The sequence below is a fragment of the Carettochelys insculpta genome, chromosome 4 (genome assembly GCF_033958435.1).
Source record: "Carettochelys insculpta isolate YL-2023 chromosome 4, ASM3395843v1, whole genome shotgun sequence".
Classification (NCBI taxonomy): Eukaryota; Metazoa; Chordata; order Testudines; family Carettochelyidae; genus Carettochelys; species Carettochelys insculpta.
The window spans coordinates 28,771,117-29,059,474 of NC_134140.1; the positions used below are offsets into that span (position 1 = coordinate 28,771,117).

Consider the following 288,358-nt stretch of genomic DNA (forward strand, 5'->3'; position numbering starts at 1 on the left):
GATACAGCTTACTTTGATCTGGCTGCCCAGATGGAATTATTATTATATTAGCACTTTTCTTATCAAATGCATGTATTTTGTACAGTAGCATACTACCATAAAATCTATTCATTTATTTGGCAAATCACTGAACCAGATTTTCAACTGCTCATTCTACAGGTCTAGTAATGAAATGTGTTGTCTGTGCTGATACCAGCCCATGGAGCTGGAATGCAGAGGTGATGCATGATTAACTCTTTGTCTTTATTCATTGGTGAACAAATTACTATTTAATATGAGAGAGAAGAAAATTATTAGCCAAAGCGCCACTTAGAAACAGAATGATGTAGCTCTAAAGGCCCTTTTCCCATTGGACTCAGAAAAGTGCTAGCTACTTCAAACTCGGACTAAAACACTGGATGAGATCCTGAACCCAAAGCTAGCTCTTTCAACAAGCTGGTAAAAAAAAACAGAATATTCTGAACTTGTTTTAGCTAATCAACGTTAATTAGTGTAAAAATAACAATGAAGACATGACACCTTGGCTTTTAACTCAGGTTAGCAGCTTTAGTTGAAGCCCATAGAAGAGCTTGGGGTGAACTTCATGTACCATCCCAAGTTAAAAGCCAGTTTGTTGTGTCTTCACTGCCATTTTAAACTGCCTGAAATCCCCCTTCTTGGATTTTTCTGTTTTTGGTTATTTGGCAATGTACATATGCAGTGGTGTGACAGTCATCATGGGCCCGAGAGCAAGGAGAGCAGAGCTGGTGCCCCATCCCAGAAAGGGCAGAGCCGAGGGCAGAAGAGGCGAGGCTTAGGGCTGTCCCTCAGAGCTGCACACAGACTGGGAGCACAGCCATCCGGAGTGTCTCAAAGAGGGCCAGAGCTCCAGCCGCCTCTGCTGCTGCTTCTTGAAAATGCTGGGACCATGTGCAATTGCCCCTTTGCTCTGCCTATGCCGGTCAGTAGGCCTGTACAAATACCATGGGTGAGCCTTAATACAGAGTAAGGAAAGTAACAAAGTAACAAATAGAGACCAAATTAATAGAAAATCTCCACGAAAGAAAGCAGAGTATGTCTCCCACTCTGTCAGCTCCTCCATTTAAAGCCCCTGGCAGGGTTACTCTTTGCAGATAGCAGTATGCTGACATGCCAGTCAAATATGATTACACAGTTTACCTAGAATGAATGTAGCTGTTTCATTCACATCCCGCTTTGGACAGTTTCCAGGATACAGCATAAACAATGACTCAGTGGCTTCCATTTGTGTCACTTAATTTTGCTCTTTCCCCTTCTGAGCAATCCCATAGCAATAAAACAGATTTCTAAAAAGAATTAATAGGATTCAGTAGAACTTGCACTGTAAAACTTTACATTTAATAGAGAACAAGTCTGTGCTCATGAAACCTCATGCTCAAAACTTTTCTTTTAGTCTATAAGGTGCCACAGGACCCTTCGTTGCTTCTTTACATAAGTGTTCTTGAACCAATGTATAAAATTCTGTACCAAAGATATAATTGGCTATTAATTTTTAAAGTGATCCAATAAAGGTATAGAAAGGTCAATCAGACTCCGTGGGACTTTTTCCATATGACACATCACCCTACTTCCAACTTAGCATGTTTGGCATGCTGATAAAATTTAACTTTTCCGTGAATTTTGATTCAAGTATCCAGAAGTCAGCTCCTTACAGGCAGTTTGCTATAGTTTTCATTCTTAAAACTTCACCAGAAACAAAAAATGATTTCATCATATCCACAAAACACCTATATCATAGGGATCAGGGAGATATCAGTGAAAGCAGCAGCTTGTGTTGCTGGGATTGTAGAGCAAGCACTTAAAACTGTGATACAGCGATCAAAAGAAGATCCTCGCTTGTTATCACTTTTTATTATTCATTCAGAGCTGAAAGTGCAATCAGCACTGCACAGGACACAAAAATGACGACAGTCCCTGCCCAAGAATATGAAGGGACTAGTAAATTTTATACCCTGGATTCTTATTATCTGCTCCAAATCTGAAGTGTGCCTTACCCACAAAAAGCTTATTACCTAATAAATGAAATTGTTAGTCTTTAAGGTGGTACAGAACTGCTTGTTTTTTGTGAATCTATAGACTAAAATGGATACCCCTCTCAGATTATTTGTTTTTCTATTTTTAAGGAAGTTAAGGTAGTTTTTTTAAGCTCAGTTTTACAAAGCCATAGAAACCTTCTAGCTCAAGCTTAGCTTGCTACTTCTATTTATCTTTACTGGGAGCCAATATTTAATTTACAGCAAGTCAAGAGCCAGAAGGGATGAGAAAGTTAAACTCATGCTGTTGAGAACAATCACCCTAGCCTACAGACATATGTAGCCACAGAAGGTTGAACAGACCACCATTGCTTTAAGGCACTAAGATAAAAGTGGCACGTGCTGCGTATGCCCAGTGGGAGCAAGACCGCAGCCTGCTAACAGAGCCCATTCTGCTTTCATTTGATTTGTGATTTTTTTTTATTTTGATTTGCTTAATGAGACCCTGGAGCATTCAAGAGAAAGAAAAAGAGAATGGGGGCTGGGGTAGCGTGACTATAACCATGCTATCCATATTAGGAGTTATGGATGCAAACATAAACAATATAGATGGTCGAAAAATGGACTGCAACCTCTGTTCAACTTTTGAAAAAAACCTGGAGGACATTAAAGGACAACCTAACAAAATAAAGAAGTCATTTTACCTTCTTCTGTACCAAAATAGAATATTGGAATTTTTTTCTTTACTTCTGTCTTGCCTGTCATTCTGGCGCATTGTTGGGATAGTTATTTCACAAGCTCACATAACACAAATGTTGCCTAATTCTACTGCATACATTTTCTGGGCTGTGGCTATGCTACCCCTCCCTTTAGGAAGGGGCATATAAATGCAGCCATTTGAAAATGCAAATGAGGTGCAGATTTAAATATATCACACCTCATTTACATATGCCCATGAGATCTTGATTTCAAAAGGGTCTGCTTTTGAATCACAAACAGCTGTGCAGCCAGGGCTCCTTCTAGAGAAAACTCTGCTTTCAAAAGCACTCTTCTTCCCAACGTGCCTAAGTAGTTCAGAAGCCCCAGATCCCATTTTTACATTGACCCACATTTTAAAAAGTGTTCAGGCATTGCCCTACACAGTGATACATAGCCTAAACCACAGAAAATTTCAGTTGTGTAAAATTATAGGTTTTAAATGTTTTGTATCTTTATTGATTTAAAGTTTCATACTTGTGGGAAAATAAAGGAAGGGGTCAGAAAACATTTCTTTAATGACAGCAGATGTTGAGAGTCAAAATGTGAAAGCTGCATAAGCGTTAACAACTGTCAAACTAACATGGCAAAATATTAAAAGTAAATAACTTTAAATCAAGCTGTAATAAGTTCTCAAGCAGCATTTGTACTTTGCCTAGTTGTAAGTTTTGATTATTTCTGATGGAAATATTTTTGTTGTTTTGTGTGTGCACAGTGAACTCGACGATTACTATTAATTTTAGCCTTCCAAGATAAACATTATTCTTACGAACCATAGGAAATGTATATTTCATCCTATTACAACAACCTTAACTCCACTCCCATAGGACTGCTATGCCAGAACACCTTAGAAGTTCTTGTGTGCTCATCCAGACAGGAAAGAGAAACAATATCACGTGACTTACCTGACCAATCACAACTAGTTACCACATCTTGAATAGCAAATTCTCACAGGGATCTTTTACTACTGAACAATGGTTTGAAAACATCCTTTAACTCAGCTAGCTCTCAGCCTTGGGGTCATCACCTCACATCTGTTGCTCTTGAGTCCCCATCATAAATCCTCTCTCCTGGACAAGCTCGCTGGTCCCCATTGGATTTGAGCTCACTCCTGGTGTCCTTTCTGAGTTTAATTGCCTCTAGTGCCTGCACTGCTCTGCAGGGTAAGCTACAGGGCACTAATGGAGAGCAAACATCCAGAGCCTCATTCAGCATTGCAGTGTCTTTCTGCCCGGAGGGAAAAGGAAGGTTAGTTCTACCTTGGGCTTGGTTCACTTGCTACTGGGCTCTCTAGCAGCCTCTTCTTGGGAATCTCTGTCTCTTGATCTGTTGCTAGATTCACTTTTGAAAGTTCCTCTCCCCCAGACAGAGCATGCTCTGAAGTGCTGAGTGCGGGAATGCTGAGTGGGATGGAGGCATGGCCCACCTGAGTCTCCACCTGCAATACAATAAATCCAAATTGTTGCATAACGATGAACAAATGAATTGGAAGAAATTGCAGTCAGTTTACAGGTACTCCATTAGCAGAGAAGAGGGTTAAATTCATTAGTTAAATTAGTTGTTGTGAATTATTTGTTCAGCCTTAGCACCAAAGCACAGAGGGAGTGGTTAGAATTATTAGTAATGAAACTTACATGAACAACAGGAGATGCAGCTTGAATTTCCAGGACAGCATCTTGTACATCCCCACTGTGCTTTAGAAGCGCTATAGCGTTTGGGTTTTTTTTTTTGCCCACATGAAATTGGCCCTTCTTTACACAGCGGACACCTCTGCTTCTTGGCTCTTTTTAAACGCAGTTTATCTAAATGTCATGAATCCCAAAAAACATCACCACTTCTGAGGACTAGAAACAGGGACATTTTACTTGGCAGACAAGGACAGAGGTAGCCCCGCCTGCACTACAGTGCACAGCTGTTCTTGCTGTAGTGACTGTGCTCATACAGCGTATACTGCCACTGTGAAAAAATGTAGGGTCATACCTTGTCATGGTGCCGTACAACCACACGGTACCTCGGGAACAGCAGCATGAGCGTACGGCAGTCCCCTGACAGCCCAGCATGCCCTTCAAGAGGAAGAGTTGTGGAGTAGCAGGCTGTGAAAGAGTCCGAGCTATAGCTTCTGTGTCCAATGGATCCTCTGGATCTATGATGAATTGACCTCCAGCCCTGCTCTTGAGGGCTCACTCACAGCTATTGATCTATCTGAGGCATTTCCTATTTGTGGGCCTACCACCCTAGCCTCTGAGCACCCCAGGTAAGTTCCTGTATTTATCCTGTGGAAGTCCTGGCCACTGTTGGCACATGAGTACCCTATTACCTCCTCTCTCTGCCCCAGCAGGATGAACTCATTCATATTTTGCTGGAGCTATTGCTGCCATAAAAAAACAATTGCTCCCTAAACCCTTCCCGATGACTTTTCGTTTTGTCTTGTACATGATGACAGAATGGCTCAGATGGGAAGGGGGCCTTTTGCAAGCTCTTGGATCTAGTCTTCTTCTGCGGCTTTCAAAGCCTGCATGGTCCATTCTATTTTTATGGGCTCCTGCTGTCTCTTAACCATGGGAGCCTTAGGGAGCATGGCATTCAGAGTCATTTAGAGCCAAATGTTGCCCTCACTTACCCCTGTGCAACTCACAGCCCTTGGAGACAGATAAATCTGCCACAGGGCCATCAGTCCCCATTACATTAAAAAAAAAGTTTTGCATCAAATAAAGTCTGTTGGGTCAAGTAATATTGAACAGAGCATTGAATGAGTTATGAACAAATTCTGTGTGATGCAGAGCATCATGAATGCAATAGACTATACAGAATTCAGCAATTGCAATGAGTTATGCAGTCAATTCAAATTCATGAAAACTAATAGCATTATTTTAATATATATAGATTAAATACACACTCTCTCTCTTCTTCTGATCCTCTGTAAAAAGTGATGTCATCACATATTCGATGTTAAATTCCTTCCAGTATAGTACAGCTGTATAGCTACAAAGGTCTGCTAAATTAAGTGTCCGAAACACCACTTAATCCAAAGAGTAAGTGTGCTACATTGCAGTATCAAAGTAACAATGTTAAAAGATTTCTCAATTTTTCCTTTATAAGACCTTGCATTGGGCCATATCCCAGACTTTTTACAGAGGCAAAATTCCCATTGGCATTAATGGGAGTTGTATGTTCTGAACAAGAGATTGATGCCAATAGGAATTATAATTCAGACACAAAAATTCCTGGCAGAATTGTGACAGTGTGCTGTCTATCTGGTTGCGAAGATTTTCCACTGTTTTAGATCAGGGTGACAGGCCAGCTATGGTTAAGGTTAAGATAATGTTTTTATGCAAAGTGCAAATGCTCCAAATGCTCTAAAATCGACATGCTTGCTTGGATTGTCTTGAAATTTGATGTGCCCTTTGGAGGCACAGGGTTTGTTAGTGATCCAAATTGAGGAGCAAGGGGCTCTGTGCCCTGGAGAAATCTAGCCCCAACTCCAGCTCTCTCTGTGTTCTGGGACACCCTCCTCCTCTTCGGCTGTCTGAGCCCCTTTCTCTGCTCCTTTATGTCAGCTGGAATCAGGGGGAGAGGAGAACGGTTTAATCTTCTAAAACCTGGAAAATGAATCATTAAGATGCACATCAACCCTATGTGAGGTGAGGGGTTGCTCAGGTTGTGTGGAGGAGGGATTTACTTTCTGGACCTGGAGCACGGCTGTGGAACTCTAGCTGTAGCAGGTTTGGCAGTCCTGTCTGGAACAGGTAGTGAGAGTGAGAAGATTAGCTCCACCCAATCCGCAAGCCCAGCCCAACTCTGCCTTCAGCCCGTGCTCCACTGCTGCTGATGCTTTGACTGCGCAGTAATTGAGGGGGTGTGCACGGACAAATTATGTTACCAATAAATGGGTGTGCAAATGAAAATGTTTGAGCACTACTGGTACTAGGGAATGTGTAGGGATTCAGAGAACTGTGAACATAATAACAGCTGTATTAGGTCAGACCAAAGGTCCATCTAGCCCGGTATCCTGTTTTCTGACAATGGCTAATGCCAGGTACCCCAGAGGTAATGAACAGAACAAGTAATGATCCATCCTCTGTTACTCATTCCAGCTTTTGGCAAATAAAGCCACAGGCACTATCTATCCCTGCCCATCCTGGCTAATAGCCATTGATGGACCTAACCTCCATTAATTTATCTAGCTCTTTTTTGAATCTTGTTATAGTCCTAGACTACACAACATCTTCTGGCAAAGAGTTCCACAGGTGCTGTGTGAAGAAGTATTTGCTTTTGTTTGTTTAAAACTTGCTCCTATTCATTTCACTTGGTGAACTCTAGTTCTTGTGTTATGAGAAGGAATAAATAGCTCTTCTTTATTCACTTTCTCCAATGTTGTCATGATTTTATAGACCTCTATCATACACCCCCTTAGTCGTTTCTGTTCCAAGCTGAGAAGTCCCAGTCTTATTAATCTCTCCTCATACAGCAGCAGTTCCATGCCCTTAATCTTTTTGTTGCCCTTTTCTGAACTTTTCCTAATGTAACCACATCTGCATGCAGTATTCAAGATGCAGGCTTACCAAGGATTTATATACAGGCAATAAGATATTCTCTGTTTTATTCACTCTCACCTTCTTAATGGTTCCCAACAGTCTTTTTGCTTTGTAGACTGCCACTGCACACTGAGTTTTCAGAGAAATATCCACAATAACACCAAGAGCTCTCTCTCGAGTAGTAAAAACTGATTTAGTCCCCATCACTTTATATGCATAGTTGGGATTATGTTTTCCAATATGCATTACTCTGCATTTATCAACATTGAATTTCATCTGCCATTTTGATGCTCGGTCACCTTGTTCTGTGAGAGCCTTTTGAACCTCTTCATAATCTGCTATGGACTTAACCATCTTCAGCAGTATTTTACCACCAGCAAGTTGTGCCACCTCACTGCTTACCCCTTTTTCCAGATCATTTATGAACCTGTTGAATAGGACTGATCCCGGTATGACTCAGGGTTGGGGGAACACCACTAGTTCCCTCTGTTTTGAAAACTAACTTGCTTTCAGGGAGTACTTGAGGAAAAGTATAGCATACATGGAGGTAAGAACAAAGCCTAAATGTTGCACTCTCGTCTCTCTCTCTCTCTGTTTATGCTTGAGCAGTAAACAATCTATTTCCATATTTTTAATGTTTACCACAAGGGGATGCAAAGTGCAGGGGGGGTGGAACTGGTTACTATTTCTAGAGTCTGGGGCCTGGAGGCTAACAGAATCTCCAACAGTTTGGGCCTATGACTTCTGTTAGTCTAATACAGAACCCAAAAAGTACCCAAATGGGAAAATCTATATTACTGTCATCCCAACCCTCACCACCCTCACGTGCAATGTAGCACCACTGTCCATGCTAGACTCTCATCCCTGCCTGGGACCTTCTTGTGTAACATAGCACCACTGTTCCTTGCTATACTTCTTGATGCTTCCTTACATGTCAGTAAAATGTTTGTGGGGGGAGGAGGGAGTTTAAAACCAACAAACTTGAAAACTGGGGTGGGGGATTTTTTTATTTTGGTAAAAAATATCTTTGGTCTCTGAAAAATTTTGGAAATAGGAGAATTTTCAAGGAAAATTATTAAAGTTCTCTATGAAAATAAATTGACATGTTTCAACCAAGTCTTTTAACTGCTCAGAAACCTTGCACCAAATAGTTAATGTGTTTATGTCTTATTTTGGAACACTGAAGACAGTTGCCATGTCTTGGAAGGATTATAATAAAAAAGAGGATTAAAAACTGGTGTGGGGGGGACGGAGAGGTGTTAAACACATAGGTACAGTGATTGGAGTGCTGAAGGCCACCATTCACATCAGTAGCTCTATGTGGTTTGGTTTGATTTATTGTATATCCTATCCCCAGCTGTACTCTTGCAGGTATTATTTTTTTTAACCCTGCAATGTTTAATTTCTGACAAGACTGAGACCCAAGGACTACATATAGCTATTCTTTTGTAAGGATTAAAGTTCCCGTGTCATATCTGGCAATGGCAGTCTTGCTATCTCCATTACTGCGGACTAGCTGCAGCATCCTGCCTGTCTACATTTTTCTTCATTTGGATACAGTATTCATCCTTAATTTTCATTTCTGTACAAAAATGCTGCTGGTGCTGCTATAATGGAAGGGTAACCTTACCTCAGAAGTGGAGAAATGAAGCAAACCATATAGTTATGTCATGTACCTTGACATTTGTAATTGAAAGGATTCAAAATCAATAAGAATAATAGTTTTAGATGTTAAATTAGAGAATAATTTGCTTAAATGATATTGCAAAAACAGTCATTTCTCAGAGTCAGAGGCATTCCTTCTGACTGCTCGCTTGTTTTAGCTCCAGCACATCAAAACCTTGTTAAAACATCTCTCTTTGTTCTAAACTCTCTTTCATATATATAAAGCAACCGCTCTCACTCCAAAATGCATCTAACCCCATTTCAAAAATCACCTATAAACTTTCATTAAATGTGTACGTATCATCTGTTCTTGTTGGTTTAATATCTGATTGATAGAATTCGAATGAAAAAGTATTAACTGACTGGATCTATTAGCAGTGATAAAGTGTATATGGTAACCTTTGAGGTGATGCACGACACAACTTACACTACCAGACTCAGCATGAGTCCATATCCCATGCTGAAAAGGACACTAGCTGCCACACTGATTATAAACTAGATTCCCATTAAACACATGCAACTGACACATAGATATGTTATCGTGTATATATATATATACACACACACACACACATCATTAAACAAGTATTTGGGAGGAATTTTAGGAGGCATGTTCTTGTTGGGAAGGATGTTAGAAATTCCTATTGGTACCTCAGAAACCAAAAAGACTTTGTAGACACAATAACACTGACACGAAGTATTATCTTGAACGTTTTCACCAGACTTGTCTTGTGCTGAGTGCCTCCTGTGAGTCACTCAGGGTTTGCATAGATTGCAGGCTTCCATCAGGAGAAGGTACTGCATCAGTGGGGGTGGAGCAGGGCTAGCCAACCCACTGTTCTCAGTCCTGGCCCAGGGACCCTGCAAAAAACAGTCACAGGCTGTGTTCCCTCTAATCTCTGGCTCTTTCTCTTTGTCACTTTCTTGCAGACCTAGCACCTTTTTGGCCTTTGCCTCAGGGCTTCAGTCTGCAAATCCCTATAGCCAGCCAGGAGTTCCTCCCTAGTCCTCTGGTCTTTGCCAACAGCACTGATGTGTCCAGGGTGCTAGTTTTCTTCAACCTGTATGCCAGCCAGTCTTCCTTCCTTGAGCTCCAAGAAGCAACTGAAGCTGTTCTGCTCCATAGCTCTTCTTATATAGACCTATCTTGCCCTGATTGGCTGTTCCTTGCAGCCCCTCTCTGAGGCTGTGGACACACTAGCCCCCTCTTTTTGGGAGGGGCATGTTAATGAGGGATTTCCGAAGATGCTAATGAGGCATTGACATGAATATGCAGCACCTTGTTAGCTTAATGGGAGCCACGCGCAATTTGAAAATGCTGCCTTCAAAATGCACGCCATCCGTATAGCTGTGGGCCTTATGTTAATGAGGCACTGCATATTTATGTCAGCACCTCATTAGCATCTTCCAAAATCCCTCATTAACATGCCACTTCTGAAAGGGAGGGGTAGTGAGGCCACAGCCTGAGTGTCTGGCTCCTGCCTGGCTTCCCTAAGGCTCTGTTAAACCCTTATGGGCCAGTGGTGGATAGATATCCCATTACGTTGCTTTATCAAGTAGATTTTTCTCTGTATCACCAAAAAAAAAATGTTCATTGGAATGAGTGGTCAGTATAATACATAATGTTTGGAGTAACAAAAAGCTGAATGAATGTAGACATGATCAGAGCTCTTAATTTGCTCAAAGTGAATGTTAAATGCTTCTAGTCAGTGTTTCATGACAGACTTACTCAGGCCACTAAATTACTGGAAAAAATGCTTCACTCCAAGAAAGACACCCTGTTACTGCTGAATCAGAAGGTGGTAGTCGTGACACCAGAATATATTTTTAAAGCACTGTATTGTTATTTTGGGAAGTATTTTGTGATTCTAATTTTTATTATTAATTAGTACAAAATATGATCACCTTGCCACTAAGAGATATTCAGCATTAGAACCCAGGAATTCTTACCTCCCTTTACTGTGATCAGACCATGAGATTATGCTGTTTCTCAAGAAAAACTACCTGTCATACGATCAAATTTTTCTCATGCAAATTCTTCCAGTAACTTCACACACAAAAAGGAACCATAAACTATGACAATGAAATGGTGAATGGTGACAGAAACAAGAAAGCTGTATAACAGTAGGCATACTTGGATCATTCATTTGCTTCCCTACATTTCTCCTTTTGGAGACACTCTTAGATTTCATATCTAACAAAAAGAGAGCTGCAGGTTGCCTACAGAATTAAATAGAAAACAATTATTTCTCCTTCAACAATGCTCCAAAAAGCCAAGACTGTCAAAAGTGACTAGCAATTTTAATGCCTTAACTTCTGAGTAACCAGCTTGACATGCTGTAAAAGAATTTGATTTTCAAGCAGTGGTGAAAACCTGCCCTTTGAAAACCGGTTGATTTCAGGTGTCAAGTTGAGCATCCAAGAATTAGGGCACTCAAAATCTCAAGTCACTTTTGAAAATCAGACCTATTTATTGTCTTGTAAAAAGTAGGTGCATCTGACTAATATCTTCTGATTACATCACAAACCACTCATTCTGTGAACCCTAGTTCTTATGTCCTTGCCTCCACTAGATGACCGCTCTTTATCTGAATCTATTTGACTCCTGCGTGCATATTTTGGCCTAAATCCTGGTGTCTTTATATGGGCAAAACTCTCCAAGAAGAGAGCCCTTCCTGCTTAAGGATTATAAAATCAGTCTCTTTGTTTGCTGTGTAGGAGTAAAACCTTGCAGTCCTTCCTCAGTCTTAATGCAGTCACAATTCCCATAATCTACAAGAGAGTGCATGAGGACTGCAGGATTTCATTCTGTAACTGACATCACCTGCACCTGAGTAGGGTGACCATCCATCCTGTTTTGGGCAGGACAGCCCCGTATTTCAGGTGTCATCTCGGCGTCCCAATTTATTTTGCAAAAGGGGCTAATTGGCCCATGTTCTGCTTTTTCAGCAGGTGGCAGTTACTGGTTCTGGCTCCCTGTGGCTGGGGGAGCCAGAAGCCAGACCCATGCAGCTGCTGCCTGGCTTCCTTCAGCTTGGGGAACCAAACCCGTGCAGCTGCTGCCTGGCTTCCCCCAGCTGGGAGGAGCCAGGACCCTGACCTGCATGTTGGTGCAGCTGCCGCCTGACTTTCCCCAGTTGTGGAAGACAGGAGCCTGACCCATGGGTCTGCTGTCCAGCTTTCCCCGGCTCTCGGGAGCCAGATCAGTGTGGTTCCCACTTGGCTTCCTGCAGCTGGTGGAAGCCATGAGCTTTGCTAATGGGGCGGCAGCCTGGTTCCCAGTGCCCCAAGTCATGGGACAGCCGAGAACTGCAGCTGCCCCCATGCAGCCCCTTCCAGCCCAGTGGCGGCCCCCACAGGTGGTCCCAGGTAGGGTGACCATGTGTCCCATTTTGGCCAGGACTCCCTTGTGTCCCATATTTGGCCAGGAGAGGTGTGGTCACCCTGCACCTGAGAAAAAGATTCAGCTGCTTACACACTCTCCAGAATATTACAAATTCTCAAATCCTAGCCTTCCTCATCAAGCTCCTTAATTACTTAATTAAAACTACAGTATGTGTCTAACATACTTGTGCAGGCTGTCAAAAATTTAAGCTTACAGTAATTAAACACACTGCGGTCTTTGTAGGTGCCTGGTGCACTTTAATACAGCTTCTATTCCTGTTCCCTCTACTTTTTCCAACCTCAAAACATCCTCCTCTTTATTTTTTTTTAATTTTCTTCCCATCTCTATCTCCTCCACCTTTCTGCAGCTTCACTATATCTTCTCTTTTTCCTCTTCTAATTTGGCTCTTGTTGAACCATATTCTGATCTCAGTGACACCAGTATAAATACAGAAAAAAATTACACTGCTGCTAATAGGGTTGGTCTGTATTTGCACTAATTTAATTGTGCCCATAATACAGGTCTCTGGATCCTTCTATTTACACCTTTCCCCAGATCTTTCCCTTCTGAGCCTCTCCTATATTATTATTCCCATTATTCTCTTCCCTCTTCCTTTGTTTTTTTGAAATGCAAAATGCACCTCGAACCAGAAACGTTATCCTATCCTGCACTATGGTAACCATTTAGCAGGCTCTGCCTAAAGCCTAGCACCTGAAGCCAGCTGTCAAATACAAAAGATTTCCAAAGTGTTGATTCAGTGCTGGGATCGGGAAAGCAATCTCCCAATGTACATTTGAATAATTAAAAATCCACAGGCAAAAGGAGTTAATTGAAAATTGCAAGCTCTAGGTTTGCATCAAGCTTGAAATTCTCTGGTGGTTCTGGAAACGGTAATCACTCAGTGAGCTCTTTTCCCTATGCTCTCACCCCCTCAGGGTGACCTTACCCTAGAAAAATCCATCCATCTTTTGCATGCTTTATGACTCCTCCCCATGGAGTGTGCGCTTTATATAACAGGATGATTAATTTTTGATCTCTGCATCAGGGAGAAAGAATTTACTGAAGACGTACAGTAGGAAAAAATCATGATGTTGCACGAGCCTCACTGAAATAGACTTTCACAAGGCTTTACTTTGCTTTTGTGCTTTGGGTGTTGTTATTTAAATGACTCTGTTACTGGTAAATGAAGAGAGGAGAGTTTTTTTTTTTGCCATGGTATTTGGAAATAATTGATTTGTAGTGTGTGCCCTAGAACACTGAGTACCTGCTAAGCATTACATAATATACTGAACTCTATGCCTGCTCCTTGAACCTTACCTGTTTACAAAGCTGTAGTATCAATGGCGCCGGTATTAAAAGACAGCGCAACCAATGCATGGGAAATTCAGCCCCAGATTTCACCAAAAGAGACACCTTAACTATTAGAATTTTGCCCTTGACTGGGTTCTTTTTCCTATCTCCCCTCAGTACACACTTCCCCCTTTCCCAAATACAAATTGAAGAATTCAGACTTAGATACACTACTGCGCGCAATGAAAATAGAGCCTCACTATATTAAAACTCCCAATCTAAAGCAACTTTTGACCAACATTTTCCAACATGAGGGATTAAAATTAGGTAGCTAAAGCTGCATTTTTAGACTTCTAAGTAACAGATCTCAATTGAAAGTTGTGACCTAAGGTACAAAAGCAAAAAGTGGGGTTGACTCTTTGCTCCAGACCAAGTTCAGTGTCCTGTATTCACACTTCATACCATCTTAAACTATGAATAGCCTTTCCCCTCACAGGCAGCCATAGATACATAAGAGGGTGGGGAAAGCACTGGTGCTTGATTTAGAGTAGCACATTAGCCAAATCCTGCTATTTATTTCTGTACTAGAATTTTTAGAAAAATAAACCCCTTCCATGCTGATTCTTCAGCTAATATATTTGTCCCTGGTGTGGTCACCTTCCACCATAACCACCAAGCCCTCGACTTAGCTGGACTCCTGTTTTCCATCTCACTCCACACCATCTCAAAATTATCTTTCCAGATGTCTTTTAGGCCCATATCTCTCTGTGTCTCTTGGTGAATTTATGGTCTCCACTACACTATCTGAGTACCTCAAACATTAAAGAAGTAATCCTCACAATGCCAGTAAAAAAAGAATGGTCCCCATGTTATAGATCTGGGAGCAGGACAGAGAGATCCAAACCAAAGTCCCATTCTAATGTGTTAACCACAAATCATCCTTCTAATGAAACATAACAACAATAATCTTGATAAACAGGCAGAAAGAAAAATGTCTCAGTGGAGTTCTCAGTGTATCATATAATCATTGAAAATAACCTACATCACTTGAATGATCAGGATAATATTAAGCCCTGGTGTCTGTCAGTTTAGCCAAATCAAAGCATATAACTATTTATCTACTTTTGTCTTCTTTCAGTTTATATCTGGCTTATTTCTCATCAGATTAATTAGCAGGCTGGTAATCCTTTTATTTGTGTGTTCCAGTCAACAATGAAATCATGCTTGTCCTATTTCCCATCTCAGCATCTGGGAAATCTCTACATCCTTAGCTGTAGGTACCCTTCTTTGCAATTTGACGGGTTATACCATTGAGCACAGCAGAAATAGAAGGAGGCACTCCATTTGTCAGATCAACACAGTGGTAGTATTTCATGCAGCAAATAGACTTTTCCAGTTAGACATGGATCAGGCCTCCCTTAATAGTGATGATTTAAATTACCCAGAAGGAAAATGAGCCAAAGGCTAGGAACACTATTGACGCAATAATGCTGCCCGAGGTAATGTTCTAATATAAACCCATCTTGCCATCTTAGGAAAAGACAGAGCCAAGCTACATCCCACAGTGGAAACCCTAGTAATATTCATTATGTCCTCTCTGGAAATTTGAGTGAAAGACACCTAGCAAATAAGTTCTGTTTTTGAAAGAAAGGTAGAGAAAATGGAATGCACTTAAACCTTTAAAGGGGCCCTGAACTTATTAAGCTACCTACTGGAATACACATGACTATTCATCCAGCAGTGTCTTTTATCACAGCTTTCTTTTTAACTCATTTATAGGGCTCAGTCCTTCTCAGTTCTGTCCTGTACACTCATGAATAAAGTAAGCATGATTCGGGTCAGAATCCTTTAGCTGCTCACTTGATTGAATTTTTCTGAAGAGAGTCACAATTGAATAGGAAGTTGCCATCAGACTGCACAACTGGAAGGGTTGGGAAGAGGCAGTGAGTGCCATGAATCACAATTACACAGAAAGTTACAAATAACATAGATCAGATTTGTTGTGGAAAAAGCCCCAAGTTTTGATAGTTGTTAGCATTTCTCATAGCTCAGTATAAAGTTGTGATCATTTGTTCCTAGAAGCCGCAGACTGAAAAGGCCTATTCGGCCTTGTGCGAGGTTGATCTTAATATTGTATTACCTGCTATTTTGTCCAACCTATTTGAATCTCTTTGTAAGCGTTTGTGTCATCTGTCTCTGTAGTTTTGGAACACCTAAATGTCTCAGGTGAACATGCTTGCATGATTACACAGTTGTGCTACTCTATGAAGAATGATTGATTGATATTAGAACTAACTGAAAAATTTACAACCAATCAGTATTCCATCAGAAATACTGATTCAAGAAATTAATTTTTTGTGGGAATGTGTCAATTGTGAATTTTTTTGTGGGAATGTGTCAATTGTGCTGAAATTTTTCAAGTGAAATCAAAGGGTTTTCTTTTGACTAGAACAGAATAGAAATGATAAAGCTGAAACAAAATGTTTTGATAAGAATGAAAGGATACATTGTTAAATATTGCTGAAAATTCCAGTTTTTGGTGCCAATATCCCATTTTTCAACCCGCCCTTTTTGGATACTGTTTCAAGAGATTTCAAAGAACTGAAAAAAAAAAAAACAGGGTTAAACTGAGCTACCAATTCAGCTGAAAGTGCTTCCCTGATTATACAACATATCTGTGGCCAAAACATCCATGCTATTTCGTTGTTTCAAGAAATCCTTCCTCTGTGAGGACTCTATCGTGTGTCAGACCAGTGCAAACTAGCAATTTTACTGATCTTTCTATCTGCTTATACCATGCCCAGCAAATGAATGGAAGACGATGTTTGCACTTCTTTCTCCTTCACCCATTCTCTAGCAAGTTTAAAACATATTTTCATGATTATCATCAATTCTTATATGTATTATGGGAGTGCCTAAAACTCAGACAAGAGCATAATTAATTTTTGATGCAGAAATTACTTGGTGAGTTGGCCTGTGTTATGTCAGATGTTGGGCAAGATGGTTCCTTTTGGTCTTAAAATATATAAAATTACACTATTAATATCTGTTGAAGTACCATTTAGGAGCTGTAATCCTAAGACATCAGGGTCTCATTTTATAAAAACAGAAGATAAAGATGTTTCCTGTTGCAGAGAGCCCACAATCTACACAGAGGCCCTACTCCAGTAAGCTAGGAATTGTAGAAACAAATTAACAGATACTCCTTGACCCCCAAAATACTTACAACGTGAGTAGCCCAGACAAATGGGTGGCACGGATGGAAAGTAACATACAAGTAAAGTGAAGACAGTGATTGCTTGCAAAGATTATGTTAGAGGGATAGCCATATTAGTCTGCATCCACAAAAACAACAAGAAGTCCTGTGGCACCTTATATACCAATAGATTTTTTGCAGCATAAGTGGGTCTTTGCCCACGAAAGCTTATGCTCCAAAAAAATCTGTCTATAAAGTGACACAGAACTCATTGTTTTTAAAGATTATGTTAGTTTCATTACTTGTTTATTATTATTTAGGATGGAGTGTTGAGAGGGGACATGTGATTCTGATGGGGTCATTGTGGGCAGACAAGCCTTGTATTACATTTCCTTCTGAAGATACATAGAGGTTTATGGTCATTCTGTTCTCTTCTGAAAGTTGGGGGAAAAATAGCTGTCTGCTGCACATACAGGTCTCAATTCCTGAAGCTCACATTTCCATAGTTACAGTGCACTAGCTGTCATGGGAGGTTTTGTTCACAGGAAATGACAAGTTCCTTAGGTAACTTGAGCCATACTCATGGAGAATTTCAAAAATGAGGAGCAATACCTTAACCCCATGTTCAAAATGGAGCCAGCAAGGAAAGAAAAACAGTCAAATGATGCGCTCTCAGCCGCCTGTGTTGCTTAGTTGAGACTCCAAACTGCATATGCATATGCACCTGTTTAAATTTACTCACATGAACAGTAAAAGAGAGTCAATGCTTGAAGTCAAGTATGTTTTGGTGTTTCCAGGACCAGAACCTAACTGCCCGTGTTGCTGTATCCTGAAACAATTACAGCTCTTTTAATGTGCACAGTTAAAGTTACATGTTGCGATAGCACTTGAAGTACCAGTACTAGGGATGATACCTGCTGTGTAGTATTTCTGAGACTGAATCCCTATCCAGTTGAGATGAGTGATTTTGAAATTGCACTTTAGGTTTGTTGTTAAGCCAGTGTTTGGAACTCAAAGAAAGGTCTACACTGAAAAGATCAGCTCCTGCAGTGTTTTCAGAGTTATAACTGCTCCAGCTAGTAAGCGGGCTTTAAAGCTGCCTCTGCCCAAGAGCTGTGATGTAGCATAAATACTGACCCTGGTGACATGAGTGATTTATCCGAGCAGTAGTCATACAAGTTCAAACTGAGTACCTGCATGTAATAATTCTCATGGTTGCCAGTTAATTCCCAGCAGGCAGTCATTTGCATTATTAATGACACCCCATTAATAGTATAGAAAACCCTCAGTTGAACTCTACTTGCAGTTTCATTAATTAATTACAGTAATTAACATTAAGGATTGCAAAAGCTTAATAAAAGGCATTTCCATTAATAGGTGTGTCACTAATAATGAAATCAGAGCCCTACAGTACCCTAATCAGACAGCATGTTTTGAGCAATCCAAAACCAGCAATGCACCATAAAAATGTGAAAATATGATGTAGAGGTCAGGCAGAATTCTTAGAACCAAAGTAACATAAAATGCACATTTTCTGAAGAAAAACTGAGCTCTCCCTATCTTGTTAGTTTTCAATCAGCTAAACATATATTCCTAAACATGCTCCCCTCAAATGACTTCATAATCCCCAACTACACAAGATAATAAATCCCCTTGCTCCAGCCTATGGGTCAGCAGTTCTCAAACCATGCATGGGAACCACAAGGTGGTTCACAACTCCATTTTAATGGGATTGCCAGGGCTACTATTAGACTGGCTGCGGCTTGGGGCCAAAGTCAAAAGCTAAAGTTTAAGCCCCATGTTCAAGCTTCAGCTTTGCCTCTCCCCCCACCACCTAGCAGCAGGGCTCAGGGAGATTCAGGCTTCAGTCCCACCTCCTGAGGTTATATAGTAATTATTGTTGTCAGAAGGGGGTCACAGTGCAATGAAATTTGAGAAACCTAGACTTGGGGGTATGGGGAAGAATAGAGAACAATCTGCCAAGGGAAGTCGCAGAAAATAGACCCAGAAAACAACTACATCCTAACAACAAAACACAAGGGGACCATCTTATTGGCTGGGTCTCTGTTTTATTGGTAGGCTGGGCTCCTTCATGACAGTATGAGAACTAATTTTCATTATTCTTGAGGCTGTCATTAGATGCTTGGCAGAGTTAGCAATAGAGCATTAAGGCATAAATGAGCATACAAGACTCTTCCTTCTGAGTTGCTCATGATCCATTCTCTTCCTGATGTTAATAGAGTACTGCTGTGCAGCTGGAGGGGAGGTCTATCACATGAAATGTGAAAGTAAAACCCTGATTTAACTAATCTATTTGAGCTATTTCTACAATATGCAACTCTGTATCATAGACTCCAAAGATCCTATTGCATTCCCAATAAGAGTAGGAATGTTGACCACAATGTCCCAGCCAAATTCCAACTAGATAATTCTATTCTGCCTCTCGACCCGCTTTTCAATAAGTGAAACTATTCTTCCCCCACTCAAACTGTCATATACTGTTGTATGCTGTTAATTATTTGATGTGTTTCCCCCAAAAGCAGATGCATTTCATTGGTAGATTAAAATAATCCCTGGGTATTTTTTGTACAAACCAGAGTAAAATGCTTTGAGCCTTCACAAGGGCAGGTCCTACATAAATATAAATCATTGCCATTAATTCACACTTCCAGTATTTTTTCTGCCCACTGAGAACTTTAAACTGGTTTAGAAAACAGAAATCTCTTAATGACTTTACAGGCTTGAATCCAGCTATGGCCAATGGGATCAAACACTTACTCTTGTCTTTGGGCAGAGGCTGTGAATGAAAAAATGGTAACAAAAGCATTCAGTAACAATTAACAAAGTAACAGAGAGGAAGCCTTGCTCGTCTATGTACTATCAAAACACAAAAGCAGTCAAGTAGCACTTTAAAGACTAACAAAATAATGTATTAGGTGATGAGCTTTTGTGGGACAGACCCACTTCTTCAGACCATAGCCATACCAGAACAGACTCAATATTTAAGGCACAGAGAACCAAAAACAGTAATCAAGGTGGACAAATCAGAAAAAAAAATTGACCAAGGTGAGCAAATCAGAGAGTAGAGGGGCAGAAGGGGTGGGAGGGGGAAGTCGAGAATTAGATTAAGCCAAGTATGCAAACGAGCCCTTATAGTGACTCAGAAAATTCACATCCCAATTCAAACCATATGTTAATGTGTCGAATTTGAATATAAAAGAGAGTTCATCAGTCTCTCTTTCAAGAGTGTTGTGAAAATTCTTCTTCAGTAACACGCAGACTCTTAGGTCATTAACAGAATGGTCCACTCCATTAAAATGCTGGCTAACAGATGCTCAAACTCATGCTCTGTAAAAAAGGTATCACATTTTCACTTCATTTAAAAATATGTTTCCTTCAAGCTTGGGAGCGTCAAATATTTCCAGATTAATCTATGATGAGGCAAACAAATGTACCTTTCATTAAAATTGATTCACAGTGTCATAATTCCAAAAAAATCATCTTTTTGTTTATTCCTCTGAGCATACTGTAGCCAGGGTCTTTAGATGGTATTGTCAGCTTTCCCCTGACAGTTGGATGACGCCCAGAACTCATGAAATTTCAAGTTAGCACCTTCACTCCATTCTGAACTCTTACTGGCCCTAGTTTAGAAATAAGCATGCAAAGAGAACTATGAATCCAGTGTGATGACGCCATTGTTACTAAACTAAGTCTGACACACTAATCATTGGCATTACTCCTGCATATGCACTACCAGATGGACAGGACATTTTGGTCCCTCTTTAGGTCTCAAGCTGTGTTTTTAAATAATAAATATGAAAGTAACTTGCATTGAGCTCTTCACCAGGATCATACATAAAAGACAGTAGGAAAAGGATTTTGGCAGGAAAAATTTAATGCCATGATCAGGGTTAGTCCCTTACCCACTGTGTGCTCTCAACCAGGGCATAAGGAAGGAGGCTCCTTTTCATTGTCATCTGAGGGAATCCATGTTTTAGCATTGGTTGAATATTTTTCAAGGTAATCCACAGCTCAGAGGCAGCTTTTATTCTCACCCATGGCCAGACCCCTGATATGCTGTGTCCTGCCTCCTTACCACGTTAACCAGCCATCTGACGGTTCGTCAGTATAGAGGAACACTTAGGTTGCACAGAACCACTATAGGCTCCTATACCAAACTGACTACTGGCTATGGCCAAGCAAATGGGACATGGTTCCAGGGTCTCTACGCCCCAGCCATCCCCAGCTGTTACAATGATTTTCTGGTCTGTGTAAATCTAGACATTAGAGCAGTGATAAAGTTTTTCTATTTTATGGCTTTAGATTAACCCTGGGATCCTGGCAGACAAGTAGGTTGAAGTTACAGAGAAAAAAAAGTCTCTGATACAGCCCAGGATCTGATCCCAAATGTACAGAGGACTGGTTGAATTCTCTGGCTTAGTTGTGTCTTTGCAACACAACACATAATAGGGTCAGCAGGAAGGTAAACTCTCTCCCTTGTGGTGGTCACCTCATTGGCTGGTTGGGAGAAGAGGTGATGCAATGGCAGACTCACCAGGTGCCTAGGCAAGATGTGTGGGAGGGAGCCTTCACAAGGGCAGGTCCGACATAAATATAAAGCATAGTCGTTAATTCACACTTCCAGTGTTTTTCCTGCCCACTGAGAACATTACACTGGTTTAGAAAACAGAAATCTCTTCATGATTTTACAGGTTTGAATCTAGCTGTGGCCAATGGGATCAGACACTTACTCTTGTCTTTGGGCAGAAGCTGTGAATGAAAAAATGGTAGCAAAAGCATTCATTAACAATTTACAAAGATCTAAGTGAGCTGCATGATATAGATCATCATCACATCCCCAAGAAGGGGCAGGGGCTTGGGCAGAAGGGGGAGGCTGGGGCTAGCCCTACCCAGGCAGCCCTTAGCACTGCCCAGAGCCTGCCAGTGATATGTGTTATGCCAGTGATAATTTAAAGGGCCTGGAGCTCCGTCTACTGGCAGCAGTGGCAGCTGGGAGCCCTGGGCCCTTTCGAATCACCAGCCTGGGGGCAGTTGCCCCTTTCTCACCCCCATTAGTGGGCCTGTGCCATGGCCCTATTCCTTTTCTTCATAACTTTGGAGAGGTGAGTTCCACTCCTGCAGCTAACATGGAGTTTGCTCTTGTGCTAAAGAGCCGGAACTGTGACTCTCTTTCTATGAGGTCTTCAGCTAAGTATGGAACTCTTTAGGTCTCAAGCTATGTTTTTAAATAGTAAATATGATAGTAACTTGCATTGACCTCTTCGCCAGGATCATACATAAAAGACAGCAGGACAAGGATTTTGGCTGGAAAAATTTATTACCATGACCTGGGGTAGTTCCTTACCCACTCTCTGTGCCAGACTCATCTCCTTCTGTTCAGATGAAACTCTCAGCCAGTCTGTCTGTTACATCATTTTAGCTATCTAGCTATTTTCTCCAGCTAAATATTGCTAAAACACAGCTCCTAATCTCTCTCTGCCCCGCCCCCCCCACAAAGTCTTCCACTCTAGATCCGTTTTGAATCACTGTGGACAAAAATAATCAAAACTCCCCATTATACTTTCTCCTGTGCCGCCCCACGTACTTGGAAGGCCCACAAAGCTACCTTCTTATGCGCCTTCAAATCCTGCCTCAAAGCTCTCCTTTGCCACGATGCCTACAAAAAGAACCTTGACAGTGACGAGGCCACTGGTGTGCTGAGACCACAGCCTATCATGCTGCTCCATACTGTCTCATTGTGTCCTTGAACTTCCCCATCTATCTGGATCCACTAGTTGTTTCTTGTCTTTTACCTACATTGTAATCTTCTGGGAGCAGGATCATTCCTTTGGTTCTGTGGTTTGCACACAAGGATCCTGGACCATGATCCAGGGCTCCCAGGCACTATAGTAATACGAATTAATAGTAGTAATAATGGCTCCCACACAGAGGGACAAATAAGGAGCATGAGGTTATTTGCAAACTTGCACAGAAATAGGCACAACCAAACCCCCCTGTTAAGGGTCACCGTCCCACATGGAATGGACAGCTTCTCATGGCTCTCCTGATGTTGCCAGGTCTGAGCTCAGAATAATTGCACTTTCCCAACCATTACTGTGTGCCATCTTGTGCCTCAATTCATGAAAAGGCATGTTCCTAGAGTAATGTCTTATCCCCTTTGAAAACAAGTGGAATTTTGCCATTGATTTCAGCAGGGCCAGGATTTCATCCCAGATCTTCTTGTACCCCAAAAAATAATGCTTTAGTGCTCTGCAGAAAGGACTATCAGCGCAAACACCACTGAATGCTACTCATTGCTCGACTGCACTGGAGTAAGCTATACAAATAACATGCATTTGGAATATGGCTCAGTACTTGCGATATCTTGGTATGTTGTAAGACAGGCAAGTGTCAGTGGGCAGTACAAAGGGAGAGAATGAAACGAGTCTGGTGCTGCTACCTGGGAAAGGAACCAGAGAAGGGGTTCCCTTTACGTTACTGAAACATTCTTGTTCTGAGTCCATGCACTGAGGCAGTATGGTCTAGTAGAGAGGGCACTGGCCGAGGAGCCTGAATTCTATTCCTCTGTCACTGATCTGTTATGTATCCTTGGAAAAGTCACTTCAGCTCTCTGCCTCTTTTTCCCCATTGCCTATTTTGTCCATTTAGACCAGGGGGCAGCAACCTCGGGCATGGGTGCCAAGAGTGGGATGCAAGTTGATTTTCATTGGCACGTGAGGTGGGAACTCAGCCTCACCCCTCCTCCCCCATGCAGCCGGGAGCTTGCTTAAAGCCATGCTGCCTATGGATTAACGAAAGACCAGCTAGTGCTACCAACCACCTCCTAAACAGTAAAGCTCTCCATTGTTTTTTATTTATTAATGAAGCTGTTGTGAGTAGGACTATTAGTGACTTTAAAAGTATCATCAGCACCTAGACTGTACATAGAGGTCAAAGGTCAAATTTCAGCACTTGGCCTCAGAAGGGTTGCCCACCCCTTATTTAGACAATCAAATCTTCAAGCAAGGATTGCCTCATCCTATGTGTGTGTATAGGTACCCAGCATAATGGAGCACTAACCTGGACTGGCAGTACTATGACATATAAAAAACAATAGCAGTGCAAGAAGTTGGGCCATTATCCCTTGAGAGCAGGGCCATCCCTAAAGGGAAGCAGGGCCTGGGGCAACCTCCCTCAGTGCCCTAGGTGTTGGTCCTAGGACAACCCCCCGACTCTGCACAGGTCCTGCCAGATCTCTCTTCCACCCCCACCCCCACGTGAGCCATTCCCCAAGCCCTGACCCTGCTCGGCCTGTTACCAAAGCCTCCTCCCTCAGATAAGGTGAGCTGAAGGTTTACCAGGAGGGCCTGACATGGGGTAGCAGCAGGGATTGCCCCTTGACCCATATTCACTGTGGTGGTGGGAGTCTGTTCCACCATCAACCTCTCCCAGCCTGCTGTACTCTGCTTCTCTGCAGCAGCAAGAAGCAGAGCACCCTGGAACCAAGGTGCTCTGCTTCCTGCTGTCACAGTAAATCCGAGCACAATGGGCTGGGGCGCTCCGCGGGGCTGAGTGGAGCAGACTACTGCCTCCCATCACCGTTGTGAGAGCAAGGCAGACAGTGACCCCTGCTGCCACCCCATGCCAAGCCCTTTTCCCCAGGTAATTCCCCAGGTACACAGGGCCTCCCAAAGTATGGGGGAAAGCTGTCCCAAACCATCCTACAAGCGGAATGGCTGTACTTGAGAGGTTTACCATATAACCCTCCTCTGCCAATTTCATGCCAGGTTTTTTACCTCATAAGAGCTAAAGACTTAGTATCACTGCAGAACAAAAATAGAACCTTCAGAGCATTCAAATCCTGCTACACTATAAGTCTCCCTTTCAACTTGACATTCAACCGTTCACCAAGGGCCTCATGAACCATAATGCAATGCAGTGGGAACCAATGGCTGAAATCTGGGCTACAAATTGGGTCAGACTCATGTTACAAAATTTTGGTACAGCACTACTTACATTATATGGTACTTTTTCATACTTTTATTATTCATCATCCTGTCTAAGTTTCAGGAAGTTTCAATATATTAGAACCCAGTTAGACAACATTAAACTGAGAATTCACCATTGTAGAAGTTTAATTGCAATTACTTTTATTCCCTTGTCATCTTCTGGTTGTAATCTAAAGTACTTTCAAAATTGGCATGTTTAAGAGGTTATAACTCACTTGACAGCTGTAGCAACTGTGATAATTAAAGAAAAACATAAGTGGTGTTATTTTTGATGTTCCTTTTATTACAGTTCATGTTTAAGATTATTTCTTTTAAAGGTAGGGAGTACATTTCTCTATCTGAATACATATGTGATGCTCATTATCATAGTCCTGGTGCTTCCCAAGAATTTAAAAATACAGGAAATAATAACCTTTACCTCTTCCTTCTTTCACAGCCTATAGGAGAAATAGCTTCACAGAGTTTAAGGCTGGAAAGTATCTAGTGATCATCTAAGCTGCACCACCTGGCCTTAGAGTCATCTAGCTACTCTTGTATTGGGTGCAATAACTTGTGTTTGACTAAAGCATATTTTTCAAAGAGGCATTCAGTCTTGATCAGAAGATATCACAAAATCGAGAATTCAGAACATCCCCTGGCCATTTGTTCTAATGGTCATTCATGCTAACTGTTAACAAGATGTTCTTATTTCCAATTTGAATGTGTCTCACTCTAACTTCCAGCAACTGATTCTTACTTTGCCTTTCTCCACTAGACTAAAAAGTTCTTTAATGCCTTGTATTTTCTCCCCATGAAGGTACTTATCCATTGTAATCAAATCAGTTTTTGAGCTACTTTTTGATAAACTGAGCAGATGGAATTGTTTAATTTTTCATATGGTAAGGCATTTTCCCCAACCATTGAATCATTTTTGTGGTTCTTCTTTGTATACTTTCTAATTTTTAACATTTTAGAAAAACAGGTTCCACACCCAGGAGAGATCAGGGAGCTTGCTCTATAATGAGCAGCAAAATGCTGCAGTGAAAAGGAAGAGCTTAGGGAGATGTCTGAGGCTGCTTCTACACTCTTACTCTCCTGACAGAGGTGGCATGGTAATGAGGCTACTCGAAGCAGGCTAATGAGGAGCTAACATGCGTATTCAGTGCCTCGTTAGGATAATGGTAGCTGCACAAATTTCAAAGTACAGACTGAATTGCAGATTGACAGTGTAGATTGGGACAGCTTCAAAATAAGCGCCTCACTTCGATATTCCCTTACCCCCACAAAACTAGATCCAAGAAAAATAATCCTTAGTCATGGTGAGAGCAGTCCCTCTTTTTCATTTGATTTCTGTTTCTTATGAATTTTTGTAACTTTTTTTTTAACAGCAGTACCATATTTAAACATCTGGAAGGGGATGTGGTCTAGTGAGTTGAGCAGGGGGCTATGGTCCCAATTCCCATTACGTGTAGACCTCTCTCATCTGGCACCCTTGGAACCTGACTGGTGCCAGACAAGAGAATTTGCCAAACCACAGAAGGTCAATATTGTCTAGCAGCATTCCCAACACTTCCACTGCTTACTGGGCTCTTGGAATATATTTATGGATAAATTAGAGCTAAATAACAGCACAGAACACAGAGTCAGGACTGCTGGCTAGAAATAAATTTCATGGGACCACGGGAAGCTTGGCCACACTCAGGATAAGTGATTGTCTGGTTAATTAAATCATACCAGATTATGGATGTTGCTGGATGAGAGAGTTCCGGATTAGAGAGGTTCAACCTATACTACGCACCATGTACAACCAAAACAAAAAAGCAGTCCAGTAGCACTTTAAAGACTAACAAAATAATTTATTAGGTGGTGAGCTTTTGTGGGATAGACCCACTTCTTTAGTGGTCTGAAGAAGTCAGTCTCTCTCAGAAAGCTCACCACCTAGTAAATTATTTTGTTAGTCTTTAAAGTGCTACTGGACTGCTTTTTTGTTTTGATAGAGTATAGACTAGCATGGCTCCCTCTCTCTTACTATCCCATGTATAACCAAAGACAGCAGAGAAAAAAAAAGGGATAAGTGACTGTAAAGCACTACATCTGATTTGATACCATCGCTTACTGATTTTACTATCCCTTTGAACTGGTGTAACTGACCACTCAAAGGGCAAGCAATGTGGAATCAGTCTGTGTAAGTCAGGATTCCCCTCCTTTATGTTTCCAGGTCACTAGGTCACTTGTTTGATAGTATTGGTCACAAGTACTCAAATCCTAGCATGGAAAAGTGGGGAAACTTTTTCACAAAGAATTTCAAAAATCCAAAGTGGGCCAGTTTGATTTCTTTTTTAATTGGAAAGTGTTTGTGTCAATCTCCACTCCTGAAAGCTTTCTAGATACAAGTGCAGCAGGCAGGCAGGGTAAGAAAATGAGTTAACTTTAATTATCTGAATGGTTGAAAGAAAATATGTACCATGTTGTTGAATATGTGAGCTGAAAACTTGATTAGCTACTTTCTTTTTAAATTGGGCAGCTGGGAGTAATCATACTTTTTAGTACTACTGTATGTATTTTACTTTGAGGCTCATTGTATTCTCTTTGTTTGGCTCTATGACTGGTAGCATGCTGTGTATCAAGGTGCTTAAACTTCACTGAAAAGCATCATTTGCAGACGCATTCTCCTTTCAGCCGAATGCATCCCATGAGAGAAATCAACCTGACATTTCTGACTTAGCAAAAAAATAAATAAATAAAAGATGGAGGGCGTTTTTATTCGTTATCACAAAAGAAACCACTCCTGACATAAATAAGTGCCATTTTCTTGCTCCTTGCTTAAAATGTGTAAACAACAAAGGAATCTGGAATTGTACACTGTTTCTGGTAGCAATGAAAGCCATCTGAGCCATCGGAGTCATTTTTATGTCTTTCAGATGAGTAGCGATGAGGAACATCCTTTGAGGCAGACAAATGATCTGAGACAGCTCCCAAAAGGTATGATTATAGATAAGCACCTGCTTGCTGTTATGATGATTCAGTCAAGAACAGTTATGAATGCTTTTCTGAGTTCTGCAAAGCTATTAACCTTAGTGGAGAGCTAACTAACTTTTCCCTGAAGTGATACAGATTCTGAAAACCTCTAGTATAACTACAGCTGAGGTATAATATGATGACCATGGTCATTGTTTGCTGGGTCTGGAGACCAGGTAATCCAGTAAAAACTAGATTCAGGCTGCAGACTCACACGCATCTTATGAAGTTGTAGGTGTAGGAAATTATTTAGCAACTGAAAAGAAGAGATTCTAAATTCAGAATCTATCAAACCTTTGGAACATCTTGACTGAGATCTATCAAGGATTAATAGCATTGCCAGAACTCAACAATACATTGAAAAGGGCTTCTGGGGGACATTCTTCTAAATGGCCCATAAGAATCACTCGAGAAACCCATTTTGTGGATTTTAATGGAAGAAAGAAAGTACTTGGACAGAGTTCAAAACTCCATACTTAGACATCTTCAGACACAACAACACAGAGAATGGAAGAAACAGTTACAATAATATCTGACTAATGACAATCTTAAGGGCAGGATCTTATGTTGGATGAAGCAGTAGGGCAGATCAAATAAACAAATAGTGAACATCAAAGGAGTGGATCAGCATGGAGCAAGTGTTCTGAGTGACTGACACAACCATAACTATTCATGATAGATAAGGTTGGAAGGTTTATAGTTTTATTAATGTTGGCAACTATCTTTTTCACGCAAACCAACAAAAATATTTCCATGACTAAAAACTGAAATTTACAAATAGGCAAAGAAAAATGTTGCTTGATAACTTATTAGTCTTTGATTTAAGTATTTTTACTTGAATTTAATATATAACATTGACACTTTGTGTTTGAACAGTTATACAGCTTCAACTTTTCAATTTTAGCTTCTAGTCATTAAATTGTATGAATCCTATTAATTCCCCGCCACTGTGAAATTTAAATTGATAAAAATGGGGGAAAAATAAAAATAAGCAATCAATATTGCCTGTGTAAATTACAAAAAAAATTAAAATCAAATTCTGCCAAGCCTAATGACTTGAGTATGAGGAGGCCCATAAGGCTAGAATGCAGTAACCTATATACGATTTTTAACACTCAAAGAATCAGAGAAAAATCACTTGAACATTGTAAATAAAGGAAAGATAACGGGAAAAAATAATAAATCTCTTCATGGTGCAAGTACGCTAACACAAGACATCACAAAGTCTTAGCACGTGCTTCTTGTACCACTACTTCTTTGTGCATGAGTAACACAATGAAAAGTTGACATGTTTCTTTGGCAACTTGGGGGCAGGCGGTCTGGGAACCATCTTTACATTTAAGCATTGTAAGGGAAAATACATGCATGTACTTACCCAAAGTTCTTTCCCCTGGCTTGGGCTCATCTGTGTTCAGCTGGCAGGACTTTCTAGACTGCAGTGCAATCTTGAACAGATCCTGGTTTGCAGCATAGCCAGACTGTCCTCCACACTGTGTTCCTCCCCTCCTCCAAGGGGAGTCTGCGTCTTGGGTTCCACCATGGTATCAGTGGGTACTCTGCAGGGTGATAGTGGGCTACTGCATGCAGCTTGCTGTAATAGCAGCTCAGCACTTGATACATATAGTTTCTCCTCCATGTTTTGTTTGCCTGGTCTCAGTTTGAAGTGTTGACATTTTTGCTGCTTTTTTTTTTCCTGTTGTGGTTTTCGAAACATTCTCAAACAAAAAAGTGCTGATTGTGTCACCCAAATCAATAAACATTCCCACGCTGTGTAAGGAAATTGGGTAACTGAGTTGAGTGTTTCATTTCTCGCAGCAGTGTGTACTTCCCAGCTTGCCTAACCTGAGTGACACATTTGAAGTGGTTCAGCTAGCTGTGATTGACAAGAGATTAGTCTAATCTTAGGTTTCATGCATAGGGTTGAACAGGGGATGCTGATTTTTGCTTATTTGTGTTTTCCGTACCAGTGGAAACAGCTGATATGTTTGCAGAGGCTGGTGGTGGAGAACTGAGCAATAACAATAACAGTTAACTGGCTTTCTCCTGTCAAACAAGAGCTGGAGGAATCATGGGAAGTAAGGGATTATGCTGCATGTAGTTTGTTTCACTTACAGTCTGAAGGCTTGCCTTTGCTGCAGAATCAGCTAACACTTTTACCTGGGTGATACCTTAATCCAGTTCCCATCCACACACTCATGGTCTTAGCATGTTGTACACTAGGCAAGAGATAGGATATATAAACCACACACCAAGTGTGGTGGTGCTTTCCACCTGAGTTAGCTGGCCAGTTGGAGTCTGTAGGCTAACAAGTGGGTGCTTCTTGCATTTGGGATCATAAACCATCCATGATGCAATGTGAATGCAGGCTGAACAACTCAAGCACTGATAGTTCTTTTATTACCAACCCACAGTCCCCCCGCTTGTGCCCAGAAGGACTGACAAGCTCTCCCACAGTCCACTGGGAAAGATTTATAGAGCAGCTTAATGCAGCTCCAAGAACCCAGGCATAGGATCCTACAACTGACAGCAACAACACAGAGGACTACAGCTCCGTTGTGGATGCAGAAGGTTGAATGCATTTAAGTATGACTTTGCAGTGTGAATGCTCAGACCTGAACCCCACATTAACCTGGATGCCAGAGGTGTTAAGTTTGCAGTGATGACAATCATGGAGACTTTGAGTGGACTGAATCTCCAGATTCCTTTTCATAATTAGATTGGGGGACAGTTCCAGCAGCTTAAATTATCCAATAGAATTGACAAATAACAAGCAGTCCCGTGGCAAACTAACCAATTTATTAGAGCATGAGCTTTTGTGGGTAAAACCCACTTCCTCAAATGAACAGAACTGAAGCTGCCTTGGCTTCCTAGCTATCTAAGGGCCTGATCTAACTCCCAATAGACTTTTATGGATTTCAGGGAGAGTTAGACCCTTGGGTTCTGTTCCTAGACATGGTCTACACCTAAAACTTACATCTGTCAGGGTTACGAAAAATTTTGCACCTCTACAGCCTAGTTAGACAACATCATCCTCACTGTAAACAGGTAGGTCAGTGCAAGAATTCTTCCATTGACCTAACTTGTGCCTCTTGAGATGGCAGATTTAGTAGTGATGGAAAAGCCCCTTCTGTTGCTGTAGCAAGGGGCAGCACTAGAGTTTTACAATAAGATGGCGCTGTGCTGCTCTAGCACTTGAAGTGCGGAGACATACTCTCACTGAGATCAGTTATAAAAATCCCACCCATTGACTTCACTGACCCAGGTTCAGGCTCGTATCTCTAAACTGTGTGCTGAGAAATGGATTGAAAGGACAGAATGCTGTCTAATCTGAGTTTTTCAGCTGCAACGTTGCTGAGTGGGGTATAAATACATATATTGATTAGCAAGTCTGACATATACATAGATTTTCTAGCAAGAGGGCAAGGATGGGGTAGAAGCACTGCAACAGTGTTGCTGCCCTAAATCAGTTGGCATGGCAGCATTTATTAGATAGAACTCCCCTGGTACTTAGAAGTTGCCAGTAGTACTTTAGTCTCAGTGGAAAGGCTGCATAATTTCATTTAAAAATTCACTTTCAGACAGATGAGCTTTAAAAATTCAATACATTTCCACCGAATGAAAGAGTGGACAACTTTTAACTTAAAAAAAAATCCACAGGGAATTTTTTTTTAAAGTGTGTTTCATTTTTAAATGAGCTCGTTTGAGATTTAGGATGCCAAAGTGAAATGCAGAGCAACTCCTGAGGTCTAATAATTAAACTCCCAAAAATCAGTTTGCACTGCCAGTTCTGACCAGCTTCTAGCTATGAGGGTCTGAGAGGGCAGCCTATGCCACAGCAAGGCAGCACTGCATGAGAAAAGGCAGGAATGGTTGGCACGGGGCAATGATCGGGATTCTATTACTAGTCTTCTCATAGGCTGCCAGTGACTTTGTCCAAATCACTGAGGTTATCTCATCTCAGAGCCAGCCAGCCAGACTTGCATCTAGCTGAGGTAGTTGAGCCCAAGGGAGTGCACTAAAAATAGCAGTGTAGCTATTGTGGCTCAGGCACCCAGGCTTTAGGGGGCTGGTCTGGACAGCCTGAGCACCAGCCAGAGCCACAACAACCCTATTGTTATTTTTAGTGTGCTACTTCAGGCCCCATATGGGAGGCAGTCTGCCTGGCATGGTAGGGTTGCTTCCAGTTGCCATGCACATAGACATGTCTGAGAAGTTGCTCCAAAACCTGCTGAAGGCAGCAGAAAGACTCCCATTAACTTTTTGGGGCTTTGGATTAGGCCCCCAGGGCTCAATCATGAGCTGTTTTATGCACTGTACAGGGGAGCAATGGTTTGTAAAGTACCCTCTTAATCTGTTGTGTTGAGCAACAGAACCTCAGCTACTGCAGGGCTGGTGTTCTCACTTCTAGGAAAAGGGGCAGGCAGTAAACAAGCAAAAGCAGAGTGGGGGGAGCCTTAACTTAGCCTGCCACCGAAATGCTAGCCAGCACACCTTGCTTTCCTCTGGAGCAAGAAGGGTGCAGGGACCGAATCAGGACTATGTGAGTCAATTCAGTTCCTGCTCATGGGTGCAATACAACTAAGCACTTGCCCTTACTCATGGTAACTCTGTAGCCTGACCCTTGACCTCTGTGCCTAAAAGCTAGGAACAACAAGACTTACATAGTTGTTTGCAGCATTGGTGTAGGCATGTCAGTCCTGGAATACCAAAGAGACCTGGTGGGTGATATGACACGTATCAGCTTCCGTTGGTGCAAGAGACAGGCACTCCAGCTTACACAGAAGTTGATCCAATAAAAGATTATTGTCTCACTTCCTTTGTCTCATTAACACTGTCTGTGGGTAAGAGAGACTTTCAGTTTATACAGGACTCTTCTTCAGGTCACAAAATGCTGTGAGGATCATTTTGTTAATGTTGGTGAAGCACTTTGAGATTCTTGCAGAGAAAGCATTAAACGACGTTTTGTAAGTAAGAATATACAAAAGAAAAAGGGGTATAATAATGATGAACACAAAAATAGCTAAGCTACAGCAATCTGTATCTATTTGTCAAATCCAGATTTTACTCCTCACAATCTGCAAGGCGCTTTTTTATTAATTTTTTTTTAATTGCAAGCCAATACAACGTTAGCATCAGCTTCAAATTCCTATCCAGAATCCAGGCTTTGATTCGTACATATACTGGGTATATTCAGGTCTAGAAGCTGGTTCAGCCCCACTTCTACTTAAAAATACTTAAAAACACATTAACTAAGAGCAATCTCATGTCTTTCCTTCAAATATTTTTGAAGGAGCAATATAACTGAAGTTATTAAGTCAATTATACATAATATATATGTTGTAACTTTCACTTTATTTGCCAAATTGGTGGGTCATGACTCATCGACACACTCTCTTCGAAGTCTGCCAGTCCGGATGCTTTCCCTAATGATATTGCTTGCTTTGTGGGTTGATATAGTGACAGCTGAGAAAAATGCTTATTCTCTGAAAGGTCAGAGTACAGCTTAATCCACATCAGAGTGACCATTTTCTGCAAAGCTTATTGCTGAAACATAGATTTTAACCTTTTTACTTCTCAGCTTTTCAGACTTCTTTTCATTTACTGTGCTCTGGACTGACATACCACATATCTCACTTTATAGGTTTCCTTCCTTCTCTTTAAATGTTAAGCTTGGTGGATCAGAAAGAATATTCTTCCCTCGTCATCCTCAAGCATACCTTAACAAAAGACTGGTATTGCATACCTCTGTGATAAAAACAGTCCATAGAAATTCTCTTGCATGGTCTATAGCATAGTGATCCTATGCTGTTTTAGTAACAATTAAATCTAAAGCCATTCATTTATGGTTTGTCACCAACAAAACTTGTATACCATCCTTTCATGCCGGTTGCAATCAAAGTGTTATCAGTAAGCATCTCAGACTGAAGTCAACCTTCTCAATCCAACAGTACACTCTGGTCCACTCTATAATATGTTATATGCATCAAAAGTTTATTTCTAAAAATTAATACTCCCCCTAGTGATCCATAAACTATGTAGAGCACATCATGCAAAATTGACATGCACCGGGGGACTACAATGCAGATTGCAAGTCATTTTCCAAGATAACTAGGAAAATAATTTAGCATGGCTGAAAGATACTTGAAAATGCCTAAGCAATCAATAAAAATATCAGTAAACAAAGTACTATAGAATTGTACCACAGGATGGAGCTGAAATTTATTGTGTGAATTACATAACAGTTCAAAACCTTTTGAGATCATTTCATACATCTCACTTGAGCACAAGAGAATAAATTAGTTTCTCATAGCACATTAATAATGGTCAAAGTTTTTTTTCCCCCATTAAGCAGTTCCATTGCATATTTCAGGGGAATGAATCTAGAAAGTTAAATATTAAGATATTTCAAATTAATCAACTATAACTGACAACCAAGGTTAATTACAACTTTATTAACTAAAGCTGCATCTACGCTAGCTGGCTATTTTGAAATAGCTGGCCCAACTTTGAAATAGCTATATGCACCATGCGCTATTTCAAAGTTGAAATTGATGTAAGGTGGCAAGATGGCGAAATCACTATCCCCATCAGAAGATGGGAATAGCGCCCTACTTCAAGGTCCAACGTCGAAGTAGGGCATGTGCAGACGATCCGCGTCCTGCTATGTTGAAATAGTGGGGTCCTCCATGGCTGCCATCAGCTGAGGGGTTGAGAGACGCTCTGTCCAGCCTCTGGGCTCTATGGTCGCTGCATGCAGCAGCCCTTAAAGCTCCATGCCCCCAGATTCCCTGGGGCAGGAAGCTAAGAGTTTGCAGGCAGCATCACAGACACTCACATAACCTGCACACCCTCCAGACACCCCGATCCCTCACCCAACACGCATGGAAGCCAGTCAGTCCCTTGAGAGCCCTCAGGGCATATCCCCACAGGGGGACCCAGGGCTCCCAACCGTCCAGCCAGGGGAGGAAGAGGCAGCAGGGCCCCTGTTGGTCGGATGCCAAGATCCAGGACCTGCTGGGGCTTTGGGGTGAGGAGGACATGCTCCAGATAATGGGGAGCAAAGGGCTGAATGCAGATGCATTTGGCTGGCTGGCTGAGGGCCTGGCTGTCTGGGGTCACCATGTCCGCACTCCAAACCATGTCAGGAGCAAAGTCAAAGATCTGAGGCAGGGTTACTCCCAGGCCTGGGACACAGCCAGCCGGTATGGGGCCATCCCCGCTGCTTGCCCCTTTTACAGGGAGCTCAGGGAGATCCTGGGCCCCCAGTACACCTCCTCCCCCTGACACCTTGGCCAAGGAGCCCCAGCAGGCCCTGGAGCCAGAATCTGGCCCGGGGGCCAGCCCTGCACCCCAAGGGCCCCCAGAAGAGCCCACCACTGGGACAATGGAGGAGGAGGAGGAGGGCTCCAGTGACAGGGGGCTTCTGATTGACCTCCCCTCCCACAGCTCCAGCAGGGCGTCCGCCCAACGGGTGTCACTCAACCGTGGGAGCGGACCATCAGGTATGTACCCCACAGGTGTATACCCCCAGGTTAAGGGGCGGGGCAAGAGACACAACCAGGGACCACCCCACACCCAGCTGACCCTGGCCCACCATGGCCCAGCCAGACCATGGCCCCAGCACAGCAGCAGCACAGCCACCACAGCCCCTCAGCACCTGCCCCCCAGGACAGCACCATGCCCCATCCTGGGAATGGGGGGAGCAGAACCCCCGAAGGGGGTCACCCACAGTAGGGGGGAACATGACACCCATCATCATCCCTGGAGGACAGGGGATGGGGACCCAGCAGCACAGGGGTGGGGGACATGGGCCACGGGTCAGCGCCCAGACTAACAGCTGTCTTCGCTCTTCCCTGCTCTTTTCCACAACCGCATCATCTGTGGGCCACAACAGCACAGGCGTTGCATCCGTCATGTCAGACAGCCTGCTGGGGACATCATGCTGTGGCAGCCAGGGAACAGAGCAGGGACTGGCCCTGGGATGAGCCCACCACCACCGGAGCCAGCCACGGGCAGCCGCTGACCCCTCCAACTCCTCGCCGCCCTCTGGCACCAGGTGGAGGTGTCAGAGCGCTGCCTGCAAGTGAAGAAGCGCCGGCTCCATTTGCAGGAGAGGGTGCTGGCCAGGCACCAGGAGGCCTAGGGATCCTTCATGAGGACCTTCAAGCAGATCGCCAAGCAGATGTCTCCCCCACATCGCTCTGGCTGCCCTCCCTCCCAGCCACCCTCCATCTGCCCTGGAGCCTGCTGAGGAGGAGGACCACAGGGCTCAGGAGCCAGCCCAGCCACACCTGCCTGTCCTCCTGGCGCCCACCCAGCCTCGACGGGAACTCCGGCCCTGGCATGGGACACGCCCCCCCCATGCCAGGTGCTGGACAGTAGGGGGTAGGGGGCTAACGACGGGGCCATCCAGGCCCCCCCTTTGTACATAGCCCCCCCATTATTGTAAACAGTTGCCGTGTCCCCCCCCCTTTAGTGGCTGTCCCCCCAACCCCAAAGTACCTAGTTCCCCCATTCATGTTTAAAAATTTCATTGGTTTTTTTCGGTTTCAATAATGTTCGGTTTATTTTAAAAAAAAAAGTGTGTAGTGTGCGCTCAGGATGGGTGTGGGGACAGTGTAGTGTGTCGTGGGTGGTGGTGTGGGGCACCAGGCTGGCTCCACCGGCGCCCACCCCACAGCCTGGTCTAAATGAGCAGGCGCGTGAGCCAGGGCTGGAGAGGGTAGGCCGCATCCGCCATGAGGCAGAGGGGCACGCTGGTGTCCCCCAGAGGGATCTCCTTCTGGGGTATGTAGGTCCCCACCACCAACCAGCGGCACAGGCCCGAGTTCCTAAAAACCCGGGCTTCATGGGTGCTGCCATGTCAGCCAACATAATGGCTACGTCTACACGTGAAGCCTACATCGAAGTAGTCTCTTTCGATGTTGCGACATGGAAATAGGCTATTTCGATGAATAGCGTCTACACGTCCTCCAGGGCCGGCAACGTCGATGTTCAACTTCGACGTTGCGCAGCCCAACATCGAAATAGGCGCAGCGAGGGAACGTCTACACGCCAAAGTAGCACACATCGAAATAGGGCTGCCAGGAACAGCTGCACACAGGGTCACAGGGCGGGCTAGCGCTTCCGGGGCAACAGCTAGCCGCTCCCTTAAAGGGCCCCTCCCAGACACACACAGCCTGCACAGCACGCAGTCTGAGGAGCCATAAGCACACAGACCCCGGGCGCCGCAGTCATGGACCCCCAGCAGCAGCAGCAGCAGCAGCAGCAGCAGCAGCAGCAGCTAGAGGTCCACCCAGCCCTCCCGGCAGGAGCAGGGCTTGCCCTGACCCATGCCATGTGGGAGGCAGCTGAGCACCTCCTTGCCCCAGGGGAGGAGATGCCCCCAGGGCAGCAGGGCTCAACCCCTACCCCTGCAGCACCCCGCTCCACCCCCCGCCTCACACGCTGGCGGCTGTGGAGCTACCCCACCAGCGCCGACTGGTGGGAGCGGCTGGTGCTTGGGGAGTGGGACTACGACCACTGGCTCAGGAACTTCAGGATGACCCGGCAGCCATTCCTGGAGCTGTGCCAGTGGCTCACCCCCGCACTCAGGCACCAGGACACTGCCATGCGGCGTGCCCTCACAGTGCAGAAACGGGTCGGCATCGCTGTCTGGAAGCTGGCCACTCTGGACAGCTACCGATCCATGGGACAGCAGTTTGGTGTCGGAAAGGCCACCGTCGGGGCTGTCTTCATGGAGGTAAGCGAACCCACGGGGGGAGGGCAGGGCAGGGCAGGGGGGCCAGAGCAGGGGGGCCAGAGCAGGGCAGGGGGGCCAGGGCAGGGGGGCCAGAGCAGGGCAGGGCAGGGCAGGGGGGCCAGAGCAGGGCAGGGGGGCCAGGGCAGGGGGGCCAGAGCAAGGCAGGGCAGGGCAGGGCAGGGCCACGCACACCCTGCTCACCCCTCATTGGGGCTGTCCCATGTGCTTTCTCTGCAGGTTGTGCGTGCCATCAACGCCATGCTCCTGCACAGGCTCGTGAGGCTGGGGGACCCAGATGCCACCATCGCCGCCTTTGCCACCCTGGGCTTCCCCAACTGCTTCGGGGCTCTGGATGGGACTCACATCCCCATCCGCGCCCCGCATCACAGTGGAGGACGCTACATCAATCGCAAGGGCTACCATTCTGTCATCCTGCAGGCCTTGGTGGACAGCCAGGGACGTTTCCAGGACATTTACGTGGGCTGGCCTGGCAGCACCCACGACGCCCGGGTTTTCCGGAACTTGGGCCTGTGCCGCCGGCTGGAGGTGGGGACCTACATCCCCCAGCGGGAGATCCCTCTGGGGGACACCACCATGCCCTTCTGCGTCATCACAGATGCGGCCTACCCCCTCCGGCCGTGGCTCATGCACCCCTACACGGGCCATCTCTCCGCTAGCCAGGAGCGCTTCAACGAGCGCCTGAACCGTGCGCGCCAGGTGGTGGAGCGCTCATTTGGCCACCTGAAGGGACGCTGGAGATGTCTCCTGACCCGCCTGGATGTGGGCCCCAACAACATCCCCCCAGATTGTGGGTGCCTGCTGCGCCCTGCACAATTTGGTTGAGAGCAAGGGGGAGACCTTTCTCCAGGGCTGGGCTGTGGAGGCCGGCAGGGCACACGTCCAGCCACCTGCTGCCCCCAGTCGGCAGGTGGACCCCGAGGGGACCCGGGTCCGGGAGGCCCTGCGGGCCCACTTCGACGAACAGGCCGCGGGGTGAACTCTGCCCAGGCCCCCTACTGCCTGCCCCTTCCTCCCCCACACTCCTGCCCCAACGCCCACACCATGGAGCACCCCACCGCGCCCCCCCCTCCCACTTGTCCTGGACAAATGACAGCACGCACTTGTGGCTGAACGTAAATTTTTTTTTTTCTTTCCGAACCTTTTTTTTTTTTGGATGTAAATAAATATGTGAACCACAAACAGAAAACTAGGTACAAACGTTCAACAAAAGCAATATGTACAAAAATAAAACAATCCAAAGAAACAACTGTGTGCCATAAATAATAAAAAGAAAACCAGGGAGGAGAAAGGGGAGAACTATTTACATGGGGGGGACGGGGCAAACGGGGGGACCAAAAAAACAGGGTCCAACTATATACAAGGGGGGGGGCCACGTCCCGGGCCCCTCGCCCCTATAGCCCGGCACTGGGCGTGGCCGGCCGGGAGCCCCGCCGCGCTCGCAGCCTGGTCCGTGGCTGGGTGGGAGCGGGCTGGACCGGAAGGTATGGGGGCCGGCGAGTGTCAGGTGGCTCCAGGGGTCCCTCGGCGCTCTGGCCCTCATGGGTGGGTGGCGGGGCAATGGCGGACGGGCCGGCGACGGGCGGAGCAGCTGGTGGTGGGGCTACAGGAGCGGGCAGGGCGGGCGATGGGTCGGCCGGCGCGGCATGGGGGGCCAGGTAGTCCACCAGGCGGTTAAATGTCTGCATATAGGCCCCCCATGCCTCCTGGCGCCAGGCCAGCGCCCGCTCCTGCAGCTGGAGGTGCTGCTCCGAGACCTCCAGCTGCCGACGGAGGATGGCCAGCAGCTGGGGGTCCGTCGCCGGCGGCGGTTGGAGGAGCGGGGTCCGCCGTCTAGCCCGCCGCGGGGCCAGTCGGTCCTCGGCCGAGGGGCTGCCCTGGAGCGATGGTCCCGGAGGGCTCTCCGGGACAACTGACGCCTCGCCGGCGCTCTCTTCCGGTCCTTCTGATGGTGCAGGTGCAGGACACAGGAGAGGAGGGGGGGAAGAAGAATGCAGACAGGCATTAGTGTGGGCCCCGAGCCGTGGCCTTTGTCCCCCCAGCCCTGTGCTGCAGGTTCTCCATCCCTGTCCCCGGGAGATGCTGCTGTGATGGATGGGGTTCAGGGGTCCCCCTGCCCTGCACCCCGTCCCCTGGTGGGAGCGACTCTCACTTCACCCCGCAGGGTCTGAGAGCAGGAGAGGTTTCTTAGGCCACAGATGCCCAGTTTCTCCCAGGAGTGACAGCACCAGCTGTCGGAAGAGACAGTCCTTCCAACCCGTCGTGGGGAGAAGACCCCAAGGGGGGCCCCTCTGGGATGCAGCTTTCCCCCTCCTCAGGCTGGCTGCCTACCAGCTCTCCCTTCCCCTAGCCTCTACCTGTGGCCCCCACACTCGCCCCCCAATTCCAAGCCAGCTCGGCTCCTCCCTCCTGTTTGTTCAGGGCAGAGGTGTCACCTGCCAGCTGTAGCGCCAGGATCCTCCTTTGGCCCTGGGAGCTCTTCGGCTCTTGTGGCTCATATGTAGCCTGAGTCTCCCTTTGGCACTCCCCGCACTCCATCACATGCTGCTGCTGCGGGGTGTCCCACCCCCTCCTCCCGGGGGCCCCTCAAGGTTCCGCTCCCCCCTGGCCCGGGGATGGGGCATGGCACTGTCATGCGGGGTGGGGGGTGGGCACGGGCTGATGGCTGCAGTGCTGTGAGGGCCATGGCCCTGGTGTCCTTGGGGCCATGGCCATGTGAGCATGTGGGGGGCCCTGGACACATATCTCTTACCCCCGCCCCTCAAGCCCAGGGGTGTCCACCAGAGAGGGGTACCTACCTGTCGGTCCGCTCCCACGGTCCGGAGATCCCCGGGGGTCGGAGGCCCTGCTGCTGCTCCGGGATGGCAGGAGGAGGATCTGCAGGCTGGATTCTGCGGAGGAGGAGCCCCCCTCCTCCTCCTCCTCCTCCTCCTGCCGCGATGTCCCGGGGATGGCCTCCAGGGGGTCCCCGGGGTGCGGGGCTTGCCTCCGGGGCGGACTCCGGCTGCAGGGCCTGCTGGGGCTCGTCAGCCAAGGTGTCAAGGGTGGCCGGAGGAGAGGAGGTGTGCCGGGAGCCCAGGATGTCCCTGAGCTCCCTGTAAAAGGGGCAAGTGACGGGGGCGGCCCCAGATCAGCTGGCCGCATCCCGGGCCCGGGCGTAACCCTGCCGCAGCTCCTTCACCTTACTCCTAACGTGGTCAGGAGTGCGGGCAGGGTGACCCCGGGCAGCCAGGCCATCGGCCAGCCGAGCGAACGCATCCGCGTTCCGCCTCTTGCTCCCCATTACCTGGAGCACCTCCTCCTCGCTCCAGAGCCCCAGCAGGTCCCGCAGCTCGGCCTCCGTCCAGGAGGGGCCCCGCTGCCACTTCCCAGCTTGGCTGGCCCTCTGGCTGGGCTGGCTGCCCTGGCTCCCCTTGGGGGGGGTCCCCTGGGGCCGCTGGGGGGGCTGCTGGGCAGCCATCGCAGCTCTCAGGGGCTGAGCGTGGTGCAGGCTGGCCGCGTGTGCAGGCTGCAGCCTGCACATTCCCTCAGCTTCCTGCAGAGGCAGGGAGGGGGAGGGGACCTTTAAGGGGCCACTCCACGCGGCCACCAGTGAGCTGAGGGGCTGGAGAGAGAGTCTCTCAACCCCCCAGCTGATGGCCGCCATGGAGGACCCGGCAATTTCGACGTTGCGGGACGCGGATCGTCTACACTGTCCCTACTTCGACGTTGAACGTCAAAGTAGGGCGTTATTTCTATCCCCCATGGGATTAGCGACTTCGATGTCTCGCCGCCTAATGTCGAAGTTAACTTCGAAATAGCGCCCGACGCGTATAGCCGCGACGGGTGCTATTTCGAAGTTAGTGCCGCTACTTCGAAGTAGCGTGCACGTGTAGACACAGCTAATATGTCCTGGAAGCGGCCCCGGCTGTACACCATGGCCTGGAGGACCACCGAGTGGTAGCACTTCCTGTTCACGAAGCGTCCTCTGCTGTGCTCCGGGGTGTGGATGAGGATGTGGGCCCCGTCCAGTTCCCCAAAGTCGTTGGGGAACCCCATGCCAACAAACTCTGCGATGGCCGCATCCAGGTCCCCGAGCCACACGAGCCTGTGGAGCAGCAGAGCTTTCAGCGTGAGGACGACCTGTAGGGGGAAGGCACCTGTGAAGGGTGTGCGGGGTGTGCCTGGCTGTCCCCTGAGCTGCCCCCTGAGTGCCCCCCCCACCCCCCAGGCTTCCACCCTCCCCTCGGGGTCCCCTTACCTCCATGACAACAGCCCCGACAGTGGCCTTGCCCACACCGAACTGCTGTCCTATGGATCGGTAGCTGTCTGAAGTGGCCAGCTTCCAGACAGCGATGCCAACCCATTTCTCGACAGTGAGGGCATGCCGCATAGGGGTGTCCTGGTGCCGCAGGGCAGGGGTGAGCCACTGGCAGAGCTCGATGAGCCTGCGGGCTCATCTGGAAATTCCGGAGCCAGTGGTTGTCGTCCTACTGCTGGAGGACCAGGCGCTCCCACCACTCTGTGCTGGTGGAGTACCTCCATAGCTGGCTGCATGCCCATGGGGGTGCAGCGGGGAGGACCACATGATGGTCTGGGGTGGCTCCTTCATCCCCCGAGGAGGACAGCTAATCCTCCAGGAGGTGCCTTGGAGACGTCCGTGTGGGCTTCTGCCTGCTGCTGCTGCTGCTGGGCATCCATAGCTCCGTGCACGGGGTCTTCAACTGGTTCTTGGCTCTGCGGACCTTGTGCTGTGCAGGCCGAGTGTGTCTGGGAAGGGACCTTTAAGGGAGCGGCTTGCTGTTGCCCCAGAAGAGCTAGTCCGCCTTGTGACCCTGTCCGCAGGCTTTCCTAGCCCTCTTATTGCAACAGGGGCTGCTTCTGTATGTAGACACTCCCCTGCAGGGGCCATTTTGATGTAGTACTTTCCTACATTGACGCTGAACATCGACGGCACCAGCCCCAGAGAATGTGTGGATGCTACATGGCAAAATAGCTTATTTCGTTACATTTAGGCTACGTCCACACTGGGACGCTACATCAAAATAAGCTATTTCGATGTAGTGTCCCAGTGTGGACGTAGCCTAAATGTGTATGGGTTTAGGCTTGTTTTAATTCTATTAAGAAAAGAACATGGCAATTAATTGTCACCAGTTCTAGATGCATCATATTGGCTACGTCTCCACTAGCCAAAAACTTCGAAATGGCCATGCAACTGGCCATTTCAAAGTTTATTAATGAAGCGCTGAAATACATATTCAGTGACTCATTGGCATGCGGGCGGCCATGGCACTTCGAAATTGATGCGGCTCGCCCCCGCGTGGCTCGTGCAGATGGGGCTCCTTTTCGAAAGGACCCCAGCTACTTCGAAGTCCCCTTATTCCCATCTGCTCATAGGAATAAGGGGACTTAGAATTAGCCTGGGTCAGAATAAGGGGACTTTGAAGTAACTGGGGTCCTTTTGAAAAGGAGCCCAGTCTGGATGAGCTGCGCAGCAACAAGCCGCGCGGCGGCGAGCCGCGTCAATTTCGAAGTGCCACGGCCGCCTGCATGCTAATGAGGCGCTGAATATGTATTTCAGCGCTTCATTAGTAAACTTCAAAATGGCCATTTGCATGGCCATTTCGAAGTTTCTGGCTAGTGTAGACACGACCATTGTTCTGCTATGCAGAAAAGACACCCTTTCTTCTGTTTTGTAGGGCCAATTTTTTTCCCAAATCTATACTCCATAGAGTACAAATACAATCAATACACTGTGGGACATGCAAACGTGAGCCATATTTTGCCACATATGCTCCAGAGGCAAAATTACATGCAGTGGTGTGTGCCTCATCTCCATTATAAAAATCACTGATCACACGGCCCTCCCTGAGATTAGAAGAAACAGCCAAGCAGAGTATATATTGTATAACAAAGGCATGAAAAGATCTGATCAGCAACACTGTTAAACAAATACAATGAGATCTTTAATATCTGAAAAGATCGAACAAGAACTTGTGTTCAATACTCTCATCCCAATTTAACTCAATTTATAGACAATGAGGGTTGGAAGAGACCTCAAGAAGTCAGCTAGTCCAGCCCATGCTCAAACCAGGACCAACACCAACAAAATCACTCCAGTCAGTGCTTTCTCAAACTGGGCTTTAAAACCTCTGATGGTCTTACCCCTTCCTTAGGTAATCCATTCTAGTGCTTCATCACCCACCCTCCCAGTGAAATGTTTTTTTCTTTATATCCAACCTAGACCTCCCCCACTGCAACTTGAGATCATTGCTTCATGTTCTGTCATCTGCCATCACTGAGAACAGCTTTTCTCCATCCTGTTTGAAACCCTGCTTCAAGTAGTTGAAGGCTGCTATCAAATCCTACTTGGACTAAATATACCCAGTTAGGATATTGCCACTGACTTCAATGAGATCAAGCTTGATGCCAAATATCTTACCCAGTTTAAAGGCTGGATCTTATTTCTCTCAGCAGGAGGAAGGGGTGAAGCAACCATGTCAGTCTTTGAATCTGTAGTTTCATACCCACCCAACTGTTAGGCCATTAAACCATGCCTGATGCTTTTAGTCACCCAAAATGGCCAAATATGCTTGGCACATAAGACTGGCAGGAGGCTCACACTGACTGGAAAATAGTTCATTATGAATTCAATAAAGCAAATATGGTTAATTTTTGGACCACATATTTTATGCTAAGCACTTAAAAAAACATTCACATAATAAGATATTTCAAAGTCATTCATCATTTGTGACCATCACCCATAGCTTATGAAGGAGACCGTTTCCACAGCGATCCATGCAAGTTACACAGTGTCAGTAAAATTTAATTCTTACTGACTGATGCAAGCAGTAATACTTGGGAAAAGTAGATACATACATAATCACCTAATTGCAGCAGAGCTGCACAGAGATGTAAGCAGAAGAATTGTACAAGCCGGGTGTTTTTTTCCACAAGAGCTTGTGTCAATATTTGTCATTTAATTCCAAGTCATTTTGTGCTCCACATATTTCTCTTTCAATCTGTCATGTTTGTCACTTCACATTGTGATTGTTTTTATTTTGTTAGGCTAATACATTGGGACAGAGCAGGGAAACCTGTAACTCCAACCCAAGCAACAGTCAAACAGAGTGCTGCAAGTAATTTAGTTGAGTAGGGTGACAGGTGGTGACAGGAAACAGAGAACAATTAAAGATTACAAGACAATCTGAAATTGGTTGGATTTCTTAACGTGTCCATCCCAGAAAATCTAATACTTGTTTTTAAACACAACCTTTTTTTTAAAAAAGAGAACGTATAATATTTTTTGAGATGGCTTCAGTGAAACATGTTTTCAATCTTAACACTTCCTTGATGCAGCTATTTGTTGGAGAATTACTGTATAAATTCTGTAAATTATCAGCAAAGAAAAACAAACTTACTATACGAAGTGATTGTTAAGGCAAAAATATTTAAGTGTTAGACTATATTCCTACAAGCTGGTTGAGCAGTCCAAACAATGTTTTTAGTGAAGTATCTGCCCATGTTTTTAGTGAAAATACCTGTCCATAAACTCGTACTTATCATCGCTCTTTATTGTGCATAAATTGCAACTATCCTACTGAAATAAGTTCTGTTGTCTCTTTAATTCATTATTAGTCTGTTTCTAAGACAAGGGGAATAACCCTACCTTTAGTGAACAAAGCATTCTCCAGTATTATAGATTCATAAAACTAGAAGGAACTGATGAGGTCATCAAGTTGAGTCCCCTGCTGGACCAAATAGGATCTAGATGATCCCCACCAGGTGTTTGTCAAAACTGCTCTTAAAAATCTCCTGTACAAGAGACTTCACAACCTCCCTAGGCAATTTATTTCAGTTCTTAACTACCCTGACAGGTAATTTTTCTCAATGTTCAACCAAAACCACCTTTATGGCAATTTAAGCTCCTTGTTTCTTGCCCTATCTTCAGAAATTCAAGAACAAATTTTCTCCATTCTCCTTGTAACAACCTTTCACATACTTAAAAACTATTATAATGTCTCCGTTTAGTCCTCAGTCTTCTCCAGACTAAATAAACCTACCTCACAGGTCATGTTATCTAAAGCTTTAATCATTTCTGATGTTCTCCTTTGGACATTCATCAATTCTCCACAATTTCTTTGAAATGTGGCACCCAGAACTGGACACAATTCTCCTAAACAGGGCAGAGAAGACTGGAATGTCTTGCTTAGAACACTCTTGCTAATACAATTCAGAACATTACTTTTTTCAACAGTGTTGCATTGTTGACCCATATTAAGCTTCCGATCCAATATGACCCCATCTCTTTCTTCAGTACTCTTTCCTAGGCAGACATTTCCCATTTTGTATGTGTCCAACTGATTGTTCCTTCCTAAATGAAATACTTTTCATTTGTCCTTACTGAATTTTATCCTATTTACTTCAGATTATTTCCCCAAATTGCCCTGATCATTTTGAGTTTTAGTCCTATCATCCAAATCACTTGACACCCCTCCCAGTTTGGTATCACACACAAACTTTATAAGTCATTAACTAAACCATTGATGAAAATATTGAGTAGAATCAAACCCAGAACTGATCCCTGCTGAACCCCAACCATTGTTCCCTTCCAGGATGACTGTGCACCATTAATAACTATTCTCTAGGAATGATGAATGAAAACAGACAGCGCCTCCTTGAACTCTGCTCCCAACATGACCTCTGCATAACCAATACCTTCTTCAATGTCAAACCCCAGCACAAAGTTTCGTGGCAACACCCAAGATCGAAACATTGGCACCTGCTTGACCTCATCCTCACCAAACGCAGCCATTTAGGTAATGTCAGGGTGACGCGTAGCTACCACAGCGCAGACTGTGACACTGATCATTTGCTCGTGTGTAGTAAGGTGTACATCCAGCCGTGGAGATTCTTTCACTCCAAAAAGGAAAGGAGGCCACACATTGACACTGGCAAGACTCGTGACCCTTCAAAAGTATGCAAGTTTGTCCAAGCACTTGAAGAGGCCTTGCCCCGCCCAGACAACACTGATATCAGCAAGAGATGAGAACAACTACAGGACACTATCTATAATACTGTGATATCTACCTTTGGGAAGAAGACAGTCAACTCTGCTGATTAGTTTGAAGCCCACGCTGAAGTGCTGACACCCCTAATTGAGAAGAAGAGACAGGCATTGGCTGCATACAGGTCCTCTCCCAGTGAGGTGAACCTGCAGGCGCTCCAGTCTGCTCGGAGTCAAGTGCAGCAGGTTGCTCGGCGGTGTGCCAATGATTACTGGATCCAACTCTGCTCCAAGATTCAGCAGGCCACGGACACTGGTAACATGGGAGGAATGTACGATGGGATCAAGCAGACCATCAGTCCATCACAAAGAAAGACTGCCCCACTTAAGTCGGCCACAGGCGAGGTCTTGAAGGACAGAAGCAAGCAGATGGAACGCTGGGTGGAACACTACTCACTGTTGTACACCAGAGAGACCGTAGTTACAGAGACAGCCCTGAAGCCATCGAGAGCCATCGAGCCTCTGCCCACCATGACTGAACTCGATGCTGAGCCCATCTTGGAGGAACTCAGCGATGCGCTAAAAGCACTCTCTTCTGGAAAAGCCCCAGGGAAAGATGGTATTCCCTCAGAAATCCTCAAATGCGCCAACGGTACCCTAGTTTCAGAGGTGCATGGAACACTTTGCCAATGCTGGAGAGAAGGCAGCGTACTGCAAGATATGAGGGATGCTAACATCGTTACTGTCTACAAGAACAAGGGTGACAAAAGCGATTGTAACAACTGTTGTACCCCTTCTCAGTACTGTGGGGAAGCTATTTGCACATGTTGTTCTGAAGAGGCTCAATGTTCTTGCAGAGAGAGTCTACCCTGAGTCTCAGTGTGGGTTCAGAGCTGAATGGTCCACCATAGACATGGTTTTCTCTGTTAGGCAACTACCAGAAAAGTGCAGGGAGCAGAACAAACCTCTGCATATTGCCTTCATCAACCTGACCAAGGCATTTGACCTCGTCAGCAGAAAAGGTCTGTTTGCGATTCTGGCTAAGATCGGCTGTCCCCCAACTCTGCTCAGCATTATTAGGGCCTTCCATGAAGGCATGAAGGGGACCGTCGTATACAACGGATCCACATCCGAACCCTTTGAGATTCTCAGTGGAATGAAGCAGGGGTGTGTGCTGGCTCCAACACTGTTTGGCATCTTCTTTGCAGTTTTGCTCAAATATGCCTTCAGAACTGCTACAGAGGGCATCTCTCTCCGCACGAGAACGGAGGGCAACCTCTTCAAATTGTCGAGGCTTAGAGCAAAGACCAGGGTGCTTACGAAGAGTCTAAGGGAGTTCCTTTTTGCTGACGATGCAGCTATTGCTGCTCACACTCAGCAGGAACTGCAGTCGCTCATAACTCGCTTTGCGGATGCATGTATGGAATTTGGCCTCACAATCAGCTTAAAGAAGACCCAGGTGATGGGCCAAAACGTGGGTAACGAGCCATCTATCAACGTGCTATACTACGAACTGGAAGTCGTCCATGAGTTCGTGTACCTAGGCTCGACGATCTCGGACAACTTGTCACTTGATAGCGAGATCAACAAGCGCATTGGAAAAGCTGCCACAACGTTCTCCAGGCTGATGAAGAGAGTATGGGCTAACAATAAGCTCACTGTACACACCAAGGTGCAGGTCTACACAGCCTGTGTTTTGAGCACACTGCTGTACGCCAGTGAAACATGGACTTTGCGCTCAAAACAAGAGCAGTGGTTCAACACATTCCACATGCGCTGTCTTAGGCACATACTTGGTATCTCATGGCAGGACAAGGTCCCCAGTAGTGCGGTGCTTGAGAGGGCAGGCACCACCTCCATGTTCACCCTTCTCAAAAAGAGGCGTATGCGCTGGCTGGGCCATGTCTCACGCATGACGGATGGCCGAATACTGAAGGACCTCCTCTTCGGCGAACTGGCATCTGGAAAGAGGCCGAAAGGGCGACCTAAATTGCGCTACAAGGACACGTGCAAGCGTGACCTCAGTGCTCTCTCTATCAGTGTGAACACCTGGCATTCGCTCGCCTCAGACAGGCATGCCTGGAAACAGGGAGTGAAGGAAGCTCTTGTTATGTGTGAAACTACCTTGGTGAAGGAAGCGGAAGACAGGAGAGCCCTCAGGAAGATCCGTGCCTGTGATACCAGAGCGACATCTGCCTACTGCTGCTCACACTGCAGAAAGGACTGCCACTCCCGCATTGGATTGCACAGCCATAGAAGACGCTGCTCGAATCAGTCCAACTGGGGCGCAAACCCATGATCCCTCGGGATCGAAGGATGCCTACTACTACTATACACCCGTCTTCTCACAGCTCCATTTATTTCCCTAGTTTGTTAATGAAAAAGTCATGCAAGACAGTATCAAAAGCCTCACTAAATCTAGCTATACCACATCTACCACATCTCCCTATCTACAAGGCTTATTACCCTGTTAAACAAAGGTACCAGTTTGGTTTGACAAAATTTGTTCTTGACAAATTCCTACTGATCATTTATCACTTTATTATTTTCTAGATGATTTCAAACTGATTCCTTAATTATTAGGCTACATCTACAATTATGAAAAACTTTGAAACGGCCATGCTAATGGCCAAACTGAAGAATACTAATGAGGCGATGAAATGAATATTCAGTGCCTCATTAGCATGCCGCTGGCCACAGCACTTTGAAAGTGCCGCATTTCGCTCACATGCGGCTCATCTACGTGGAGGTCCTTTTCGAAAGGACCCTGCAAACGTCAAAATCCCCTTATTCCTATCAGCTGATAGAAATAAGGGGATTTCGACGTTTGCAGGGTCCTTTCGAAAAGGACCCCCGTGTAGACGAGCTGTGCGCGAGCAAAATGCTGCATTTTCAAAGTGCCACAGCTGGCGGCATGCTAATGAGGTGCTGAATATTCATGGACTGCCTAAATGGATCATATTGTGAGACAGGATTCTACATTTGCACGTTTGTATATCTGAACATCTCCAAATGTTAGGGTTTCAGTTTTAGGATTTTCGAGCTTGCTGCTGAGAAGTGCCAATCACTCCGAACTCCAGTTGACTGCAGATGAACAGCACATCTCCAGCTCACATACCTGGTTTCATCCATTTTAGACATAGAGAGTAGCTCACCTTACAAGTGGGGGCTATCCCACTCCTCAGATTAGTGGATCATAATGGCCCATTCTGGCTTTAAATTGTTTCAATCTACAGAAATTGAACATGAAGGTTCACTGAGTTCAGAGGCATTCAAATCTAGATTTCAGTTTACCTTTATAACATAATGCATCATATCAGAAATTGCACCTGTAATAGAAGACACTCATGTCTTGAGAGCATCCCATCAGTCACGTGCAAAGCTGCACTCTCTCTGTTTTCAGCACCTCTCTGCCAGCTGCTAACCTGACCTGGTGGGTCCCCAGTGGCTCAGCCCTATAGCTAAGTATAGGATTGCCACCTTTCTAATTGCTTATAATTGAACCTCTGTGGCCTTCCCCGCAACTGTATGTCTACCTCCCATTCTATCCCTGTCATTCACTGTCTACAGAGAGGAGGTCAGCCCACCTGAGCAGAGGCTGGCATGGGTTAATGACCTGGTACCTCCCGCTGCCCTGCAGGACTCTGACTTTTCGGTGTCCAGTCAGTACACTTGACCAGACACTACCAGGTCCCATTTTTGATGGGCTCTTCCAGTCAAAAACCAGGCACCTGACAACCCTAAATGGCTCCTTGACACAGAAGCCAAAAACCAGACTGTCCAGACAGATGGCAACCCTAGCTAAGTCACACAGTCAACAAAGGTCCAACAGGGACAAGGCTATACCCTTGTTGGTGTCTGCAACCCAGTTCCTAGGCTTAGTTCAGAGCTCTCTCTGCCTAAACTGAAGACTGCTTCTGCTTTGTCACAGAGCAGTGACCTCAGATCTTTTTCCCTGGATAGTCTTTGCCTTTTGCAGTTCTGTGTTTTCCTAGCTCTCCAGCCAGATCACTGATGAAATTCATTCCCCTTCCTGGGTAATACAGTCCCACAAATGGTTGGCTGCTTCTAGGGTCTTCATCTTCATCTCTGGGCCTGTTTAAACTCCCAGCCCCATTCTTGGTCCTTTAATACAGAGTCTTATCCTCTTCTTGAGGTTTGAGACACTTCTCCAGTGACCAGTGGTGGGACCTGGGCCCACACAATACTTGAGATCACAAACCAACAACCCTACAAACAGCAGCTACACACTGTTTGTTTTAATTAGTTGCTGCTGCTGCATTCCAAGGCTGAACTGCATCACGCTCCATCCTACCACTTTCCTGGATTGTCTATCCTGACTTCTCAAGGTCTACTCTCAGGCCTCTTTGCCTGGATAGCTTTCCAGTCCTATCCTTGCTTGAGCAGGGTTTTTCCCAGTCTTTTAACCTGTGGAGTTTCATGGTCTTTTAGTCCTTCACCCTTCTGGTTCCAGCCCACAAATGACCTGCTCAGGCTTTGCAGCTCCTTTTGACTGAGGCAACTGAGCTGAGATTGGGCACTTCCCTGCAGCCCTTCTAGGAAGACCTGGAGGACCCACCCTCACTGCTCCTTTCCTGGGACAGAGTGTGGTAAGGGGACCTTAAAGGCCCTGACAGCACCCTATATCAGAGCCTTCTTTGGGATAAGTGAGCACCGATTCACCTCTATGCTGGCTATGTACCACATGGTTCATTCTAACCATCAGTGTGCCTGGATAACTGCCAATGGGAGTCATACGCATGTTCAAACTGGAAAGAAGAGAAGTGTTATAGATTTGCAGTAACAATCACTGATATGTCCTTTACATTTTATACAGCAACAATTAAAGTAATTTTTAAGGTGGACTTTAAAACAAATAATTAAGCATGCAAAGAGTAAAATCAGTGAAACTCAGCAATCTGATTATTTTTTCCAGCACACTAACTCCTGCCTCATGATGCATAGCATGTCACAACCTCATATTTCCCAGTAGAGCCCATAACAGTGAGAACTATTGATTAAATGTTAACCCATGGTCCTGGAAGTTGAGAATGCACAAAGTGCATCCTATTACCTGCAATGGGGATGTCAAGAAAGATTAAAGTGCCAAACAGTCGCTCTAATACGAATCTTTATCCAGGTGTTCAAATTTAAATTCAGATATTTTAAGGTTATTTTCCTCTGGGATTTTATATATATATACATATATATATAAAAAACAAATAGTGTTATATACTAGCATTGGAAATGTATTACAATATATAGTCTATATATGATATAGGTACATGCACATGTGGTACTAGTTAGATTTTCAGAATTGCAACCATACAAATGCATCTGCATAAATATACATGTGTGTATGTTATTCCATGTGCAGATATGATAAATACACATGTGCATTGCAAGTTATTAATCATATTAATTATTAGAAGTATCTATATACTGGTCATTTGCACATGCAATAATTGTATTTGTGCATGCATTTTAGGTGCACAAATACATGTACAATATTCTATTTTATTCTTACTTAAACTGATATAATTTATTTCACTCTGAATTTCATTCCTTTTCATTATTCCTAAACCTCAACTTCTAGTTATTGTTTTTTTTTTCGAAAACCATAGCATCTTATCTGTAGAAGTTCATTGTTTTCTGTGCCTGATGAAATATTTATGAGAGGAAGAATTTTCTTTATCTGCAGAAAATATATAATCTCCTTCAGAAAACATTTTAGTTTCTGCAATACAAGTATAATTGGCAAATTCGGGAATAGGCAATTCCCAAAAGATTAGTTCATATAATAATCATGGAGGCTGTGGAGCAAAACCCCATTGTGAAATATTCTGGAATAATGTCCGTGAAATGCTTTGCCTGGTTGTGGGCTCTTTCTCTGCAAGTTACAACAATGATTTTATTCAGAGCATCTCATATGAAGCATGATTTTTAATAGAGGTGATTCTGAAGCAAAATCTTGTATGTGAGCATCTTTGCAGTTTAGAAAAGTTTAGATATGGATCAAAATATTGTAGTTTGCATAAATCTTCGGTTTTTTACATTTTTGTTATCGCTTTAGGAAAGTATAACCTGGCACATAGGCCTCAGATACAGATTTCATTGGTGCGATAGACACCAAGTTTCCTCCTCTCAAACCTCTCTAAAATTTGTCACTAGCATTATGAAAAGAAACACAATAATGATTCATTGTATAGCGCAGACTAAGCTTTTGCACACGAGGTATGTGCTACATCTGCTTTGAAAATGTTAGGAGGACATCTTTAAAATGTCATACTATTTTTGTGAAGGCCTCTATAAATCAAATCGCTTCATCTCTTTATCTGCTAACCTATAACAGAACTCTATGAAAGTTCTTTGCAAGATGTAGTCAATAGCAACAGCTTCGATGGCTTTCATTTTCTTTGAACAGAATAAGACTCAAGCAATGCACCAAATAAGGTAGCAATATAAGAGAAGTCTGACTGAGTTTTACTTTTATGGAGTTCATTAAAGGGGTGTTCCATTGTGGTAGAGTTTATGAACTCGTAATTTTATGCAGTGTGCCCTTGATTTCTTGTTTTTATCTGTATCTATTTAATCAATTATTTTAATTTACTTTCTGAGAAGGCTGCTAGTTATTGCCTGACAACCATTCAGTGCCTGCAAGCTGTACATAATTATCATTACACAAAATAACTGCAGCCTGAAGTGCTTTCAGAACCTTTCTCCTCTTTTTTTTTAGTAGTAGTAGTAAAACACTATAGCCGCGTCTACACGTGCACGCTACTTCGAAGTAGCGGCACTAACTTCGAAATAGCGCCCGTCACGGCTACACGCGTCGGGCGCTATTTCGAAGTTAACTTCGACGTTAGGCGGCGAGACGTCGAAGTCGCTAACCCCATGAGGGGATAGGAATAGTGCCCTACTTCGACGTTCAACGTCGAAGTAGGGACCGTGTAGTCATTGCACGTCCCGCAACTTCGAAATAGCGGGGTCCGCCATGGCGGCCATCAGCTGAGGGGTTGAGAGACGCTCTCTCTCGAGCCCCTGCGGGGCTCTATGGTCACCGTGGGCAGCAGCCCTTAGCCCAGGGCTTCTGGCTGCTGCTGCGGCAGCTGGGGATCTATGCTGCAGGCACAGGGTCTGCAACCAGTTGTAGGCTCTGTGTATATTGTGTTGTTTAGTGCAACTGTGTCTGGGAGGGGCCCTTTAAGGGAGCGGCTTGCTGTTGAGTCCGCCCTGTGACCCTGTCTGTAGCTGTGCCTGGCACCCTTATTTCGATGTGTGCAACTTTGGCGTGTAGACGTTCCCTCGCAGCGCCTATTTCGATGTGGTGCTGCGCAACATCGAAGTTGAACATCGACGTTGCCAGCCCTGGAGGACGTGTAGATGTTGTCACTACATCGAAATAAGCTATTTCGATGTAGCGTTCACATGTAGACATAGCCTATAGGGATACTATGTTAATGTAAACTACGTCATTGTGTCATTCAAAAGTGAATTCTGATGACTGGATATCCAAGATGATCCAATTTAATCAATGGAGAAATTAGAATTATTGGTAAACTTGTATGTGGAAAGAGTGTGAGCCTATCATAAAGAAGTGTGCCTTGATAATTTCCCAATTTCCTAGGTCCACTGGTTGGTAGAACTAGGCAACCCTCTGGCCTCCATTTTGGAGCAGATGCCCCAGCCTGCCTCCTGGTATATGAATACAGCATAGCCACTAGTGATGATTATGCTTGACCCAGCTGTTGACAGAACTCACTGGGCACACAGCTCTTCTGACCACTTCTTGGTGCACTCAGCGGCTACTTCTTTTGCTCCTCCTCCCTTTGTTTGGCTGCTTCCTCATCTCTGTTCTGTCCCTCATCTGAAAGAAACCAACAGAAAATTACCTTTCTTTGGATGTTCCCAGCACTCACATTTGAGAATCACTTCAGCTGTTACACCAGTGTTCCACATGTAAATTTCAGTTAAAATAGCAAGTGATGTGAAGATCCTCTCCCTAGGCCACTATATCAGGGTTCAGAGTATAGTCCAGACCAGTCAGAGGTTGTGTCACCCACTACCCTGGAACTGTGAGTGCCTCGCTATGCTTTGCTACTGGGGTTCCTAGCCTTCTGTACTCTCAACCAAGCTGATAGCAAGAAAGTGTAAACCTGCACATCTGTATACGACTGCAGCTCTGGTCCAGCAACTCTGTCTCCAACAACCATTTAGCAACAGATCAGCCATACTCCCTGATCTCTGCCAGCTTTTGATATAACCAGCTCGGTGATCTCAACACATTCAGTTCTGAATTTTCCCGAAAACATGCATTCTGTAATGCTCTGCTGGACAGTTCAGAGAAATAGCATGGTTAATTTGTTAGTCTATAGGCACAAAACAAATCACAGCTTATTAACTTAACCAGGGTAAATATAAAATCAGGGTAAAAAAAATCAAACAAATGTATTAACAATAGGCCATAGATTAAGCAATGCCAAATAAAAGGAAGAAAGAAAGTGTGGCAAGCAAATAAAAGCAAAAACACACATCTAAAAGTCTAAAATGTAATCTTGCAGGATACAGACTTTGTTTAATATGGTTTCTCTCACCAATAAATTCTTCCTAGCTATGGCTGATTTTGCCATAGTTAGGCGCTTCCCTTGCCTTCTTAAAAAAAATTAGCCTGAACAGGTTTTTCACCTCCATTTGTTTTCTAAAGACTTAAGTTCCACACTCTCCCCACTTGGTTTGAGGACCCATCTTTCTCAGCTTGCAAGAGCTCTGGCTTTTTGTGTCTGTCTAGTGATGGGTGCCCAAGACTGTGTTTGTCTTAGATTATATTTTCCAAAGTTCAAAGATTTTCTTTCAAGAGGCAGGATGAACTCATGCTGCTCATCCCTTCCTACGAGCTTCCCATTCTTTTGCTGATATCTGTTTCAATGGGTCTTCCATTGGTTTCAGTCATAGGAAATAGGTAGAAAACTCCCTTAGAGAACCTGTTTCTCCCTGGCTGACCAAAGGCTTTAAAGCATAACATCATTAAGTATTCAGATTTCCACAGGTGATATTGATTCATACATTTCACAATTATATCATCAGTGTGATATTAGCTTTCAGAAAAGAGCTCGCTCTATATGTATTTTTACAATACTGGAGTAAACTAGAACCTCAGAATTAAGAACAACAGAGTTATGAATTGACTGGTCCAACCACACCCTTCATCTGGAACCAGAAGTAAGTAATTAGGCAGCAGCAGAGACAATAACCCAAAAGCAAATAATGTACAGCACTGTGTTAAATGTGAACTACTAAAAAAGGAATATTTAAAAATGACTTGACAAGGTGAACAATCTGTTCCTGTACTTGTTTCATTTAAATTAAGATGGCTAACAAGAGCAATTTTCTTCTGCCCCTCCTCCATGCACACTGTGCCCTCATTCCTCTTCCTTCTCTTCCACCTCCTGCCATCCCTGCAGCGTTTCCTGATGCTGCAAAACATCTGATCCATGGTGCTGGGAAGGAGGAGGAGGCGATGGTTGCTGGTGCTGGTCCATGGGCAGGAGTGACTGAGGGGAAATTATGAGGGGTGAGTTCTCAGCAGCTGCCATTTTTCTCCCCTGCATCCAGACCTCCCTGCCTCCCCCTCCCATCCTACCTGCCCACATGCCACTCTGCTTCCCATTCAAACCTTCTCACTCTGTTCTTCCACATCCTCCCTGCTGACCTCTTCAGGATTTTATCAAAGCATGGGCCTGGGGTAGTCATCCCCTTCTGTGATAATATCTGCAGCTCCAGAATTGGGTTAATCAGACATCAACAGACTCAGAAATGGGAGGGTGACATTAAGACATCCTACTTGTTATCGAATGACCACTAAGAAAAAAAAACAAAACAAGGGACCGCTCTCACCGCTGATATGCCTGGTGTAAACACACCATAATTTTGGCATACATCCGTAACTCTTAATACACACCCTATACATCTATCACACAGGAGTATTAATGAGTTATTATTTTCCAAATGATACCCCACAGAACACATTTTGTAAACTATTGCAATAGTGGGTACGGGCGAATACAAGGGTGCTTAGGGTTACTCTCCACTTATTTTCTTAGAGTAGACAAAGAAGGTGAAAACTCAGTGAAGCGTGAGTAGAGGCAAAAACCTAAAGAGACTAGAAGCAGGAGGTGAAAAGGGCTAACCTTAGAATAAAACAAGGAATGATATGAGCAGGGAACCAGGAATCAGCCTCATAGGTTTTATTCCTGACTCTGATACATTATCTGTTCTTGGGCAAGTCAGTCTTTCCTAACCTCAGCATCCTTATCTGTATTGCCTAGTGTACTTTGGTTATTGCCCCATTACCTTCTTATTTTAGGGTGTCCAAAAGTATGTTACCTGCCTCACAGGCACAAGCAAAGAGACAGTTCCGACCCTGAAGTAGTTGCAGTTTAAAATCACATTGTGATACAATCAGAAAAGACAGCCTGTAGGTGGGAATGGGTAGTTCAGTCTCAATCTCACTACAGTCTGGGGCACTGATGCTCCCATTGGAAATGTATCAGTTTTCATAATTTTTGATGGCTGTGATTTTATGACATATGCTCTTCTAAATGGGATGGATAGCAACAAACTCGTTTCACACAGAGTGCTAAACAGCTGACTGATGGTAATGACTTTTGGTCACAGGTGACCTACAAGGGAAAGTCACCACATTTCATTACCCATCCTTTCAACCATCCAGTAATCCCAAGTATTTCTTTTCCCACCTCCTACTCCCAAAAGAAATATTTCTTGTTTGTCATGAAGAAAGCTTCCCCTCACCCCTGCGCCCCACCTTTCTTAGGTCCTTCCTTCAGGCTTGTCAGCCTCTCAGTCTTTGCAGGGTACAGATATTGTATTTGGAAGGTTGTTTTCACCAGCTTGCAAAACCTGTACCGAGCATCACTCATCCCAGGCACACAGAGCTCTAATTGAAACTGTTCCCAGCCACTCTCTGTCTACAAATACAAATTCTGATTATGAGAAAGCTCATGAATAATCACCAGTATGAACTTGTTCCTCATTGTCAAAGTTCAGAAAAGCAATGGGGATCCAATTGCATCCTTCTGCACAGCAGAGATGACAACGTTCCCATTCTCTAAAAATAATTACATAGCCCAGTGTGAGTCTGAGCTGTTACAGATGCCCGGATGACTCAGAAGCGCAGAGATTGTGAAATGTATCAATGCCACAGCATTAGGAGTAGGGCTGACTGAAGTTGTAAATATTCAGTTTTACTTCAAGTTTCACCTCACCTTTTCAAACTTTTGGCTAAGCCTTTTAGTGACTTAACACCGCGTTGCTGTTTCTTTAAGTACCTGAAGATACACACTTCTAACAAACTGGGCATATAATGCAGCAAATTTTGCTGCTTTTTAGTATTGTGAATCGCGTAATTTGTCAGCAGGTGTGTTTTTCAAAGGAGGAAAATATAAACTCTGCAATGTCCATCATCTGACCTCATACATCTCAAACAAAATGGTTTCATTGTCTCCTTTAATCCACGCTACAATTTAAATACATTTCCAGAATATGTCTCTATAGGGATTTTTGTATGCACACAGTATCTTAGAATATTTCATTGCTTTGTGTTCTTTAGTACTCTTACTATGCATTTACTTATAGACATTTCAGATCCTTAGTTGGCATAAACTGCAATAGTTTCATTGATGTCCATGAAGTTTCAATATTCAACACCAATTGAGAATCTGGTTCTTTATACTTCAGCTTCAGTGTTGGTTTAAGCTAAACTAGGTAATTACATGTATGCATTGCTCACTTGAAGGACATACATATGTTCATGTTTCTGCCCTGTAAGCTTGTGTATCAGGCTGGTCCTGCAGTGTTTACTGACACACAACTCACAGTTATCTCAGGGAGGCTGCTGATTACAAGGAGAGTGTAGGGATGTTGGAACAGTTTGCATACTGGGAGTGTGGAGAGCCACTGAACTAATCTGTAAACCCTGTATATGATACAAACCAGTTCCTCTGGGTGTAGCGCTTTTGGAAAAGCATGCTGAGACTGTTAAAAATGGCAAGAGACTTCTTTCAAGAAGGGACTGACTTAATCAAGGATGTCACATGGTAAAATGGGATGTGTCTTTGACCAAGGGACCAACCAACCTTCCCCTCCTTTAGGTCTGCACCATATATGCTACTTTTACGGAAGTTGCAAAGTCCTTCCATTGATTTCATTGGGATTTGAATCAGTCCCTTAAAAAACAGTGAGTGTCTGGATTCAAGCTAACCAAGTAGCACTAGCAGTCTATGGCTACGTCTACACGTGAAGCCAACATCGAAATAGCTTATTTCGATGTAGCAACATCGAAATAGGCTATTTCGATGAATAACGTCTACACGTCCTCCAGGGCTGGCAACATCGATGTTCAACTTCGACGTTGCGCGGCACCACATCGAAATAGGCGCTGCGAGGGTACGTCTACACGCCAAAGTAGCACACATCGAAATAAGGGTGCCAGGCACAGCTGCAGACAGGGTCACAGGGAGGACTCAACAGCAAGCCACTCCCTTAAAGGGCCCCTCCCAGACACAGTTGCACTAAACAACACAAGATACACAGAGCTGACAACTGGTTGCAGACCCTGTGCCTGCAGCATGGATCCCCAGCTGCCGCAGAAGCAGCCAGAAGCCCTGGGCTAAGGGCTGCTGCCCACGGTGACCACAGAGCCCCGCAGGGGCTGGAGAGAGAGCATCTCTCAACCCCCCAGCTGATGGCCGCCATGGAGGACCCAGCAATTTCGACGTTGAGGGACGCGGATCGTCTACACGGTCCCTACTTCGACGTTGAACGTCGAAGTAGGGCGCTATTCCGATCCCCTCATGAGGTTAGCGACTTCGACGTCTCGCCGCCTAATGTCGAAGTTAACTTCGAAATAGCGCCCAACGCGTGTAGCCGCGACGGGCGCTATTTCGAAGTTGGTGCCGCTACTTCGAAGTAGCGTGCACATGTAGACACAGCTTATAGGTGCTAGTCAAATAATAATAAAGAGGGAATGGATAACATTTCCACAGTATGAAGATGTGAATTGTGAGTATTGCTAGCTCTAGGATTGTCAATCTTTCATCACATTTGATTGACTAAGGAAGACAATGCCATATAAAACAATCTTTCATCACATCTGATTGAGTAAGGAAGCAAATGCCATATAAAAGAAAGTTCACTTAAAGTTACATTTACAGATAAGACCAGAATACTTAGCGTCACGCCTGTAACTGAAGCTATTAGTGGCCATGATTAGTCAGAGGCACGTAACAACATACTTTCCTCAAAAAAAGGTATTAACTCTGTCATTTAATGAAAATTGTCCCGGAAACATACACAATGAAAAATGTGCCATGTTTCTGAAATGCCATGCATGTGTAAGGCCACCAGACCTGGATCGCTGGCAAGAGGGAATGAACCTGCAAACTTAGGGGCTAAAGCCTTGTGCTCTATCACATGAGCTAAAAGCCAATTAGCTGTCAGCTAAGGCTGCAGAACAGAGACTTCACTCTCCCTTGTCAGTGGTCTCAGTGCCTCTGGGGTTACACATGTATAGCTGGCTCAAAAAAGGGAATATTGGAAGGGACATAAGTCTTCTTAGAAACTACTGGCTCGATCTTACACTAATTTTAAAATCTGATCCAAAGACAAGGCCCCATATATGTCACATGACTGTATGTAATCAGCCCAAATGCTTGGCACTTACAACTTCCGTTTATTCAGTTTTTATATGAATGTATATGAATACACTGTATTACATTAAAACTACATCTTCAGTCACACATTGTATAGGCCAATGACATTGCTTAATACAAGTTGAACCTTTCTAATCTGGGACCTTCAGGACCTTGCCAGTGACGGACAAGAGGATCTGCCGGACGACGGGAAGCCAATAGTGTCTAGCAGCATTACCAACATTTCCTTTGCTTACTTGTGTCTTAGAAGACCTTTAGGGGGTAAGCTACAAATAAATAACATCACAGAACACTGAGAGCCAGGACTGATGGCTGGAAACAAACTTTATGGGACTACAGGAAACTTGTCCACACCCCTGATAAGTGGTCATCCAGCTAATGAAAACCATGCTGGATTACAGATGTTGCCAGATAAGAGATCTTGGGATCAGAGAGCTTCAACCTGTACAATAACATTAATACCCAAACATTACTACAGTGCAGTACAATATAAATCAGGATCAGAAAATGAGGCTACTCAAAAACTGCACTCCAACAATTCTTTCCTCCCCCACACTCTGAAATGCAGCATACCCTCAAGGACCCCAGATTTGAACTACTGACTGCACCACCTCAGACTTGGCCCAGATACTAGAGTGCAATCCTGTTATTCAGATGCTGTTGTGAAGTATAAGTAAATTCGGAATTGGACATGAATAGGAACATCATTCCTGTACCACAGAGTGTTGGGGAGGCACAAATTTAGATTTCAAATTTATTAGCTCAGAGGTGCCTTGGTTACAAAATGATCAGCTCAGCCCCATCTCCCTCATCTAGGGGGAGGTATTGCTCTAAATCCAGAATTTGTGGCCCATATTCATATTTCAGACACAGGAAAAGTGCAGGTGTAACCCACACACCTATGTGTGGTTAACTGTCCCATGTAGTGGTACCTGGCCCACTCCATAGCCACCATTTGTATCTCCATCTCCCTACTTTGAAAGGCAGAGCAAATGCTGGGGTTTCCTTTTTAATTCAGAACAAAGGAACAGAGCAAAAGAAAAAAATCAAGACAAAAATGTGCTTATAAAATTTCTCCTACAACCTTCCAATAAAAACCTGGAAGACACAATAGACAGAATCATAGAATTACTTGAAGCTATCTGTGATCAAGTAGTCTTGTCTTCAAGAGAGTGGAGATTTCTGCCAACAGAAATGTAGCTGCCTTGATCCAAAAAGGCCTGTAATTTGCACCTATTAAAGGCTAACACTAACTTGTATACTTGAGTTACATAGCTTAACAATGTCACTTCATCCAAAATGGTCACATTGTCCAGCAGCAGTTTTCCACAGAGTGTATAAGGTGAAACTGAGACCTGGCATACGTGGGTACAATTCTACTGTCTTTAATACCCACTTTTAGTATATTTGAATTTGAGCTATATTGTACCTGTAAGTCCAGCCACAGTGTAGAACTGTGTCTCACAGATACAGTAGCCTAAATATGGTATCTCCCAAATCTGTTGTCAAATCCCAACAATCTGTTGTCCTTGCTCATCATGGTGGTGAGACTTCCAGTCACTGGAGTTGGTAGTTCTCTAATGTGCAAGTCACGTCTATTAAGGATGTGTGTCAGGTACATTTGATAAACCAAACAACCCACAAATATTTATTTGATTAAACATGTTAAAGTTTCTGAGTCAGTTCTGGTTTGTCTTTTGTTGTTGTTGTTGTTTTATTTTACCCATCTCACCTTTCAAAGTCCTCTCATTATCAGGAAATTTCCACAGATCACAGAAGAGTAAAACAAACATGATGAAAAACTGACTAAGTTTGGGGGCGGGGCAGAATGGAGATTATCCTTTTTATTACACTAAGGCTGCGTCTACACCAAAAAAACTTTGAAGTACAACTTTGAAGTTGAGTGTTTATACCCATCCTACTTCGAAGTTAAATTTCGAAGTATGGCATTATTCCATTCCTGGGAATGGAGTAAGGACTTCAAAGTTGGGCTCCCTTCTTCTAAATTAACTTTGAAGTATGGGAAAACGTGTGTAGACTCTCTGCTGGCTACTCCAAAGTAGTGCCTAACTTCGAAGTTAACTTGAAGTTAGTTCCTAGTGTAGATACACCCCTTGTGTCAAAAAGGAAAAAAAAAAGTGAAAGAAAATCAAAAAGATAAAATTTCAATGAGTACATTTTTTTTGGAAAAACATATTTCTTATGTATTTCAGAGGCACTGAGACCCCTGACAAGGGAGACTGAAGTCTATGCTCTACAGCCTTGGCTGAGACAAAGCTCACTTTTAGTTCATGCAGTAGAGCACACGGGTTTAGCCCCTAAGATTTCGGGTTAATTCCCTGCTGCTGATGAACCACGTCTGTCAGCCTTAAACTTATAAAAAATTAAAAATCTGTCAGATTTCAAACCCTATGAAATGAATATTTTGATTTTTTTAAGACTTCCTACTTTCCAGCCTTCTCTACTTTGAGCACTTCTCTCTGGGAGAAATCACACTTTATGCCCATGATGGAAAATGCTATATTCTTATGAGATTAAGTTTTCCAAAGAGAGCCAAGAATTTTCACACATATACACAGAAAAATGAGGCAATCTGAAAACGGTGTTTTAGAACCTGAGTAAAATCCTTAGACCCTGACTACCAGCATGCCACTTACTACACCAAACAAGCTGCCAGCAAGTTTCCAGGGGAAAATTAATGCCCAAGGAATATCTAATGAGCAAATGAGTCCGATACTATTATTGAGATATATTAAAAACTCCCATGTACTTGACTGGCATCTGCAGAAATATTTATAGTAGATATACTATAGTGGATATATCTAGGCACCCTTCCTGCTCCCTTTCATTAATATAAATTAGTGATTTTATATATTTGATACAACTATAGGAGCTTGAAGTTTTTTTTTTGTAATTCCACAGTTCTATTTAATAAATAGCAACTGAGTACAAAGATGTATAGAACCACAAGTGATGGTTAGAAAGTAACATGCTTATTCTCTGAGGGGAAAAAAACCAAGCATACTTGGAGTTAATGTGTAATGGAATCTATGCTAGCAATGCAGGGAATTTTGGAGATGTGCTAAACCAGAAGTTTCTCGACTATTCTGAGCACAGACTAACTGTGAAGCCTTTGGCTGCATGAATCAAAATTTTACACCTCCATTTCATTTGTGTCCTCTTGTATCTACAAAGATGCAAATAGCACCAATGTACAAAGAATCAGCATAATGTATTTTTAATTTAAATTAGAGAAAGTGGTCAAGAATACTGCAAAGAAAAGACCAATACTGATACACAGGAACAAAGCTATCATAGGCTATAATATAAGCCATAGAAAGAAACATGGTTCTTTCTGAATGTGTAATGCTTGTATTTGAGGTGGGCTGCACTCATAAGGCTGTTGCCACAAAGGCATGTGAATTAAAAGTTAGAGAAGACAAGGTTACGCTGTCCTGTGAAGCTTTTCCTAATTTTACATAGAATGAACTGAGATTCTTCAAGGTTTGTAACAAAAAGCCAAAATAGATTGAGGCAAGAACATAGTATTCAGAATAAATAACAGCCCCTCATATTAACAATTCTGACTTAATACAGGTTGAACCTCGCTAGTCCGGCTCTCTAGTATAGCAACATCTGTGGTCCAACATGATTTTAGTTAGCCAGATGTGCACTTATCATGGGCATGGCCAAGTTTCCCACAGTCCCCTGAAGTTTGTTTGCAGCCATCAGTCCTGGTTCTCAGTGTTCTGGGCTGTTATTTAACTCTAATTAAACCTTAAATGTCTTCTAAAAGCCCAGTAAGCAGTTTGAGAGTTGGTAATACTGCTACACAATATTTCCAATATCGACCTCCCAAGGTTTGGCGAATTCTCTGGTTCAGTCAGGTCCCAAGGGTGCCAGATTAGAGAAATTCCTCCATGTGTGAGATTCTTATTCAGATTCAGTGTATTCAGATTCCAATACCTGCTCTGCCTGATTTAAAATGGGTACTAGCTATCCTAGGAATACAGTGCTTCTTTCCCCGGTGATTTTTCTGGAGGGGTTAAAATCCAATTTTTATCATTTTTCCAGTTATTGGAAACCCAAAAAATACACCCTTTTAGCATACTGAGAATTGTTATTGGAGAGAGAAGATTGTTCAGTTTTTTGAATGATTCAAACTGCTGACCAATGCCCCACATGTCCAAAATTCTTCTTATGTAACAGCCCTTTTTGGCAAGTCATTCCTTTGTTAAATTGGATGGGAACAATGAAAATTAACACTAAAGCTTCCAGGTGATAGAAAAATCACTTCCAGGATGAGCATGCTCTAGAGACATCTGTAAACATGGTAGGAGAAACCAAAGCAACTCTCCTCCTCCTCAACTTGTCAGATGAATTTCCGCCACAGTCCAATCTGTGGAAAAGTGCATGCACTGAGAATAAGAGGATGTTGTTATGGCAACATTAAGGTACCATTTCTCAATTTTTTTGTTTCTATATGGAACTATAACTCTGCATTAACATAGGTTTTTTTCCCTTCCCATTTAATAGATGTATGCAAGTTTTTGGTCTCCATTTTCCAGAGGAGGCTGTGATCACATTATGGAGATGGGGGTGAATCCTGTAAACAGAATACACTGGAGCTACAGATTTGAAAACATTTCCAAACAAGCAACCCTACATATAAATTTTGTTGAGATGGATAAAATGTATCACACTGTTTCTTGCTCTAGATAAGGGTAAAAAAAGATTTTAATTTCAGAGCTATTTGAATAAAGCACATTTCTAATATCACAGTCCACTGAGCTCCATATCGTCTTCTTGCATTGATTTCTGATGTTCCACATTTACTCCTCATTCAGTTTGTTCTAATGGGTGATTGGAATAGTATTTACAGCCCACAAATGTTTCCAACAGCTCCTGTCTTTGAAAAGCCATTCTCTGCACTTGTGTTTGGGGTCCCCTATACTCTGTTAGATCTAAGAAGCAGCTCACATACTGTACTGTTTCTGTGTCTTTAAATCAAAAGAGAGAAAAAGAATCTCTCTTCTATAGTAGAAAAATATCCTACCCACAATAATGTTTCTCCTTCATTTTTGCTTTTAGATTTTAAATTCTAGTGTAGTAATCCCTTTGTTACCTCAGGTTTCCTATGTGTTTATGGATGAATGAGGTTTTCAGACTTAATGGAGATTGGTGTGGTATGGAAAAAATGTTTCTTACATCTATGGTAAGTGGAATTTTTTGAGATGCATGGTCCTTAACGGTATAGGGAATGTCCTTGAAAAGACATTTCTTCCACTCACATCCACCACAAGGGTACAACAGTCCAGATGATCTTTTAAAGGATTTCTTTGTCTTTTGTAGATAGAATGCTAAGGCTTGATGGACCTCCAAAGAATGATGTTTCCTACCCTCAATGGCAAGTGCATGGTCTGATTAAACAGAATTCTCACATCACTTTGGATATAAATTTAGGGTATGATCTCAGAACACTTTTTTTTTCACTCAGTCATGGTGGCTCCAGCTCATCTGTTCTTTTGGCTGATGGGATGGCAACTAAAAGGGCTTCTTTTCACTAAGTAGGGTAAGAAACATGAGATTAAGGGTTGAAAAATGATCTTTTGATAATTCTGATAAGACTAAACAGAGGTCCTATATCAGGGTAGATTTCACTGTCAGAGGAAAGGCTCTCACAATACATTTTAGAAAATGCACTGTAACAAGATGAGTGAAGATTGAATAGCTGGCCTCCACAGAGCTATTTTTACTGATAACTCCTCAGAGGACCTACAGGGAACTAAGGGATAGTCATGAATTCATTAATGAGAGAAAGTATTCCAACATGACATGGGTGTTGGCATCCTATGGAGTTATCTAATGATGTTCACAACCGATTTTTTTTCCACTTTGCCACTAAAATTAAACTGACAATAAATCCATCTGACTATAACTACACCGATTTATGGGTAATTACAGACAGAAGAAGCATACTAACACTGCATATGCTGAAGAGGTTCTGTTTCAGATCAGAGGTGGCAGAAAAGAATTGAAGAGCCAGTTGGACCACACCCTCAGTTTGGAGCAAGAGAAGGGAAAGGGTATAGGTGCAGACCTCTGTTAGTAATTCCATTTTCAGGTGCATGGAGCACATGTACACCCACAGCAAAATACACATTGGAACCATCTCCCAAAGAAGACAATATGCTTTTTTTTAAACAAACTGCATGTAAGTTTTGATGCACCTACAGAAAAAAATATACTGACATCAATGAGTGCAGAAGTGGCACATATGAGAAGCAAAATACAAATAAACATCAGAGACCTGTCAAAGCTGAGTAGATTAAAGTAATGACTTGAATTTCATGATATGACTTTAAATGTGATGCAGTCTTGACATTGTATCCCAGCTATCAAAGAGCACCTTCATGGTATGTGGGATCACTATTGTTGAGGTCATTCTGAGGCACTAATACAATGGTGTTCTGATCTATAACAAGTGCTCCCATGTACTATAGTAATACAAATAATAACAGTCTTCTTCCTGCAATAAGCTGATGATAGGGACTTTGTTTTTTAAATCCACTCTCCCTTATCATTTTTCTGCTAGAGGGCAGTCACATGCTGCAACACTCACTTATTTTCCCAGGCTTTTCCTGGGAAAGGAGGATGATAACTAAGGGATTACCACGGGATTGCAGTACGGTTGGGAGCTGGGCTAGGAAATGTTGAATTGGCTTGGATACTGGCTGATGAATGTAAAATATGAACATCTCTTATATGATCTTAAGAGGTTGTGTGAGTACTCTTTCTTCTTTGTAGTCCTTCTCACCTATTGAGTAATGATTTGTTTTGTACAGCACTCAGAACACTGCATGCAGGCTTTCCATATGTAAACATGTGTGTTCATATTAAAATCAGTTATTGAAAGACATTTGGGACTTTTATGTTTATTGTCACATATTTAGCTTTTGTTTCCTGAGTTTTCTTTCAACATTACTAGACAGGGGAACTTGTTTTACAGGACTATTACTTTTTAAATTTTCTATGAGTGGGATTGTATACTGTAAATGTAACCCACATATGTATGTGTGGTTCACATGTAAATACATATGTACAGGTTTAAATGGATGTCTGGTAATTGGAAGGCATGTCTTTTCCTTTTTAAGTTAGGATTTCAATTCCTTCTGCCCAGTATTCTGTATTCTGCCCAGTCCTTGTTCTACAGCCTATTACTGCACATTGTCATGTCCTCTATCTTCAGATTACTTCAACAGAGAAAGGTCCGCTGCCAGAACTCCCTGTGCTAAACTGGCTTATTCCTCTACTTCCTTCTTTGTGGCCCTTTTGGTTCCCCTCCACTTCCCGGAAACACTCTAAGAACTCTTGTAGATGGCTCTGTAGCCAAGAGGAGGAAGCTCTGTGTCAAAGAGGCTATAAACCAATACAGCCCACCAGAACAGTTAAGGACAAGCGGCGCCTATATGTCTTTGTACTAGTTAAAAAGATCAGAACTGCGACTAGTGCCCTTAGACTACCACAGAACACTCACAGCAAAATACTAAATATAAGACACCTAAGGCACAGGTAAATCTAAAGCAAATATCCATGTTCTTCCAGCAGTAAACAATCCAGAAGCCATTTCTTATGGAACAAATTCCATTAAAGCACAGATTGTGTCAAAGATGAGATTTAAGGTTGTACTTTAAAACACTCCTACTGTACAGTTGGCATTAGACTTATGCCAAAATACTTGGTACTTTTATGGCAATTTAGACAATAGCAATATATTACTGCGAAAGCATCTTTTTTCAAGAACATCATTTTGCCTTCCGTTTTTCTTCACATAGCATATGTACACTAGTGGACCAAAGGATGAGAAAGCATTCTCTGTTGTCTGGCTTATCTTTTCCAATGAAAGGTGAGGCGGAAAAGGGAAGAAGAGAAGAGACGATGACGGTCAGAAGTAGAAAAGTTTTTGACTGGATCAAATAAGGTTGTCTGCAACAGCTTGGCTTTAATGGATGACATCATTATGCAGTTGTAAGGTTGCTAAGAGTGTTGGTAAAACAGTGTGTAAGCTGAAAACCAGTCCCCAAGAATAAATGTGCATTACATTGCAGCAGACATACTTCTCATTATTTTAACTCAAATGTCACCAGTTAATGGGGAAAGTGATTTAACAGCTGTCCTAGAGTGTAACACTCCAGCTCCTTCAACAGCTTCTCTTCAGCTACCTGACTAATGTATATATTCTTATTGGTGCTCTATCACAATGAACTGTTTTTATATTTTATGAACCATTTGGCAGTCTATGTGCTTTTCAACAAATTCAAGAGGAATGTACAAAACATTCCCAGAGCCAGTGAATGAAGGAATTCCACAAAAGATACCACAGACTTTAAATTACTATACAGCAAGTGTACACAACCTTGTCAAGCAAAATAGTTTTAACACAAACTAATCAATAGCCTGAATGATCTTGGTAAGCACCCCATCGAGGACTGTGTATGCTGCCAGAGCATCCACATCTGGCACTTGGCTGGAGACTGAAATCATAAGAATCACACAATACTTATTTTTTCAACCAATTCTGTCCTGTAGCACAATTAGACATTTTTGTACCCAGCTCAAAGGTTATTTTCTTTCATGAAAGGGAGACCACCAAGATTGTCAAGGAGAAACAATGATTATACTTCTCCATCTGTAAGTACCTACAATTAACCTCTTGTTAAGGATCTGATATATATAACAATGTCATGGGGGTAAAATGTGGGAGATATGTCACCATCTTTTAAAATTTTGCAGAAGGATTAAAGAAACATCACAAATTTATTGTTGCTTTAAAACAACCATAGTTGGTCAGAACAATGGTCCATTTCACATAGTAGCTTGTTTTCTAGATGTGGATACCACATTTTTTCCACACCATCCATTTTATAGACTTGTCATATCCTGCCCCTCATTGTCTCTTTTCTAAATTGAACAATCCCAGTCTTTTAATGTGTACACAGATGGAAGCCATTCCAGAGCCCTGATCATTTTGGCTACATCTACACTAGAGAGTTTTGTTGACAAAATCAGGGAGATCATCTACACACAAAATGTTCAACAAAACTTGGCCCTTCTGCCGATGGTGTTCTACCTCTTCTTTTGTTGACAGTTTCTGTTGACAAAAAAGCAGGGAAGGTGCTCCAGAGGGCCCTCTGTCAACAGACAGGTCTTCCAGTTCACCAGCCAGCCCTGTTTTTTTGAGCTCCCAGTTGGCCTTTCTGTTGAAAGAGTGGCCAGGCAGTCTGGCCACTCTCTGTCAAAAGAATGAATTATTCTTTTGATCCACTTTTCATGTGGACATAATCCGTCAAAAGAAGTTTTGCTGGACGATCTCTTCCAAGAGTACCTTCTGTTGACAGATCACTGTATTGTAGATGTAGCCATGGGGTTTACTTTCTCTGTATTTTTTCCAATAGTAATAGATTTTTTCAGATGTGGAGATAAGAACTACACACCATATTCCAGCTGTGGGCATAACCTGGATTTATATGGTGGCATTATCATATCACTTATCTTATTAGCCATTCCCTTCCTAATGGTTCACTGGTAGCTGTTTTGACTGTTGTTTCACACTGAGCATATATCTTCAGAGAACTATCCACAGTGACTCCAGCATCTTTTTCTTGAGTAGTAACAGTTAAATTGGACCCCATCATTTTACATGCCTAGTTGGGATAATTTTTTCCCGTGGTTCATTAACTTGAACTTATCAACATTAAATGTCATCTGCCATATTTTTGCCCATTACCCTGTTGTGTGAGATCCTTTTGTAACTCTTGACAGCTTTGTATTTAATTATTTTTTCTAATTTTGCGTTATCAGTTCATCTTCTTTTCCAGATAATTTATGAATTCATTGAACAGCTGCCAATACAGATTCTTGGAAATCCCCACTTTTTATCATTCTCCACTCTGAAAACTGACCATCTATTCCTACCCTTTGTTTCCTGCCTTTTATCCAGTAACTGATCCATGAGAGGAGCTTCTCTGATCCCACGTCAGCTTACGAGCATTCAGTGAGTGACCTTGTGAAAGACTTTTAGACAGACTGAGTATGCTGTATCCATTGGTTCTTCCTTATCCACATGATTTCTGACTCATTCAAAAAATTCTAGCAGATTGATGACGCATGATTTCCCTTTACAAAAGGATTCTTCCTGAAAGTATCAAGTTTATCTGTGTCTGATAATTCTGTTATTTACTGTATCTTCAACCTGGCACTGAAATAAGGCTTGCTGGCCAGTAATTGCAAGGATTGCATCTGGAGCCTTTTAAAAAACTTTTTTAGTTATTCTCAAATCACATAACACAGAGGCTGATTTAAGAAATACATCACATATTACAGTTAGTAGTTCTGCAATTTCATATTTGAGTTTGAGCAGAACTCTTGACTGATACCATCTGGTTCTGGTGACTTAATCTTGTTGAATTATCAATTTGTTCCAAAACCTCCTTAGTGGACACCTTAATCTGGGACAATTTCCTGTCTGTCACCTGAAAAAAATGGCTCAGGTCTTGAATCTCCTTCACAACCACTACCATGAAGAGAGAAAAAAAGAATTCATTATGTCTCTCCACAATGGCTTGTCTTCCCTGAGAACTCCTTAAGCACCTTGATGTCCAGTGGCCATACTGATTGTTTGGCAGGATTCCTGCTTCTGATGTACTTAAAATTCTTTTCCGCTGTTAGTTTTTCTGCCTTTTATTATTTGCTCTTCAACTCCTTTTTTGGCCTGCCAAGTTATGTTTTCACACATGACTTCCCAGAATTTATACTCCTTTCAGCTTTGCTCATTAGGATTTGACTTCCTTTTTTCTTAAAGGATGTCATTTTGCCTGTAACCTCCTTTTCAACTCTGCTGTTTAGCCATGGTGTCATTTTTTGGTCCTTTTCTTTCTTTTTTTTTTTATTTCAGGTATTCGTTTAGTTTGAGCTTCTATTTTGGGGGTTTTAAATGGTTTCCACACATTTCACTCTTGAGACTGTTCCTTTTAATTTTTCTGTTCAACCTTCTCATTGTCACATAGTTCCCCTTTTTGAAGTTTAATGTTACTGTGGTGGAGCTTGTGTATTTTGTTTTGTTTGCTTGTTTTGTTGTCTTGGGAGGGCGTATTTTCCCCTTTACAATGATGTTAAATTTCATTATGGTCTCTATTATTGAGCAGTTCTGGTATTCACCTGTTGGGCCAGATTCTGTGCTGTAGTTAGGGATGAAATCAGGAAATGCATCTCCCCTTGAAGGTGCCAGGACTATCTTCCTGTTCCAAGAAGCAGTCATGAATGGTATCCTGGATATTTTATCTTTGTATCCTCTCATGAGGAGATTTGTGCCCAGTCAATCTGGAGCTATTTAAAATTCCCCATTATTACTGTGTTTTCAATTTTTGTAACTTTTCCTATCTCCAGGAGGTATGTCATAGCCACTGGCTCCACCCTGGTCAAGTGGCCAACAGTATATCCTTAATCTCTTTCTCAGAAGATGGGAACGGGCGACAGGGGATGTGTGACGGGGTATGCATACCCAGCACCGGGTCAGAAGGAGTTAAAACCCTGTGTGCAGAGGATGTCCCGCCCCTCCAGCCAGATTGGGCATGCTCCAAATGCTGGGGCAGCATGAAAGGGTGCAGCTCAGCTTAGTCTGGTCTGGACTCTAAAGAGGAAGTTCCTGCTACTGGAGCCTCAGAGGTAACCCAGCCAGAAAGCAGAAGCCAGAGACCCAAGGAGACTTCAGGAACCCTCCAGTGCCAGTGGAGCCACAGGGGCAGTGTGGTGTGGTAAAGCCTGGGGACTCGGAGGATCCTGCACTATGTGGATCTCAGAAACCCCAGCGTTGGTAGGAAGTGATCCAGGTGATGTATGCAGGTGGTTTCTCCCATCTAGATAAGTTCACCATGTTGTGCTGAGATTCCCTGCTGAGTGAGTGGCCACTCAGCATGTTGCGATAGGATCCCCTGCTGATCAAATGGTAAAACATTTCCCCACTGCCAGGGCCCTTGGTCAGGGCCCAGTGGAGTAGAGAGAGACCAAGCCCCGCTACCAGGGCTGCAGCCCCCAACCTATTGACTCTGACCATTAGGCTGTGCTGCCCTGAACTTCAAGGCCATACTATTGACTCAGGCCATTAAGTCTCATCGTGTCACAGGATGACACACTTATTTTAGGCTAGTTCTTTCCACCTTTACACCCATTGAATAGTACTTTACAAGTAGCCCCATTCAACTCTATAGAACTATATGGGGAATAAGGTACTACACAAATTAAGGGAGCTAAAATGGAACCCACAATATAAAAATAAAGCTTATTCTGACTCAACAACATGACACTGCCATGGAGCAACCGTATCTCCCTGTCCCAAATACGTAACAGGGAGCTATGCGGGGGGAGAGGCGGCTTCTCCTGGCTCCACCAAGCCCTACCCCCAAAGAGTCTTAATATGGGACAATTAGTCCCTTTTAAAAAATAAGTAAGGATGCCTTTTTGGCATCCCAAACAGGGGACCATCCTGCCCAATACAGTACAGTTGGTCACCCTATACTGCCACTACCCTATTGCTTTTTCTTCCTCTTACACCGGAAAAACAGGAATTGAAGAGGGTTTTTTTGTAGGTTCCCAGCATTTTCTATTTTCTCGGCTGTTCTTTTGCCCTCCCCTCTTCAGAATTTCACAGGGATTCATCAGTTGCTGCTCTGTCAGTCATGCCCATAATTCTCTTTTTCCAACAAAAAAGAGGAGGAAGCTGAGAGGTGCACGTCACACCTATAGCCCATCAAGTCTCAGTGACCCTTCTCCAACACTGGCCTCTGTGAGGTACTGCTGGGAACGGTAACAAACAAAAACATGCCTGCCCAGTTGTGAAATGCTATGCAGAAACAAGCTTTTACCCAACCTGTAATTCCATAAACCTGTTCATCTGCATTTTGAAAGCAATATAGGAATGGGACAGATAAGCGATGCTCAGGTCTTTTTGGAAATTCACCTGAACCATTAGCTCTGTTTTCAACTCCCACCAAGGTCTCCCTGTGGCAGTGAGTAACCATACAATGACCAGGTGGCTTAGATTCAAACAGAGCATGTGAGAAGGCAAAGATATGTACTTTTTTACCTCCTGCTCCTTTTCCAGTGCTATTCCATACAGGCAGCCACCACACTGGGGCTTCACACAGAACTAACAAAACACCTTATTTTGCTGATTGTATTTACTTTATATGTAGGAATAAAAGTATACCCTTTTGATCTGAGAGATGAGCAGTACTTGGAATCCATTTTGGAGTCTGACTCAGACTTAATAAAGACCTTTGTGTCTGCTTTGTTTTATTTAGGCAATAAAAAGCAATCAAATTATCTGATCCAGCAGTAACAGGCTGATATGACCACTCGCTGTCCTTTCCTGCAGACTTTAAATGAGGTGTAACAGGCTTTTCCTTTATGCTAATGCAGATTTACCAAAGACAACTGTTGGTTAATATTTTTAATCACCCTAATGGCAAATTTAAGTTAAGACACATACTGCTGAAATCTGAGAAGTTATGAATTTTTCCAGGACGGAATGCTACAGATGTGGGGTAAGGCAGACGAAGAAAGGATCTTCTAGACCAGTGGTTCTCAACCTATTTACCATTTAAAGCACATATGCAGCTCTTTGTGTGTTATATGGGCCATACCCACACTAATATATATAGTATACACACTATCTGCATGGCTCTGAAGAGCCGCATCTACACGCGCCGGCTACTTCAAAGTAGCCACACCAACTTCAAAATAGTGCCCGCCATGGCTACACGTGGCAGGTGCTATTTCGAAGTTGACATCGACGTCAGGCGGCGAGACGTCGAAGTCGCTATCCCCATCAGGAGATGGGAATATTGCCCTACTTCAACGTTGAACGTCGAAGTAGGGAACGTGTAGCCGTTGCGCGTCCCGCAACATCGAAATAGCGGGGTCTGCCAGGGTGGCCATCAGCTGAGGGGTTGAGAGACGCTCTCTCCAGCCCCTGAGCTTGATGGTCGCCGCGTACAGCGGCCTCTTAAAGGTCCCCGCCCCCTGCCTTCCTGTGCAGGAAGCTGAGAGAGCGTGCAGGTGGAAGCCCAGCCACGCGGCCAGCCTGCACGCCCCTCTGCAGCCACACACACACCCCTCGCTGCAATGGCCGCCCCCCAGCCCCCCCAAGCGCCCAGGGCACCCTCCCAAGGGGAGCCAGGGCTCCCAGACCGTCAGCCAGGCTGGGAAGCGGCAGCGGGGCCCCTCCTGGACGGAGGCCGAGCTTCGGGACCTGCTGGGGCTCTGGAGTGAGGAGGAGGTGCTCCAGGTAATGGGGAGCAAGAGGCGGAACACGGATGCGTTCGCTCGGCTGGCTGAGGGCCTGGCCGCCCGGGGTCACCCTGCCCACACTCCTGACCACGTCAGGAGTAAGGTGAAGGAGCTGTGGCAGGGTTACGCCCGGGCCCGGGATGCGGCCGGCCGATCTGGGACCGCCCCCGTCACTTGCCCCTTTTACAGGGAGCTCAGGGCCATCCTGGGCCCCCGGCACACCTCCTCCCCTCTGGCCACTCTTGATACCTAAGCCGACAAGCCCCAGCAGGCCCCGGAGGCGGCGTCTGCCCCGGAGGTAAGCCCCGCACCCCAGGGGCCCCCCCAGGAGCCCACCCCTGGGACGCCGGAGGAGGAGGAGGGGGAATCCTCCTCCAGCGATGGGGGGCTACGGATCGTGCTGCCATCACGGAGCTCCAGCAGGGCGTCCGCCCACTGGGTGTCTCCCGACCATGGGAGCGGACCATCAGGTATGTACCCCCCCCGGTGCACACCCCCAAGGTTGAGGGGCGGGGGTAACAGACATGACCAGGGCCCTCCACATGCCCAGATGACCATGGCCCCAAGTACAGCAGTGGCATGTCCCTCACAGGAGTGCATCAGCCCCAGCACGACAGTGCCATGCCCCATCCCTGGGGATGGGGGGAGCGGAACCTAGGGTCCCCCGGGGGGAGGGGGTGGAACACCCATCAGGAGCAGCAGCATCTCCTGGGGACGGGGATGGGGAACCAGCAGCAGAGGGTGGGGGAAAAGGGCCACGGCTCGGGGCCCACACTAATGGCAGTCTCCACTCTTCTTCCTCCCCCCGTGTTCCGCAGGTGCACCATCGGAAGGACCGGAGAGCACCGGCGAGGTGTCAGTGGTCCCAGAGAGACCACCGGGGCCATCAGTCCAGGCCAGCCCCTCGGCGGAGCACCAACCGCCCTCAGGGCGGGGACGACGGTGGAGCCAGCACCACCCACGGACGGTGACGGACCTCCAGCTGCTGGCAATCCTCCGTCGGCAGCTGGAGGTCTCCGAGCAGTGCCTGCGGGTGGAGGAGCGGCACCTGCAACTCCAGGAGCAGGCGCTGGCCTGGCGCCAGGAGGCATGGGTGGCCTTTATGCGCACCTTCGAGCGCATCACGGACTACCTGCCCCCCCCCCCCCGCATGCCACGCCAGCCACCGATCTGCCTGCCCTGCCTGCTCCACCCGCTGCTCCATCCACCGTCGCACAGCCATCCGCCACCGAGGGCCCTTCCGCCGAGGGGGACCTGGGGCCAGCTGACACCCGCCGGCCTTATCTCCCGGTCCACCCAGCCCCCAGCCAGCCCTGGCCAGGGCTGAGGCTGAGGCACGGGTCACGTCTGCCCACCCCCAGCGCTGGACATTAGGGGGTGTGGGGCCCAGGACGTGGCCCCCCCCTTCCCCCTTTGTATATATCCTCTTCAGTAATCATCTTCTTTTGTAAATAGTTTGTATTAGACCCCTGTTGTTATGTTGTTATGCTGATACCTGACCCCCCCATGTAAACAGTTCTCCCCTTCCTTGTCTTCCCCTTTTTTCTTTCATCTTATCTTATTTATAATACATATATATATATTATTTATGTTGCCTGTAAATAGTTAGTTATGATAATAATAATAAGAGTTCAACATATATCTGGTTTGATGAACAAATGTCTGTTTTTATTTACAAGAAAAGTGGGGGGGGGTGTGCTCTTGGGTGCTCTGTGGTGAGGGCGTAGGGGCAGGGAGTGTTGTGGAGGAATGGGGGGGGTGCAGTGGGGGGCCTGCCAGCGTTCACCCCGCAGCCTCGTCGAACTGGGCCCGCAGGGCCTCCCGGACGCAGGTCCCTTTGGGGTCCACCTGGTGACTGGGGGCAGCGGGTGGTTGCACATCAGCCCTGCCAGCCTCCACAGCCCAGCCCTGAAAGAATGCCTCCCTCTTGCTCTCCACCAGGTTGTGGAGGGTGCTGCACGCGCCAACAATCTGGGGGATGTTGGTGGGGCCCGCATCAAGGCGGGTGAGGAGACACCTCCAGCGCCCTTTGAGGTGGCCAAATGTGCACTCCACCACCAAGCACACGTGGTTCAGGCGCATGTTGAAGTGCTCCTGGCTGGCTGACAGGTGGCCCGTGTCAGGGTGCATGAGCCAGGGGCGGAGAGAGTGTGCCGCGTCTGCGATGACGCAGAGCGGCATGGTGGTGTCCCCCCCCAGGGATCTCCCATTGGGGGATGAAGGTCCCCGCCTCCAGCCGGCGGCACAGGCCCAAATTCTGGAATACCCAGGCGTCGTGGGTGCTGCCAGGCCAGCCCACATATATGTCTAGGAAGTGGCCCCAGCTGTCCACCAAGGCCTGGAGGACCACTGAGTGGTAGCCCTTCCTGTTTAAGTAGCATCCTCCACTGTGCTCCGGGGCATGGATGGGGATGTGGGTCCCATCCAGAGCCCCGAAGCAATTGGGGAAGCCCAGGGTGGCAAACCCCGTGATGGCGGCATCCGGGTCCCCAAGCCTCATGAGCCTGTGGAGGAGCAGGGCGTTGATGGCGCAGATGACCTGCAGAGGAAGCACATGGGAGACCACCAATGAGGGGTGTGCAGGGTGTGTGTGGCCCTCCCCTTCCAGGGCTCCCCTCCCCTGCCAGGGCTGCCTCCCCCTCCCCCCGTGGGTCCTCTTACCTCCATGAGGACAGCCCTGACGGTGGCCTTGCTGACGCCAAACTGCTGGCCCACGGATTGGTAGCTGTCTGGAGTGGCCAGCTTCCAGACAACGATGCCAACCCGTTTCTCGACGCTGAGGGCACGCCGCATGAAGGTGTCCTGGTGCCTCAGTGCGGGGGTGAGCCACTGGCATAGCTCCAGAAATGTCTGCCGGCTCACGCGAAAGTTCTGGAGCCAGCAGTCGTCATCCCACTCTGCGAGCACCAGCCGCTCCCACCAGTCGGTGCTCATGGGGTAGCTCCACAGCCGGCGGCGTGTGCAGCATGGGGGGCAGGGGGTGCAGGGTTTGGGGTTGCTTCCTCCTCCCCTGCGGGCAGCTCCTCCTCTGTGGCTAGGATGTGATCAGCTGCCTCCTGCATGGCATCGAGGAGGGCGAGCACTGCTCCTGCAGGGGTGGCTGGGTGGACCTCTGGCTGCTGCTGCTGCTGCTGCTGCTGCTGCTGCTGGGGGTCCATGACTGCGTCGCCTGAGGTGTGTGTGCCTGTGGCTCCTCAGACCGCGTGCTGTGCAGGCTGAGTGTGTCTGGGAGGGGCCCTTTAAGGGAGCGGCTAGCTGTTGCCCCGGAAGTGCTAGTCCGCCCTGTGACCCTGTCTGCAGCTGTTCCTGGCACCCTTATTTCGATGTGTGCTACTTTGGCACATAGACATTCCCCTGCAGCGCCTACTTCGATGTGGTGCTGCCCAACGTCGACAGCACCAGCCCTGGAGGACGTGTAGACGTTATTCATCGAAATAGCTTATTTCGATGTAGTGTTCACGTGTAGACGTAGCCAAGGTGTTATGTGTGTCATAGCTGCATGCTGATTGGCAAATGGCCCATGGATTGAGAACCCTTGCTTTAGAGGCACAGTGCTACTCCAGTACTCACAACCAAACCAGGAGGACATTTATCCCATAATTCAGTACTGTTCTGAATTCAGACCTACAAAGGAGTATTATTATGATGTGCTAAAATTCAAATCTACTCTACATGTTAAGGGTCTTGGTCTGAGGGACTGATATTAGATTTTATGGGAATGTATTTCTAAAGAGAGAAGGGAGTGAGTTTGGCTTAATACAGTACAAAATATATCAAAATCTATATAACCTGGTGAGAATGCATGTACACCCTGACAAGTGGTATTTCTATTATGGAATTTTATTCTGTCACATTTTGTTTTCTTATTCCATTCATTGGTGCCAAACTGCCTCCAGAATTTCCAATACACAGAATGTTAAACAGAAAAGCTGGTTTATGATATCAGACTGCTAGGAGAGCTATTGACAAACAACACAGAAACACTCAGAGACCTAGTTAACTAACAGTATCTGATGAAGAAATTACAGTGGGTTTATGTATAAGAGGTAAAGAAACTACCACATTCTCTAAGATTATTACATGCTTGCACTATGAACTTCAATCACATGATTTTCTTGCTTCAGTCTATTTTCCAGATGCTGTCAAAAGCACATCAGAGGCTGTCAGGAAAGATTACACAAGACTGCAATGTACTCTGCTCGAGAGCATGAAGTTTAATTTATTTCTTTTAGGAGCGAGGACCATTTTTGTTCAATTTACTGTAATTAAATATTAGCCACATCATTTGACAGACACATAATCCAACTTGTGATATTTTTATTTAACCACTTCATATATCTTCCCGGCATTCTAGCCAGTTATCTAGGTGCTTATCTGCACTTTTGCTTTTTAGCAAGGGAAGGATGCTTAGCCATGGCAATTTATGGTGTCAGAGGGGGAATGGCACCATGTCAAAAAATTCAAATCAGATCATCATTATGAGCTCCACCACCTTGGAAGGAAAAATAAATCTTGCCTGCAGGTGGATAAAATTCAGTGCCGGCAAGAAAAATGAAAGCAAAACTGCTTTTACCTCCAAGAAAAGTGTCTCCAGCTGCTGCATTATGGTATAAAACAAGTTCCACATGTCAGACTACTAGTGCAGTGTGGTGCTGAAAAAAGAAATGGCAGGCACCATCTGTATCGTTATGAATTCAGCAGTTGCCTGGAGAGTTGCTGCCACTGAACGCAGCAAAATTACTTCTCTGGTATTAAAAAGTAAACTTGACAAGACTGGTTCAAAGGGGTAGTCATTAGGGAGGCTTACATTCCAGAGCATCTCCCACAAAGTGAATACAGAACAGAATATACAGACACTCAGCATCACAAGAGTAGCTGCCAGAAATCACAACAACTTTCACACTAAATAAAAGAGAGGTTGTGTGCAGGGCTGAGGGGGCTGCTAATGATTTGTGTAAATCCTTTTTAAACAATTTCAAGCACTAACTGGCTTTCATTATTTCCAAGATGAAGAATCCATAGCAGCGTTAAAAGATTGGCAAGGGCATCAAATTTACATCCCAAAAGCCGTGTCTACACGTGCACGCTACTTCGAAGTAGCGGCACTAACTTCGAAATAGTGCCCGTCACGGCTACACGTGTCAGGCGCTATTTCGAAGTTAACTTCGACGTTAGGCGGAGAGACGTCGAAGTCGCTAACCCCATGAGGGGATAGGAATAGCGCCCTACTTCGACGTTCAACGTTGAAGTAGGGACCGTGTAGTCGTTGCGTGTCCCACAACGTCGAAATTGCGGGGTCCTCCATGGCGGCCATCAGCTGAGGGGTTGAGAGACGCTCTCTCCAGCCCCTCAGCTCAATGGTGGCCGCCTGGAGCGGCCCCTTAAAGGTCCCCTCCCCCTCCTTTCCTGTGCAGGAGGCTGAGGGAACGTGCAGGCAGCAGCTCAGACACGCAGCCAGCCTGCACGTCCCTCAGCAGCCACAGGAGGCACAGGACCTTTAATGGCCGCCCGGCAGTCCCCCCAGCGCCCCCAGGGGACCCCCCCCAAGGGGAGCCAGGGCAGCCAGCCCATCCAGGCTGGCAGCCAGGCCGGCAAGCGGCAGCAGGGTCCCTCCTGGATGGAGGCCGAGTTGCGGGACCTGCTGGGGCTCTGGAGCGAGGAGGAGGTGCTCCAGGTAATGGGGAGCAACAGGTGGAACGCGGATGCGTTCGCTCGGCTGGCCAAGGGCCTGGCCGCCCGGGGTCACCCTGCCCGCACTCCTGATCACGTCAGGAGTAAGGTGAAGGAGCTGCGGCAGGGTTACGCCCGGGCCCGGGATGTGGCCAGCCGATCTGGGGCCGCCCCCGTCACTTGCTCCTTTTACAGGGAGCTCAGGGACATCCTGGGCCCCCGGCACACCTCCTCCCCTCCGGCCACCCTTGATACTTCGGCCGACAAGCTCCAGCAGGCCCTGCAGCCAGAGTCTGCCCCGGAGGTAAGCCCCGCACCCCGGGGGCCGCCCCCGGAGCCCACCCCCGGGCCATCACGGCAGGAGAAGGAGGAGGAGGGGGGCTCCTCCTCCGCAGAATCCGGGCTGCAGATCCTCCTCCTGCCATCCCGGAGCAGCAGCTGGGCCTCCGCCCCCCCTGGGGATCTCCGGACCGTGGGAGTGGACCGACAGGTATGTACCCCCCTCTGGTGTACACCCTGGGCTTCAGGGGCGGGGGTAATAGATATGTGTCCAGGGCCCCCCACATGCTGACATGGCCATGGCCCCAAAGACAGCAGGGCCATGTCCCCCACAGCAGTGCATCAGCCCCTGCCCCCCCCACCCCACATGACAGTGCCATGCCCCATCCCCGGGGCAGGGGAGAGCGGAACCTCGAGGGGCCCCCGGGAGGAGGGGGTGGGACACCCTGCAGCAGCAGCAGCAGCAGCAGCAGCAGCATGTGATGGACTGGGGGGAGTGCAAAAGGGAGACTCAGGCTAGATATGAGCAACAAGAGCCGAATAGCTCCCAGGGGCAAAGGATGATCCTGGGGCTACAGCTGGCAGGTGACACTTCTGCCCTGAACAAAGAGGAGGGAGGAGCCGAGCTGGCTTTGAATCGGGGGAGGGGGCGGCAGGGGCCGCAGGTAGAGGCTAGGGGAAGGGAGAGCTGGAAGGCAGCCAGCCTGAGGAGGGGGAAAGCTACACCCCAGGGGGGCACCCCTTAGGGTCTTCTCCCCAGGACGGGTTGGAAGGACTGTCTCTTCTGACAGCTGGTGCTGTCACTCCTGGGAGAAACTGGGCATCTGTGGCCTAAGAAACCTCTCCTGTCAGACCCTGCGGAGTGAAGTGAGAGTCGCTCCCACCAGGGGACGGGGTGCAGTGCAGGGGGACCCCTGAACCCCATCCATCACAGCAGCATCTCCCGGGGACGGGGATGGGGAACCTGCAGCACAGGGCTGGGGGGACAAAGGCCACGGCTCGGGGCCCACACTAACGCCTGTCTCCATTCTTCTTCCCCCCCTCCTCTCCTGTGTCCCACAGCTGCACCATCGGAAGGACTGGAAGAGAGCGCCGGCGAGGCATCAGTGGTCCCGGAGACCCCTCCGGGGCCATCGCTCCAGGCAAGCCCCTCGGCCGAGGACCGACCGGCCCCATGGCGGGCTAGACGGCAGAGCCCGCGTCACCAACAGCCAACAGCGACGGACCCCCAGCTGCTGGCCATCCACCGTCGGCAGCTGGAGGTCGCGGAGCAGCACCTGCGGGTGGAGCAACGCCACCTGCACCTGCAGGAGCGGGCGCTGGCCTGGCGCCAAGAGGCATGTGGGGCCTACATGGAGACTTTCAACCGCCTGGTGGACTACCTGGCCCCCCATGCCGCGCCGGCCACCGCAGCGCCCGCCCTGCCTGCTCCACCCGCCGCACCACCAGCTGCTCCGCACGTCGCCGTCCCGTCCGCCGTCGCCCTGCCACCCACCACAGAGGGCCGGAGCACCGAGGGACCCCTGGAGCCAGCTGAGACTCACCGGGCTTATCTTCCGGTCCGCCCCGCCCCCAGCCAGCCCCGGACAGGGCTGCAGCCGCGGCGGGGCTCCCGGCCGCCCACGCCCAGTGCCGGACTTTAGGGGTGAGGGGCCCGGGACGTGGCCTCCCCCCTTGTATATAGTTGTGACTTATTAATTTTTGCCCCCTGTTTGCCCCATACCCCCCATGTAAATAGTTCTCCCTTTTATCATCCCTGGTTTTCTTTTTATTAGTGAACAAACTGTTTTATTACTATTGTTTTATTTGTACACGTTACTTTTGTTCCACACATGTTGTATATAGTTTGTTCTTGTTTTATTTATAGTTAAAAAAAAGAAGTTCTAAATGAAAAAGTAGTTTAAGTTCAGCCACAAATGCATGCTGTCATTTGTCCAGGAAAAGTGGGAGCGGGGGTGCGGTTGGGTGCTCCATGGTGTGGGCGTTGGGGCAGGGAGTGTTGTGGAGGAAGGGGTGGGCAGTGGGGGGCCTGGCAGAGTTCACCCCGCGGCCTCATCATCGAAGTGGGCTCTCAGGGCCTCCCGGACCCAGGTCCCTTTGGGGTCTACCTGCCGACTGGGGGCAGCGGGTGGCTGCACGTCGGCACTGCTGGCCTCCACAGCCCAGCCCTGGAAAAAGGCCTCCCCCTTGCTCTCCACCAAATTGTGCAGGGCGCAGCAGGCACCCACAATCAGGGGGATGTTGTTGGAGCCCGCATCCAGGCGGGTCAGAAGACACCTCCAGCATCCTTTCAGGCGGCCAAATGAGCGCTCCACCACCTGGCGCGTGTGGTTCAGGCGCTGGTTGAAGCGCTCCTGGCTAGCGGAGAGATGTCCCATGTATGGGTGCATGAGCCAGGACCGGAGGGGGTATGCCGCATCTGCGATGATGCAGAGGGGCATGGTGGTGTCCCCCACAGGGATCTCCCGCTGGGGGATGTAGGTCCCCGCCTCCAGCCGGCGGCACAGGCCCGAGTTCTGGAAAACCCGGGTGTCGTGGGTGCTGCCAGGCCAGCCCACATAAATGTCCTGGAAATGGCCCCGGCTGTCCACCAAGGCCTGGAGGACCACAGAATGGTAGCCCTTGCGATTGATGTAGCGTCCTCCACTGTGATGCGGGGCGCAGATGGGGATGTGAGTCCCATCCAGAGCCCCGAAGCAATTGGGGAAGCCCAGGGTGGAAAGGCCACGATGGTGGCATCTGGGTCCCCCAGCCTCACGAACCTGTGCAGGAGCATGGCATTGATGGCACACACAACCTGCAGGGAAAGCACATGGGAGAGCACCAATGAGGGGTGAGCAGGGTGTGCGTGGCCCTGCCCTGCCCTCCCCTCCCCCTCCCTCCTCTGCCCTGCCCTGCCCTGCCCTGCCCTCCCCTCCTCTGCCCTCCCCTCCCCTGCCCTCCTCTGCCCGGGCCCCCCTCCCCTGCCCTGCCCTCCCCCCGTGGGTTCTCTTACCTCTATGAGCACAGCCCCGATGGTGGCCTTACCGACACCAAACTGCTGTCCCACGGATCGGTAGCTGTCTGGAGTGGCCAGCTTCCAGGCAGCGATGCTGACCCATTTCTCCACAGGAAGGGCACACCGCATGGCAGTGTCCTGGTGCCTGAGTGCGGGGGTGAGCCACTGGCACAGCTCCATAAATGTCTGCCGGCTCATCCTGAAGTTCCTGAGCCAGCGGTCGTCATCCCACTCCTCAAGCAACAGCCGCTCCCACCAGTCGGTGCTGGTGGGGTAGCTCCACGGCCGCCGGCGTGTGAGGCGGGGGCGGGGGCGGGGTGCTGCAGGGTTGGGGGTTGAGCCCTGCTGCCCTGGGGGCAGCTCCTCCTCTGGTGTAGCAAGGAGGTGCTCAGCTGCCTCCCGCATGGCATGGAGCAGGGCAAGCCCTGCTCCTGCCGGGAGGGTTGGGTGGACCTCTGGCTGCTGCTGCTGCTGCTGGGGGTCCATGCCTGTGTCGCCCGGGGTCTGTGTGCCTATGGCTCCTCGGACCGCGCGCTGTGCAGGCTGAGTGTGTCTGGGAGGGGCCCTTTAAGGGAGCGGCTAGCTGTTGCCCCGGAAGCGCTAGTCCACCCTGTGACCCTGTCTGCAGCTGTGCCTGGCATCCCTATTTCGATGTGTGCTACTTTGGCGTGTAGACGTTCCCTCGCAGCGCCTATTTCGATGTGGTGCTGCGCAACGTCGAAGTTGAACATCGACGTTGCCAGCCCTGGAGGACGTGTAGACATTATTCATCGAAATAGCCTATTTCGATGTTGCTACATCGAAATAAGCTATTTCGACGTAGGCTTCACGTGTAGACATAGCCAAAGTCTTGCACCATTAAAGCAAAACAACCTGGGCCCAACAACTGTACAGAATTCAACAATAGACCCAGACAATAGATCTCTAAATGGGACTGCACCTCCATTCAAAATCTTTTCCGGGTGCCCAAATGAAAGGCTGAGAACTAAATAACACTTTCAACACTCGGTTTTCCTGATATTTCTGGTACTGTGGCTGTCATGAAGTTGCAATGAGAGAAGAAATGGTTAAAAGGATTATAAGAAATCTGCATCACACAGATATTCAAGCAGGAATATTTTCCATTAGTAAATATGTGTCTGTGTGCATGAGTGCTTGGAACTTTCAGATGTCTCTGCCTCACTTTTCGACTCTTTGCATTCTTTAAGAACAGGACACCATGAAAGTTGAAGGCTTCTGCAGAATGGTGTGGGGGTGAATAAAAGAGAATATTAGCATAATGCTGGTGCATTGCTCAGTGTTAACATGCCAGTTCCAGTTTTGACCACAGAGGGCATGTGAAGGGCAGATATACTGTAAAGGAATTGATACACTGCTTTGAATTGAGTGGATATATCTGTCCTGAACTTTTAAATCTTTTATAGCTGTTAATGTCTGACAAGCATTCCATAAAGTTCCATAGACAAGCAGTTCCAAGATTCAGCACTCAGCATTTACCTTCTAAGGTGCTGACAAAGGGACAATAGTTTATGCAGAGGTCTGTGGGACCTTCTGCACCTAAAATGAACTAGTAAAATTTAGCTTTTTACTGTTTCTTTTCTCGCATAAAAATAATTTAAATACCTGGGAGATTTTTCCAGTTTTACCACAAGTCTATTGCATCTGTGAATATATGTATTTGATCTCAAAGCTAAATACATGCGCTAAGAAGAAAGTGGGGCTGAAGGGGTACTCTGAAATACAGTTATCAGTGTCCTATATTCTCAGCCCACATATTACAATGTCACTATGTTTATATTGTTCAGTTCAGCTGAAAGGATCCAAAACATTTTACAGGTGATACGTACAAGGTCACTTAGCCATAACAGACCTGTTGGGTGAGAAGTTTTTGCAGCAGCTATTTAAAGCTACACAATGGACCTTATTGGAAACCTCAGCTCCTTTCTAGTCAAAAAAGCTTTGGATTTTCCAAGGGACTATTCAACACAAAGCAAACTGAAGAACTTCCTTTCCTTAGACTTAAAATGACAGTTTGCTTCCATTGTTGAATAACTGAAAGTTTCATGTATCACTTGTTGGTTTCTGGATTTTCAGGTCTCTGTTCCCAGCTCTGCCACTGACCACTCTGTGAACACAGGCAAGTCATTTCACCTTCATATGTCTCTGTTTCCCTTCCCACCCCTAGTCTGTCAATAACAGGGGTTGTCAAACGGAGGGGTCAGGACCCCTCAGGGGGCTTGCAAGGTGGTCTCCTGGGTATCAGGCATTGTCTGCTACATGGGGCTAACAGCCTTAAGCTCCCATAAAATTAAATTAACTCCCCCTGGTTTTAATTAATAAGGCGTGAGGAGGGGTCATGCTCAGAGACACTGTGAGAAAGGGATTGCCAATACAAAAAGTTTGAAAAACTCTGGCCTATGTAGTGTGTGGTGCCACGTCTACAACCCATGGGCCCTATATGGCTCACAAGAACATTTAATAAGGCTTGTGGACTACTTCACCATAATACACCAAGGGTCAATTCACTAGCATTTTTTATGTTTATGTCATTTTTATACAAGTATGTAAATAGACACTGTACATAGAAACAATCTCTTTATGTATATGCAAAAGAAGCTGAACATAAAATATAAATTAAGACAGGGGATTTTACATCATATTAGGATCCCTAGAACCTGTTTGCCTACATAAGGCTGTGTCTAGGTTTATTTGGCTTCTTGTGTAATAAGGATTGGCACAACTCATTTTAGATTGTAAGCTCTTCAGGGCCAGGAAGGTCTCTCACTATGTGTTTAAGCAATTCCTTGAACAATGGAGACCTGATCTCTGTTGGATCCTGTAGGCTCATGGTGGTGGGCAACCTGCAGCCTATGGGCTACACGTGCTCCATTAGGGTAATCTGACTGCAGGTCACAATACATTTTGTTGATGTTGACTGTCCACAGGCACCACCTCCACAACTTCCAGTGGTCATGGTTTGCCATTCCCAGACCATGGGAAACAGCAGCCAACATATCCCTGTACCTCTTTTGCCTGCAGGCACAATGCCACGCCCCTTCCCCCCTCGCCTGGTTCCCATTGGCTGGGAAAGTTGAACTGTGACCACTGGGAGCAGCAGGAGGCAGTGCCTGTAGACAATCAACAGCAGCAAATTCTCACAGCCCACAATCAGATTACCCTGATAGGCTGCATGCAACCTGTGGTCTGCAGGCTGCCCACCACTGCTGTAAGCACTGCCATGCTACCCATGATGGTAGGAAAAATAATGGTTCCTAGTTATGCTTTTTTTTTTTGTTTTTCATGCTTGTCCTCTTAGCCTCTTTATAATAAAACCTGGCACTAGCATGTACCCAATCACACTCAAAGCTACCCAAGTAGCATATGTAACTGAAGAATCACCACTGCTAAAACCAGGATGGCCTCTATTAACTGATTGTCAAGCTGATGAAAAAAATGGGTATGCGAAATGAGAAGAGGGAGAAACAAAACCTTCCATTTAATGGCTTTGCTTTTAGTTGAAAGCTTTAAAAATAGCGCCAATATTTATCAACCTGAAACTTAACCCTACAGTGCTCTTGCCATGTGAAGTCTCTTCACTCAGGTGTGCTTGGGTACAGTCAAAGACCATCCTACTGCAACTAGCTATGCAAGAAAAATTCATATGAGTACTGCAGCAACAGTGCAGCTACACTGAGCACAACCAACTGAACAGAACACAGGCATTTTTAGTAGTAATCTTTGTGACACTGTTAAAGATTCCTGAATCCCCCTAATAATCCTATTATATATTTCAATGTTGCTGCTACAATTCTGGTGCTTATTTTCCTAGAGCAGACAAGTCCATTTAGAATGGGGGGCCATTGGCATTGGACGTATCTGCTCAAGTCTTTTGTACTTATAAAATAAACAGAGATTTATACAAAAAAAATCTGGCAGAGTGAAAATAAATGCTTCTGCCCCTTCCCTGATTTGAGTTAATGTACACAGAGAAGCAATTAAAAAAGGCTTAACTTAAATTGGTTTTCCAAGTGAATGATGGCTTGGATAATGCTGGCTGGGTATATATCGTTTATCCCTTGGGTTAATGATCACACTCTTCTAATTCTCTTTAATCCCATTACAAAGTTAATAAATATTTCTTTTGTGCCCGCCTTGTTTTAAAAAACAAGATTAAAACATAGAATACTATTCTGGGAAAGCTGCTGTCTCTGGAAAACTTAAGCATCATATCTAACCTATGTATTATAGCATCTTATAGGAGCTCATCTGCTCCTGCGGTTTTTCTTTCAGCAGATCTTCCAGTGTTCACGTCTCACTCTTGTCAAAGTGCGTGGGGAATTTGAATGTGTCATTCTGTGGACCTATCAGACCTACGTGGACATATCATACAGTGCTTCGCTGAGGGATCAAGACGTATACAGAGCATCTAACACAAAGGAGCACCAATCACAATTTTCTCCTCCACATGTGACCCTAATACAAATATTAGTCATATGAGAAGCAGCAGAAACCTCTATATTTAGATTACCTAGTAATTCCCACTATAAATTTATTGTAACCTTTTCTGATCAATTTTAATACCTCCATTCTTTGCAGCAGTCCTTTGATGTCTGTGTCAGAGAAGTGCCTTTTGCTAGACTCCTAATTTATAATTTAGCCCTGCTATCTGCCAAAAGTACCAGAGAATACTTATTGCAAATGATAACCCTAAAAGAACCCAAATTATTCATGTTATAAATCAGGCCCACTTCAGTCCTTAATGACAGGAATTAGGCCTTTGTAAGATCCAGTGGGTGGGTTATAGACAGCCGTTCTTACCCATACACAGTGTGATGGGTTGCAATCACAGGAGACCCCTTGGGATGCTCCCCGGTGCGCTGACACCTGCCTTCTTGCTCTCTGGGACACCACATCACCACAGCTCTGGGTAGGTGCAGTTCCAGGGCACAGTATCTGGGATATCAATGCCCTGAAGAGATCAAAACCCCTCAATAAATTTGTCTCTGTGCAATAGATTTGCACAGGGAGGGCTCATTAGGTAAGCTTTATCAATGAAAAGGAAATATGCACAGTGGTAGCCCTCCCTAGGTAATAACATTTTACATTTTGGCTTGATTATAAACAAAAGGGTTTTTATTAAGCAAGTGAATATGAGAAAACAGAGACATCCAAGACAGTTATCAAGTTAAACAAAAGAAAACACATATATAGTTCTATTCCCCTAAGAATCTAGTTACTTGTGAGCTCTCATTCTAAACAGCTAAATATCTGAGAAAACAAAACAGCACTTGAAAGACTAACAAAATGATTTTTTAGGTGATGAGCTTTCACGGGATAGACCCACTTCTTCAGATCTATATGATTTCCAGTCCAGACCCAAATATAAAGCAGAGAGGTCCAAAAATATTTCAATAAAAACTGACAAATCAAATACACGAACTGAAGGAGTGGGTGAGGGGTGGGGACTGTTAAGTGTCTTACCTGAGATCATTACGACCATCAAATCGAAACATCCTCCCCACCTGGCCAGCTGCCATTGTGTATAGGGGCACTGGTTTAATAGTATTACATAGGGCCCCATAAATCCAAAGGACAGCTCTGAAAAAACAGAAATTTTGGTATGCTTTGTTTGATACTTCATGCATAAAAAACACAAGGGTCATGCTGCCTTTTCTTCCTTTCAATATTCTAGCCAAATACTAATAGAACATTTAAACTTTTGTGTGCTTTTAGACCACCCCGTGTAAAAATACCACCAGAATTTTTGTTGCATCCACTCACAAAGCTTTTTTTGTTCCCTGAACTGCAGTTATCAGCCAATACCAAAATGGAAAGTTCAACCAACAGGAAAGAATACAAACAGATACAGAACCTTTTTGATTACTGCTAGTCTGATCAACTCTTTATTCAAACTTCACGTCAGAAGAGATTAAAATGTTACATTAATTGGAATCATTTAAAAAAATGGCATTCAGCAAGCAGCACAATACTATTTATCAGAGAGGTAATCCAGTTAGCCTGTATCTTCAAAAACAACAAGAAGTCCTGTGGCACCTTATAGACTAACAGATATTTTGGAACATTAAGCTTTCATGGGCAAAGACCCGCTTTGTCAGATGCATTTGTCAGAAGCTTATGCTCCAATATTATTTATGTGTCATTAACTCTCCTAATTCTCCATTCATACTAGAATATGCAAGCTCACATTCTGTTAAGGGGAAAGACATGTTATTAGGGAAAAGGCACAAAAGTAAGGGTCAGGATTTTCCACCACACTTTCCAGATTCCTGTATATGTAGGTTCACAGCAGATTGTTAATGTTGCCACAACCTAGTTCCGGAGCCTTCAAAGTACCAGCTGGAGCAGACACTTACCTTTAGATGGAGCTCCACTGAAATCAGTGGGACTCCAAATAGAGATAGAGTCTTCCCATTTTTGTCCCTCTGAATGACTGGGCCCTTTAGTTTTGGTTGTCCAACTTGCTTTCTTAAAACAATGTAAGGAATTTTCATTTTAGGAATAGCTAGTATAGTGTCAGTGGAAGGTACTAAAAAAATCTTCAAATTTATAGAAGCCTAAAGATGTGCAGATGCTTTAGTAAATGGTAAGGATTCTACATCAGCGCAAGGAGTGGACCTGGATGTTTGTTTGTTTTAGTTTTTTTAACTTTTCTTTGGGGGGAAAGGGAAAATTTGGCAACATTTAAACATTTCATGAATATGTGTTGATTCCACTGAGTTGTTTATGTTGTGTGAAATGAATGGACACTAACCCAGGGCTGGCAACAGATTTTACTGGGCCCTCACAGCATGAGAGGACTTGGCTGTAGGTCCCAGGGAAGTAGCAGAACCTCAAGCAGAAGGGACAGGGCTAAAGACTAGCTTCCCCTGTCCAGCCCTGAATGTCACCCACACTACTCCATGTGGGGCTCTAGCAACAATTTAAAGGGCCCAGGATATCAGGTGCTGCTGCAGTAATGTGAGCAGCAGGGCACATTACTGGGTCCTTTTCAATCGCTGATCCCCAGCACAACTGCTCACTTTGCTCTCTGTCCCCCATCCCCTCCATCAGTAGCCCTGCACAAAACAATATCATGCAGAATATAAAAGTGCATTAATAACTTGAGATTAAATGCCAAGCAGAGAGGAATTTAGGGGTGTGTAGGAATGTCACTAGAATTAATGGAAACATTTAAACTGAATGTGAAATTCTGGTTTTCCTACTTGGGATATAATATTAACACTAATATTGAAAACGTTCAATAGGGAACAAAAAATCCTGCACTGGTGGAAGAATGGACTATACAACATAATAGGTCTTCTTCATCTTTTAACTTATATGATCCTACAGATGGGTGTTTTGTATTTTAAATACACCCTTTACTACCTAAAGTAATATACAGAAAACACCGACCAAACAGAAATGTTTAAAGTTGATTTAGAGAGCTCCAGGAATGGTCCGTGCACTTTAAACATAACTATAACTCTGAGTGTGCCATTGCAAGTGTTATCCATACTAAACGCTGAGAGGCAAAAATACTGGGGCAGCACATAAAAGATTAAAAACAAAAACAAAATGAGAGCAAATTCACTCTGCATGAGCAACACTGCAGGTCTCCATGTTTCATTTGTGAGCATATAATCCAATGTGGCTCATCTAATCTACTGCAAATTGCAAAAAAAGAAAAATGGCAAGAACAAAAAATAACAGGCCAGAGAAAAATAAAGGATCTTAAATCTTTTGGAATATAAATCTCTCTGTGTGGATTTCTGACACTGACGCAGCACATCATATGTGAGCGGAACACAGGATTTTAGCTCATAAATTGACAAGACTGGATCCAAGCTCACATCTCTTATTTAGGAAAAAATAATGTTATGTGCCAAATTATATACATTTTCTAAGTTGCACTGTTTTCTGTTCAGTCAAATGGATGGGCAGAACTGTACATTCTCCTGGTGAAACCTACAAGGCTGGGACATATGAAAACTCAGGTTCCTCATACGGGGTTTCATTCAAGGGAGCTTTTCTTCATGCTCTTTCCTACAAGCACAAATAGGAATTCACATATGGAAGCATCAGGGATTCAACCCCATGCCACATGTTGGGAAACTGCTAGAAGCAAAAAGCCATTCACACCAAGGTCCCATGTCTCCACACTGGCACTTGCCTAGCAATGGATCTGCCCAATTCTCCTCCCACTTACATTAAAATAAATTCACTGGCCTTAGAGGAGTTGCATAATTTACAGCAAGGCATGTGTGAAGAATCAGGCCTTCTTTGTAAAAATGCACAAAGAAAAACTACATTAAAAGAAAGATATCAAGGCTGCAAGCCAAGCACTCTGGGCTGTGACACATGGGCCTCAAATCCAGGCCTTCAGAGCTCAGAGGATTAGCCATGTTCCAACTCTCCAAACAGCAGCCTTCTGACATCAGCTTGCCTAGGACCCATGACGTCCATCCTGCTTGACATTCTGAGTTCCTACTGGCAGAATTCCAGATGAGTTGACTGGTTTGGTGGCCCTGCTTAAGCTAGTAGCAGGAACTGGAAGTTGTCTGAATAACTGAGATCCATCCAGCTTGACTCCTGGTATGCTGGCTCAGCTGACTCTCAGCTCATGACTGTGGAATTTGGTTCTTATCACAAAATCTGCCAATGACACTCTACAGGTAAAAAAAATTCTACAATTAAGGTTGCCCGTGAACCTGCTCCATAATATTAAGGTTCTAATTGCAAACTCATTTTCTTATTTTCCTCATGCAGTGCTAGACACATTCCCTGATGTTAAACCTTATATCTTTGTGTGTGTGTGTGTGTGTGAGAAATTATTTTCCACCATTTATTTTTCTGTTTCAAGTAATCATATAGTTGTATTATCTTTTTACATATTTCCTCCTTCTGGTCACTGACGTACCAAGTGAACAAAATCAATGCAGAAGGCTATCTTGGGCAATCATCATGGGTTGCTTCTCTTCCATTCTACACTATTTATCACAAGGATTTCCAATACAGGTTGAACCTCTCTTATCTGGAACTCTCATCTGGCAACATCTGTAATCCGGCATGATTTTAGTTAGCTGGACAACCATGTGTCATGGGTGTGGCCAAGTATCCTGGAGGCCCATAAAGTCTGTTGAAAGCCACCAGTCCTGGCTGTCAGTGTAGTGTGCTATTATTTTGCTGTAACATACCCCTAAATGTCGTCTAAGAACCCAGTAAGCAGTGGAAGTGTTGGTAATACTGCTAGACAATATTGACCTACCATGGTCTGGCAAATCGTCTTATCTGGTGCCAGTCAGGTCCTGAGGGTGTCAGACTAGAGAGGTTCAACCTGTATGAAGTTTGAAAGTTGTATGCACTAGCTCTAATTACATACAATACTGCCTCAGAAGCTTTCCTAGTTGAGAATATTATGCCTATGCATTCCTAATATTAAGAAGGCTTTTAGTTACTTTAGTTACTTTTAGTTAATCTGGCTCTTCAGAAGATTTAGATGTTTTGAAATTGGTTTAATTCCAATATGAAATAAAGCCCCAAAATTTAAAAATTCTCATAGAAAAGGAATGGAAATTTGGGACAGTGCATATGGCAATGGGTCCCCAGAACATGGAGTCCTCCCAGTTCAGAGTCAGTCCACCTGCATGCAACCTCCCTGGGAGCAGGGAACTATGCACACACACACACACACACACACACACACACCCTTTTGCACCTGAAGCCTAACTTGCACAGTCTGTAATTTGCTTAGTGTCAGCGAGCCAAAGTTCTAACCCATTATGCCAACCATTGTCACTTCTAGCAGCTCCACTCTTTCCCTGCTGACCTCTTTGTCCTTATGTTCTTGTCGTATATTTTATTATGCAACCATTTGAAACTCTTATGCAATCTGCCGTTCATTCGCCAGCTTTTATTTCCTTATCAGTACTTACACCCTTAACTCCAGGACCTCATTCTTTGCACAATGCATGTCTGTCTTTCTAATCCTTGATTACTTTCTGCACTCTCCTATTCACAGTGACCTTTTTAACTCCTAGTGTATTTATTGTTAGATGGCTCTCATAACCCTTGGGCATATAGACATTTATCTTTCGATATGTCTTCTTCCCCCCTCTAGCCTCCCTCTCCCTCCATTTAATTGTCATTTGGCATTCCCTTTGTTTTTCCAAATGCTGACCTGAAAAATGCTAGCATCTTAAATGAAAGAGCTATACACTACTTCTGCCCTGTTAGGATTCCAATTTTTGCACTTCCTCAGAGAAAGAGCAGACAGATTTCAATCTGAATGACTTTAGAGTAAGGAAAACAACAATAAGAAAATCATAAAAGACCAGAGAGCATAATATGTGTACCTCTTCTGAAAAAATTTGCAGTAACTCTGCTTACAAAATGGTCTCTCTCTCTGGGTCCAAGGCAAGTCAGACATACAAAGTTGCAGTACTCTCCCATCCTCCAAAAGAGAAAGAAAACACAAAACTATCAAGCTACATGTGCCAAACCAGTCGTCTCTCTTCTTTCAAAGAAAACCAAGACAAGAATTTCCCCCTTTAGAATTCATCTGATCCAAATCCCTGGATCTCTATTGACCCTGATATTTGAGGATCCAAACTTCACAGCATGGGCCCATCTTAACTGCTTTCCTGTTTTTCTTTCTTCCATATTCTACAGTCCTGCACAAATTTGTAAGTCATATTGATCAATGCTTTGAACATAGTTTGTACTGTTGTACATCTGGTTAGATGAAAGTTGCTCCTAAACTATTGTTTTCAACATTCTCGTTGTCCATAATTCACCTTGGAATGAAGTCTGTGTGAAAATAAAGAGTGCAAGAATCCTGCTTTTGCTGCATTGATACATGCCCAGAAGCTAACCTAGCTGCAATTTTACACAGAGCTCTGTTTATTTGTTTGTTTTTTTGGTTTTGGTATTGGTTTTTGGGGTTTTTTGTTGGTTTTGGGGTTTTGTTTGTTTGTTTGTTCGTTTTTGGTGGGGGAAGGGACTGGGACTGAAGCAGCAATTTATTGGGAATGTGTCATGGTGAGGTTAACAGCCATCTGATCAAACCAGGATCTACAGCTGTGCCAAAACACAGCACAGCACATAAGCATTGGATGCAAAGGACTTGTGAACCGGGAACTCAGATAGTTCTGAGCACCTCTGGAGTAGGGTACAGTGATTGTTCCTTTAGTCGGTTGCCTTTTGACCCATCTGAAGAAGAGGTGGTGAAATGTGGCCCTTATAATTTACCAAAAGCTAAAAGAAGATTGTGGCTTGTCTCTCACTATAGGATGTAACATTTCCATAGCAGACAGTTACATTACCATGGATTTCCCCCCAAATCAAGAGATCATGCATGATGGAAATTCTTGGAGCACACAAGCTATTTCTGCAGGCAACAAATGATTTCTTGTGTTAGACGACCATATTGATAGCTCCCACCTCCTTTCTGGAATTCTGCTGCACTGGGCGACCAGCTGCATAGGACTCTACCTTCAGTATTAGCCCTGTTAAATAGCCTGATTTTGCATGATCCATAGCCAGGATGAACTTCTCCTTGTGTATTTTAGGAGTTTTGGGCCATGAATGCAAGTGTGGAAACAAAGATGCCCAATAACAATGTGTATGTCTTAATGGTGAATTTCACCTAATACTTGCACAACTCTGTACAAACCCTGAGTTTACTGACTTTATCGGGATGAACTACTAGGCAATGTTGATGGGGAGCAAACCCACCCTCAGCAGGTCCACAGCCTCCCCTGCTACTCCATCCCTTGAGCTGAAGCCACCTCCACACCAAAGATGTATGGAAGCTTTTTGCCACTGGACATATATCATAGAATCACAGAGCTGGAAGGGACCTCAAGAGGTCATCGAATCCAGCCCCCTGCCCCAAGCAGGATCAACCTCGACTAAATCATCCCAGCCATGTCTATGTCAAGCCAGGACTTAAAAACCTCCAGGGATGGAGATTCCACCACCTCCCTAGGCAATACTTTCCAGTGCTTCACCACCCTCCTGGTGAAGTAGTTTTTTCCTAATATCCAACCTACTCCTCTCCTTCTGTAACTTCAGACCATTACTCCTTGTTCTGCCATCTGACACCACTGAGAACAATTGTCTCCATCCCTTTTAGAGCACCCCTTCAGGAAGTTGAAGGCTGCTGTTAAATCACCCCTCAGTCTTCTTTTCTGCAAACCAAATAAGCCCAAATCCCTCAGCCTCTCCTCATAGCTTATGTACTCCAGTCCCTTTACCATTGTTCAGCATTGCCCTCCGCAGAACCTGCTCCAGCACGTCCACATCCTTTTTAAACCCGGGGGCCCAAAACTGGACACAATATTCCAGATGTGGCCTCACCAGTGCCAAATAGAGGGGAACAACAACCTCTCTAAATCTGCTCGAAATGCTCCTCCTAAGGCACCGCAGTATTCTATTGTCCTTCTTGGCTACAAGGGCACAATGTTTGCTCCTATCCATCCTTTCATCCACTATAATCCCTAGGTCCCTTTCTGCTGTACTGCTGCCCAGTCAATTGGTCCCCAGCCTATAACCATGCTATATATTACTATATTACTATGCTAGGCTGGGGTACAGAACTACAGACATACTGCAACATGGGGCTTCAACCATAATTTAGAGTGATAATGGCTGGAAGTCCCCTCTCCCCTTTGAGAAAGGTAGGGAGAACCCCTTTCCCAGGAGTGGCAGCAGAGATCCCAATCATCTCAGAAACAGCAGGATTCACCTCTTCCCTCCTGTGAGAAGGAGGGATGACAGCAGCTGGGGGCCTTCCAGTGCCTAGCTCATCAGCGTGGGCCTGTCTGTTTGGTGAGTAAACCAGGCCTTCTGCATTCTTGTCCTCCAGCCACACACAGTTTCCTGCTAGGGTGGGTGGGAGTCCCAAAAACAGTGAACAGAGAGTTATTACCTCATTCATTTCAGAGCTATTCAGTTTTCTGCAGACTGAAGATGGCACTGCATTGGTTTGCACTCCTTTCCAATTTCAAGCTTTCCCTCACAGCCATGAGGCTGGAAATGCACTTTTTATCCTTAATGAAAGCTGAGGTACTCACATGATTCCAGGAGCTGGAGCCCTGAGCATGGGCTTGCAGTGCCTGTGCTTTAGTTTAACCCTCACTGACCTGCAGTCCACACCCATAACCCCGCCCCCAACTGTTACATGACTCTGGCTTGCATACAGACAGTGTACAAACCTGCTCAGTCACATGCAAGAGATACAGAGTCCTTTTGTCCACCTGTAGGTTTCTCCTCAGCTGGTTTCTCTCTACAGTTGTTGTGCAATTAGATTAGTTTAATCGTGAGTGGACAAGAGTGCAGGAGAGTCCAGAGGACCCCAGAGTATGGTGAACAACGATATGGTATATCTTGTTTGGTGACATGTTACTCTTGATACAATATTTTAACAGTTTTCTAATGTTTTTCATATTTTTGTCAGTCTCATTAGATCAAAAATGTTGATTTCACTCTGAAATCAACACATAAAACAATGATATGCAAGCAAGGTATTCAAGCAAGATAATGAAATCTTAATGCTCTTTTTGGAGACTCTGTGATTCAATGGATAATGCACTAATCAACTCAGTTAAATGAAAACAGTCTGACATCCCAAAGCTGAATTCATTTCCTAGCCTAAATATGTTCCTCATTTTTATTTTATAAATCATTCAGCATTTGTCTCTGTTGTTTACAGTCATAGTCCAATAAAGTAGATTAGCTTTACATTGGAAGCATCATGTTTTTTCAGTGTCTGTTTATTTATTTCCCATTAGCTTTTAAAGTTCTCATTCTGTGGGATCTTTTTACACACCTTTGCGATTTGTTTGTTCAGTGCGGGGAAAGCTTTGTGTAGCAGAGGGGAGAAGAGACATCCTCTTCCAGTAGTTAAAGTCTGCTATCAAATCCCACTTCATGTGAGTCATCCCACCAAGACAATGTTTTTCCAATCAAATCATAGTTCTTTAACTCCTCATTAAATCTCCTTCAGCAAAATGCCTTGATTTTTCACACCCAGAGCATGACGCATGCAATAGAAGTTGGCAGGGATAGGGACACAGTTAAGGTGATTTTAACTGTACAGGCTTTAAATGATTGGAGGATTTGTGTATCATATCACCGCTCAGCCCAAAGTATGGTGAATAATGATATACCATAGTGAACTGGTGTATCTTGTTCAGTGAAATGCTACTCGTGATAAAATATTTTAACAGTTTTCTAATGTTTTGCACATTTTTTCAGTCTCATTAGAGTAAAAATAAAATGATATGCAAGCAAGGTACTCACGCAAGATAATGAAAACTTCATGCTCTTTTTTGGAGACTCTGTGATTCAGTGGATAATGCACTAATGAACTCAGGTAAAGGAAAACAGTCTGACATCCCTCTTTTACATATTTGATGTTTGACCAAACTCTTAACTTCCCTACCCCCGCAAACCCCTCCCCCCACACGCACACCGTCTCCCTGCTCTTCTGATATGCCCACCTGGATAACAATTTTTCTGATTTGTCAACCTTGAAAACATTTTTGGACCTCTGTGCTTTATATATATTGAGTCTGTTCTGGTAAGGCTATGATCTGACAAAGTAGGTCTGTCCCACAAAAGCTCATCACCTAATAAATTATTTTGTTAGTCTTTAAGGTGCTACATGACTGCTTTTTTTGTTTTGGAGGATTTGTGTTTGCTTTGAATGTAACCGTAGTTTTGAATTTTCAGAGCAGAGTTTATGGTCTGGGTTACTGTAAAATGGATGTTCTTGCAAGGATTTTTTCCTTAAGTAATGGATAAATATTTATAACCTTAACTCCAGTTTAATGAAGTTTTTTGCCTGGGAATAATAATTAAGAGTCCCTGCCAAAAACCAACATTTTTGTCAAAATAATTGTCATTTGTATGCTGTTATTCCTGAGTATATATAACTTATTGTCTTCCAAGATCCAAGGGAAAAAAAATCGATGCTGACAAGTCAGTTGATATAATGTCTAACCACAGTGAAGAGGTCTGTTTTAACAGCATACCAATGAGGTGTAACTTGCAACCAGGTGTGACTTGTTTAACAAATTAGCAATATGTTTCCCTAATAGGAAATGTGTTGCTTTATATTCTGCATTGAGGATTTACAGCTACTTAAAAAAAAATCTACAGAGACTTCCAACATAATTAAGGTTAAATTTACGTTGAAATTCATGACCTCTGCATAAAAACACACTGGCAATGTTGTATCTGGAATATTACGCTTTCATTAAATTCATACACTTTTTTATTAAAGGTAACACACTTTTTTCTGAACAAATAAATGAAAATCCATTCAACAATAAGAAACAACACCATCTAAATTTGTTTTTAAAAACAAATCAGATGTTACATATTATTTCTGCTTGAAGCGGTAATTTTTTTTTTTTAAGGAATATGAAGTTAGACAGAGCTTCAGCTTTCTTTTCATGCTAAGATGCTAAACTGTTCTTGTTTCCCATCTCCATAAATCAGAGCACTGTTTATCAACTTGCCACCAGTGGATACTTTCTGTGGTAGTTTGGTCTAATTGATGATCTGCTTTACATGCTAACGTGGCATAGGTGTGTGACATTTCCTCCCCTACGCACACAGCAGAGATGTATTCTTCTGCGATAGCCTCACAACTGATTTGTAATTTTGGTTCCATTCCCTGCTTCTGTTCCAATGTATTCTAAAACTGCACAAATTTGCAATGAGGAGCCACTGACTGGAAAATGCTGTTTGTGGAATTTAGTTATTTTCCAAGGCTTGTGAAATATCGCTGCTGCTGCTTTGTCCTTGCAGATTGATATGGTGTATGCAGTTAGAAGACCCACAAATGCAATATCACCCCTCCTCAGCAAAGTACAGCTCTTTGATGGCATTTTAGAACTTTTGAAGAGGAAACAGGATGTGAGCAATAATAAGGCATCAGCAAAAGCTTCTTTTCAAACTTTCCTCAGATCCTAACAAAGCTGCATATCATTTGTTCTTAGGTACTTCTGTGTCCAAATGCATGTAGATTTTATGAGCACTATCTCTGGTTCAGGCATATGTTTGAGCTGTTCTTTAATAACAACAAGAAAACTTTTAAAGAACTGTTTGTAAAATATACTTTGCAGGGACACTGAGAGTGAGTATTATTGTTGTTTGTATTATCATAATGCCTGGGAGTCCTATTTGTAATGCTAATAGACTCAGGTTGCTTGCACCAGGGATACAACCTGCTGGCAACCCAGGTCTGTCAGCGTTACAACTGGTGCCTTTGCTGGGAAGAACTGCTGGAAGGTCTCAGAAGCTCAGGACCTGCTTCCTCAGCCCAGGGAAGCATGTACTGAGACCTCATCTGAGGTGAGTGAAGTTTCTGCTCTACAGCCTCAGCTGCCAGCTCACTGGCCTTTAGCTCATGTGATAGAGTGCAGGGCTTTAGACCCTACGCTTGTAGATTCAATCCCTGGTGCCAGCAACCTGGGTCTGTCAGCGTCACATATTTATGAAGTTAGAGCCTGTTGTTCTAGGTTCTGTGCCAACACAGAACAAAAAGCCCCAAATCCTACAGTATAGTATGATCCAAGAAAAGACAATAGATAGATAGATAGGGAAATATCATTCATCTATGAGACACTGGTCTCAGCACAGCAGCCGTCTACCCATTGTCAAAGGTGCTGTAGGCCTCATGGCAAAGGAGGGTTTTGTAGGAGCATAATTAATTAGGTATACAGCTGTTCACAGGGAGCTTTTCTTCAGCACTGTGGAAAGGCATGGGATAAAAGACAAAAGCGCTCGTTTGAATATTTAACAAGGGAAACTAAGTCAAAAGGAACCGAAAGTGAATCTCAAACTCTCCAATTGCATTAGGCTCATAAGACATTCCACGTTCACCCTAAACACATGCATACAAACAGAATCTTTTTGGAATGATAGCTAAGAAAAAACAAGCAACCTCACAGGAATTAGCCGGAAATAAAGATCTATCAGATCATCCAGTCCATCTCAGATTTTTGTCTGGTTTACTTGTAATGGGTCTTCCACCACTTCCTTGAAGAAACTTTTCCACAGCATAATGCATGTTAGGGAGGGACAGGAAAATGTTCAATACGTTTGTTCAAAAGGTTTTATTTTTCTTAACTGAATCCTATTACTTCTAATTATGCCTCATATATCAAACAATTTTTTCCTCTCCTCTGTGGTGCTTACATCCTTCAGATTTGTCAATTCACATCTTCATTCGCAACCTCTTTAGTTCCAAAGCTCTTTTCATCTTCCTCATAAACAGATACTTCCAGCTCCATCCCATTCTTTTCCTCTAAACTCTTCCCAGCTCATCAATATTATTTTGTTGATTAAGTCCCCAGAACTGGACACAGTTTTCCAGGTGCTTTTCTACTTTTTAGAAAGGTTGAATATGATATCTTTAATTTCCTTTAAATGAGCCTCTCTGTCTCTCCCTCACACACACACACACTTTACAAATAAAATATATATAAAATATAAATTGTACTTGTTTGATCTGGACATTTCTTTGGGAGAAAAGATGAAAAAAGATATAAGGCACCACGTGAAATGTTTGCAATGAAAACTCAAGAAATGTGGCCAATTTTGGTTTTCAGGGCAAAAAGGAAAAATCAGAATATGTTCATGCAGTTCACTAAGGTTCATGAACTTTTCTGTGAACCTATCCAGTTTCAAGAGTATGTAGATGTCATTTAGATTACTGTATAAAAATTGTGAATAATCCATGGCTCCAAAACCAAAACAAGTGAAATTTGGTTTATGTTGGTTCCCTTTCACTTTGAAATTGAGTTTGTTCAAAGCCAAATCTTGGAACAAAAACCTCTAGGAGGTAACAACTGAGATGGACTGCAGCTAAGAAACACGTTCTCAGGAAGCCAAAGACAATGTACCAGATTCTTCTTTCTTTACAACTTCATTGCAGAATGCCCAGTTTTACAAACAAAAGGATAATAACTGAAAGACAATCCAATTCCAATTTATATTATTCAGTTTAAATTCAAGCACACATTGGGTATAATTAAAATAACCCACAGAATTTAAAAAACAAAGTGAGAATATTGTTTCCAGAATCCCTTCTCTCCTACAGAGCCAGTGTCTACGTGGTAGAGTGAGTACAACAGTTTCTGCTATCAAAAAGAAGTGAAGATTTATTTCAGTCCAACAGAAATCCATCAGAGGCAGGCTGAGACTGAACAAATGTCATAGGTTATCAAGTCTTCCTGCCTGTATTAAGTGCAGGAGCTTCTCTAATTACAGTATTCCACTGCTGCTATGCATATTAATGCATCCAAGACTAAATTCTGCTTTCAGATACACACAAGTAACTCCATTTACATCGGGGGAGTTGTGCACACAAATTGGATAACAGTTTGATTCACATTATTTGAATATTACATGCCATATGCTGCCTTACCTGTGCATTGAAAACTCAGTGATAACTGAGGCTGGGCTGTACTGTCTAATAGACATACGTACATGATTATTGAAACCCAAAAATTTATCTCAAAATAATAACAATCTGCCATAAACCCATAAAAGCAAGAAATTTCTGAGCAGAGGTTGCTGTAGCACCTTTATCCACAACATGATATTGATTTTCTCCTGTAACTTCCATTGTCTATAATGCCCATTGTCTGTAACTTCCAGTACTTAGCACCAGGGGCAGCAGCACAGAAATAATCTAGTTGTTGGAAGTGCTGAGCCATGACTGCATCTAATGGAAGGTTTTGATGGGAGTGCATGGTTCTCTGACAATCACACCATGACTATATATCCTATTAGCTTGACTGGTTCATTATATATCAATTGCAATATCAGAGTTCAAATGTTGCACGGAATAATTATACACATCTCTACCAAACATTCAGCCTACACTGGTGAGACATTCTCATACTGATAAGAGTTTAACTTCATCATTTCATCAGTTTTCTGCATAGATGTGCAGCTACTGTATCTCCTTTGCCTCCATGTTTACATCTCTCATAACTTCAAAGGCTTGATTTGAGATGATTTTATGTAGCTGCATACCAGTGTTGTCTCTGCAGCTATATACAGTACTGACAATGTTTTATTTAATGCTGACATGCTAATATCTTCCCATAAACTGGAAATGAAACCTGGCTGTTGTCTTGACATTTTATGGTAATCTTTATTCATTTACAGTGACAATTTTCTTTAATTTTAAACATAATAATGTCCTTTGACTTTCATGGACGATGTGGTATAATTGATGAAAATAAGTATGTGTGTGTTAGTATATACAAAGAGAAAGAAGGAATGATAAACTGTTGTATTTGCTCAATAGATTTTATCATACGAAGTAATAAATCTTAAAAAAATAACAGTGGTACAGCTACAAAATGAGTTCTCAAAAGCCTTACAAAATGCTTTATTTAAATGTTTATTTTCTTTACAACCTCCATAGTGATGAAAAATAGGCCTGGAAATTAAATGAAAAAGAAGGTTCCTGAGATATTATTAACCTTGTAAATTCATAGACCCTCAGATTTGCAGGGTCCTTTGCAAACTAAGGGTCTTCAGTGCTATTATGGTGGGCCGTGTGGAAGTCCATAATTAAATGCTTGGAACTCCTTAAATCTCTTCAAATACTCAAACTGTTGCAGAATGTCACACAGCCCACTTGTTAAGTGCAATATCTTGAGTTGGTCACACAACACTAGCTTCCATTAAAAAAAATCACTGGCTGCCTTGTGGCTCTGGTGATGGTTTAAGGGGTTAAGTGTTGACCTACAAATCTCTAATTGGTATGGTACCTATCTGCCCAACAGGCAACTCTCTGCCATTCCAGTTTCACTGTGTGTTTTTATACCGAGACAACATTTTTGTTGCAGAATCCATGAGCACAGGACGTATTCTCCATTACAAAACCACCATGTTCTGAATATATTGGATTTTGGTTTGAAACCTCTCATCACTGGGGTAAATTCCATGCTGTGCCTCTCAAGATTCATGCCTATGTACTTTTCCCCAACAAACTCCTCCTGCCCCTTTATATTCATTAATGATACAGAATAGGCACAAAAGAGTATTAGCAAAATCTGGCTCCACTCATCTAAATGGCTATTTGATGTAGAGAAGGAAAGTGAGGTAATATCCTTTTTTGACCAGCTTCTGCTGGCGAGAGTGTCAAGCTTTCTGAAGATCAGTTCTGTATAAGCGCTAAGCTTGTCTGTTGCTCATCAGCAGAAGTTGGTCCAGTAAAATATATTACCTCACCCACCTTGTCTCTACAACATCCTCAGACCAAAAAAGCTGCAACACTGCATTCTTACTATGGAGGCTGCGATAGAAAAAGATCTTTGCCTTGCTCCACACAGTTGAAAAATACTCAGATACAGAAATTAACGTCACTTTAGGCAGCAATAAAAACACCCTTTTATTCAGGAAAGCTACCATCAATATTATCTTCTCCTTACAATAGCCTGCCCTACTGTATCACTTTGAAAGACATGTATTAACTGTCTTTTCTTTCCAAAATGAAAGCTTCTTATTCTTTAAGGGTACCTGTTTTCAAAGAGCAGTAATAGAAAACTTGTTTTTTGTTCTAGTATGTAAACATTCCCATTCGGGTGACAGGCAATTTAGTGCAGCAGTTAAAGTGACTGTAATAGCTGTAGTAACCATGCAGTTAAGTGCTGTTTCAGAAAGAACTGGCAAAATATTTAATGAGGCACTTGGCTTTCTTTAAGACAGAGTAGAGTACCTTGCTGTATGCCAAATCAATCTGAGTTTGTACAACATACCCATTCAGGCAGCAAATCTGGATGAAGGAGATCTAAGAGAGCTAAGAGACTGGTTCTTATAAGCTGCAAAGGAAATATCACTTCCAGATACAATTTTTGAAGTACGAAGAAGTACTGTTTACCAGAAGACATAGCATGCAGACAGGAACTGGATGGATTTTCTGAAAATTCTTCTCTTTTTTTACTAAACGGCTGACTGCATTTTGTTCATTTGTACTATTACAATCATTTCTCTTGCTCTATTATAGCATGATTTAGCACAGCTAATTTGCCATGAAATGTAAATATCATAAACCTACTGCACAAACTGAAACACCTTGATCAACTAAACTGATAGGTATTAGCAACTAGTAGATATTTTTCCCCAAGCTGAATACCTCCTCCTTAGCCTATTCTATCTCAACATTCCATTTCCAAGTAATTGTCATGTGAATTTCAGGTGCAAAGATCTTGATATGAGAAATTACAGAGATTACTTCTATCTTCACTTAGTATAGAAAAACATTCTTGATCAGACTTAAAGAATCTCTTCCATAAAATGCTCTTCTAAGAATCAGTATAATTCTGATAAATTGATACATATCTTTATCCCTAGAAACAAAAGTAGTTTTAGGATCCAACAGGTGATGTGATCAAATCAACCTAAATTCATAATGGGTTCTTATAAAGCAGTCTCTTCTGCCATAACAGCAAAAGTCTCGAAGTCTTCTGGAAAGCAGATTTTTTGCAGAGCGAATAAAATCAGCATTGCCAAGCAGAAAAGAAAACCAGTGATGTGTCTTGCTCAGTACTGAAGTTACTCTGGTGTCATGCTGATAGCAAAGGGGACTTACAAACTGGACGTTCAGAAATACCACCACTATCCTCTGCAGTGTCATTTTTCTTATCACGAGAGGTCTACAATGGGTTGAACACTTATGAAATAGCACCACAGGGACAATGTGTTTAGATGGAGAATGTTTCTATCCCTGCTTAAGATTCTATGCTATTATAATGTCCACCAATCTTGGCTGACATCAAATGTTGAAATCTGGGGCCCTCCACAGTTCAAAAGCTTGAGTCTTTCAAACTTGAACTCAAGACCCAGTTTCTGTAGCTGGGGGCCATAACAGTCATATCCTTTGTTACTTGGACACAAAAAGGGGTGCGTATCACAGGTTTAACTGTTGGTAACAATATGCAGAGAGGTCACGTCAAGAATCAACTTTATTGCAAAACATCATACGGATGTGGTGGGGAATACACAGCCCCACTTGACATTTCTTAGCCGGCCTGGCCCACATTCAGGGTTCAGTGAGACAAAGGGAAGAGCTTTTATTTTTTTTACCACCTCTGATGCTCTTTGTGCTAGGTGGGGATGATGCACCAAACATCACAATGGCAGCACAAGCACTTTTTAGACAAGGCATCCTCAAAAGCCATGATGGCACAACTAACACCCCCTTCTTCCCACAGCACAAAAGCAAATAAGCAGGTGGCACTGCAAATGTGTAGCTGATAGTTCAATGTCTACCTAAAACACAAAAAATCGCTCAAGTGCATGCTCTTATTAGCCAAGCAAATTGCTAACTTATTAGTTGCAAATCTGTTATTCTCCAGGGCATCAGCTGTCAAGAACAGTACAAGAGATGGCATAAGTATGTGGTCACCCACAAATAGCAGCCACATGATCCATCCATAGATTTTTTAGAGTCAGGCTCTTGTAATAATAACCAGTTATATTCTGCTGACTTCAACGTATTGCCAGATCATTAACCGTGATAACAGGGTTCTGTAGATAGTAAGACAGAACTCCTCAGCAAGTGCAGCTCAGTATGGCAGGACACTTAAGCCTTATTGTATGTGAATGTCCTATGCAATGGTCAAAGAATAGATGCCTGATGTAACATTACATTATGTGCCAGCCCCAGCTCTGTTTTACAACTCCTAGAATCTTTTTTATTTTAATTGGAAACGATTTTTTCATAGCTTTGTAACTTTTTAAACAGCCCCAGTGTTTAATAATGTCCTCCTTTTAGGCATGACCACAACACCTGTGTTTAATAAAGGTTTGCTTTTTCTCCTTTTCCTCCCTCTGCCTCTTGTACAACCTGAGTGTGTGTGTATGGGTGTGTTAGTTATCAAAGATGGTTTTGGCCATCTTGCTTCTTGTTTTCCCTCTTTCCTTCCCGATACCTATACTATACCATAACTGCATTCAGGCAAATTATTTTTACAAGTCCCTCAAAGCAATGGTGCCTGCTCATCTTTTATAAACATACTAGGGTAGTCTATAAAAATAAGCCAAACCTGCAAGATGACTTCCATGAGTTTCAATATCTTGGACCACTTTTGTGGTATTTTGATTCTGGACTGGGCAAAGACCAGCAGCTAAAGAGACTCACTTTAAGGCAAATCTGCAGAAAAATGGCATTGGCTATGTGCAAATCCAACATGAAGAAAAGCGGGGTTTCAACATTTTCACCCATTATAATGAAGAATGTTCCTTGAATGGTACTTTCAATATTTAAAGGCGCAGGGAAATGAAAAAACAAAAGCATGAGAAATTAGTGGAGAACCAACCAGACAAGGACCTGCCAGACACAATTTTAACAGATAAATTAGACTTATAGTATTTCTTTCACTGGTAAACATATAAAAGCAAAAGACATTTGAACTAATAGCACAAATGGTACTATGGTTAGCAGGACCCAAACGAAGCAAGATTCAATAATAATTATTGTCAGAATAAAGCTATTGATATTTTACTATGAATATGAAAGATCTGAATGCAGTGGGAAAACGATTAACACAGAGCCAACTTTTGCTTCCTGTTGCATCCATGCAATGGCTTAACTTTGGTCAGCTTGTCCAGGCATAACTAAAAACTAAATATCAGAGGGGTAGCCATGTTAGTCTGGATCTGTAATAGCAATGAAGGGTCCTGTGGCACCTTATAGACTAGCATGAACTTTCGTGAGCACAGACTCACTTCATCAGATGCTGGCCATGGAAATCTCATGGGATTTCCATGACCAGCATCTGATGAAGTGAGTCTGTGCTCACAAAAGCTCATGCTAGTCTATAAGGTGCCACAGGACCCTTCGCTGCTGTTAAAAACTAAATGGGGTCCTTATGCCAAACAAGCAGTGGACTCTCAGGGTTCTTTTCTCCGTGATGTGGTGGGAAGCAACATTTCCCAACATCCATTCCCATTGTTTTCTTGAAAGGAGGAGCTATGGAAGGGTTGAGGGGACTGGAAGATGCTGGATATTGGAAAGGTCAGCTAAGCAGTTGACTATGTAAAAGACCTGTCATCCAGGAAGAAGTGTGTGGGTGGGAGAAAGGAAGGGGTGAATTAAAAAAATCAAGGTTAGTTCAACTTTAGGGCAAAGAGTTGGGGAGGCACTTAGAAAAGAATCACGTTTTATCCAAGCCATTTTGTCCATCCTTAGGCTAAACATTATTCATTTTACAAAAGGTTCATAATCTATCAAGCTAACAGTAAGTAATTATACACAGTAATTATACACCCATACCCATGGGCCTACAACCTGTGGCTCTGGAGCCACATGCAGCTCTTGAAGGATTTGTTTGTGACTCTTGATGTTCTACTTACAAAGTGAAAAAAAAACCCTCTCATGATTATTTTCAATATTTCGGTAAACATCTAAAAGCCCAACAATGCACACACATTGGAAAACTCCCCTGTAATATGTGTAGTGCATTGGTGGATATGTGTGTGCACTGCTCTTAAAATAGGGGTTACAAAAAGTATGGTTTGATGTTATTTATAAAGGACCGTCTCATATTCACATTCATTGCTGCTCTTAAATTATTGCATTTATTACCAAATTTAAAAAAAAATGGCTCTTCTTTCTCTTTTGGTTGCAGACCCCTGCCCATAGCCATCAGACTACTTGTCCAATTCCCCACCTATGATATTGCAAAAGCTAACTTTTTCTTGCAATTGCCACCAATTTTCTTACTCAGCAAGAGGTCCAAACCCTCTCATCTTTCCTGAGCATCTGCTATTATAAACCTTCCAGCTAAAGCACTGGAATGCGTTGCCTAGAGAGGTGGTGGATTCTCCGGCCCTCAAGGTTTTTAAGCCTTGGCTTGGCGAGGTCCTGGCTCGGATGGCTTAGTGGGGGTTGGTCCTGCTGGAAGCAGGGGGTTGGACTAGATGACCTCCTGAGGTCCCTTCCAGCCCTATGATTCTGTGATTTGTGTAAAGTTATTTCTCCCTTTCTTATGATACCCTTCTGCACTCACACCTGGTACATTCCCTTCTTATGCCTCAAAAAACAGTCTGCACTGCAAGCAAACAAGAATTCTGAAATACAGCTCCCTGATTAAAACTACACATCTTAAGTGCCAAAATATAAAGTAACTCAAAGCTAAGGTTGCCGAGGAATAGCTTGTAAACTTCCAAACTCTGATTTCAGCAAAATTCAAAAGTCCAAAAACCAGAAAATACAGAGTTAAGGTAAACCCCTTGGCAACCTTAGCTCTGAACTCTAGAGCTGCAAATAGCCACTGGGAAATACCTACATGCACTCCAGCTGCATTCACTACAGTAGGCATAGCTGTATTGAACGGCGTAGGAATAAGTGTAGCAGCTTGGAACAGTTGTGATTGTAACATGAGGGTTCTGAGTCCCCTCCTTCCTTGCCATGTGCTTTAGCAAAGGAAAATACTTCTTGTGTATCATAAGATTCCAGTCAGCATTAGTTCAGTTGTGTCGGTCATGTCACTAACAGGTCAACAGGGTCTTCTTGCCAAGAGTAGTGGTGGTCTTGAGGTGCGATATGACAGTAGCCTGTGCATTTAATGCCAGGTACAGAGCAGATGACTATAGTATATTCTAGGGTCCTGCCAACTTCTACAATGAAGAGATAGTTTTCCATATAGCAGGCCTCTTGTTTTGCACGTGTAGTGTGTAACAAAGTGGGATGTATGAGGAGTTTATTCCCCTGGTTAGGTTGCATGTTTTTCCTTCTGTCCTGTGGTATCCCAAGGTGGGTGCCTTAGTTTTCCTTGGCACAGCATCAGTGCATAGTTAGTGATGGGAGTCTTGAAGTGATGACCTCTCACGTATCCACAATGGGCCTCCTTTGCTATTTGTGACCCAGGCAACAACCTTCTTCCCCGAGAAACAGGACAAGGAGGGAGGAGGGGCCTGGCTGGTTTGAACTGGAACTGCGCAGTTGAGTGAAGTGGTCTGGTCTGGCTGGAAAGGGAGGAAGGACCCCCTCTGGGCACCCTCTCCCCAGTATGGATTGCACTAACTGCTTCTGGTTTCTGTGCTGACAAGTCTGTTCTACTGTTCAACTAATAAACCTTCTGTTCTACCTGCTGAGAGTCACATCTGATTGCAGATGGGGTGCAGGGCCTGGTGACCCAGTGTACCCCTTTAGGCATGTGACACAGTGTAACCCATCAGGCATGTGAGCTTCAGCTTGCTTAACAAGAGAAGCAAACTCCATTTCAAATAACATTATCCGATAACAATTTTACTTCTCCTACCTCTCGTAGATTTGTGAGTGCCCTTGAGCATTTGAGATCCTGCTGTGATGATCTACGCCCTGGTTTGATCTCTGGCAGTCAGCATAATATGATGCCCAAATTTGTCAAATTTAAGAAAAGTTCTTTGTCCCCCCAGGTGCTCTAACCCTTGATGAAAGGGTCCCCAAATCTGTCTCACTGACTGCACCCCATATCCCCATGAGGCACACCAAGGTAGTCTGATTAATCGTACGGATATTAAGGCTCAACTGTTCTAAAAGCTGTAAATAGAAACCTGGTCTTAACCTTAACTTCTGTATTAGTAGATTTGCAGCGCTGTGCTGATTTCAAGCACTTGTCAACACTGAGCACTTCCCACAGCAGGGAATCCAGGCAATCTGTGGGCTTGGTAGTACAGTCAGATCTTGGCATGGGCTTTAGCAGTAAGCATCACTTAGTAAGGAATACATCGGGGATCATCCTGTGACGCAGAGAGAAATTAGATGTCATTGGTGGCATCTTTGCACATACCAATGAGATAACAAACAGAGGTATATTTTGCTCATTTTTTAATTGTCATCCAAGTTATTGAGGAATGCTAGTCATTTGCATAGCAGTGCCATAAAATAAATTATTTTCCTTTCCAATGCCAAAAGGCAAGAGTTCTGCCATTTTGATAAACAGAATTAAATTCTAGGCATGATAATTTGAAAGGAAGCTCTACTAAAGGGGCCCTGATAGCCAAAGCTGCACTCGTGTTTCCACTGTACTTTTAAGTGTTTTCAAATCAGCCACAAATACTGTTCTGTTTAAAACCCTGGTGATGAAGTACTGAGATCACAGCTATGATTCGTGACCCACATCAAAATTTGACACACATCTATCTTTTAAGGCAGGCAAAGTGAGTTTTGGGACTTTGGTGACTGTGGATTAGTTCTCCAGAGGGACAGGCAAATGTATTGTAATACAGCTATAATATAAAATAGAGCACTTAATGATTTAAAAGAATTGTAGTGGGGGGGGTTGGTACTCTGCAACAAAACCGTTTTCCAAATAAAGTGTTACCATTTATTAGATGTAATATACATTTGGGCCATGCCTACAAATACATATTCAGCACCTCATTAGCATGCCAGCAGCCTCGGCACTTCAAATTTGCCACATTTCACTGCTGCGCAGCTTGTCCAAACAGGGGTCCTTTTCGAAAGGACCCTGGGAACTTCGAAATCCCCTTATTCCTATCAGCAGATAGGAATAAGGGGATTTTGAAGTTGGCAGGGTCCTTTTGAAAAGCAGCCCCATCTGGACGAAGTGCAGTGGCCGCCGGCATGCTAATGAGGTGCTGAATATGTATTTCAGCGCATTGTTAGTAATCTTCAAAATGGCCATTTTGAAGATCTGGGCTAGTGTAGACGTAGCCTTGCTGGTTTTAGTCTTGGGAAATGGCAGAAGTCACTGTTATATGCATCAGATTTGTCAGATGTTATGTTTATTTTGCTAAACTGTCATGCACCCATACATAGCCACAGAACTAAGTGGATAGTGGCTTGACCAGAACTCTGGTGAGGAATTCTGATATGGCCTAGCAGTAGTGAACTAAAGTGAGAGCATGTCAGGCAAGAAAAGTGTTGAAATTCAGCAATATGGAAATGTCCATCTCTACAACATTGTGGTGGTTATGGGGTTTAAAGTATACATCACCAACACTACTTTGACTTGCAGATTTTGTAAATTTGTACAAAAATATAAAAATCCTTCAAGAGGATAGTAAAATGGCCTTTTGACTCAATCTGTTCCACAGTGGTGGGGAAATGTATAATAATAAAGTCATAAGTATTTCTGGCTCTCTATGGAAGCCCCTTTTTGAATTGACTAAAGAATGACTATGACTGTGTCTACACTTACTAAAACCTTCGAAATGGCCATGCTAATGGCCAGATCAAAGAATACCAATGAGGCGTTGAAATGCATATTTAGCACCTCATTAGCATGCCGCCAGCTCATAGGAATAAGGGGAGTTCGATGTTGATGGGGTCCTTTCGAAAAGGACCCCCCAGGTAGATGAGCCACAGGGGAGCAAAACACGGCAATTTTGAAGTGCTGCGGGCGGCGCCATACTAATGAGACGCTGAATATGCATTTCAGCACCTCATTGGTATTATTTGATCTGGACATTAGTATGGCCATTTCAAAGTTTTGGTAAGTGTAGATGTAGCCCATGAGACAACAGCCTTTCCACTGTCTTGATGGGGAATCCCATTCTGAGATCTTTTGAAATGGACTAACAGCTCTGGTAAACGGATTATATTCCTTGAAAGAGATATATGTTACTATGGTAAAATTAATTTTAAAACTGTGACACAAAAAGTAGCAAACTCAAAACTGAGTGTGGTTTCCAGATAGTCTCCCTTGTTCTGTGATAATTTTAAACATCAGATTTAAACATGTTAGATCTGTTGATAATATTCATAATAGTTTGACAACTCATGCAAACAAATTTCAGCCTAAAAGATGCTGACAAACTCTTTAGTTTGATTATTCATTATTTGTACCATCTGACTGGTCACATGGTACTGTTTCTGTTCCCTGACTGGAAGCCTGATTTTTTTAAAATGGGAATGATTAGTAATTAACAATACTACTCGGCTCTTAGCACTTTTCATCTAAAGATCCCCAAACTGGTTGCAAAGAAAGCACTGTTCTAGAAATCAATGTTCTAGAAATGGGGAAACTCAGGCTTAGACAAGGGGATGCCACTTGCTGAATGTGGTAAATTGTCATTACTCTAGGAAACACAATTCTCACCACACGAATACACTCATTCACAAGAAAACAGAGCTGGATATATATAGGGCCTGATCCAAAGCCCACAAATTTTAATAGCAATCTTAATTAATAGTTAATAGAAAGCAATTTACTGCAGTGGCACTTGGATCAGGCCCAGGAAGAACAGCTTTCCCATGAACATTGGTGAGAACAAAAGCTCTATTTGTGGGAATGTTGGCAAATAGGGAACACAAAATGTTTCACCCAAACAGTCGTTGGGTATTAGAATACGTGTTTGCTATCTCTGATTTTGCAGCATAGCACATCCTATGATTTCTAAAGAAGACAATTATTGCTGAAGTGGGAGTCTCTCCATCCAAGAGGGAGGTATATTTTTTAATAATTTTCTTTTAGATTTAGACATTAATGATTTGGGGTGAAAGAATGTAAATAGTGATGCAATATTTGTGTCTTGCCTGAGTTTAAGTAAGTCACAGCAAGCTATTTTAACCATCTCTGGGTGCTACCATAAAACAATTATAGTAATTATTGTATGGATGAAGCAACCTGAACTACAGTAAAAATTATTTTGAAATACAATTGTAATACTGCATTTGAAATAGCAAAATGGAAAGATGGTGTTTTCCCACTATTTAGACCCAACCACTGGAAGGGGCTTTTACTATGACACCCATGCTTTCCCCTCCCCCAGGGGAAACCAAACATAGGAGAAGAAAAACCGCATGAGTTTCAGTCTGATTTTCCCATTCATTTTGCCCCTAGTGGACAAGAAACCGAGGAGGCTAAGAGTCCTGTTTCCAGAATGTAATGATTTCTCAAGGGCCCATAAGAGTTGTGTCTAATCCAAATTCATACATCCTTGCATCTTCTCATCATCCGCCACTCTCATCCAGCTCCCACCAAGCTTGGCAAGTCCAGCTTCTACAGGTAAACTGCTAAGCCACTACCCAACAGGGCAAGATATGCAGCATTTCTGCTGGCTGGTCCCATTGTTTGAAACAGGTAAGATTTCTGAGGAGCCCAGCCATGTCATACACAGTGTTCCCTACAGGCCTGTGGAGCCCAGATCTTATGCCCCTCTTCCCTCCAAAGAGTGGCTTTCACAAGCTCAGAAAGAAAAAGGAAACCCGTTTACAGACATTAAAGGGCCCCTTTTGAAGGCATAAGCTCCCCTTCTGCAAAGACATGCAGCAGAAGGGACAATGGGAGCCCTCTGTTTTTACTCAGTTGCTATTCAAACAAATGTACACTGCAAATTGGGGTTTCATAGATTCATGGAGTCCAAGGGCAGAGGAGACATTTGTGATTATCCAGTCTGCCCTCCAATACAACCCAGGCCATAGAACTTCCCTACAAATATTCTCAGATCAAATCTTTTAGAAAAGCCACCACACTTGATTTTAAAAATTACAGTGATGGGGAATCCACCTTGACCCTTGGTAAATTGCCCCAATGCTTGTTTATTGCCACTGTTAGCCAGGCCCATCGGCTGAGTGGGGAGACAATGGGAGCAACTGTTCCAAGGCCTGGAAATACAAAAGGGCCTGAGGCTCCCGGCCAATGTTGCCACTATTGTGGCAATGGTGGTGGCCAGAGTCCTGGTCCCTTTAAATTACTGCCAGAGTGCCACTCTGTGTCACTGAAGTTAAGTGACACTAGGTGACACTGAGGCTACCCGGGGAAAGCTAGCCATAGCCTTGCCCTTTCTGCCTAAGGCCCAACCTCCTGCTTTGCTAAGGAGCCTGGTGATTCTGTTGGCTCCACTTCAGTTAGCAAGATACAATTTATTTCCAATATGAATTTGTTTAGCTTCAACTAACCATACGACATACACTAGAAGGCTTAATAGCTAAACTGGTGAAAAACCCTCTGCTCTGTGATGAGAAAAAAACCCTTTGCTTATTAACGGACAGTTTGCAGAATCCTCCCTAACTGGTTTGCACGAAAAATCCCACCGATGTTAGTGAGGCCACTTTTCAGAGTGACTGCTCACTAACACAAGCAAGGTCATACCACTGAGATGTTCTGTCATTAAAATTGTTTACTGTGTTGACAACACCCCACAGACTCTCCCATAAAGGCTGGTATTTTTTTATTACTGTGCAGAAAACATACACACACAGACATTTTAAAGGAACTTCTATAGAGCTGAATATTATGTTCACCTGTGAGGAACATAGCTAGTATTTGCTACAGTGGCCCAGGAAACTGGTCCATTCATCCCACTTTCCTGCCATAAACTGCCATCATTGGATGATGCTGTAGAAAGGAGGTAGAGGAAATTCCTTCATAGCCCTATAGGCAATTACTTTACACCCTGAATCATCATATTCTATTATTTTTATCTCGCCATATATAACTCCAAACTGTACTTATCACGAATTTATCCAACCCTCTTAATTGATCATTAGAGCTCTAATACAGACTATCCAATTTCAGTAGCTGACCTAACATACTTCAAAGTTTCCCAGGAACTCTTTCGTCAGTTTCCTAGTTTGTCATAGAATCATAGGGTTGGAAGGGACCTCACACGGTCATCTAGTCCAGCCCCCTGCTTCAAGCAGGATCAACCCCCACTAAGTCATCCCAGCCAGGACCTTGTCAAGCCACGACTTAAAAACCTTGAGGGATGGAGACTCCACCATCTCTCTAGGAAATACATTCCAATGCTTCACCACCCTCCTGGTGAAGTAGTTTTTCCTAATATCCAACCTACACCTCTGCCTCTTTAACTTCAGACCATTACTTCTTGTTCTGCCATCTGACACCACTGAGAACAGTTTCTCACCCTCCTCTTTAGACCTCCCCTTCAGTAAATTGAAGGCTGCTATTAAAATCATCCCTATGTCTTCTCTTTTGTAAACTAAACAAGCCCAAATCCCTCAGCCTATCCTTATAGGTCTTGTGCTCCAGACCCTTAATCATTTTTGTTACCCTCTGCTGAACCTGCTCCAGCACATCTACATCCTTTTTATACTGGGGGACCCAAAACTGGACTCAATATTCCAGATGTGGCCTCACCAGTGCTGAATAGAGGGGAACAACCACTTCTCTAGATCTGCTCGAAATACTCCTCCTAATGCACCCTAGTATGCCATTAACCTTCTGATTGACTAGGAAGGACAGACGGGAGAAAAGGAGGAGTTGCGCTCCATGTGAGGGAGCAGTATGATTGCTCAGAGCTCCAATATGAGGAAGGAGAAAATCCAGTTGAGTGTCTTTGGGTTAAGCTTAGAGGTGGAAGTAACAGAGGTGATGTTGTAGTTGGCGTCTGTTATGGACCGCCAGATCAGGGAGATGAGATAGATTAGGCTTTCTTCAGGCAGCTAAGTGAAGCTTCCAAATCACAGGCAATGGTTCTCATGGGAAACTTTAATCATCCGGACATTTGTTGGGAGACCAATACATCAGCACACGGACAATCCAGGAAGTTTTTGGAGATTGTTGGGGATAACTTCTTGGTACAAGTGCTGAAGGAACCAACCAGGGGCTGTGCGCAACTTGACCAGCTGATCACAAACAGGGAAGAACTAGTAGAAGAAATAGAAGTGGGAGAGAACCTGGGCTGAAGCAACCATGAGATCGTAGATTTCATGATCCGGACAAAAGTAAGAAAGGTGAGCAGTAACAAACAGACCCTTGATTTTAGAAGAGCAGACTTTGACTCCCTGAGAGAACAGATGAGCAGGATCCCTTGGGAAATGAAGATGAAGGGGAAAAGAGTTGAAGAGAACTTGGCAGTATTTTAAAGAAGTCCTACTGAAGGCACAGGAGCAAACAATCCCGCTGCATAGTAAGAAATGCAAACATGGTAGGCAACCAGCTTGGCTTAACAGGAAAATCCTTAGTCAGCTTAAATTCAAAAAGGATGCATACAAGAAATGGAAATGTGGACAGTTGACTAAGGAGGAGTATAAACATATGGCTGGAGAATGCCAGGCAGTAATCAGGAAAGCGAAAGCACAATTGGAACTGCAGCTGGCAAGGGATGTGAAGAGTAACAAGAAGAGTTTCTACAGGCATGTGAACAATAAACAGGTTATTAGAGAAGATGTGGGGCCATTACTGGATGAGGGAGATAACCTAGTGACAGATGATGCAGGAAAAGCTGAAGTACTCAATACTTTTTTTGCCTCAGTCTTCACGGACAAAGTCAACTTCCACATGACGGTCCTAGACAATGCAGTGTGGGAAGGTGGAGGGCAGCCATCTGTGGGAAGGAACAAGTTCTGAGCTATCTAGAAAAACTAGATGTGCATAAATCTATGGGTCTGGATTTAAGGCACTCCAGGGTACTGAGGGAATTGGCAGAGGTCATTGCTGAACCTTTGGCCAGTATCCCTGAAGACTCTTGGAGATCAGGGGAGATACCAGATGACTGGAAGAAGGTAAACATAGTGCCCATCTTAAAAAAAAAAGGAAAGAAGGACAATCCAGGGAACTATAGACCCATCAGCCTTACCTCAATCCCTGGGAAAATAATGGAAGGAATCCTCAAGGAATCCATTTTGGAGCACTTGGAAGAGGGGAAAGTGATCAAAAGTAGCCAGCATGGATTCACCAGGGGCAAGTCCTGCGTGACCAATATGATTAGCTTCTATGACGAGGTAACAAGCTCTGTGGACATGGGAAAGTGAGTGGATGTGATATACCTTGACTTCAGCAAGGCTTTTGATATGGTCTCCCACAACATTCTTGTCCATAAGTTAAGGAAATATGGATTGGATTCTTGGACTATAAGATGGATAGAAAGTTGGCTTGATGGTTGGGCCCAACGGGTAGTGGTCAATGGCTCAATATCTGGAAGGTGGTCTGCTTCAAGCGGAGTGCCGCAAGGCTTGGTTCTGGGGACGGTGTTATTCAACATCTTTATTAATGACCAGGATGAGGAACTGGATTGCACCCTCAGCAAATTTATGGATGACACAAAACTAGGGGGAGAGGCAGATACGTTGGAGGGTAGAGAGAGAATCCAGAGGGAACTGGATAAATTGGAGGACGGGGCCAAAAGAAATCTGATGCGGTTCAATGAGGAGAAGTGTAGAGTCCTGCAGCTGGGGCGGAAGAATCCCAAGCATTGTTACAGGCTGGGGACTGACTGGCTCAGCAGCAGCACCATGGAAAGGGACCTAGAGGTTATGGTGGATGAAAGGCTGGATATGAGTAAACAGTGTGCCCTTGTACCCAAGAAGGCCAAAGGCATACTAGGGTGCATTAGGAGGAGCATTTCGAGCAGATCTAGAGAAATAGTTATTCCTCTTTATTCAGCACTGGTGAGGCCACATCTGGAATATTGTGTCCAGTTTTGGGGCCCCCAGTATAAAAAGGATGTGGATTTGCTGGAGCAGGTTCAGTGAAGGGCAACAAAAATGATTAAGGGTCTGGAGCACAAGACCTATAAGGATAGGCTGAGGGATTTGGGCTTGTTTAGTTTACAGAAGAGAAGACTTAGAGGTGATTTAATAGCAGCCTTCAACCTCCTGAAGGGGAGCTCTAAAAGGGAGGGTGAGAAACTGTTCTCAGTGGTGTCAGATGGCAGAACAAGAAGTAATGGTCTGAAGTTAAAGAGGCAGAGGTGTAGGTTAGATATTAGGAAAAACTACTTCACCAGGCAGGTGGTGAAGCATTGGAATGCGTTGCCTAGAGAGGTGGTGGATTCTCCATCCCTTGAGGTTTTTAAGTCCCAGCTGGACAAGGTCCAGCTTTGTGGGGGTTGATCCTGCTTGAAGCAGGGGGCTGGACTAGATGACCTCCTTAGGTCCCTTCCAGCCCTGTGATTCTGTGACTATAAGCAAAACCAACAGCTTTAACATCTGAGTGACAAGTAATTTGTACACAATGGTGAGATAAAGTTTCTCCATGGACACAAATTGCTTACAAAATGATCCTGTGAAGGTAAGCCAGATATCCAAGATTAATGTTTAATATTTCCTTATTAAGTCTACATCTTGTTCATGACTGACTACAAAGAGATACAGCATTTAAAGTTGAAACATCCAATGAGCTCAACTCTGTAGCTCTATACTGATTCCTTGTACAGTAAGTAGTAATTTTAAACTACAGTGTTTGTTTGTGTGTTTGATCTCCAAGTTTTAAGCAAGCAAAGGGATCATGAAAGCATTTTCAAGCATTTCTGGTCTTTTATTCAGTCACACTTTCTACTCTCTGGGGTTTAAATTATTCATAGTAAATTGTGCAGATACAGATGTCAGCAACTCATCTGCTAAATAACAAATATGAAAGAGCTGTAGGCATTTTTATAATATATCAGAGATGTACTCTACCAAGACAGTAATGATCATTCCTTTTCAAGTAACATTTGCAGCTGAACTCATTTCATTTTTTAATGCCTTTAAAGCTACTTGAAGCTTTAAATATACAGGTTCCAGGAGAACAGTCTATGTAAAATTTGCCCTAAATGCAAAGAAATGACTTGAGCAGCAGAAGTGGGCTTAACTGAAGATACATTGATATGTTCACTCCCACCTATGCACTTCATCAAACAGACTCTTTCAAAGACTGTGATGAAAACTCATCCTATTGCAATCCAAATGCAAACATTTGGTTTTCTTTTTTACAAAACATGACCCAAATTAAGCATGTGATCTAGATTCTGTGTAGTTCCTGTATGTCTGTTCAGAGGGAGAACTAAGAAAAGAGGCCTCCACTGCATGGTCTGTGCAAAGGTCAATGATAATAGCTATCCTCAACCCCGATCTCCCTGGCAAACAAATATCCCAGGAAGAGGGCAAAAGAGGATGTCAGGCCAAAAATTCCCCACCACACCAATACATGAAACAAGGTGATATAGTGAAGGAGCAATCTATTGCACTCCAGTGGATAGAGCAGCGTGTGCACCTTCCATACCCAACAGGCTAAAATTGGAGATACTGTGTGCTATATGTATCAAAGGGGTAGCCGAGTTAGTCTGTATCTTCAAAAACCGTGAGAAGTCCTGTGGCACCTTATAGACTAACAGATATTTTGGAGCATAAGCTCATGGGAATAAGGGGACTTCGAAGTAGGCGGGGTCCTTTCAAAAAGGAGCCCCGTCTGGATGAGCCGCGCGGCCGTGAGCCGCGTCAATTTTGAAGCACCGCAGCCACCCGCATGCTAATGAAGCGCTGAATATGCATTTCATTAGTAAACTTCGAAATGGCCATTTGAATGGCCATTTCGAAGTTTGGGGCTAGTGTAGACGTAGCCTATATTGACTAGTCCACATGCTTGTTAACCTCCTCAAAGAATTCTAGTAGACTGGTGAGGCATGATTTTCCTTTACAAAACCCATGCTGACTGTTCCCCAGCAAATTACGTTCATCTATATACCTGACAATTTTCTTCTTTACGATAGTTTCAACCAGTTGTCCAATACTGAAATCAAGCTTACTAGCTTGTAATTACCAGGCTCACTTCTGGAGTTATTTTTTAAAAAATTGGCATCACAGAAGCTATATTTCAGTCATTTAGTGGAGAACCTGATTTAAATTATAAGTTTGAGACTATAGTTAGTAGTTCTATAATTTCTAAACATTATAAGTTTGAGACTATAGTTAGTAGTTCTAAACATTTGAATTTCTTCAGAACTCTTGGATGAATACCATCTTGTCTTGGTGACTAATTTCTATTTAGTTTATCAGTTCACTTCAAAACCTCCTCTAATGACACCTCAGTCTGTGACAGTTCCTCAGATATGTCACCTAAAAAGAATGGCTAGCTATTCTACAAATTCTTTCTTTGGTCTTCCTAATTATATTTTTATACTTTGCTTGCCAGGGCTTATGATCCTTTTTATTTTCCTCACTGGGATTTCACTTCCACTTTTTAAAGGATGTCTTTTTTGCCTTTCACTTCTTCTTTTTCTTTGTTGTTTAGCAATGGGGCCACTTTTTGGTTTTCTTATGTTTTTGAATTTGAGGTACACATAAACTCATAAAAGACAGTTGACAATTCAAAGGACCACATCTGTAGCATTCAAGTTAACACCCTTTAAAGTCAATAGAAAGACTCTCATTGTGTTGAAAGATAGTTGGAGCAAGCCTATAAAGAGCATTCACAGTCTTTTATAGTTTTCTCCACATCTTATGGTATATTCCACAAAGTTCACACTTTTCCTGAAAACTCATTTCATTTATAATGAAGCACAAATGATCTTCCAAGTTAAACTGACCAACACATGGAAACTATTCTAAGCACTATGACTGTGCCTGAACTGTGACTGAATGCTCATCTTTATATTTAGCTCAGACCATGTGTAAGCTTCTGATGTCAAACAAATGTTCTACTTTCCACTGGTTTTGCTAAGTGCTACTAAAATTAACTCTGAGTCAACGCTGTAAGTGCAAATACAAGTTAACCTGCATAGTCAGTTTATACATTTTCAGGCATTTTTTCTCATCCAACAGTGAATATAAATGGACCTTGTTTAAACAATAATATGAATTTACCAGTTATAACAAGATAAAATTTGTTGGCTATTTGTGAATGTTTGAAATGTGCATTTCCCATTATTAATAGGAGATGGGTAACATACTGAATGGGTCCAAAGGAGAATAAAACTCTTGTGTTTACCTCACTTTGATTATTTACTTCACTTACTCCTTCATTCTGCTTGCAAATATCTTTCTGTGCCATCAACAGGAGTTTAGCACAAAAGTCCTTGCATCTAGACCCTTCCAATTCAATACCAAATGGCATAGTTGCTGGAACTAGAGATGTTGTGAGCACAGCTGAATCCCCTGGTTGAGGCAGTTTCTATCATATGCAAGCTTTAGAGTTGGGTTCAATGGCTCTCAGCCCCCCTACTGCAAAAACTGTTCTAGCACCTGTTCCAAAAGACAAATACAGGACAAGAAATAGAAAATGACCAAGGGACAACAGCAATGGGGGAACTTCTTTTGTGTGGCCTTCCAAAGTTTGATTTAAGGGAGGCTGGGAGGCTGGTGAATTACAAGTGGGAGGATGAAAAAGTGCAAATGGGAGGCAGAGAGGAAGGCAAGGTTTAGGAAAGAGGTGCCATCTTTGCAAAAAAGCTACTCTAATTTCATTCAAAAGTCATTAATATGCAAACATTTTTGCAGCTAGAATCATTCTCATATTCATAGCAAATTCAGCACATACTTGTCCCTGGTAGTTTTCTCCTGTAAGTTATCACTACTATTTTGTATTACAAAAGCAGTTAGTGGCTCCAGTCCTGGATTAGAAGCTATTATACCCAATACTGTACAAACATAATACAAAGACGGTTTCTGTCCCAAACCCTGTGTCTACACGAGTCCCTTCCTTTCGGAAGGGGCATGTTAATGAGCAGGTTTGAAAGATGCTAATGAGATGCTGCAATGAATATGCAGCCCCTCATTAGCACAATGGCAGTCGCGGCGATTCCAAAGTGCGGCTTTTTGAATCATGTCCCACCCGTGGAGATTGGACCTTCTGAAAGGACCCCCTCAGTTTTCGAAAGCCCTTTTTCTGATCACCAGATAGGAAGAAGGGCTTTCAGAAACTGGGGGGGTCCTTCTGGAAGGTCCCGTCTCCACGGGCTGCATATTCATTGCAGCACCTCATTAGCATCTTTCGAACCTGCTTATTATGTAGACACAGCCAAAGTGTTTACAATCAAAGCAGTAAATATTTTGTATGCATCTAGTGACGTGGTCTGCCTTCATATCTAATGAGTAGCTAAAATCAATGCTCACAACCAATTTTCTGTACTCATTATATTTCCTGGTCCACTTTTCCAAAGTGCTAGGAAGAGAGCAACTATCCATAATAAGCTTAAATCTAACTACCTTTAATTTTATTTTAAGCCACCTTTTCCCTGTCAGAGACAATAAGCAGATCACTTCTTCAAGCAGACACATTATCATCTGTCACTGCCCATCCTTATTTACTGTGTTTATTCTTATACAGAACTCTGCAAGCCTGTATTTTAAATTTGCAGCTACTGCCATAGTTTAATTAGGTTCTTTATTTTAATTATATATACAAGCCATGTTTTTAATGTGAATAGTTTTGATACATGATTAAGACAGAGGTGTAGCCTTCTGCCACCCACGCTGCTCCTTTAACACAAGAAAAGGGAAGGCAGGAAAATAGATATGCACACGAAAATGCAGAGAAAATGAAGGTCAAAGCCCTGCTGTCAGAAGAAATAATTAAAAAAATAATAATAGTAACCACTCCAACTGTCTTCGGAAGGTAGGGAGGAGGATTAGACTGCTGGCCTATTGCGATTTTAATCAGTCTTTTGAAGGCACTCAGATACATCAGTAACCGGCAACACTATAAGAATTTAAATTCCCTTGCGGTGAGTACTATCTGAACAATAGGCACCAAGGAGGCAAGGGGTTCACACATGCACAAAATGCTCATAAAAGGAGTAGCCATAAAAATGCTTCTCATGTGGTTCAACCCAGCTATTCATATAGGAAACTATAGATCCCAGCAATTACATCAAACAGCCTAAGGCAGCATCATACCCAGCACTGGTACGCAAACATTACGATCCACAAACGTGCACCAGAACAGGAGTAGGAGTGTAACTACAATTAGCACAATCAGCAGAAGCCAGCCCATGGGCCCTGACAGCTGAGTAGTGAATAAGTATGGCTCACACAGTTATCACCTGAACAACACGTGCAGGAGACATCCATACACAGCAACATGCACTAGTGTGGTGGTGGAAGACCAGGCTGGCAAACAGGAGGCACCTTCCCTGTGGAGTAAAGCAAGATGCCACTTCAGAAAATAAAGGCCCTGGTTGAGTCAGTGGTGTGGTAACATTCAGGTGCTAACAATACAGTAAATCATTATATGAACAAAGAGATCTAACCTATTGATGCAGCTGAATGGTAGATATCATGCTGGTTATTTGAGCAGCATATTGTTAGCAGCCCTTTACTTGCTGAATTAGCAAAAGCAGGCCATGGTACTACCCAGTGACATCCATCAATACAAATAACTATTAGTGCATTTAGTTTTGCACAATTAAAACATCACCAGCATACTCTAACTTCCTTTCTTTGCATGTCTTTTCTCCAAACTCACATCTGTTTTGGTAATCACAGCCATGTATTTCCCTCTATGCACCTCCTGGAGGTGATGCTGGGATATTTTGCTGACATTACAAGTACCAACAGCATACTACATGCAGATACATTACGGTACCTATTTTCATGTTCTTTGCTCCTGTTTTCTGTGCAAACTTTGCAAATTACCCCTGTTAATCTACCACTTAGAATGATCAGGGTCAGTCAGGACCACTGTGTATATAAATACCTGAAGAGCCAAACCATGATCCTTGTGTTCTTCAGACATTGTTTCTTAACAAGTTAGACTGAGGAAGCTGTGCTAAAATTCTCTCAACAGGAAACTAAATTCACATACATGGGGACCATGTATTAAATGTGCTGTTACTATGACATCATTAAAGCATCTTACAAAACAAAGTGGATCAGAAGAGTTGATAATACAGTACCTACACAGAGTGCCTTTTTTTTGTAAAAGAGGAGCTGGTTCTTAGCCAACTTCTCCTCCCCAGAACCCCCCAACCCCCACCTACCCAACTCCCTAGCCAATCCCATGGCCGGGACTGCCAAGGTGCTGGTACTCAGTGCAAAAAAAAAAAAAAAAAGTACTGCTTACACTTAAGATGCATTGAGACAGCACCTCTTACCAAGCACAACACTTTAAGACTATGTCTACACCACAAACTTACTTCAAAGTTAACTTCGAAGTAAGATTCTACTGGTAATGGAGTAGTGGCTTATTTAGAAGTTTAACTTCAAAGTTTAACTTCAAATGTTGTAAACACTCCGCACTCCTTATTCCAAGTAAGGAGTCTGCTAAGGAGGTGCCCCCCCGCACCCCTGGAGGATGGAGACAGTCTGGCTAGCCCAGGCAGGGCTCTACAGTCCTTGCCAGCCACCTGATAGGAACCAGCTCCCCAGGCAGGAAGCTGAGAGCGTACCACAAGCAGGGGGACCACTAGCCCCCAGCTGCACAGCCCCCTCTTGAAGCCTCAGTTGCCACCTGCACCCCCAGCCAGCCATGGCATCTGCCCAGAGTGCCCTGAGCCCACAGAGACCACCAGTGAATCACCTGAGGGATCTCGGCAGCTGGAGAAGCAGCGTCCCAAGAGGGGTCCCTCGTGGAGTGATGTAGAAGTGCAAGACCTCCTCACACTGTGGGGGAATGAGGAGGTCCTGCTGCATATGGGGGCCAAGGAGGTCCAGCCCCCCCAAGTATGTGGTAGACACTGCTGCACCACCGCTGGAGATGGAGGAGGAGCCGGAGCCAGAGGTGGCAACTGCTGAAGAGTCGGGACCCTTTGGAGATACCATCCCCCACCTGAGGGACCAGAGGACCAAGCTGGGGGGCGATGACAAGGGTTCCAGCACTGGGACCTACATCATCACTCTCCTTTCCCAGCCATCAAGCCTGGACCCCTCCAGCCGGGCTTCCACCAAGTGTGTGGAGATACCTGTAGGTAGGCACCAGGTGTTCAGAATGCCCTGGGGCCTGAGGAGGGGAAGCCTGCCCCTGGCACACGCAGCCAGGGACCACAGAGTGCTAGCCCTTTCTTTCTATGACAGTCCCGGAGCTATGTTCCAGGGCATGGAACAAAATGTATGTGCTGTCCAGTGCACCGTAACAGGTGGGAACCCCCAGTCCACGAAGCTGGCTGGGGTGACGTCCAGGTCTCTGATGATGACCACCTGACAGAGGAGGGGAGCGTTGACTGCCCAGATGACCTGCATGGGCTGCAAGAGGGATGTGTCCATGTGTGTGTGGCCCGATGGTCCTCGGCCCCGTGCAGGGCACCCCCCAAGCCCCATCCAGGGCTCACTGCCCAGCCCCGTGCAGAGCCACCTTTTGCTGGCTATCCCCCATGAGAGACACGTGTCCCCATCTTGGCTTACCTCCATCAGGATTGCCCCAACAGTGGCTTTGCCCACCCCAAACTGACGTCCGATGGAGCGGAGGCTGTCCAGGGTGGCAGGTTTCCAGAGGGCAATGGCTACCCTCTTGCACAGGGGGACTGTGGGCTGCCTCCTGGTGTCCCAGTGCTGGAGACCTGCAGCAAGCCAGTGGCACAGCTCCCTGAATGTCTGCTGGGTCATCCAGAGGTTTCGCAGCCACCAGCCGTTGTCCCAGTCCCCCAGCACACAGCAGTCCCACCAGCACCAACTGGTGGGACAGCTCCAGCATTGTCAGATCACCGAGGTGGGGTGCAGCCGCTCCCCTAGCAGAGGGTCCACAGGTCAGGGGCTATAAGACTGGCCTGCGCAGCTGCTGCATGACAGCCACCAGCAGTGCTACCAGCAGGCTGCTGCTGTGATCCATGCCGAACCCTACAGTGACTTGGCTATGTGCAAAGGGCGTGCTATGCTGTATGCAGCCTGGCAGCCCTGAACATGTGCTGGGTGGGGGTGTTGGGAGGGGCCCTTTAAGAGGTCGGCTGGCTGGTAGCCCAGAAGGGCTTGTCAGCCATGCAACCCCTGCCTACGTCATATCATCCTGGCCCCTTACTTTGAAGTAGGGCTACTGTGTTTTACTTTGAAGTGGTGGGGAGCGTACTTCCAAGTAAGGGAGGGCATTTTTTGTGTAGATTCTCCACTTTGAAGTTGCTTACTTTGAAGTTGTATGTTGAAGTAAGCAACTTAGAAGTTCTTTTGTAGTGTAGACACAGCCTAAGACGGGGTGGGCAATCTATGACTCCAGAGCCGCATGCAACCCTTCAGAAGTTAACATATGGCTCCTGGCTTAGGCACTGACTCTGGAATCTGGAGCAACAAGTGTCAACTATGCAAAGTGCCAGGGGGTGCTCACTGCTCAACCACAAACTCTACCCCTAATCTGCCCATTCCCACAATGCCCACTACCCTTCCTGCCCCCTCATTCCTCTCACCTCCCCCAAGAGCCTCCTGCATGTGGCTGATCACCGCAGGCTCGTGAAGGAGCTGATGGGGGAGCTGCTGATGTATTATTGTGGCTCTTTAGTAATGTTAGAAAACATTAGTAAGCAGCAGATTGGCCAACCCTGCTCTAAGTTATGGTGAGGAGAATAGACTCATAATGGTTTCTTAAGGCACTTTTATGTTTTTTTCATTCTTGCTCTTTTTTAGCTGTAGTCAGGTAACCTAGAACCTGATCCTGAGAAGTGTATAACCCCCATAAATCTCACGGAAATTAATGGAGATGCAGACGCTGACTGCTTCTGAGGACCAACTCCTTCAATTATATGTTTCTCAGAGTAATGGCTATATTTATCATCATTGTAAAGCACCATGTATACCTATGGAGCTAGATACATTTATTAGTGGGTTATTTTATTCTTTATGATGGACAAGAAGAGATTAGGTTGCTTTTCTATTACAATCTAGTCTTCTATTTCCCTGATGGCTGAAGCACTCATACGAGCCAGAGAAGTGCCAGTGTCTATGAACCTGTCTTCGGTGGGAAAGAAATTACCAAGGGAACTAATTGATACTAGTTAATTAACAGTATTTCATAGTATTTTATTAAATATGATGAAATATAGCATATTATTTGCTGTAACGCTACTGGAAACAATGGCAATTATATGTTGACTTGTGAAATGTTAACACTGTTACCAGTTCATATGTCAACCAGGATTAACACTGAATATCACAAATAGAGCTAGATGAACTATTTATAGTTAAACAAAACAGAACAGAGATCCAAAAAAAAACCCACCATCCTCTGTACTATATAACTGGGTCTAGACTGGGAATTCTATAGATCTGAAGAAGTGGGTCTGTACCATGGAAGCTCATCACCTAATAAATCATTTTGTTAGTCTTTAAAGTGCTACGTGACTCCTGTTTTGTTTTGTTAGAGTACAGACTAACGCGGCTACTTCTCTGTTACTATTTATTGCTAAACATTTAAAGAGTTTCATCCCTTTTTCTATTTGCAAAGGATCTGTGAAGAGTTCAGCGAGACAAGGTAGAAGACATAATATCTTTCATTGGACCAACAACTGTTAATGAAAGACACAAGCTTCCAAGAAGAGCTCTCTATGGGCTTGAAAGCCTGTCTCTTTCACCAACAGAAGTTGGTTCAATAAAAGATACTGCCATGTCTCTTTAAAATCTTAGGACACCCAGAGCAACAGAGCAAGCAGTGCAGACGATTTTTTATGAATTTATTCACTATTCATAATTTTTCAAATTATTTACACAAATATTTTTCAACCAGTGAGTGCTTACAAGCTTCCTTGATATGGCTTGTGTCTGCTTCCTGCTTAGAGGACACAAAGCTTTGAAGATGACCCATTAAAAATACTAAGGCCCTTATGTTTGCATACACTCTTTCCAACAACAGCAAACTGCTCCTATGAAGAAGGGGACAAGGACATGCATTCCTTGCTCTTCAGTAATTTCTCACTGAAAATTTTCTTTACCACATTTGACATAAGGATGACAAGAAGCATTTTTGTGACAGACGTATGTGCTGCTAGCTGCTCTCAGCTCTCTCATGAGAGAGATTCGTCTCTATGCTTGTGCTAATCCACTGTCTAGAGACCATAGGAAGACCTGCAGAACTCTAGAGAGACTCGTCATTTGGCCTCACATCAACAAGGATGCAATTCCTTTTTTCCCCATGCCTGGTCTGCTCCTAAAGAAAGTTTCAGTACAACTCAATGAAAGAACATTTTACCATGAGACTTGTAGCCATGGAGTCCTTTTGAAGGATTCAACTCGATAGACATTCTCAAGACTATCACCAGATTTGTCCATTTCCTTAATAATGCCTCTTTATTTCTGAGTGTATTCAATTATTTCTCAATTTTCTTCTGATCATGTGGTCTACTGATATTGTGTTATATCACTCTATGGCCATGTCTACACTAGCCCTAAACTTCGAAATGGCCACGCAAATGGCCATTTTGAAGTTTACTAATGAAGTACTGAAATGCATATTCAGTGCTTCATTAGCATGCGGGTGGCTGCAATGCTTCGAAATTGACGCGGCTCGCCGCCGTGCGGCTCATCCCGAAGGGGCTCCTTTTCAAAAGGACACTGGCTACTTCGGAGTCCCCTTATTCCCATGAGCAGATGGGAATAAGAGGACTTCGAAGTAGGTGGGGTCCTTTTGAAAAGGAGTCCCGTTGGGACAAGCCACGTGGTGGTGAGCCGCGTCAATTTCGAAGCGCCGCAGCCGCCCGCATGCTAATGAAGCGCTGAATATGCATTTCAGCACTTCATTAGTAAACTTCAAAATGGCCATTTGCCTGGCCATTTCGAAGTTTGGGGCTAGTGTAGACATAGCCTATCACTCCAGTATGGATATTACTGAATACTTCCAGAATCCATATAATATAGAAATTAATCATAAAAGTATAGAAGTGGAAAAGTCATCATTAGATCACCTAGTCCAGTCCCCTGCATCAAGCAGGACTAACTATATTAGTGTTACAGGAACCATCCCTGACAAGTGTTTGTCTAACCTGTTCTTACAAACCTCCAGTGATGGAGATTTTACAACCTATCTAGGTAATTTGTTTCAATGCTTAACAGGAAATTTCTCCTAGGCTGTGTCTACATTACAACACTCTGGGTGCATCTACACTTGCATTCCTCTTTTGAAAGAGGTATGCAAATAAGGTAAATAAAAAATGCAAATGAGGTATGGATTTGCATATCTAGCATCTCATTTGCATATTCTAATTTCAAAAGAGCTTCTTTCGAAAGAAGAAAGCCGATGTAGATACTGCTCTTTCGAAAGTAAACCCATCTTCAAAAGAATCTTTCTTTCCTTTATTTAATGGGACAAAGGATTTTTTGAAGATGGGGTTTACTTTTGAAAGAGCAGCATGTACACTGGCTTTCTTCTTTCGAAAGAAACTCTTTTGAAATTAGAATATGCAAATGAGGTTTTAAATATGAAAATTTATACCTCATTTGCATTTCTGATTCACCTCATTTTCATGTCTCTTTCAAAAGAGGCATGCAAGGGTAGACGCACCCTAACAGTAAAAGCGCAATCAGCAATCTGCTCTGTCAACACGAGCAGCCAGACTGCCCTGCCCTCTGTTGACAGAATGGTTGACTTGAAGCTCAGCAAACAGGGCTGTCTGGTGACCCAGAAGCCCTCTCTGTTGACAAGAATGTCTGCACTGCACTTCTGTGGAAAAAACTCTGTCAACAGAGTGTTATGCCTCAAATTTTTGAGGGATAACTCTGCTGAAGCAAAAGCAGAGCTCTGTCGAAACTCTGTCGACAGAAGGCTTTATGTGTATAGATTCTCCCTGAGTTCTGTCGACAGAATGCTCCAGTGTAGTCACAGCCCTAGTGTTTAACCTAAATTTCTTTTGCTGCAATATAAACATATTGCTTCTTGGATTCTCAAACAATCAATGTCTACTATAGACTCAGGGGGTAGCTATGTTGGTCTGTAACTTCACAAATAAACAGTCCTATGGCACCTTAGACACTAACACATTTATTAGATCATGAGCTTTTGTGGCCAAATGAAAACCCATGGAAGCCCATGACCTAATAAATTTGTTAGTCTCTAAGGTGCCACAGGGCTGCTTGTTATTTTATTTCCTATAAGCTGTAGTTCATTGCAGGGAGCATCATGTACACAGAAGGCACTTTGCATGGGTCATGTTCCATGCAGAGGTTCAGAGGGATGCCATCAGATACAGAAGATGTCCAAACAGCACTGGGGAGTTCACCTCACACCACCCTGAAGAGGATAAGGTGGCCTGTTAAGGTCTAGTTAACTTGGTAGGCTGCACTTGGTGGCAGCTGTGGGCTTTGATGACAAGCACTAACTGAAGATGGAGCCTAGCTGGGCAGCAGAAGGCAGGAGCTGATATAAAGGCAGGAAGTGAGAGCAGAAGGTTGCTGCAGAACAGAGGCCTACATGTGCTGTCTGAGCATAGCGAAGGAAAAGGAAGAAACATAGTGAGGACATAAGCCTTAGGGTCCTGACCCTGAAGGAAGAGGTTTGTCCATGCTCAGGACAGAATGCAAAGAAGCCCAAGGAAACAACAGTAAGGGTTGAGCTGATATAGACCTTGCCTGCTGCTAAGTTCTCTGAGCTGGAACCCAGACTAGCAGGCAGACCTAGGTTTTCCTACCAGCCAATGGGAAAGTGGCACAGACTAAAGCAGGATACTGTCTGGAATGGCATTTGGCCAATTGGTCTGGTGAGACTTTTTTACCCCAGACAGGGAGATCTGCATCATGAACTAGCCAAAGGGACAAACTGTAAAGAGAGAGCCCCGTGACTTCCAGAGAGACAGAAAGGCCACTGAAAGAAGAGGGCATACGACTGGGTAGAGCTAATCCCCAGATGCAGCCACATTGCTCATACCTGAAGTCTTTATATCAACACTGGATCTCTTCCTGAAAAAACACAATGTCATTCAGGCATAATTTGTTGGTATAGATTTGGGAATCATTGGATGAAATTTATAGCCTGTGTTATACGTGATCATAATAGACCCTTCTGTCCTTAAAAATCTATTAAGTTTATAGTCATACTTTACAAACCATATCACATTGCAGTTTACAAAATATATACAGAGAGCACTGTATAGATGTCACATGCAGAGGAAAAATGATCATTTTCTCTACGGCTGTGTCTACGCTACCAAGTTTTATCTACAGAGGAGGCCTCCTGTCAACAAAACTAGGGAGCATCCACAGTAAAAATGTATTCTGTCTAGAATCTGTCGATAGAACACAACCTTTTTCCTGGCAGAGTTATTTGTGAAAGTTTGTGAAAGCTGGTAAAACTCTGTCAACAGTGACTTCTATAGACAGAACTTTGTAGTGTAGACCTAGCTTACCATTCTACACACTCAAATTGTATAAACTACAGGGAAATTTTATTTATTAAATCTAACTGCAGAAAGCAGCAAATTAGAAAACCAAAGTTACTAAAAAGTGTACAGAAAACATCCCCACTTTATCAGCAAATAGTGGAAAAGCAGTTGATAATTTATGTCATAGAATCTGAAATCTCTGAAGTCATATATGATTCACGGCAAAAGAAAAGTCAGTTGCTTTGTGTCTTTATAGAAGAGACATTAAAAAGTACAATGTTAAAAATAGATGGCGTTCTTTTGGAGATCATGATTATTTTAAAAGTTGCCAAGCGGGATTTTTGGTTCCTAAAATGGCCTTTCAAGATGAAAGGAGTAAATTAAAAGCTTAATTCTGAGAAAGTGGCTATGAAAGATCCTTATGCATCAAGAAGGGATTTAGCTTTAATCTGAGTTTTGATAAATTCTCCAGTGACAGGAAGAAAATATAGTCTTACAAATCTTGTACAGTGACACTGCATTTTTTGAATAACATGGTACTTTGGAACTCTATTACAATTGAAACATATGCAATAAATGTGTATTTTGGAAATTCAAATCCTGTGCCAATGCAATAGATCAGAAATAAGCTGTAGACTAAAAAGCATAATTATTGCAATAATGCAACAATGGAATACAATTTACATTTTTTGATGTTTCTACATATACAATGAGTCAAGACTCGTTCATCTACCTTAATCAACGTTCATTCTTCAGTTTAGTCTCCTACTATGGAAAGTCTGTGCAAAAGTGTTAATTGTGTTATATTTTAAATCAGCAGTAATCGTATAATCAGCACTTCATGAATATTGGGCAAAATTATTCACAAAATCTTTTATTAATTCTGAATTACCTTTCAGTTCTGCCTGTTCACACCCCTTTTGCCTCACTTGCCTGAAAATGTTTACCAAGTATTATGGGACCTCCTAAAGATGCCAATCAGGTTCAAGACTGTATTGTGCTAGATGCTGCAAACATGCTCAAGAAGTGGCTATGCACCAAAATAAAAGTGTGACTGTGGGTACAGATAGGCATACCCATGCCAGCTTCATCTAGCTAGCATGAATACCAATAGCAGTGAAGATGTGATGCTATGGACTGCCATGCACATTAGTAACCTGAGAATATATGCAGGGTTCCCACCGGGCTTTTAGTGGGGTGCCTAGCCAGCAAGGCAGCCAGTATTGCCATGTGTTTTTTACCCTCACTAGCTAGATTACAGCTAGGGGATATGTCTACCCATTCTACAGCCACAACTTCATTGGTTGTATAGACTTGAGCTTAGTGATAGACCCTGGACTAAAGAGCTTACAATCTAAACAAACAAGACCCAACAAATGACTCTGATAAAGAAAAGAAAAGAAGGGAGAGGAGGAAAGAAGGAACAATGGTAAAAGAACCATCTGATATGGACACCATTTGGTTGACTTCTGTACACCTCCCCCTTCTGTGATAAGACCTGTGGCTGCAGAATCAGGCTGATCATCCATCAATGGACTCACAAACAGGAGGGTGACATCAAGACATCCTACTCATTATCCAGTGACTGCCAAGAAGAATGTAGTGCTGGTGGCCTTGGTGTTTTCACTTTATCACCTCTCCCTGCCTGTTCCACAGCTAAACCATCCTAGGCTGGCTGACTTCTGGTAAAGTGTCATAGCAGAGGAGGTTTTGAGGAGCCTTTAGAGGAAAGGTTAGTTTCTTTACACATTAACAAAGCATCCCTACCCAGAAAAGGCATTTAAGGACATAATTAACTCTTATTGAAATCAACGTGACTAAAGCAATTGGACCCATTTAATTACTTTCTTGTATACAGAGGCATTTAAGCTCATGTTTAAATGCCTTTCTGAACTATGAGCTAATTCATGGAAGTCATTGCACTGATAAGGAGCAATGTGAAAGAAGGCACAGAGATGGGAAATGGCTTTGCTGTGTAAAAGAAGTCTCCAGCTTGGCTACATCTATGCTACAGCAATCTGGCGACAGAAGTTACTGTCTGAAGAGATCTTCCAGCAAAACTTCTGTCAACAGACCACATCTGCACACAAAAGCGGATCGAAAGAGCAATCCACTCTGTCAACAGAGAGCAGCCAGACTGCCCAGCCACTCTCTCAAGCACAGCAAACAGGGCTGCTTGGTGAACTGGAAGCCCCAGTCTATCGACAGGGCCCCCTGGAGTGTCTACACAGCTTTTTTGTCTACAGAAACTGTCGACAAAGGCATTATTACTCATAATAGAGAGGCAGACTGCTGACAGCAGAAGTGCTGAGTTTTGTGTGTAGGTGCTCAGCAAGTTTTGTCGACAAAACTGGGGTTTTGATGACAAAACTCTCTAGATGTAGCCCTTAGGAATCGGTTGTGTTCCAAAAGTTCATTTTTAAGTGGCTTGTTTGGAACTCAGAATGCATTTTCCCATAGAAACAATGTTATAAATGGTGGTTAGGGTCTCCTGCTACTTCCCAAAAGCCTATCTAGCCAATAATGTAACTGAAATGCTGCATAGTAACAGAGAGGGAGCTGTGCTAGTCTATATACTATCAAAACAAAAAAGCAGTCAAGTAGCACTTTAAAGACTAGCAAAATAATTTATTAGGTGACTTTCATGGGACAGTCCCGAATGCTGCACATTTGCAATGAAAAATACTTTAAAACAATACTGCTGCAATACCAGTAATTAAACTAAATAGAAAAACCTACAATTGACTAAGAAATAGTTCTTCTATTTAACCTCGAATGCGGGTACTTGAGAAAAAGCAGGTTTAAGGAGAGGAGGATGAGGAGGCAGGTGGGGATTATGAAGGGGACTTCTGGGCATCCCCAGCCCTATGCTGAGTCCCATGGGCAGCCCCAGCCCCTGGCCACTTACCCCCATCTGCAGGCTCAACACCAGCTCTGGTGTCCCCAGCTCCATTCCCTGACCAAGGGCTCTGCACCCAGCCTGCAGCAGGGAAAGGGTGGCATCTGGGGGGTGGGGCTTGATGCAAGAGCTGATAAAGGGAGAGCGTGACCAGAGTATGGGCTCACCACAGTGGTTCAGCCCACTCTCATGGCATTTCCCACTTTCTGGTGAGTGGGGGCTGGATATTTGTAAGTCAGATGTTTGTAACTTGGGAAGTACTTTGCCCTTCTCGTTTATAAACTGACCTGCCTGAATGTAAAGACAGATACTTGTTTTGTATTTGATACAATAATGCCAAATGTAATTACCTTTCAGTTTCCCAGAATATGTAATCAGTACTTTCTTATGTTTACAAATCTAAATGATACCATACATGAATCCTTTCCTGTGAAGTAATAAAAGTAGATATTCCATATTTATAAGGGGCAGCTGTCCATTTAAGCAGTAAGAACAATACCACAAGTGGAAATATGTCTGTACAAAGCATTTGCCTAAACACAGATAAATTTGGCCATTCACCAATACACTATAAGGTAACTCACTGAGGAGAAAAAAGGACTGAATTGCCAGATAAATTAATCATTAGGCCTAGCTCATCAGACTGAGTATAATGGTCCCAATGTCATGCCGGAGAGCATCAAGGTATATTTTTATTCACTATAAATTATGCATTTGGTTACTTGTGGTAAACAAGAAACAGAAAGCAACAAACATCACTTTAACAAAACAATATTGCACCATGAGCTCTTAGTAACAGGTTTAATTTTAACAGAGGAAAGCAACAAAAACAAATCAATCTGCTTGTAGCCCTTTCAGTTCTTATAGTTACAGATGAGACTTGCAGCAGCTTACACTCCCATGTATGGGAGGTTGCATGTTGAATCATTAATTACCTAAGCAGGTATGGCATTCTAGTCTGCTCCTGATAGGACAGGGGTCTGCAACCAAAATAGCAAGAGCCTTTTTTTTTTTTTTTTTTCCAAACTGTGTTACAAAGTTAATACTTCAGGAGACACAATGCATGTGAATATGAAGTTGTCCTTAATAAATAACATCAGACCATACTTTTTGTAACCCCTAGAACAGCGCACACAGTTACTTCCGCCCCGGATCGGAGAGCAAATGAGGAGAAGGAAAACGCTGTGCCTGGGGATAGGCTCTTAAGCAGGAAAGAGCAATGTTCACATCAACCCTCCATGCTGAAGAGGAGGAACTGGGCAGCAAGTTCCCTGCAGCTGGCGCTCAATGTCACACCCACTCTTCCAGCCAGAGCCAAAGCACTGGCCCCACTTGGTGTCCCATTAACTCATGCTGCTGCTGGGTCAAGGCAGCCAAATTCCTGCGCTCCCAGGAGCAGTGGCGTGCAGATGCAGAAGCTGCTCTGCATGAGACCTGGTGCCAGCTCCCAGCCCGCCAGTCACATGGCAGCACTGGCCTGCCTCCTCCCTGCCCCACAAGCTGCCAGTGGAGCAGGGAACCTGCCTGACAAAAGCTGTGTGGTCGGGCCTTGCCTGGGGGTCACTTGTCACCTTGGCAGGGGCAGGCAGAAAGAGGGGCCAATTCCTCCTCCATCCCCCCACAGCCCTTCCACCCTCCCCTCCCTTCTCAGCCCCCAGATCCTCTGACCAGCACTGGGTGGTGGGAGAGAAGGAGCTGGTCGGAGCTGGCCAATATGGAAGATTAAAGTGGGCGGCAGGAGGCAGGATGTAAAACTTCTCCCTCTACTACCCCTTCCAGGACCAAACTTCTCTTCTGGGGCCCAAATGGAGTCATTGCAGCTCCAGACACTGCCAACTCTGACCCCTCTGTGGCTCTCTGCCCTGGCACTGCTGAAATCACAGAACTAAATTCAGTTGGTTTAACAGCCGGATGGATCCCTCCCGCTGCCCTGCTGGCCAGTAAACCAACTGAATTTAGTTCTATTGTTTCAGCGGTGGCAGGGCAGAGAGCCACAGAGGAGTCAAGAGAAGCAATGTCCAGAGCTGCAAATAATTCCCTAAAGAGTTGCTTGCGGCTCCGGAGCCGCAGGCTGCTGACCCCTGTGTTAGAAAATCATAAATCCGTCAGACTCTGAGCTGTGATTTGTACCTTTATTTAAATGTCCTTATCACACCATTCAGAAATTTCTAAAGTAAACTACAAAAGTGTGTGCGTTATCAGATTATTGTCCCCTATGTGACATATTGAGCACAGGCACAGTTCTGCATTGCTAAAGCTCATCTTCGGTAGAGATGGGATCAAGCTGAAAAGGCTGAATTTCAATGACAGCTTTTCCAAAGCTTGCAAGCATGTAGATCCAAGATACACTAGTTCCAGAACACATAAAATATGACTGGAGACACGCCCAAAGGAGTGGCAGAAGAGAGGTATGACTATAGCAAGAGGCGACTGCAGGCTTTGGAAGTTCACTGAACACATTTTCTTGCAAGGCCAAAGCTTTGTTGCTAGGTGACCTTAGCACAGAGAAAGAAGAGGTCTTTTCTGCTAGTATCATTTTTTCTACGCTGTTTTGCATTCTTGCTAGAGGCTCCAGTCAGCGATCAGGGCCCCATTGTGCTAACTGTATTATTCAAACACACAAATGAAAGACAAGCTCTGCCCCAAAGAGTTCACAATCACTGGCCTTCAACTCCTCTGTTCTTACAGAGGCATCAGAAAAGCTCCATCACCTCTTTCAGTGTGGAAGAAGCAGTGTCAAACCACATGAACCAAAAGGCTTGCTGTGCTTACCATTCTTTTCAAATCACATTTTGTAATTCATCAGGCTAAAGTATAATTTATGCATTTTGTCAGACTATGCATTATTTTAACAACATCCGCAAAGACTGAATTAGAATATGTTCTGGTGGTGACAGTAATGCCCCAAGTTAATAAATGTTACATTTTCTATTTAGATCTTCAGCTGCAGTTTCTTTATCATAAGCCTGCAGTTCCTGGCAATTATCTTTCCATCTCACTGGATCTAATTTCTAGCGGTAAGAGTTACAAAGATCTTGCATCCCCGTTTCAAATGATCACCAGTTACAGAGCTGTTTGGCACAAGAGTGGAGGGGTGAGGAGTGAAAGTGGGGTATATTTCCTGATTGTTCGAAGAGCCTAGATTCAGATGAAGAGTTAACAGAGCCACAATATAAACACAGCCTGGTCAGCTAGAAGACCATGATCTGTCAAGAGCTGCCCTCTGTCTTCCGGCCTGGGCTGAACCTTCTGTTAGATTAAGTTTAAAAAAGAAAAACGCACAACAACAAACTGCATTTATGCCCTTAAACACACATTATGAATTGCATCACCTCAAAAGGTTACAAGGCATTTACTCCTATGAGCCTGCATTTCCTGTCCTACCACCTCCGATCTACGATTAAAATAGCCAGGCACCTGACTCAAGGCATTATATGGGAAAATCTCTGTAATACTGTGTACACACTGCATCTGAATACCATAATTAGGGTAGGATTAGCTTCATAGCTTACACTCACTTATGAGCAGATCCTATGAATAATAAGTGTTTAATATATGGATAGTTATGATTATTGCTTGACGTTAGGGTTTATAGCTATTTTATTCTGATGTCAATCAGTAATAAAAGTCACAAAAACAAATAGAGGCGGCTTCATTGTATAGCAGTATATTTATATAATTAATATAATCTTTAAATAATTTTTAAACATTTGAAAATCCTAAGAATATTTTCTTGCCTCTAAATGTACATCATGCTATCATAACTTCTTTAATCTCCATGCATCATAAACTATGCAAATATTTATAGAGTGTCAATCCCACCTCGAGTTTCTGTCTTCAAGCCAAACATTGATCTAGCTGTCCCCAGAATCTTCTCAAATGACAATGCTATGTAATCTCTATGTTCAGATCACTATACCTGCAAGGTTAACCTATCAGGATTGAGGGAAAGGAATATCATCTTACCCGCTGTGACACTCCTGTAGTATAAATAAAGGTTATATGCTACAGTTAACCTTCCTGACTTTAATGATGGAAATCTGAGGGAAATCTGTGCTCTACTTACTGCTAGGGAAGACAAAGCAAAGGATGCACATCCAGTTTGGCCAGCTCCAAATATTGACTTAGGCAAACTAGAGATGGGTAGGAAAGGTCATTCTACATCAGAGGGGATTTTTTGGTTTCAAGGGCTACGTCTACACGTGAACGCAACATTGAAATAGCGATATCGAAATGCTACATCGAAGTAGCGACATCGAAATAAGCTATTTCGATGAATAACCTCTACACGTCCTCCAGGGCTGGTGCCGTGGACGTTCAACGTCGAAGTTGGGCAGCACCACATCGAAGTAGGCACTGCAGAGGAATGTCTACACGCCAAAGTAGCACACATCGAAATAAGGGTGCCAGGACCAGCTGCAGACAGGGTCACAGGGCGGACTAGCACTTCCGGGGCAACAGCTAGCCGCTCCCTTAAAGGGCCCCTCCCAGACACACACAGCCTGCACAGCACGCGGTCTGCAGAGCCATAGGCATGCACACCTCAGGTGATGCAGTCATGGACCCCCAGCAGCAGCAGCAGCAGCATCAGCAGCAGCAGCAGCCAGAGGTCCACCCAGCTGCCCTTGCAGGAGCAGTGCTCGCCCTGCTCGATGCCATGCAGGAGGCAGCTGATCACATCCTAGCCACAGAGGAGGAGCTGCCCGCAGGGAAGGAGGAAGCAACCCCAAACCCTGCAGCCTCCCCCCCCACCCCGCCCACCGCACACGCCGCTGGCTGTGGAGCTACCCCACGACCACTGACTGGTGGGAGTGGCTGGTGCTCGGAGAGTGCGACGATGACCGCTGGCTCCAGAACTTTCGCATGAGCCAGCAGACATTTCTGGAGCTATGCCAGTGGCTCACCCCCACACTGAGGCACCAGGACACTGCCATGCAGCGTGCCCTCAGCATCGAGAAACGGGTCAGCATCGCTGTCTGGAAGCTGGCCACTCCAGAGAGTTACCGATCCGTGGGCCAGCAGTTTGGCGTTGGCAAGGCCACCGTCGGGGCTGTCCTCATGGAGGTAAGAGGACCCATGGGGGGAGGGGGAGGCAGCCCTGGCGGGGGGGGAGGGTAGTGGAGGGGAGGGGAGCCCTGGCAGGAGAGGGACACACATACCCTGCACACCCCTCACTGGTGGTCTCCCATGTGCTTCCCCTGCAGGTCATCCGCGCCATCAATGCCCTGCTCCTCCACAGTCTCGTGCGGCTTGGGGACCTGGATGCCGCCATCGCAGGGTTTGCCACCCTGGGCTTCCCCAATTGCTTCAGGGCTCTGAATGGGACCCACATCCCCATCCATGCCCCGGAGCACAGTGGAGGACGCTACTTAAACAGGAAGGGCTACCATTCAGTGGTCCTCCAGGCCTTGGTGGACAGCTGGGGCTGCTTCCTAGACATATATGTGGGCTGGCCTGGCAGCACCCACGACACCCAGGCATTCCGGAATTCAGGCCTGTGCTGCCGGCTGGAAGCGGGGACCTTCATCCCCCAGCGGGAGATCCCTGTGGGGAACACCACCATGCCCCTCTGCGTCATCGCAGATGCGGCATACCCCCTCCAGCCCTGGCTCATGCACCCTTACACGGGCCACCTGTCAGCCAGCCAGGAGCACTTCAACATGCACCTGAACCATACACGCCAGGTGGTGGAGCGCACATTTGGCTGCCTCAAAGGGCGCTGGAGGTGTCTCCTCACCCGCCTCGATGCGGGCCCCACCAACATCCCCCAGATTGTGGGCACATGCAGCGCCCTACACAACCTTGTGGAGAGACAGGGGGAGGCATTCTTTCAGGGCTGGGCTGTGGAGGCTGGCAGGGCCGATGTGCAGCCACCCGCTGCCCCCAGTCGCCAGGTGGACCCCGAAGGGACCCGGGTCCGGGAGGCCCTGAGGGCCCAGTTCAATAAGGCTGCAGGGTGAACACTGGCAGGCCCCCCACTGCATCCCCGCCTCATCCTCCACAACACTCCCTGGCCCTACGCCCACACCACAGAGCACCCAAGAGCACCCCCCCTACTTTTCTTGCAAATAAAAACAGACATTTGTTCATCAGAATATATGTTGAACTCTTATTATTATTATCATAACTAACTATTTACAGGCAAAATAAATATTATATATATATGTATTATAAATAAGATAAGATGAAAGAAAAAAGGGGAAGACAAGGAAGGGGAGAACTATTTACATGGGGGGGCAGGTATCAGCATAACAACATAACAAGAGGGGTCTAATACAAACTATTTACAAAAGATGATAACTGAAGGGGATATATACAAAGGGGGAGGGGGGGCCCACATCCTGGGCCCTCCCACCCCCTAATGTCCAGCACTGGGGGTGGGCGGCCGCGACCCGCGCCACGGCCTCAGCCCTGGCTGGGGCTGGTTGGGGGCCGGGCAGACCGGTAGATATGGCCGGCGGGTGTCAGCTGGCCCCAGGTCCCCCTCGGCGGAACGGCCCTTGGTGGAGGATGGTGGTGCTATGGCGGATGAAGCAGCGGGTGGAGCAAGCAGGGCGGGCAGAGCGGCAGCCTGAGTGGCATGGGGGGCCAGGTAGTCCACAACACATTCAAACGTGCTCATAAAGGCCCCCCATGCCTCCTGGCGCCAGGCCAGCGCCTGCTCCTGGAGTTGGAGGCGCCGCTCCTCCACCAGCAGGCGCTGCTCGGAGACCTCCAGCTGCCGACGGAGGATCGCCAGCAGCTGGGGGTCCGTCGCTGTCCATGGGTGGTGCTGGCTCCACCGTTGTCCCCACCCTGGGGCCGGTCGGTGCTCCGCTGAGGGGCTGGCCTGGACTGAGGGCCCCGGTGGGCTCTCCAGGACCACTGACACCTCGCCGGCGCTCTCCGGTCCTTCCGATGGTGCAGGTGCGGAACACAGGGGGGGAGAAGAGTGGAGACAGCCGTTAGTGTGGGCCCCGAGCCATGGCCCTTTTCCCCCACCCCTCTGCTGCTGGTTCCCCATCCCCACCCCCAGGAGATGATGCTGCTGATGATGGGTGTCCCACCTCCTCCCCCCAGGGGACCCTAGGTTCCGCTCCCCCCATCCCCAGGGATGGGGCATGGCACTGTCATGCTGGGGGGGCAGGGGCTGATGCACTCTTGTGAGGGATATGCCACTGCTGTCCTTGGGGCCATGGTCATCTGGGCATGTGGAGGGCCCTGGTTATGTCTGTTACCTCCGCCCCTCAACCCCAGAGGTGTGCACCGGCGGGGTACATACCTGATGGTCCGCTCCCACCGTCAGGGGACACCTGGTAGGCGGACACCCTGTTGGAGCTCCGTGATGGCAGGATTATTTGGAGTCCCCCGTCGCTGGAGGAGGACTCCCCCTCCTCCTCCTCCGGCGTCCCAGGGGTGGGCTCCTGGGGGGCCCCTGGGGTGCGGGGCTTACCTCCGGGGCAGACTCCACCTCCGGGGCCTGCTGGGGCTCATCGGCCGAGGTATCAATAGTGGCTGGAGGGGAGGAGGTGTGCCGGGGGCCCAGGATGGCCCTGAGCTCCCTGTAAAAGGGGCAAGTGACAGGGGCGGCCCCAGATCAGCCGGCCGCATCCTGGGCCCGGGTGTAACCCTACTGCAGCTCCTTCACCTTACTCCTGACGTGGTCAGGAGTGCAGGCAGGGTGACCCCAGGCGACCAGGCCCTCGGCCAGCCGAGTGAATGCATCCACGTTCCGCCTCTTGCTCCCCATTACCTGGAGCACTTCCTCCTCACTCCAGAGCCCCAGCAGGTCCCAAAGCTCGGCCTCCGTCCAGGAGGGGCCCCGCTGCTGCTTCCCAGCCTGGCTGCCGGTCTGGGAGCCCTGGCTCCTCTTGGGGGGGTGCCCTGGGGGTACTTGGGGGGCTGGTGGGCGACCATTGCAGCAGTGGGGGGTGTGTGTGGCTGCAGAGGGGTGTGCAGGCTGGCCGCGTGCTGGGCTGCCGCCTGTACGCTCTCTCAGCTTCCTGCACAGGAAGGCAGGGGGCAGGGACCTTTAAGGGGCCGCTGCACACGGCGACCATCGAGCTCAGGGGCTGGAGAGAGCGTCTCTCAACCCCTCAGCTGATGGCTGCCATGGTGGACCCCACTATTTAGATGTTGCGAGACACGCAACGGCTACATCTTCCCTACTTTGACGTTCAACGTTGAAGTAGGGCGCTATTCCCATCTCCTGATGGGGATAGCGACTTCGACATCTCGCCACCTTACGTCGATGTCAACTTCGAAATAGCGCCCGCCACGTGTAGCTGTGACGGGCGCTATTTCACAGTTGGCGCGGCTACTTCGAAGTAGCCGGCACGTGTAGACGCGGCTAAGATGATTCAAAACCAAAATAAAAAATTTTGAAATTCTTCACTGTGAAATAGAAAAGAGACCCAGAAGGACAGTCTGAGAACTGCCTCAGAACCATGGATATTCAATGTCCAGGAGTCCAAACTGGAAGACAATCTGCCTGGCAGATTGCTCCTGAGCAGTGAACCTGGCAAACCTAGGCTATCCAGCAGTGTGCCAGGTGGGCTGCCATGGAGCCAGTGGCAAGCTGGCAGGAAACCACAAGTCCAGGTTCTAACCCTCCCCCTTTTCCAGAGGAACTTAGTCAAAACTAAACCATCTCTGTAGAGTGTTTCAATTTCTACAAATACACAAACTCAGAAGGAAAAATTGTTTTGTCAAAATTTTTCCAACCAATTCTAAATCTCGCCTAGGAATAAACTACCAGGCCCAAAGTTATTGACCAGGGATCGATTATTGCAACAATCCTCAACTACAGAACATCCACTTTATAACACCTTGACATTTTAAAAAGTATTTTATATTCACAACACCAGTTGCATCTGACTGATTGGGAGAAGGACAGTTATTGTAAGACTTATGTAGAATACTCACATGGCTTTGATTGTTCTTAATTGAGATTAAATGTCTCAGTATAGAAATTGTGCTGGAACAGACTGCCGTAGAAATGAACCGTATGTCTGCTCAGTGGAAGTTGGTGAAATCTGAAACTAGCTTGAGATGCCCAAAATCAGAGGTATATAAAATTAGGAGAAACTTCTGAAAATGCTGATTTTTATTCCCCAGTTTCACCATCAGTAAAATGGGGGAGGGGGGGTTAAATACTCTCTCAGTTATGAAGCTTAATCCATTAATTTTATGAGGGAGTTAAACTCCTCAGAGAAAAAAACCCTATACCAATGCCAATCATCATACTATATCTAATCAAAAATTCATATCCTGACAACCCTGAATGGCCTCCATTGTTTCTGCTCCCACTCCTTTATTCTCACCATAAAAATTACATGAGCTCCAACTAGTTAGACAACATTTCCAAAAATGAAACAGAGCAGAGAGATTAGATACATAGGGCCAAATATAGGTCTCATACACCCACTGAACCCCAACCTGAGAACAGAACTTGACTCAGATTCAGTAATCAAAGTTTATTCCACTTTCAGAAGAAATTCAAGCATATAAAGTTTATAGGCACTAGTATGAGCATAAATCAATTTAAGTCCGTGTCACACCATTCTTTACAGTTTTGTAACAAGGTGTACTTTGTTAGATTTTAATCTGCATACATTTGAGACAGCAAAGCTCTTCAAAATCATCTTTTAATGGCATCGCAATTTATAGACAGTAACTAATTTCAAACTTCATAGCACTTGGCTTTTATGATTATTTCAAATCATTTAAATGCAAATGAATTTCCAGAGAGAGAAAACATCAAATGCCCTTGAGTAGCAACATGTAATAGAACTGCAAGAAGAAATCACAGTAGGAATTTGAAGCAGCCTGATAGTGTTTGACGGGAGGTCTGTATAAAAGTGTTTGCCTAAATCCAATTTACATTTCATTTCACATTATATTCTATTTACCCATTTTGTCATTTTAATATGATTTATTTACTTAATCCTACTCAAAATCCAATCTTCTACCAGGAGCAAATGTGGAATTCTGGTAAAGATAGAATTTACAGCTATTTAGCACTTTAGGACAATAGTAATAAAATCTCCAAAATAGCACTACCTCTTTTTTTCTCCCCGCAGTTAATAATGTTACAGCATCATACAGCCAAAAACATTCGTGCATGCCTTAAATAATTACATTTCTTTCAAGCTAAGCAATTGTTTATCTGCTGACAGACTAATATTTCCTGGGAGGCATTGCTAAGCTACAGAACATACAAAATGTTTGGACAGAGGGGAGTGAAAAAGATCCGAACTATTCTTAATGTGATTGCACTCAGAAGGATTACAGCTATCATGGAAATCTCCATTCAGCTGCAGTTACAATGAAACACTGTTCAACAGCATTTTCATATTTCCAGCAAGCTGGACAAACATGAGATGACAAAAGCTGGCCAAACTATGCCCTGATGTCTTGGGGGTCAGTGAAAGGAGTGGAGGAAAGGACCTATGTCCCCGTTCTTTTTACTACAGATTCTGTCCAACCTTAAAATTTAGTACTGCCATGTGACGAGTATCCTCATCTGCCCCAGTCCAATGTTATGAGCCACATTGTGAAGCCAAGTGAAATCACATAATGTTTATGGACTGGAAGAAAGCTGAGGACATTCTGCTACCTATACACCTTTCAGAATGTCTTGACCATAGGGTGATCACCTTTGCAAAAGGAAAAACTGGGACAAATGTAGGAGCCTCACCCCACCCTGTGGCTCCACGCCCATCCTGTCTCTTCTCTCCAAGGCCCCGCTGACAGCCAACCCCTGGGGTAGATGGGAAGCTAGAGCCAGGTCATGGTAAGCACCGCAAAGGGTGCCTGAGTCACTTATGGGGAGCCCTTTACCCTGCAGCTATGTGGGTGATGGGCTGTAGTACCCAAGAGCAGCCCCCAGGCCTTGTTCCCACCCACCCCTAGGGCACACCACCCAGACCTTGTGAAGGCTCCATGGCTCCCCATAATGGCCCTGGCTCCATGGACAGTTCTTACTACTGCCAGGTTCTGTCTTCTGCCTGGGACAGCAGGAGAGGCATCGCAGGGGAGAGGAGAAGCAAGGTGGCCTTATGGTGAGAGGTGGGCTAAGGCCAACCACACTCAGGCTCCCCAACCCCTCGCTGGGAAGAGGCTGGCATGCCCCTGAGCAGTGCTTCAGGGAATCCTAGACAAATATGCTCCAGGAGTCATTCAGCCAAAGTCTAGGAATCAAATTCTGATCACCCCACTAGGTCTTGCTTAATGTCTTGGGTCAGACTTTCAACGTGTTCAAAGTGACATCTTACACAAGAAGGGCAACAGCAGTGAAATACTGTCATAAGGATACAGAGGTTACTAAAACTGCTGTTTCACTAACAGTCAATTTCACAGTCAATATGTCTTTTCTATTGTAAAAGCAATTTGATATGCCTTTTGAGCATAAATGTCACTATTTTGTTTATTGCCCACATCTATGTTTCATTACTTCTCCCTGCAGAAAGTGGATGTTTGCTGAGTTTGTTTTCGAAGACTTGCTCTAACATTGCAAGTGCAATAGCATATTACCTTTTTGAAAGCTACCAGTATTGCCCAAATCATTGCACACCTTATTAGATGTGACAAAGCTAACTCAAAGGTTAATCTAAAGGTCATATTTTCTTAGTTAAGCACTTTTGTTTTGCATTTGGGTGAAAGGATAATCATTTAAATAATCATCCAAAACCACATCCTTCTGCGTTGAACATAAATCCTTGACACCGTTGTCACCACAAACAGCAACTAGAGGCCCCAGCTGAGGTCATCTCCCCAGTGCTAAGTACCGTACACATAGCAAAAGGCAGTCCCTGTTCTTTAGAAGTTAGTATTATGTAGACAAGATAGGTAAATTGAGGGACAAACACCTCCTCCACTTCTGCCACAGCCTCATTCTGATATCTGCTACACTTGTTTAAGCAGGAGTCAATACCACTGAACGCAAACAAATGACAACAGTTTTACACTAGTATAGCTCTGTCAGTTCCAGAGGAGTTACTCCAGATATATACCTGTGGAAGTTTTGGCATAATGGACAGTTCCAATAGGAGAGGCAGACCACACAGAGAATGGATAGATGATATAGCAGATAGGTTCTGTAGACTAGCTCCGAACCAAAGCCACTCCGCACTGGACAGGGAATGATGGAAAGGAATAGTGAGAGAGGCAGCACACACCAGTGGGAGCTGAGCCCACAGTTAAGGATGATGATGATGAAGTGGGAGGAGAACTAGGTCTCTCATTTCTTTTTTTCAATGTGGGCCAGAGAAATTGGTTCAGTAAAAGAAGATTTTTCTGGGGGCTCCTATATATTAAATTAAACAGGCAGACCAGCAATGAGATACAAAATTTACCTTTGCCCTATTAAAAGACAATACTGAATTCCACCTATTTGCTTCCTCCTATTAGTCTTTCCAAGCAGGAAAGGATAAGACAGATGCTTGCCTCTACAGCTCATACTGTTTTGGGGGTAGCTGCTGTATCCTGCAGCCAAATCTTTCCAAGCCTGAAAATGTCACTGAATGATGGATGTCATCTCATTGTAGCATGCAGGATCTCTCAGCCTAAGACGACTCCAAAGTATGGCTATATCACACTACCTCTCTATAGGGCTCCACGATGCTTCCAATAACACGACCAGGGCCAGCCTTTGCAAGGTTTTTGTTCTTTGTTTTGTTTGGGAGGGGGTGATGTAAAAATGATGCTTCTTCATGGAAGAGATACCGTAGCGTGTTTTAAATTAAATTTGAATGATAAACAGTAGTCCACAAATAACTGTTTTTATTTTAGCTTTTATCAGAAATTGGTTGTGGAGGCTCTAGGGTTTGTCTATAGAATTAAAACCAAGAAGCAGTAACATTGAACCTATGAAGAATTGCCTTGCAAAAATTTGGTATTATTCTTTAAAACCTACTGAGGCCAATGCTTGGGTTTTTTCCCCTGGATTTTGTTGAATACCAATTGCCCTAGATTGCTCAGTACTCAATAGGTCACTTTATTTGAGGATTTACCACTATGTACAAGTCCCTGTATTTTAGAGCAAGTACTTTAACAGCTTTTTTGTTTCAGCAAAGAAGAGAAAAATACAATAATGAAATTGCACTGTAATCTACACAAAGTAGTAAGACTGAAGAATAAATCCTCTAGTTATGCTTTTATGACTGGACACATGCAATACAAGGAAGAAATAGCTATCAAGTTTCTATATAATAGATTAAATATTTTGTGATGAGAACCTAGAGTGAATTGATCCATATTAAACCAAGGCAAGGAAAAAAGCAACTGTGATATCTCAACATAGCTCTGAAATCTAAAATAATGACCCACTATAAAATACATATGCAGGCATTCTACATGGTCTGTCATGGAGAATATACATAATACAACTGCAAAATTGTCAAATATTTAGTAGCTTAGGTAAAATATCAATTTGTCCACCATTTATCAGGGAGACCGATAGTAATGGCACTACTAGTGATATTTTACTATCCCATCAAAAAAACAGTTCCTCTCACAAAACTGGACAATTTGATTTTCTTTAAGATACATCTGTAAAGAAATCTGTTGTGTGCCTATGTACATATACACACAGAGAAATTTTGCATATGATTTAACAGTCTGTGGGTGGCAAAATATTCAGTATGTTTTGCAATAACATCATTATTTGAACACATTAGGATTTTTCTGCAGGTAAATCAGTTTTCAGACAAGCTTGTAATTTAAATCAGCTCCATTCTGCACATCATATGGACATTTCACTGAAAAATTAGTAAAAGTAACTATATTGCTTGTGATTCTTCCCATCAAAAATAGCCCACCATTGTGCATACACATTATTAATCTAAAGTTCTGAGCCATCACAGAAAGGAGTAGAAAGTGACAAAGTAATTATTCACTGCAGGTAATGTAATGTAAGGGTAGTTCCCTCCTCACTCACCTTGCCTTTATCTCACCTGAACCCCTCCATCACTGAGACTCACTTCCATTTCCTACAGCTCCCTTTAGGATGATAATGGAAGTGGATCATAATATGTTTTCTGAAGAGAGCTATCGATAGTATCTATACATTTTCACCAACAAAAGCGGTTTTGGTTTGTCCGTCAAAAAGTCTCAGATCATTTAACCTTCTCTATTTTCCTCTCAGGCTCACAAAAAGTCTCATTCCTTAAATTATCATCCCCTGTCTAAGCTAATACAGCACATATTTTTGCCATCCACAGGATGCTCTAGTGCCGAAAAGAGAGAAAGCTCACACAACAGAGGGAGTGAAAGAATCTTGGCATTTGTTCAGGTCATTGTGAAGAAAGCTCAATGCCAATGGGGATTTCCTCAGCAATAAGCCAGATGGCATCACTGTGAGTGTGGAGATGGAGTCTGTCTAATTCTCTTTAACGGCAGAAGCTGCCCAGGTTGGTCCTGGTTTTGTCGAGAAACCAATGACTAGCTATTTTGCATTCTTTTTATTTCTCACAACATGCTGTCCACATCTATTACAAATGCCTTTCAGTTGCTGAGGGAACCTGCTGGCACCACTTCCTCCTCCTCCACTACTAGCTGTCTTCCTTCTCTTGTGTATAGTCCTTGTGGCTAAAACGTTTAATAAACACTTCTCTCCCATGCCCACACACTATTTTTTTCACAAAACGTGAAAATATCCCACGTGGAAGTGGAAAAAGCACCTGTGCATTTGTGGTGGTGGCAATTTTTGCAAGCACACTGAGGTAAGAACAAAGAAGCTTGAGAGCTTAAGTTATAGCCCTTTAGCTCAGGCGATAAGAGACTCCTATCTTCTGCAGTTCAGGCACAGAGAGGGCCATATAAACACGTGCTCAACCATGAGTTACACATTCTTTTCACTTGGGCTCACAATTGTGCAGGATGACTATCAAGTTTGACAGTTAGGTGCATTAGGAATAAATACTCAAATTGTGATGCGCCTGTCGTACTTCTAAATGGGAAGCTCATCTATAGACAGTTTGCTTCCTTGATTAGAAGGGAAAACTAAGTTTTCCTGAAATACAGAAAATCCTGGTGATAAATTATATGGGTTTTTGTTTGTTTGTTTTTTGGTCTCAGCGTTGAGCATATAGACTCTCCACACACTGAATGACTGGGTTTTCTGTGTAAAGACCTAGATATAAACTAGACTGTTTCTCTTCAATGGAAGCAACCCCCTCATAATTGACGTAAAGCAAAGCAACATTGTTGACAAATTATTATATTTGAGTATTGGGTCTCCCATCCTCAACACTGCGTCTAGGAATTTCTGTCTGTTTTTGACTCCATTTGTGGCCAATTAAGCTCCTATTGCTATGACAGCAACACGTTAGGATAACTAGCATTTTGTTTGATGGAGCCATTAAACTGATAAAATGTCTGCGGGAGGGTGGGGGGTCGCCAAACTCAGGATTTCATGGGACCAAAGCTGACAAAACAAAAACAGCTATATTTGAATTCTGCAAATACCATCAGGCCATTGCTGGGGTCTGTAAGAATGCCTAAAACAGCCATAATATTAATATAATATACACCTTTGTAAGCAACATGCTTATTGAACGTAGTATCAATTTGGATAATATGAATAGAACCATTATTTTTATTTGCTTCCTTTTTGATACTCAGCAACAATAGTGAGCCTTGAAGAATTTTCAGAAGACATAATATTCGATTAGTTCTCAAAGGTTTCAAGTAAACCCACAGAGATAACTTTCTCAGCCTGAAAATGATAAGAGTAGCAAGATATAAAAATCATTTCTTTCCTTGTAAATGCAAACAAATTGCCATTGTAAATATTCTGCTTTTGGCAAACAAACAAACAGTCCCATATAAGAAACACACAAAAATAAATGGCTTTTTATTTTGCTTTATGATGGGGAATTTGAAGGCTCACAAATGCAAAGCATGGGCTAAGCCCTGCCTCTGGATGTTTTGCACTGCCCTTGTGGAACAATGCAGAGGACATAAAGGAAACTTGGCGAGCCACAGAACCATCACAGTAGTTACTACACTACCCTTCTTTCAGTCCTCCCGCATAATGGCTACGTCTACATGTGAAGCCAACATCGAAATAGCTTATTTCGATGTAGCAACATCAAAATAGGCTATTTCGATGAATAACGTCTACACGTCCTCCAAGGCTGGCAACGTCGATGTTCAACTTCGACGTTGCGCGGCACCACATCGAAATAGGCGCTGCGAGGGTACGTCTACACGCCAAAGTAGCACACATCGAAATAAGGGTGCCAGGCACAGCTGCAGACAGGGTCACAGGGCAGACTCAACAGCAAGCCGCTCCCTTAAAGGGCCCCTCCCAGACACAGTTGCACTAAACAACACAAGATACACAGAGCCTACAACTGGTTGCAGACCCTGTGCCTGCAGCATGGATCCCCAGCTGCCGCAGCAGCAGCCAGAAGCCCTGGGCTAAGGGCTGCTGCCCACGGTGACCATAGAGCCCCGCAGGGGCTGGAGAGAGAGCATCTCTCAACCCCCCAGCTGATGGCCGCCATGGAGAACCCGGCAATTTCGACGTTGCAGGACGCGGATCGTCTACACGGTCCCTACTTCGACATTGAACGTCGAAGTAGGGCGCTATTCCAATCCCCTCATGAGGTTAGCGACTTCAACGTCTCGCCGCCTAACGTCGAATAATATGTCCAGGGTTCTTGTACATCCAGACATATCTAGTTCCAGAACAGACTGTCTGGGCCACTGGTCATGGACAGAAAGTGAACAGCCCTAATCACCTCCATTTTATGCTGGTTATGGGCAATGTGTGTTTGGGGGTGCACACAGGGCCACACACACCCCTCCCAGCACCACCCAACCCCTGTACTCACTGTCAGCACTGCACCACACCACTTTTGGTGGGTACAGGGGCCTCCCCTGCAGCAGCATATTACGAGAGCAGTAGGATCTTCCTAGCTCACAATTCTCCTAGGCTGCATCCCTCCAGCTGGGAGGGAACTGCCTCACACACACCAGGGCTGTGCTACACTAGCCCCAAACTTCGAAATGGCCACGCAAATGGCCATTTTGAAGTTTACTAATGAAGCGCTGAAATGCATATTCAGCGTTTCATTAGCATGTGGGCGGCCACGGCACTTCGAAATTGATGAGCGTCTCATCCCAATGGGGCTCCTTTTCGAAAGGACCCCACCTACTTCGAAGTCCCCTTATTCCCATCAGCTTTGGGGCTAGTGTAGACGTAGCCCAGAAGTGGTGAGCTGGGGAGGGTGGGAGATGGCCAGAGCAGGGGCAACATGGGAAGGGGATGGGTTGGGGAAGAGGTGAGGCATGGGAGGAGCAGGGGTGAGGAAGGGGGCAGGGCAGGGGCACATGGCCAGAGCCAATCCTCTGCAATCCCCACACCAGTTGCTCCGATGCTGGCAACCAGCCCAGCAGTTTGTCATCCACAGAATTGGTGTCATCCACAGAATTGTCATCCACAGAATTGGTTTAGCTGTAAATAGAAAACAAAATTCAACCTGCAGAGATAAGAAAATATGCCATTGGTACAATGGGACTGTGTGTGTCATGTTTAAATATCTGAGCTCAGCAGAAGGGACTGGGCAGAGGTTATGTTACACCATAATGGACATAACATAACCTCTGCCCAGTCCCTTCTGCTGAGCTCAGATATTTAAACATGACACACACAGTCCCATTGTACCAATGGCATATTTTCTTATCTCTGCAGGTTGAATTTTGTTTTCTATTTACAGCTAAACAATGATTTTCTCAACTACATGCTACTACTTTCTGTTAAGTAGTTCTGAGCTGGGGCCCTTATGAGCAGGACGTGCTTATACAAATTCAAGAAGTAACTTGCCATGGTCTGTCCCGTGCTCCTCCTATGCTCAGTAATGGGGATGCCATCAATTCTCTCGGAATCCCATTCAAGAGCTTAACTACCCAACCTATTATCATCCTCTTTTAACAGTCCTTTACATATTTGAAGTCTGTTATTGGTCTTCTTTTCTCAAGACTAAACACAACCAATTTTTTAAACCTGGCCTCACAGGTCAGATTTTCTAAACCTTTCAGTCATTATGGGTGTTCTATTCTGGACTGTCTGTAATTGAGCCACATCTATCCTGAAGAGTGGCACCCAAACTAGACATAGTAACTCCAGCTGAGTTCTCACCATCACCAAGAAGAGCAGCACAATTGCCTGCCATATCTTACATGCACATTTTTGTTTACATCAGAACGGTATGAGCCTTTTTCACAGCTGCATCTTTGTTGACTCATATTCAATTTGTGATTCACTATAATTTCCAGATCCTTCTCAGCAGTACTACCAACTGGCCACCTATTTTCCATTTTGGGGCTGTGCATTTAAGTTTTCCTTCTTACATGTAGAACTTTGCACTTGTCTTTATTGAATTCCATCTTGTTGATTACGGGCCAATTCTTAAATTCATCAATATCCTTTTTGAATTCCAATTTTGTGCTCCAGAGTGCTTGAAATGCTTCTCACCTTGACCTCATCCACAAAATGTCAAACTTACTGTCCACTCCAGGAAGAAAGGACAGCCCAGGGGCTATGGCAGAGCAGGCAAGAAGATTCCACTCCCAAGCTGCTAGGTGGGAGAACTACATTTTCTTCTCCACCATACAGTTCTTGTGTGACCATGGGCAAGTTACTTTGCTTCTCTGTGCCTTAGTTCCTCTTTCATAACTGATCCCAGAAAGGAAATAGGCAGGCTAGGAAAATACCACCTATTGGAATGCCATGAAACAATGCCCCTACAACCTAGCCAGTTATGGGATACCTGGACTCTCCATCCCATTTTCCAAGCCATTAATGAAAATAGTCAATAGTGATAGATCCTTGCCAGAACCCCTTATATACCTCTTGAATATACTTGTTTCAACCAGTTGTGCACCGCCATCATTGTAATTTTGTCTAGTCCACATTTCCCCCATTAGTTTATGGTAATGTCTCTGAGGCAATAGAACTGCTTACAGAGTAGATACTCACTTCTGGCAAAATTACCCTTTGTCTGTAGGCTGCTCAGAGCTTGGGCAGCATGTGTACGTGCCCCTGACTGACTGAGGGGACTCTAGGCATTGTATTGATGCAAATAATGAATAAAAAATGTCATTTCTGAGGCAGAACTGAGAAGAAAAGACGACAGCAAAGTTGTACTATTAGAGCTTTTAAAATGCAATCCCACCTAGTTATCCAGGGTGAGTAATGTTAACACATTCAGTAAATTATCAGGAAGCTTTTCGCTATCATCAAGGCAAGGTGGTCAAGAAGATTCCATTCCCGAGCTGCTAAATTTTCATGATAGGTTTGCCAAGCCATGTTATGACATGACAAAAAGAGTTCCAAGCTGAACTAAAAAGAAAAACAAACTGTTTAAAATTCTGTCCTCAGCTGAGCCCCAACAACCCTACTGGAATTAGTGGCATGCACAAATATAACTCAGGGCCAGATCTGCCCCTTTGTCTGCAAAAGCTGTTTTTCTGCCAATTTCCAGACTTTGCCATTTGCCTCATTTCAATTTCAGAGAGTGAAAGTAAGTAGGAATACCACAGAAGATTAATACCCAAATGACTGTCATAATTCAACCCAAATTTCAGTGGATTTATTTTGATCTGCAACAGTTTTCAAGACTAGTCTGTTCTAGTCTTTGTGACATGCTTAAACTAGCTCTCAGTGGAATGCTATTCTAGAATTCCAGATTAATACCTGGTTGTCTTGAAAATACAATTGTGAAAATAGAGCCTCAAATTTTGTCCACTGCAGGAAATAGCATGTGCTTTTATCAAAAGTATTCAGCGGGAGCTACTCTTTTAACCTCCCATCTCCGTACTTTCCCCCCTCCACTCTATCATATAATCTTCCTAATGTGGATGGCAACAGGCTCAACAACTCTGATACATTTTTATCTGAGTACTTTGAACCGCACATAGAAAAATATTTTACACTACAGGTTGAACCTCTCTAGTCTGGCACCCTCAGGACACGACCAGTGCTGAATGAGAGAATTTGCCAGACCATATGAAGTCAATATTGTCCAGCACCATTACCAACAATTCCACTGCTTATTGGGCTCTTATAAGATGGGTAAATTACAGCTAAGTTACACCACAGAACACTGAGAACCAGGACTGGTGGCTATAAACAAACTTTATGCGACTGTGGGAAACTTGGCCACACCCATGAAAAGTGGACAGCCAGCTAACTAAAATCATGCCAGACTATGGATGTTGCTGGACCAGAGTGTGATGGACAAGAGAGGCTCAACATGTACAAGAGGATGGATTAAGATCATATTATGCAGCAAAATGACAGAAATATACAATTTAACCAAGATGATATAGTAAACAAACTCCAGCCCTGTATCCAACTCCTTTACAAAGAAAACACCAGAAAGATTGAAAAGCAATTTGAAATGTAAATATGTTTTGCTGAAGCCTCTTAAAAATCTACAACTGCATTCCCAAACTTTTGACATTTCCTTCTAAATCCCTATAGCTGTGAGATTTATTTTTTCATTTTTTTTAAATTTTATTTTAATAAGTTTTCAACAGAAGGAATCAAAGGCAACGTCTACACTAGCAAGTCCTTTCAGAAAATCAGATCCTCTTCTGAAAGAACAAATGAAGCATCCACATATAAAATGGACTCTTTTGAATTCCTTTCAAAAAAATGTGGCACTTCTTCTAGAGGCCCTCTTCCTCTCCCAAATGAGGAAGAACTCCTTTTTCCAAAAGATTCTTTCAGAAAAAGTGTGTGTAGATGCTTTGTTCAAAAAAGTGGTACTCATGGTGCCGGATTTTTCAATCCCTGGCCCGTTCTTTCAAAAGAGAGCAGGCTGTGTGGACACTATGGCCGTTTCTACACATGCCACTTTCTCCGAAATTGGCATGCCAATAAATGGCCCAAAATATGCTAATGAGGTTGTGGGAGCACGAGCACCTGGTGGCCGGGCCTCACTCGCAAGGCAGAATGACCATACACTCCATCTTGGAACGCTATCATACAACGGCGGGAAGGTCTGAAGTCAGGCCAGGAGAAAGAAATCAGAAAGTTGACAAGTCGTTGGAGAGTCCCCAAAGAGAACATCCTGACAAGCAGATAGTAAGCCCCCAAAGAGAACAGCTGGGGCTAGTAGCTGGAAGCCCCCCAAAGAGAACATCTTGGTTGTACAACATCAGAGGGTCCCAGGGGAGGTTCAGAAAAAGACCAAGGACAGAGGAAATCTTGTAACATGTTCTGACAGGCCGGGAGGATAGAAAGCCCAAATTAGGTAACAAACGCTTTAATTGGCCAGGTATCGAACCCCCAAGTAAGAAACAGTATAAAAGGTGATTTAGCAGGAATAAGGGTGTGGGCTCCTGGACACAAGGCGGAGGCTAGCAACTTCCAGTCCAGACAGCAGACCCCGGCCTGATCACCCGGACGTCACCACCACGAAAGGTCCCAACCAAGCCGTATCTCTGACTTGAAGGGCCGCTGTAACGTAGTTATTGGTGATATGTGGGAGCATTGGATGTTATTGGTAAGTCACATGTAATTATATATAGTTATATGTAACCTAGTATTTAGCTTATGCCAAGTAAATAACTATCTATCTATATATATATAACAAGTGTTAAGTAATTGTAGTTACGAATAAATGAATAAATCACTATTGGTAAATACCACTAGCTGGTCTAGCTGGGTCTGTATAGAGAATTATTGGGACTTAGAACAGCCACAGGGCATTGTGGTGTTCACAATCGAAGTGTTATTGTTCCTGGTACTCATAATACTGTGGAAACCTAGGTTTTAAAGTAAATACACAGAATCACATATTGCTGCTACAATATATCAGGCTGCTATAAAGGTGGGGTGGTTGGTCCTGGGCCACCCGACTCCCCCCGCTGTATCACACCCCACGCGCACCCACGGGACCCGGAGTAGGTCGGCACATCGTCAGAGGTATGCATGTAAATTCCCCATGCCTCATTAGCATAAGGTCACATGATTTGGAGTCCAGAAGAAGCTCTTCCAGACTCCAAAACAGCGTATAGAAGAGTGGCCTCGGGGAGTCTTCTGGAAGGAAGTCCTCCTTCCAGAGGCCCCTTCTTTCTGTTCAGGGAAACGGCCTATCTTTGGAGAGAATAGATTGCTCTTTTGATCTGCTTTTTTGTGGTTGTGTCTACACTAGCAAGTTCTTTCAAAAGTTTTTTTGAAAGAAGGGGGCTCTTTCAGAAGAGCCCATGGAGCTGTTACACACAAAAAGCATTCTTTCGAAAGTAAATTGAAAGAATGTGGTACTCCTTTAAAAATCACTCTTCCTTTCCTATTTCAGGAAGAGTGTCCACTTTGGAAAGCTTCTTTTGAAAGAAAACATGTCTAAATGCTCCACAGGGCCCTTCTTTCAAAAGTAGTCTTCATTTTCGATCCCTGGCCTGTTCTTTCAAAGGAGTGGGGGCTGTATGGATGCTCTCTTTGGAAAGAGCAGATCACTCTTTTGATCCACTTTTTTGTGAATGGGCACACTTTTGAAAGACGCTCCTTCAGAAGAGCTATTCCAGAAGATCATCTTTTCAAGGTCACTGTAGTGTAAACATGGACAAAGTGAAAGATCTGAGCATCTAGATTTTTTACCCTCTTTCTATCTTTGCCCAAAACGATGAAGGCATTTTCTCAGTCATTAATCATACAAAAAGATAAAATTTACATTTACTATACTTGTATGGAGCCAAGGAAAACTGGCCTTGTGGTATGAACTAAAAGAAAGCTCAGGAGGGAGAAATTAAAATAATTAGATGCAAATTACTACTAAAATTATGGTACTGAATGGGACGTGTCTTAGTAATGAGATGTCCCAATTATTAGAATGCTCTTCTGTATACTCATTTCTCCTTTCAGTATTGTATTCGTTTCTCTTTTCCTTCTCCAAAGTGGAACCCTGAAGTGAATTTATTTTTCTGTTGGAAGAACTTTCTTCTACACAAAGGGTCACCATTCTCAGAATGACAATCTATGCTGAAGTGATATGGGATCTTCAGTCCATTTCTCTATCAAAGTAATTTCACTGTATCTGAGTTTCATTATATTTGAATTTAGCATATGCTATAAATGTATGAGTTTTGCTGGAATAGGCAAATGGATTTGGATAAAATACAATCTGAACTTTCACACAAACTCACAGAGAATCAGAACCTAGCTTTCTATTAATTTTCATATACTCAGACCTTGTTTATACTAGAAGGCTGTGGCCACACTTGGCCAAAACTTCCAAATGGCCATTCTAATGGCCAAATTGAAGAACACTAATGAGGCGCTGAATTGAATATTCAGTGCCTTATTAGCATTAGCATGCTGCTGGCTGTGGTGCTTCGAAAGTGCTGCTTTTGAATGTGCAAGGCTCGGCGCGCTACACAGGAGTCCTTTTCAAAAGGACCCCTTTCAGCTGAGAGGAATAAAGGGATTTTGAAATGTTTGGGGTGCTTTTGAAAAAGACCCCTGTGTAGCTGTGCTGAGCCACACATGTTCAAAAGTGGCAGTTTCGAAGAGCTGCATCTGGAAACATGCTAATGCTAACGAGGCGCTGAATATTCAATTCAGCACTTCATTAGTATTCTTCAATTTGGCCATTAGCGTGGCCATTTCAAAGTTTTGGCCAAGTGTGGCCACACCTGAAGAGTTTCACCTGCATAGTTATACTGGCAGAGCTATACCAGCAAGAACTGCTAGTGTGGGTGTAGGACTACCAGTCTGTAAGTGCATATATTGGGCAGTTATACAAGTAGAAATGCATCTATACTAGGGGGTGTTACCAATATAGCTATGCCAATAAACTTTTTATGTGTAGACCAGGCCTTAAGCATGTCTAGAGCTAAGAAATTCTACAATGTTTTTTGTTTGTTTCATTCTAACACAGAACAAAAATAAAGAACTTTTCCTATGAAATAACATTTTGGGAAACCAAATACTTTCAGGTCAATTTAAATTTTTGGATAAAATCAAAATGCTTTGTTTTGGTTTTGGCATTTTTAAAATAAATATTTTTTCAGAATAAGAGGCCATTTTGAAATGAAAAACCAGAACATTGTTTTGAAAATATAAAAACATAACATCTGCCCCCTGAAAAAAAGTTTCATTTTTCCTCCCTTCTTGTGGGAAAACCCCAAATTTTCCCCAAATTGGCACATTCCTGGAGAAAATTTGGATGTCAACAAAATGACATTCTCCAATTGAAAAACATTCCAACTGAAAATTCTTGGCCAGCTCCAGTAATTCCTTAGTTTCAGGTAGAAGTGAACACACCAAAATATCTTAGCATGAATGGAGGTTACTTTTTTTTTGTTTTATAATACAGAAAACAAAGAATTACTGAAGTCTAATGAAAAGTCTGTTTGCAATGCCCAGACCAAGTATCAGTCTAAAAAGCTCTGAACAAACATCAGGCCTTGGTGTTTGAGTCAGTCTTTTTAAAGTCTGATCCACAGCCACTTAAGTAAATGGAGAAACTTTGACTGTAATAGGCCTTTTATCAGTTGGGTAATAAAACAAGATAGACAAGACTTGCTCAATTTTTATCTACATGACAATGCTCTCATAACTCTTCTTCATTATACAAAGGTGGCCTGGGCAATGTGTCCACCAGATAATGTATAGAATGTTGTCAACTCTGAGATTTTTTCCCAATGTTTCATGATGTTATTTTCTTAAAATATCCTATCAAAATCTCCAAGACTGCTTTCAATAGTCAGCAGGAGATTGATGCCAGTTCTGAGCGACTCCAGGAGAATCCTGGAGGGTTGACAACCCTACACCTAGACCATAAGAGAATGTCTTGATAAAGTCAACAGGCATATGGCTGAATTAGTATTAGACAAAACTACAACTGTTAATATGTAGCTTCTCCATTTGACCATGACCTGAAAGGTCACTAATTCCTGAGGAAGTTGCCATGACCAGCCTGCCTCTCATACAATAATGTTCCATCAAAATTTTAACTAGGAACTATCCCAAATTTTCTGCTTCAGCGTCAGATTAAGAGCCTCCTCTGGGCCTGTTCAACACCACCAATGAGGCACACCTGCAAGGCTTGTTCTGCCTGGAAGGCAACGGGAGCTTGAAAGGAAACATGAAGGGATGATGAACAGGAATAGGGCTGCCGTGCCTCATCTTGCCTCACCTTAGACAGCAGAGACAGGACTGCTGAGGGGGAGACAGCAATAAAACCTCACCACTCCCAAAGTTGCATCACCCAGCCTCCAAACAGTATGCCCCAAGAGGAGACGCTAGAGGTTAAACTCTATTTAGACTAAAACCAAAGGCCTGATACAGGAAAGCTGCCTATGTGGTAGGTCATCCTTCCTTCTTTCTAATTTCACATAGACTCCCCTATCCAACAAGGGAAGAAAGAGAGATGACATTTCTATTGTTTGCTTGCTCCAAGAAACACTCTGAGTATCCACTGGGAGAGGGAGGGAGAAGAGACAGTGGGAACTAGAGGGGACCCCTTGTGCGGACTCCTGCTACCTATGCCTTGGATAAAACACTTGTCCCTCATACTGCTAAAAAACTTACTAGTTCCACACTCTCCCCACTCCTGTTAGGAGTGTATGATTTCTATTCAAACTTAGTCCACACTGGAACAGGTTCACCACTATACCAATACCACCACAGAAATAATGTCAAGACCTTTTGGTATAAAAGTAGCTTCTACTGGCAAAAAATGTACTTCTGCCGCTACAGTTTATATCATTTACCAAACTGAAATAAACTACACCATCAAAACAACTTGTCTGGCAGTATAGCTGCATCTAGAGTAGGACTTTTGTTGCTATAAAAATATTGTGAAATAACACCACCTTTAATCACACTGATACTGTGGTAAAGTTTCTGCTGTAGATCTGAGTGGAGCAGCAGCTTAGCCCTTTCTCTTCTTCTTCTGTTCAAAAGCTCCAGGAAAGGGACTATGTGATGAGCTCTTATGTGCATTTACAAAAGAAGGGGAGCACCCTTTGTAGCAGCTGATTCAGACACAGATATACTGGGTACACTCTGAGCTGTTAGAACTAGGGCTGTTACTGAACACCCTGGCATACTTTGGTTCTAACTCTCCCAACATCCCCTCTGTACAAATTGTTCCAGCGTCCTAATCAGAGAGGGCTGAAATTTGCAACACACTGATCTTGGCATGTTGAGTGGACGCCAACATAACCACAATCATAAAATGTAATCAACTGTTGAACATAATTGTACACTACACACTGGACTAGACTAAGGATTTTTGTAAGAGCTAATGGCATGATTCTCCAAAAAAACATTCAAGCATTAACTGACTCATTTCATTGTTCCACAGAAAGTATGTGAATGTATTGGAGAGAATATTATCTTTATGTCTTGCCTAACCCTGTTTCAGAACTGGAGCCTCACTAAATATTCCCCCATACTGGTGAAACTCTCCTCTATACCATGGCTGGATAAATAGCTACAGGTAAAATGAATATCCATTGGATTCTTTATATCAGGACTTTCCAGTGTCCTTGCTTAAAGATACCCCTACAACAGCCAGCACAAAGCTGTGAGTATTATGGAGGGAGCTTTCCAAATAAAGAAAAAATGGACAGGAGAGCTAAACCTTCCAGACACTGGAAAATATAGTAACTATCTGTGATAAACATTGAGCCAAAATGCATGAAGGGATTTGCTGCAGGGAAATCGCAGGGGAAACAATATAAATACAAGAAAAAGCAGATGGAAAACAGCATACAAAAGCCTGACAGAATGTAGACAAGAAATTGAGAACATAATAAAACAAGAAATGGGAACTTGTATCCTTTTTTCACCCATGACAGCATAAAGGAACTACAAATGTATCCCTGCTCAAGGTTGTCACACCAAAGCCGTGTCTACATGTGCACGCTACTTCGAAGTAGTGGCGCCAACTTCGAAATAGCGCCCGTCACGGCTACACGTGTTGGGCGCTATTTCGAAGTTAACATCGATGTTAGGCGGCAAGAAGTCGAAGTCGCTAACCCCATCAGGAAATGGGAATAGCGCCCTACTTCGACGTTCAACGTCGAAGTAGGGAACATGTAGTCGTTGTGCATCCCGCAACATCGAAATTGCGGGGTCCTCCATGGCGGCCATCAGCTGAGGGGTTGAGAGACGCTCTCTCCAGCCCGAGCTCAATGGTGGCCGCATGGAGCGGCCACTTAAAACTCCCCGCCCCCTCCCTTCCTGTACAGGAAGCTGAGAGAACGTGCAGGCTGCAGCCCAGACACGCAGCCAGCCTGCACGTCCCTCAGCCACCACAGACACCCACCCCAGCTGCGGTGGCCGCACGGCAGCCCCCCAAGTGCCCCCAGGGGACCCCCCCCAAGGGGAGCCAGGGCTCCCAGCCCAGCAGCCAGGCGGGGAAGCGGCAGTGGGGCCCCTCCTGGACGGAGGCTGAGCTTCGGGACCTGCTGGGGCTCTGGAGCAAGGAGGAGGTGCTCCAGTTAATGGGGAGCAATAGGCGGAATGCGGATACGTTCGCTCGGCTGGCTGAGGGCCTGGCCGCCCGGGGTCACCCTGCCCGCACTCCGGTTCATGTCCGGAGTAAAGTGAAGGAGCTGCGGCAGGGTTACGCCCGGGCCCGGGATGTGGCCAGCCGATCTGGGGCTGCCCCCATCACTTGCCCCTTTTACAGGGAGCTCAGGGACATCCTGGGCCCCCGGCACACCTCCTCCCCTCCGGCCACTCTTGACACCTCGGCCAAAAAGCCCCAGCAGGCCCCGGAGGTGGAGTCCGCCCCGGAGGCGGAGTCCGCCCCAGAGGCAAGTCCCGCGCCCCGGGGCCCACCCCCGGAGCCCACCCCCAGGGCACCGGAGGAGGAGGAGGAGGAGGAGGGGAAGTCCTCCTCCAGCGACCCTGGCCTCCAGATAATGCTGCTGTCCTGGAGCTCCAGCTGGGTGTCCACCTCCCGGGTGTCCCCCGACCGTGGGAGTGGACCATCAGGTATGTACCCCCCCGGTGCACATCCCCGGGGTTGAGGGGCGGGAGTTATAGATATGACCAGGGCCCTCCACATGCCCAGATGACCATGGCCCCAAGGACAGCAGTGGCATGTCCCTCAGAAGAGGGCATCAGCCTCTGCCCCCCACAGCATGACAGTGCCATGCCCCATCCACGGGGCTGGGGGGGGCAGAACCTCTAGGGTCCCCCGGGGGGAGAGGGTGGGACACCCAGCAGCAGCAGCAGGAGCATGTGATGGAGTGAGGGGGAGTGCAAATGCGAGACTCAGGCTAGATATGAGAAACAAGCTGAATAGCTCCCAGTGGCTAGGGATGATCCTGGGGCTACAACTGGCAGGTTACACCTCTGTCCTGAACAAAGAGGAGGGAGGAGCCGAGCTGGGTTTGAATCGGGGGTGGCAGTTAGAGGCTAGGGGAAGGGAGAGCTAGAAGGCAGCCAGCCTGAGGAGGGGGAAAGCTACACCCCAGGGGGGCACCCCTCAGGGTCTTCTCCCCAGGACGGGTTGGAAGGACCGTCTCTGACTGCTGTACTGTCGCTTCTGTGAGAAACTGGGCATCTGTTGCCTAATAAACCTCCTGTTGTACCTGCTGAGTGAGAGTCACTCCTGCCAGCGGACGGGGTGCAGTGCAGGGGGACCCCTGAACCCCATCACAGCAGCATCTCCCAGGGACGGGGATGGGGAACCTGCAGCAGAGGGGTGGGGGGACAAGGGCCACGGCTCGCGGACCACACTAACGGCTGTCTCCACTCTTCTTCCCCCCCTCCTGTGTTCCGCAGCTGCAACATCGGAAGGACCGGAGAGCGCCAGCAAGGCATCAGTGGTCCCAGACAGCCCTCCGGGGCCATCACTCCAGGCCAGCCCCTCGGTGGAGGACCAACCAGCCCCACAGCGGGGAAGACGGTGGACCCAGCACCGGCAGCCGACGGCGACGGACCCCCAGCTGCTGGCCCTCCACCGTCGGCAGCTGGAGATCGCCGAGCAGCGGCTGCGGGTGGAGGAACGCTGCCTCCAGCTGCAGGAGCGGGTGCTGGCCTGGTGCCAGGAGGCATGGGGGGCCTACATATGAACCCTCAACCGCATCGCGGACTCCCTGGCCCCCCATGCCATGCCGGCCACCGCAGCGCCCGCCCTGCCTGCTCCACCTGCTGCTCCACCCGATGCTCCACCCGCTGCGCCGGCCACCATCGCACTGCCACCCAGGGCCATTCCGCCGAGGGGGACCTGGGGCCAGCTGACACTCGCCAGCTGTATCTCCCAGTCCTCCCGGCCCCCAGCCAGCCCTGGCCAAGACTGAGGCCGAGGCAGGAATCCTGGCCGCCCACTCCCAGCACTGGACTTTAGGGGTGTGGGGTCCAGGACGTGCGCCCCCCTTGTATATATTTCCCACAGTTTTAAGTTAGTTTGTTGTAAATAGTTTGTATATTTGACCCCTGTTACGCTGCTGATCCTTAACCCCCCCATGTAAATAGTTTTCCCCTTCCTTGTCTTCCCCTTTCATGTTATCCCTATTTTTATAATGTATATATATTTATCAATTAGATTTCCCCTGTACATAGTTAGTTAGTCTTGTTGATAATAATAATAATAATAATAATAATAATAAGAGTTCTAAAGATATTTGAGTTGACAAACAACTGTCTGCTTTTAGTTTTACAAGAAAAGTGGGCGGGGTGCTCTTGGGTGCTCTGTGGTGTGGGCAGGGAGTGTTGTGGAGGATGGGGGGGGCAGTGGGGGGCCTGCCAGCATTCACCCCACGGCCTCATCGAAGTGGGCCTGCCGGGCCTCCCGGACCCGGGTCCCTTCAGGGTCCACCTGGCGACTGGGGGCAGCGGGTGGCTGCACATCGGCCCTGCTGGCCTCCACAGCCCAGCCCTGAAAGAAGGCCTCCCCCTTGCTCTCCACGAGGTTGTGGAGGGCGCTGCACACGCCCACAATCTGGGGGATGTTGGTGGGGCCTGCATCAAGGCAGGTGAGGAGACACCTCCAGCCCCCTTTGAGGCGGCCAAATGTGCGCTCCACCACCTGGCGCGCATGGTTCAGGCGCTGGTTGAAGCGCTCCTGGCTGGCAGACAGATGGCCCGTGTACAGGTGCATGAGCCAGGGCCGGAGGGGGTATGCCACATCTGCGATGACGCAGAGGCGCATGGTGGTGTCCCCCGCAGGGATCTCCCGCTGGGGGATGTAGGTCCCTGCCTCCAGCCGGCAGCACAGGCCCGAGTTCCGGAATACCCAGGCGTCGTGGGTGCTGCCAGGCCAGCCCACATAAATGTCCAGGAAACGGCCCCGGCTGTCCACCAAGTCCTGGAGGACCACTGAGTGGTAGCCCTTCCTGTTTATGTAGCATCCTCCACTGTGTTCCAGGGCACGGATGGGGATGTGTATCCCACCCAGAGCCCCGAAGCAATTGGGGAAGCCCAGGGTGGCAAAGCCCGCGATGGCGGCATCCGGGTCCCCAAGCCTCACGAGCCTGTGGAGGAGCAGGGCATTGATGGCGTGTACGACCTGCAGGGGAAGCACATGGGAGAGCACCAATGAGGGGTGTGCAGGGTGTGTGTGGCCCTCCCCTGCCAGGGCTCCCCTCCCCTCCCCTGACAGTGCCCCCTTCCCCTCCCCCCGTGGGTCCTCTTACCTCCATGAGGACAGCCCCAACGGTGGCCTTGCCGATGCCAAACTGCTGGCCCACGGATCGGTAGCTGTCTGGAGTGGCCAGCTTCCAGACAGCAATGCCGACCCGTTTCTCAACGCTGAGGGCATGCCACATGGTGGTGTCCTGGTGCCTCAGTGCAGGGGTGAGCCACTGGCAGAGCTCCAGAAATGTCTGCCGGCTCATGCGAAAGTTCTGGAGCCAGCGGTCATCGTCCCACTCTCTGAGCACCAGCCGCTCCCAGTCGGTGCTGGTGGGGTAGCTCCACAGCTGGCGGGGTGCTGCAGGGTTGGGGGCTGTGTCCTCCTCCCCTGCAGGCAGCTCCTCCTCTGTTGCAAGGAGGTGCTCAGCTGCCTCCTGCATGGCATCGAGCAGGGCGAGTACTGCTCCTGCAGGGGTGGCTGGGTGGACCTTTGTCTGCTGCTGCTGCTGCTGCTGCTGCTGCTGCTGGGGGTCCATGACTGCGTCACTCGAGGTGTGCATGCCTATGGCTCTGCAGACCGCGTGCTGTGCAGGCTGAGTGTGTCTGGGAGGGGCCCTTTAAGGGAGCGGCTAGCTGTTGCCCCAGAAACACTAGTCCACCCTGTGACCCTGTCTGCAGCTGTTCCTGGCACCCTTATTTCGATGTGTCCTACTTTGGCGTGTAGATGTTCCCTCGCAGCGCCTATTTCGATGTGGTGCTGCCCAACGTCGATGTTGCCAGCCCTGGAGGACGTGTAGACATTATTCATTGAAATAGCCTATTTCGATGTCACTACATCGATGTCACTACATCGAAATAAGCTACTTCAATATAGCGTTCACGTATAGACGTAGCCCAAATGGGTAAAAAGCCTCACTAGCTGGGACACTATCCTTATGCAGGATTTGGAGAAACTTCCCTGAAACTATCAAAGTCTTTCAGTATTTGTACACAACACTTTGCCCTTGAACCTGGAAGCAACATAAGTGGAATGAGAATAAAATTCAAGAAATTAACCCTAATTAACCCCAAACTTTAGTTCAGATGTTACTCTTCCAATTATACTACCCTTGTTCATGCACTGAAAAAGGTGTATCCTACATATATTCAATAGGCGTATTCAACATAAGATCTGCAGAATCTATCTCAATTCCTTTTACATAAATTAAAAGGACTGTTTCAAAGGAAAGTCTTTTTATAAAGGATTTCTCTGGTACATATGGCCTTTAATATCACATCATTTCCTGCAGACTTTTTCCTGGATTCCTCAGTTTCTTTCCCTGCAGGCTGCAGGGATGCCCTCAGGCTGGAAGCTCTTGAACTACTGCCATGGATGGTAGTAGTCACGTCAATTCAGTGTTGAAATCAACAGAAATTCAGCTGTAAAGCAAGATCTGACATGATTACATTATGAAGCTTCTAGCTCCACACCCACCACCTTAGCAATTGAAAGCTTCCAGCATCCTCACTTCCCTACCACATCATCAATGACATGTTTTTTTTTTTTAAAATCCACAAATTCAGTCAACTTGTGCAATGCTCTGGGGGGAGGGGCAGGGTGAGGAGATGAATATCAAACAGGAGAGATTTGCATCTAGTCCTGAATGAGTTGAAGTTTCCGCTCATTCTTAGTTTCCATGGGAGTGGATTTCACAAACAACTTTCTTATCTTCCTCCAGCCTGATTGAACTAGCTCTGATGTAACACTCCCACCTCTGTACCCATATTATCTGTTTCTTTTTCTTTCCCTTCATGTATCTGATGAAGTGAACTGCAACTCAGGAAAGCTTATGCCATAATAAAATTGGTAGTCTCTAAGGTGCCGCTGGACTGCTTGTTTTTCAAGCTGCTGAAGAGCTGCCAACTGTAAAAGCACAAAGGCTTCCCTCTTGAGGTGGATAATTATATTGATCCTAAATAGTAACAAAGAGGTAGCCATGTTAGTCTGTACTCTAACAAAACAAAAACATCATGAAAGTAGCGCTTTAAAGACTAACAAAATAATTTATTCAGTGATGAGCTTTCATGGGACAGACCCACTTCTTCAGATCAATCTCATTTCCCATAGACTGACATTTATAAGTACAGAGGACCAAAAAAGAAAAAAATGCAATAAAAACTGACAAATCAAGTACGTAGGACTGAAGGAAGGTAGTGAGGGAAGGGGGGACGTGAAGTGTCCTGCCTCACTCACTCACTCACTTACTGTCCCCTCACCCTTCCTTCAGTCCTATGTACTTGATCTGTCAGTTTTTCTCGCATTTTTTTGTCCTCTATACTTATAAATGTCAGTCTGTATTGGAAATGAGCTTGATCTGACGAAGTGATTCTGTCCCATGAAAGCTCATCACCGAATAAATTGTTTTGTTAGTCTTTAAAGTGCCACATTTCTGCTGTTTTCTTATATTGATCCTAAGAAAGGTCCAGGATGGAGATGTTAAAAAATAAGACATTCATTAACATAGTTTTTTATTTTTCACCTTGGGTGTATTTTGGAGGTTTTAAAATTACTATTATTCTGATGTATAAGAAGGCAATCATGAAGCTCTGAAGGAAGATTATCCAATATGTCTGCTCTCACATGTCCACAAGCTGTTTGCCAAAATAACAACAAACCAACTCTCATGGAGTTTGGACAAGTAGCAAGGAGCTGAGAGAGCAGGCAAGCTTTCAAAGCAATTTCAGCACAATAGGCCATATTTTCACTATAAGCCAGCTATTGGAATGCTCAAGGGAATACAAATTAACTTTATGTATTGCCTTCATCAACTATGAAAAAGCATTTGACAGCATAGAGATCAATGCAGCCATGAAAGCACTTTCAGAGCAGGGCATCAACACAAACCATATCAAGCTATTAACAGAAGCAAATTCAGATCGCTCTATGGATATAACTTTATTTGATATGCCCCTTCACAGCTCAGTTAAGAAAGATGAGAAACAAGAAGACATGGTTTCACCAAAACTCTTCACAGCCCTCCTTGAAATGGTAATGAGATGGATGAATTGCAAGAGTAGAGTCAACATCCATGGAGAATAGTTAAACCATCTCAGATTCGTGGACCTTATTGTTTGATCACTGAATATACTACCAAATGATAGAAAATGCTGCAAGAACTCAACACAAAAAACAACAAAGTCAGACTGAAATTTAACTACTCAAAAACAAAATTTATGCAGTCTGATGCCTTGCCAAAAGCCCAAATAACTATCAAGGGAGAACAAATAAAAGAAGTTGAGCAATATATCTGCTTGGGCCAAGAAATTAACATGCACCACAATCAGGAAGGTGAACTCTCATGAAGAAGAAAACAGGTTGGTGCACATTCAATTAACTCAGGGATGTTGTCCAAGAAAACAAATCAACAAGGCAACATGTGCCAGACTCTTCAACTCGACAGTATGCTGCTCAGCGGGGAAACATGGGCGCTCACAAAGAAGAGCAGCTCACAAACTGCCATGGAGAGGGGGATGGAAAGGATTCTGGGACTTTCTATCTGCGACTGGGTCTACAGTGTAGTGATCAGACAGTAGAGCGGCATGCAGGACATTGTTGTTGAAAGCAGGTATAGTAAAATGTGACAGGCTGGACGCATAGGCAGGCTCACTGACAATCAATGGACTGCAGCTGTTGCTGAGGGGCATTGTACCCTGTAAGCTGAGCACTTGGGCAGCCGCCCAGGAATGATACAGGGGCTGTCCATCTGATTAGCAGAGCAGCCACAGCGGGCATCATGCATTTCTATTGGTGGTGGACATCTGCACATGCTTTGGTGCACATAACATTTATTTCTCCTATGGATGGAAAAAAACTAGGGGGAACATTGTTGAGGGGGTACTCCCAGGAAATGAAATGACGACTCAGCCAACTTCCAAAGAGAGGGGAAGATTTTATCTTGCAAAGAAAGGGCTGCAGATAGAGAAAGAAGGCCAAGGTACGAGAAGAATGGGAGACGTGTTGTGATCTGTGCCATCTATGGAAGGCTGATGGATTGATCAACGTGTTCAAGGTGGTTATTCTGAAATTTGAAATTTTTCAAACAGGTCTAGTCGTAAGTAGGTTGTTGAGCTTAGCTTGACAACATCCACTGAGTTTTGAAAATAGGAACAAGATTTTAAGCTTGACTTGAAGTTCATTAGCAAGCTATGGTCATGAGTGGCAAGGGAGGGGGAGTGACGTGTTCTTTCTGAGTAGTGTTGCAGAGGAAGCAATCTGCTATGTTTGTGTGCCAAATGCAGCTCCATCAAGCCTAGCCTTCAAGCCAGTATATATTATGCTGTGCCAATCTGGTATGCAGGTAATAAAGACATCTATGACTAGAGCTGAGCCATCACTGAAAATGATGGGATGCAGGTTTCCCTATAAGTACAGAACACTAACAGCAAATGCTATATGAACACTGAGCACCAGAAAGGCTTATAGAAAAACACCTAACCTATCAGCTACCCTGAAGATCTGTGGACAGTTCTCTTTGACTGGAGGAGACATCAGTAGGATGGCCAAATTTTAATCCCTGTTTTTCTGAGTTTTATTTCCAGCCAACTAATCCACGTGCTGGTACTGAACATTCACTGGGGTAGTTGGGTGATGCTGGTTTACATATAATATGAAGGAAAGTCATGTGCTTCATTTAAGGTGTTACCTTGGTAATACTGCAAGTAAACTGAAATTCTGGTTAAAGGATGAGAGGAAAAGGTTCATTTGGCAGAGAGAATAATAGACCTCAGAGCAGGCAGCAATCTGTTAATATCACTCTAAAACAAACATTGAGAAAGCACAGTACTTTAGCAATTAAAGGTCCAAATTTACAGAATTAATTAGTGTTTCCCACAGCACAGCATTCTGCTTATGAACAGCTCTATTGTACATATGCAATGTTCTAATATAAAAGGAGAACATTCTTATGTTAATTATCTAATTAACTAATCTGGGCACAATTAGCAACTGTCACTGCACAGCATACATGCTCTTCCCTCTTCCCTTCTAGATTCAATATTGCCTTTTAATATGTCCTTTTCAGTGGCAAGGCCCCAAGTGATATGTCTGAGCTGACTCCACCCTGACCAACGTCGGTCATGCGCCAGTGGCTATTTCCCTGAGCTGAAGCACTGGTACAGGAAAAGCTTAGATATTTTATACAACACTTGGGGGGATGCCCACCTAGTTTATGTGAGCCCCCTTTGCGTCCTCCACTCCAGTGAGATGGTCACTGTCACTTCAAAGATAACCAGCACAGAATGCAGAGGAATACAGCAGCCTGCTTCTCTGCCCTTCTGGGAAACTAAGTATCACTTAACAAACCTGCCCTGACACTTCTATTTTTAAAAGGGTGTTTTAAGACCTGTTTTAGAGGTTTTAAAGTATTGGCCTCATCCAGTGTCAAAGCACAATGGCTACTGAAGCTATTCCTGATTTATAATGAATTTAGAAAGAGAACCAGAACAACAGTGTCTCCTCAGGCTCAGACCTCTGCGGGATGCACAATGTGAGATACACTGGTTCCTGTAGTGCCCTCTGAACCAGAGATTCCCCAGCTCAAAGGGAGCTATAGGAACCGTTGTATCTCACAAACCTCCTGAGTACAGCTGCTGAGTGCAACATGCATACTACTCCTACACAGCCAATCAACCTCAAGAGCTCAGACTCTACGGATGTGACTGGCCTATCTGCAGCACATGAAGCAAGAGAAAATATCTCCTTATGCTGCTATCCCTTTCTGGGGTGGCTACTCACCAAAATAATGGACATTCGGGTACTTCTTGGAGTTGGGAGAAGTCCTGCTAGTGTGACCTCAACCACACTGGCATGGTGCATATGAGATCATGCTGAAAGGCAGATTACCTATTTTTGGGGTCCTGGGCCATGGCAAGTGGGGGGGCCCTTCCCCACCTTTTGTTCCTGAAGTCCTACATCTCCCACATCTCCCACCCTCCCCTGGTGCTTCTGCCTGGGGGCCCAAACAATACACCTACAATATGTGCTCTTTTACCTCAGTGGCTAATGCTGCATGGGAAGGCACCTGCTGGTGAGGAGTGGAAAGGCATACTCTTCGCAAGGGCATACCCCATCAGATACTCGCTAAAACTATGCCAGTAACAGGAAGGGAACACACCCCCTAGGAAGGAGGACTATTCACTTTAAAACCAGACAGATGGCCTGCCTAGTCCTTTCATACCTACCCAGGAACTGCCATATTCCTGCACATAATAGGTAAAGTCCAGGCATATGAACCTGCACATACTGTGAAAGTCAGATCTTATTTCGAAGTCCCCACTGTTCCATACATAACTCCCTCACAGAAATAAACTCTTTACACAATGTTCTTGGTATAGCAACCAATATAGGAAACAAAAAACCATATTAACTTTGCTCATTAAGGAAATTTTAATTCCTCCTAGACTTTAAAATACACAGCTAGCCAGCTAAAATAAGATCTCTGTATTTTATTTTTTTATCTTTCTACTGACAGACACACTGCTACTCCCAAAATGGGCAGCCATCCATGTTTCTCTCAACTAACGTTTTAGGAACCAGCCATGCAGATCATCATGCCTGGACATAGCCTTCTGAAAACCATTACAAATAAACTACCTAAATCTTATTTTCCTAGGATTAAACACAGCTACCACAATCGTAAACATAACTGTCATTGTGTACACATCCTGGCACTTAACACATTATAACACATTGTGTACACATTATAACACATTGTGTACACATCCTGGCACTTAACACATTATAACATGCCATGTTCACACTTTAGCTCTGAACATCTTTCACAAACTTACAACAATCCCTCGAACCTCTTTTGCACTTCCGAAAACTGCCTCTCCTGTCCCATAGATTTGTATTTTCCAAATATCCCTGAAATAGAGAAGCTTCTCTCCTGAGCCCTGAGGGGCTCTATGCACCAACCTATTCCAGCAGTCTGTAAACAGCCAGATCTGCCCTTGGTATGTAAAAGTACAAAAAGCGATTGTTTCAGACCTTTCACAAAAAGGGACACAAACGCAGCAGTTGTAGCACTGTGCTTTCCTGGCAGCAGTGAGATGGGGAAGGATGGGGAATTTCTTGCTCAAACATGTCAGAAAAATACTGAAATTAATCCTCTTCTGAGACATCCAAGTATGAGCGTTTCCAAATTCTTTTTATTAATTCATCAACAATATTTGCTACAAATTTTACCAGCCTGTGCCAGCAAGTTCATAACAAGATACTGGCTGGTTACCAAAGAACTAGCCCTCTAGGACTGGATGAGGAACACATCAATATGTTATTTAGCTGAAGCAAGTACATGGTTTATGAAAGGACTCTAAAAATTAGTGAACAACATGGATTGCTTATTCAGTGATCTGGTTTGACAGTCACATGCTTGCAATGGAACTCCATCTAACCAAATGATGTCAAAAGAATATATTAGCCACTTACTCCCCTACGTGGCCCAAACTGACATACACTGTATTCAGACTCAGACATTTAAAACGATGTCAATAGATGTTCCCTTTACAGTGAAGTACTACTGTGGTGCTTCCATAAAGCAAATGATGGTGAGCATCTTCAGCTGTGTGTTATATGTAACCTTACACTGTCTTCTGACACTTCGCTGAACCTTAAACTTTCATTTTCTAATTGCAATTTCAATAACATGCCTTCCGCTTGCACAATGACTTTCATATCAAAATGATTCCCATACTTAAACTGATACGCTCCAAGTACTTTCAGGAATCTATTTGCCCACCAAAGAAATGCAGCTGCCAGTAGGGTGGAATGCAGCCATTATATAGCCCCATTTAACAGTGCCGCTCTTCAGCTGAGTACAGGAATAGTAATAGACACAGGAAGTGAAGAATACTGTGTGACTGAAACAAAGGTAAATTAAATAGTCAGAACAATAGAGTTTAACACCCTCTCCCTTACAAAAAGTGCAATGGAGTCATTAATAACTCCAAATAATCAGGGATCAAAAGTTGATACCTTCTGCACCAAAGAGCTTCCTCATACAATAAAAAGGCAATGGTACATTTTATATTAAAAGAGTGCTATCTACCAATAAAAACATAGGATCCCCTTATTTTGGTCTCTTACTGTCCCTTGAGATCACATAGGAAACATCTGACGTGTCAAGTAAGCTAACAATAACGTTTTATGTACTTTTTTTTCCCAACAGGAGCTTTGCTTTACCTTCGTCCTTAACACTAACAAACTCATTTAGAACATAATGGTAGAGAGAATACCAGAACTTTGGACACAATGAGAATTGATACCATCATTCATGACTGATGAGTTGTCTGTAATCACTACCGGAAAAAAGCACATATATTTATTTCCTCTCCCATTCTCTCTCTGTCACACACTTTCCTTTTTATAAAACAAATGGAGTGCCAGGAACAAGCCGGAGCTTATTTTGAATGACTCAACAGAAAGGTTTTCTTGGCTTCTCAAAGGTGACATGGTGCTCTTAAAAGCCATTGTAGTAATTTTCCTTTAGGTGATGTCTCCCACACTCCTTCTGCCAAGGACTTTCCTGATTCTTTGACACAAGCTGCCAGCCTCTGAGAGAATTTCTGGATATCTCTTTCAGCTTTTTACACATACACCAGGGGCACTGCATTTTGAAATGATAAGTATAACTAACACAGTGTCAAGATATCTGACATATAGAACACGACAACCTTCAGCAATCGAGGAAGACAATACCATCTTCCTACCCTAGCAAATAGATATGCGGAGTGGCGGTATGCCTGGCTTCCTTCCTTTTTCTAAAAATGAGTCCCTTGCCAATCATGTCATTTCACTGATACAATAGACAGCTCTGAGATAAATACTACTTTAAAATCCATACACATGCTTGCTATATCCACTACTAGATTTGCCTTTTTCTTACTAATTAACATTGGTATACTAGTTGCTGCCATCTATAGATTTGTGTTCTGATTTTCTGCTGTAGAAATTATAAATGGATATTAACCTGCTGGAACCAAATGCAGTAATTATTTAGATGGCACATCAGCTTAGAAAAAAAGTATTGCAGTTTGGAAGGTTTAGCTCAAGGAAATGCTCTTCAATCTGGTTGCGTTATGATATGGTAATTAATGACCTCTATCCTCCATATGTGAAACAAATAGCTTTCCACATTATTTAGGAAAAGCGGAAGGCTAGATATCTGATCTCAGTGCAACATGCCTGATATTTTCTATTGTTATTTTTGTCACTAACAAACTCCACAATTAAGTAATATTATCTTAACCTTTTTCAGTGTGGGTGTATGTTACAGATCAGTGGAAAGAACCATTCAAAACACCAAAATGTACAGGACAGGTCTATTAGGTCACAAAGGGACAGATTAAGACATGTATCTGGAGTCCCATGATTCAATCAAAACCTCAGCTTTCAGTTTTTAAAAATGTGTTTCTAGGTCTCATGTATGCAAAGAAAATCCCTAACGTGAACAACTGTGATGGATGCCTCTCAGTCTTCAGAGAGCCTGAGATGTTGAGCAGTTTAACACTGTTTCTACGAAGCATGATGTAACTCGGATAAACGATACTATATCAGGCTGAAACTAAGTTTATAAGATAAAATAAGTTACAGTACACACTAATTTTAAAAGACAGGTGGTTTGCCAAAAAAGTCAAACTCATAGCAAAATCCTCAATGTGGAAGCACCTAGACAGTTAACATATTCTAGCTAGATATATTTTGGATACTTTCGATAATTCTTGAACAACATTGTCATGCTGGAGGTTGGTTGGCTCCCAATGGCCTACTCTAAGGACCGTCCCAAAAGATGAAGACAGTAGCCATGCTGGGTTCTTCCTACTCAAGCTACATGAAAGAAACACGAATGTCTTTTTATTAAGTGATAGTCAAAATGATGGAAACTACCACTCAAAGACCGGACTAAATGCACGTGCAGGGGCTGGGGATCATTTTGATTCTGTGTTTGCGTCTGAGCCAGAAAGGAGGCAGAGAGAAGCAAAAGCTAAGGAGAACACAATTAAAAAACTTGTGGCATGACCTTGAGAAAAAGCAGAGAGATCTTTCTGAACAGAGTGCTCCATGGAAAGAGGACTGAAATTGTAAATAAGAAAGCCACCTCTTCTTGTTTGATTCTGACTGTGTTCAGGGAAACAGGATTTTGATTACATTGTTTGTAAACAAACAGGATTAAGCCAAAGAATACCTAAATCCATCATACCATCAATTTCTTCTAATGGTAACAACTCACAAGGTCCCAGATACAGTAAACGCTTTCCTATGCAGCATTCTATTATCCAGAACACTCAAATAACTGGCATTTTAACCATAAGCAAATTTTAGTTACGTTTTCCATAAGTACAGTATAGTGAAAGTAAATACAAATAAATACAGCAAATACAGTATAAGTTTATGGTGTACAATATGACTGTTATTGGTAAATAAAGTACTCTGCATACATTTGTTTGTTTCTTAATATCTAATCTTGTTTTTCTTTAGTGTTATGCATTGCTAGGGATACCTCTCTATTATCCAGAATATTTAAACATCTGGCAACCTCCTGGTCCTGGGGCTGTTGGATATATTGTCTGGGCTAAAAAGGTGTAACAGTAGTTCTGCCACTTACATTCACAAGAAGTAATACCTCATTCCACCAGCTGTTTGAGTTATTTCGACATGACTGCTTGCAAAATAAATTACTACTTGCATGAAGCATTAATCAGGCCCTACATGAAGTAAGTTCTTTCTTTTTGTAATCAGAAAATAAGAAAAAATGGAATGTGAGCTAGAAAATGATGCACCAGTTTCTGCAATCACTGTGCCTCCAAGATTCCTCTGTTACTAATGGGAGTTCTTATACCAGAACTATGCAGCATGGTGGCTTTCAATTAAATTAATGAAACACAGAGTGATCAACATCAACATGAGATGTCCCAGGCATCATGAGTGTCTGTCAAAAGTGGACACAAGCCTCTTACTCATTTGCACTTTGGTACTGTCATTGTGTTCATTCAGTCTCATGTATTTCAGCCAAGGATGCAATCAGGCACTTGCTCAACATGAAATGTGTGGGATACTCAGAACAAAATTCATCATGATCATGATCACTAGCCTTCATTTTTAATTCTAAGTGCGAACTGCTGTGAATTATATGATAGTACTTTCAATTTAGGGAACACGTTAGCCTTTGGAGAAATTCTGGGAAAACATGGCCCTGTATGGTTAAAAATTCCTAACTTTGCAAAGTAACAGAGAGAAAGCCATGCTAGTCTATATATTATCAAAACAAAAAAGCAGTAAAGTAGCACTTTAAAAACTAACAAAATAATTTATTAGGTGAGCTTCCATGGGACAGACCCACTTCTTCAGACCATAGCCATACCAACCTACCATACCATACCAACCAACCATACCAACCTAATAAATTATTGTGTTAGTCTTTAAAGAGCTACTTTATTCCTTTTTTGTTTTAACTTTGCAAAGTGCGTGTTTCATACTGATCTATATTTCATTCTCTCACTCTCTGGTTAAGCCTCCACATTTTTTTTTTTGTTTCTGACTAATCTATGGCACCTCATTTGTAAGATGCTACAAGTTTCCAATGACAGATGCAACGAAAGAGAGAGAAAATGCTGAGTTCATCAACATAAATTATTGATGCTGCTTCTACTTAACTTACTCATCAAGATTCATTGTTAATGATGTGTGGATTTTAGCTTTAGATTTGCTATGCAGCACTGCAGTCTTGAAGCTTGAATCAGTGCATTTAAAAGGATTTCTACCAAAGTGTACTTCTCAAGCTTCCTAGTTCCAGTTAATGTCGTACATCTTAGCAAATGTGGCTGCCAATCACTGAATGCAGTTGCCTACACTACGCTTATTGATAGAGGACGATAGTAAATAGATTTTCATGATGGACCTGGTAAAAATACAGAAATAGCTACCATTACAGTGCTTTGAAGTTTTTTCAGCCAGTCTATTTCCAGATCTGAAGAAGTGGGACTGCCCCACAAATGCCCATCTCCTAATAAATTATTTTGTTAGTCTTTGAAGTGCTACATGACTGCTTTTTTGCTTCATCCAAAGGGTTAATGATGTCATGGCATGTGCACATAGGCTAAACTGCAATCCATGTGAGTTGCAGTGATCTCCTGGCTGGAAGTCCTGAGCTCAGGGAAATGATGCATTGTTAGATATCTTTTTTCTAGTCTGTACCATCTCCTGTGCTAAATTAGCACCTGATAATGCACTCAGAGAATCCATCAACATCCATGGGAGTTGGATCAGGCCATTAGTTGGCAGCCAGAGTTGTGTTGAGAAAGGACAAACCAAAATTCATGCGGCCAGCTCCCAAGATGATGGTATAGTCATTTGCTCTCTTTTGTAAGAAATTGAGCAAATCACGGCAATGCATTTGGCAACCCCAGACCCTCCCATTTCTGAATTACCAGCACACAGCCTGTGACTTTTACACATTTATTATTCCTGTAACTATGTTTTGTAACTATAGATGGTTTGAGACCCTGGATGGATCACTGTTCTCTAAAGGACTTTCCTGCTCTGCTTGAGGAGTAGCTTAGTCCATAAATGGTTTTATGAAGTCAGTAGAAATGCTGACAGAGAAAGTTATTAGTCAATGTGAAAATGAGTGACAGACTCTGGTACCAGGTGTATTTATAGTTTACTATTCACAATAGTCTGCATTGTATCTGTTGGGAACACTCTCACGTAGGGAATAGTGCAGAGCCACACTATGCTGGTGAGAGCACAAGAGGCATGCATACATTATTATTCATAATAGCATGGATGCAAAAAAGGATTTAGTTGCTAGAATAAGAGTGAGCGTATTTTGTTGTAGTTGTCCTTCATTAGTTATAGAATAAAATTTTCAGAAGTGTTCAACCATGACCTAACTGTTCCCTTGGAGTCAGTGAGGCTGCCTCTACAGTGGCCTCCGCTTCTGGAAGGGGCATGATAATGAGTGCAGCAGAAGACGCAAATAAGGCACAGATCAAAATATCTCATGCCGCCTTTGCATGTTCCCGTGAGATCTCGCCTCTGGAAGATCTCCTTCCAGAAGCAAAAGCTGCCATGTACACAGGGTTCCTTCCAAAGGAAACCCCACTTCCAGAAGACCCTTATTCTGCAAATGTTTGCAGAATAAGGGTCTTCCAGAATGGGGGTTTCCTTCAGAAGGACCCTGTGTACACGGTCAGCGTGCCAGTCTAGAATACAGGCAACCCATGTTCAATCTGCTGTTCTGCTATAAAATTTCCATGTGACCCTAGGCAAGCCACATTCTCTCTGTGCCTCCCCATCTGTAAAATGGGAGACTAGCACTGATTTACCTCACAGAGCTACTGTGAGGATAAATACATAGATGCTTGGGGGGCATTCAGATAGTATGGTAATATGGGCCAGGTAACTACCCCAGATATATTTCCCGATCTGCTCATCCTACTTCTGGCAAATTAACAATTAACATACATTTGCCCATTCCACAAAAGAAAGGACTAGGAGAAATCCACTTAAAGGTTTGCTCCTAATATAATAAAATATATTTTAATTATGAAGGGGAATTAATTTTAGATTTCCTGAGAAAAAACTCATCCAGCCAAGCCATCCATCTCTTATCACTAGTGAATTTTATTTTTCTGAACAGACTCATAACTAATGACTTTTCAGATGCTCCTCTGAATAGTGAGCTTGCTAGTTTTCCTTCCCTTACATTATCTGTGACCACTATCAAAACCTCCAGATAGTTCTGTGGAAGTCCAATATGGAAGAACAGTCAAGCATTTGACCTGCTTTGAGCAGGGGGTCGGACTAGACCTCCCAAGGTCTCTTAGAATCCTAGAAGATCAAGGTTGGAAATCAAACGGGTCAGTGAATCCCATATACTGTACCCTGCTTTAATATCCTTGGCCCTTCTCCCACACTCATAACCTTGTCAGCTTTACATCATCTCTTTCCCCTTTTCTTCTCCTCACACCCTGTCATTTTCTTCTCTAAGGCCTGGTCTGCACTTAGATATTTAACAATGTTTGAACACAGTTGCTAATACCTGTATTAGGTGAATAGGGTCTGAATAGAAATTAGCTGTAAGTGTAGAAAATGGTATGATCACAGCAGACAAACCACTAAATACTACACTGTCTTGATCTACACATACAGCTGAACACTAGCATGACTGCTGCAGGCTTGATTATGTTTCACAGTGCAGTCCAACCCTAAAATGATTCAGATTCACCCTTTGCATGCTGCCTCCACAGCCAAGACACTAACCCATGTTCTGATTACCACCAGGTTTGTCAAGTGCAGTGTGGCTCACTGGACGGGGACCCGCAAGACCTGGGTCTTAACTGCCTGCTTGTTGACCCTCACCAGGTCTCTTCACCTCCCTGTGTCTCAGTTGCTGTAACTACAAACTGAGGACGATGCTGACCTCCTTTGCAGAACTACTGATAAAAGCTTTGAGATCTACTAATAAAAACAGTTACTAGTTTTTATTATCATTAGTGCAACTACCTCCTCTCTAGTACAGGCTTCTGCTGGTATTTTTCACTAGGACAAATTCCTGGCCGACAAATCAGATAACAGCCTAACATACGACAGTCTGCCTACTGAGCCATCATGCAACTGTCTGGCAATGCAAATCAGCCTTCAGCAGCCTCAACACAAAATAGAAGACAGATGGAACACATATCATGAGCTGTGTGATTGGGCAAGCCACGCAACTGCAAGGTCAAACATCATCTGCATAGCATAAAAGGTCATCTAAGTGCAACAGAATGAGTGTGTTTCTGTACTTGCTAGCAACAGAATGAGTGTGTTTCTGTACCTGCTGACAACAGAATGAGTGTGTTTCTGTACCTGATGGTATTCCATCAGAGCTGCTTAATGGTGACTTGGAACCAATCTACACCAGCCTGCATCAACTGTTCTTAAAAGTGGGAGCACAAGACAAAGTACCAGCACAATGGGAACATAAGAACATAAGAACAGCCATACTGGGTCAGACCAAAGGTCCATCCAGCCCAGTAGAATTGTCTGCTGACAGTGGCCAGTGCCATGTGCCCCAGAGGGGGTGGACCGAAGACAATGATCAAGAGATTTGTTTCCTGCCATCCATCTCCAGCCTCCAACAATCAGAGGCCAGGGACATCTTCCTACCCTGGCCTAAAAACCTTTTATGGACCTAACCGCCATAAATTTATCTAGCTCTTTCTTAAATTCTGTTATAGTCCTAGCCTTCACAGTCTCCTCTGGCAAGGAGTTCCACAGGTTAACTATGCTCTGAGTGAAGAAGAACTTTCTTTTATTAGTTTTAAACCTGCTACCCATTAATTTCATTTAGGGCTTGTCTACACTACCACCTTCCTTCAGAGGAAGGATAGTAATTAGGGTGTTGGGAGTTTACTAATGAAGTGCTGCCTTGCATTAAGCCAGTTGCCCCCCGCGGCAATTTTGAGGAGTAAGAGGACTTTGAAGTTGCCCCGGCACTTTGAAGTACCAGTGGGCGAGCTGCGGCTAGACATCTGCCAGCACTTCGAAGTTTACAACTTCGAAGTTGCCATGGGGGGCAATTGGCTTAATGAAGTGCTACCTATGCACGGCAGCGCTTCATTAGTAAACTCCCAACACCCTAATTACCATCCTTCCTTCGAAGGAAGGTGGTAGTGTAGATAAGCCCTTGGTGTCCTCTAGTTCTTGTATTATGGGCACAAGTAAATAACGTCTCCTTATTCACCCTCTTCACACCTGTCATAATTCTATATACCTCTATCATGACCCAGCCCCATCTCCTCTTTTCTAAACTAAAAAGTCCCAATCTTCTTAGCCTTTCCTTATATGGGACCTGTTCAAAGCCCCTAATCATTTTTGCCCTTTTCTGAACTTTTTCCAGCGCCAGGATCTCATGTTTTAGGTGAGGAGACCACATCTGTACACGGTATTCAAGATGTGGGTCTACCATAGATTAGCAAGATGTCAACATAAAAATTATCCCTGTTCCAGGGCAAAGGACTTCAGAACATATGTACCAACTAAAGGCCAATCTCATCAGTAGTTCTCCCTGAAAAGGCCTTCACTCACATTCTGCTATTGGTTGCTATGTGTATTTAATGATGTTCAGATCTTTCTCCCATCCAAATATGCAGCATGACCTTCCTGTCCCACTGCTCTTAGTTTTCTCCTTCCTTGAATGTTTGCCGTTGTTGCTCATCTTCTTTTGCCTGTAGTTCAAGTATGTTTTGGTCCAAAGGAACCTGTAACTCCACTCCACCCTACATCTTTGCCCTCATCTCCTGTGTTTCATTTCCATTTCCTTTGTCTCCATCCTGTATCACTGACACCCATGCTTTGAACAGCCTCTCAATGTGTGGTAAGCTCCCTTTCATCTTTCTTGAAAATATTATTCACCCCTGTGTGGAAGAGTCAGTATCACTCCTGGGCCCTAGGCCTCTCTTTTGTTCACCGTCCCACAACATGGGGCCCACTTGCCCTCAGCTTCAGTCTCTTAGCCTGAAAGGCAGTGGATAGGAACCCCCTAGTCTGACCAGGTTGAGTAATCAGTCCTTCCAAGCTCTGGCTGCTCCCTGAGGTTATCAGGGAGCCCAAACACCCCCTGCAGAAGCTCCTTACCTCCCCTGCTGTCTCTGCTACTGTTGGCATTGTGCTGCATTACTCTCTCTCTCTTCTCGTTGGCTCTAATTGTCTCTAATTGTCTCACTCCTCTCCAACCTTCTCCCCCACTCTAGATAGGGCGGGGGGGGGGGGGTTAGGGGTAGACTTTTTTAAAAGCCTGTAGCAACCTCAAGTGGGATCAGCTGGCCCTTAATTGATTTATTGCAGCCTCTTCACTACTGCTCCCACTCTACCCGTGATACCTGGGTAGCCAGGGCTGTTTCTGTCTCTTAGAGCTGCCTCTAGCTGGCCTGACGCTGTCACACCTTGAATGTACTGAATTTTACCCACTAATGATTTTATACTGTGAACGCTGAAGTCAAGGCTACTCTTCTGGCATACTTTAGCTATTATATAGTGCCATATACTGCACACTTTGGGTGACTTCGCCATAGATTAATTAATAAATAAATAGTGGGAAGAAAAGCTCCCTTGAAAGAGAAGCCTGACTTTTTAAGCAGTGGTGTGTGAAATACCAGAGCTGCTGCAGCCACTCAAAGGAGTAGCAAGGCTCAGAGAAATCTCACCTCCTAATGTCATTTCTAATTAGAAAATAACAGTTTTTAAAACTGAGTTGTGGAAAACATGGTGGGGGAGGAATTTATAGCTCTTTCAGAAAAGGAGTAAAAAACAACAGAAAAACAAAACCCTCTGTTAATTAATGCACACTGAACCTGAGGAAGATGAATGCTGGGATAGTAAGGCTGTTAACTCTCTTCTTAAAAGGACATTAACTGATCTTCCAAAAGTGTAATTGAATTATGCTTGTTTATACCAATGAAGGAGGATCTGACCCACTGTGTTTCAATCTTTAGCTAAAATTATACTAAGACGGTAAGAGATTAGTTTACTCAGTCAGTCTCAGTGACGTGTGAAATTCCTAGCAAGGGGTAATGCATGGGAAACCATATGCAGGCTGAGAAAAGTGCTACAGCTCTGAAGGCAAAATCAAACACACAATTACAAAATGGAAAATAACTGGGTAGGCAGTAGTATTGCTGAAAAGGATCTGGAGATTAAAGTGGATCTCAAACTGAATATGAGTCAACAATTTGATGTAGTTGCTTAAAAGGCTAATATCATTGGGTGGAGTGTTTAAAACCGTGTCATATGTAAAACACACAGTTTACTGTCCCGCTCCATTTGGAATCTGTGAGACCTCAGCTGGAGTAGCATCTCCAGTTATGGACATCATACTTTAAGAAAAACGAGGACAAACTGGAGAGAGTCCAAAGGAGAACAACCAAAATAATAGAAGGTTTAGAAGACCCTGATGTATGAGAAAGGATTTGACATGATTTGGCATGCTTAGTCTAGAGAAAGCAAGACTGAAGGGGAACCTGATAATACAAAGAGGACATGATCATGTCCACTGAAAGCCAGGCAAGAAATAATTATCTTAATCTACGACCAGGGAGATATAGGCTACATATTACAAAATACATTCTAACTATAAGGACAGTTAATTATCAGGATAAGAAAGGAGGTTAGCGGATCCCATTCACTGGAGAATTTACGTTAAAGGAATAGCCGTCAGGGACAGTATAAGTGTGTCTGATGCTGTCTCAATACTGCACAATGACCTAGATCAGTATTTCTTAAATTATGTCCCACAGAACACTGGTGTGCCATGAACAACTCTGGGCGTGTCTACACTACAGCTCTGTTTCGAAAGAGAACATCGAGAGATGCTATTTTGAAACAGAGCGTCGACACACGCCAGCGGGGACCAAAGTTTTGATCCGTTATTTTGAAAGGCCCCCCAGCGCAATTTCGAAAGAGAACTTCCACACACACCAGGGCGCTCTTTCGAAAGAGCAGGGGCAGGAAATGCCACAGGCAGGGTCGCATGGCGGACGAGCACTTCTGGGGCTGCCGCCCGCCGCCCCATTAAAAGCCCCCCCACACACAGGCCTGTCCACATGTGGAGAAGAGAGGGAGAGGAAAAAGTGTGGATCAGGCATCCTGGGCCCCAAGCAGCAACACCCCAGCATTGAGGCCACAGCCAGTGCACTGTCCGCGGTCCTGGCCGCTGTGCTCCAGCAGCTCCGGGTGGCCACTCAGCTAGTTGCCCTCCTGGAGGCCGTCCCCATCTGGTCCACCAGGTCACCAGCCACCTGTGGAGCTTGCTCACAAGCAGCAACTGGTGGGACCAGTTGGTGCTGGAGGACGGGGGCGATGACCGGTGGCTACAGAGCTTCAGGATAACCAAGGGGACATTCCTGGAGCTGTGCCACTGGCTTGCCTCAGTCCTCCAGCAGCAGGACACCCGCAGGAGTCTGGCGGTCCCCCTACAGAAAAGGGTGGCCATTGCCCTATGGAAGCTGACCACCCTGGACAGTTACTGATCTGTCGGCCACCAGTTTGGGGTGGGCAAGGCCACCGTTGGGGCTATCCTCATCAAGGTAAGCTATGGCTGGATCACACCCACACTGCATGTGGGGAGCAGGGGGAGGGGGTGCCCCAGCAAGTGGCCCTATTGGGGAGTGGTGGGGCATCCCCCGCCGGGGACAGGGGTGGGAAGTGGTGGGGCCCAGGCCACACTCATGAGCGCACCCCCTCACTGCTCCGCAGGTCATCTGTGCCATCAACAAGGTGCTCCTGAGGCAGTTGATCCACATCGAAAACCTGGATGACGCCATGCAGGGCTTCCAGGAGCGGGGCTTCCCCAACTACTTCAGGGCTCTAGACGGCACCCACATCGCCATCTGGGCCCCAGAGCACAGTCACGGGGCCTATGTGAATCGGAAGAGCTACCACTCCGTGGTCCTGCAGGCACTCGTCGATGCCAATGGCCGGTTCCAGGACATCCATGTGGGCTGGTCCAGCCGTGTGCATGATGCCAGGGTTTTCAAGAACTCAGGACTCAAGAACTCAAGAACTTCCTCCCCCAGTGGGAGCTGCCCATCGGGGACATGACAATGTCGCCGTGTATCGTGGCTGATGCAGCCTACCTCCTGCAGCCCTGGCTCATGAGGCCATACACGGGGCACACTCAGCCGAGACAGGACAGCAGCTGAACCGGGCCTGCAATACCGTGGAGCGGGCGTTCAGCTGCCTCAAGGGGTGCTTCAGGTGCCTCCACATGAGGCTTGAGGTGGGCCTGGCCAATGTCCTGGCAGTGGTCAGGGCCTGCTGCACCCTGCATAACCTTATGGAGGCCAAGAACGAGCCCTACATGCAGGGGTGGGCAGCCCAGCTGGGGCACAGGTACGAGCAGCCCCCTGCCGTCCCATGCTGCCTGGCCCAGCAGGATGGGGTGCATATCTGGGAGGCCCTGTACCAGGCCTTTGAGTGGGGTGCATGGCTGTCACCCAGTCCCAGGCCCACTGCTGCATCTCCAGCCACTCCTGCAGCACTCTGGAAAGGTCCCACAATGCTGCAGTGTGGGCAGCCTCCCCTGTAACTTCCTCCCCACCCAGGTGGCGCCAGAAGATGGCCCAGTGGCAGATCCATGTAGGTACAGGACGGGGTCTGAGTAGTTCCCCCTCACCCTCGGTGGTGGGGCTGGTCCAGCCGCTAGCTACAGGAGCTGTGGAGACAAAAGGGGAGAGCAGAGGGGGCATGAATCCCAAGCACTGAACCTTGTGTCCCACCAGGTGCCCTGTGATGCCCATGTCCCCGGGTTCCCTACATGGGTGCCAAGGGCAGGGGCTGCCCCACGCTGCCCCCCCTCCAGTCCCTCCACAGCCACCGGTCTGTGGTGCTCTCCTGCCCATGTGGTGCTGAGCTTCACGTGTCGGCCCCCTGTCCAGGCCTGGGGAATGCGGCTGTCTGGGATCCACAGGCCCCAAGGTGGTGGGCATGTGGGAGGGCTGCGGCAACCCTGGGCGAGACCGGATGCCCCCTCCTCAGTCCCGGTGTGGCTGGTGTGCAGGCCATCTACCTGTGGGTCCCTCCAGAATGTCAGGCGAGGTATGGATGGATGGGTCCTGGCTGGATGGCCTGGATGGGATGTCAGAGATGAGGGCCCCCCTCGCTTGAGCCCTCATCATCGCTGGTGGTCTTCAGCATCCGTGGGCACCTGGTGCCGGGCACGGGTCCAGGACAGTCCTCCTCTGTCCCCGTCTCGGGCTCCTGCTCCAATGCCGGGACCATTGTGTCCAGCAGCACAGCCAGGGGTCCAGGTCTTTATAGTAGGGGCAGCTGGTGGGCACTGCCCCTGACTGCCCGGCCGTGTCCTGGGCCCTACAGTATCCCTGGTGCAGTTCCTTCACTTTAGACCTCACCTGGTCCGCGGTCCGGGTGGGGTGACCCCGGACAGTGAGGCCCATGGCAAGGTGCTGGAATGCTGCCACGTTCCTGTGCCGGACCCCTGTCTGGTGCAGGACGTCTTGGTCTGCCCAGAGGGCAAGGAGGTCCTGCACCTCGGCGTCAGCCCAGGAGGGGGCCCAGCACTTGGGGGGCTGGCTCCCCTCCTGGGAGGGCTCCCTGGTTTCTTTGAGGGGGCCCTGTGGTGGGCAGGGTTCTGGGGCGCTGGCCATGGCACCGAGGAGGACTCAGGGCTGGCTGGTGCACCGTTCCAGGGAGCAGGCCGTGCAGCAGCGTGGGCTCCCTGCTGCCTGCATGCTCTCAGCTTCCTGCCTGAGGGCTTCTGGAACCCTGCGTCCTGAAATGTGGTTTGACGCTGGAACCATAGAGCTCCACTTGTGCTGGGAGCAGTGCTACCTTCTGCCAGCTGGTCGCATCCATGGAGGAGCCACTCTTTTGAAAGATTGGGCCACGGAGCATCTACACATGCGCTCTTTCAAATAATCTTTTGAAGGAGGGCGCTCTTCCCATCCTGGGAGCAGAGGACTGACTTTGAAAGAACAGGGGAGTTCTTTCGAAGTTAATTTCAAAAGAGCACCATGTGCGTGTAGACGCTCTGCAGCTTCTTTCGAAAGAACTCGCTCTTTCGATCTGGGTTCCAAATGTACTTGCTAGTGTAGATGCACCCTCAGTGTTCTTCAAGCGTCTGATACTTTTTTGATATAATACACTGATGGTCTATATCTTCTATTATTAAAACCAGATACAATGGTACTTCTTCATTGCTATGATACCTGATTAAATTACTTTATTTTGTTTTGTTATAAATGTTGCTGTTTGGTTTTGGGTGGGGGGTTGTCTGTTTTTGTTCAGACAACAATTTTTTTAAGAAAATTTTCACAGGATTTCTGCGTATGGTGCTCTATGGTCTCAAAGAGTTTAAAAAGCACTGGACTAGATAACCTCTCAGCGTCTCTTCCAGCCTTCTAGAGTGAACAAACAAAAGCTGTGAACTGAGGGACATGATGTTGTAAATACTTAATTAAAAAAAACAACAACAACAACAACCTGTATACAAGACAGATAAAAACATTCTCTGAATTGAAAGATATTCTCTGTGTGGAGATATTAGTATTTTTTTTAGGTTCCTTAATATATAATTTATCAGTTCTCCTTACAAACACTCCCTGGGATTTTGCTGCATTTCCATCATCATGTCCTCTAGGATTTTCGTGATACACCCTTTGTCTTTGATGCTCATAAACCCCTCATAACACAGCTTGGTTGGAGAGGACAGGAATATGCAAAACTCATGAAAGCTACATCAACAACATTAATGGTCCAATAGTCGTACTCAGTGATGCACTCTCCTGATGTGAAATTCTATATTCATTTGTGGTCACTTAACTCAAAAAATACAAGGAAGAAATAGAAACGGTTTAGAAATAGGCATATCATAGAACTGGAAGGGACCTCAAGAGGTCATTGAGTCCAGTCCCCTGCAATCACAGCAGGGCCTATCACAAGCCCTGACAGATCTTTGTTTGAATCTAACATACCGCACTCCCTTGAAAGCCCCCTCAAGGACTGAGCTCAAAATCCTGGATTTATAAGGCCAATGCTCTAACTACTGAGTAGTGAAGAAGGGAGGAGGCATGGAAAGACTGAATGATCCAACTATTCAGCTTAGAGGCAAGACCAATAAGATTCTAGCACAGAAGTATAGTAGATGGTATAGACCGTGGGCACGGCTATTTACTTTTCGATGAATCCAGGAGCAAGAAGGCATACAACAAACAGAAGTGCCTCAGAGCGCTAGAAAGAGTTGACATTTGTAGATCATTCAGATTTTCACAGCCACATAAGAATAGATAGAAAAGCTCATGGCTCCAGGAACACACCCGCTACTAATAGATGCGGAGAGAAGTAAATATTCCAGTGGACAGACTGGCTTTTAACTATTCACTTATGGTTTCTTGCTCCTTTCTCTATAGCTCTATACTGGGTTACTGGTCAGTGTTGAAAGGAAGAGATATTGCATGTGATGGACTACTGGTCTGATACTAGTCATTTTTACTTTTTCCCTCTTCCACATATTATATGGTAATTTGTGGCTCTGCTCCAAAGATATACTCAGGTTGCTAAGACATGACAGTACTGCCTTACTGAGAGGAATGCAATTTACAAATGTGAATAGACATTGTAAATCCACGGTAACAAATTATTAATTTCCCCTCCCCCTAGTAGCAGAAGCCTGACACATTGCTATCTAGGGTGGCTCATTTCAAGTGCTTAAGCTTAGTTCATTTCAAAATATTAAAATGTTGCCTTTGCTGTTTGAGAACGGCTGTCAAAACAGCAAATCACAGTATAATGGGGCCCAGAGTTTAGTTCTGAGGTTGCATTCGTAGAATTGACAGGTTCAAATACAGTTCCCTAGAGATGTAAATCTGCACAAAAGGAGGCGATTCAGCTCTGTGATATTGGCTGATTCTCCAGAATGTATAAATATTGATATAGAGAGCTGAGCAATCAGAAGTAGAATTGTGATCAGAAAATGCAGGAAGCTGCTCTGAAGCTGGAATTCTAGCTAGGTAATAAATACATTGGAATAAAAAAAAACACTCCTACTTTCATTCTCACTCAGTCATCCTGGTCCGTCAGAGAAATAAATGATATCCCTTGTGAAATCACATCTATTTTAATGTCATCCTGCCTGACTTCAAATCACACATTATATAATTAGACAAAGAGGCAGCAGTTCACGCTGTTAGACAGTTCTCCCAGCCTCACTCTCTGTCTTCAAAACTCCTTTCAAAACTTACTCCTTTTGCTTAACTTTCCAAGCCCCACCTGCATTTGAACCAGTCTCAAAACTATTCCCAAACTAAAATATACCTAAAATTAATACATAAAAATATACCTCACTCATGATATCCTTACAATGTTTAGTGAAACAGTTTGGAAAAATAATCCCAGTTTTTTGTGATAAGAAGCAAAATTTCAGAGTTTTTAAATAAAAGTGTATGTTCCAGGGGTGGTCAAGCTGTCAAGTTGCATGTGGCTGTTTCAGGTATTAAATGCAGCTCCTCCTCAGAGCTGCGCACCAGGAGGGCCATCCGTTGCTCCACACACACAACAAAAGCTGATGGGAGAAGCATGTGGCAGCAGTGGCGGTGACGACTCTGGGCCACGGCAGCAGCGGCAGAAGCTCTGGTGAGTCATCAGCATCGAATTAGGTGCCTGACTCTGGGGGAGTGGTGGGGGATTGGGTTAGAGCGGGAGTCTGGAGGTGCCAGGCTCTGGGGGATGGGTGGGGGATTCGGTTACAGAGGGGACCATGGGTTGCCTGGCTTTTGTGGGGAGGGGAAGGGCATTGAGTCTCAATTACATGTTTATTTTTATGAATTACCTATCTAGCTAGCTAGCTATAGATATAATATATCTAGATAGATAGATAAAAATAAATATATAATAGGAGGCTCAATGCCCACCACTGAGCCAGGCCAGATAGATAGACTGATAGACAGATACATAGACAGATGGCCAAGATCCATCTATCTGTGGCTCTTTATCCCTACTTGGTTGGCCAGCCCAGGTATATTCCAAAAGGCAATATATGTTATTTTTTTCAGCTTTTGTTTTCCTCTTTAGTTTCCATAACACCTACAAACAACAGGAGAAAATTGGGGATGAGCAGAAAATGGGGAAAGATGAATGTAGGACTGTTAATAAAAAGACCCTTAATTAATCAACACTCTTGCAACTGTGCAACTAATGAACTACTGGTAGCTGGAAACGTAGACTAAAAATATTAGAGCTCTCTTTTATGTGGAACTATATTATCACTATACTGTAGCCATAACTGATCCTGAAAAATGTATTTACTTAAGAAAATAGCATGAGGCAGAACCATGGTAACAACAATACTTCTGTTGCCAGAACACACTTATGGAGGTGGATGGCTGGGATAACTTGAACACTTAACGCCTATTTCTCCCATAAATTCACTATAAGACATTAATTTTTACTGATGGCTAAACAATCGGCTGAATCACTACCCAGTCTCTTAGGCAACCAGTCTGTATTTTAATAACTTGTAGGACAAAAGCATAAGAGGAACAAACAGTATAATGAGCATTTGCATTATAAGTCCAATTCTCCAGCGCATTACAGTATACTTGGAATATTAAAACGTGCAGTGTGAAGGAATAACTCTTCGGCCCAAGAGTGCTTTCTGCCCTTCTAACGAATGCCACCTACATTCATCTGGACAGGTACATAATACAAGGAGAATGAGAAAGAAACACTAAAAAAATGTTCTTTAGTTTCAAATGCTTTTATGAGCTTCTAGTGTACAGTTTAAAATTACTAATATGAAACAGCACACTTTGTAATCCACTCAGAAAGAAAGCACAATTGGATCCAGTTAAGATGGTAATGGGAGATATCCAAGGTACATGTAGGTACGACATGTTCTGGTGAGGTTGACTTCTGCATCCAATAGGCTCAACTCCTTATCCGATTCACGCTCTTGGTTTTACTTCCATCTGCACTACAGATCAGGGTGAGAGGAAGGGGATAGGGGAGTTAAGAGGGAGAGAGCACAGGCAAGCAAGGAGGGGGCAATGTCATGCACAGAACAGGTAGGCAGCAAGACAGCGGAGACTGGCGGTAAGGGACATCAGAGACCTGGGGCTGGGGCTCCACAGGGCAGTGCTCACCAGGCAGCAGGGGGAGGAAGGCTGGGCAGGGCCAGCACTCAGCCCCTTCTGCAGGGAGATTTAGGGTGCAGCTTTTTGCATCCTTTCCCTACCAGCAGTGTAGGACCCTGCCCTGGCATCTGCCTGATGGGATGGCAGTGGGGAAAGCCAGGTGTGGGAATCCACTCCACTATCTGCGGATATGCAAAGCTCTATTCATACCCTTCACTCTCTGCACTGAGTCAGATGAATCACTGCCCCCACTCCTGTTTCTCTGATGGTGGGAAATGGTCTTCTAGAGGTGCCATCTTTCTGAGGATGTAAAATTGAACTCCTGGCCAGTTACTGGTTATTAAAGACCCCCAGCATTCTTTTCGTAAGAGTTTGAGAATTAATCTGAGTATCTTAAGCAATTTCTATCTTGGGTACACCATTATAAGCTGCTTTCCTGAATTCACCCTTCAGTTTCGAATAGGTGCAGCAGTCTTTGCTTTCTTTTCTAAATTTTGAAGAGTTTTTTCTAAAGTGCTCTTAATCATAGTTTTCCTATGGGATCTGTCGCATTCCATCGCAGAGATGACTGCTTTTCAGTGATTTTTGCTTTCACATATGTTGTGAGGCAGACAACAGGCTACCACTACAAAAGGATGGTGCACTCACTGAGGTCCTGGTGCTCCTTGCTGGGGTTCTGACTGCCTGTGTGGGGCTTTATGAGCCAGGGGAGCAAGAAGTAGGCTGCATCACCCAAGATGTCTACCATCCTGACTTTGATTGTGTGGTTGCGGAAGAAACTACCAGCATGCATCCTCAGAAGAGGCAGGAGTTCTGGAGGATATGGACATTGTGAGCCTTTCCTGACCATCCAAAGTTGATGTCAGTGAAGCATCCCTTTTGATACACATGGACCTATAGCATGATGGAGAAGTACCCCTTCCTCTTGATGTTGTCTTCAGTCTGATGGTCAGGGGCCAGAATGGGGATCTGTGTGCTGTTTATGGCCTGTCCCCAGCCCCATAGCTGGGAAAAGCCCAGGTGGTGGAGCCATCCACAATGGCATCCACATTTCTTGGAGTGATGACCCTGCATAGCAGATGGCCTTGGCCACTTGCAGGAGCATGACACTGACTGTGGACTTTCCATGCCAAACTGGCTGCTGACTGTGCAGTTGTTCAGCACAGTGAGCTTCCACAGGAAGATGGCCACATGCTTCTGCATGAGGATGGCAGGTCTCATGTGGGCGTCCTGTTGCCCAAAGATAAGGGTTAGCCACACAGAGCTCCAGGAAGATGACTTTCCACATTCAGAAGTTGCGCAGCCACAGCTGATTGTCCCATCACTGAAGGATGATGTGGTTCTACCGGTCCAGGCTCATCTTGCACTGCTAGTAGCAGTGCTCCATGGTATCCATGGGACTGGGGGGTGGGGCATGCTCAGCAGCACGAGTGTGAAGACCCAGGTGAGCAAAGCCTGTGGACAACACTGGGTTTGTGTTGCTGGAGCTACATGCAAGCAGCTTAGTGGTACTGCGTCATGAGGTGCAGCACCTGGCCCACAAGGGTGACAATACAGTGCAGCAGCTCTGACTTCATACCTCGGGTACTGTGGAGCCCAAATAGGCAACCAGAGCACAGGGTCCACTGTCCATTGTGCTTCTTTGATGTCTCACAGGGGGTGGCAGTGGCAGAGTGGCTTGTGAGACACATCCTGGCAGCATGCATCACAACTTGCCTAACCCAGCAGCCACGGAAGTATCGCCATCCTCACACCCTCCCCAGACTGCTTCTGGGGGCTCAGACTCCAGGGAAGGTTCTATTCAGTGTAAACATGCCATTCTGGAATAGTTCTGTCTTATGTTGATTTTTCCCATAGTATTGACATGCTATTTCAATTTAGTTATTCCAGGAGTTAATCCAATTTTAGTTATTCTGGAATAGTTTCCTAGTGTAAAGAGGCCCTCAGGCTGAGAATCTTTACATATATAGGGGTGAGCAGGACTAGTTCCATAAAAAATAACACACTCAGATTTTGTGAAGATCTGAGTATTCAAAACTAAACCTGAATCCTGATGATGTGAACCATAAAAAAGTAATTAAAACAAAATGAGTTCTGCCCTTTTGTAGCTTTCTGACTCATGCCTTGTTTCCGACTTCAGAACAGAGGAGAGAAAAATGTCTATTTCTGTGTACATCACCAGAGCGACATCACAGCAAATTAATTAGGGAGCATGACATGAAAGCACAATTTTTGCCTCAAAGTAAAAATGTCCCTATTTAATTTGTACATTTTCTATCAGAGGTCAGGAGAGAAGCTTCTTAATATCTGGAAAGATTCATCTTCTCCCAAGGGTTTGTTTTTTTTTGAAAATAATGCTACTACTACAGCTTGCAAGCTTCAAGATTATAGCTGCCAACCATGGTGTAGTAAAGAGGATATGTCAGACTTGGCTGATCAAGCTTAGTTTAGCCTTATGTTTGTGTTTCTGAAACATGGTAAACAATTTCAGAGCATGTATATGCCCACTGACTTGCAAACAAACAGCATTTTTCTTATTGAAACAAAAATGAAATCTGCAGACTTGTGATCTGTGTATTTGTTTGACTTGTATATTTTGGAATCTATTTGTTCATGAAAAGAGAAATAAGGACAATTTGAGGAATTACAAACCAGTCAGCTTAACTACAGTACCCAGAAATATAGAGCAAATAATTAGCAATCAATTTGCAAACACCTGGAAGCTGCTAAAGTGATAAGTAACAGTCAGCATGGATTTGTCAAGAACAAATCATGTCAATCCAAGCTAGTAGCTTCCTCTGAGCAGGGTAGTAAGCATTGTGTGAAAGAGAGGGAAGCAGTAGATGTGGTATATTTTGACTTTAGTAAAGCTTTTGATACTATCCAGCAGGACCTTATCATTAACAAACTAGAGAAATATACCCTTACCTGTATGGAGCTACTATAACTGGTTGAAAAACCATTCCCTGAGAGTAGCTATCAAAGGTTCACAGTTAAGTGGGAAGGGCATACCAATGGAGTCCCATAAGAATTGGTTTGGGGATCGATTGTGTTCACTATCTTCATTAGTGATTTAGATAATGGAATAGAGGGTACACTTAAAAAACTGCAGTCAATAAATACCAAGGTAGGAGGGGTTGCAAGGGGTTTGGAGGGTAAAATTAAAATTCAAAATAATCTGGTCAAACTGGAGAAACAGTCTGAAGTAAGTAGGAAGAAAGTGAATAAGGACAATTGAAAAGTACTCTACTTAAGTCAAAATCTGCATCACACATAGAAAGTGGGAAATGGCTGCTCAGGAAACAACCCTGCAGAAAGGGATCTGAGGGTCACAGTGGACCACAAGCTAAATGTGATCAACAATGTGAAACTGCTGCAAAAAAGGGAACATCATTCTGGGATGTATTAGAAGGGGTGTTGTAAGTAAGACACAAGAAGCTGGGTACAGCCTTCCACTCTACTGCAAGCTGGTTAGGCCTCAAATGGAGTAATGTGTCCAATTCTTGGCACTACATTTCAGGAAAGCTGTGCAAACTGGAAGAAGTCCAGAGAAGAGCAACAAAAATGATTAAAGGTCTAGAAAGCATGATATATGAGCATATTTTGAAAAAATTGGGCTTATTTAGTCCAGAGAAGATTGAGTGGGGTCAGGGCAAGGGGACATTACAAGAGTTTTCAAGTACAATGCAAACTTGTTCCAAGGAAGAGGGAAAAAAAATTGTCTTGTTAATTTCTGATGATAAGACAAGAAGCAATTGGCTTCAATTGCAGCAAGAGAAGTTTAGCTTGACAGTTAGGTACCTAATTGTCAGAACACTTAAGCATAAGGATAAATTGCCTATGGAGGTCTTGTTATCTCCATTATTGGAGATTTAACATCTGTCAGGGCTGGTTTAGATAATACATCGACATGCCATTAGCGTAGGAGACTAGACTAGATGGACATCTCTGGGTGCCATCCAGGCTTATGATTCTATGGGCAGGTCTATTCCAGATATGCTACACTGGCACACCAGTGTAGCTGTACTTCAGTAGCACATCTGGAAAAGATGTTCTATGCAGATGGAAGGGCACTTGCTCATTCGCATATTTACCCCAGCACCGCGATAGGCGTCAGCTATGTTGGGAGTAAAGTGTCCCCTTGCCAACATAATATTGGTGTGGACAGTGCTTAAGTTGCTGTAACTTGCATCATTCAGGGGTAGAGGGAGTATGTTAGACTAACTTCAGCAGTAGTGTAGACCTGTCCTATGATTCTATGGATAATCATGTTACAGAAATTTAGAGCTGTATCTTGCCTTTACTTTGGGGATCCATTCTATCACTCACAAAGAAAAGCATTTATCCTAGTTTTTATATTTAATGTATTGATGTAAGCAGAGGCGCATCAGAGCATGGTAAAATGTTAGTGTGTAACATTTTCCTACTTGGGGTCCAGGTTTTTAAAGGGATTTAGGCTCATACCCAGCAAACAGGTGTCCAACTCCATCATGTACGCATCCAGTACATTTTCAAAGCTGAAGTGCCCTCTGGTACCTTGGATGCTGGAAGGGACCTCAGGAGGTCATTGAGTCCTGCTTCTAGCTCAATGCAGCCATCCCAGCCAGGACTGGCACATCACTGATAGATGGGGAGATAAAGTGTAAGGGAAATTATCATTTTATGAAGTTAGTCAATTGATTTTCTGTAGCGTACTATATTATTTTTAAATCCCACGGATACTTTTCCCCTAAAGTACATGAAAAAAAGAAAGTAAGGAAAAAAGGTCTGGTTTTTAAACCATACTTTGTTAAACTATTTTCATCAAGGGAAAAGAAACAAACCAGGACTCTGATTTCGGCCTATAGCTCAGGAAGTGCCAACTTTTCTATAATGAGATTTAATACAGAGTAGTTGTTCTGCCAGCTCTTAATATAAATTACTGACTTGAATTACCTTTTGTCTCACCTTAAAAATCCCACCCTGAAGTAGCAAAAAGCCCAAGGGTTCTCACATAAACCAATGAAGATGAGTTCACTAAACTGTATTCTTCCCATCTTGCACTACCTTACAACAATTCTTTATAAAAAGGACTCTCAAGGGCTAACAATGAAGCTGGACACAGAACAGAAGGTGCAATGGGACTTCCAGAGGTAAAAGCCTATTGCAAAGTGACTGTGCACTCCATTAGTTCTAGGAAACCCAAGGTACTTCCAGTGTGGCAGATGTGTGCCCACTTGCTAGGCTTCAGACAAATGCAATCAAATCTATGTTAATCATCTATGAAATGCAAATGCGTTCCACTTGCAAACACACACACACACAAGATCCACTGCCTTCCTCACTGAAGCATACTATAATGCTAATTAAACAGTGTTGCTCACTGAATAGGTGTTCTGATTACCTAAATTATTTTTACCTTTCTCATGTCACACAGATTTTTAAATGTTTAATTATTGTTTCAGTATTTCATGTGTGTTCTCTCTTTTAGCACTGTGGTCAATGTCCAGACAAGCTAAGCAAGGAGACCAATATTTACAATCAGGGATACAACATTACATAATTCTGGCTCTTAAAAATATCACTCCAATGTTCTTTGAAACAGGCTGTACGCAAGTGTGGCAGTTGCACTACTAGTAATCTCATACACACGTACACCCTTTGTTTTTTCCTACTATGAATGGCTACGCTGCTGCAATTATGTTTTTCCTCCTTTCCATGTGAAAAATGTTTGAAGAATGTATGTAGCCAGCAAAGTCAGAATGATAAGCATTTAAATCATTGTACCCATGCAAAGCCTATATTTCAATATCAGAGGAACTGGTTCTTGATCCAGCGCCAGCTGTGTGTTCTAAATGTACTGCAGAAAAATCCTCACCCACCCTTCCTCCCAGTGCTCTGTTATGATGACAAGCATGCGGTTATCTGATCGAGCAGATATGTGTTCCAAAAGAATATTTTCATTTCAAAGACAAAACATGAAAAGAGCTTAGTGTTGAGTAACTGAATACCGTATTCTCCTCTTGTTAAATCAAGCTTTGGAGAGCCCAAGCCAAAAAGAACAAGATTCTGAAAAGAACTTCTGTAGCTTTTTGTGTGATTTTTCAGCCATTCAGCCAAGCTTAACTCTGCCAACTAATAACCTTGTGTTTTCCTAAGATGTATTTGAGAAAGAGTTTATTTGTGAATCATTATTTAGTGATAAGGATGGAGGTCTGTCGCTTTTAAATAGATCGTAGAAAGCTAATTAGGAGGCTTAAGGCAGAATGGAACATTCTATATGGCTTATACCTTAAGCTGCTAATTATGGGATTTCCAACAGCATCCCTTTCTTTTTCTTTGCAGAGAACTAATACAGTTACTTTGCAACAAAGCCATGTTGCTGTGAAAAAGGTGAAATCCTTTTATGTCACAATCTTGTCAGCTCTCCACATCACCTGATTTACATAAAAGTAGCCATGTCTGTGTAATAACCAGAGGGAGAGAGTAGTATCTTTGTATCCCTTCAAGACTCAATGACTGACATAATAGTCCTTTTATACTCTTTAAAGACATCTTTATTATTTAGACACAAACCTCCAGATAAACTGTTTAATTCCAGTTAGAAAGCAATGTGCCCTTGACATAACACAAAATAAATATAACCTAAGCTTTCAAGTGTATCACTGTGCTAGAAACCCACACTGGGTCTTAACACTTCTAAATGGCTCTCTTACAAAGAACCATGAGCTTTCTTACCACACTACAATGGAAAGCAAAGATAATAAACAACATTGCATTTAATGACACTACCTCAAGAGAAGATTGATTTCAAATGTGCTAGTACGTCAATCGAATGTTAATTACTTTAACCAAGGATTACCAAGTCTTCCATCCGCCCTTCATGCACAAGATAAATAATTACTTGTGGATTTTATGTCACTGACGCTTTTTTATGAAAGTCCAAACATAGGTTGTGTGTCCATTTTCTAAGGGTGAGGAAGAAAGGAATATAAAGTGTATCAGAACTGCAAATTAAATTCTACACACTCACACAGGGAAGACTGTTAAAAAGCTACTACAAATTTCTGTATGTCCCTGCTGGGCTTTATACAAAATTTCACCTCCATAATGAATTCTGCAGACATTACAGGTGAGATGTTCCAAAGCGTTCTATGTTATTCTAGCTCTGCTGTCTCTGAGGTCATGGGACTTCTACCATCATCACTGAGCACTTTGAAATCTCCCTCCCCACCCAGAAACCTTCTCTGCTCCCTGCAGAATTTTATGGGGAAAAAAATTTGTTGTATCTAAGGTACTCCATGGTAAGCTTATTTTGTTTGTTTGTCAAGATGAACATCAGATTGTTCAGGGTAAATAGCAAGTATTTTGCATTATTTATAGATTGAAAGAACCAACAACCATTCAAACTAACAGGCGATTTCTAGATGACATATTAAGCTTGGTATGCTTTGCTCATATTACCATGTACAATCTGAGGGACTGAGGTATGCTCACCAAACTAGTTCAGTAAATATACAAACTAACAGCCAGATTTGCACATTAAACTTTTTACTCGACAAAAAATGCAAGTTGAAAATGAAAGGCCATGAACTTTAAAGACAAACTTTCAAGAATCCATCTCTCCAGAAGGCTCTGGGAAAGCCGAGTGAATAGCAGCACAAATACCAACCAGGGTGTTGATTCAGACGTCAGAACTAATTACAAATTCACAATTAATTATGAAGTGATACCCCTTGCTCTGCTTTCCCATGGCTTGAGAAGGAAATGGCTCAAAGCCAAATGCAGTTTTATTTTTAGTCCCTCTATTAAAAAGTCTGACCTGCAAAATGGTGATTTGCCCATAGAGGGATGGAACATTAAAGAGTAAATCAACAAGTGCATTACCTGTGACAGTTAACAGGAAGAACTCATAAAAGGGGAAGGGGGCTGGACAAACCCAAACACCATTCTATTCCCCTCTCTATTTTTCCTAGCAAGATTTGCTTTCTGTGTGTCACTTAGCCTGCAAGCTTTTTGGGGCAGGGGCTTTTTTCTCCATATAGTGCACAGTGTCAAATACCCTGTCCCCATCTGAAAACAACAGTGGATCAGGCCTTCACTCCACAGATTTGGGCACCTGGGACCTCTGCTCATTATTTCTCCTTCATGTGAAAGTGGAGCTATTCCAAAAGGCCACATCTACACAAGCAACTTTTCCCAGAAAAAAAACAGGCTTTTGCCAGAAAAAAATGTGGTGTGTCTACACAGCAAATGTGCCATGTAGACAGTTTGTCAACAAAACTCAGCAGATTCAGCGGCAACGTTATACCTCTCCCCGTTCAGGTGTAATACCTCTGACAGTGTTCTGTCGACAAAGCAGCCGTTAGATGCCCCAGGGACCTTTTGTTGACAGACAGGGCTTCTGGCTCACCAGGCAGCCCTGTTTGCAGAGTTTGCGGTCAGCTGTTCTGTTGAGAGACGGCCAGGCAGTCTGGCTGCTCTCTGTCCACAGAGTGGATTGCTCTTTCAATCTGCTTTTATGTGTAGATGTGATGTGTCAACAGAAGTTTTGCTGGGAAATCCCTTTCAACATGTAACTTCTGTCAACAGAGGCTTCTCATGTACATGTGGCCAAAGAGGGACTAGGTGGTTATTCCTGGAGGTATTCTGTGTCATTGTGTGTGTATACAGAATTCATGTCCTCTACAGATTTCTGTGCTTCTGTGCAGAAAAATGACTTTTCCCCAGGAAGCAAATGGAAGACACAAGAGCGATCACACACTCCTCCCGGGCAGTGTATTCAGGTTGGTTTGGGTGCCCTCAACAGTCAGAGTAGACACATATATTACCAGGATGGGAAACAGTGCAGGGCAGTTGTGTGTGTGAGAGAAACTCTGTCCCTCTCACTCACTGTTACAACACACTTAATATGGAGAGACAGTGCTTCAGGGTGTTTCTGAGTAACTAGGTGTTGGGCAGGCTCTGTCCGAACTGCCTGTCTGCTTAGTGAATTATTCCCATTGTCTTTCAGACTTCCTCCAGGAGTGCAAAACAGGTAAAAAAGTTTTAAGGCTCCTTTACATTACAGGTTGGTGTAAAGGACAGTAAGGCCTTGTAGAGGTGTGTGTTAAGGTTCACCCCCTCTGGGGTGGGAAAAGGCCACAATACCTCAATACCACAATACCAGTACATAAGCCAGCCCTGGGTCAGGGTGGGTGACAATCAGTATATCAGGCCTTTCTCAACACGACCGAGCAACAAACAGTAAGTAATACGTCTGCCCTGGCTCAGGGTGTGACAGCAGTTAGTGTGGGGCTCAGCTCTTTTATCAAGGTTGAGCATATAAATAATCCAATGTAGGTCCAGAAGAGAGGGAAAACTGCCACGCAGGAAGGGGAAGAAGCAGGGGGGCACAGGCCCACCCACTCCACTGAGCCCCAGATGAGGGCCCACATAGCAGCGATCACTAGCTGCCTGTCAGTGAGGACCCAGGCTGCAACACACTGATATCAGCTTGTATAGACTGGCCTTGGGCTACTGCCTACCTCCATGTCCATTGGTTCCTGGGTCCATTCAGGGTCATCAAGGAAGTCAAGTGATGTCAATATGCTCTGGATACCTGGAGACTCAGGAAGTTTTCCAGGTAGCTATCAAACCACAAGTCCAGAGGCCCAAACACTTCTAGGTCAAGGTAGCGGACCAGCTGCAGGTCAGGATGCTCCTCCAGGATTGGGTCAGGGCAGCTGGCTTACAGGTCTGGCCAGTCTGCAGGTCTAGCTTGGTCTGGTTGGCTCCTGCTCTTGGGAGCCAGGCCGAGGGGCCCCAGTCTGCTCCAAGGCCTTCCTTTTGATGAGCTCTGTTCTCTGAGTCTGGCACTTGCTGCCTTGCATGCCAATCTCTAGGGGGTGGGGCAAGAGTGCTCTGGCTCTGCCTACCAATGCTTCTGGGAGGAGTCCTTTGTTTCTAGGGCCGAGGAAGGCCAGAACACCTCACTACAGGCCTTATAAGGGCTTATGTAGCTTTCTTGATTAAAACTAGTCTTACTTTTCAGACGGACAACAGTTCCTCTCAAAATGTGCTGTTTGCTACTTCCTTTTCTGGGGACGATCAGAAGCCATTATAAATTGTGAGTTTCATTCCCAAGTCTTCACTTGAGTTGCCTATGATGAAGCACTGAGCATATATTTGCTGACTAATAACTAAAAATAAAGGGTGAAACCCATCTACCTTATTATGAGGCAAGGGGGAGGGAGATTTCTGCCAGTGCACCCCACTAGCATTTGCCATCCATTCAATTGCAGTTTAAATAAACTTACTGAAAGATTTGAAATCAAAGTGATTATATTGTATTATTTTGACAAATAAAATATGCAAAATTTTGCAGAATTTTAAAATATCATGAATAAGATGTTTAACTTTGTGCATAGTTGCCCCAGGAGTATATCTGGTATCCACACAGACAGAATGGGGATTTGAGATAAGCTGAGAACCTGGCAGGTGGGAAACCCATCATCCTCTCACTGTACATTAACCAAGAAGCTTAGTGCAACTATATAGTCTCTCTTCAGCCTTACCTCAGAGGCCGCGTCTACACGTGCACGCTACTTCGAAGTAGCGGCGCCAACTTCGAAATAGCGCCCGTCACAGCTACACGTGTTGGGCGCTATTTCGAAGTTGAAATCGACGTTAGGTGGCGAGACGTCGAAGTTGCTAACCCCGTGAGGGGATGGGAATAGCGCCCTACTTCGAAGCTGAATGTCGAAGTAGGGCACGTGTAGACGATCTGCGTCCTGCAACATCGAAATAGCGGGGTCCACCATGGCGGCCATCAGCTGAGGGGTTGAGAGACGCTCTCTCTCCAGCCCCTGTGGGGCTCTATGGTCATCGTGTGCAGCAGCCCTTAGCCCAGGGCTTCTGGCTGCTGCTGCGGCAGCTGGGGATCCATGCTGCATGCACAGGGTCTGCAACCAGTCGTCGGCTCTGTGGATCTTGTGTTGTTTAGTGCAACTGTGTCTGGGAGGGGCCCTTTATGGGAGCGGCTTGCTGTTGAGTCCGCCCTGTGACCCTGTCTGCAGCTGTTCCTGGCACCCTTATTTCGATGTGTGCTACTTTGGCATATAGACGTTCCCTTGCAGCGCCTATTTCGATGTGGTGCTGCCCAACGTCAAAGTTGAACATCGACGTTGCCAGCCTTGGAGGACATGTAGACGTTATTCATTGAAATAGCTTATTTCGATGTCGCTACATTGAAATAAGCTGTTTCGATGTAGCGTGCACGTGTAGACGTAGCCAGAGAGACACTGGCTGTGTCTACACTACAGAGATCTCTCTAAATAAGCCCTTCTGGAAGATCTCTTCCAAAAGAACTTCTTTCGAAAGAACGCGTCCACACACAAAAAAGCCGATCAAAAGAGTGATCTGCTCTTTCGAAAGAGAGTGTGCACACAGCCTCTGCTCTTTGAAAAGAACAGGACAGGGATAGAAAAATCAGACCCCACGAGGACTGCTCTTTTGAAAAAAAGGGCCTGTGCAGCATCTACACACATTGCTTTTGAACATGGCTTTCAGAAGGGGATGCTCTTTCTGAAACAGGAAAGGAAGAGTAATTTCGAAAGGTGCACTGCATTCTTTCAATTTACTTTTGAAGGAACGCTTTTTGTGTTTAGATGCTCTGCAGGGTCTTTCAAAAGAGCCTCTTTTTTCAGAAAATCTTTTGAAAGAATTTGCTAGTGTAGACACAGACTGTGTGAGCCACCAAGACCAAGGGAAGTCACTTGTTAAGGGCGAGGAGGTGGCAGGGGAGAAGAAGGATGAAGAGGGCTGCTGAATACCAATCTCTTCAAGCAGTAAACAGAGTCTCCCACAACTAGCTCTGATCTTTTCTGTTGATACCCTGGATCTGCTAAATTTGGAGTGGTGATCCCCTCCATGGCATACTCTGGAAAATTCTCCAGGACAGATTTGTTTTGTAAACAAAAACAATAGTTTACTCACAGGACCACAGGCTGTGAACTTGCTATCTTATTCAACGGCATCACAACAGAGTGGGGGGTGAAGGGCAGGAACTCCCATTGACAAACAGGAAATAGGGAGGGGCAGCGCATGGTTCCATCTCCTAATAATGTGGGTAACCCAGTTAACCCCCTAATGACCACTCTTGCACAACTCTAATATAAGGTTTCCAAACTGGAAGTCCCACCTGAAGGCTTTAATAGAGAAGGCAGATCTAGCCCAACACCCTGATGAAGCAGGTCTTTGCCCACGAAAGTTTATGCTCCAAAATATCTGCTAGTCTATAAGGTGGCACAAGACTTGTTGTTCTCGAAGCTACAGACTAACATGGCTACCTCTCTGATACTTGTACAAAAATAGACATTTGCTTCTTCAACATAGTCTCCTGACGTTCAAGAGAGAATGCAGCATTATTTTATGCATTAATATAACCTATGCCTATACCTATATTTAATGGGCATCTCTTAGAATTATACTGCTCTTCAACACACAGCTCTAAACACTTCAGGCATATTGGTGTTTATGTTTTCTAGAGAGGCATTTCCCCCACATTCAGATTCATCATGGTGAGGAAGTGGGTCTGTCCCACAAAAGCTCATCACCAAATAAATAATTTTGTTAGTTTTCAAAGTGCTACATTTCTGCTGCTTTGTTTTGTTAGAGTACAGACTAACACAGCTACCTCTCTGTTACTATTCATTCATGGTGAGGAATACACATTGTAAGTACCTAGACAGATAGCACATAGGTTTTAACAATAGTACATTCAACTCCAGCCAGCATAGATCAGTGCAATTCTACATACCCTCTTGCCTCCAACCCCCAATTTTCCAATCAGTAGATCCAGTTACCTTACATCAATACAGAGAACTTAGCAGCCTACATTTCATTTCATTGATAATTTTGGCTGATTTTACCAGCCTTTTGAAAAGATATACTAGTCTGTATTGAATAGTAACAGACAGGAAGCCGTGCTAGTCTATACACTATCAAAACAAAAAGCAGTCAAGTAGCACTTAAAGACTAGCAAAATAGTTTATTAGGTGAGCTTTCGTGGGACAGACCCACTTCGGGTCTGTCCCACGAAAGCTCACCTAATAAGCTATTTTGCTAGTCTTTAAAGTGCTACTTGACTGCTTTTTGTTTTGATAGTCTGTGTTGGGTTGTTACCTTGGAAAGCCAAAGCCAGCATAATTAGCCAGGCTGATATCTGAATTTTCACTCACATGCCATTCAATTCTGAAATCCAAGTTAGCTGTCAGCTCTGGGAATCAAACCATAGTTGTGATGCACACAATTGTCACAGTTCTGACGAGCCACTGTGCTAGCTCAATCAAAACTTCTTTTGTCTCAGTTTGCTGAGTTTCTAGTTCTATGAATTTGTGACATGATCCCTATTAATCTGCATTTTGTGTGTTTGTTTATTTTTAAGTCTTCCTACTAGCGTATAACCTGCTGAAAAACAGATCTCGGAGAGGGAAGGCTTGAAATGTGATGGGTGGCATAGAGAGAACACCATACTAATACAGAATTTTGTTTATTTAAAGCTACCTGTTGGAGGACAGAGTGGTTACAGCAAAGAGTTCTCGTTTACAATTACAAAATCAACCCATTGTATGTAATTAACCTTTAAAAACATTCAGTGTCCTGTAAACATTGATCCCTAATCCATTATGCTTGTTCATTTCAGGATTCAGCAGACCTAAATAAAATATAGCTCTATACATCAGCAAACTTTGGGCAAATGACAGGGAAACAAAATCATATTACATTCTGTTCTCAGTTCCGTTGGTGTAAAGAGGAGGTAATTCCACTGAAGTTAGAAAGGATGGTCTCAGGGTTATTACAGCACCAGGCTGGGACTGAAGAGGTCTGGATTCAGTTGTGGACTCTGACACATATTTCCTATGTGACCATGGAAAAAAATTACAATCTTTGTGCCTCAGTTCCTTATTTGTAAAGTGGGGATTTCTTTGTCTGCTTACACTGTAAATTCCTCAGAGCAGAGATTGTCTCTACTTATACGTACATGCAGCCCCTAGCACAATGACGTTCTGGTGTTGGTGCACAGGCACTATGTAATATAAATAAATAGCGAACAGCAGTAATCATCTACCACAGTGTGAGAACAGAATTTGGCCTCTTGTCTAGAAAACTAAAGCTAGGCTGGTAATGAGCAGAATGTAACTGCGCCTTCAACTCATGACAACATTGTCCATTTTCAATGACTATCAATGACCATGGAGATTAAAAGTCAGACAATACTCAAAAGTGAAGCAGATACTAGCCAAATGTATTCAGGCTCCCCACCCCACCCCCCGACTTTCCCCAACGTTGCCCTGTTAGAGAAACAAAACCATCACAACCAGCTGAAATCACCTTCTGAGCCAGGAGTAGGAGTAGGTAATTTAGTTTCCATGGTAATGCAGTTCTGGACCATTCTTAAGCAGAAGCTGCCAACTATGACAAATGGTAGGTGCTGATTTTTTATGTGAACAGCTATTCACTATGAATTGAAATGAGATTGCCAAACTCAGTTTCCTCAGGACTTGAGCTAGGGTCAAAAGCTAGCATTACTTTCAAGCCATAGTCTAAAACTAGCACTTCAGCCACCTAGCTCTGAGTGCAATATATTATTTTAAAGTTATAGAATAAAAATGACTCAGTATCCAAGTTGTCAAATGGATGAGACAGATTTACATCAAGAAATTCTATAATGCTTTGTAGCTATGAATTAAGAAAAACATATAACACGAGTCCTACTCATTCCTATAAAGGGAAGAAATTCTGTTTTAAACTCTGCTTCTGACTACCATGCACTTTCTCTTTATATGTGACCTGCATTAATATAAATACACAAAATGGCAAGTGATTGAATTCAATTACTTTCTTTCCTGTGCCATCACTGTATAATAAACCATGATCAGTACTGCATGCTGCTAATTCAGCCAAATGGTATGTAATTAGTTTTGGAAAATGCTGTAATATAGCAATTAGGAACACAATAAATAAAAGAGGGAAAAGGGCTTTTATTTTGGCCTTATTTTCACTTAGAATGAAGCAGTGGGAAGGCAGAGTTGCCAGCTCCACTGATATTTAACAGCTCATGCTGTCTTACAAACAGCTCAAAAAGTAACTCAATTTTGCCCTGGGAAAGACATGGCCATGGGGGCATGGGGGTGGGGGGGGAAGGTTGCCTACTTCTCTTACCCAGCTGTATGCAAATTAACTACTGCCATTTCCACAGTGAAGTTGATTGGAAGCTCTCAGATTGGCCTCTATAATACAGCCAATCAGTGCTTGATGGAAGCTCCCTGTAGTTTTTCATAGAACCTAGCGGCCAATCACTGCTCAGTAAAGACTAATATTTAATCTCCCATGTCTCTATTAAGAGCTACCTGCAGCTTGTTTGCGAACTAGCATAGTATGAATGGGAAATGTATGAAAGAAGAAACTCTAAAGACTGATACTTATGTTTATGTTAGTAACTCTTTTCATTTAAAAAAAATGTTAACTTTTATAAATGGAAGGGGGAGCAAAACATTACAATCTATAATGTGACAAACTGCTAAGTCAGACAAAGGGAGTGGAAGAAATGATGTTCAAGAATATGATGCCACAACAAAATTAAATTAAATACAATTAATAAAATACTTTGTTCTTATGTAGTCCCTTTTACCCAACTGGAATTCAGGGCACTTCACGAACATTAATTAAGTTGCACAACACTCCTGTGTGTTAAGAAAGTTTTAAATTCTCTGGATTATAGACTATCTTCTTTGTTACTGGTCTATAGTGCCCAGCACAATGAGGCACTCATCTTTTAATTGCGTTCCTTGGCAGTAAAGTAATATAATTAACAGAAGCCCCATGACAGGTATGTTGTCTGAGGCACAGAGAGGTTAAGTGATTTCCAAGGTCACGCAGTGAGTCAGTTGCAGAGACAGAGATAAAAGACTGAGGCTGTAAGCTATTTTGGGCACAGAACATCTCTGTGTGATATGTTTGTGCAATGCCTCAGTACAAGAGTACAAAAAACAAAGGAGAAATAAAACGGCTCCAAGCACAATGGGGGTCCTGTTTCATAACCAGGGCTCAGAGGGGCTGCAGTAATATAAACAGTAAAGCAGCAGCAGCAGCCAGAAATCCTCACCTGCAGTTCCACACTCTAACCACTAGTCCTCACTGCATCCTTAATATTTATTCTATAATAATCTCTATTTTTGATTGTATATGTAATATTTAAACATTCCAAACTAACCCAGGATACATACAGTGAAATCTGGCCTCACTCAGATCAAGGGCAAAACTCCCTCTGACTTCACTGATCAGTGCCATGTTTTCATCCTGAGGATTTAAAGTCAATGCTTCTGGAGAATATATATGATTATTAATATATCTCCTCTTTGTCCCTCACTTGCTTTCCAAATGGAAATTATAAGTGATATTGATACTTAAGCCTACATTTTAAAATGTTATGTACACAATGGAACTAAAACAGCTAATACCAGTGCATAAATCTAGGTTTAAACAATCTGCATATTCACTATGCCTCTGTGGGCCACCATCTTGCATGAAAACCCTGGGTTCTAAATTTAATCAAGAAATTATATAAAAAAGTTTGTGTGCTCTGCTAGAGGTTTCAACGCCAAACATCCAAGAGTTGAACACACATGTTTATCAGAGAGGTAGCCATGTTAATCTGTATCTTCAAAAACAACAAGGAGTCCCATGGCACCTGACAGACTAAAAGACAAAGCGGGTCTTTGCCCATGAAAGCTTATGCTCCAAAATATCTGTTAGTTTGCAAGGAGCCACAGGATTTCTTGTTGTTTATGCATGTATTTAGTCACAATTTACTGTGTTTTTTACAGATTGCTAATATAAAACCTTTTTTGTTGTAGTTACTGTTAAATTAAGAGTTAACACACTTTCTATCTACAAAGTGTTGAAAGCTGATTTGCCTTTTATTCTAAAATTTTCAATTTTCATGTAAGATTCAAGTAATCTGCACCTGCTTTTTGAAGATGCCTGTGAAATATAGCTCCCTGGTGTGTCTCAAATGAGTTGCACTTACAGTCATATGCAAGATACCAAAATTAGCCATTCATGCCTCCGTCTTACTCTGATTAAGTTATACATTTAACAGATTTTCATTTTTGTCTTAAAACCAAGTTTGAGATTATGTTTTCAGGGTTATAGAAAAATTGCTAAAGGTCACAATGAAGAATGCATTCTTGGGCTTCCTTGAGAAACAAACCACTGAGTGAAATATTATGGGTTAAGGAAAGGTTTTCACTCTGCAGTAGGATGATTCCCTGATGGGAGAATCTCAGAAGTTCCCTCAAAGTCAGAGTGGGTCCAAAGGTAAAATGATTACCAAATTTATTTAGTACATTCAAAGTTGGAAGAGAATCTAGAGGCACTCCAACCATGCTAGAGACTAACCAAAGTGAAAAGTCTGAAGAAAGCATATGCCTACAGGTCAGGAAATATATTCTAGCCATGGAGGAAAGATGATAAAAGGCCCTGAGTATTTTGGGAGAGGAGGAGATAAACAGAGTGTCATGGCCAGCTGGTAATATGTAGGCAGAGGAGGAGAAACTGAGAAATCATATACAAGAATATCAGAAGCTAACATATGGACTCAAGGGAGCTAGCATGTGCTTGTGCAAAGTTACAGATAGCTAGGCAGAGGATTTTAGCATCAGCATTTTGGATAGTTTTATTGAGCATAGTGTAGGGACTCAGGAAGGCTTGTGGCAGGAGAATTTGCAGGAATCAAGGCAAGATGATCAGGTATGTGGACCAAGATTCTGGCAGCAGGGGTAAAAAGGGACTGATTTTGGACATATTATGGAGGAAAGCCCATCAGGATCCAGCAAGAGTTTACATATGGAAGGAAAGGAGAGAATGTTTTAGTGCCTGAATGACAGAAGACAGAACTGTGTATTGCACACTTGCCCTATTATTCATTTACTTACCTAGAGGCTATCTGCAGATCTCAAAGTGCTCTACAAAAAAGCATAGTATCATTATCTCCATTTCAGATATGGGGAAATTGAGGCATGACACAATGAAGTGATCTTTCTGTGGTCACCTAGAATGCCAATGGCAGAGCTGGGACTGGAACGCAAATCTCCTTAATCTCTGTCCATGCTTTATGCACCCTTTTTTTCTGTTTGCAAATAGGTAGACATTTAAAAATCTGTCCACTGTTCATAATTGTTCAATAAAGCATTCATGCAAACGTACTTCACTCAAAGGCTTTTTTTATTTTATTTTTGCCTTCTGTTTTCTGTGAATAATCACTGTTAGTTATCTGTAATGTGCAACGGGTCACCTCAGTCACATGGTATGGTTTCTCCACTCTGGCTGGAGGACAGTCTTTTCAACGAGAAGGTAAACAAAGAATAGCCTTCCTCAAACATTTGGGTGAACAAACTTCTGTCTGTGTAAATGTTTGTGAATAGTGAGCACAAAGCATGAATATGAATGGACTTAATGGCTATTCAGAATTCAAAGAAATGTGTGATAAGGCTACAGTTGCAGTATCTTGCCAGATTCAGTCAGACGGAATACACAGTGGGAGGTGGTACGTGTATTAAGAAGAAGATGGAGAGCTTGATGATCATTGTGTGACTCTAAGATACTCAGCGCTTTTTATGTAATGCCAGGAATAAGAATAGTCACAACCTCGCACAATGTCTTTGGCTGTTATAGGATAAATGCAAGTGGTTTTCTAGTTTTAAAAGAATGTATTTCCATAACTCGGCTTATTTGTTGCTCTTTCAATAATTATTTAGAAAAAGCAGAAATTTTAAATTATATCCTCCTATTTTTCTTACATCACACAGCCAATGAAAATACACTTTGGGCCTGATTCTGCTCCCTTACACTGATGTAAATCAGAACTAGCTACATGAAAGTCACTTGATGTGAATAAAGTCAGGGTGAGGACCTATATTTTACGTGCAGAAAATGCTGCACTTAGAATGCCTGCACCAAAACCCACTGAAGTCAAAGGAAGTCTTACACCAACTTCAAAAGTTTTTCGATTAGGGCCTAAATGAGCATAAGCTACCATGGTCCATTTTTCGTTTTTCTGTAAATTCCATGTGTGCGATGCCTGCTGGCTAACCTAGAGATTATGAATTGCCACTTGTAACATTAATATTTTGTGGACAAAATTAATGTTATCCCTCTTCACTGTCTCCCCAGAACTTTTGATTCTTCTATTTTCCGTACAAACACAATAACATATAATTTATGTGTGTGAGCAAAGTGAGTTTATGGTATTTCTCTTTGCTGACAGAATGACGAGAGTAAAATTACATTTTGATGACAAAAATGTGATGAAATGTCATTTGTGGACATTATGAAGAAGGAGGTTGACAAAATGCATTTTACCATTGGGATGAAACAAAGATTATAATAAAATAAATTTGCCTATCTGCTATTTGTCCTTAGAAATGCAAGGTTTTACAAAATTCACTTTGTCAAAATGCACGATAATGGTTTTATCCAAATTAATTTCACCTGAAGAGTTAAAAAAACATCAAAACAAATCATATCTTTAAAAAAAGTTTTCATTATTACTGCTACTCACACTACCGTACATCAGATCTGTTATCAGTTTTGCATCTTTTTATAAAAGTATGCTGCATTCACACTCATTGCAGCAGAATCTTAGGGATGTTTCAAACATTCTCAATAAAACTGGAAATTGTAGATTTTCACATTTTGCTACAAACTCAATATTGGACTGATTCAGCTAAATTTTATGACTACCACTTTGTTTAAACATAACAGATTTTATTCCTAGAAGGAAGCAGACCTTAGTAGCGCCAACAGTAGTCAAAGAATCTCACTCCTTCCACAACCCGAGAAACAATCTGACATCTGGAAAACCTTCACTAAGCTATTTTCTCTCTAGATTTTCATAGTGGGAGTCTTCCCATGGATATGAACCTACACAAGGGTAAGTTAAAAAGGGAGGGACTAAACTCTCTTTGTAGGGCTCAAGAGAATGAGTTGGGACAAAAGCTGATTTATCTATGGTGAGATTGAGTCCTTATACTAGAATAAATATGAGGGCTCTGATAGGGAATGGGTATGAAAACACAAGAGAGGGCAAGAGTTAATTACATAGGAAGTAGTTGAAACATAAAGGGAAGTAAAGGCTGAACATGGAACCAAAAAACTAAGATGGCTAAAATACAAACAGAGAAATCAGGGAAGGGATAAATAATATTATGAATGGGTCACAGACCAGTCCAATAAGCCAACAGCAAATGGGCTAAAGCTAAAAACAAACACACAAAAACACAAAATAAGCAAGGCTGGGTAAAAGGCAGAAACAGAAATGTAATGAAAAACTTTATAGTATATCTCTGACTTCTTCATACTTTGTCTAGTTAATCTCCAGAATTGCATATAACAGTGGGTGAAGAGATTGTTCCCAGGTATAGTCCCACTTAATAGCATTATGAGGTATGTCTTCATTGCAGAGTTAGCTCAGCTGTGAGCATCCACACTTAAAAGCCTTGCCCGAGTTACTGGGCCCACACAGATGCGGCATCCTCCTATGTGCATTGCTAGGACGTCTGTGGGTACATCCCATGGTTCTTTGTGCTAAAGTGAACTGAGCTCTTCTGTGAGTTTTTCCTACTGAATTGTGAGACAATTTGCCTGTCCTTCTGGGCAGACAGAGGAACTGTGGGAAGGCATTGGAAGACTATTGGCACTTGAATGATTTAGCCTGCAGCCTCACACAAATGGGCAGGTGACCACCTGAGGGAAAGGTGACACCTGTATTCTAGCCTATCCTGCACAGCCAGGCCAGTTTGGCTGGGTTGAAAGCACCATCATTAAATGCAAATGAGTGGTTTTTAAGTATGGACTGGAGGAAGGTGGGGCCAACACCCAGGCTGACCATGCTGTGAAGACATTCCCTAAGGCCTGGTCGACACTTAATACTTAAGTCAGCATAACTACAGTTCTGTTGGGTATAAAAATCAGCAATCTTTAGCACCATATCAATGCCAACCAAACTCCCAGTACAGCTGCAGCTACTTCAGTAGAAGAATTCCTCCATTAACTTAGCTACTGTTATGGGGACGTGAAGTTCCTACAGTGATGGTTGTGCCATTCTAGCCCCCACAGCATACAGGTGGCCTAAGTGTTTGCAAGGTTGAGACCTTACACAGGTAGAAAAATATGCAGGATTGGGCCCTAGAGCATAAACTCTATCTTCTCTAGCTGTGTACCTTACAGCAGTAGCGATCATCTGCGGTGCTCATCAACCTCCGGAATTGCACTGTTCGTGCTCTCAATGTGAGAGTGAAGGCTTGAGGGAGCCTGCAAGAGGCACTGCGGCTTGCAGTGTTAGTCCCTATATAAATAATAATGAATTAATAATCATATGATTAAAAGCCCCATTTAATGTACCTCAGATAGAGCAAAATGATAAATAATAGCAAATACCACCATGAATCACAAAGCACACAAAAGTAAGTCTCATAATTCAGTTGAAAATGCATAACAAACCACCTAAGAATGTTCCATGGCCTTCCAGGTAAAATAGCTGTCAATAGCTGAGTGAGGGACTTTGTGGAGCCTCTGGCACTCTTCCTTTTCTGGATTCTACAAAGCAGTGCTTGAGAGAATCTTCTACTTCCCCCACCTCTTCCTTTTTTCCCCTTAATTGGAAGCAAGAAAGGTGACTGACATTGGGACTGTTGTTCTGGTTTTGTTTTTTTTTTACTTGCAAACATAAATGACATGAAAAGACAAGGAACGTTGACAAGTAATCAGTGAACATATATTTTAAGTAAGGCAATAAATTAAATGCAAAACCTATGTTAATGAAACATTCCAGTTGAGATTTTAATTGCCCAAAGTCAGGAAACTTAAAATTATGTTTCTCACAGCAGTCATCACTCAGCCTTATTGAACATATTTAGAAGTTTGTATTTCAGACAGTGTTAACTTGAATGCCACATTATATATGGCTGTATCTGTGTGTGCATGCTCTCTGCCATAGTTACAGTTGCTGGGGGAACTATAATTTTGCATTTGCTGTCTTTTGTTCAATTCAGCTGTATTCCTTAATGCTATAGCACTGAAGTTTTTGCATTTAATTTCCCTGAATTAAAAAATGAAACAAAGACACTAGGGCTTTCACCCAGGCCCAACTCCGAGGGAGGGGCGCACAAGGGGCAGATGCCCTAGGCGCTGCTGTTTCAAAGGGGCCTGCAGCTCTGGCTGTTATGACTGCTAATTTGGCAGCGGCAGCAGCTGGAGCTCTGGGTCCCTTTGAAGTGCCACAGCACTGCTGCTCTGCATGACTCTGAGGAAAGTAGGGTGTCCCAGAACTGCAATTCTGGCAGCGCTCAGGGCTTGCTGCCCTAGCCCCCCCGACCCTTGTCCTTGTCCTGCCCCTTTGGGGGGGGCACTGAGCCAGGCCTTCCTGCCACTTTGCCCCAGGACCTAGGGTGGCTGTCAGCCCTGCTACCTTGAAGACATATCTGAATGCACAGAAAGTCCACACGTGTCAAAGTTCTGTCTCATGGCAAATCACAGGTTTAATGTGAAAACATAATTACAGAATTAAATAAGCCTGTTTCTGCCTTGAGTTCCAGGCCTCACCGTGTGAAAGCAGGGAAGAAAACTGATACGCTATGCATGCACCATTGCTGTTTTCAAGCGTCTGTCATTGGTGAAGTTAAAGTTTCCTTGAACGCAGGAAAGACCCAGAATCTCTTTGCCTCCACTCTCCTCCTTCAGTGTCATCTGTGCTGGTGAATGCTTGTGCCAGCACGGAGCCCCATTAGAGTAAACAGGGCTCCACACAGGAAGAGGAGTCTATGCCTCCAGAGTTTATTGCTCAATCAGGGCCTAATTATAAGGAGGACTACAATGCTCATCGTGCAATCATATTCCTGGGGGAATACCCTTATATCCACACAGGCTGCAGTGGGGCACTGTACAGAATAAGGAGACTGACAGTTTCTTTCTGGGGGGCAAAATTGAGTCCCAAGTCTATATTAAGTGTTATGTATGTCAGATGATAAGTGCTCTTCTGTTCTGATTCACATCTAAATACAGTCAGAGTCTTGTCAATCTTTCCAAAACCACTTATTAACATTTCAATTATTTTTCCTCCTGGAAAATCTCACGAGGGCCTGAAAACAGGATCATAAATGGTCTTCTCTGCCATAATTATGAAGGCTGAAGATCTCTAATTCGGCACTCTCAGGACCTGACTGGTGCCAAACAAGAGAATTTGCCGAACCACGGGAGGTCAATATTGTCTGGCAGTATTACCAACACTTCCACTGCTTACTGGGCTCTTAGAAGACATTTAGGGATAAATTACAGCTAAATAAGAGCATAGAACACTGAGAGCCAGAAGTGGTGTCTGTAAACACCCACCAAAACTGGTGTGGGTTGGGAGAGGTGAGGGGCTGCCTCTCCAGGGGTGGGATAGGTGGACACAGGCCCTCACGCTTCACTGCATTGTGAGCTGGGGCCCTAGCAATGGCTCTCACCATGAGCTAAGTAGTGGGGATCTAGATCGCAAAGCACTACCATGGGCTCAGGTAGTGCATTCCCCAGGGTCACGTCCTACCTCCACCTCCATTGGTGCCTGGTCCCACTCGGAGTGCTTGGTGAGATCAGGAAGGCAGGTCTCCTCCAGGTAAGTGGCAGCTGGCAGGGCTGGCCAGTTGGGCATCTCCACATCATTTGAGTAAAGGACAGGAGGCAGGATCATGGGCTCCAGCAGGTTCAAGGCCTCAAAGCTGCTAGCAGCAGGTAAGACTCCACACTCGTGCCCGTCCGGGTCCCCAGGGTAGCTGGCAAGGGGCAGGCTCTTCGGCTCAGGCTGATCCTTAGGGTGCGCAGCTTGCTGCAGGCCTGAAGGCCCCGGTAGGTCAGGGAAGCCAGGGTACGTGGCCAAAGATAGGCTTGGCTGCAGCCCTTCTGGTTGGTCAGGGCAGCTGGCCGGTGGCTCTCACTGGCCTGACGGTCTGGTCTGGCCCTCCAGCTCACAGGGGCCTGATCAGAAGCCTCTGCTCTGCTCAGAAGCCAACCTTTTAATGAGCCTCATGCCCCGCCCCTGGTACTTCTGGCCCCAGGTGCTGCCCTCTGAGGGACAGGGCACAGGTGTTCTGGGCCCACCACCAAGGTCTCTGGGAGGTCTCCTTGGCCTCTGAGTCAGAGGGAGGCCACTGCACCTCACTACAGAGGGTAGTGGAGTCAAAAACTTAATTGGCTACAAGACTAAGCTTGGTATGTTTATGGAGGTGATGATATGATGAAACTGACTACAACAGCACACAGACAATCCAGAACTACTAGCAGCAGCCAGGGCAGCTCCCCTTTGAGCCCCACAGCAGCTAGTTATCACCAATGGCTGGTGATAGAACACTAAACAGGCGCAGCTTTGAGTCACTGCAGAGAATTCTTTCCCAGGTATCTGGCTGGTAGGTCTTGTTCATATGCTCAGAGTCTAACTGGACACCTTATTTGAGATTATGAAGGCACAAATTACAAGTGGGGTTACACTTGCTCAAAATGCCACATGCCACAGAGCCAGGGGAGATAAGAGCTGGCCACTTTTAAGCAGTGGTCCTGTACTACAGTTGCACTGCTAACACTGGCACTTTCAGGTCCGGCAACATCCAAGGTCCATCAGGGTAGGGTGTGGACTTACTTGTTCTTATGGCTGCTGAGCGGACAGACTGTGGTTCCTGTCCTAAGACCGCTGAACCTCCTACTGTCTCCTTATCAGTCATCACCCAACTGAGCAAAACTCATTGCTTTTCTCCTCCCTCCCAGCCTGGCATTGGTTGCAGGTAAAGTGGGATGGGTCTAGCTGGGCCCAGAGGCTTTCCTTAAGACCTGGGACATCAGACCCTCCTTCCTTTACTCCCTCACAAGACCCTAAACCAGAAAACTAGTCACCAAACCCCTAGCGCTAGATATGCAGATAGCAGCCACAACACAGCCTGTGAAGCCATCAGGTCATGACAGGAATCAGCGTGAACGCCCCCCATCCCCACAGACCAGTCAAAGCAAGAATCACCTTTGAGAGCTAGCAACTCAGTCACAGTTCCCCACCCACTCCACAACAAGTTGCAGAAAAGGCCAGTGTTGCAACGTGCTGTCAGAATCACCTGGACATAGGAATTTGTACCATGCTGCAGCCTTGGCAGGTCTAAGATGTGGTCACCAAGACATTTGCAGAGACAAGGATTGTGAGGTAATATCTTTTACTGGACAAACTTCTGTTGCTGAGAGAGACATCAGGCTAATTCTTCTGTGTCTCCTCAAAAGCTTGTCTCTTTCACCACGAGAAGTTGATCCAATAAAGGATATTACGTCACCCACATTTTTTTCTCTAATACCCTAGGGCCAACAAAACCACAACACTGAAAAGAACATTTTCTGTCATTTATTTAAATGAAATGGTGCATATTAATCATATATGCAAATTTGATTCTCAAATAAAGCCAAGAAAATTGTGAATCTTTGGCCTTAACAAGTATGGTATGCATTCCACAAAGCTATCATTACCTCTAAAGGAGTGAGTACCACACTCTGGCAACAATATTCATTGCATTCTTGAACAGAGAAGGAAAGGAGCCGCTAACCCTTCCCTTGGGAACCTTTCAGTTGCTCACTTTTTTGTATTACTTTTGGAAAAGAATATTCTAACTATGATCTTGGTCTGGCCCTGGAAGCCTAAGGCTGTTTTGTCTTTAGGGCACGGTTAAATGCAGCACAATGTGAAGCTGTATTATATGAAGCCCTTCCCTTGATGCGAGAACTGCATTTTGTTTTTTTAACTTCTTTTGCAGAAGATGGTTTTAATTTGCTTCCTTGCTATCAGTTACAATGCCATTGTGGCCAATAATAATATTCATATAGTATTTCATATAGCACTTGATCTCGTTAAACATGAATCAATCTCCATAACAGGCCTATGAGGTGGATGAGTTACTCTAGGGAGAGGTGGAGACAGATGTCAAGTGACCTGTCCAAGGTCATGGAGGCTCATATTCAAGAGCTTAATAAGATCTCAGGAATTCTATACTCATAGTCATGTGCTTAGAGCATCTTACTCTGTGCCCTCATGTAGCCCCATCAGCAGATGGGAGGGGTTCTTCCCACTTGGGGTCAGTGAGGGGCCACTCCCCAGCCCCAGCCAGGAGAGTAAGTTGGAACTAATGCATACTACTGTCATACAGGTGCTTACACAAGACAAGCAAAATCCCACCACAGGTTGGTTTTGTGGACAGGAAGTACTAGTACTTGATGTAATTTCTTAACTAGATTCTGTTTGGGATATCAAACTTTTTGAACTGCTGCCCACGTACTTACCCACCTGGTACCCTTCCCACCTCCTACCAGTCCCCACTTCTGACAGACCCCACACATACCACCAGCCCTGATATACATCTGACTCACCATAGCTGCCACCCCCACTCCTGTATTGAGCCACCCCACTAATACTCCTCACTCATCCCATAGCCTAACAAGAGCTCTTTCCCACCCCCCTCCCACTTCCCCTGCCACTTTCCTGGCCACTTGCCAGAACACACACACACACACACACACACACACACACACACACCCCTCAGCTCAGCACTCCACTACTCTCCTGGGCTGTGGCTGCTGCTCCTGATTCCATTTGCCCACTAGCCCCACTCTCACCCTCCATCCTTCACATTTGAACCAAACCTTTTTCATTACAGGAGGCAGCTCGGCCTAATTTGAGTGAGAAGCCATGTGACCTTGCAGTGCAGCTCAGGTATGCCCCATTGCAGCACCTACGCACACTGATATGTGGACCACATGCAAATATGCTGAGTACACATTAGTTAATATGGGCCTGGGAAAAAATGCAGAGCAGTGAAGCCAAGCCTGCAGAATTAAGCACTGCTGGAACAAACTCCATTTCTAGCATGCTAAGATCTATGGATTCTATGATGGTGGAATTTCCATCCCTAGAGGTTTTTAAGTCCCCACTTGACAAAGTCCTGGCTGGGATGACTTAATTGGGGTTGATCCTGCTTTAGGCAGAGGGCTGGACTAGATGACCTTAAGATCTCTTCCAGCCCTAGGATTCTATGATTCTATACTCCTAAGCTCCGCGGGGTCGGTGCTTTGAGGATAATGTCCCAGGCTGTGCACACAGTGATTAGGTTATAGTGCATGGCACCCTGGGAATTCACAGCCTGCTGACTGACTCTTTCACATTTCCATATGCATCTGCATAACTGGAAGTCCTTATTTTATATACCTCTGTAAGTGCACTGAGTACAGGCTGCGTAAGCACATGGGCATCAGTTGAAGAAGCTCTTGGCCCTAAACTCATCAACAGCCTTCTCCCTCCCACTACAATCTTCCACTTGTGATTAACTTTTCAGGACTTATCACAAACCATCTATTAAAAACATTACCCCATCCTTAGCTAGGACACCAGATTTTTGGATAAGAGAGATTGGATAAAGGAGATTGCTAGCCATGACTTCTTCCTGCATCACATTGGGTATATTACCTCATGCAGTGTACTTCAGCGTTGAATCTTAGCACAGAGAAAGGATTTAACTAAATGCCTTAAAGGATCTGAAAATTGCTTGTGTAAGACCAGAATTCTGGCCAGAGTGTTTTGCACGTGTACCCCTTGAGCCATGTATGAGATACATGGCCTAGCATACTACACTGTACATTCGCTGCATATGCACCCCTCAAGCCATACTGTTCATACAGAAGATCAGAAGAAGATCCTACAATTACAGTAAAGGCTACAAGAGTAAGAAATAATTGGAAAAAATTAAAAATAAATGTCAGGCTCTTCCTGAGTTATTGAGAATTCATTGGTATCTGGCTAGCTGTTATCAAGCTGTTTTCTTTTGTACCATCTTCTGCTGGATTACCCAAGTGGCGCCAGCTAATAATATGTGAGATTTCACATGCCATTTGAATGGAATTACCTTAAAAGAAGCCCAGCAGACCTGACAAAGAACAAATCACCAAGTCAGTTTACCCCCAATGAGCTCTGTTAAATGACTCTAGTGCAGTTCATAGCCCTGGAGTTGTCTCACTCCCTCTCTAATCTAATGGTCGTATTGACAAGGATAATTTACACAGCTTTCCTTAAAGGTTGACATTATTTGTCGAAAACACTCCCTGCTCCTGATCTTTCAATAATTCTCGTTCTGATCACAGAGTCCTTCATCGTCTTTGTAGAGCTGAGTTTCTCGAGAGCACTAACTGTCCAGCAAACAGAAGATAACACTCTTGTCATGAGATACTGGACTGGAACATCTTCCAAACACCTGTTTAGTGTTAACAGGGGGCAATGTTAATCCACCCCACAGTACAGGCTGAGGTAGGTAGGAGAAATGACAACAACAGAAATATACCACTGTCAGTAAGTCTGCATCCAGCTGCTTCCAGTGATCAGCTAGGTACATCCTCTTAAAGCACTGAACACCAGACAGAACTGTGGTTTTATTTCCCTATTAACAAATCAAGTGCCTGATTTTACATACCTTATGTAAGGAAAAGCCCCTATGCCTCAGGTGCCATCTCTGTTTATATATTGGGGCTTTATCAAAAATAAATGTTAAAGGTCTTTTGAAAAAATTTCCCTATTAAAAATGCCTGTTCCCCCTCCCTTGCCCCACACAGCACTTTAATGATTATATTGAGTAACCTGAATTACTCAAGGGTGACAGGCTAGAGTTATTGCAAGTGTTGCCTTGTCATCATTCAGCGCCCTTCCATAGGATGAAGGAAACCAAAACAAGAAACTCCACCCAGTGGACTTGAAATATAAGGAGAACAATGGCCAAGTGGAGAAAAAGCTCACTTCAAAGTGCAGCTGCTCCTCCAAGGTAGCTAGACACACATACGGAAGTTCTATTTGAACCCAAGATTGATCTTGTGCTTTTAAAATAGATTAAGATGTTTAAAATAATCCTGTAAATATTAACATTCCACTGTACTCCCTACCTGTGAGCAGAGGCCCCACCTGAGTGGTGATGCTATATGTATCCTGTTGATACAGTCTTAGCTTCTGGAGGATCACGGTGTTGAAACATAGGGCTGGTCTTTCAATAAGTAGATTCCTGGGTGGGATCCTTAGCTGGGACAAGGGAGAGCAAAAGATAGGTGGACATTGAGAAAAACTCTTTGCCCATTGTTCAATATTGTAAGAAAATGTCCATTGGATGGGCAACTGACCTTCATCACTCAACCAGGTGCATGCGGTGTGCCCAACAAAAAGGAACCAGGCTTGCCTTATAATTATAGCATCCTCCTTGAACATCCCCAATCCCAAAGTATGGTAGAGTCCTATTACTCCTCCCTCCAAGGTCGCACCTTAGAACCACTGGATCCTGAGTGCTTTGTCCTGCTTGAGGAGGTCTCAGACATAGGTTGATGAACCCAAACTGGATTCTCAGTGCACAGTGCCTCCATCTAGTGACCAGGTGAATAAATTAATATATAGCCATAGGACCTCTAGGAAGGAAGGGCAGAAGAAATGAAATACACTTTAGCCAAAGAAAGGATAAAGCCAGATTAAGGAAGATATAAAGATAGGACTTTGGACAAGCGAAAAGGCAGGGGAACCAAAAGAACAAATTACTGCAAGCAAAACCCACAGCAAAAACCCACAGACCTTCCCTTGAACCCCTCTAAAATTAAATGTGAACCAAATCTCTTGCAGAACACAAAGGTGGGTGGCTAAAACCCCAGAGTCTCTCTGCAGTTCTCTGATAGAGGAGAGCTCAATGTTCTTTGTTCTGGCCTCTTTAGGGCAGACTGAGAGAAAGTAAATTTGTGCAGTGGAACATTCAAAACAACACTATAGGCCTGACTATTGCTTGTGCGATACCAGCTAAGTCCCTCAACTAGAAAGGAGCATTCACCTGCCTTTCCACATGTCCGTGAGCATGGTATTAGAGACTGTGCATTTAAGGGCTGAGCTCTCCAGACAGAGTGCGGGTGGGAACTGTGAAGCTTTTGTTGTAACTTGTTAAACGCACCCAGTTGGAACCAAACACATAATAAACACATAGCCAAGTTAAGCACTGAGTGATCCCTGAAAACCACACCCAGGTGAAATCTCTGCAGCACTTACTATTAAGGCCACTGCACAGGCAGATCTGTCATTGGCTGAAATTGGTCTCAGGTGACTCATACCCCTGTTTCCATTTGGCTTCCAGAAGAAGGGAGACCTAAAGGCAGAGACTGGCACACAGTCCTTTTTCACTGCAGATATGGAACCTGAGGGCTCCTCGTCACCATGCTGGATTCAGCTGTTGACTGATTGAATGGGTCACTGCCTGCCTTATGCTTTTTGATTGCCCTACCAATCAGGGACAGCTAACTGTGTGAAGACAAGGACTCGCCATTTGAAGCTGGCTGCCTCTCTGGCAAATTGGAGTTCTCTCCTCTACTCTGGGGAGGGGAGCTCAGGAGCTGTGTCTAGTAATGGAAGGTTATCTTCTGGACACTGAGGCTGTCTGTATTCATCACTTCAAAACTAAGAGGTTAAACATTGCAATGTGCTATATAGTTAACTGGTGAAGGTCACTGTGGCATGTACTGAGGCAAAAAGCATAATCAAAGTCCAACTATTATTTGTGATTTACATGAATTGGAATTGCCTCTTCAGTTAAACTAGTTGAATTACAATTAGAAAGGCTATTAAGCTTTATGGTATAAACCCTTTAATGCATACGTCAGGAAGGAATTTTTCCTATTTGCTGCATGCCTCTTAGAACTGGTATGTGAGACTAACCCTGTTTTGTAGTGATGTTTAAGAAAAGATGACAGTTTTACATTCAGATGTACTGACCTGGTTTGGCAAAGTCAAAAGATAAACCAAAATAGAGAACAGATTAGAAATTTTGCAAACAGATTGTCCCTGGATATGCCCAGGTAGCAAAAGACATAGTGAGCCTTCCCTGCTTCCCATATGGGCCAGGCACCACTGTAACCCTCTCAGGCAGATTTCCAAACTGGTCCTTTCGACCATCTTGTCTGACTCCTCTGCACCAAGGGAGAGGAGCCACCACCATTTCTTCTGTGTGCACAAGAGCTATTTGAAATTATGCTATCTTTTGAGGGTGTGAGCAGCCTCCATGTCTTCATAGCTAGTGAAAACACTGCAAAGGGACCAAGTGGATTTATACAGAATGCTAAAGAAACCCACATAGATAGTAAAATCTAATGATAATCTCTTGTTGCCCAATTTTGCACACATTGACTTCAATGGGAGTCTTGCCATTGATATCAGTGAGAGAAGGATCACACCATTATACGGTGGAAGATTATCTTTTTGGGGTGAGGGTGGGGAGAAGGAAGCATTCCAGACTCCAGCATGTTCTCCTCTCAGACAAGCAAAAAATCTTAAAGGAAACCAAAAATATCCAAGTTAACCCTTCTCAGCACCTATGGGGAATCCCGTAAGTGGCATAAAGCCAAATCTATGGCACCTGCTCCCTTTCTCCACACAGGGGGATGTCTGGGATGAAACTAAAGCTCACAGTGCTGCAGCCTGTTTCTAGCTAGGAGAGTAATCTCCATAGGATGGCAGCAGCCTCTATAATTTACAGTTTTTGGCAACCCCAGGAGTGGGGAGTAAATATATGACTTCCCGCACTCTCCTTACCTGCTACAAGCATGATTTCAGAACATAGGAGGACTCAGTTCCTTGCCTCTAATCTATATGAGTTTGGCAACCCACATCCATTTCCTCATCTGAAAAGAAGGTGAGAATTCTATTTGCCAATCTGCCTCCCACAGGTGTTTAAACAATTAGTTTTCAGGTACACAAATGAAAATTAAGCAAAAGAAAAAATACTTGTCTACCTAACACCTCAGTTTATTAAGACTTAGATATTAATTAAAAACCCGCCCACCATCTACATCAATGTGTCGAAAGAATAAAAAGAAAAAATTGAGGTTGCAAAGTTAAGCACTTAAGAGTTAGAGAATACCAAAAATAAGGTTGCTCATGAAACTGGGGATGAATAAGATGTGCAGTGAAGGAGTCTTTTGTCTGTAAGTCCCTGTTTCATTTATTGCAGAAGTTGGAAGATAAGAGGTGAATACAGCATAGGGCTGCAGGAAGAAAACAGGTCTTATGTTTAAGGCAATTGAATGTTGGCCTGAAAACTGGATTTTATCCCAGTCTCCGCCACAGAATTCTCATGCAATGCTGGGCAAATCATTTAATCCAGACTTTTTGCAGCTGACTACTAATTGCATATTCCTCATTTCTGTATGAACAATATGAAATGCCTGAGGTCAGATTTGCAAAAGTGCAGATCACATTACGAAGCACAACTGAAAACAAAGTGGATTGGAGTTGTGTTTTGAACATATGAAGTGTTATTAAAATTCAAAAAAATCAATGGACAGTAATCTCAATTGGACAATAAAATCTGATGGACACTTTTGATAAATTTGGTCTTAACCTTTCTGTGTCTCTGTACCCCAAATTGTAAAATAGCAGTAACAATACCAACTAATTGCATGGTAAAGATATATTAATTTATGTGAAGCATCTAGACACTATACTGAGAATGCCATAAAAAGTCCCAGAAGAAAATGAATACTTTTGTATTGAGAGCAGAATTTGATGGTGTGTGCTGAACAAGGCCTGAGGCTGCACTCTGCATCAAGGTGATAAAAAAGACATATTGAATAAACAAGTAAATAAATATTGAATGAGGGATGAGTCCTTTGGAAAAAATAAAGTGATAATACAGTTAAAGGCTGTCTCGAATACATGCACACGATGTGGAGGTGGTAAATTAGAGTTGTACAGGTAATCTTAATCCTGCCATTTCCTAACTTCTAAGTGTGTGTCTTCACAATTTTAACATTGTATTAACATATTTTAGATGTGTATATACAGCACAAACAGAGATTAGTGTTTGGACCTAAAATACCTGAGTATCTCTAAAGCACCCTGATGACTAAAAACACAAAATTTTATTTTAAATAGAGAGCAGGATCCAAAGTATGCTACTTTTTCCTAGAGCATGTTGAAGTTGTTAAAATTCTATATTAAATATCTATGACTATGTTCAGGGTCATTGAAATGCAGTTTCTAAAAATGTGCTGAATATTATTCATTTCTTAGAGAATGAAGAAGTTAGAAGCCTTGTGGCAAGGTTGCTTGTATTTTTAAATTAGTCATATCTTGCAAGAATGGCAAGATATGTCAATATCTCAGCCAAAATGTACACTATGATTTTAAAATGTTCAAAGTGTATGAAGTTTCCCTAACATATTTTTGATGTTTTCAAAATGAATCCTTGTGACTCTTTTGTGCAAACACATTAGTTCAGCACTGTGCAATTCAGTCCTATGAGATATAGAAATGATACTCAGAGCAGATCTGCACTACAGGAATAAGTCAAGCTAAGTTACACAGTTGGAGTTACTGTGGTAGTGTAACTCTATTTTTGGTCCAAATAGATGTAGCTTAGATCTGTTTACTACAGGGGTCTACACTACCTTGTGTTGAAAAAAGAACCACTCCCACTGACTCCCCTTATTCATCTTGTTTTTGTAGAGCACCAGGGTTGACAGGAAAAGGATTAACAATCAATGTAGTGTGTCTTCAGTAGACCCACTAAATCAGCTACTAGTGGATCGATCACCGCAGCATCAATCTACCCCATAGTGGAGATATATCCTAAGTGATAGGAAGATATGGCTAATAGAGATGGTGTGGTATCTACTCATTCTTTTTCCTTCCTGGAACAAATTCATTAGAGATAACCAGTAAATAGCTTTCTAAAAGTATCGAATATGGTCATACCTTGCATGAAGGAAAAAATGTTGCAGCAACTGTGAAGTTTTTATTTTATAGTAACAGAGAGGAAGCTGTGCTAGTCTATACACTATCAAAACAAAAAGCAGTCAAGTAGCACTTTAAAGACTAGCAAAATAGTTTATTAGGTGAGCTTTTGTGGGACAGACCCACTTCTTCAGACCACAGCCAGGCCAGAACAGACTCAATATTTAAGGCACAGAGAACCAAAAACAGTAAGCAAGGAGGATAAATCAGAAAAAGATAATCAAGGTGAGAAAATCAGAGATTTATCTTTTTCTGATTTGTCCTCCTTGCTTACTGTTTTTGGTTCTCTGTGCCTTAAATATTGAGTCTGTTCTGGCCTGGCTGTGGTCTGAAGAAGTGGGTCTGTCCCACAAAAGCTCACCTAATAAACTATTTTGTTGGTTTTAAAGTGCTACTTGACTGCTTTTTATTTTTCATTTTATGTTTGTTAATTGCTGATTAAGAAATGAATGTGCTTGGGAAAGTAAAATGTTAGTACACCAAGCATGTAGTAGCTGTATGAAACTCAAGGGAGCATCGCCAACATCAGACATGTCTGATCAGGCCCGAAATGTCATACACAGGATGCATCTGATGAAGCGAGTCTTTGCCCACGAAAACTTATGCTCCAAAATATCTGTTAGTCTATAAGGTGCCACAGGACTTCTTGTTGTTGTCGAAGATACAGACAAACACAGCTACCTCTGTGATGCATAGCCTTTGAAATTGTAAAGTAAATACATAATGAAATAGAGAGAAAAGATGGATTTAATAATATCTTCTGTGTGTACCTTATCCACCTTGTCTTGTGCATATCCTGCAACTGACATGGCTATAACAATACTGCAAATAAATAATGGATTAAACATTACAAATTTCCAAAGCTTACAGAAGTCTAAGTGTGGATCTGAACTTCACAACTCAGATCTTTTTCTAATATAAATACAAATGTTTTTTCTGTCTGTTATTAATTATGCTTGTTATGGTTTTGAGCCCAGCCCAGAGTAGGATCCCATTGTGCTGGGCACTCTACCAATACAGAGTAATAGACAGCCTTCACCCTGAAGAGCTTAACGTCTTTCTGTAACGGACCAGGGATTTGACCTTGGATCTTGACATTCCAGGGCTGAAAACCCTAGTTACTAAGCCATTAGAACTTTCCCCACCACCACCCCTGCTGCCCAATATTTATTTTTCAGCCAGCCCTAACCACCTACGTTCAAATCAAAGATTTCTATATATGAACAGAATTTAAGTTAGGGACAACACTCAAGTTAACGCTGCAGTGAAGAAAAATCCTGAGAAGGATCAGAGCTTTAGGACTGATCCTGCAAACACTTATTCATTTATGCTTAACTTTACTAGAATGACTTTACTAGAACGACTAGAATACTCGTACAACACGCATATGACAACTTTGAAGAGCAGTGACGCATACGTCTCATTGATGCTCGTGAGAGGAAGAAAGCAACATTAGCAGCTGCACCAACAGAGCCAGGACAATTCCCTTGCCCCCACTGTGAATGCCCATGCCGTTCAAAGCTTGGAGTCCTCAGCCACGTGTCAGTCCACAACCGATGAGCCTGTGCAAGCTCAAGACGTCATCCTCGGACACAACGGACTACCTACTATTTACTAGAATGAGCAGCCTCGCTGATTTCAGTTATGTTTAGTTAAGTTAAGCATGCGTATAAATGTATGCAAAATCAGGTCTTTAGATTGTAGGCACTATGATGTAAGGACCGTGCTTTCACATGGCTTTTAAATTCTTTCCTCAACATCTAGTACATTGGAAGCCAAGTGTGATGGTCTCTCCGAGTGCTAATGTAAATATTAAATAATTACATATTAAATAAAGCAAATAATGATTTAAAAGCAAACTCTGTATATTCACAGCACCCCTTTCAATTGTTTCTGTGTACCATTATCTCAGACCTATAGGCTAGTGATTGTTGGCCACAAAGTTGCCCAGCCCATAGGCCTCTTTTTGCAATTTTGCTTTCCCTCTTCCATCTTAGTTCAGAATTCTAATTAGGTTCTCTGTCAATGAATTATTCTGTTCTTCTATGCACCTGACCTGCAGAACAGATCCAACCACTCAGGGGACTGAAGGGATATTTTCTCCTTCCCTCCATTTTTTATTATTGTATTGATACCCTCAGTGAGGCTGCAAGACTCATATTCATCATGTCCTCTCTGCCCCAAATTTTTTACGTGTGGAGCTGAATCCCTCTTCTGCAGATAACAATAGTTTAAAATATAAATAAATACTGAAAATTACAGCGCTTCACTATTTTACCTTCTTTACTATTGGTGAAATCTGAAATTAAAATCCCTCGGGTCATTTGTTAGGGGAGCTGTTCTGGAGTTTAGAATTTATATTGTTTTGGGTATTTTTCATTAATTCTGATCTTAGGAGTTTTCATTTTAAAGATATTCATTTCCAGGGATTTAAACTGTAAGTGAACAAAAGGAGCAGCCAGAAACAAGGAATTTGGCATTGACCCAGCCCTTCATTCATAGCAAACCTTTTTAAAAAAACAATGACTCAGCAGAGGCACATTTCACAAACCAGAAAGGCTTGCTTTGCTACATTACAACTGCTTTGGTAGGTGCTTAATCACAGTAAATAATGTGTGTGATGCTTTTTTTAAAGCAAGTGCTATGTATGTATTGCTTTAAATTGGTGTATCACATGCCTCTCAACTAAAATAGCTCTGTCACATGTAATTATAAAAAGTCATAAGAAGAGGCGAGTATCCTATAATTAGACTTAGTGTATGAGGTTGAACAGGCTAGTTTCAAAGTGTGTGGTAACAAACTGTACTACAAGCCAAGTACGTTACATGACTTCCTTGAAATAATAACTCTATCATTATTTGTTGGCAATAATGTATTAAGCCTATGTGGTGTGACCTGCTTAGGCCATTTTGAATCCTTATCTTTCAAACACATGAATTACTGCAGTGCCCTGTGTGCACACAGAGAGCTGACTTCTGTTAGAACATACAGGATTTGCATGATCAGGACCTGAGATGCAGCTCCTCAACAGGTATTCAAGCCACTGCTCCCCAATGGAGAGAACATATTATAATAATAATAATTAATAATAATAAAAAATAGATTTTGTAATAATTAAGCGTAGGATTTAGTCATGAATTTTGTGACTTTACCAGACCTCTGGGATGTCTTCAACTTCAGTTGTCAGTGACTGAGGAGCTGGGTCTTTGCATTCTTTCCCCAGTGCTGTGGCTGGAACTGGAGCTGGGCTGTTCACCCTTTCCCGTGGTGGTGGGGCTCTGGCAGTCGCCCTTTCCACCCCCATGGAGCTCCAGCTGTCATTTCTCCCTCCCCCCCAGCCACCTCAGACCTTTCCCTCCAGTTATTTTTAGTAAAAGTTACTGACAGGTCACAGTCTCCCAGGAATTTTTGTTTATTGCTCTCAACCTGTTGTGACTTTTACTAAAAATAGCCAGGACAAAATCTTAACCTTTGTAAGAATGTATACAGAAAAAAAAGAACTAAAATAACTTAATCAGTACTGTCAAGAGTGAGTAAAACTGGTTAAAGGCACTTTGGCACGTAACTGCAATGGGAGTTTTTAATAATAATTTAGTGGTTTCCATTAGTGCCCAGAATGTGCTAAGTGCTGTACAAGACCAAAAGAGGCCTAGTCCCTGCTGTCAAAAGTTTACATCCTTAAATAACTAGATACATAGTAATGAAAAATGGCACAAAAACCATGTGAGATGGTCATGAAGTGTTTAAACACATCTTGATGGAATGCCACAGAATGTGCAGATTTCTTGTTTTTCTTCCTTGGACATATAAAAACTATCACCCTGTGACTTTACTATTAACAGACGACTAGCTTCTTATAGGCTTCTAAGTAAAGACGGGCCTATGGCTCTATCATTTGTCTCCATTTTCAACCGAGAGCAGTTGTGAAAATTATACCAATTTCTTATGATATCCTACACAAACCTTACTGAATTAAGTTCAGTATCTTTGCAATTTGTTCTATTAAATGAATGACTTATGTACCCTTGTGGACCAGGGAATACATATAATTCCATGGGGCGGGATGGAGAGTGCAGCCCTTCAGGAGCTATGAACAGGAGGGAGTGATTAGGCAAATTCACGCAGGTCATAACACTTGCACAGAAGCACCATGCCTTGGAGAAAGGCTCACATATACTGACTGGTTCAAACTGAATTCTCTGGAGACCAACAGATAAGGCAAGGGGGGCTGATTAAAAGTGACTCAGGGCCTTCTTTCCACTCCAGCAAGCAAACAAGATACTCTGCTTAAGGCATAAGACAATCTTTAGGAAAGGGCTGGTGGCAGTTTGGCCTTCTGAGTCCCCATAAAGCTGCAAGGCTCTAGTCCTGAGCAAAGGATGTTATGAACTTAAACCACGAGAAAACCCCTGTGCACTCTTTGAAGAACTAGTCAATGTCCACAGGCCTTACTGGAGCTGATGTGATCTCCAATAAGCTTGTTAACATGAATGTCTCTATATGCTTTATTCCTTAAAAACAAATGTGCTTGCTTAGAAAGAACTATGTGATAACTTATAGCTGTTGGCAATTGCTCTGTTATTGGTCTCTGAAGTGAAAGCAAAGTGCAGATTCTGACCATTTAGGCAGTTTGCCTTGCTAGGGATGTCAGAAAGTGGTTCTGCATGAAAGACTCATGTTGTGATATCACACTTCCTCCAAGGGAGGAGGAATAAACTCTTCTGGCACAAAAACACCTCAGAACCAGTATAACTGTATCCACACTAAAGCATGAACCAGTGCAACTCTTTCAGAAAATAAAAATCAGACCCCAACTGACAATTATACCAGTACAAACATGGTGTGTCAATTGGGCCTTATGATGCCAACTGACAGGACTGCTTATCTAAATGGCATTGCTCTCAGGTGCTACACAGAAGGTCTTTGATCCAGACCCTGCCCCTACTAGGAACAGCCCTTTGACAGCTATTTGCTATCACACTTGCACATTATTCAGAGTCGTCAACCTATGCTACTGGAGATATTCTTGCAAGTTATTTTTAACTGACTGACACAGGCCAATAGTTCTTGGAGAAATGCCTAGCTGTGCAATTCTCTTTAGAAGATGTGGATATCACCAGTGAAGTCTGTTTACTGCTTGATGACAGGAATCATATTTAGTTACAGAACTGCTGCCTACAGGTTAAACCCACGCAAATAAACAAAAAACCTTACCTGGAGTCATAATAGGGTTCTCTGGTTCTCAGGGAAGGATTAATTATTTTAAACACAGCTATGCAACACATTACCTTGCTGGAAAGTCTCTAGCATTCTTTCTTAATGCAGTTTCGTTCCCTCCACACTACAATAAAAGAGTCCAGAGACACAGTTACAACTAGAGCTGAGCAAAATTTGGAATTTCTGTGCCATGGGAAATTTTGACATATTCATATTTGTTTTCAGCCCAATCAGGACAAAAAGTGGAATTTTCACAACATCACTCCAAAGGAAAATCCTGCCTGGCTCCAAATGCAAAACTGATGTGCTCTGACTCAGTTACTATATGGGTCAATGATTCAAAGATCATTTTGACATAGCCAGCTAGCCTGGCTACATCAGTTTTAGCAGGTTTACACAACAGATTTACAGGCACGGCTACTTTCCAGGATGTTTGCATGTTCACAACTACCACAACTGTAATTTCATCAGAGCATTCTGGGACAATCTGAGAAACTGTGCTACATTGCAAATGACAGAGTATCATTGACGCTCTCCAAGATACACTCCACACACTCAAACTTGGTTGCATAGGAACTCCTGAGCCAAATTCACCAGCCAATCCAGGCGTTTTGGACAAAAAACAACAACAAAAATTTCCTTGGAGGATCATGTTGTTGCACTATCGAATATTGTGACCTTTCTGCCCAATTCCGAGTCCCTGTCTTGGTACAAAGATGGTCACAGGAGACTGGTGGAGGTGATTCCACATGCCCAGGTTTTTGTCTTCCCATGTTGCCAAACGTGTCCACGGTGAGTCTAGACAACCTGATGTTGGCTCCCTATAAGGGTAAAATTGTGGTGGAGTGAAGTAAATAATTGGCTAATAATCCTATATATGATGAAGCTGACTTTCCACATTGGCAGTGCAGTGCTAGCCCTATAAGGCTATGTCTACACTAGACTAAGAAAGCTGACCACAGATACGCTGTTCTAGCTATGTCTATTGCATAGCTAAAATTGATGTATCTGTGCTTGGCTAACTTGGCTGTCTATACAGGGGAAAGTAGACAGGAAAACTTCTCCCATCAACCTCCCTTACTCCTCATGAGACATGAGGAGTACAGAGGTCAACTGCAATCCCTGAGAGGTCAATTTCTCACGTCTCTACTAGACACGCAAAATCGAACCCCAGAAGATCAATCCCGAGTGGATCAATCTTCTGGGGTAGTGTAAACCTGCCCTTAGCATTCCCAAGCCAACCATATATCTGCAGGTAGTACTGGAGACAGAGCTTTGGATTCCTTAATGAGATGTTGTACAGGAACAAGGATTGCTGGGAACAGATAGTATCCACCTAACAAAGAGAGCCAAGGGTATCTTCACAGGCAGGCTGACTAAGGTGGTGGTGGTGATGAGGGTAATGACCTGAGTTCTGAAGTAAATGGGGAAGTGGGACACTGGGAGGAAGCACAAGGAGGAGGGCGCACCAGGGGAAACCTCCTGATTCATACTGAGAAAGTAAGGTAACTGGTCTTACGTGCCTCTACATGAATGCAAGAAGCCTAGGAAACAAACAGGAAAAATTGGAAGTCCTGCAACAATCAAGGACCTATGATACGACGAGAATAACAGAGACTTGGCAGGGTAACTGACACAACAAGAGCACTGTCATGAATGGGTATAAGCTATTCAAGAAAGGCTATCCGGGGAGAAAAGATGGAGAAGTTGCACTATAAGTAAGATAGCAGTATAATTGTTCAGAGCTCCAGTATGAAACTGGAGAAAAGCCTGCTGAGACTCCTTAGGGCTTTGGGTAGAGGCAAGAACAACAAGAGTGAAATCATGGTGGCTATCTGCTATAGACCACTGTACCAGGAGGTTCAGATACATGAGGCTTTCTTTGGAGAATTAAAAGAAGTTTTCAGATCATGGGCCCTGGTTGTCATGGAGGATTTCAATTATCCTGACATCTGCTTGGAGAGGAATAGAGTATTGTGCAGACAATCCAGAAGTTTTAGGAGAACCCTGGGGACAACTTCCTAGTGCAAGTGCTGGAGGAATCAACTAGGGATCATGCTCCTCTTGACCTGCTCACAAACAAGGAAGAATTGGTGGGGGAAGTAGAAGCAGGTGGCAACCAGGGAAGCAGTGACCATGAGATGGTTGAGTTTAGATTCCTAACAAAAGGAAGAAAGAAGAGCAATAGAATATGGATCCTGGACCTCAGAAACACAAAGTTTGACTCCTCAGAGAACTGATAGGCCAGATCCCCTGTGAAACAAATATGGGTGGTGAGTGGGGGGAATGACAGGGCATCTGCCCTGCACTGATCTAATAAGGGTTAAACCTAGACCTGGAAAAGGTCTCACAGTGTTGCAGACAACTACAGCTCAGCTGAGAGCTATATAAATGAGGTTCCTGCAGGAGATGAAAAAGACTCTTGCTCTAGCACTGGAGCAGGAGGGACCTATCTGCCAAGGAAGCCACAGTGGCTTGCTGACACAGAGCAGGGTTGGGGAAAAGGCAAACAGAGCTGGGAGAGCTCTGGACAGGTAGGCTCCCAGGCCGCAGGGCCCGAGACAAGGCGTGAGTGTTCTAGAGCTGCAGGGAGGCAGCCAGGGCAGCAGAAGGCCTCAGTCTTCATAGACAAGGTCAGTGCCCAGACTTCTGCACTGGGCAGCACAGTATAGGAAGAAGTGAGCAACCCTCAGCAGTGAAAGAACAGGTTAGGGACTGGATGTGCACAAGTCCCTGGGGATGAAGCTAATGTTTCTAAGGATGTTAAGAGAATTGGATGATACGGCTGCAGTTCCATTGGTCTTTATCTTTGATAAATCATGGTCATCAATGGGAGATCCCAGACAATTGCAAAAAGGCAAATGTAGAACCCATCTTTAAAAATGGAAGAGGAGCATTCGGGGAATTACTGATCATCCCCCTCACCTCACTCCCTGGAAAAATCATGGAGCAGATTCTCAAGCAATCCATTTTGAAACACTTGGCAGAGAGGAAAGTGATCAGGAAGGCTATGTCCACACTAGAGGTTTTTGTCAGCAAACCATCGGTTTTGCTGACAAAACCTCTGGAGCATCCAGATTCCCAAGGCCATTCTGTTGACAGTAAGTTGACAGAATGTCTCACGTTTGTCTACAGCTGTACCTTGCTCCCCGTGAGGAATAACACCTCTGTAGACAGAAAGTTGGGGGGGCCTACTTCGACAGACAGGGCTTCTGGGACACCGGGCAACCCTGTCTGCTGTGCTTCCAGTTGTCGACAGAGTGGTTCACTCCTGTAATCTCACTTGGCAGTTTGGCCGCAATCTGTCAACAGAAGTTTTGTTGGAAGATATCTTCTGACAAAAACGTTTGTTGACAAATGCCTGTAATCTAGACATAGCCGAACAGTCAGCAAGGATTCACTAATGGCAAGTCATGCCTGACCAACCTTAAAACCTTCTGTGATGAGATAATTGTTTCTGTGGATATGGAGAAAGCAGTGGACAAGATATATCTTGATTTTATCAAAGATTTTGATATGGTCTTCCACATTATTCTTGAAACAAGTTAAAGAGGTATGGATTGTATGAATGGACCATAAGGTGAACAGAAATCTGGCTACATTGTCAGGCTCAACAAAAATTGATCAACATCTTTGTCTAATTAGCAGCCAGTATGAAGTAGAGTGCCCCGGGGGCAATCCTGGGTCCAGTCCTGGGGTGGGGGTGCGGGGTGAATGGCTGTGGGTTTTCCCAAAAGTGCTGAAGATATTTTTATAATTCATGGATCTATTTTCTGCCACACATCTGTCGTCAGTACTTTAAAAGCAGATTTCTCTGTGCTTATGGTGACCTGGTAAGGTTCACGATGGCAGAATTTTAAAACTTCTACTATGCAGAGGAAATGCTTTTCCATCCACTTAGCAAGTATTATTAATGGTGTTTCTGAACTAGTTGTGAGACTCTTGGGGATAAAGTCTACCCTTTGAGACTCTGGACTAATGATGGCATACCCAGATTATGGCAGCTCTTCAGCTATCATGAGAACAGAATGCTAGCCAAATGCCCCTTGGTGAGATTGATGGCAGGTACCTGAGTTACAGTTCCATGATCATTGCATGGTTTATAACCAGCAAATTATGCCTCTCATTTTCAAGCCTTCTGCCTTCACATTCTTTCCAACCAAGACACTGTTATTGCTTATACCCACACTATTACTACACACCAAGAAATTACAGATGAGTTTACAAAGAAATATTCTTATTATGAATTGGATCAATCAAACACAGAGTGTAACTAAACTACCCACTAATCAAAAGACCACTCTACACAGCCTGAAAGTCTAGCAGCAAATGTAAAGGAACACCAACACTGACACCCATCAGAGATCTTAACAGAATAAGTTATTTTCATTGTTGTAACCAGCCCATGGGCTGTACAGAGGGTCTTAATAGACCTAAAGAGGATGTGAACCAAAATGTCAAAGCTAGTCATGTTCAAATTTTGAAAAAAATCATCTTCTGATCTAAACTCTCTGTCAGTCTCTAGTTGGATTACCCAGTCCTGACTGTGTAAAAATGTACGTATTCAAAAAGAGAATAGATATTTATACAGATATCAAGAAATCCAGAGTTATTAGAATTTATTATAATAAATTTGAAAAGGATGTTAAACCCCATGTTTCAATCTTGATTAGAGGTGAGTATGAGGTCTACTGTGGGTGGTAAATTATACCCCATTTGGCTATTTTGAGTTCTTACAACTTCCTCTGAAGTGTGTCATTCTAGCTGATGTTAGAAAAAAGATACTACACTAGATGGATGTTAAGCCTGAACTGGTCTAGTAAATTCTTGTTTCCAGGTGCAAAACTTGTTTCAAAACCACAAACTACAAAAAAGGTTTATTTTCAGTATAAATTCAAAACTCAGCTGGTTTCTAGTGAATCTGGGGATTTGTTTATGATTTTTCATCCAAAGTATATTGAACTTTGATTTATATGGTCTCAACCCAAAGCCAAATAAAACCATGTACTTTTGACATTTGGGCATGTTCTAAGATCATACAGAGTGAAAGACAAGACAAGATTTCCACAGATCTATGCAAACAGAAGCCATTGAGTTTCTTTTAGCACTACACACATTGGACGCATCTACACTACAGCAATCTTTTGAAAGATGATCTTTGGAGGAGATCTTCTAGAAGATCTTCTTTCAAAAGAGCACATCCACACACAGAAAAGTGAACAAAAGATCGATCTGCTCTTTCAATAGAGAGCACCCATACAACCCCCACTCTTTCAAAAGAATGGGCCAGGGATCAAAAAATCTAGTGCCATGAAGACTGCTCTTTCAAAAAAAAGGGCCTATCGAGCATCTACACACACTTTTTTTTCGAAAGAATCTTCCAAAAGTAGGTGCTCTTCCTGATCCAGGAGCAGAAGAGGGCTTTCGGAAGAAGAGCCACATTCTTTAGATTTTGGATCAAAAAAGCCCATTTTGTGTGTGGATGCTCTGTGTGTTCTTTTGAAAAAGGGCCTGGTTTTCTGAATGAACTTGCTAGTGTAGATGCAGCCATTGGGATACATCTTACTGTTCTTACCCACATGAATAGCTCCTTTGCTTTCACTGAGCTGCCTGAATATGGCAAACCAGATTTGTCCAATAATCTTCAATGAGTCCATAGAAATAAAAATGAAAAGAAAATTAGGGACCGATTCTCACTCACACAAATTTTACACCAATATAACTTATTGGTTTCAAAGGAATGACTTATAGTTACACCTGGCTAAGTGAAAGAAAATCAAGCCTATATTTCTGATCTAGTAGCAACCATAAAGAAGCTATGTGCCTGTTCTAGTCATAGAATGATAGAATCCTAGGGATGGAAGGGACCTCAGGAGGTCATCAAGTCCAGCCCCCTGCCTAAAGCAGGATCAAGCCAAACTAAATCATCCCAGTCAGGACTTTGCCAAGCCTAATAGAATCTCTAGGGATGGAGATTCCACCATCTCTTTACATAACGCACTCCAGTGCTTCACCACTCTCTTGGTGAAATAGTTTTTCCTAATATCCCACCTACACCTCTCCCTCTGTAACTTCAGACCATTGCTCCTTGTTCTGGCATCAGTCACTACTGAGAACAGCCTCTCTCCAGCCCCTTTAGAGCCCCCCTTCAGGAAGCTGAAGGTTTCCATCAAATTGCCCCTCACTCGTCTCTTCTGCAAACTAAATAAGCCCAGGTCCCTCAGCCTCTCCCTGTAAGTCATGTTTTCCAGCCTCCTAATAATTTTCATTGTCCTCCACTGAACCTGCTCCAATGCATCCACATCCTTTCTATACTGGGGGGCCCAGAACTGGACACAATACTCCAGATGTGGCCTCACCAGTGCCAAATAGAAGGGAATAATAACTTCTCAAGATCTGCTGGAAATGCTTGTCCTAATGCACTCCAATATGCTATTAGCCTTCTTGGCTACAAGAGCACATTGTTTACTCATATCTAGTTTTTCATCCTCCATAACCCCTAGGTCCTTTTCACCTGTACTACTGCTTAGGCAGTCAGTCCCCATCCTGTAACAATGCTTGGGATTCTTCCATCCCAAGTGCAGGACTCTATACTTCTCCTTGTTGAACTGCATCAGATTTCTTTTGGCCCAATCTTCCAATGTATCCAGGTCACTCTGGATTCTACCTCTATCCACCAATGAATCTACCTCTCCCCCTCTTTTAGTGTCATCTGTAACTTGCTGAGGGTGCAATCCAGTCCCTCATTCAGGTCATTAATAATTATGTTGAACAACACCGACCCCAGAACCGAGCCTTGGGGCACACCACTTGAAACCAATTGCCATCCAGATATTAAGCCACTGACTACTACCCATTGGGCCCACCATCAAGCCACGTTTCTATTACTGCTCACTTTTCTTCCTTTTGTCAGAACCCTGAAATCTATCATTTCATGGTCGCTGCAGCCCAAGTTGCCACCACTTCTATTTCTCCTGTTAGTTTTTCCCTGTTTGTGAGCAGCAGGTCAAGTTGTACATGACCCCTGGTCAGTACCATCAGCACTTGTACCAAAAAGTTATCTCCAATGTTCTCCAAAAACTTCCTGGATTGTCTGTGTGCTGCTGTATTGGTCTCCCAACAAATGTCGAGATGATTAAAATCTCCCATGAGAACCAGGGCATGTGATCTGGAAGTTTCTCCTAGTAGTCTGAAGGAGTCCTCAGCCACAAATTTGTTGAGGGAGCAACCTCTCCTCTCATCCAGCATATTAATAAAGATGTTGAACAATACTGGCCCTAGAACCAATCCTTGAGGCACTCCTCTTGAAACTGACTGCCAACCAGACACTGAGCCATTGACCACTACCCGTTGGGCCCAACCTCTAGCCAGCTTTCTATTGACCTTATAGTCCATTTATCTAATCCATACTTTCTTAACTTATGGTTAAGAATATTGTGGGAAACTGTATCAAAAGCTTTGCTAAAGTGAAGATATATCACATTCATTGACTTCCCCATGTCCACAGAGCTAATCAGATTGGTCAGGCATGACTTGCCCTTAGTGAATCCATGTTGACTATTCTTGATCACTTTCCTTTCTTCCAAGTGCTCCAAAATGGATTCCTTTAGGATCCCCTGCATGATTTTTCTGGGGAGTGAGGTAAGGCTGACTGGTCTATAGTTCCCTGGATTGTCTTTCTTTCCTTTTTTAAAGGTGAACACTACATTTAACTTTTTCCAGTCACCTGGGACCTCTCCCAATCTCTAGGAGTTTTCAAATATAATAGGCAAAGGCTCTGCAATGACATCAGCCAATTTCCTCAGTACCCTTAGATGTATTAAATCCGGACCCAGGGATTCATGCATGTCTAGCTTTTCTAAATAGCCCTTAACCTGTTTTAACCCACCAAGGGCTGCCCAGCTGCTTCCCATAATGCATTGCCTAATGCAGTAGTCTGGGAGCTGACCTTGTCTGTGAAGACACAGGCAAAAAAAGCTTTGAGTACTTCAGCTTTTCCCACATCATCTGTCACCAGGTTATCTCCCTCATCCAATAATGGTCCCACATCCTCCACCATCACCCTTTTATTGTTAGTGTGTTTGTAAAAAACATTCTTGTTACCCTTCATAGTCTCAGATATGATCAGCAGTTTTCTCACGGACAGAAATGGAGCCTTGTCCTGTATGGAAAAAAAAAACCCACAATATTGGACAATATGAAACAGAGAATTCACTCTGCCTCCTCCCTTGATTTGTTTGTCTTTCACACACACACGTCCTCTCCTACCTATGTCTGCTGTGGCAAGCTAAGGACATGCAAACTGAATTTTTAAGTTGTGGGTAGTCACTGCAATTTTATATCCAGCCAAGCTAAGAGTAGTGTAAAACACATTAAATATTTATTTTTTTAATATGATGAACCTAAGCAGTTCCTGAAAGCTAACAGCTCAGCAGTAGTATAAGGTAGCAGTGAAATCTAAGTAAGGTGATAAGATACTGCAGCCTACATTATATGGTGCTCTTTATCTTATGCAGATTGGTAGTTTGCTCTAGAATTCCTTTCACCAAAGCTCGTTATGAGCCTGAATATGTGCAAAAAGGTTACAATAATCCAATATGTAATAATCCATAGAAATAATATCAATTTGTATTCCAATCACTTTGAAAATTAACTAGTTGACTCTCACAAGACTCTTGTCACAAAGGTAAATATTATCCCTGACTTACAGAAGGGGAACCAAGACAGAAGTCAAGGATGAAATACTGGCCCCAGTGAAGTCAATGGCAAAACTCCCAGGAATTGAAGGAGTCAATGTCAGAGCTTGGATTAAAAACCCACAGTTCCTGGCTCCCAGAACTAGCCCATGTTTCTCCAGTGTCTGCCTGTAATTTAAAAATTCTAGTCATCTAGGTTTCTCCATTAGCCATACTAATGTTTGCATATTCCTCAAATCCCTCTTTATATGTCTTTTTTATTTGAAACAAACTCCTATCTACTGAAATATTTTACAGGGCCTCCCACCCTTTGCAGCATATGAGCATTTTGAAAAGCCCATCCATTTTTTTTCCTATTATAAATAATTGAGACCTAGGAATGTATAAGGCAAACATAAGCATTTAGCTGATGTCTCATCTAATGTTTAGTGGCAGGGATTCAACCCTTTGGCTCTAGTGGCATCAAATAAACACCCTATTTCCAGATGTCTTGAATTCCCATATGCCACTTCACTCTCAGTTTGGTACATGATCCGCTAACTGGGTGAAGACTCACATTCAGCCTGGTCAATTCTTACTTTCTTTCCATGTCCTCTTTAAAGTTAATGTAATGATTGTATATACAACACTTTGGCCATGTCTACACTAGCCAAAAACTTCGAAATGGCCATGCAAATGGCCATTTCGAAGTTTACTAATGAAGTGCTGAAATACATATTCAGTGCCTCATTAACTTGCGGGCGGCCACGGCACTTCAAAATTGACGCGGCTTGTCCAGACAGGGCTCCTTTTTGAAAGGACCCTGGCTACTTCGAAGTCTCCTTATTCCTATGAGATGATGGAAGTAAGGGGACTTCGAAGTAGGCAGGGTCCTTTCAAAAAGGAGCCCCATCTGGACGAGCCGCGCAGCGGCGAGCCACGTCAATTTTGAAGTTCCGCGGCCGCCTGCATGCTAATGAGGCGCTGAATATATATTTCAGCACTTCATTAGTAAACTTCGAAATGGCCATTTGCATAGCCATTTTGAAGCTTTTTGGCCAGTGTTGACACGGCCTTTGTGACGGCAATGCTTGATGTGCTATATGTTTTCAGTTATTTGTTCATCTGAAGACTGTTACACTTTCAAATAGCCAAGTGGTACTTGCCCTTGGCATTCATGCTGATATAGTCCCTCAGATTCTCTTCAAGTAACACATAGTTTTCGTCTAACATCGCCACTAGGTTTTGTGACAATCCACCTCCTGTATTCATACTCTGTGCATTAGTGGAATAATCTTTGAAGACAAAATGCTTTTGTGAGTCATCATTTGAAAACTAATAATAATTACCACTAATATCTTGTGTGATGTATGTATGTGCTGAGTATTAATAGTTATGACTGTATGCTAGAATTATTGTGTTTAAAAGAGGCCTGTCAGGGTGATTTGGTAAACAGGTTTGCCTTAGACAAAGGAATGTGTATTTGTTTCTCTGACAGGCATGGTCTTCCAGAAAAGACAATGAAGGTTTTAAACAAACAAAGATACTAAGCTAACAAGAGGGGGAAGAAAGAACATGGAGCTGCCTTCTCTACCAGCTGCACAACACCTTCCTCACAGCTTGAATAAACTTTGAAGGGCAGGTAATCCTCAGAAGGTTACTGATCTATAAGTACTGGAGTGTCGAAACTCAAGAGATAAGCAACTGAATCAACTGACTGTATTTAATGTTACTCATTTATAGAAGTGTATAGAGTGAGGCTTTTTCTGGGAGCTAATCACACACTGGTGATAAATATCACTGGCTGTTTCTACACATGCCACTTTCTCCGAAAGTTGCATGCTAATAAACAGCCCAAAATATGCTAATGAGGCACGTATGTAAATTCCCAGCACCTCATTAACATAAGGTCACATGATTTGGAGTCCGGAAGATGCTCTTCCAGACTCCAAAACAATGTGTAGAAGCGCGGCCCCTGGGGGGGGTCTTCCGGAAGGAGGTCCTTCTTCTGGAGGCCCCTTCTTCCCTCGGGAAGAAGGACTTCGTTCCAGAAGACCCCCTGGGGAGCTGCGCTTCTACATGTCGTTTTGGAGTCCGGAATAGCATCTTCCAGACTCCAAATCACGTGACCTTATGGTAATGAAGCGCTGGGAATTTACATACATGCCTCATTAGCATATTTTGGGCTGTTTATTAGCTTGCCACTTTCAGAGAAAGTGGCATGTGTAGAAACAGCCATTGTGAAATGTACATATTATCAATATATGAGAAAAAAGAATACTTAATGATATTATGTTTTGAAGTCAGTTCCCTCCCAGGCAGGAGGGAATTACGTCAACTTTCCATGGTGGCACCTAAACAATGGGAGTCCTATTTTAAATAGAGGGCATGGGCAGCCCATGGGAAGGGAAAAACAACATGAATTCATCTATTTCTTGGAACAAAGTTGCTGAATTTTGAGAGATATGAGCAAAGACAGAAGCTAGCTTTAACATCCATCACTAGACAGATATAAGGGAACAGAGCACTTGCAAGATAAGAAAAATATTAAGTCTCATGTTCAGCCAGGGCAGGATTAAGTCTCTGGAAACTAAATACAGGTCAGGAATCCATCCTGAACAAATCCCATACCTTGCAAGATTAAATGTTAGACTTTTAAAAGCGTGTTTTCACATTTATTTGCTTGTAACCCTTTCTACCTTTATTCCTTTTACTTAGAAGCCTATTGTTAATAAATTTTTATATGCTTATTATAAACCAACTCAGTGTGGTGGTTAAAGGGAAGTGTACACTTACTCCAGTTTAGAGGTTCTGATGTGCTTTGGTGTCTTTAAAGGAACAAACCAATTTTCTTATTTCTCTGAGTTGTCCAGAAGGGGACTGGACACTGCAGAGCACATGGCTTAGGGGAAATCTGGGACTCAGAATGCATCGGTGTCACCCTGATTGTTGACCCAGAGACTGCATTGTAGACACTGCTACACTAATATTTGTGTTGTATGGCACCTAAAGGCCACAAACAGGTCTCACAGCCTCATTGTTCCAAGAGTGTATTGGCCCTGCCCACTGTAATGCATCTTTTCATCAACTCCAGATGTAATTACTTTGTCTCCTTGTGTCTGGGTTGAATGTGAAAACAATACCGATACTCCAGCGCTTGCAGCCTACCTCCTCAAAAGGAGAGATTACCATAAACAGGTCAAACTATGTATCTATATCATTTTTATAAAGCAAATGTGTTGATTTTCCCTTTGCCCATCTTTCTGATATTGCCAATCTTCTTATATTATAAACTCTTCTTACATTATAAACTCCAAAGTATCCCACAGTTCTATTTCTTTCTCCTTATCATTGCCAGATGGTGAGCTATCACTTTTAAAGTTTGTATCACAGACCTTTTCCTCAACAGTGTCTTACAGAATATGACTAGCTAGACAATAACCATCTCACATTATTAAGTCACATCTTCATAAGACATTCCTTTTTGAGTAGTGACTACCAGTTTTCCTGGTTTTGTATAATCTGCACATCTGTACATTTTGGCACATGTTGCATCCTCCAACTTGCTGGTGTACTCTATCTTCACAATGTTGAGTAACAAGCAGTCTTGCTCCACTTTGTCAATATGCTGGTGACACCCTGCTGTGTATCCAATCTTCCACAAGCTTTCCCAATGCCATTGCCAGGATGTCACAATTCCTTCAGGATTTGCACATGTAAATGAAGTATAGCTGGCCCAAATTCAGCACCACCGAGCACAAAGTTTTACAGGTTGGAAGAAAAGAAATGATTTAGAGAACTAGACACCTTCTACCAAAGGTATCTGACCCTCCCCCGACCACACACACACATTCACCAGAATGGCGTGAAGTCTTCAGACCCTGCTCAATTTGTCACTAAATTTTGATGACCAGATAGCATCACAAGCAAAAAGCACCTGTTCCCACTTCTATTTGGCTGGGAAATTCTGCCTTTGCTCCAACAAGATGCCATCACCCTAAAGCATCATTTCTTCACCTTCATATGTGATTATTGCAGCTCTCTGTATCTAGGGCTGAAAAGGAAGACAATATGGCTATTCCAGCTTGTGCAGACTCTGGCGGCCCGTCTCCTCAAAGGGAGGGATTAACATGTATGTGTTAATCTTTGTGCTCATATCATTCTTGGCTAGGTCTACATGGAGCTGCTCTCCCAGCAGCTCCAAACTAATGAGGAGCCTCACAACTGCAAATGGCTGCTCATTAGCATTTTTTCAGGCAAAAGGGGCTGGTGACAAAGGGACTTTTTGCCAGCCTGGGCACACCCACACAGCCTCTTTACTGCCAGCACCTCCCTCTGCTGAGAGCAAGATCTTGCACAACTATGCTAATAAGCAGTGGGAATATGTTAATGAGCAGCCATTTACAATTGCGAGGCTGCTCATTAGCATGAAGCTGCCAGGAGAGTGGCTCCGTGTAGACCCAGCCCTAGTATTTCCCATGCCCACTTCCACTGTCAGTTCAAACCTTGGATCTTATCTCTAAAACTACCACCAGGTCAGGTTCCAGCTATAACAGAGACCACTTTTGCTTCTACATCATAGCCATCAGCTGAGCTTTTTAGTCATCTGGTGTATGTGAAAGCCATAGATAAAGTATTCTTGATCAAGAGGGTTCAACTGTTAAACAGGCTGCCAGAGGAGACTAGAGGAATCCAGAAACTTCGAGAAAAAATGTCAGACTTACTTCTTTGATAACACGATCACCTGGACAAAATATTGTTTAAATAATTATATATATATGGCACAGAAACAATACAATAAAAGGACATTATTATGTTTACAAACTTGAGCACTCAAAAGTTAGGAAATACAAGAATTAAGTTTACCTGTTTTAAGGATTTTTTAAGTATATTAGAAGCAAAAGAAATTCCAACAAAGGAATTGGCCCATTACTAGATGGAGATAACATTTGTCAATAATTAGACAAGTGCAGAATTCTTCAATATTTTTTTCTAGATTTGGAGAAGCAGCATGGATGATGATGATGAAATACTTTCCATTCCAAAAGTAGATCATGAGGTTGTGAAAGCAGCTAAATATGGATGTTCTAAAAACAGCAAGTCTGAATAACTTACCTCAAGAATTTTAAAGGAACTGGTTGAAGATTTTCTGTCCTGTTTATGTTGATTTCCAATAAGTCTTGGAAACATAGGGGCATATTAGAGGACTGAAAGTGAGCTGATGGTGTGCCAATATTTTAAGGGGGTAAATGGAATGACCTGGTTAATTATAGGCCTGTCATCTTGATATTTGTCCTGGGTGAAATAATGGAGCGGCTTATAAAGAATTCAATCAGAAACTAAAGAAGGTTAGTATAATTAATGTCTATCAATGTGGGCTTATGCAAAGTAGATGCTGTCGAACCAATGTGATTTCATGAGATTATATATTTGGTTGATAAAAGGAACAGTGAAGTAATAGTCTTCAGTAGGGCACTTGACTTGGTACCATGTGATCTTATGATTAAGAAACTTGAACTGTATAAAATCAATATGGTTCACATTAAATGGCTTAAAAAGTGGCTAACAGATAGATCTTCAAATGTAACTTAAATAGGGAATCACTTTCAAGAGGGTTTTGTTTATAAAGGGGTCGTGCAGACATTGGATCTTGGCTGTCCGCTATGAAAATGTTATCAATGGCTTGGAAGAACAGATAAAATTACCACTGATAAAGGACTGGGGAAGTGGTAAATAAGGAAGAGGATAGGTCACTGGTACAGAGCAATCTGGATCTTTAGTAAACTGAGTGCAAGCAATAATGTGCATTTTAATAATCCAACTATAAAGTTATTCATACAGAGGAAAGAATGCCAGCCATACCTACAGGATAGGAACTCTAACTTGAGACACACTTAAATATACTTGGTGGTCATGGTATGTACTCAGATGACCATGAGCTCCCAGTGTGACCAAAAGGGTTAATGCTAACTTTGGATGTATAAACTGGGGACTCTTGAGTAGGAGTAGGCAGGTTATTTTATTTCTGTATTTGGCACTGGTACAACTGCTACTGCTACCAAGTCCAGGTCCAATATCCATAATTCAGAAAGGATACTGAAAAATTGGACAGTGTTAAGAGAAGAGCCGTAAGATTGAGGAACTGGACACCTTGCCTTATAATGAAAGATTTAAGGAACTCCATCTGTATATCTTAACAAAGAGCAGGTTACATGATGATGTGATCATTCTATAACTAGTTGTTGTCATGGGAAACATTGGGCAAACTTCACAGGGAATGGTGTCAGCAGAGGGTACGTGGGTGGGTGTGCCTGACACACACTCACCGAACAGTGTCCAAGGACTAGACAAAAGTGAAAAACACCATCCATTTCTCTTAGGATCCCACTTTATAAATCTAGTTTACCTTGTGAATGCTTAAACACTGTCACAATATCTCAGATGTCTGTATAGTCATGCGACAAGTATAGGGAATAAGCAAGATAAACTCAAAATGCTAGTCAATAAATGCAACTATGACACAGTTGGCATCACTGAGACATGGGGAGATAATATGACAAATATTGTTATAGAAGCGCACAGCTTGCTTAGAAAGGACATTCAGGGAAAAAGGGAGGAGGCATTGCCTTATATGTCAAACATGTTGCCCTTGGACTGAGGTTGAGATGCAAATAGGAGACAGACTTATTCAAAGTCTCTAATAATAAAAGGAGTGAAAAACAAGGGTGATGTCATGGTAAGAGTCTACTATGGACCATTTAACCAGGAAGAAGAGGTAAATGAGGCTTTTTATACACAACTAACAAAATCATTTAAGGCACAAGCCATGGGGGTGACAGGGAACATCTCCTACCCAGACACCTGTTAAGAAAATAACGCAGAAGGCCACAAATTAGCCAAAAATTTCTTTAAATGTATTGGAAACGTTTTTTGTATTATTTCAGAAAATGGACAGATTGTTCTAGATTTGAATTTGACAAATAGGGAGGAGTTGTTTGACTGTGGCCACATTATCTCCTCCTTTCAGAGGGGGCATGGTAATGAGTCACTTTGGCAGATGCTAATGAGGTGCTGCTATGAATATGCAGCACCTCATTAGCATAATGGCAGCTGCACGCACTTCAAAAGTGCCAATTTTGAAACACATGCCACCCATGTAGCCAGGGGCCTTTCAGAAGACCCCTTGATTTTGAAAGCCCCTTCTTCCCAAAACCAAATGGGAAGAAGGGGCTTTCGAAATCAGGGAGGTCATTTCAAAAGGCCACCAGCTACACGGGTGGTGTGCATTTCAAAACCATCACTTTTGAAGCATATGCGGCCAGCATGATGCTAATGAGCCGCTGCATATTCATAGCAGCACCTCATTAGCATCTGCTGAAGTGGTTCATTACCATTCCCCCTCCAAAAGGAGGGGGGTAGTGTGGTCACAGCCTTTGAGAATTTGAAAGCGGAAGGCAACTTGGATGAAAGTGACCATAAAATAGTAGAGTTCATGATTCTTAGAAATGGTAAGAAATTAGCAAACTCTGGGAGTTGGTAGGAAAGATCCCCTGTGAAATAAGTCTAAAGGGAAAAATAGTTCAAGAAAGCTGGCAATTTTTCAAAGAGGCATTATTGAGGGCACAAGAACAAACTATCCCACTGCATAGGAAAGAGAGAAAGTATGGCAAGAGACCATCCTGGCTTAACCAGGAGCTCTTTGATGATCTAAAAATCAAGAGTCCTATAAAAATTGGAAACTAGGTCAAATTACAAAGGGTGAATATAAACATAACAAATACATATGGACAAATTATAACAGTCAAGGCACAAAACAAGACTGAACTAGCCAGAGACATAAGTGGTAACAAGAAAGCATTCTAAAAATATTTCACAAGTAAGAGGAAGACCAAGGACATGATAGGCCCATTACTTAATGAAGGGGAAAAAGCAATACCAGAAAATGTGGAAATGGCAAAAGTGCTAAGTGGCTTTATTTTCAGCTTTCACCCAAAAGTTTAGTGGCCATTGGACATCCTAATTTAATGAATGCCAAGGTAAGTGAAGTAGGATCAGATGGTAAAATAGGGAAAGAACAAGTTAAAATTACTAGCCAAGTTAAATATTGTCAGGTCACTGGGGCCTGATGAAATACATCCTAGAATACTCAAGGAGTTTACTGAGGAGATACCTGAGCCATTACCAATTCACCATTCTGCATGGATTCCATTGTTTGAGAACAAATAACTGTTCTTAACTAATTTTTGGATTGCTGAGATCAAAACTTTTATCCATCTTGCCTATGATGTACAGATTTTCTGAAAACTGGAGTCTACTTATTCTACTATTATAGTCTATTATTATAATGTGTTACATATTATATGCTGTGGCTTATTTTCATGAAGTTAAATCTATATGCAGTGACTTATTTTCAAGAACTTGCATGCAAAAATACCTCAAATTGATTGAATTCATCAAAATGAATGCCATCAACTTAATTTTGTTGAAGAGGCTCGCCACATTATTATATTATATATTATAGAAGTAACAAAACAGAATGGTTTCATTGTTTTATGTTTTGAATATATTTACAACGGTATTTTCTCCATTTTTCAGGTAATCCCCTAACATGGCATCTCGAGGTTGCCTGAGTGACCCAGACATATTTTGTAACAGGCAATTCTGTTCCAAAGAAGCAAAGACAGAACATAACAGGTTTTGTTAGAAATGTATATCATGCATAGTTTGGTATACAACTTGGGGATCAAGACAAGTCTTGGGCCCTTCATAAAGTGTGTCAATCATGTTTGGAGTATTTGAGACAATGGAGTCAAGGAAAAAAGAAGTCTATGGCATTTAGAATTCCCATGACTCTGCATCAGCCCAAGAGTCCTGGGGACAACTGTTATTTCTGTTTATATAATGTAGAAGGGTATAACATTTTAAATAAGCATGGTATTTCTTACCCAGATCTTCCTTCTGCAATATGGCCAATACCACATAGACCTGAATGTGCCTATCCCTAACCCACCAAATTGTCTTGAAAATTTCATGTTGTCTTCTGACACCAATGCTGTCCCTGGCCTCTGTTTGTCAGTGTCTGGAGATGGTTGGCAAGAGACAAGTCACTTTATCATTGTCTTCGGTCCTACCCCCTTGGTACTGGACACTGTCAGCAAACGGGATGCTGGGTTAGACAGACCTTTGATCTGACCCAGTAACGGCCATTCTTATGTTCTTGTGCTGATAATGTTGTAGGCAATACTGATTATGGATCAGAACATGCTAGTAATGAGACATAACTTTACACCCAAAGTGAACTGAATGAACTGGTGATATCTCTCTTTTCATCTTAAAGGAAGACATTAGGAAATAGATGGGCAGTGGGTGTGGAGAATTCTGTCACCCATAGGAAAGTGATGAGCCTTATAATGCACCAAGAGATAGTTCTTTAACTGTGCTATAAGACTACTCCAGGTTGGGATCTGCTCCAACATATGTTTTAGGATCCTGGACACTTGGGTACCAATTACAGAGAGGTAGCCGTGTTAGTCTGTATCTTTGCAAAACAAAAAAGCAGTCCTGTAGTACCTTAAAGACTAACAAAATCTGAAGAAAGGAGGGTTTGCCCCACGAAAGTTCATCACCTAATAAATTATTTTGTTAGTCTTTAAAGTGCTACAGGACTGCTTTTTTGACTTGGGTACCAGTGATATTTGAGTTGAAATCCTTTCTGGTGAAGGTCTGTATTATTTTCTTTTTAAGGGTATGCTTAAAAAAATCTGGAGCTACAGTACTAAACCTGTTTTTTAATCATATATAATATGATTAAAATATGCTGTACAAACAGATTTGCCATTTATATGGTGATGAAACAATGGGTATGTATAGATAAAACAGACCACAAGCTTTCACTTAAGTGCTGGAAGTACCTTCTGTTCTAGCCGCTTTGTATGTGCCAATATACGAATGGGTATATTCTTTATGTACAGTGTAATGGAAGACTGATATATTTAAGACAAATCTAATGAGGAAGAAAATGGGTGGGATGAACTAGTAATAATTCCAGTCCTTTTGAAGGCTCACAGAATTTCTGACTATGTCTTCCCTGCCTAGGTGGCAGCTTATGAGCAACTGAATTCCAACTAACTCCTGACCTCAATATTATGTGAGCAGTGGTAGCTTACGTTTTGTTTTGTTTTTTTAAACAACTCTGTTTTTAAAGGATGATTTAGTAAGGAAGGATACTTCTGGCTTTCAGAGCATGTCTGTGTTGCAGTTGGAGGCCTCATTGCAACTTGGGTGGATGAATCCATGCTAGCTTTAATGTAGCTAGTGAGGTATGTCTTGAAACTAGCAAATATTGCTCGAAATAGTAGTGAAGATGCAGTGGAACAGTCCCTGCTGCAGGCTGTACAAGGCCACCTGGAATCTGTTATGTGAATCATGCTCCTAGGCCACACACCTTCATTACTAGTTTAGCTACATTACCTAGAGTAAAGTTAGAATAAGAATGCCTACCTGAGCAACACAAATACCTCCAACTGCAGTGTTGACATACCTCCAGGCCTTTACAACCCTACAGGAGATCTAGGGCTCTGTTCTCCTGCCATATTACATAATTAACTGCCACTGATGTCCTGGAGATTCAAGATAATGGAGAGTTGGTTTTATCTTAGGTTGCATTTTCAGCTAATCCACAACATTTCTCTATGAACCTGAGCACATCACTTCTTCTTGAATAATTATGGGCCCAACGGGTAGTGGTCAATGGCTCAATATCTGGATTTTTGGTCGGTTTCAAGAGGAGTGCCACAAGGCTCGGTTCGGGGGGTGGTGTTGTTCAACATCTTTGCTAATGACCTGGATGAGGGACTGGATTGCACCCTCAGCAAGTTTGTGGATACACAAAACTAGGGGGAGAGGTAAATACGTTGGAGGGTAGAGAGAGAATCCAGAGTTACTTGGATAAATTGGAGGATTGGGCCAAAAGAAATCTGATGCGGTTCAACAAGGAGAAGTGTAGAGTCCCGCACCTGGGGCAGAAGAATCCCAAGCATTGTTATAGGCTGGGGACCAGCTGGCTAAGCAGCAGTACAGAGGAAAGGGACCTAGGGGTTATGGTGTATGAAAAGCTGGATATGAGTAAACAGTGTGCCCTTGTAGCCAAGAAGGCTAATGGCATACTAGGGTGCATTAGGAAGAGCATTTTGAGCAGATCTAGAGAAGTCGTTGTTCCCCTCTATTCAGCACTGGTGAGGCCACACCTGAAATATTGTGTCCAGTTTTGGGCCCCCCAGTATAAAAAGGATGTGGATGTGCTGGAGCAGGTTCAGCAGAGAGCAACAAAAATGATTAAGGAAGCACAAGACCTATGAGTTTAGGCTGAGGGATTTGGGCTTGTTTAGTTTACAGAAGAGAAGACTGAGGGGTGATTTAATAGCAGCCTTTAACTTCCTAAAGGGGAGGTCTAAAGAGGAGAGTGAGAAACTGTTCTCAGTGGTGTCGGATGGCAGAACAAGGAGCAATGGTCTGAAGTTAAAGAGGGAGAGATTTCGGTTGGATATTAGGAAAAACTACTTCACCAGGAGGGTGGTGAAGCACTGGAGTGCGTTGCCTAGACAGGTGGTGGATTCTCCATCCCTCGAGGTTTTTAAGTCCCGGCTTGACAAGGCCCTGGCTGGGATGACTTAGTTGGGGTTGATCCTGATTGAAGCAGGGAGCTGAACAAGATGACCTCCTGAGTTCCCTTCCAGCCCTATGATTCTATAATTCTATGATTCTATCTGCTAAAGTTTGTCTCATTTCTAGAGATGGTCAGAAAATTTCCATTTTAACATTTTTGCATTGCTGATTTTTTTAAATTGAAATGTGTGGTGTAGATGGTTCTCTTTTTGACAAAGTTCTGGAAACGATGCTTCCCGTCAGCTGGGTTTCCAAACCTGCTTAGTTTCCTACCAGTTTGCTCACATGGCTCATTGGCAGCTGGATCAATTTGCATCAAGGCAAAGAGGAGTGTCTGTAAGGTGCACTGTTGTTTAAATTAACTGGAAAGGAGGTAACAAAACAGCAGTCTTGTAGTACTTTAAAGGTAAACAATATAACGTATTAGATGATGAGCTTTCATGGGACAGACCCACTTCTTCAGGTCTATATAAAGGAGGTGGCAGTGATGAGACAGCAGATTTCCAGATGACATACAGTTATTTAGGTTTCTGAAGACCAGAAATGCAAAGTAATGTGCATCAAAGGGAAAAAATTAAACTGTCTGTAGACTTTATAGTTTTCTACATTGACCGTATAGACCCAAGAAAGGGGGATGGGAACCACTGTGGACAGCTCAGTGATAACTTCCGCTTAATGTGCAGCGCTCGTCAAATAAAAAGTAAATTTGCACAAGAAATAATAGGGTGGTTATTATAAAGCCTTTATCTAAATCAATGTTGCAACCTCAACTGGAATATTGTTTTGAAGTAATAATCACCCCATCTCAGAAAGGATATTGCAGAACTACAGGGAGTCCAGAGGAAGACAATGAAAGGGATTAAGGGCATGGTTAAACTCTCATACGGTAACAGATTGAAAAGATTGGGATTGTTTTGCCTTAGAAAGGAGAACAATAAGAAGGGACATAGTAAAATTATAGAAGAATAATGGATGATCTAAAGAAGATAGATAGGAACCTCTGTTTTCTCTGGCTGGGTCTACACTTGCCCCCACCTTCGAAGGGGCCATGTTAATTACGGTGATGGGAGATTACTAATGAAGTGCTGCGGTGAATACTTCAGTAGGCTAATACTCCCCCATGGGAACTTTGAAGTGTTAAGTACGAGCACTTCAAATTTTGGGGGAGTAAAGGCACTTGGAAGTGCCCATGGCTACATGCATGCAGCACTTCAAAGTTTGACACTTTGAAGTTGCCGCAGGAGAGAATTAGCCTAATGAAGTTCTACGTATTCACTGCAGCACTTCATTAGTAAGCTCCCGTCACCCTGATTAACATGCCCCCTTTGAAGTTGGGGGCAAGTGTAGACAAGCCCTCTGTGTCATAATACAAGGACAAGGGGATATTCATTGAATTTAAAAGGCGGATTCAAGATCAATACAAGGAAATACAGTGCGTAATTAAACTGCGGGACTTACTGCCAAATAATGTCATTGAGGCCAAGAGTTTAACCAGATTCAGAAAGGTACTGGACATGAAAATAAATATCGGGAATATTTAAAATTATAATGACTGATGATAAAAAATTGGGTTTAAGCCAGTCTCTATTAGACACCAGAATGAGCCCTAATAAGGCTGTGGAAAGTTTAGCCCACATCTGGCTACTGTCAGTTCTTATATCTTCCTCTAAAGCCAGAGACAGTATACTAGATTAGGTGAACTTCAAATCTGATCTGGTATGGCAGTTCCTTTTTGCCTCTCCTTTGGGCTTGCTCTTGCAGTCCTTACGCAAGCAAACTGCCTTCAAAGCCCAATGGGAATTATTCCTCTGAGTACAATGTGCAGGATCAGCACTTTAGTTTTGTTTCCTTTCATACTCAGTTCCGTACATAACATGGACTTTTCACTCTGTGTCTCTCTGAACACATTTGACTATTAGCTGAAATCACTGCCAAGATTCAAATAACTTGAATATTTTGCACCAGGCTTTTCCAGAAATGAAAACACACAATCACAGAGGAGTCCTTGAAAGTCTCTGAATGCAGCTGTAAGCTTTTCTTGACACATAAGGTGGTGTTCAAAGTGCATAGCTGGACAAGTATTCACTAACTGCACACAAATCCTTCTCCATTAGTGACAGCAGCATGATATGGGCCATGTGTTTGTATGTGTTTGTGCAGCACTTAATGACTACAAATCACGGTGATGCTTTAAAACACATTGAACATAATGAATATTAATAATTAATAGTAAGCAGCAGCAACTGGACTAATTTAACCTCAAATATGGTGAACAAAAAATAAAGAACAAGCTTGAAAACAAAACAGTAGGGAAAGGATTACTGAGCAGAAGAGCTGAATGGGATGGAGGTCTTTAGAATAAAGTCTTTAGAATAAGACATACCTGCTTAGTGCCAACCAAGAGCACATCCCTTACCGTAGCTTATTTCGAGGCATCTCTGTACTCCTCATGTGATGAGGTTTACAGGCATGCTGGAATAGCATGCCCATTATCTTGAAAACTGTTTCAAGACAACAGGCACATTGCACAGATGCAGGCAACTATTTTGGGATATCTTTGTATCCTGAAATAGCGCCCACCATGCAGACGTTGCCTAAGAGTGCCTGTGATCATGCAAGTGAGGTGCACCATGGGTAGTAGCCAGTATGCCATGGGCCGCTATCTGTTGCAATGTCTTTTGGGGAATGTTCACAATGTTCTGTGGCACAGAAATTATTTGCCCTGGGACCCGGTTGAAGTTCCTAGCATGCAACTTTCTCCATCACATAATGCCAATAATTTTCGTGCCTTTGTTAAAAATCCCACAAACTCACTTGACACTTTTCCATCTCTGCCAGAAACATGGAGCCCACAGAGCTCTGCACTATTCTCATGGACAGTGCAAACAGCTGGAGTCACTATTCTCCTGTACTGCAACAATGGGGAAGATGAGGCTTTCCACAAGGGCAGTTTATTGAGGGACATAGGAAAAATAATTCAGCGTTGTTGGCTGAAGACAGCTGGGTGCTGTTTCTGGCTGTGAGAAACAAGCACTGACAAGAGAGATTGCATCAAAATGCAGGTTTGGGATGATGAACAGTGGCTGCAGAAGTCTTGGCGCAAAAGGCCACGTTCCTGGGTCTGTGTGCCAAATTTGCCTCAGGCCTCCAGCATGTGGACATTAGAATGAGAGCTGCGTTGACAGCAGAGAAGCTAGTGGCAGTTGCAGTCTGGAAGCTCGCAATACCATATTACTACTAGGCAGTGGAAAATCATTCTTGAGTAGGAAATCCATGACGAGGAGCGGAAACGGTGGAGGGACATTGTCATGTAAGGATGTAGGGCCATTAATCATCCGCTGTTATGCAGGACTGTGACTCTCAGCAATGTGCAGGAAATAATGGACAGATCTGCAGCAAAGTGGTTCCCATATTGCAGTAGGACAATAGGGCTGTGTCTACACATGCACGCTACTTCGAAGTAGCGGCACTAACTTCGAAATAGCACCCGTCGCGGCTACACGCGTCGGGCGCTATTTCGAAGTTAACTTCGATGTTAGGCGGCGAGACGTCGAAGTCGCTAACCTCATGAGGGGATCGGAATAGCGCCCTACTTCGACGTTCAACGTCAAAGTAGGGACCGTGTAGACGATCCACGTCCCGCAACGTCGAAATTGTGGGGTCCTCGATGGCAGCCATCAGCTGGGGGGTTGAGAGACGCTGTCTCTCCAGGCCGTGCGGGGCTCTATGGTCACCGTGTGCAGCAGCCTTTAGCCCAGGGCTTCTGGCTGCTGCTGCTGCAGCGGGGGATTCATGCTGCATGCACAGGGTCTGCAACTCGTTGTCGGCTCTGTGGATCTTGTGTTGTTTAGTGCAACTGTGTCTGGGAGGGGCCCTTTAAGGGAGCGGCTGGCTGTTGAGTCCGCCCTGTGACCCTGTCTGCAGCTGTGCCTGGCACCCTTATTTCGATGTGTGCTACTGTGACGTGTAGACGTTCCCTCGCTGCGCCTATTTCGATGTGGTGCTGCGCAACGTCGATGTTGAACATCGACGTTGCCAGCCCTGGAGGACGTGTAGACGTTATTCATCGAAATAGCCTATTTCGATGTCGCCACATCGAAATAGGCTACTTCGATGTAGGCTTCACGTGTAGACGTAGCCTAGATAGCATGCACATACTTATTTTGACACCAGCCCACTTTGCCACAGAGCATACAACAGAAATGGCTACTTTTCTACAATGCAAGAATCACCAAGGATGAATGACCAATGTCAGTGTGGACTCTCAGGGAAGGTGCATGACAGTCTCATTTTTAAGATACATGGCTGTGAAGAAAGCTGCAAGTAGGGACTGTTTCCTGAATGGCAAATTACCAAGGATGATATTGAAATGCTGATAGTGATAAGTGGTCACCGGCCACACTTTTCTATCACATTAATGGATGGGGTCTGGGATCTGAGATGGCATATGGGTGCAGGAGGAGGTGTGGGGTCTGGGAGGCAGTTTGGATGCCAAAGGGGTTCTGACCTGGGGCAGGGGAGTGGGGTGGTGGAAGGAGATATGAGAGGAAGACTCTGGTTTGGAAGCGCTTACCATAACTTGCTCCCAGATGACAGCACACTTGGGTGCTTAGGCAGATAGAATGCCTTCATGCCATGCTGGCCACATTTCACTGAAAGCAGCCAGCTGCTGTGGCAAATGCATCTCTGTGTGTTTGCGGTTGCAAGCACTGCCCCTGCAGCTCTCATTGGCTGGTTTTCTGCCAATGGGAGCTAGGAGGATGGTGTTGGGTTGGAGGCAGTGCATAGAGACCTGCTGCCCCTTTTCCATAAGGGACGCACAGAGACATTATTGCTAGCAGCAGCTGGACACTACTGGGAGTGCCGTGGCCAGGGCTGTGGCAAGCTGTCTGACTGCTCTGCTACATCATGGGACTTTTAGTGGCCCAGAGGGGCAGAGCAGGCGAGAGGGAAATGTTTAGCTGGCCAGATTTAGCCCACAAGCTGGATTTTTCCTATCTCAGATCTAAGGCCTGGTCTGTAGTGCTGTGAAAAATTTTGTCCCAAGGGCTGTAGTTAGATAGACCCAAACCCTGGTATACATGTGACTAGATCTATGGAAGAATTCCTCTATCAACCAAGCTACCACCTCTTAAAGACAAGATTAACTGTATCAACAGTAAAATACCTTCCATTGGTGCAGAAAGTATTCTACACAATGGCACTGTAGCAGCAACACTGTAGCTGTGCTGCAGGAGAGACTGTGGTGTAGACCTGCCCCATGTGCCTCCTAGGCTGACCTCCAAAAAACACAAGGTCTTGATTTTATCTCTGATCATGGGCAAGAACATGTACGCACCCTCTCATTCGTTGCCTCTCTGCCTTTGTTCTTCTGAGTGGTCATGATGTTCAAATGCACATGCCTCCTCACAAAAACAGAGCAGCCACCCAAAGCAGGGGTTGGCATGATATGCATGCATACACCCCAAAGCCAAAACACAGCTGAGCAATTGATTTTAAACACGGAAGTCTTGACAAATGTTCCGTTAAAATACATATGTCTTCCCTGGTGCCAAGTGTGTAAACAGGAATTGTTAACTTGGCTGGAGGAGGGGATATGGCTCTTTAATTTTCAAACGAAGTGTCATTAAACGCAAGGATGTTCAGCAAGAGTAAATAGCGTCCTGACCTTAGACAATGCTGCAGTCAAAACAAGCTGATGATGAGATAATATAAGGTTGTAGGTTAATTGCCCTGGACAAACAAGATTCTGCAACAATGCAATGTTTCATTTCCATGAGGATCTCAAAGCATCTTGCAAAAATTAAAAAACTTTCAGTTCTGAGAAGATATCATCTTCACTTTACCCGTGGGTAAACTGAAGCATGGTACACTTACAGCCCAGCCCCACAGAGGTGTTTAGGCTCATATGTACCTTTGAAGTCAATCAATGTTAGGAGCTTAAATACTTTTGATCATTTAAACTTACGTGATTTGCAGACAGTCAGCGGTAAATCTAAGGCAGAGAAATGAATAAACCCTGACTCCTAATCCCACGATTCAAGCACAGGACCATCCTCACTTTCTCCCTATTCATTTTAATATACCCTCCATATTTTATTTATATTGCTGTGCACTGTAACTCTATAGCCGCGTCTACACTAGCCGGCTATTTCGAAGTAGCCATGCCAACTTGGAAATAGCGCCCGCCGCGTCTACACGTGCCAAGCACTATTTCAAAGTTGAAATTGACGTAAGGCGGCGAGACGTCAAAGTCGCTATCCTCATCAGGAGATGGGAATAGCGCCCTACTTTGATGTTGAACGTCGAAGTAGGGCACGTATAGATGATCCGCATCCCGCAACATCGAAATAGCGGGGTCCTCCATGGCGGCCATCAGCTGAGGGGTTTAGAGATGCTCTCTCCAGCTTCTGAGCTCTATGGTCACCGCATGCAGCAGCCCCTTAAAGCTCCCTGCCCCCTTATTTCCTGTGAAGGAAGCTGAGAGCTCGTGCAGGCAGCAGCACAGCCACATGTCCAGCAAACATGTCCCTCAGCAGCCCCAGCCCACCACCCTGCACCCCATGGCATCCAGCCAGCCCCCCAAGCGCCCCCAGGGCACCCCTCCCTAAGGGGACCCAGGGCTCCCAGACCGGCAGCCAGGCTGGGAAGTGGCAGCGGGGCCCCTCCTGGATGGAGGCTGAGCTTCGGGACTTGCTGGGGCTCTGGAGTGAGGAGGAGGTGCTCCAGGTAATGGGGAGCAAGAGGCGGAACACAGATGCGTTTTCTCGGCTGGCCGAGGGCCTGGCCGCCCGGGGTCACCCTGCCCACACTCCTGACCATGTCAGGAGTAAGGTAAAGGAGCTGCAGCAGGGTTACGCCCGGGCCCAGGACACGGCCAGCCAATCTGGAGCCGCCCCACCACTTGCCCCTTTTACAGGGAGCTCAGGGCCATCCTGGGCCCTGGTACACCTCCTCCCCCCAGGCCACCCTTGACACATCGGCCGATGAGGCCCAGCAGGCCCCGGAGACGGAGTCCGCCCCAGAGGCCAGCCCCGCACCCCAGAGGCCTGCCCAGGAGCCCACCCCGGGACACCGGAGGAGGAGGAGGAGGAGGCCTCCAGCGAGGGGGGGCTCCAAATCGACCTCCCCTCCCACAGCTCCAGCAGGGCGTCCACCCGATGGGTGTCCCCCGACCATGGGAGCAGACCGTCAAGTATGTACCCCCCTTGTGCACACCTCCGGGGTTAAGGGGCAGGGACAAGAGACATGACCAGGGCCCTGCACACACTCAGATGACCATGACCCCAAGGACAGCAGTGACATGTCCCTCAGATGAGTCCATCAGCCCCTGCCCCCCAGCAGGACAGCGCCATGCCCCATCCCTGGGGATCGGGGGAGCAGAACCTAGGGTCCCCCGGTTTGGGGGTTGGACACCCATCAGCAGCAGCAGCAGCATCTCCCGGGGACGGGGATGGGCAACCAGCAGCAGAGGGGTGGGGGGAAAAGGGCCATGGGTCAGGGCCCAGGCTAACGGCTGTCTCCACTCTTCTTCCCCCCTCTGTTCTGCATCTGCACCATCGGAGGGCCTGGAGAGCACCGGCGCAACGTCTGTGGTCCTGGAGAGCCCACCGGGGCCATCCCACCAGGCCAGCCCCTTGGCGGAGCATGGACCAGCCCCAGGACGAGCCCGACAGCGGTGGAGCCATCTGCGGGCATCCACGGACCCCCAGCTGCTCGCCACCCTCCGGCATCAGCTGGAGGTGTCCGAGCGGCGCCTGCAGGTGGAGGAGTGGCGGCTCCATCTCCAGGATCGAGCACTGGCCTGGTGCCAGGAGGCTTGGGGGGCCTTCCTGTGCACCTTCGATGCCATTGCGCGGCACTTGGCCCCCCCCCAGCCGCTCCGCCCGCTGCTCCACCCGTCGCTTCGCCTGTCGTCCCTCCACCATCAGCCATCCTGGGCCCTGCCACCAAGGGGGACCATGGGCCTCCAGACTCCACCCAGCCCTATCTGCCGGTTCTCCCAGCCCCCACGCAGCCTTGACCGGGCCTCTGGCCGAGACATGGGTTGCGCCCCCCAAAACCAGGCACAGGACAATAGGGGTGCATGGCCGAGGACGATGCCCCCCAAGACTCCCTCCTTTGGACATATTCCCCCCATTTTTGTAAATAGTTTTTGTTCTACCCCTGTTTTATACCTGCCCCCCCATGTACATAGTTCCCCCCTTCTTCTGTTAATAATTAATGCAGGTTGCATGGTTTTGTTTAAAAAAAATTCCATTTATTGCACAGAAGTGTGGGGGGAGGTGTGTGCTCTTGGGTTCTCTGTGGTGTGGGTGTGGGGGCAGGGAGTGTTGTGGAAGATGGGTGGGTGGCTCACCCGCAGCTGGCCCTGCCAGCGTTCACCCCACAGCCTGGTCAAAATGGGCCCGCAGGGCCTCCCGGACCCAGATCCCCTCAGGGTCAACCTGGCGACTGGGGGCAGCGGGTGGCTGGACGTCGGCCCTGCCAGCCTCCACAGCCCAGCCCTGGAAGAAGGCCTCTCCCTTGCTCTCCACCAGGTTGTGGACTGCGCTGCACGCGCCCACAACCTGGGGGATGTTGGTGAGGCCTGCATCCAGGCGGGTGAGGAGACACCTCCAGCGCCCATTGAGGCACCCGAAAGTGCGCTCGACCACCTGGCGCTCATGGTTCAAGCGCGTGTTGAACCGCTCCTGGCTGGGTGTGACATGGCCCATGTAAGGGTGCATGAGCCAGTGCTGGAGGGGGTACGCCACATCTGCGACGAGGCAGAGGGGCATGGTGGTGTCCCCCACAGGGATCTCCCGCTGGGGGATGTAGGTGCCCGCCTCCAACCAGCGGCACAGGCCCAAATTTCTGAACACCCAGGCGTCATGGGTGCTGCCAGGCCAGCCAACATAAATGTCCAAGAGGTGGCCCCGGCTGTCCACCAAGGCCTGGAGGACCACAGAATGGTATCCCTTCCTATAGAGGAAGTGTCCTCCGCTGTGCTCCAGGGCATGGATGGGGATATGGGTCCCATCCAAAGCCCCAAAGCAATTTGGGAAGCCCAGGCTGGCAAACCCCGCAATGGCAGCATCTGGGTCCCCAAGCCGCACAAGCCTGTGGAGGAGCAGGGCATTGATTGCGCGGACGACCTGCTGGGGAAGGACATGAAAGAGCACCGGTGAGGGGTGTGCAGGGTGTGTCTGGCCCTCCCCCCCAGGCTACCCCCCCAGGACTCCCCCCCCGGGTTCCCCCCTCCCCCTCAGAGCTCCCCCCCGGGTTCCCCCCCGGGTCCTCTTACCTCCATGAGGACAGCCCCGACGGTGGCCTTGCCAACACCGAACTGCTGCCCTATGGATTGGTAGCTGTCTGGAGTGGCCAGCTTCCAGACAGCGATGCTGACCCGTTTCTCTACAGTGAGGGCACGTCGCATGGGAGTGTCCTGGTGCTGTAAGGCAGGGGTGAGCCACTGGCAGAGCTCCAGGAATGTCTGCCAGCTCATTTGGAAGTTCCAGAGCCAGCGGTCATTGTCCCACTCATTGAGCACCAGCTGCTCCCACCAGTCCGTGCTCGTGGGGTATCTCCACAGCCGGCGGCGTGTGCGGTGGGGGGAGCTGGGAGGGCAGCAAGGTCTGGGGCTGCTTCCTCATCCCCCAAGGACAGCTCATCTTCCTCAAATAAAAGATGGTCAGCTGCCTCCTTCATGGCACTGAGCAGGGCAGCCAGTGCTCCTTCAGGGGCGGGTGTGTGGGCCTCTGGCTGCTGCTGCTGCTGCTGCTGCTGCTGCTGCTGGGGGTCCATGCTGCTTCCATGGGGTGTGCGTGCTTGTGGCTCTGCAGACTGCATGCTGTGCAGGCTGAGTGTGTCTGGGACGGGCCCTTTAAGGGAGCGGCTAGCTGTTGCCCCGGAAGTCCTAGTCCGCTCTGTGACCCTGTCTGCAGCTGTTCCTGGCACCCTTATTTCGATTTGGGCCGCTTTGGTGTGTAGACACTTCCCTGCAGCGCCTACTTCGATGTAGTGCTGTCCAACATCGACGTTGAACGTCGACGGCACCAGCCCTGGAGGATGTGTAGACACTATTCGTCGAAATAGCTTATTTCGATTTCGCTACATCAAAATAAGCTATTTCGACGTAGCATCCCAGTGTAGACGTAGCTTATATGGCACAGGATCCAAACACCCAGCATGATCCTGTCCTGAAGAGCTCACAGTTTAGTCCCTGATCCTGTAAAGAGAACCATGCAGAGGAACCCCTTACCCATGTGCAGCCCAGTGTCCTCTCTAAGAATCCATGCAGACCCTGAAGGCCAACCTTAAGGTTCAGGGCCTAACTGCATGACAGACACATAAGAGGCAGAGCTCTGTGTAAACTCAAAAGCCTGTCTGTTTCTCTTACCAACAGAAGGTGGTCCAATAAAAGATCTTACCTCACCCACCTTTTCTCTCTAATATCCTTGGACGACAGCTTCAGCAACCCTGTTGGAAAGAACATAACTCACAGACAAAGGGAGGCATGAAGCCTGTTTCCTGGAACACCCAGGTTTCAGAAGTATTTGGAGGACAAGGGAAGCAGAGTCCCTGAGCACGAAAGACAGCACTCAGCACATGTGACAAACACAACAGCTGGGAATAAAACCAGGATGAAGCCCAGACTGCTGCAAAGAATGTAGAGGGCAATTAGGGAAGAGATGTAGGCAGAGGTCAGGCTATTGCAAAGTCTGAAATTAAGGAGGCTTGAGTTTAGTGAATTACATGGAAGAGTATATCTATATACAGGCTTTCAAGAAGGAGGAGCCCAAGTACCTAAGGCCTGGTCTGTGTTCCTAGTAATACTGGTACAGTTAAGTAAAGGAGTGGTTTTAAACTGATCGGCTTGCCATTTAGAGAGGGTGAGGGAGGTGAGTTTTGTAGCACATCTAGGTGAAGACTGCAGCAGTGGGGAGAAGAGATTGCCCCTCTCCCCACTGCTGCCCTGCTCCATTATGGTCTGCAGCCTCTGGGTTGCTTGGCCTCCCTCTCCCACCAAGGAACTGCAATTGGTCAAGCTACTTAGGACTTGGAAGCCGGTCTCCTGCTCATTCGCTGCACTAAGGGTAGGAACTCATGTTAAGGTATCTTGCTCTTCCCTGGCCTGTGTACCTGGCCTCCACTGAGGCGGGGTGGAGGGAAAGGGAGTCTCCACTTGTACCTCTGGCAGAGAAGTGGGTGTTTCTGCTCCTGCTGTTGTGGTGACCAAATTAAGGCTTTTGAGAGCTTGGCTTAAAGAGAGAGGGTGCTGACACACTTAGGCATGCACAGTCTCCCGCACACATTCCTCCAACACACACACAGTCTCTCTTGCACACAAACATATTATTGTTTTTGTTCTTTTTACTTCTTGGTGCTTCCTGTCAAAATGCTCAGTGCACTTTATATTCTCTGGCATTTATTCTTTCGAAGTTTCTTAAGGACTACAGTACTGTTTTGGACTGGTCTGTGCATTTCATAGTTTTATTTCTCACTCACCCATAAATTTAATTCTTTGAGGAGATCTAAAATGCTTAATCTGGACTAATTATCATTATTAGCTATACTACCGTATTGTGCTTTGTCATTTCTTATTTGAAGTGGTGGTGTCAAATAATAGAAACCTTCTCAAATGTAAATTTACCTTCTATTCCCTGTGCAGTGCCAGCTTCAAAAAATTAGCTGACGGTCACTTATTTTCAAGTTGCATTTTTAGTTATGTCTGTAAAATAACTTAAAATTTGAAGAAAAATAAATGTTCCAAGTCTGATACTAATGGAAATGGGGGAGTTAAATGTTAGTGAATCACATACATGATTATGATTGGGAAACATAGACACTGAACTAAATTTAAAAAGTCCCTTTCTTAATAAAAGAGGAAAAACCTGAATAATGTATGTTAAAATTAAATAAATACATTTCTAATGGAGTGAAAAACAATTGACTAAAAGAGAGTAAATAATGGCAGTAACATAGCATAGGTGTGTTAGAAAAATTAAGTGGATTTTATTTATTTTTCTTTATCTTAATCTCTACTAAACATAGCATACAATGTATGAAAATTGTGTTTGTGAATACAAATAAGCAGTGCTGTGGCACCTTAGAGACTAATAAATTATTAGGTCTTGAGGTTTTGTGAGTAAAACCCATGTGTTTGTGTTAAGGTTCGAAAACTGATACCTTAAGGTTTGGGATTGGGAACATTTTACTGTAGTAGCTCCTGAGTGTTCTAAACTTATATAGAAATTTAAAAGACAGCTTTAATTCATGTTTATATTTTTTTTCTTTCTTTATGTAAGAATTAGATAGATACAGTGCACCTGTCAGGTAATTGCTGAGTTATTGCTTGCAAAAAGCCCCAGACTTTTCAGCTGCCTAAGTAGACCCTGGAATCATGGTTAAAGTTGCCCGCCCCAACACTGGGCCAAAAGCTGAAATGACACTCTGAAGCTGATTTTGTTAATTTAGTGTGGTAATTAATTTCTATGTAAAGCCTGAACAGATGGGACTAGTTTTAAACTAACACAAGCATGTCCATGGGTAACACTGACAGACCCAGGTTGCTGGCAATAGGGATTCAACCTAAAATCACAGGGTCTAAAGCCCTTTGCTCTACTATGTGAGCTAAGGACCAGCTGGCTGCCAACTGAGGCTGTAGAGCAAAGACTTCACTCACCCTAGCATGAGGTCTCAGTGCCTCTAGGTACTACACATGGACTTGCAGCAGCTGTTTAAAAGACTTTATTTAAACAGGTGAAACTTATGTGTCTAGGTGAGGCCCAGGCCTGCTTAATGGGGAGGCAGGAGGGAGAAGGGGGTAATTGCCTTGGGCTCTGGCAATTCAAAAGGGCCCAGAGCTCCTGGCCAGCAGCAGCAACCAGAGCCCTGGGCTCTTTAAATCACTGCCAGAGGGTAGGGTGGTATGTTGTGGGCAGAGCTAAGGGCTGAAGAGGTGTGGTAAAGTTGCAGTTGTGCTGAGGACTGGCTGCCCCTCCGATGCCCTGCCCCTTTTGTATGCACAGAGCTGATTCCCACACCTTGCCCAGGGCCCCAGCAATTCTATCCGCTCCCCTGTTGAGACCTAAGGTTGTAGGTGGTAGAAAAGTTTGCTCTTGTATTAATTGAGAATGAATATGTGAACATGCAGTTCATAATGAATATGCACAAAGGGGAAGAATTACGGCCACACGAAATTTTAATTGGGTCATTTCCAAATGGTATGTGTTTAACTGTGCAGCCTGTACTTTTTCTTAATGCAGCATTTCTAAAGGATTTTCCTCGGGGTTGCTGTTCTATGGGAGAAGGAGGTTTCTAAAAGGAAAGGAGATAGAATAAAAGAAATTCTATAATTTGGCCACTCACCACAAGAACAATCTCACCCACACACCTTAGGAAGACTGCAGGACCATAGAGCACGTGCAGATTTTATAGCATTATATAAGATCATCAGTGAATGAGGCAAAGCTCTGGGGAAGAATGTGGCCTGGACTAAAGATAGTGAGGTAAGGACTAAGTGAAGAGGACATGGTGTGAGTGAAGGAGCCATGGACGGAAATAATAATGATAAATTGGTGAACAGGAGATAAAATGGCATCAGGAGCAGAATACAACAGAGAAAATATTACGATGTAGAAGAACGATCTGGAACCCCTAAATTGGATAATAGCCAACACGGTGTCCAAGTGATCTCATTTCTGATCCTTTCTTCTGTCTCTTTTAGTTTGCCGGTCTTGCTTGTCTTGCCTTGTGTTCTCCCTGGAATGGAAACACTTTGGGTCAGCTCTGAAGTTCTGTGTGTTCAGATGGCGCTTAGAACTACAGTGCCAATATGAATTACAAATAAACTAATGCACAGATCAGAGATATATAAATCATGACAGCTTTATGACTGATATATGTTCTTTACAGAAGAAGGAACTTGGTGTTGCCAAGCAGCATGAAGCTGAATGGAAGGCAAATTGATTTTGACCCTGTGCAAGGAACAGCTCTTCAGGGCGATGGCACTGATGTGCAAGGGGAAAAGCACACTAGCTGTTAAGTATTTTTCCAGTTCAAGAACTGAGGCTGCAAAATTACTGGGGGCAAGACAGCTGCCAGCAGCTCAACTCAGCACTGACATGTACATCATCAGCATGAATGGCTGACTCCACAGCACAATTCGACTGCACATGATGCTGCTGCCTACATTTGTAAGAGTGACCACTCTGCATTTGTTGTCTCTTGAGGAGCTGCGGGTGGAAGGGAAATGAAGATACATGCTTCCTCTGTGGCTGGGCTCATGATATTGAGTGTTTTCTTCAGTCCAAAAGGTCACATGGCCAAACTCATTGGTAAAGAATGAGTGACAGGCCACCCTGGAGGCTGACAAACCCACAAGAGAAAACATATATAGATCAAAACAAAAAGCAGTCAAGCAGCACTTTAAAGACTAGCAAAATGGTTTATTAGGTGAGCTTTCGTGGGACAGACCCACTTCTTCAGACCATAGCCGGACCAGAACAGACTCAATATTTAAGGCACAGAGAACCAAAAACAGTAAGCAAGCAAGACAAATCAGAAAAAGATAATCAAGGTGAGCAAACTTTGGCTGTGACCACACTTGGCCAAAATTTCAAAAGGGCCATGCTAATGAACAAATCAGAGAATGCTAATGAGGTGCTGAAATTAATATTCAGCACCTCATTAGCATGCTGCCAGCTGCAGCACTTTGAGAGTGCCGCATTTCGATCACTCACGGCTCAGCTACATGGGGCCCTTTTCGAAAGGACCCGCAGACTTCAAAATACCCTTCTTTCTATCAGCTGAATACTATTATTATATTATAGGGAGGTATAGTCCCAAAAGTGCCCTCTACAATAAGAATGTTTTTCATGCTAAATCCTAAATTAGCTTCTCAGATCAAACAAAAACAACAGGAAGTCCTGTGGCATCTTATAGACTAACAGAGTTTTTGATCATAAGCTTTTGTGAGCAAAGACCCCCTTCATCAAATGCTCCCATCCACCTTCTTTGTGAGGACAGCCATAACAGTCGACTGCTGATAGTCAATTTTAGCTACGCAATTAGTGTGGCTAAAATTGCGCATCAGTGGTTGACTACTATGTCTAGTATAGACATAGCCCAAGACACAAAATTAGAAGATCAACTCTTTGGGTGCATCTACACTAGCTGGCTATTTCGAAGTATCTGGCATTACATCGAAATAGCGTATGTTGCGTCTACACATGCTGTGCGCTATTTTGACGTTGAAATCGACGTTAGGCAGTGAGATGTCGCAATCGCTATTCCTATCTGAAGATGGGAATAGCGCCCTACTTCAATGTTTAAGGGCATGTGTAGATGATCCGCATCCCACTACATCGAAATAGTGGGGTCCTCCATGGCAGCCATCAGCTGAGGAGTTGAGAGACGCTCTGTCCAGCCCATGTGGGGCCCTTTGGTCACCACGTGCAGCAGCCCTTAGCCCAAGGGTTCTGGTGGCAGCTGCTCCTGCTGCTGCTGCTTCTGCTGCAGCTGGGGGTTCATGCTGTGTACACAGGGTCTGCAACCGGTTGTCAGCTCTGCGGACCTTGTGCTGTGCAGGCTGAGTGTGTCTGGGAGGGGCCCTTTAAGGGAGCAGCTTGCTGTTGCCCCAGAAGGGCTAGTCCACCCTGTGACCCTGTCTGCAGGTTTTGCTGGCCCCTTATTTCGACAGGAATTGCTTGTGTGTGTGGACGCTCCACATTTGCTTCCGGGGCAGCTCCTTTCGATGTTCCCCATCACTACTTCAACATTGAACATCGACGGCACCAGCCCCGAAGGATGTGTAGACGATACGCATCAAAGTAGCCTATTTCAATGTTCTTACTTCGAAATAGGCTACTTCGACGTAGTGTGCTAGTGTAGACGTAGCCTTTATGGCTGTGTCTACGCTACAAAAGTAACTTCGAAGTTGCTTACTTCGAGGTGCAACTTCGAAGTAAACAACTTCGAAGATTAGCATCTACACACACCCTACTTTGAAGTTAAACTTCAAAGTAGTGCACTACTCCATTACCAGGAATGGAGTAAGGACTTCAAAGTTGGGCTCCGTACTTCGAAGTTAACTCCCTACTTCAGAGTAAGGGAAAATGTGTGTAGACGCTCTTCTGGCTACTTCGATGTAGTGCCTAACTTTGGAGTTAACTTCAAAGTTAGTTCCTAGTGTAGACACACCCTATGAGACATGAGTTTATAGAATCTGTTACAGTGTCTTTTCCTTCATTCTGATCATTCCTTAGTCCTTTTTAATGCTTTTTTTCTTTGCATGATTGTGTAGCTTAGCCTAAAGGAAGAAAACATTCCCAAGAGATGCAGTGTGATCCAGTGGTAACACTACATGCTTTGGGTACCTGAAACTGCTGAGTTTAGTCCAGTGTTCTGCTATTGGTATTATGTGATGCTAGCTGAGCCAGAACTGGTATATCTCATTTCCCCGCTATTAAGAGCACCAAGAGTCTTAGCAGGCTTGTGTAACCCTTAGAAAATATACAGTTGGAAATCAGACCTTAACATTTAAGTGTTGTTGTTGCTAACGTGACCAAGAGAATGAAAGGACAATAGGGACAGCCTAAGCAGTCACAAGCATTTTCTCATTAATGAACCTTTTGTTTTACGTGTTGCTAGGGAAAACAGAGATAGCAGAAAGACGTTCATATTTTTTCCTCTTCTCTCAGTAAAAAATGTTCAGCTACAATAAACACCTCTCACAACCACCCTGATGTGACTTAAAGTGACTGTATTCCCCTGTATTTATAGCTGAATGGAACTCTTTACTCATTAACATTTCTTACCTCCACACCTGTTTAATATTATGGATTCACTTTTGAAATACTGTCCTTTATGTCCTTTTTTTCGCCATCTGTTGACACAATCCAATGTGCATCTGGGTAAGGTCCAGCTGGCACATTCAGGAGGTGAAGGCGTTCAGATCCTCTGAAATTGCTGATTCAGGGAGGGGGGATACTCAAAAGGCCTGTTTCTGCACACTGATAGCACCACAGCTGAGACGCCTATCATTGCAATCAGTGATAGTGCCAAACTGTTATCAATGCACAGACATCTTTTCACCCCACACTGTTGCTGCTTGCCCTAGACTTGTATGTTGTAATCACAAAAACAATGGGAAATGAAGAATCCCCTCACAAAGACAACAGCTGCAGTCCAGGGTCAAGCTTTGCAAGCTCATCTAACAATGGTAATGGGTAACCCCATCTCAGCTCCCAGCTCTGAATAATTTATTTATAGATGCAATATCTCTTTCTGTAGTCTAGCTAAGTCTGCCTTTTCATAAATGCATGGAAATTGAAATTATTTTCTATTCCCACAAAAGATTATGGTGATTGTTCTTTACAGATAAAACAATTATTCGGAAGGATAGAAGAAGTGTTTGGAATAAATGGAATAAAAGAAAGGGGAAAGTTGGCTCATTTCTAAATTTGCTTTTTCTTTTCACATTTATTTAAATATCTTTAATTGTTAGAAGTTCTTTAATAACTGGAAGAGTTCATGTTAAACATAGGAAAGAACAGAAATAATTAAAAATCCTGAAAGCAGTTAAGATTATTCTTTAGTCTTGTGACATACTATTGGTTGAATCTTTTTTCATACAAGTTCTTTTACCAGATAAGCTATAAGTTCAAGCATCTATTCAGCAAAAGGAGTTTTGTAACAGCCAGGAAACAGTGAGTCATGTTTCACATCAACATATTACTTGTTGAGCTTTCTTTTTAGGTCTTTTAAATGCTATTGCTTGCTGGCTGCATATTGTCTGAACACATTTTCATATAGAATCAGAAGGAAGAATGACTAAGTAAACCAGTGAAAGGAAGTAACTCTGCTAAAACCATTTCTTTGGGATCTTTTCCTGTTTTTTCTGTAAATTTCTAAGTACAGTTATTTCCGTTCTGTTTCTGTTATAAGTTGCCAATACTAATTATTTAGAATATTTATTTTTCTTTAAGTTTTCCTTAATTCTCACGATTCGCTAAATTAATGGCTCCTAAAGGCTCTGAATTTTAAAATCCTATTTTCTGGATGTGGTTGATCAATATCTAACTCATTCTGTCTTCTTTGGGAAATCAATTTAAAAACCAACCAAATGCATCTGGAAAGCTATGTACTATATAACATATATTATGTGGCAGAATGTTCTTCACCTGGAATTGTGATAGGCATAGAGCTTGAGGATACTCTATTACAAATCACAAAAAAACCTTCAGATTTTTATAATTTGTCTTTAGAAGAAAACTAAAAAGCTTTGGTATTCTCATGTGAAATTTATTTTTGCAGATTCAATTAAAATGTAGCATATTTTCAAATTGGCAAATGATATGCATAAATATATGCCACTATTAACTGCTCTCTAAAAAGTATTCTGTTAAAAAATGGGTGGCCTCTTTATATTCTTGCTCTCTCCTTGCTTCTACCACAATCCACAGGCAAAGTCTCATGACTGGCAGCTGGCTGACTGCCTTATTATCTGAGTCTGCATCCAGTCTGGCTAATTACAGTCACTGATTACTAAACACAGAACAGCACCATCACCTGCTTTATCCTGACAGGATTATACCATCTGTGCCACATGGCTGGGGTATGGAGAACTGGTGAAAGGTCACAGAAAGGGGCAAATAGCCCTTAATAGAAGGTAAATGTATGTTTACAGACATGACAGCTGACTGTCATTAGAGTATATGTATTCACAGCTGAAGACACTCTCCAGGAGAAAAAATGGCATGGGTAGTGTGACTTAATCTGACATCTTTCTACCTTAAACCTAGTATCATGCTGTTGAGAGAGATCTACAGAAAGAGACTATGTGCATTTATCAAAACTGGGCTGAATAAAACTATGGAAGAGCTACTGTAGAGAACCAACCTCACTGACTAGCAGCTGGAATTGATTGGACAACTTACAGCAATGAATTTTCGATCTCCAATTTTTATAAATCTACAAGTTACATAGCCAATAAAGTATTTAGTATGGTAGAGAATACTTAAGGTGATGCCAGGTTGGCCAAAGAATGAATTCCATACTTAAGTTCCCAGATCACTTACAGTTTAGAGTTACTGTGTTCTTCAGCTGTGAGCAAGACTTTTTTTGTTTGTTTTATTTTGTTTTTTTAATTTTGTTTAAAAAAGGTTATTTGGGATTGCAGGTTTCTGCAGTCATGCCCACTCTTATCCTTTCAGAATGCTACTACCATGATTATTTCCTATTGCTTGACCATTTCTCTCTTTGCATCTCTTTACCAGGCGTATGTTCTGTATCACTTCAAAAATAAACAGGTTGTCTTTTTCTGGGCAATGCCTTTCACATCTTATCCCACACTATCTTACCTCTCATTTGCTACCTAATTGTCAATTCCCAACTCCAAAGGATACATGAACCCAGTCTCAATCACCCACTTACTATATTTTCAACTGCATTAAGTTTGAAAATGTAATGGTTTGCCCTCTGTCCTGGACTCTGAGCTCCTTGATATCTAACCTGGCCTAGCTTCTGACTCCTGTTCAGATTGCCTATGTCCCAGATGTGACAGAGGGACCCTAATCATGTGCAGAGGGAAGGCGAAATTTTGCATTCAAACTAAATTATTATTGAAGAAGTTAAAAATTGTCTTTAATATAATAACCCAGAGGGCTGCTTCTGCGAAGCTGTACAACCCCCCTCTCCACTTATCAAAACTGGTCATTTACTCCCACACAAGGAGCGAATGGGAGAAAGCGGAGGTGAACCTCGTTGTCTCATTGAAGGCTTACTTCCCTCTGGGCTCTGCTGAGGCTAGAGGGGCTCAGAGATGAGAACAAGGAGGCAAGCACTGGAAAGGGGATACCTGCAGTTTAGGCTTGTGCATGAGCTGGGCAGTTAGCTTTCCTCTCTGACTGCCACCTGCCCTCCCTGAAGCTCTCCTGACTGCTTCTGCTGCTCCTGTCTTCCTTCACAGAATCACAGAATCATAGGGCTGGAAGAGACCTCAGGAGGTCATCTAGTCCAGCCCCTTGCTTCAAGCAGCATCAACCCCCACTAAGTCATCCCAGCCAGGACCTTAGCAAGCCAGGACTTAAAAACCTCAAGGGATGGAGAATCCACCACCTCTCTAGGCAATGCATTCCAATGCTTCACCACCCTCCTGGTGAAGTAGTTTTTCCTAATATCTAACCTACACCTCTCCATCTGTAACTTCAGACCATTTTTCCTTGTTCTGCTCTCTGACACCACTGAGAACAGTTTCTCATGCTCCTCCTTAGAGCTCCCCTTCAGTAAGTTGAAGGCTGCTATTAAATCACCCCTTAGTCTTCTCTTCTGTAAACTAAACAAGCCCAAATTCCTCAACCTATCCTCATAGGTCTTTCGCTCCAGTCCCTTAATCATTTTTGTTGCCCTCTGCTGAACATGCTCCAGAAAATCCACATCCTTTTTATACTGGGGGGCCCAAAACTGGACACAATATTCCAGATGTGGCCTCACCAGTGCCGAATAGAGGGGAATAGCTACTTTTCTAGATCTGCTCAAAATGCTCTTCGTAATGCACCCTAATATACTGTTAGCCTTCTTGGCTACAAGGGCACACTGTTTACTCATATCCAGCCTTTCATACACCATAACCCCTAGGACACTTTCCATCATACTGCTGCTGAGCCAGTTGGTCCCCAGCCTATAACAATGCTTGGGATTCTTTTGCCCCAGGTACAGGACTCTACACTTCTCCTTATGGAACTGCATCAGATTTCTTTTGGCCCAGTCCTCCAATTTATCCAGGTCACTCTGGATTCTCTCTCTACCCTCCAATGTATTTACCTCTCCCCCTAGTTTTGTGTCATCCACAAACTTGCTGAGTGCGCAAGCCAGTCCCTCATCCAGGTCATTAATAAAGATGTTGATTAACACTGGCCCCAGAACCAAGCCTTGTGGTGCTCCACTTGAAACCAACTGCCATCCAGATATTGAGCCATTGACCACTACCCGTTGGGCCCAACCATCAAGCCAGCTTTCTACCCATCTTATAGTCCAAGGATCCAGTCCATATTTCCTTAACTTATGGACAGGAATGTTGTGGGAGACCGTATCAAAAGCTTTGTTGAAGTCAAGGTATATCACATCCACTGACTTCCCCATGGCCACAGAGCTTGTTACCTTGTCACAGAAGTTAATCAGATTGGTCAGGCAGGACTTGCCCCTGGTGAATCCATGTTGGCTACCTTTGATCCTTCAGGGTCCCCTTCCTTCCCTCCTGGGTTCTTTGGCTGCACGTATCTGGAAGTTTCTTTCTGTGTCCCTTCCTATTGCTGTTCCAGCCTACTTCCTGCTTCCGTGCACCTCCATGCCCCAGCCAGCCCATTCCCGTCTTCCTTCCACCCTCTGCCAGCCTTCCCTGGACTCTTTGCCCTCCCAAGTCAACATGTTTCAATGGTTAGAAATTGTGGGTATTTTTAAAAAGTAAAATACAACACAACTTTAATGCTCATGGAAGGAGTGAGTCGAACGATTGCACAGGAGGCCCTGACTAACTTAAACTAGCCTTGATAAGAGAAACCATTGAACGATGAGCTGCTACCTTGGTTGTATGCATTACAACACAGCAGATAATCGCCACTGAAATAAACATTGAAGTAGATCTGTCAGGTAATTTCTATTTGCTTTATCAGATCCTGAAATTTTAATCGATGGAAAAGTAACTTTAGAGCTCTGAAAATTTGATATATCATTCACTGCAGTGAATTCCAGCTTCAGTCGTGTCTAATTTGGAACTAATGGGCAGAATAGGGCATGCAGGCAATTCAGCAATTCAATCAACTGTGGAGCAGTAGATGTTTTAATGAATTGATGTGGAGCATTTAATTCTAAGGACTGTTTTTAAAACACCCTCATTTACTATTGTTCAAAAATTGCTCCTGAAAAACAAAATGACAAATTCCAGTTCAGAGTGGAAATGTATCCCTTCACATTCGGGCATGAAGAGATTTGGCAGAGCAGTATGGAGAAGCTCACATCTAGCTGCCTAACCATTGCGAGGTGGCTGAATCTAAGCTTCATATTGCAAAACTATACATAAATTTCTCGTGGTTATAATGATTACTCTGTTACATTTTCAAGATGAACTGACCATCTGTGTGGTGTTTGTGAGCATGCAGCCAGTATTGAATAATAGGTGTAAGCCACTCCATTTATCTCAATAGTTAACATTCAAAGATGCAGATAATTTAAATACCAGTGTCAGTTACATCACTGCTGATCATTTCACAACAATATCCAAGTTAATGGGCTAACTCCTCAAGTCACCAACTCCTCAGAAGCTAAACACTGGGAGCTGTCTTTTAGCACACTGTTCTTTACCCCTCTGCCACCCCTACGCAATATTGGTACAAAAAAAAATTACTGCATCAAAACAAAGTTCAGAGATTAAATACATTGAATATCAAAATTAATACAGGAGCTATTGCACTGATTATATTATTTCATATCTAATTCATTAAAAACCTCCACTTTATTTCATTTTTACTGGAGATGCTACTGAATTTACAGCCAGCCTGCTCCAATCTATTGTAGAATACAGAGATCCTGGCCCACAATTTAGGTCTAGATTTTGTCGACAGTGTCACTAACTCTTGTGATTTTTATTAGGAGTCTTGCATCATTCTATGTTTAACATATAGACCCAGCCTCCTAGTGACATGACAGAATAAAAAACCTATAAATAACAAAGTAAGTTTCTAATTCTTGTGCTTACAGAGAAAAGATTAAAAATGTTACTCAAGTTTATCTTTAAAAGCTCAAAAACAAGAAGGCGAATTAAAAGAACCCAACACTTACATATATTTTAAATCTCTTTTTGTTTAAGCCAATCTCATGATTTTTGAGCATCTGAATCATGATCCATGAATGTGTGAGGCTGCCAATACTATGTGAAGTACATGAGGTGGGCAGCCCACAGTTATATTCATTGTTTTTATTATTTGTTTAGCTTCTTAACTGTGCACCATGCTCTACAAGAGTAAGAAACACGAAGAGCTGACAAACTAAATTAGACAAGCAGCAGATATAAGAAAGATATGTGAAAAAGCACTTACATCAAAATACAGTTGTTAGTTTAGTTTTGTTGCATATGTAGTTTAGTTCTTTCCTTAAAAGAATACAGATATAAGAACAGGAAAACATGGAACTCAAGAGTGTAGGTTGTTGTTGTGAGTGTGGTTGGTGAGCAGAAAATAATCTTCTATTTTAACTTTTCAGTTTCTTAGATGCTCCTAATTTTAGTCACTTCCAAAAGGTAAATATTTTAAAGTCGCCCTGAAAAATGGCTGTATTTCTGCTCAATATTACTGAAAGTTGTAAGCAAATATTTTTGACACCTACGCTGTTCTCAAAATCTGATATTTTCATATTTGCCTTGGGGATTGTCTGACCCATTTTGAAATCATGAAAAGAGGGGGAGGAAATTAAAGTGTGTGCTAGTTTATGCAGCATACATTAAATATTATAATACATCCCATTCCCGCCCAACACCCACATGAAAAGAATAGGGGTTTCTTTCAGTAGAAAAAAGGAATGCTACTAGTGCAAGGTCTGCAGGTTTTTTGAGTACAGTATTTCTAGTTAGTACAGTAAAAGGAAGACTACCACTTACAACATTGAATTTCCCATTTAAAGGCCTAAACTGTACTCTCATATGTTTCCTTGTTAATCTGGTTCACTTTCTTTTGAAGTGTGAAATCATCATACTCCCGGTATACCTTCCAACCCTTTCTCTGTTTTTTTCCCCTCCTGATCTGCACTTTTAATAGTTAATCATTAGAACAGTGTGGATAAGAAGACTGATATCTTCAGGGAAGCAATGGTTGTAAAACTAGTCTTTTTTTTTTCCCACCCTACTTGTTTGTTTGTTGATTGTTGTGACACACAAGGGCTGTGGAGGTTTTATAGCATGTTAGGGAAGGCCTCAGAAAGAAAAAGGAGAACCCCTTGTTAAGGGATACATGTGAGAAACTAGCTATTTTTGCTTTGTTCTGGTGAACTAAGTTGTTCTTGTAGCTTTCCGGTTTTTCGTTTGTTTGTTTTTTTGCATTTCAGCCACTGCTACTGTGGCAGCCTAATAAAAACACATCAACATTCAGACAAAACATATGCATCACTTCGCAAGTAATTTTCTGTCTAGTATTTGCATATCATTCAATGCACTTACTGCTTTGGCCCTCCATTAAAGTGAGCCACCCTTCAGAATATGTTATGTTAGGCCCATCCCTACTGTACATGAATTCACACAAAGTTTGGATGTATTCCCCTGCTATCAAGTATAGACTGGGAACATGCCTATGTGTGGGTTCCATTTTTTTTTCCATTTTGGGAAGAGGAGGAGTGGTACAAAAATAGCCCCTTCTATATTCTAGGATTTGTGCATCCACCCTGGCCTTTGCATGGCCGGGAAGTACACAAGTTGTTGAGAATTCAGACATGGAAGTTAGTCAGTTATATCAAATTTCAGATGTTCAATTTCACTTTGAGTTTTGGCAGAAGTTTCAACTGTTTCTTACTTTATCTGAACCAGTTTGGCTATTCCTAATTTATACATCTTAATGTGCAAAAATAGGTCACAATTTTGTCTCTAAGACCCAACTCTGTATTGAAGGTCTGCTTGCCTGGGAGACTGTGGAGGTGAAATGCCTCACAAGGAGACAGTGCATCCCAGAGCTCTGTAGAATGCAGCTATTGTATCTTTGGCAGGGTACAGCAAACAGAAATAGTATTGTTGGCTGGTGCAGAAGTTTAGGTATCAGTCTTGCATGATCCTGATATTTTGGGAAGGCTAAGGATTATCACTGATTGTCCCCTGCTTAGTGATACACAGAAAAGAAGGTTCACTTGACAGCACAACAAGACATAAAATAGTATCAGAGAGGTAGCTGCGTTAGTCTGTAGCTTCGAGAACAACAAGAAATCTTGAGGCACCTTATAGACGAACAGATATCTTGGAGCATAAGCTTTCGCAGGCAAAGACCCGCTTCATCAGATGCATATAAAAAAAATAAAACTGATGAAGCGGGTCTTTGCCCACGAAAGCTTATGCTCCAAAATATCTGTTCGTCTATAAGGTGCCACAAGATTTCTTGTTGTTCTCATAAAAATACTATTGATCTTTAGATGTTTAACATACATAGAAATTGCTGAAGAGTCAAAAATTTGTTTTACTGTATATGTCAAGTTATATAGGAGCCCAGGTGCATAAATGTCTGTCATAAAATAAGGTAGGAGAGTTTACCAAACCTTCAAAAGATACAGTGTTTACTGGAAAAGTTAAAATGTTCATTAATTTGAAGTAAATGAATTTATCTGATAGGTTGGCATGCTTTGCCATGTAGCTGTTGGAGTATTTCTTGACTAAATTCCTATGTGCCTTTTTGAAGTGTTTATTTAGTACAGGAAACAAGTTGTAAATTATTGTGACTCTTAGGCACCAGATTTGTGAACTATATTGCTTTCTATTGGTGGGGGGGTGCGTGATGTGTTATGTTCTATAGCGAAAGAGATGATCTGTCAGACAGACAAGTTGCAAGCCATTCAGTACTGTGTACGTGAAAAACAACTGGCAGCACTGCAGGTCAGGACCCAGATTCTATCAAACACTGATGGCATAAGGGTAGTATCCTGGCCCATGATAGTGAGTGAGAGTTCTGGCACTGACCTCAGTCAGTGGTACCGATATTACACCTATAATGCTCAACTGTATGAAGTGCATCTATAGAAAGATACATAGATGTAAAAGCCACTGGCATAAAAAAAGCACCATAGCTGCGTCTCTTTCTAGCCTCCAGTTGTGCCCCCATTTACACATGGAATAAAAGATAAGACAATAAGGGGCCCTTTGGAGCTGCACACAGAGCTTCCACATGAAGGAAAAACCTAAGACAACCCTCTGAAAAAGCTCATAAAAAAGAATGAGGCTGTCTAGAAGCAGCTCCCTCTATTCCTGCTCTGGTTCATAAGGGATCAGTGGTATCAAAGGCAACTTGACAGATTTGTATTTTCAAAAGGTTTTACAAATGGTAAATAACAGATCCTCATTTTCAGAGTTTTGCTAATAAAACTGAGTTATAATAAAGTTAAATGTCGAAAACCCACATTTGCTTAAATACTTGGCAAATTTCTTACAGCGTTCCCACTACTAAAAAATTACACACTAGATTCTACAAAATGCGGTTTTATGTAGGGATATGAATAATTCAGTTGAGAGAGATGCAGCAGCACATCCCTAAAAATAAACAACTACCTCTGAGCATACATCCACAAACTTAAAGGGGATTTGATACGATGTGCTACATTCAACAGAGTATTAGATGTATACCATATGTTTTGCTGTTCATATTGGCTGTGTCTACACTAGCACCCCCCCTTTCAAAAGGGGGATACTAAAGACACACTTCAGGATATGCTAATGAGGTGCTGCAATGAATATGCACTGCCTCATTAGTATAATGGCGCCCGTGGCACTTCAAAAGTGCTGCTTTCAATCGTGTGTGGCTCATCTACACGGGGTCCTTTTCGAAAGGACCCCACACACTTTGAAATCCCCTTATTCCTATAACCAAATAGGAATAAGGGGATTTTGAAGTGTGCGGGGTCCTTTTGTAAAGGACCCCATGTAGAGGAGCCACGCATGATTGAAAGCCGCACTATTGAAGTGCTGCACCGGCCATTATGCTAATGAGGCACTGCATATTCATTGCAGCACCTCATTAGCATATCCCGAAGTGTCTCATTGGCATCCCCCTTTTGAAAGTGGGGTGCTAGTGTAGACATAGTCATTGTGTTCATCATTTGCAGCAGGCACCAGAGATCTTTGAGCTCTAGAAAATGGAAAATTGCCTCTCAGGTTCTTCCATCCTTGCTCAAAAGACTAACCTGTCTTCCAGGTAAGTGGGCCTGGTGCGCAACATGAACCCACAGCTTTCCAGGAGACAAGTATTCCAGATGGTTGGATATATTTTCTGGTGGACAAAACCATCACAAAACATTCTTTCATGAACTATAGCACAGATCAAACATTGTAAGAAAGGGTTTCTATTGTGATTTGATTTTTCCCTGTGTGCACTTAGTAATGCACTTTTTAAAATAACACCCAAAACAAGAAGGTGGGGAAATTTTGCCCTCAGTTATGGGCCTGCCACTCACAATTCAAATCAATAGCAACTGTGTGCATCATATGGAGACAAAATGTGGCCCAATATTTGCAAAACAATTTTAAACAAGTCTAGATTTGCAGTGTTGATGTTTCAAATCTGCTAATTAATGGCAGATTTTTGCTATATGAAGGAAGACTGTGTCATGTGAGGTAAAGTTTGTCACATTAATCTTCATTTCCTTTAATGTTTTCTGTTTTGTGACAAAGAGGAGAGAAAAAGCTGTTGACAACATTTATAATCAAATTTGTAATGCAAACAATACCAGGTTCTAGTCCCAGCTAAAATGGAACTAAAATAGCTTTTTGCCATAACATGATAGACCAAAGGAATTGGCTTTGTTCAACATTATCTTGGATATAAGCCTGTCTTAAACTGATCAGCATAATTTTGAAGGAGCATAACCCTAATTTTCTTTCATGGATGTTACAACAGAGGCATTCCCTTCTGGTACATAATTAGATCTCCATTTTTAAAGCTTTCACAACATTTCTTCAGGTGTTATAACTGACAGTAATATTCTTACCAGAAGCACAATAGTCATCAATAGATGAGATGTAATGTAAAATTATTACAATTCTTTTATCCCTTCTAATAAGAACTATGAAACCAAGGGCCACAGCTTATTCAGAACCAAATACGAATTAACCAGCCCTTTTTGTAACATTGAGTTCTCACTCTGAAGTGGTTTCTTGAAGAGGTGATAAAAAGCTTTGATGGTAAGTAAAAAGGAATAGAAATGCAAATTATTTATAATTAAGAATAATTTTGATGCCAAAAATGTATCATCTTAGTTTCTTGGAATATATAACATTTGCATCACGTCCTATAAATGTCTGGAGATAAGTGAGAAAAGTTTTGCACGATACTGGTTTAGAAAGCAAATAACAGAAGCTATTCAAATGGAAACAGGGGCTCTAAACATCTGTAAAAGCCAAGCCATCAGTGCACAGATAAGCCAAATCCAATCAAACCAAAAAGCCTATTAGTACCTGTGGATAGGAGTACATAGTTCTTTCCCAGGTATTTTAAAAATAATAAGAAAACAAGAATGTTGAGGCTTTAGGTCTACACTGGAAACTTGAACCAGTTACCTGTTTTAAACTCATCTTGTAAAATGAATGTAAAACCTCTAATAAAGATATGCTTGACCTGATATTACTTTGAATGAGGTATTATACTGGCAGAACCAAAGGTGTAAAGGGATCCCAAACACAGCAAATCAATTTCTGACAGTGAAGAGGAATTTCGTTTCATTGCTCTCAGGCTTTGTCTGTATGCAAAAGCAGTACCTCTTTAACTACACCAGTACAACTTCCCTAATGTGCATAGAATTACATTGGCATAAATGTACTTATACCAGTATACACATTCCTGTAGAGGAAGGGGATTAATTCTGAGTACAAACCACACTATTACTAGTTTAAATGCATCCATACTTGGGGTGGAATCAGTATAACTATTTCAATTTAAAAAAATCATACCCTTAACAAAAGTAATTATAGCACAAAAAACCTGTGTGTAGACCAGGTCTTAGAAGACACTGTGGAACAACCAGCAACAGTTTCCATGAGATCCACATCTGTCTTTCCCAGCCAAAAGCTGTCATATTGCAAAATGATGTGCGTAAGGCCTGAAACATTCTCCTCTGAGTTCAAGAAAGCAATGTGGAAGGTATGGAAAAAAGGAGACTAAGTACAGAAACTCTATCTGAACTCCAAAGTATATGGATGAGTTACTTTCATGGGGAGCAGCACTAAGATATCTACTGATCTCTGGTGAGGTGTAAGAGAAAGCTGATGTTCTGTAGAAAACAAGGCATAAATAAACTATTTACTCATATTCTAAAGGCTGAGTTGCTTAATGAGTTTATTGTTGGCACCTTATCTCTTTGCAGGAAATCCCCAATTTATGAACACGTAGTGTTCCAAAAGCTTGGTTGTTTGGACCTCAGAAACACATTTCTCGTAGAGACAATGTTGTAAATGGTAGTTAGGTTCCCAGGCTAGACCACAAAAGCGTATTTAACCCATAATGTACCTGAAATACTGTATATTTGCAATGAAAAATACGGTTGCATCTCACAAATCTGGTACTCTCTCATCCAGCAATATCTGGGGTCCTGCAGGACCACAGATGTTCCAGGACAAGAGAGCACTGGGCTGGAGCTAGAAATGGTGCAGTGGCTCTTCTCTAAGCTCCACAGCAGCAGGGCTTGGAGCAGAGCCAACACTGGCCCATTGCAGCACAGGGGTCAGAGCCTCTGTCTGCCCCTTAGCAGCGGGGCCAAGAGCCAAAACTCTCCCCTGCTCCCCGCAGCAGCATGGGGGCAGGCAGTCCCTCCCTGCCCTGCAGCAGCACAGGGTCAGGAGCCAGAGTTCCTGCCTGCCTTGCAGGGCCCGGACACAGAGCCATGGCAGCCAGCAGACCAGGGCTGGAGCCCTATGACAGCTGTGGGAGCCAGGGCTGGGAGTCCTGGGGGGAAGGAAGCCAGGGCTGCTGCAGCCCCAGGAGCACAGGGCTGTCTGGGGGCAGAAGCCTTTGACCTCCCTTGGTCTGGCAAATTCTCTTGTTCAGGACCTCTTAGATCCTGACCATGCTGACCATGCTGGACGAGGGAGGCACAACCTGTAGTCGAAAGTTTTGCTGTTGTTTTTAATTTAACCTTGAAGGCAGGTGCTTGAGGAAAAGCAGGTTTATTTAGAGGAGGATTCCGAGGGGAACTGTTCCCATTCCCCATCCACCATCCCCCAACCCATCCCCCAGCAGGGTCTGAGCCAGCTCCTGCAGCCAGCCAGCCCTATCACACATCTGCTCCCTTCTCTCCTTTGTGTTGCACCCTGCCCCAGATCACCAAAAAGTGGTGAGCGGAGCAAGCATGGGCTGGAGGACTCTGGAGGAACAGGGGGCAGCCGGGTAGTCAGTGGCAGGAGAGAAATTGGTATTACTTAAAGTTGGTCTCTCTAGTGTGAACGCTCAGTTTTGAAATGCTCTTGCAGTGTGAATGTTAGAACATTCGTATAAGTTATTGCTGAAAAACACTGCAGTGTAGACACAGCCTTAGCTTAATATTTGCCTTAAAGTATTTCATTAGTGTGTTGCTGAAGATTATAAAATCAGATCTCTAAAAGAGCATCATCCCCAACCCTGCCGGTGAGGCAGTCGTTGGGCAGAGGGTTACCAGTTTAGTAGTTCTGCATAAGACGTCCTAAGTCCCGAGAATGGCCCTGTCCGAGGCTGCAGGTGGGGTTTGGTTTGTGTATGCAGAGTCAGATGTTTGTAATACAGGGAGTGCTTGTACCTGCGTCAACAGAGCATGTAGTTGGCAGCAACTGTGCTGCCCCAGAAAATATTATGGACTCGAGAAATGGTGTTGGAATATACATGTGAAGTAATAAGTATCTGACTTGTTCCCTCTCCTCTTGTCCCTTCTCCATGTCTCCTCAACACACAACTTACATCAATTCAGCTAAATCTGTGTAGCAACTGATATGGTTAAATCAGTACAACCCTCCTTGTTACATCCCTTCTTCCGACATCTGTTTAAATCAGTGTACTCCAGCACATTCCTAAGAGATGCTCTACAGATAAGCTTGCATTGAAATTAAACATGTGCTTTGTTATTTTGTTGTCAATATATGGCTGTGGTTACACTAGCAAGTTTTGCCTTCAAAATACCGTTTTTGTCGACAAAACTGGTGGAACATCCACGCACAAAGTATGTTTTGTCGACAGTTTGTTGACAAAACTCAGCACTTTCTCTGCAGTGTTCTGTCTGTCAGCCATGAGGCACAATGCTGCTGGCGACAGCGTCTGTGGACAAAAAAGCTGTGTGAACGCTCTGCGGGGGTCCTTGTCTCGACAGACAGGGTATCCAATGAGCAACCCTGTCTGCTGTGCTTCTGGGTGCCTGTTTTCTTGAGAAAGCAGCTGGGCAGTCCGGCCTCTCTGTTGACAGAGCAGAGTGCTATTGTAATTGGTCTTTGTGTGTGGCCGCACTCTGTCGACAGAAGTTTTGTCAGGAAATCTCTTCTCACAGTGATTTCTGTCGACAGATCACTGTAGTGTAACAGTAGCCTATGCACATACACTTTTTAATTCCAAAATAAGGGCTATTTCAGTTTTGCTTAAGTCAAAAGCTGACTTATGCCCAATGGAAAGAGGATTCTTATTCTGAAATCAATATTCTCTCTCTCTCTCTCACACACACACACACACACACACACACACAGATGTCTCTATGTTGAATTTAATTCTGAAAACTTTAACACTGCAAAATAATGTATGACTTCATTTCAAACTGGAGTAGTTGGATTTACCGCTCTAAACAAGTAACCTCAATAAAAAGATGTTTTCTTTTATACTCGTAGTAACAAGGTCTTTTTAATAGTAATGCTTTCTAGAGGGTTTGGTGTACTGAGGTGTAGATTGGTGAAATTTACAAATTTACTTCTAAATGCTGGGAACTCTTACCATCATAAAGCTATGAAGATAAATCAAAGAAGACTTCTATATCATGTACTTGGGATTTTCTTTATTCTGTTCTTTTATCAGCTCTTTCTTAATTTAAATGAAAGAATCAATATTTCATCATAATGTTACTGTATTTGGCGTCCTCTCTTTTTTTAGTGGGATGAATATTGAGAGGTTCTCAGTTGTTTGCCAGCAGTTTTCCCAGTGATGTACTTCCCCGCTACTCCCCACCCCCTCTTCAAAACCAAACCCATTCTGGTTCACATTTCTAGCTGGCCTTATTTTTGCATGCATGCAGTAGCAGTGTACATACTCACTTATGAAAGCAATGCTGTAGCCAGGTGCCTAACCATCCATTATAATTGCACAAATGTCAACTTACAAATACAAGTGCAGATTCTGGATGCACAGAACAGAAACCAGATGCAAGGTGGCGTTCTGTGGCTATCACAAATCACAAGGTACATACAAAGTATATAACAGAGTGGAAGCCTTCTTGTCTTCATACCCAGGCAGGAAACAGGCTCATGTAGGAGAGGACCTCTAGCAACTTATTTTGCCCATCCAGACAGAGCAGAATAACAGTAGGTGGCTTCTGACAGCTCCAACTCTTCCGTAATTCAAGACTGGTGGCGGTAAGCCACCATTCCTCCCGACCCCATAACAGGTTTACAGTAGAGCTACCTACCGTCTTTCCCTTTCAGAGCAGCAGGATTGCAAAATAGAATGCTGATAGACCAATATACTCTATCTTCAATGATCTCTAGCCTGCCTTCTTTTCCACTGCAGACACCCCCACTTTCCACTCAGCCTTTTTTACGATTTAACTGACATCAAAATATTATTTGATGAGCTTGCTAAGGAAATCTTGATATTCTCTTTTTCTACATTTAGAGCCCGTTGTCGTGGTAAGACTTGTTATTTTTATTTTAGAGAGACATTTTTTTTAAACAAAAGGTGGAAGAATAACACAGGATGTAGTCAGAATGTATAAACAACACTGCTGAGAATGTAACAAAGCCTTTATCACGCATAAAGCCAGTAAACAGCGAGCAGTATGTGAGCAGCTCTGTAATCCCGTAAAAAATACCAGACTTATTCAACCACGTTTCGGTTTTTTTTTTTTGGTGGGTGGGGTATGGGAGAAACAGTATTCGTGACTCAGTAGTCATTGTGGCGATATTATGTTTGCAAGGGCTTATATGACATTTCTTACTTGACTGAGACAAAAGGGAAGACGATAGTAAGTCAATCTCAAAATTCTAAGTGTGTGAACATCAATTTAAGTTTATGATGTTCTAAGAACAGTACTCTGATCCAGTACTTACACTGTACCTTCCCCACAACACTAAGAGTGTGTCTACACTACAAAGAAACTTCGAAAGGGGGAACATTGAAAAACAAAATCGAAATCAGGGATTTCGAAATAGCACGGCTACACACACAAAACGGATAGCTGTAAAGATCCACTATTTTGAAAGATCTCCCCCATGCTTTGAAAGAGAGTGTCCACACAGGAACACGGGCTCTTTCGAAATGAGCAGCTTGGAAACACCAGACGGGTCACATGGCCGACAAGCCCTTCTGGGTCCCACTGCCAGGAGCCACCTTAAAGGGCCCCTCCCAAACACACCCACCCTGCACACACAGAGCACTGCAGAGCAGTACACAGCACTGCATGGACCGTGCTGCAAGAACGGGAGGAGAATGGACCAACAGCAGCTGACCAAGGCCAACGCCTACAACCACACCGGGATCCAAGTGGTGATTGCCACCCTGGGTGTGGGGGATGCCCTGGGGCCCACCTCCCTCCCACTGGGGTCCTGCAGGCCCTGGCAATGGGGAAACTGCCGCTCCCCATCCCCCGTCCCCCACAACACCTCTGGAGCCACCCCAGCAGTGAGGACTGGTGGGAGAGGCTGGTACTGGGCCAGTGGGACAATGAAAGGTGGCCCGAGAACTTTAGGATGACAAAGCAGACATTCATGGAGCTGTGTCAATGGCTCACACCCGCCCTGCAGCATGTGGACACCTGCATGCAGCCCGTACTCCCAGTCAAGAAGTGTGGGGATTGCCCTCTGGAAGCTCGCCACCATGGACAGCCACCGTTCAGTGGGGCACCAATTCAGAGTGGACAAGGCCACCGTCGGAGCTGTCCTCCTGGAGGTAAGTCAGACCAGGTCCTCACACCCACCCTGGGAAGGGGGAGGGGGCAGGGGGCCCCCAGGTGGGGGGCCTGCAGGGGAAGGGGAGGAGGCAAGGGGACCCCCTAATGTACAGGCCCCACATGTCGGTGCCCCCCTTCTACAGGTGGTCTGGGCCATCAATCGCATCATCCTGCGGAGGGCCTTCTGCCTCGGCGACTTGGACGATGCCATGGCAGGATTTGCAGCCCTCAGTTTCCCAAACTGCTGCAGCGCACTTGATGGCACGCGCATAGCTATCCGCGCCCCAGACCATAGCGCAGGACACTACGTAAACTGCAACGGGTACCACTTGGTGATGCTCCAAGTGCTCGTTGATGCCCGGGGCCAGTTCTGTGATATTTGCATGGGCTGGTCTGGGCAAGTCCATGACACCCAGGTACTACACAACTCCTGGCTGGGGCAGCGCATGGAGGAGGGCACCTACATCCCTGCCTGGGAGCTCCCCGTGGGGGACACAACGATACCACTATGTATAGTGGCCGATAGGGCGTACCCTTTGCATCCAGGGCTGATGCGCCCCTATGCTGGGCACACCACCGCCACCCAGGACACTTTTAACAACCACCTGAACCACACCTGCAACACTGTAGAACAAGCCTTCGGACACCTCCAGGGGCGTTTCCAATGCCTGAATGCACAGCTGGAAGTCAGCCTGCCCAATGGCCCCGGGGTGGTTACGGCCTGTTGTGTTCTGCACAATATAATGGAGGGCAAGCACAAGCACTACATGCCAGGGTTGGCTGAGGACCACGGCCCCAGCTATGAGCAGCCACCCATGGCCCTGTGACGCCAGGCACATTGAGAAGGGGTTACGGTCTGAGAAGCCCTCCAGGAGACCTTCAAATGGCAGCCACTCTGACCTCCACCTGGCACTTGGCTCACACCCACCCTGCAGCATGCCCCCCCACACACAGGGGACACTGGGGTGCACAAAAAAGGGTTTAATAACTGGGGACGAACCATACACATGTAAATAAACAGCTCTGGAAAAATGGTGTGGGGTCTTCTTATGGGAGCTAAATATGGGGGTGAACAGGGGAGAACTATATACAATGAGGCAGGGGCACACCCATGTGGCTGGGGCCACAGGCAGGGGCAGGCCTAGTTGGGGGCCCTGTTGGGGCCAGGAGAGGGCTGGCAGGATGGGGGAAGATCAACCAGGGGCTAAGGGCCAGGGTGGGCTGGGTGAGGCGGGGGGGGCTGGGGTGCTGGGGGAGCTGGGGGGAAGATCCTCCCCCTGACTCGCACTGGCAATCAGCCAGTGGCTCAGGGCGAGCCAGGCAGAAGGGGTGAGGGTGGGTGGGATGAGGGTGGTGAGTTCAGGGACTCCAGGAGCGGGTTCGGGGGCGGCGGAAGAGGACGAGGGTGATGGGGGGGCAGCAGGGAGGCCAGCCGTCAGAGGGCTGCGGCCGCCTCATCCCAGACCTCCTTCTGCTAGGCCCTGTCCTCCCACTCCATCTTCAGCCACTCCCGGAGCACGGTGGTCTGCTCCCAGATGGCTGCAGTATGGGCCTCCACTGCCTCCTGAGGGTCATAACAGCTTGGCCGTCGGGCCCTCCAGGGCTGGGCAGGCAGCAGCCTGGGCAATTGGGGGGGAGGGTTCTCTGGCTCCGTCGGATGGTGGTGTGGGTGTGGTCCGGCCATCAGAGGATGATGCTGTGGAGACAAGGGGGAGAGAGACCACCCTTCAGTGCTGTTGCCCAGGACCGGGGCTCCTCCCATGCCACCCCTAGACCATCCCCTGAGGTGGTGCCTCCCCTACCAATCCCCCCTTGTGGCTCCCATGTGCCCGCTGGGACCTCATCTGTGGGGCAACCGTTGGCTGCGGCATGGCTCCCACATCCCTTCCCGGTCTGGAGGGCCAGGGTGCTGTCCATGGGCACAGGTGCTGGATGGTGCCGTGCCTGGGTCTGGGACGGGGCAGGGGACCATGGGATAGGCCCCCCCCGGGCTGCCTGATCCACCTGTTACCTACCTGGGGCTCTGGAGAACAGGTCCGGGGACACTGGCCTCAAGGGGGCCTGGCTGGAGGTACCAGAGCTGACTGTGATCACGAGTGCCCCGCCCCCCCGCCCCGCCTCCGAGTTGCTCTCTGACTGTGCTGGTGTGGTCTGGCCTGAGGGTCCCAGCTGCTCCTGCAGGTCTGTCTCCCAGTCAGTGTCAGGCCTGCCTGTGTCGACCACTGCCAACAGCACAGGGATGTCCTTCGGGCCAAGGAGCTGTTCCAGTGCCCAGTAATGTGGGCACCTCGGGCCAGCCCCAGCCCCCAATTGCCTGCAGGAGTCCCTGGCCTGGCTATAGGCCTGCCTCAGCTCCTTCACCTTGGATCAGACCTGAGCGGCCGTGTGTTGGAGGTGTTCCCGCTTCCTCAGTCTGAGTGCAGCCGCTCGAAGGCAGCTGTGTTGCGGGGCCATTCGGTGCTATGGAGCAGCACCTCCTCCTCTGCCCAGAGGCTGAGGAGGTCTTTTACCTTGGCCTCTGTCCTGGAGGGGCCCCTCCTTTTCTGGCACTGGCTCTCCTCAGGCAACCCCAAGCTGGGAGGTGGGGGTCTCCTGGGCGTCCCTGGAGTGTGGGGGGCTCGCCATCCAGCTGATGGGCTGTGTGGTGCGTCTGTCTGGGCTGCTGGAGCATGTGCCAGGCAGAGCTCATGCTCCTCAGGCCCTGGGCATACTCTCAGCTTCCTGCACGGGGTTTCCAGGGCTGTGCAGCTTTAAGGGGCTGTCCTGGGGACCATAGAGCCCCACTGGGGCTTGCTAGTGTGTCTCCATGCTCCCTGGAGCCACCACCATGGTGGGCCCATAATTTCAAAATTGCAGGCCCAGAGCATCTACACGTACCCTATTTCGAAACTTGGTTTTGAAAGGGGCTGCTCTTCCCAAGCCTGGATGGGAAGAGTGGTTTCGAAATTTGTGCCCCTTTTTGCCGAAAACAATTTCGAAAGAGTCTGTTGGGCATGTAGATGCTTCACAGCCTCTTTCAAAATTGGGCCTCCTTTCGAAATTAATTTCAAAACACAGGGCTAGTGTAGATCCTCCCTAAAGGTTTTACTGTTTTCTCATGCTTCCATAGCTGCAAGTGCAATGTAATATAGAAAAATCAGTTCCATCGTTTTTATTGCCCTACAAACGTATCAGTGTTAATTTATCTTCATTTTGGTAGTTGAATTCTAGAATAAACCAAATGCAGCACTGAATGTTGAAAAGAAAAAAAAATTAAGTACTCAGTTAATTGATTTTTCTTAAAAACCCCGTGTTGTCTGCAAAAAAAAATATTTCACATCATGACTCTTCTCTGACAAATCAGATAGGTTTCTTAAGTCACAAAACTATTACTATATTTGCAAGACAAAGATGCACAAGTAAAAAAAACCATATAAAGGAGTTCCAAACACCCAATAAATATCCCAGCCAATCAAAGAGCAAAGTATACACATTGTTTTTTACTAAATCAAGATTGCTCCTACTTACACACCAGCATATGCAGGCTGGATGTATTCACATAATTACTAAGAACTATAAAAATCCAGTTCACTTTGAGATCACAAGAGACAGATACTGAACTGTGGTCAATCAGAGAGCCCTCATCCCCTTCAAGTGCAGAGTACAGTCTCTCACTTCATCTTCTGCAAGGACTTCAGAAGATAGAGTTATAAAATAGTTTCTTTGATTGTGACAGGTAAATTTGTCTGATAGTGTCTCTGTTGACATACTATTGTTACCTCTTTTGGTCTGTGCAGTTAGCTAACTCGTGAGGTCTTTGCGGTTCTATTAGGAGGAAAAATTTCTGTGATAATCACCTCTTTACTTACAAACAACATAATGTAAAACAAAATTGATCAAGTCTTTAATTACAAAGAATGTACATAAAGTGTTATTTCTCTGAACACACTAGGACGCAAACAGCAAGAGACAGGTTTTTTTGCTCAACTCCAAGCTTCGTTTCAGATGTACTTTATCCCAAATGCTGTCTCTCAGCTTTCTGTGTCATGCAACAAATGTTTCTCTGGCTGTTTGGCTTTCTTGCTACCTTCTCTATAGTCATCTGTGAAATTTCTGTGGTACCTTAGAGACTAACAGATTTGCATCTGATGAAGTGCGTCTTTGCCCACAAAAGCTTATGCTCCAAAAAATCTGTTAGTCTATAAGATGCCATAGGATTTCTTGTTGTTTTTGTAAATACAGACTAGCGCATCTACCCCTCTGATAAAGTGAAATTTCTGTTGCTTGCTTCTCTCTAGCCGAGTCTACACGTGCACGCTACTTCAAAGTAGCGGCACTAACTTCGAAATAGCGCCCATCACGGCTACACGTGCCAGGCGCTATTTCGAAGTTAACTTCGACATTAGGCGGCGAGACGTCGAAGTCGCTAACCCCATGAGGGGATAGGAATAGCGCCCTACTTCGACGTTCAACGTCGAAGTAGGGACCATGTAGTCGTTGCGCGTCCCGCAACTTCGAAATAGAGGGGTCCGCCATGGCGACCATCAGCTGAGGGGTTGAGAGACGCTCTCTC

General features: G+C 44.1%; 1 long non-coding RNA gene across 1 annotated transcript; it reads right to left on the reverse strand.

The window, feature by feature from the left end:
• Positions 1-41,544: 41,544 nt before the first annotated feature.
• On the reverse strand, positions 41,545-227,690 carry LOC142011986 (uncharacterized). The gene is made up of 3 exons (XR_012645237.1): positions 227,586-227,690; positions 54,333-54,437; positions 41,545-41,706 (listed from the first exon to the last, which is right to left on the reverse strand). It is a non-coding gene; the product is annotated as an uncharacterized LOC142011986 (long non-coding RNA).
• Positions 227,691-288,358: the final 60,668 nt, after the last annotated feature.